Source organism: Schistocerca serialis, chromosome 1, assembly GCF_023864345.2.
Source record: "Schistocerca serialis cubense isolate TAMUIC-IGC-003099 chromosome 1, iqSchSeri2.2, whole genome shotgun sequence".
NCBI lineage: Eukaryota > Metazoa > Arthropoda > Insecta > Orthoptera > Acrididae > Schistocerca > Schistocerca serialis.
In genome coordinates this window covers 682,935,972-683,224,329 of record NC_064638.1, presented here as the reverse complement: position 1 = coordinate 683,224,329, position 288,358 = coordinate 682,935,972, and the positions used below count along the sequence as shown (strand labels likewise).

General features: G+C 42.9%; 1 protein-coding gene across 1 annotated transcript; it reads right to left on the bottom strand.

Annotated features, from left to right (window-relative positions):
• Window positions 1-55,743: 55,743 nt before the first annotated feature.
• Window positions 55,744-252,176, bottom strand: LOC126480380 (glucose dehydrogenase [FAD, quinone]-like). The gene is made up of 8 exons (XM_050103860.1): window positions 252,151-252,176; window positions 200,817-201,068; window positions 176,211-176,393; window positions 140,036-140,364; window positions 75,734-76,022; window positions 70,429-70,639; window positions 65,409-65,695; window positions 55,744-57,293 (listed from the first exon to the last, which is right to left on the bottom strand). The coding sequence occupies exons 1-8, from the start codon at window positions 252,169-252,171 to the stop codon at window positions 56,508-56,510; spliced, it is 2,358 nt and encodes a 785-aa protein (XP_049959817.1). The 5' UTR covers window positions 252,172-252,176; the 3' UTR covers window positions 55,744-56,507.
• Window positions 252,177-288,358: the final 36,182 nt, after the last annotated feature.

Below are 288,358 nucleotides of genomic sequence, written 5' to 3'. Positions count from 1 at the left end.
GCATTTCAGTACAATTTTCCAATGTTACAACCTCTCGGTATACCACAGCATCATGCGCAAAAAGCCTCAGTGAACTTCCGATGTTATCCACAAGGTTATTTATGTATATTGTGAATAGCAACGGTCCTACGACACTCCCCTGCGGCACACCTGAAATCACTCTTACTTCGGAAGACTTCTCTCCATTGAGAAGGACATGCTGCATTCGGTTGTCTAGGAACTCTTCAATCCAATCACACAATTGGTCTGATAGTCGATATGCTCTTACTTTGTTCATTAAACGACTGTGGGGAACTGTATCGAACGCCTTGCGGAATTCAAGAAACACGGCATCTACCTGTGAACCCGTGTCTATGGCCCTCTGAGTCTCGTGGACGAATAGCGCGAGCTGGGTTTCACACTACCGTCTTTTTCGAAACCCATGCTGATTCCTACTCGATGCGGATATGGAGGGCCATGCGGTCAGCACAGCGCTATCCTGGCCGTTGTCAGTTTTCGTTACCGGAGCCGCTACTTCTCAATCAACTAGCTCCTCAGTCTGCCTCACTACGGCGGAGTGCATTCCGCTTGCCAACAGCGCTCGGCACACCGGACGGTCACAGTCAAGCCCGCCAGCGCTTCACTTCGGTGATCTGACGGGAACCGATGTTACGACTGCGGCGAGGCCGTTGGCAACAAGGTGCGCACACCGACACGTAAATAACAGGCTGAGGTACAAATTTACTCCACGTTTTTCTCAGTTATTTGTGTTAAAATAAAGGTTCAAGAGTAATATTACAAAATATTATTAATTTTTTACAATATCACAAAGCCAATTATAATTATACAGTCAGTTCATTTTATTGTATAATTGTTGCGATCTACGGAAATGTAATATTATACTTATCTTTTGTATTCAATTAATCTTTTTATCATAACATTACGAAACACAATAAAACATGTCATAAAACGTTAGAAGAATCATTGAGAGATTGTATTTGTAAAAAATATAAAGGTAACAACTACGAATAAAATATCTCATCATGTAGAAGGAAATAAAGGTTTTATAAATTTATGAAATTTTCAAGTCTAACAGTTATGGCAACTTTAACAATTATTTTTGCGATGGAACAGAAGAGACACAGTTGAAAGGAACTTCTATGGTCTTCGTTTCGACTGCAAACAAAGCATCGTCCAAATTTTGTTTAAAGATTGGTCTTGTTTGTGTTTCTGATCCAGGAACGCAGCCTCCCAAAACGTGTAAAAATCTGTTCCATCACTGTACGAAGCTCTTTAGTCAACTTTTTCATGAATCTGTCTTTTATTTCTCCTTCGACCAGCACACGTGTCAATGGCGAGGAGATTGCTTCGACTGCTGGTGCTGCAACTATCCTTGTACGGGACAGAGGTGTCTATCCCCGAGGCATCTGAAGGCCTATACATACATCGCAGCCGCCAGAGGAGTGTTTTTCGTGCCGTCGTCTTATTGTGGCATAGTAAATCAAATTCATCGACTCCCTGTTTGTTATCATTGCAGAAAAGTACTATGTGTGTTATCTTTGCCTCCTCATCGACTTCATTTACCTTATACATCGTTGAAAAGAAAATAACGTTATTATTATTTATATTATTTTGGAAAGTACGACTCTAACATTTTTTCCTTTTGCTGAATGGATACAGTCGAAGAAACTGGTCTTTTGTTGGTTTGAAGCTGGGATTCTGAGATTTCTGGATTGCTTTTGCGTAAGGTACTAAGCATTGTCAAATTACTATCGGCCGGTTCGTGGGCTAGTTCGTTAGAAGCAAATCAATTGTCCATATTAATGTTCCGGTTGGTTCCATAAATAGTTTAGCATAATTTGGTCATATAATATGTAAGAATCGAAACATCTTTCTTGCTAGTTTCTTTTCCCAGATACAGAATGTCCCCATAAAAGTAATATAGCTTAGTGTCATATCTTTAGCCCACATTTCTCCAGATTGCTTCGCAGATACATTTTGAATGGGTATCTGTTTCGGACCCAAGTAGTGTCTCATCAATTGTTAGGAGAGCTGAGGGAGTATACAATTCTTGACTACGTTTGTCAAACATACACCATAAATTACGGAAGGCAATAAACTTGTCTGCCGTCCATTCTTGCAGTTCAGTATTTCGTCATTAAATCTTAGGTTATTGATAAAAAATTCCAACTGGTGTTTCGGCACAGCACCTCAGAAAATTTGAGATCCGTGTACGACAGACCATGCATCAGTGCAATTGACAGGAACATATTTTAGTACGCCTCTCCTAAAAGGTACACCAAACAATGCTTATATCTCTTTTTGGTTGGTATCGCCAATATATCATCGTGGCGACAAAAATTTTGGCCTTGCGTCAGCAGATATTTAGTTCGTGTGCATAACTTGTAGCGAAATCATGTCATTGGTTAACAACACTTCAAATAATGAAAGCGGAGACGTTTCATTTCTTGCTTCGACTAGTGCACCAGATATTCGTGTAGTCTGTGATATAACAATCTTCAGGGCTCCTGATATCTTCGTCAGTATCACTATAATATTTTTCCAGGCCACTTGACGCTCAAATTCTCTTATTATTTCCTCCGTGATTTTTAAGTTTGTCAGAATTTATTTTCTAGGTCTGCAAAGAAAAATAACACCTACACTGCAAAAGAAAAATAAAAAAATTAAGTGTAAATAACAAAGCGAGGTGATTTTGTATCCAGACGGAATAGATTTCCTACTTCACCCGTTAAAGGATGACAGAGAATGGAGCTTGAGGGATTATAATCTCCTGAGTGTGAGCAACAATACTAAATGGAAAACGTAAACGGCCGAGAAGCCAGAAGTACCAATATAGGATAGAAAATTATATGGACTTAGGTAATTATTTACCCCATCTTGTTATTCCATGATTAATGTTTTGACGCTGGTTGGTGATGAGAGGCGATTTTTACGCTGCCATATAATGAATATTGTTTTATAGATGTTGCTGACAACGTCGTCCATTTATATTAACACACAACTGGCATCTGCTTCCTATAATTGTTACGCTCCAAACAGCCAGGTGTTTCAAGGATAAAGGCTGCAGTTTCAGCCAAATGGGCAACTAGCTGTTCTTTAGAGTCTGTCGGTATCTCGTCCCCTCCCCTACCCCCCTCCCCCCCGCTAAATAAAATTAAGTCCAATTGAGAGAGGCCTTGGGGTGGGGGGAGGTGGGAGGGGAGGCCCTCACCACCCAATCCCTCAAGAGGGGCAAAAATTGTATAAATGTTCTCTGACATTAGCGGCAAAGTTGCCTGACTGATAGCGGGACATTCTCCAACATTTCCATTAGTACTTCGCAGAGAAAGATACCGTAATCTCCTCCACCGAGCGTCTTACTCAGAAGATACGGCCCAATCAGATGACTGTCAATAATACTAGACCATACATTGTGGTAAATTAAATTTGTTGACGTTGTCAAATAGGAAATAATCGATCTGTTGTATTTTTTATTCGTATTAGGGACTGAAAACCACTAAAGTCGAGATAGTACATGAACTCTTCTTTCTTTGGATTGATCACAAGTTTTGGCTAACAATCTAGCCATATTCAGATCATAAAACATTCATGATTATTGTTGGGTGCCATTACGTCTTCAAACATGGTTTAAATCTTTCTTAAAATAATAACATCGATACATGACAGTTACATAGAGTTTTTCATCGTTGACTTGGTAAAAGGCATGTGTGGACTGTGACATTCATTCTGAAAACATTTATAAAGCATGTGTTTCCACTTTAATGTTTATTGTTAATATCAGGAACTGTCAGTGCAGCCTAAGTAGGCCTGGCATGAAATGAACCGTAAGGTGAGAAACTAGTCGCCTGATTTAAATGCTGCAACTGTTGACAGAATCATTAGTAAACGCTTTATGGAAAGTCTTCCTTCTCCACTCACCTGCAGGTACGACTCCGCATATCTTGATCCTTACGTACTTCGCCCTATTCCTGAGGTAGATGATTCCTTCACGGAAGACTCCCTTGTACCAAACAGACGGAAGTTCAGTCATGTCACGTATTCTGCATATTGTTAAGTTTCATAACATTTGCAACGTAGCTTTTGAATCACCGTCAGTTTAACTATTTATTTTTTTCGTTTTATGAAATTCATAGTGTAATAGAGAAAGGGCTCGAACAAGTAACGAATCCAGGTAAAGCTACAGTTGCACCACAGCCGCAAGTAACACACCAAGCCGACGAGTGAGGTAATACGTCTTATTGGTTATTTTGCTGCCTATGTAGCAGACTTCCCTAACATCAACTACTTCGTGATCATCAAACCTGGTGTTAAGTTTCTCGGTGTTCTCATTTCTGCTACTTCTCATTACTTTCACCTACTTGTCAGCAAAGCTACGTGTTGATCATGTTATCGGAAGGATGAGTGGAAGATCAGGGCTAAAGGTCTCTTCGACAATGAGATATTACGAAATGGATTGATAATATGAGATGGATGGGAAACAAAAGCTCTTTTATTTATGGCCTTTTTTTCCTTTTTTTTTTTTGGTCATCCATCTTCTGACTGGTTTGATACGGCCCGTCACGAATTCCTCTCCTCTGCAAAACTCTTCATCTCAGTATAGCACCCGCAACCAACATCCTCAATTATTGCAGGATGTATTCCAGTCTCTGTCTTCCTTTACTGTTTTTGCCCTCTACAGCTCCAATATATATTCCTTTCCTCTCCGATTCTGCGCAAAACTCCTCATTCCTTACCTTATCTGTCCACTTAATCTGCAACATTCATCTGTAGCAGCTCATCTCAAAAGCTCATCTGACAACATGCCCCACCATATCAGCATCCACTGACGCCTATGTGCCGAGCATGACACGGCGGTCGGTCAGTACTGTTGGTGCTTGCGACACCTGTTCGGACGGAGTGTAGTGTATATTACTTTTATACTGATCAAGTTGGTACAGCAATAAAACATTGCCATTTTGGAGATATTTATTGAAATCTCCGTCCGGCCATCCAAGATTTCACACTTGGCTTAAGGTGAATGCCCGGATGGTTCCCTTGAAAGAGCAAGGCTGATTCCCGCCACATGGGATCTTGTACTCTGTCTTTTAAGCGGGTTGGTTAAACGCTATTGTTCTTCACGTACTCTGCGTATCCACTTTGGCAAGTGACATAGAGTAACAAATCATAATGCTCGGTGCAAGCATCGTAAGCCATCTCAATCGAGAACGAATAAACATTCCGTAATATTCTTCCAATGAATCATAGTTTGGCCTCAGTCTTTCCCATAACTAAGTAATTGTTTCATTTCAAAAATATCCCTAGATATTACAGTGTTGTTGTTGATTCGTACGATTAATTGCTGATGCTATAAATTAAAAATATCTTTTCTTCCACCTACTTCACTTTGGGCCGATGTCCTTCCCCGGGGCCCAGTGACTTCACCGTCACCCCACTCTTTGTGAAATACTGTAAGCGTATAGTTTGCTAATATGTCTTCCACCCCATCTTACAGCTGGTGTAGTATCCTCTAAGCCGTTTTGCCACGTCTGATTCGAAAACTGAGCGTTTGAATACGTCGGCAATCGTTTCGAGACTCTGTGGAGCTACGTAGCTTTCGAGGTAATAATGTTTATCCTATTGTGTCTTTCTCTCGCAGAGTCGGTGATGCGTGTCTCGACCAAAGTCAGTGAAACCAACGAATGGCCATTGACATTTCTAATTGCTGTAACAAGTCACATATATTACATTATTTCGATACGGCGGGCTACGCCTTCACCATCGACTGGATTTATTTCAGTTAATAAACCTGTGTATTTATGTTTTGTATGTATGACATTCAGATAACTTGGAGCACTGTCTGGCAGAATATAAAAAAAACTATTCTTACCTTTTTTGCCTTCTATTGCCAGGTAGCGCCATCGTTTACCCAAAGATCGTATATCATATAATACGTCTATACCTTATTAATTGATATAAATCCATTCTATGACTTAGGCATAACCCTCTGTAGTTGAAATAATCCATACAAATAAAAATGAACGTTTCTTTGTATGTTTGTACTCTAAGCTTTCCTAAATCATTCATTCTATTTCGAAGACCCTTTGGTTAGATCTTCTCAGTATGCCTGCAAAGCCGAAAAGGAAGGAGTATGTCACATAATGTCGGAGATATGACGTTATATATTATGAAATACCACCGCGCGAAAATACCCCGAGTTCTGCATCCACTATTTGAGAGTGAAAGCACTTCGTGGCTAAGAACAAACTTAATACAATTTATAATTTCAAACCTTCAAGGAAATTTTTCTCGCTGACATGCTCCACAAAATGATGAAAGGAAAAAAGGTTATCCCTTATTACATTTTCACTACACATGCCGTAAAACTACCGCATCAAGCATGAGGTTTCAATGTATTACTTCGATACTAGTAATTCTACTCGCAACGTATTTTGCATCCAGTATCCATGTACGTCATTAAATGTTCCGGCAAATTTTTTTCACTGTACTATAATTAATTAAGGAGAAATGAGGTCATAAAAGTTTTAATGCGTGTGAAACTGAAGCGTCGTTTTGTTTTATCAGTTATTTACTGATGGAGCTATTCGCAACACATTTCTCAAGCGTATTTAAAAGAGATATAAAACCAAGGGCGTATTCCAATGCAACATTGTGTCAAAATTTCAAATCAATCGGTCAAGAACTTTCCGATACAAGCTATTAAGAACAAACAAATGGAAAATGTAAAAGATCAAAAGCTTGCAGTTTCCTGTGCGACTCGCGTTTGCAGTGACCATCAACAAGGCGCAGGGACTACACTTGAAAACTCAATGCGTGGCCTGCTCACGCTTCGGGAAACCGTCTGACTTAATCGTGTGCGCACCGGACGGAAAAATCAGCTATATTCTGTATCCAAACGCACTTCAACGAACAGATAACAAAAACAAACACTTTTCTTTTCTCCGTATCTCTGCAACAAATGCCGGATACAACTAAAGCAGTTTGCAATATCCATTGATGTTCATGAATATCACGGTCAACTCTAACCCTAAATGTCGAATTTAAAGCAAAACAGCAAAGTTCAGGCGAAACTTATCTAATTATAATTGATATAGGGGAAGGTCGGTTAGTGTCGGATGGTGGGTTATATCGGACAAATGGTGCCTCTTGATTTTTGTCACGCGTAGCAGCAACACGGCAGTCTTGGCTGCGAAGACAGAGCGGAGGTTACGCCATGCCATCTTGTACCGCGCCGACTTTGTGTATGGAAGTGATGGCGCATTTTATGTTTTGTGAGTCTTCTCTTTTTTTGTACGAAGATAACTTTGGAGTGCTATACCCGGTTTGGAGGTAAGTGTAATTCTATTATAAGGCCATTGGTAACAATAAGGGTTTTGTACTACATGTTTTAGGTAGTAAATCTGTTTAGACTTACTAATAAGAACGTGACAATCGAATTGTCTTCACATGTCCGTCGGGTTGTATCGGACATAAACATTGAGGGTTGTATCGGTCGATAATCATAGCCAACTAAAATTAAGTTTTGAAGGATTTGGTTCATTTTGCGGGCGAAATGGGGAGAGTGAGGCATACTTGGAGAGAAGAAAATATGAAGACGGCTGCAGAAAAAGTTCGTTTAAAGGAAATGACAATGCGGGAAGCTAGTGAGCGTTTTTCAGTCCCAAAAAGTACCCTTGGCGACCGGCTTAAGAACTTTTCGGAGGGGAAGGAAAATGTAAATTGGAAATTTGGTTAAGATCTTATAGGATCAAACTGCTCAGTTTATCGGTCCTTAAGCTTACACTACTTGATCTAACTTAAACTAACTTACGCTGTGGACAACACACACGCACCTATGCCCGAGTGAGGATTTCAACGTCTGACGGGGGAGGGGAAGGAGGTAAAACTGAAACCGAAACTGGGAAACTCAAAAGATTTTGCTACAACTTTCAGTGATTAGCAGAAGAAAGTACTTTACGCTCACATTAAAACTCTAGACAGTCAGCTAATGCCAAGAAGCAAGGAAGAGTTTTTAATGCTTGCTTATCAATTTGCTGAGAAAATGAAAATCAAAGAACGGTTCAATAAAGAAAAATTGAAAGCAGGAAAATACTTCTACTATGACTTTATGAAAAGACACCCAGTTCTGCAGTTGAGGACAGCAGAATCAACAAGTTGACAGAGAGCAGCAGATTTTAGCAAAGAACAAGTTGCCCGATTTTCGACAAACTTTATGAGTTGATGGACAAGTATAAGTTCAGCCCCTCCAAGATTTTTGACGCCCAAGAAGCTGTCGTAACGTCTGTTCATACCAACAGACTGAAAACAAAATCAGTTAAAGGTAGAAAGCAAGTTGGAAAATTGACCTCAGGTGAAAGAGGCATGAATGTCACTATTCATCTCTCAGTTAATCATGTAGGGGATGTGTTCATCCCACCGCTGTTTATCTTCCCTTGTGTTCAGGTGGACAATGACCTGAAGAAAGATTCCCCAGTGGAAAGTGTTTTTGTTGCCCAACCAAGTGGATGGATCGCCAAGGATGCTTTCCTCAAGTGGCTTTTTTTTTGTTTTTTGTAACTAATAATTGTGGATGGCCACTCAAGCCACAAGGACTTGGACGTCACAACGATTGCAAAGAAACACCATATTCACATGTTAGGCCTACCTCCACATGCTTCCCACTGGACAGAACCGTCATGAGACCTTTCAAAAACGCTTATCATGAGGCATGTTCATACTGGATGCGACAATATCCTAACGTTACGATAACCTTGAAGGATATAGGAGGTTTCGTGAGCTCATTTTTCTCAAAGATTTGCAGGGTGGAGTTGGCAAATTTGGCTCTGAATGCACAGGCATTTCTCCCCTGAAGCGAAATAGTTTCAGTGACTTGGATTACGCTCCTTCACTAAACAAGAACAGTGAATCAACTGGTACCTCATCCGCCAGTCTTGGACCTGGCTCACCCTCTGACATGTCTTTACCAGGCTCCTCATCTGCTGCCATGTGTTTGTCAGGCCCCTCATCTGCCACAGGCCCCTTCGCCTGCCCACCATTACCTGAGTCCTCGCTCCTTGTCTGCATTATCGGAGTCTTCTAATCACGATCCAGTAATTAAATCCCCTAAGACACCTCAGTCTCAACAAATTTTAGGGGTAATTTCCCATTTCCCCTTTCATTCTCCAAGTAGATTTGTATCAAGGCAGTATCATGGAGAGAAGAATGAAATTTTTGCCTCAACTCCATACAGAAAACAACTGGAAGTAAAGGAAGAAGAACAGGAAGAGAGGCAAAGAGCTGCTGAAGCTAAGTGGAAACTTGGGGAAGAAAAACGTAAATTGAAAGTAGAAAAGAAAAAAGAACAAACCTCAAAAAAGCCTGTAGGTCAACCTAGAACCAAACTTTTGACCAACAGAAGAATTGGATGGGGTAAAAGAAAGGATAATTCTACAACAGAAATGGAAAAATCCACAGAAAATGCTAAGAAAAAACTAAAATTTGACGATGAAAACACTAAGCGTGATGGCGTGACTCACTGCATTATTTGTGACGAAACTTTTGAAGAGGACTGGATCCAATGTCAACTGTGTAACGGATAGGCCCATGATCTTTATCATTTAGTGACTTTTTGTGAAACTGAAACTATTAAAATCACTCAATTCAATAAACATTTGTCACGTATTAATATCAATAAACAAGTGTTCTGTGAGAAATACTTGCTTATTTTCTGTAATTTACATCCCGTCCGATACAAACGTCCAACATTCCTCCTTAGTTAAAATTCAGATAATTTTTAAAAACCAATAGATAATAGTGATTCTCCTCCCTCATAGTAAATGCTAGGATGGTTGTTGTATGACTTATGACAGTACATTATGGTAGTTATTGCTTTCATATCAAGTCGCTAATGTATTGAAAATTTGGAAAAATGTTTAACTGTCCGACACTACCTGACCTTCCCCTATTGCAGAGAGTAATCGTGTGGTTCATCATTTAATGGTTCAGATACACGTATGTTACACAATTTTCTAACATAAAAAACAGGTTTATGCTTTATAAAACAGCAAATTAAGTGATGAAGTATCTGTCAATTAAATGTGTTTGTTCGGTACCTTATTTGTTTATAAATTTTTTGTTGCCATGCAGGTCACCGGCATGGGCTCTGTCTAACAGTTTATGTGAGGTGCAAAAGCCAAATTTACACATGAAACGAGTGTCTCAAGGGACATTACGTTGTACTTCTCAGTAACATAGGCACAGTTATTTTGTATTTATTCGCCAATACCAGGCCCTCCACTCTCAGTAAACACTTCCATCATGGACGGGAAAGTACATGCAAGTTGTGACTCATGGACGACGACATAAATAAATTTGGTTGTGGCCGTGATTCGTGCTCAGATGGCTGAAGCGATCAAGGCGACCTCTCCATAAGCCGGTCGCCCGGCTTTCCCGCTCGGGGTTCTAGTCCCGATCCTTCACAATTTTCGGTCATTCCAATACGCAGCCGAAGGTGGTTCATGCTCGCAACTACGAATAGATTTTCTACAATTAATACCGTCTGTCATACTTAGGCAGGGCCACATAAGCTTTTTGTAGCTCTGGCGTTTGCAATTAGGTCGGCACCTGGATACCGTCCCAAACGGCACGGCGTGTCCTGATTCCAGGAGGTCAATGCTCCGCCGCGGACGGTTTGCATGTGGCGACAGTGATGCACATCCGAAGGACAGCGCGCAGACAGAGCTGACAGCGGCGTCAGTATTTCATTAGCGGCTGGCACGCGGTGCCCCCGGGGGCCGGCTTGCCAAACTGTTTGGCCGCAGTTGGTACGCGTGTCGCTCGCAGTCTACTGCCGCGCAGTACAGTACACCGGACGGGGGAGCACTTCCCAACGATAATGGCGGTGTCGCCGGCGGCACATTTCATTCTGCTGACAACACGGGAAATTGTTATATCATTCTGTCTATACGGGCGGTGGCTGGGGGGGTGCTGCTGCCGCCTGATGACGACAACCTCTTCCCGCCAGAATTAGTCGAAACGCTGTTCGCCGAGCGAAATTAATTTCATGTGGCGTTTTTTTTTCTCCCTCCCTCCCTCTCTCTCTCTCTCTCTCTCTCTCGTGCTCGGAATGCCGACATGTTCGCCTGGCAGCGGTCGTACACACGCTGTCCAACTGCCACTCGAGGACGAGGCTCTCTCTCAATCCACTTTGCCACCATTACGTCGTTTCCGCTAGTAAATGCGGCGGGAAGTACAGAAATGCCGAATTTTCCCTGCTAATGGCTACACTTACACTGTTTTGGGTACTTCGCCTCTCGTAATATGAATGCTGAAACCAATAAAATGGTATATTTATCCGCTTTAAACTGATTCACTAATGGAAATCTGATGTCAGTCTAAAAACGTTAAACTGACGTTCATGATGAAAAATACTAGTACACGAACTTTGCTTACATTTCATCGACATATACAAGTAGTACACGAGACGAAATAGAACGAACCTAAGGGAATCACTGAAACGGAATGTTGTTGATTATTTCGTTTCCATTGATCGTGGTCAGTATTAATTTCAGTGTGCTCGACCTATAAATTTACTTGTTATACGGGTTGAATCACGTATGACATAACCCCCCCCCCCCTTTCGCGAACGGTTCCAAATACCGAAACGAGCTTTTCGGCAAATGATGCTATGCTAAGGGGCTCGTACTTTGGTATTCAATAAAGAAATTTAGCTCTTGTATCGATCGACATATTTAATCAAGCATGATTTTCTTAAATAGAATAATATTGTTTTTTAACAGAATCCTGAACCGCATGAAAAGACGATTGCGCTGATATAACGCTTTTTAATTTGTACTTGAAACTCTTCGCAAAAGAATCCGAGAAGTATTTTACAATTGAAAAGCAAGTTGGCCGATACCGGCTGCTGCGTTGCAAACACACTCACGCCACCAGATACGTCGCGGTATGAAGCCTTTTGACTGTTTACTTTGCACTGCAGAACCAACAGGAACTGTGTTATCCATCGTCAGGTCATTCCTGCTTTAAAATTTCTTACACGCAGACATGTGAACGAATGAGGGGGAAGTTAAACGTGGTACTTTCATACGGCTGTTGTCTAACAAATGCTGTCGAAATGGTAGTGGAACACTGCCTGACCAAATCGTAGTTGTTTCCACAAAAACCTGGAAAGCGTAGGCGTATTTGAAATAGTTTTCCTAAGTCCCATCTGATGCTTCAGAAGCTAGCACATCCCGTAGTTCCATATTCAAAAATCATAGTTGACCCTGTATCTGTGTCGTAAAGGAAAGCAGGTTTTACCTTAATAATGTAGGCTTGTCTCACTGCCTACAGCGATGGAGCGTTGCATCTGAGTTCTGCTTAGCCGACTCTAGGTGCATTGCTTTCCAATTTTAGTACATATCTCGAACTCTTTTGCGAAAGGTCTCAACGTCAATACTAATAAGTGCTATATCACTGTAATTGTCTTTCCAAGACCTATTGAATGCAAGTACAAAAAATATACGAATCCATTAAAAACCCATACTTGTTTCAATATATCGGTTGATACCAGAGTTCAGAGCACCGTTCGTATCCCTCAACATACAAAAACTCGTTTCGACATGTGGAATCGTTCAGGAAATAAAAGGGGTGTAACGTCTTACTCCCTATATACATCACTTAGGTATTAATGGAGTTGATAATGGAGAATTTCCAGGCGATACAGATTTCAATATCGGAGAAAGCGCAGCGCAGTGTCAGAATTTTTATAATCGGCTTTTGACCAATCCTTACCTTCGACAGCAACAATTCGGTCTCAGACATGAGAGAAATGCTCTTAAAGGTGAAAGTCATTTGAGAACGTAGGCAACAAACACTGCTAAACAAAACGATCTACAAGCCCCGCCTACTATTAACAAGGTTCGCCGCTTCACTAATCTACAAATTAAGTACAGCTTTGTGATCGAATCGGTACTAGTTTTATGAAACTTTGCATTGCTATCTTTGGCTAAAAATATTGACAATCGTTGACACCGTACTTCCTAATCCCTGAAAAAAATTGAAGTATGTTCAATACTGTCATCAAATTTTAGATAAATTCCATTCTGGGCAGTCAGTCTTTAATACCGTGTATAGTGATGAAGCATGGCTAATTTAATTCGATCTTGAAACAATCATGTTTGTTTTTCACTTTATTTTCACTTCATCTTTCTTGTACCATACACGAAAACGTAATTTGCTTGCTTCAGAAAGAAGTGCAATGTAAAGATTTTTTTGGGAGAGAGTTGTGAAATGGATGTCTTATGGAAATTATGGGGAAAAGGACTCCGAACCAAACTGGTGCATATGGAGGAAATAGTGAAGAAGGAGAAACCTGACACAGAGACCGAAAGGACTCTTCTCTTAGATCTTGTGGGGCGGCGGATGCGTTGGAATAAGAATAAATCTACTGTTGTATATATGCTTGCGTGTTGAATCAGTTTCTAGCTTTTAGAATGTTGTTATTGCTGTCTTTTGCCGTTCTCAACACTGGCTCTCTATTTACTCCGTGACCCCCAGAAAGTGATTTAATAAAACTTGGAGCCAGTAAATAGATATCCTAGTGCCCACTTTACCTGAGAATGTTCTTATAGCTGCAGCTTATAGCTCTGAGGAATTAGGAGATTGTCCGGGATTTCTAATCAAAAACGGTTTTCCAAAATAGTTGAGTATATTCTGAAATTCACTGATAAAAACCACAAGTATCCCTACCACCTAACTAACAGAACAGTTCAGAGTCTAATACGCTGATGCAACTATAAATGTCCGAATCAAATGTTAAAAAGAATGCTCGCCAAAATTTGATGAAAATATTTCATCAAACGCCACGCTAAATATTTGGTAGAATGACTGTCCCGCGACGGCACGTGAAAATACGACAAAACGCAAACTGAAGCTAGATAATGAAAATCATTCCAGAATTAACACTTCACATAAAATGTTTTCATGGTTCCGCGTATCTCTAGTAACTTAATACGGCACCCGAGGCTGTTTGTAGCAGATACACTGATGCGACGCGACTACCGACACAGACGGCGTGTCATTCAGCGTCTGGAGAGAACTGGGGCCTTGCTTCCTCGCGCAGTGTTCTTATATATAAAGCCGCGGTGCGGACGGCTGAGGGAACGCCTGATTAAATCCGCTATCCCGACTAGCCGCTGGGCTAGTAACGCACCACTTCAAGTTACATAATAATTTATAGCTTCTTTGGCTGATGGCCGAAGAAGCTCTTAATTTAAACGTGCATTCAGCACGCAGGTAAGTATTGATAATAAAATTTTGACGTGGCTAAGTTAAATATTCTGGGCGAGAGAATTAATCTAATTACACTGCCCGCAGTAGATGAGCTCTGAACTGCCCCTTTTGAGATCCGCTATCGCTATAATTTTATAGGTGTTAAAAAGAAACTTTACACATCTTCATTATCATAGCGGACCTCCAACCTATTTAAATCTAAACATCCTAGCCTTATTTACTAGCCTACTTAATCTATCTTGCTTCCTTCAGTTTTGAGACGAAAACCAGAAAATCATGAATTTCCACTAAAGTCTTAATTTGTGAAATCCAAAGTACTGTTTTTATTAAATCATTATGAAAGATGAATCTAAATATAAATTTTGAAGTCTCTAGCTCTGTTCTGTTGCGCCAATGATTTTTCCAAAAAAAACGTCCAAATCTCGGAAATGGCTGAAGTTATCGAACTGATATTTAACACACATTAATTTAGTATTATTTCTGACATGCTAGAAAAGTTTTAGTTCATTTGCTTGATTTTTAAGGTATTGCGCAACATTTATGACGTCAGAGCTAGTTACAGCAGACTGGCTGACACACAATGGAAACTGATGTGAATTTACTACAGCGTGAGTAGGCTGCTTCCCTACATCACCCTCTACTTAAATTTTTTGTTTATGAATGTTAATGAATGAAAAAAAAAATTTAATTACAAAAAGGGAAGCAAGAGTACAGTTTAACTCCCTATGAAAAATCAAAATCGAAATATAAACCGTAGAAACATTAAAGAAAACTGATTACCTACATTAATTATTTAAATTGTAGGCATGTTCACTGCCTTTTAAACAATGTCATTACTCAGAATTTTAAGCAAAGTCAGTGAAATATTTTGGCATACATATTGCCTTAGACAAACAAACACATAGAAATTGAAAAATTATAAAAATCTTAACTACATTAAATACATTTTTACATACACAAATTCAAAGAGAATAACATGACACATAAACAGATGATTATCTCTTAGCAGTCTTTTCTAAACCTGAAAGAAAAGTTCACAAATAATTTTTACACACGTGGTTGTAGCCGCTTTGGCTGGCGTCCTACACTTCCATTCACAAGGGTAGAGGAGGGGAAGTTGCTATGGTGTGCGTCCTTCACGTTCTCTCTACATTACATGGGGGAAAGGGGAGGGGTCACTGTGAGTTGTGTCCAAGTCACTCCACGCTTTCACGCAGCTACCAGGCTGCCATTATCTGGTTTGTCCTGTAGAACAAACAAAAAGAGTGCCTCAGACTCTGTTCACTTAATATCTATGGGTGGGTCACAATGAAATGGGGATATATACATTCTCTCTTCCACATTTTTCTGGAACAAAGTTAACAGAACCTTTTCAATTTTACTCTCATGGTTACTTAACTGTCATAAAATCGGTAAACAAATGGCTCAAAACGCCGTTAGTCACGTACTAGAGAAAATCTTATGCTCAAGGCATATAATCATAAATCATATTTAATCTGAATTTATTATTTCTGGGCCGGAACACTGAACCAATGCTCGGTACATTCCTGATACATTTGTATTTTAAGCACTTAACTGACTCATCTTTGATTACCTTATTCTTAGAGATAGTATGAGTATGATTAGTGGTTGTTTTCTCAGCTTCTTTGTACATGTGAGTAGCTTTTGGTAACAGTACAATTGTGAGTGTTCAAAACACACTACGTTTAGTTGACTACAAAATCCACTTATTGGTCCTCTGCTGTTGCCAGTTCCACATCTGCAATTAGGTACTTACTTACTTTGAAGTGTATTTATGCGGAGCTAAAATAATGTTTTACGTCTGTCATTATGTACTTACTTACTTTGCTAGTGTATGAACTTAGGTAATACTCACTCCATTTAAATTTAAAGCATAGGAAAGCACATTTATTTCATATTCATAGTGTATTGCAGCTGATTAGTTTGCTTACGTGGCAATCCATTTCCACTCGATCGGATGCTGAAACCTCAGGTAGTCTCTCTCGGACCTACCAATAAACTGCATCAAGTAATTATGGACGAGCGTAATGCTAAATTCCTTAAACCTATAGGACACCATGAGCTGCTCTGTCTCATCTAACATAAGGGTACCTATGGTCGCATTCACGCCTCCAACTCATAACCTCAATACGTGTAGGTGTATCCTGTCACACACTACACTAAAATAATGGCCAGCTCCAACCTTATAAATACTTCAGGTACGTGTCCTTCACGTCTCAACCACAAACACTGCTCAGTTCTATTACACTGCCTTTCCTTGCTATACCAGGTGAGTTTAATCTCACAACTTATCTGCATATTTTTCATAACACTAAGCAATCTCTTTCTTACTATTTATTAGTTAGCTCTAATGCATACACTAGGTTTCACTACCACTTCAGATCTTGCTTGTACATGAATTCATATATCGTTTTAAATTACTGTTGGTGGACCATTTCCAATACAACAACACTTTGTACTTACTATATTACCAGGGTACTATACATAATTGTTACTCAAATACATTTTATATCTTCATTACGTCATACTTCTCTACTGTTTGTCACTATTAGGTTTGTCACATTAGATATTTTTCTTCACTAATCGGTAGATAGAATGGTTACATAACTCAAGGCTTGATAGTTATAACGGAAAATTTTCATGTCTGGAAAGAAGAGGTCGAAATTTTTGTGGACAGGAAAGAGGAAGAATGAGTGAGACCTGAAAGGGAAAGAAGATCTCACACAGCTGGGACTGCACAGCTGCCACACTGTGTAGAGGTTAAAGAACAACCTCCTCCCTACAGCATTCATTGGTTTAATGCTGTAAAGAAGGGTTAGAAATTTTAGGTGGATAGAAAAGATGAAGAGTGAGTGAGACCTGAAATGGGAAAGAAGATCTCACACAGCTGGGACTGCACAGCTGCCACACTGTGTAGAGGTTAAAGAGCAACCTCCTCCCTACAGCATTCATTAGTTTAATGCTGTGAAGAGTTAGAAATTTTAGTTGGATAGAAAAGATGAAGAGTGAGTGAGACCTGAAATGGGAAAGAAGATCTCACACAGCTGGGACTGCACAGCTGCCACACTGTGTAGAGGTTACAGAACAACCTCCTCCCTACAGCATTCATTAGCTTAATGCTGTATTGATAACCATACCAGAAAATTTTATGTGTTGGAAGATGATGTCGAAATTTTTTGTGGATAGGAAAGATGAAGAATGAGTGAGACCTGAAAAGGAAAGAAGATCTCACACAGCTGGGACTGCACAGCTGCCACACTGTGTGGAGGTTAAAGAACAACCTCCTCCCTACAGCATTCATTAGTTTAATGCTGTAAAGAAGAGTTAGAAATTTTAAGTGGATAGAAAAGACGAAGAGTGAGTGAGACCTGAAATGGAAAGAAGATCTCACACAGCTGGGACTGCACAGCTGCCACACTGTGTAGAGGTTACAGAACAACCTCCTCCCTACAGCATTCATTAGTTTAATGCTGTAAAGAAGAGTTAGAAATTTTTGGTGGATAGAAAAGATGAAGAGTGAGTGAGACCTGAAAGGGAAAGAAGATCTCACACAGCTGGGACTGCACAGCTGCCACACTGTGTAGAGGTTACAGAACAACCTCCTCCCTACAGCATTCATTAGCTTAATATTGACGTGATAATCATACCGGAAAATTTTGTGTTGGAAAGTAGATGTCGAAATTTTTGTGCACAGGAAAGAGGAAGAATGAGTGAGACCTGAAAAGGAAAGAAGATCTCACACAGCTGGGACTGCACAGCTGCCACACTGTGTAGAGGTTACAGAACAACCTCCTCCCTATAGCATTCATTGGTTTAATGCTGTACTGATAATCATACCGGAAAATTTAATGTGTGAAAGAAGAGGTCGAAATTTTTGTGGATAGGAAAGAGTAAGAGTGAGTGAGACCTGAAATGGAAAGAAGATCTCACACAGCTGGGACTGCACAGCTGCCACACTGTGTAGAGGTTACAGAACAACCTCCTCCCTACAGCATTCAGTGGCTACCTATGAATCTGCCAGGTCGATCCGAAAATACTTTATGATGCCTTTTTAGAACTTGTCTCAGTTCTTCCTTTTGATTGCCTGAAATCCTACCGATTTCCTGCAATTTAGCTTCTATTTTGTCCAAAATAATTGCTTCTTCTTCTTCTTCTGTATTCAGCTTATTGTTATTAAGATTAACACCTTCGTCCCAATACCTCCTATTTTTCAGAACTCGTATAGGCAGCTCCCAAGTTTCATGATCGGTTACTACATGTTTATCACTAAAAGGTACTATAATTACTCCGGTTATTGGCAAGACCATTTTTAACTGGATTCTTTCAAAGTCAACAACACTCTGATATTTTGACAAGAAATCTATGCCAATTAAAACCTCAATACTGAGATTGTTTACAATTAAACATGGATGATCAATTAAATTACCATTAATGTTAAAGGGTAGTAAAGCTTCTTGCTTTACCGTTTTTGACACCTTGCCAGTAGCACCAATTATTCTTAGTCCTGATACCCTCATTACAGTAAGTTTGTCTTTACCAGGTAATGCATCAAAGAAGGACTGAGATATTGCACTCACCTCACTTCCACTGTCTAAGAGACAACGTACATTGATACCCAACATATTCACTATTATTATAGGGTGGCTTATTCTAGGTTGTACAGGTGGTTCCTCAGATTCATCTAATAGTTCCTTTTGGATTTGTCTCCAACTAAAGTGATCAACATCTGTCTTCATTACATTTAGGTCACAGTGTGTAGGGGTTTCCTGAATTACATTTTCAGCTGCCTTTTCCAGTCGGTCTATTAATTTTAAATCGAAACACCGCACGACTTCATTACATTTAGTTTGCTGAACATGACCCAAATTACTGTAGTCTGAGCGATTCTGCGCCTCCAGACCGGGCATAACATTAGTTACAGCTAAACCACTTTCACCATTATCGTCGGTTTCCTTCTCAAGTGACAACTGGTCACAGCTACTGGGTTCATCGACCCCAAACTGCCTACCCTCTACATTCCCACTTATCTCCTGTTCTAAATCTATTAGTACATTATCAACATCCTGCACAGGCACTTTAGATAAGAGCACATCATCCTCATCGTAAATATAAGCATGAATTTCTTCTGCTTCTTCACCTGTCAATTCAGTATTTTGTAGCTCATCCCTACTGTTACACTGCTGCGCCTTCTCTTTCTCTTCCCACTTAGAAAGCGTCTCTAACACGGTATCTATCAAATACTGTGAGTGATCTAATATTTCTGTTGTATCCTTAGGTGCTACCGACTCTTCATCCACATGTTCAGTTTGAGTATTCTGATCTGTCTTACCAATTCCCTTAACTATTGGCATAGGAAAAGTAACCGCCTGGTGAGCGCCAGTGTCCTCATAGACGGGAACTAGTTTTCCTGCCTAGGTCTACTACTGTTTCCTTTATTTTCATTATAGTTAGCTGGCATAGCCTTACTTTCCGTACTGTTGTTTACATGCATATTTCTGTTTGGAACAAAATTATTATCCCTTGGACGCCATTGTTGGTTCTGATAATTATTTCCCCAATTCCTATCTCTCTTAGGATGACGAACACCTACTGTTCTGATGTTTACATTGCCAGTTTGCTCGTTCCTAAAATTACTATTATAATTATTGGCATTACGGTTATTACGTGCTTGCTCCTCATTGGCAGCAACACGTTCTACACGTTCCAAATATTCAATGAAACGATCCAGATTGTCTCTAGGGGCTGATATAATTCTAGTTTGCCAGTACCATGGCAGTTTGGCTTCCAGACCTAGTATAATCATTTCTGGTTTTAGCTTTTCCGCCAAATGTGACAAACGTGAAATCCATGACCTAGCAAACTCTTTAATAGATTCCTTGCCTGCATTGAAGCGTTTTCCACTCCAAAATTCTCTCAACACTTCATTTTGCTTATTGCTAGACCAATATTCATTAATAAAAGCTGTTTTAAATTCCGCTAATGTTTTACATTTCAACATAACATCAGCTGACCAACGCATGGCGTCACCTGCTAAATGGCTTCTAATAAATGATATTTTCTCTCGCTCAGACCAAGTTGGTGGAATCACATCTTCAAAATCGTTCCAGAAATCTAGCGGGTGGATATTTTTATCTGGATCGAACCGCAAGAACTGCCGACACCCGATAAAAGCGGCGTTTGCAGCTACAACTTGTTGTGCATTACCATTACCAGAAGTTACTGAAGCTACTTTACTCTCAATGTTAGCAATGTTAGTACTTATATTTTCTACTTTCATTTCAACATTATCTACTCTTTGCACAATATGAGTAGTGTCAGTTTTGATTGCTTCTACTTCTGCTTGACATATGTTTACTTTTATATTAACATCTTTAAATCTATCTGAGCACAGTTCAGACTCCGCCTCGATCTTTTCTGTTAACTTGTGCTCCAGCTTCGCATCTTCCATTTGGAAGTCTTTGCGAACCTCGGCGACTTCGGATTTTATTGTCTTATACATTTCAGAAAATTGTTGAGCAACCTTTTTCTTAATATCCTCATGATTGCAATCAATTTTATAATTCAAACTGTCTAGATCTTCTTTCAACTTATTGCAACCAGCCTTGAAAGTATCGTCCATTACCTCCAATCGTTTATTAAAATTTGTTTGGCTGGCCACAATCTCAGACTTTAATTCAGCATTACTGTTTTTGACCTGTTCACTTATTTCAGCCTTTAATTCAGCATTCATTCTAGCATTACTGGCTGACATTTCAGCATTATTGGATTCTAATTTATTGTCCATTGCCTCAAACCGTTTATTAAAATTTGTTTGACTGGCCACCATTTCAGACTTTAATTCAGCATTGCTGGCAGCTATTGCTTGTAATATAACATTTAAATCAACCGCCCCAGCATCTTTGGGTTGCTCACGAGCTGGCTTTTTATCACACTCAGGTGACGAAAAACTAGCTCCAACACCAGAATCATCAAAACTAACTGAAACTTCTGATTGATTAGTCATATCTAACTTCTCCTTCTTACACTCTACCATCTCTTAAGACTGTTTCATTTTTAATTCATCAGAGAAACTATCATCCAATAAATTTACCATTTCTACTTTCCGCTTTACTACAGGGGTCTCTATTATTGAATCATTACCCCTTCGCACACTACTGTCAGGAGACAATACTTCATGTTTCACCTTAACATTACTACTTTCATGCATATTTACACTTGAACCGTTGTCTGTATTTACAGTTCCCTCAACAGACATAGGTTCTGATTTAAGTTTAACCTCAGCTTCTTTTGACGGTTCCATCGCCGACAGTCTTTTAGTGCAGGTTAGTAAAATTTTTAACAGCTTTTCACTTAACTTAGTTCCTTCTGCACGACGTATGGCGTTGCCGGCGCGGCGTACCAGGATTCCTGATGCGACGTGGCACGTTGAACTGCAGACGGCTCTCCGACGGCTGTTGTGTGTTTGCGTGGCCCGCAATTGCAGGCTCTGCGCCGGCTGCTCCAGGGGACGACTGCGGTACGGCGAGACTGGCTTCTCGCGATGCCGGCAGCACCGCTAGACTCAGTGCCAGCTCCGTCAATCCAGATGCGTTGTTAATCCAATTGCGTCGTCCACATGCACACGTAACACATTCACTGTTTTATACTCAGTTGCGTGTCGCATTTCACTCGCGAATCCGAATAGTTAAAAATCACTTTCACTTAGTTGATTTCCCGGCCGATGCACCATATGTGGGGCGGCGGATGAGTTTGTAATAAGAATAAATCTACTGTTGTATATATGCTTGCGTGTTGAATCAGTTTCTAGCTTTTAGAATGTTGTTATTGCTGTCTTTTGCCGTTCTCAACACTGGCTCTCTATTTACTCCGTGACCCCCAGAAAGTGATTTAATAAAACTTGGAGCCAGTAAATAGATATCCTAGTGCCCACTTTACCTGAGAATGTTCTTATAGCTGCAGCTTATAGCTCTGAGGAATTAGGAGATTGTCCGGGATTTCTAATCAAAAACGGTTTTCCAAAATAGTTGAGTATATTCTGAAATTCACTGATAAAAACCACAAGTATCCCTACCACCTAACTAACAGAACAGTTCAGAGTCTAATACGCTGATGCAACTATAAATGTCCGAATCAAATGTTAAAAAGAATGCTCGCCAAAATTTGATGAAAATATTTCATCAAACGCCACGCTAAATATTTGGTAGAATGACTGTCCCGCGACGGCACGTGAAAATACGACAAAACGCAAACTGAAGCTAGATAATGAAAATCATTCCAGAATTAACATTTCACATAAAATGTTTTCATGGTTCCGCGTATCTCTAGTAACTTAATACGGCACCCGAGGCTGTTTGTAGCAGATACACTGATGCGACGCGACTACCGACACAGACGGCGTGTCATTCAGCGTCTGGAGAGAACTGGGGCCTTGCTTCCTCGCGCAGCGTTCTTATATATAAAGCCGCGGTGCGGACGGCTGAGGGAACGCCTGATCAAATCCGCTATCCCGACTAGCCGCTGGGCTAGTAACGCACCACTTCAAGTTACATAATAATTTATAGCTTCTTTGGCTGATGGCCGAAGAAGCTCTTAATTTAAACGTGCATTCAGCACGCAGGTAAGTATTGATAATAAAATTTTGACGTGGCTAAGTTAAATATTCTGGGCGAGAGAATTAATCTAATTACACTGCCCGCAGTAGATGAGCTCTGAACTGCCCCTTTTGAGATCCGCTATCGCTATAATTTTATAGGTGTTAAAAAGAAACTTTACACATCTTCATTATCATAGCGGACCTCCAACCTATTTAAATCTAAACATCCTAGCCTTATTTACTAGCCTACTTAATCTATCTTGCTTCCTTCAGTTTTGAGACGAAAACCAGAAAATCATGAATTTCCACTAAAGTCTTAATTTGTGAAATCCAAAGTACTGTTTTTATTAAATCATTATGAAAGATGAATCTAAATATAAATTTTGAAGTCTCTAGCTCTGTTCTGTTGCGCCAATGATTTTTCCAAAAAAAACGTCCAAATCTCGGAAATGGCTGAAGTTATCGAACTGATATTTAACACACATTAATTTAGTATTATTTCTGACATGCTAGAAAAGTTTTAGTTCATTTGCTTGATTTTTAAGGTATTGCGCAACATTTATGACGTCAGAGCTAGTTACAGCAGACTGGCTGACACACAATGGAAACTGATGTGAATTTACTACAGCGTGAGTAGGCTGCTTCCCTACAATCTGGAAGGTTGAATAGATCTTTGGCGGATTTAGTGGCCAGGTAGGGCGATGTGAGTAAAGTTACGTTGACATAACATGTGGAGTGCTTCAGGTACGGGAAATGTGCTGGCGCTTAAGTGTGATTTGCTGAGTGTCCTTTAAGATGTAGGTGAAGTGCAACTGAGTACAGGAATTGATACTCAGAGATGAAACGATTGGATGCTTGGTGTCATGTTTGTAGACACCGCAGGAAATCAGCAAGTGCAAATTGTAGGGGAGGAGAGACGAAATTAACACGTTCATATCGGACCGTGGCTGAACTCACGGTGCCGCGCGGAGTGGCCGCGCGGTTTGGGGCACCCTTTCATGGACTGCGCGGCCCGTCCCGCCGGAGGTTCGAGTCCTCCCTCACGCATGAGTGTGTCTCTTCTTCTTAGCGTAAGTTAGTTTAAGTAGTGTGTTAGTCTAGGGACCCATGAACTCAGAAGTTTGATCCCTTAGGTATACACCCACATTTTTTTAACCTGTGGTCCAGGAGTTCCCGGCTCGGTGGGTCAGAGTGTTTGGTCAGAGGGCTCTGTAATAAAAAAAATTAAGTAAAGCATACAACAATCTACTTCAACAGGTTTCATCTAACGTCCGCCCAGACCGAACACCGAGAACAGAACCGACTGAACGAAGAAGCAATAACAAAAATATAAAAAACGGTGAAAGGGCGCAGTCTCTCGATTGGTAAACTAGTCCGGAGTAGTCCCCCTCTCGGATCTCCAGGAAGAAACTGAAGAGGGCGAGGTGATCATGAGAATAAAATGAATAACCAACGAAAGGATGATGTTCTCCGAGCCGGGACGTGAAATGCCACAAGTTTGAACGTGGTAAGGAAGCTAGAAAATCTGTAACGGTAAATACTAAGGTTCAGTCTAGATATAGTGAACGTCACAGAAGTGAAAGGGAAGAAGACAAGGATTTCTGCTCAGATGAGTGTAGGGTAATATCAAGAATTCGTTGTGAGGAGGGCAGAGATTGAGTTACTGTGAGCAGTTCAGTGAGTGGTTTGCTCTCATCAGAATCAACAGAAAACCAACGGCAGCAACGATAGTTCAGGTATACGTGCAGACGTCGGGAGCACAAGATGAAGAAGTAGAGAGAGTATATGAGGATACTGAACGGGTAATTCTGTATGAGAAGGGAGACGAAAATCTAATTGTCATTCATGGGAGGTAAGATTGTGGTTGTACAGGAAGTAGTAGATGAAAAAGTTATAGAGAAAATGGGGACTAGGAATGAGAGAAGAAAGACTAATTGAGTTCTGCAGAAAATTTTAGCTCGTAGTAGCGAGTACTCTGTTCAAGAATTACAAGAGGAGCAGGCATACTTGGAGAAGGCTGGGAGACAGGAAGATTTCAGTTATATAATATCATGGTCAGATGGAGATTCCGAAATCGGTTACTAGACTTTAAGATACCCCTGGAGCACATATAGACCCAGGCCACAATTTAGTAGTGTTGAAGAGAAGACTGAAGTTTAAGAGACTAGTCAGCAAGAATCAATCCACAAAGAAGTGGGATACAGAAGTACTAAGGAATGAAGAGATATGCTTCAAATTCGCTGAGGCTATAGACACTGCGATAACGAATGCTTGAATAGGCATTTCTGTTAAAGAGGAATCGAAAACAATAAAAAGGTCAATCACAGAAGTTGGTAAGAAAAACATAGGTACAAAGAAGTTAACTGCACAGAAACTACGGGTAACGGAAGAAATATTTCACTTGATACAAAAATATTCAGGGAAATACAGGAATACAAAAATACAAGTTACATAGGAATACACGAAGAGAAAGTGCTGGGAGGATAAGGCGGAATTTTTGCATGAAAAATTTGTAATCGGAAAAGAAATGATTGCCAGAAGGGCTGACTCAGCGTACAGAAAAGTCGAAACATCTTTCAGTTAAATTAAAAGCAAGGATGGTTACATTAAGAATCCAATGAGAATTTCTTTGTTAAATGCAGAGCAGAGAGTGGATAAGTGGAAAGAATGTCCTCTAGGCATGTATGGGGAGGAAAACTTGCCTGTGACGTGCTAGACGAACAATCACGAGTCGATATAGATGAAATGTTGGATCCAGTGTTAGAATGAGAATTTAAAAGAGATAGGGAAAACTTAAGATCGAATAAGGCAGTAAGTTTAGAGAGTATTCCACCAGAATTTCGAAAATTATTTGGGGAAGTGGCAACAAAACTGATGTTTACGTTTATGTGTGTGGAATAGGTGAGTCTGGCGATATACTATCATACTTTTGAAAAAACATCGTCCACACAATTCCGGTGATTGAAAGAGCTTACAAGTGCGAGAGCTATAGCACAATCTGTTTAACAGCTCATGCATCAAGTTTCTGACAACAAAAGTGTACAGAAGAATGGAAAAGAAAATAGAGGATATGGTACATGAAGATCAATTTACCTTTAAAAAAAAGGAAGTTCTAACGTTGCAGTTGATAATGGAAGCAAGACTCGAGAAAATGCGAGACACGTTCATATAATTTGTCGGCCTGGAAAAAACGTTCGGCCTTTTCAAATTGTGTAAGATGTCCGAATTCTGAAAAATATAGGAGAAAGCTATATGGGAAAATGGGTAACATATAACATGTACAAGAGCCAGGAGGGTGAGAAAAATAGCTGTCAAGCTGTAGCCAAATATGGGTGATATATAAGATATACTAGAGTCAAAGAGAACAATAACATTAGAAGACGAAAAACGAAAAGTGGGGATGGAAAAGGGTGTAAGACAGGGGTTTAGTCTGTCGCCCAACCGTTCAATCTATACATCGAAGAAGCAATGGCAGATGTAAAAGTTCAAGAGCGGGATAAAAATGCAGGGGAAAGGGATATCATGGTAAGATTCGCTGATTACATTGTTATTCTCAGTGAAAGCGAAGAATAATTATAGAATGTGTTGAACATAATGAACAGTCTAATAGATACAGAATATGGGTGAGAGTAAATAGAAGAATAGATGAAAGTAATTAGAAATAACGGAAATGAGAACAACTTGCAACTTAACATCAGGATTGGTGATCATGAAGTAGATGAAATTAAGGAATTCTGCTACCTAGCCAGAAAAATAAACTTTCACCGATGAGGAGGACATAGTAAGTAGAGTAGCACTGGCAAAAAGGATGACCCTGGCCAAGAGAAGTCTGTGAGTGCCAAACATAGGCCGTAAGTAGTAGAGAGATGAGAGTCTCGGTGCAATTTTCATATCAAACTGATATGCAAATTAATTAAATTGATCAATTAATCACCCACCGCCTCTGGCCAAGCCCACTCCCTACCACGCCCACCCCCACCACCGACCAAGCCCACTCCCACCCCCCAGATGACATCACCTGTTTTCCTCAGCCTGCAGGCAGGTCCCAGGCCCCTGCCCCTTCCCCACCCTCCCCCTTCCACAACCAACCCTATTGGCGGGAATTTCGAATTTCGCCGGAATTTCTTTGTCCCAGGGTTGTGCTGGCATCCCCCCCCCCCCCCCCCCCACACCCAGGATACTGTCCTGATGCAGAAGAGGAAGGTTAGATTAGGGTACAGTATTTATTTTGGTCAGGAAAATGAAGTAAAGATAGGTCCTAATTATGGAATTAATCACAAAAATTGGTCTTAATTACACAGCTACTTGCATGACACTACACGAGGATGGCCTGAAATCACACTACAACTCAAAAACTGACGATACCACACAACTGGTGTTATCCTGCTGGGAAAAAATTTCGCATTACCACTCGAAACTTGTGACAAACACACTCAAACTGTACCCTTCACCTACAAGCTGGTGGGAAAAAAGGCTGGTATGTAAGGTATTATATTTATTCTTTTTGACAGGAAATATGTTCAATTGACAAAATGCTGGTGTAGGACAGAGAGGACTTTAAAAGTTGAATTATCTGTTAGCATACAGTATCTATCGTTGTTTGACTTCAGAGTTCGCTACAGACACCTATTCAAAAACCACCCTGCAGCCCAGGGGACTGAGGCCGATTTACAATACCACAACCGATGGAAAAAATGCATTACAGTTCTAATTACCCCGAAATTGTCGTGAAAAAACTAGCACTCATGCTGAACAGGTCATAATGCAGCACATGTACTGGGGAAAATCGTCGCCCTGAAAGACTGCAAAGGAAGCGATCGTTGATCGTGCATTCTCCTCAATGTTCGATCACAAACTACCCAAAATCGAGGCCCTCTTCCTCACACCTACCTCTCTCCCCTCCCTCCATCCATCCACCTTTTTCAAAGGACCGGCTGCTCCGCCACACGCCTCGCAGCATGTGGTGACTCCTGTCCGCCCTTTGCTGTTTTTCTACCACCCCTCTGAGACCGCTGGCCTCACCAGGCCTTCCGCTACCCTCTGCAATCACTCGCGATATTCAACATGCCTTGAGGCGACGGTCTAGACAACACAAAAGGGAAATGTAGCAGCACAACTCTTCCTATTCACAGAATGCTCCAGATGGCTTTTTCAAAAGTCGACTACCTGTGAAACATGAAGCGCCTTATGCCTAAAGTGACCACAGCGTCACACCACAGTTTCTTCAGTACAATTCGGTTCGGCAACCACGCTGCCAAGCAGTCAGCTACACATATAATAGAGTACAACGCCGGAGCCCCTCAGAACCAACCCTTGATAAATGTGGGCTAGCCCGACCATGGGTTGTTTGTCTAAAGGAAGAGCTGTAGCCTCTTATGGAACTCGCCCACAAGCCGTTCTGTGAACTGGATTGTAAAAAACACAACTGCGAAGTTAACAGATGTACTCTTTCCATGAAAATAGGCACAGCCCATTTTCTTTTAATTTTACGAGGGCCGTTCAGAAAGTAACCTCCGGTTGATTTAAAAAAATACACCAAGTTAAATAAAAATATTTTAATATATACATCTTACAACTACATCTTTGCACTATTTTTCTACATAGTCTACATAGCGATTGAGGCACTTATCGTATCTCTTCACAAGCTTTGAAATTCCTTCTGCATAAAAATCACCCGCTTGTGCCTGGAGCCAGCCTGTGACCGCATCTTTGAGCTCTTCGTCGTCATCAAACCGCTGTGACCCGAGCCATTTCTTCAAATGCATGAAGAGGTGATAATCACTTGTCGCCAGGTCTGGGCTGTAAGGTGGATGGTTGATAACGTCCCACTTGAAGGACTCAAGAAGGGCCGTTGTTCTGCGAGCACCAATCGTGCACAGAACTTACGGTAACCCAATCTTGCTGTCACTATCTCGTACAAGAGAGTCTTAGAAATCTGTGGAAAACCAGTAGACAACTTAGACATTGAGAAACGTCGATTTTCACGAACTTTTGCATCAACTGTCTGAACGAGTTCGTCAGTCACCAATGATGGTCTACCACTCCTCTCTTCATCATGAACGTTTTCTCATCCACTTTTAAATAAACGTACCCATTCACGGACAACTCCTTCACTCATAACTCTTGGTCCGTACACGGCACAAAGCTCACGATGAATAGCTGCTGCAGAATATCCTTTGGCTGTAAATAACCTTATGACAGCACGCACTTCACATTAGGCGGGGTTTTCTATTGCAGCACACATTTCAAACTGCCACAAAAACTAAACTAGCGCAGGTACGACGTTCACTCGACCACGGCTTGATGTCGACTGACCTGTTGAGTGCGTGAACGCACAGATGGCGTCGCTACTCCCCCCACAACCCGCACTGTGACCAATCGGAGGTTACTTTCTGAACCGCCCTCGTATTAGCAAAATCGATATAGTTTTTACATTCAACTGCAGGATACAATTCACATCTCATTATTTTGTGAGACCCAGCGAAGTGCACTGCTGCCGATAACAGATGATCACTTGTGTATTACAAATATTTCAGATACGTGAAATAACATTAGAGAATACATTCTTACAGGCCATTAGCTCACATGTTGGGAAAAAAACACAGTCATTTTACGTTTGCCAATAATAAGCTGTAATTCAAGAGCAATTGCTGCGGATGGCTCCAAGGTCCTACAATATACTCTAGTTATCGTTCGTGTGTTGATCAGCTGTGCATTATATCTGGAGATATGTTGGTAAGCAGATCCACAGCACTTCAAATCCAGGATAGGTCTCGTAGGAGGACCAACCACGCATTACGTTCTGAGATGTGTTCTGTGTTCGAAGCTGAATCCACCAGCGGGAAGAGCACATCCTGAGAGCCATCCGTGACAGGTGAACAGACACAGACACACAGGGAACAGAGCAAACGTGCTGTAACTGTAGAATATGCGGTTGGAGGTGACTGGAAGCATTCAAGTACAGTACTACTATGCTGTATGATTAGAAAAATAGTGCATAATCACTAGGTGTTGGCAGCTGTATTACATTTGTAAGCAATTTTAGAACATGAAACGAGAAGTGATGTCATGATCACATGGATAGAAGTGACATAAAATTCATAGAATGACGAAAAATGACGGAAAATACGTATAAATAAATGGAAAATACGTCGGAATGTGGGGAAATTGAGGGAGTACTTGCATATCTTCTAATTGGTGTGGAAAAATTCTTGTACATGGGTACGAGTATATAAGAGCAAGAGGAATATGAGAAAACGTTGAGATGGATACACCAGGAATTGGGGAAACAGTCTTTTATTTTTTTGTTGAGGCAACATTCTACTGTATGTCTGTTGACGTAATAGCTATACAAGAAAACTGGCTGCTGTCTTCGATTCTTTCCTGGAAAAAAGAGAGCCACCTGCCTCTAAACTTAGTTGTATGTGTGTCAAGGGATGACAGAGTGCGGATGGACTGATCGGTTGAGATGGAGTTGTTAGTAGACTGATGATGCATTCTGCAGAGAGAGGGACTTGTTGCTGCAGGTCATTTGACCATTTTTTCTGTTGTTCTGTCAGTTGTGTGACATAACCAACGTTCAAATCGCATACAACTGCGTCTTCTGTTTGTGAGTTAGAGCACTGCCTACATGCACTCAATAACAGCAAATCTGTTGGTCACCAGAGGACTTCCATCCTGTTTCGACACATTCCTCTAGACGAACGAAGATTTATGCAATGTACTCCAGTCCCTGCCGCATCTTGGGCATAAAATCGAGTTTTCAGTTTCATAAACATGCAGATCCTAAGTTAGTGACAGGTGTTTGTGAGGTACTACAATCCCCGTGTATACATCTGCTTGACAGATGTACTGTTTACGGAGTTAGTGGCGGAATGACGGGCAATTTCACGTGTCAAACACCACTGTATGCTTTTGTCTCTTTCTTTGAAAGAGGTCTTCTCCGTTATTATGGATCACTTTATATAGGATTGAAGCGAGCATGGTATAATTTCTGAACCATGATCGGATGTGAACAGTGTGGGTTATACACCTGCGGAAAGCAACATTCTACATGTATCACAAGGAATATATGTAGTTTTTCATTTTACAGCTTATCACCACAGTTAATCGTAGAGAAACCAGCAAGGAGAATGGATATTATGCGCTGGAAACATTTCATACACTGGGACAGTAACAGCGTCGTACCCATATGACTAATAGGTCTGAAACTGCAACGATCTAACATTATAGCGTGTCTTAAGTGGAGAACCTTGTAGCCTTAGGAGTGCATGTGTTTATGTTCTCTCTTACGCATACCTTCTTGGTAACGATCCCAGACACTAGAACTATACTTTTGAGTTGATAGCGCTGTTGATTCACGTAAAATGCTGCAAACTCCATCCATCTGGAGCTCCACCATGCATAAAGACCACCCGTTTCTTGTTGTTAACAGTCTGTTATATCATCACAACAGATTCATGTCTACTATACACCTATAAGGGGTGCTCACGTCCTCGACATTCACGAATCTGGAGAAATATTGTGCTCTTGGATGGGTTTGGGACAGCAGCTACAACCTGGGTTCGCACTGTTCCTGCACGAAACGTGGAATGTTGCGATCTACTTGTGGTCAGATGAAGATTAAATAGGTGCCAGTGCTGCATGGAGCGTTGGTCAAAGATAATGTGAGGAGTTCTTTCGGTTTCTACATTTTGTTGTATATGCTCGAGAATTAAAAACGAAAGAACATACTGCACAGTCATCTATTTAAATTCGCAATGGTACTCGCAAAGTAGTGGAGGGGCTGTTGAGCGATGATACAGAAATTGGTAAGAATGCTGCCACGTCATTGGTTGGTGTTAAAATTATGATAAAATTGCAAAAATTGCTTATTATTAGAGTACATCCATGGTGTCTTTTTCATCCCAACTGTCCACAGGTATGCTGTTGACTATCAGATAATGATAGACTGATATCGTTTGAGATGGAGAAAGAGATTTTTATTGGAGGGGCACACCTTTCAGGAATGGCTAACACCGAAACAGTGATCTGATACAGAAATTGGTAAGCATACTGCCGCGTCATTGGTTAGTGTTAAAATTATGATAAAATTGCAAAAATTGATCTTACTATCAACTATGATGCTTATTATTACAGTACATTCATGGTATCTTTTTCATCCCAACTGTCCACAGGTATGCTGTTGATTACCAGATAATGATAGACTGATATCGTTTGAGATGGAGAAAGAGGTTTGGTGGAGGGGCACACCTTTCAGGAATGGCTAACACCGAAACAGTGATCTCGTGCATGGCAGCAATATGAGGAATCAATCAAAAGGAACACAGCGCCATCAGCTATCCTGTCACTGTGAATGGTAGGTTTAAATGTTGAGGTCATCAATCACCTTCAGACGAGTTCCATAAGAGGCCGTGGCACTCCCTTTAGACAAACAGCTGGTGCTCGGCATAGCCCTCATGGTTTTGTTCTGAGGGATGTGGGCGTCGCTTACTATTGTACATGCAGCTTATCACCCAAAAGCATGGTCGACAAAGCGCATTGTACTGAAGACTCTGTGGTGTGAGGCTATGGTCATTTTAGGTGGAAGGGGCTTCCTGTTTCACAAAGCCATCTAGAGGTTTCTCTGGATGGGCAGGGTTGTGCTGCTAAATTTCCCTTTTGTGTTGTCTAGACCGTCGCCTCAAGGCATGTTGCATATCACGAGGGACCTTGGAGGCTAGTGGAAGGCCTCGTGAGGCCAGCGACCACAGAGGGGTGACAGAAAAACAGCAGAGAGCAGCCAGCACATGCTGCGAAGCGTTCATCAGAGCTGCTGGCTGTTTGACAAAAGCCTTTGTCCTCCCCATAGCTTGATGGAGGGGGAGAGGGGGAAATGTGAGGAAGAGGGCTTCGATTGTGTATCGAGGAGAACGCACGTTCAACTATCACCGCCTTTGCAGTCTTTCAGGATGAATATTTTCCCCAGAACATATGTTGCATTATGACCTATTCATTTTGAGTGCTTGTTTTTTCACGACAGTTTCGAAGTGTAATTAGAACTGCAATGAATTTTTTCCATTGGTTGTGGTATTATGTATTGGCTTTTATTACCTAGGCTGCAGGGTGGTTTTTGAGTAGGCGACTGTAGCTAAATTTGACATCAAATAACGATGGATACTGTACGCTCACAGGTAACACAGTTTTTAAGCTCCTCTCCGCCTGGTACCCGCATTTCCTAAGTTGAAATATTTCCTGCCAAAAAGAATAAATGTTGTACCTTACATCCCAGCTTTTTTTCCACCAGCTTGTAGGTGAAGGGTACAGTTTGAGTGTGGTGGTATTGCGAAATTTTTTCCAGCAGGATAACACCAATTGTATGGTATTGTCAGTTTCTGAGTTGTATTGCTATTTTAGGCCATCCTTGTGTAGTGTCACACATGTAGTTGTGTAATTAAATCTGATCTTTATGATTAATTTCGTAATTAGGACCTACCTTTAGTTCATTTTCCCGACCAAAATAAATACTGTACACTAATCTAATCTTGCTCTTCTGCATCAGGACAAGTGACAGTCTCCGTGTGTTGGGGGGCTGCCTTGGGCTTTCCTTCCAGTAGAATCAGAGTCCATGTCCTGGAAAGAGCATGGCTGTTTTTAATTTCTCCTTAGTTCCAAGCGCCTCTGGTAGTATAATTGTATTTGGGGTTGCTCTTGGACTTTCCATTTTGGAAGACCTGTGTTTGAGTCCAGGAAAGGGTATTGCCAATTTTAGTTTCTCAGGTGGGATGGGATGCCACCACAGCCCTGGGACAAAGACATTCCGCCGAAATTCGAAATTCCCGCCAATAGGGTAGGTTGGGGAAGGGGGAGGGTGTGGAGGGCCTTGGGGCCTGCCTGCAGGCTGAGAAAAACAGGTGACATCACTGGGGATGGAAGTAAGTGCGGTCAGGGGTGCGGTGGTTTGGAGGCGGCGGGTGATTAATCCATCAATTTACTTAATTTGCATATCAATTTGGTATCAAAATTGCACCAAGAACCCCATCTCCCTACTACTGCCATAAAGTGAGGAAGTAATTTCTGAGAATTTAAGTTTCGATCGCAGCATTTTATGGTAGTGTAACATGTACTGTGGGAAAAGCAGAAAAAAAGAGAATGGAAGTATTTGAGTTATGGCATCACAGAATATTTGATTGTGTTAAGCCTTTGTAAGTGTGGCGTGTGGAAAAGGATGCAGTTGGCATGTTCCACCTGCTGGTAATCTATAGTGGTCATTTTTATGTACACATGCTTTGTTTCAGGTTAGTTTACGGTCGATGGATAGTCCATGATATTTTAGACTGTTTGTTAAATAGGTAGGATTTTGGTATATAATGAAGTAGATGTTATGGGAGCGGATGCTGAAGGTGACTAGTTATATACTGCTTGGCTCCTTGGCGGGTTGACCTGAGGATCGCAAGGATGCAAAATACATCATAGGCGGTTCTTCATGTAAAACGCTCTCGCATAAAAAGTGAAGAGTGAAGAGAATGATGTCTACATTGTATTCTGAACAGAGGGAAATAAGGTTATCCTGATGATTCACTACTCAGTCTTTGGAATGCATCTGGGAGAAGCACCGCAGATCAAATACACGCGTTATCCTATTCCCTCACGACACTACATCAGCGTACAGCATGGCAAAGTTGCCTCTTGAGAATACTCAGAACCGCTTATGAAGCAAATCATATGACCCCAAAACTCCTCGTTAAGACTTCTTTCTATATTTCAGAGCTAAAGAGGCTATGTACACTTGTCGATTTCTCTCCTGAGCAGTCATCTCTGCATCTGATGCTAACCTAAAACAATTCGCAAAATAATCCCACTGTGAAGCCTCTCCGAGTGACATTAAGCGATTTTATGGCGCTTCGATCACTGAGAGAGTAGGGCCTATTTAGAAAATGTGTAAGTGTATGATTTTCAGTAGTTAACATAACAGCTGCCAAATTTTTAGTGTCTTTGGAATAAATGACAACCATATTAACTTTATTTCCTGGAGGTGGTAAACGAGACAGTAAGCCTACGTCTCATGTAGCGAATGACGGGCCTCTATCATGATGGCGATCACTGTTTTTGTTAATAATACTAATACTGATACTAATACTAATAATAATGTTAACATTGTTATTATTGCTGAATGCATCAACTTGTGGCAAAAGACTAACATAAGGAATAATTACGTATTCAGTCAGCGCCCTTCGGTTTTAGATGAACACATCGAACAACTCGATCTGGCTGACTGCCCAGTCATCCGGTGCATGGATTGGTTTGAACCTCAAGAGCTGTCTTTTTGTGTTGTTCTCCAGAATGTGTTTAGCAGGCTCCACAACTGCAAAATCGCAGGTTGATCCTGGTCCCTGTGTTTTATGTAACTGGACTATAGTTGGTCGTTCTCGCATCCCGTCATCTGTTCAAACCGTCCTGATAACAATGGTCCTTGCTTTTAAGCCAGTCTTCTTGACATCATTGTAATTTGGCCTGATGGTGTGACCTCTTAAGAGTATATTTTTAAAAGCACTTTTTAAAAATAATTTCGATAAATCTTTTAACCTTCCATTAGGCGCATCAACTTCGGTGACGCTGCTGTCAGCCATGTATGTCCTAGACACATGCGAGGACTTTTGTATTCGTTTTCACTTTTTCCAGGTTTGCGGTTCTAGAACTGAGCACCACGCTCACTACGTTTAAAAATAAATATAAATGGTCAATATTATATAGTTATGCCAATGGACACAAATAAATCATAGTTTAATTACGTTATAGTACTAATCGGAGAGCAGCTCTATGTCTCCATTGCTCTGTACAGATAAGCACTTTTCACTATTTATTTGCATCGTTTTACAAACTGCTTTTTATGTACGCATACCTCCTGAGGCAATACTTCTTCGTCTCCTTGTAACATGACTAGCACCTTCTTTTCTTGTTCCCTAGTTCCAAGGAAATTTCAACATTTCCTGCAGTTGTCCTTTGTGCTTGTGTTTTAGCAGCATTGATTTTAGACCATCCGGTAGTTTCGTAATCGGCACTCTTCTTTTGAGGTGGTCTTCCAGTAGAGTCAGAGCCAAAGCTTTGAGGTACTCACGCCTGTCTGAATATTCATTCTCGTTGATTAAGAAAATACTCTTGAGTTGACGTATCCAGCCATTAGCCTCTTCCTTGTTGGCCTAGCTGCGTTTAGGTTGCACAGTGTGTGTTAACTGCATCAACTCCAGATTCGGTATCATTAAAGTGAAGTATTATTTCTGTTGTTTTTTTTTTCCTCCAATCTTCACTAAGTCTCATTTGATGATACACGCGTACTCTACAAAGAGCACCTAGGGTGGACTAACATTCAAATGCATTTTATACCCTTTGCAGCTGCAGGTCACATTGGTCAGCGCAACGGAATGCTGCACAAAGAGGCCCGGGTTCGATTCCCGGCTGGGTCGGGGATTTTTCTCCGCTGAGGGGCTGGGTGTTGTGTTGTCCTCGTCTTCGTCATCGTGTTGTGTTGTCTTCATCATCATCTCATCCACTGGGGTGGTGACATGAAGGGCATCCAGCCACCCCTTAAATTAACCTTGCCAAATCCTCTAACCATGCCGACACTGCGTAAGTGCGGGACGAAGGCAAAGGAAAGAGAGAGTGAGCTGCAGGACACACACAATAGATTTTCGTCGCTTTCCCGCCCTTCACTATTTTCCTCTTTGTCAAATTTTTGACCACAGATCTTGTTTCATTTATGTCTCCAGGTTCGGATTTAGTTTTCACAATATGATCTCCAACGGGCACATCTTCGCCGAAAAGAAAGCGATGAACCTCTTCCAAATCCTTAGGATTTTCTAAATCGTATGCTTTATGCATTTTCAAAGCTAGGATTCGTAGTACTAACGAAATGTGCCCGCAATTAGCAGGCGATAACAGAACTACCGATTTGCACACGTTCTAAACAATGCTTTGTTTGCATTCGACACTGAGTTGCGTTAGTTGGCGCGGGCAACATTATATAAGTGTTGACGTCTTCCTCGTTTGCGACCTCGGAAATATGGCCTTAAGGCAGCAACTTCTGTGAAACAATAACAAAGGTATGATGTAAGATGTCCTGGGCCGCAAAGCACTTATCTCTGTTTACTGCGGTAATACTGAAGAAAAATTAGGCCATTTATCTCAGAGACACATACGCGATTAGACCGCAAATAATATTCGACACTAAATTTGGTAACTAGTTTCGATTGTTCACAGGATCATCGTCAGGTCAATCATGGTTAACACATTACGTCAACGTAAAGAGTAAGGTCAGGCCGCATCTTGAGCACATCTTGGTAAATCCTCAAATAAGAGACAACTGAAATAAAATGCTGGCTATACCAACAAGATAAAAGAGAGTGATTATAAACGGTGCTTATTAAAATTGTATTTGAGTATGAAACATTTACGCTTCAAAGTTATAAAGTGTAACTTTTTGGGACCAAGAACATAAAATATACAAGTACGCAAAGCACATAAAACTTGTTTGTGAGCTATTCGAGTCCATTAACCAAATGGATTCGAATCGGTCACAAATAAGTTTTATCTACTTCGCATACTTCTACATACTGTCTTCTTGGTCTCGGAAAGTTACGCCACATGTAGTCTGTACTAGCAGCAAGACAATGTTCCATCCCATCGCTATCCGAATCGCGCCAAGATTGTTTAACGACTACTCCGGAGACAAGAGACTGACATTCTCACCCAGTGTCATCTCATCTGAACCCTATTAAGTACGTATTCGTCCCCATCGTGTGAGGTGTGCACTCCTTCGACCCAACGCCGACCAGCTTCCGAGTACAGTATCTCAGTATGGGAAAAGCGCAACCACCATTTACCGCGGGCTTCAAAATGTTACCGGCAGGAGTCGCTGTCGATTGTCGCCGACCAGTCTGCAGTCCTTAATCAGCCAGTATCCGAAACACGTTCGGTGTCACCTGGAGTCGATGCCAGGGAGCTCTTCTGCCAACATCATGGTGGAGTGGAACGCTACGTATTATTCCATTCTGTTTATCATAAGTTTATTGTGGAGACCAACTTTTCGCTATATGTATCTCTTACCCTCGCCCCCTTCCCCGTTTCGAACTCTTCTGATAGTCGTAATTTCCCGAAACGTCTACAGTCTCAATTATTACAGAATTCTTGTACGCTTCTGATAGTGATTTCCGTAATTCCGCAGAAGCTCTAGTTTAGCCAATTGCAGTTTTATGGAGCTTATCGCAGTGAGATAATGCTGTGGCAGCTATCAAGTTCTCTTTAGAAAATGTAACAGGTGACACTCGATTCTGGAGCCCAGGCTTCATTCGCTTGTAAGTGGCCCCCCCTCGTTCTGTAACAACGAGCAGAGTGCTGTTCCACGGATCAGTAGAAGATTGAGAAATCTCGTTCGTGTGTGTCGTGCCGACTTTCTTTATTGTCTTCTTCGAAGAATTGTTGTCAATTTGGTTACGACACGCTTTCCAGCTTTGTGGAATCAAATTCGCCGTCACCTTTTTCTTAATGTAATCAGCAATAGCTAAGCGCAGCGCTTCGTGGAGCATTGACTGGTTTCAGAACAGAATGCCACGTGCAGTACCGTATGCAGTTCGCTATGCACTAAAATTTGTTCTCTGTGTTATCGCCTATGACGAGGATTAGTCAAGGGCTCTTTATGACTGGTTATTTTTGTTTACAACGAACAATATTTTCACATCACGTTCATTATCAATAAACTTAATTGAAAATATCTTTTATAAATACAATGAAGAGCCAAAGAAACTGGTACATCCGCCTAATATCGTGTGGGAACCCCGCGAACACCCAGAAATGCCACAACACGCAGGCACTCGACTAATGTCTGAAGTAGTGCTCAAGGGAACTGGCACCATGAATCCTGCAGAGCTGTCCATAAATCCGTAAGCGTACGAGGGGGTGGAGATCTCTTCTGTACATCACGTTGCAAGGCATCCTAGACATACTCGCTAATTTTTATGCCTGTGACCAGTAAAAATGTTTGAACTCAAAAGAGTGTTCCTGGATCCACTCTGTAGCAATTCTGGACGTGTGGGGTGTCGCATTGTTCTGCTAGAATCTCCCAAGTCCGTCTGAATGCACAATGGACAAGAATGGATGCAGGTGATCAGACGGGATGCTTACATAGGTGTCAGCTGTCAGAGCCATATCTAGACGTATCAGGGATCCCATACCACTCCTGCTGCACACGCCCCACACCATTACAGAGCCTCCACCAGCTTGAACAGTCCCCTGCTGACATGCAGGGTTCATTGATTCATGAGGTTGCCTCCATACCCCTACAAGTCCATCTGCTGAATACATTGTGAAACGAGACTCGTCCGATCAGGCAACATGTTTCCAGTCAGCAACAGTCCAGTGTAGGTGTTGACGGGCCCAGGCGTGTCTGCAGTCATCTAGGGAACACGAGTGGGCCTTCGGCTCCGAGAGCCTATGTTGATAATGTTTCGTTGAATGGTTCGCATGCTGACACTTGCTGCTGGCCCACATTGAAATGTGCAGTAATTTTGGGAAGGGTTGCACTTCCGTCATGTCTAACGATTCTCTTCAGTCGTCCCGTTACTGCAGGATCATTTTCCGGTCGTAGCGATGACGGAGATTTGATTTTTTCCGGGTTCCTGATATTCACAGCACACTCGTCAAATGGTCATGTGGGAAAATTCCCACTTCATCGCTACCTCGGGGATGGTGTGTCGCATCGCTCGTGCGCCGTCCATAACACCACGTTCATAGTCACTTGAATCTCGATAACCTGCCGTTGTAGCAGCAGTAACCGATCTAACAACTGCGCCAGACACTTGTTGCCTTATACAGGCGTTGCCGACAGAAGCACCATATTCTGCGTGTTTACATATCTCTGTATCTGAATACGCATGCCTATACTTGTTTCTTTGTCGCTTCAGTGTATTTTGCTGCTTCATTTCCTAGCTTATTGATCATTTTGTTGGATACATGCCAAATATCATCGTAAAGCAATATAGTTCTAGATCGCAAACATCAAAAATGTGTCACCTCCACAATCATTTTCATAACACAAAATAGGTTATTTTGAAGGTAATCACGTGCCACGCTTACCTTTTAATTAAACTGTTCATAACAAATATAAATACTAGGTACACAACAGTCAATCCTCTGGAATATAATAAATTTTTTGTATCACCTACAAAATTTAGTTCTTGTGGCACGACACGTCTCAGAACTGATCAAATAATTTATATCAAAAATAACATATTTAGAGTATTGCCCTTCCCTGGAAAAATTCCTGCATACGCCTATGGTCAACTATTAATTACTAAAGCATTTATCGAACCTGTTTGAAGTAATTCGAGCTTCATAGTTATCAGACAGACATCATGGTCCATCTTATAGTGTCATACTTCAAGTTTGTGTTGCCTGTTTTCATCTTCGACCATATTGTACGAATCGTTGTCGACAATTATAACGCTGGTGGGTCAGTTTTGTCGGAATATCTCTGAACCATTTTTAAAATCTCCAACGTTCACACCTTCATCTCTCTCTCCAGTCTTCATAGATACAGAAATAAGCACCCTCTACAAACCTGGAGTTACCTGCAGGCATCGTGGAAAATAGTATTTGTCTTTGCTGTAATAGAGCTGCAAAATGCTTATCTTTTTTCTGTCAGTGTATTCTCTGTCCACGTATTGTCAGTAATGACTGTTGATAAAAAATCGATATTTCGATATATAATCATTTTCCAAATATATCGATACGTACGTGCGACATTTTGTTCGCTATGTATCGATATCTAAACACCAATATCGAGTGACGATATTTTTATTCTATATTATATTTTGTTTTGCGATCTGCACTTTTGAAATTGGAGTAGAACAAAATTTTAGTTTCACTTTGTGAAGTCTTACTACATTTTGTGCTTTCTTCACGTCCGCTCTTTCTGTATGACTGTGTGAAGCAAGTATATGTGGCACAAAAGAAGAAGTCCGATCGCACTGGGTAGGGGGTGATGCGAATGGAACAAGAATATTTTTGATGCGAAGAAATAGCACACCAGTTGCATTAAAAAATAATTTTTAACAAATAGTGTGCTCTTTCTTCACGCTGGCATTCTTCGAAAAGAACTGCTGAAAATGATTAACAAAACTCTAAATGACAGTATTGGTCTTTGTGGTGGGCGGATACGTGTGAGGGAAATTGCTGACATAATCGGCACTCGGCGCAACAACAGAAACTACGACGTTTCTCTTCATCACGCAATTTTCACACTACAGCTCCTAGGTTGCTAGTGTTGACAGAAAGAAAACAGAGAAGTTGACATAAAGCGTTCTGGACAAATCCGATATGGGACATCTTTTGTTGTGCCATTTACATGCAGTTATCATTGTTAGCAAAGTGGTTAAAGCCAAGTGTGAACGTGCATCGTTTTCCTTTGAGCTCTTATTCGAAAGGGGCTACACGGGCTGCCAGCTTGTTGATGTACAGAATAGCTAATAATAAATCAGTACTATAAATACATCGGTAAAACCGGCGGTTCAAATAGTGCAAATGGCTCTGAGCACTATGGGACTTAACTTCTGAGGTCATCAGTCCCCTAGAACTTAGAACTACTTAAACCTAACTAACCTAAGGACATCATACACATCCATGCCCGAGGCAGGATTCGAACCTGCGGCCGTAGCGGTCGCGCGGCTGCAGACTGTAGCGCCTAGAACCGCTCGGCCACTCCGGCAAGCAAAACCGGGAATATATATACAGTGTACAGCTGATATATTTCTAGACAGGTAGGTCGATAATTTTCCTATGTTATATCGATATGTCGATATATTTCTCGATGTGTAGATAGCGGATAATCACATTTCTCTATCGATATATCGGATTACCGATACTTAAAACATATCAACAGTCTTATTGTCAGCACACGTCTTGGCTGGAGCGGAGGTCCCATGTTCTATATTTATTTTTCTGCGTGCTAAGCACGCTCAAATCAGCCACTACGCCAAACTCAGGTATTATCTCTGCAATTTGTCATTTTGGCGCCGCGCGAGATTAGCCGAGCGGTGTAAGACGCTGCAGTCATGGACTCTGCGTCTGGTCCCGGCGGAGGTTCGAGTCCTCTCTCGGGCATGGGTGTGTGTGTTTATCCTTAGGATAATTTAGGATACGTAGTGTGTAAGCTTAGTGACTGATGACCCTAGCAGTTAAGTCCCATAAGATTTCACACACATTTGAACTTTTTTTTTGTCATTTTGTCAACAACTTTTTTTCCTATAAACTTGACTTCAAACGTTAACCATAGCCTGTTATTTTCTGCTATTTAATAGTTTTCCGCAAGTATGTTTCGCTACGAAACACGAAGCATGTTAAACATTTGTCATGGTGATTAATAAAATCACTGAATGCTATCAGTGACTTACCGTCTCTCTGTATATCATTCGCTCAATAGTAACATCAAAAAATTAATAGGTAAGTTCCGAATTATTTCCAGTAGGGTTACAGGATCCAGTATATGCAAAAGGCCGCAGATGACCAATCGCTGAGCGTCCGTTTGTTTCCGCTGGAGATGGAGTTACGATGAATAAAGTGTAAGTTTTGGAGTTTCAATGAATAACAGAACATTTTGGTTAGTTCTGAAACATTCTCAACACCCTCCAAAAACCAGAAGCAGTCCATGAGTTTTAGTCTTCTTCAGTACGTATTGTTCTGATCAACGCTGACCTCCACTAGACGGTAAACACTGGACGTTGGCAATTGGGCAGATTCATTCATTGTCTTCCACAACTTTGTAAGAATTCAGTCCTGACTGTATCTCCCTCCCGTCTGGAATAATATGTAAGAATTCCCCATCCACTTCACGATTCCACATCTACGTTTACAGGAGATGGACAAAAATATGGATACACCAAGGGAAAACCATGCTTGAACATAAATGAAGACGCTACCCGAGCCTGCAGCCTGTGCTGTTGTAGTTGACCACGGATGACACCTGCGCATTGTCCTCAATACATTGCAAGTGTCATTCGTGGTCAGAACAGCGATCTCTGTAGTTGTGAGTGCACTATTTCGCAGCTAAGTGTACTAGGGAGGGAGCAAACTGTTGGTGCTCCTATCACGGGTGCTTCCGTAACCAAGGTACGCGAAGTGTTTGGTGTTTCACGAGGCACCGCATGGAAGATTTAAAACGCATCTAGGGAAAGTGGAAAAAATCATCCGCTAAGTCATAACGCGGACGAAATTGTGTTCTGAGTGATGGACTTTACGGTCGTTGAAGGGGAATGGGACGAAAAGTAGGATGACGAGAACTGCACAAGTCACTACAGCACTGAATGTCTCACTTAAGAACCCTGTCAACATCAAACCGACGCGGAGACAGTTCCATAAGGAGGCGATTGCAGGGGAGCTATTGCTCGTAACGGGAAAATGTGGTGCCATAGCCATAAAACCTGGGCTGTGGAGCAATCGAAGAACGTCATTTGGTTCGGATGAACCTAGTTTCATACTGTTTCCATCTTCCAGACGAATTTACGTGCGGAGGGAGAAACTAGGCGCGTTTGGTGATGATTTCAGCATACATATTGTGGTATTCCACTAGCACCGTGGTTGTTTTGCAAGGTCGCTTTACTGCCAAGAATTATGTGACCATTTTCGTCGATCAGAAGCATCCAGTGGTACAGTGTTTGTTCTCCAGTGGGGATTGTATATTCCAAGCCGACACGGACCCTGTTCACCCGGTTCCTATCAGCTAGGACTGAATTTGGGACAACGAGGTTAAACTATCGGACCTCCCATGGCCACCACACTTACTAGACTTTTGTTGTCTACTTTTGAGAGAGGGGTGCGTAACTGCTATCCATGTCCATCATCGTTACCTAAGCTGGGTACTATTTTGCAGGACGAATGGTATACGATTCCCTTTTAAACCATGCAGGACATGTAATTAGGCATTCGGAGACAACTGGAAGCTGTTTCGAATGCCAACGGTTTTCCTACACCGTATTAGGCCTGGTAATAAATGGTGTTTGTGGTGTTTTTATTTTATTTTATTTTTTTTTTTAAATTTGGTCCACCCTGAGTTCTTTGTTATTCTGCAAGCGACTGCGAAGTGTATGCTAAAGGTTAATTGTAATAAAACGACGTAGTAGGAATCTTATCGTAGCATTCCAGTGTATGAAACGTGAAGAATTTTCACGCTCTGATTAGTCTTATCTCGTCTTTGTTATCTATACAGGCGTTATAACCATATTCGCTATATTCAATAGATTCGTCAGTTAAAACTGGTGCTTGAAACGTAGAATACTCTCGTGGAATGATTGCGTCAGTCTTCAGACGTCTTTCAGTCTGGTTTTTCAACATTTGCTTTGCTTTGCTTTGCTTTGCTTTACCGTAAGTCTAACAAACCTGTGACCATTAGTGCTGCTCTTCTTTTTGTAGGAAAATTTTCGTTATTCATTATGGGTCCCACATACTTGAGTAATGTTGTAGGATGGACTGTGTGACTTACAAGAACTCTCCTCTGTAACCCACTGCATTTCCTACTCTATCAGGTATTTATATGATTTCACCCATTCGAACTGCGACTCACTGATGTTACAGTCACGGGAAACTACTTTTCTGTGCATTGTTAAGTGTACATTTTCCCAATGATGAACATTTAAAACAAGTTGCAAATCATTGCACCACTCTGAAATTTTACCAACATTTGACAGTCTGCTTGTGCGCCATTTTTCAGATACTACGTTGTTACAGGTAACATTACCGTTGATGAAAAGTCTGAAGTTTCTGTCAGTATCGTCTGTGAGGTCATTAACACAAAACATGAACAGCAATATTATCGACGTATTTTCCTTGGACATGCATGAATTACTACATCTATCGCTGACTCTGCACTTAGTATAACATCTTGTGTTCTCGCTGGCCGGCCGCGGTGGTCTAGCGGTTCTAGGCGCTCAGTCTGGAACCGCGCGACTGCTACGGTCGCAGGTTCGAATCCTGCCTCGGGCATGGATGTGTGTGATGTCCTTAGGTTAGTTAGGTTTAAGTAGTTCTAAGTTCTAGGGGACTGATGACCACAGATGTTAAGTCCCATAGCGCTCAGAACCATTTGTTCTCACTACAAATAAATCCACAGTCCACTCACATATTTCATTGACGTCCCGTGTAATCGTACTTTTTGTTTCTAAGGATTGATGAACCGATTCAAATGCTTTTGGAAAGTCAAGGAATAGTGTGTACACCAGACTGTCTTTAACAACACGATATGAGTTTCTCATACTTTATGCTTTCGGAATTCATGGTGACTTGCATGACGGGTCATTTCTGCTGCTGCTCTTGCTTCGAACAAGGGTTTTTTTGTTCGAGGGATATATGGTACATTATAATTAAAATAGGGGTTCATTCATCAACAAAATTTGTGCTAATCAGATAGGGATTCCGTCGGATCCTGGAGCCTTTGTATACAGGGCCCATTGGGGAACATTGTTCCGTACAAGTAACTTACCATTCAGTACCCCTCAATCTACGTCTCCTTTTCCTTCGTGCACTTCACCATCGCCAGCTTTCGGTACTAATTATGATAGCACTGTTCACAAATCTTACACTTGGATGCTCCTCTCCACTTTGGCGTCCCAAGCGGCGGCTTGTGTCACGTGGGCTTTAAACCAGGCTCTGTTTGTTTACGAACACTGGAGAACGATCTTCAGCATTGCTGCTTTTGTTTTCTTGCCCTAAATTTCCGTTCCTGCGTTGTCTATGAGTGTCTGGGCACTAACTTTGAGGCCACTGACAATCTTAACATACGATTATAATTTCTTTGGCCTTTGTGAGAGGGCTTTTAAAATATAGAAATAACTTCAACAGTGTTCCATTCTTCAGGTACAAAGCAGTTCTTCCAGCATAGCCTTAAAAAATGAAAGAAGCAAATTGTAAAATGATTTCTCCATATTTGATTTATTCAGCATTCATGTCATCTAGGCCAGTAGCTTTTCTGATTTTTGTCGTGTTTAAGGCTACTTTTAATTCTTTTATGTGCACTTTATCTACAGAGTTACCATCAATTTTTGTAGAATAGCTTTCTTCGCTATCTCGGTGCCATAAATTTCCGTAATGTTGTATCAGCTGTTTTTCTGTTATGATATAAATGTTTGCAGCATCTTTATCCGATTTATTCATATCATCATCATCATCATTATCATTTAAGACTGATTGTGCCTTTCAGCGTTCAGTCTGGAGCATAGCCCCCCTTATAAAATTCCTCCATGATCCCCTATTCAGTGCTAACATTGGTGCCTCTTCTGATGTTAAACCTATTACTTCGAAATCATTCTTAACCGAATCCAGGTACCTTCTCCTTGGTCTGCCCCGACTCCTCCTACCCTCTACTGCTGAACCCATGAGTCTCTTGGGTAACCTTGCTTCTCCCATGCGTGTAACATGACCCCACAATCTAAACCTATTCGCCCTGACTGCTACATCTATAGAGTTCATTCCCAGTTTTTCTTTGATTTCCTCATTGTGGACACCCTCCTGCCATTGTTCCCATCTACTAGTACCTGCAATCATCCTAGCTACTTTCATATCCGTAACCTCAACCTTGTTGATAAGGTAACCTGAATCCACCCAGCTTTCGCTCCCATACAACAAAGTTGGTCGAAAGATTGAACGGAGCACAGATAACTTAGTCTTGGTGCTGACTTCCTTCTTGCAGAAGAGAGTAGATCGTAGCTGAGCGCTCACTGTATTAGCTTTGCTACACCTCGCTTCCAGTTCTTTCACTATGTTGCCATCCTGTGAGAATATGCATCCTAAGTACTTGAAACTGTCCACCTGTTCTAACTTTGTTCCTCCTATTTGGCACTCAATCCGTTTATATTTCTTTCCCACTGACATTACTTTCGTTTTGGAGATGCTAATCTTCATACCATAGTCCTTACATTTCTGATCTAGCTCTGAAATATTACTCTGCAAACTTTCAATCGAATCTGCCATCACAACTAAGTCATCCGCATATGCAAGACTGCTTATTTTGTGTTCACATATCTTAATCTCACCCAGCCAGTCCATTGTTTCAACATATGATCCATAAATAATATGAACAACAGTGGAGACAGGTTGCAGCCTTGTCTTACCCCTGAAACTACTCTGAACCATGAACTCAGTTTACCGTCAACTCTAACTGCTGCCTGACTATCCATGTAAAGACCTTAAATTGCTTGCAAAAGTTTGCCTCCTATTCCATAATCTCGTAGAACAGACAATAACTTCCTCCTAGGAACCCGGTCATATGCCTTTTCTAGATCTATAAAGCATAGATACAATGCCCTGTTCCACTCATAACACTTCTCCATTATTTGCCGTAAGCTAAAGATCTGGTCCTGACAACCTCTAAGAGGCCTAAACCCACACTGATTTTCATCCAATTGGTCCTCAACTAATACTCGCACTTTCCTTTCAACAATATCTGAGAAGATTTTACCCACAACGCTGATTAAAGAGATACCTCTGTAGTTGTTACAATTTTTTCTGTTTCCATGTTTAAAGATTGGTGTGATTACTGCTTTTGTCCAGTCTGATGGAACCTGTCCCGACTCCCAGGCCATTTCAATTATCCTCTGTAGCCATTTAAGACCTGACATTCCACTGTGTTTGATGAGTTCCGACTTAATTTCATCCACCCCAGCTGCTTTATTGCACTGCAATCTATTGACCATTTTCTCCACTTACTCAAACGTGATCCTATTTCCATCATCATTCCTATCCCATTCTACTTCGAAATCTGAAACAGTACTGATCGTATTTTCACCTACATTGAGCAACTCTTCAAAATATTCCCTCCATCTGTCCAAGGCATCCACAGGATTCACCAGCAGTTTTCCCGACCTGTCCAGAATACTTGTCATTTCCTTCTTACCTCACTTTCGAAGATTGCTAATTACACTCCAGAATGGTTTTCCAGCAGCTTGACCCAATGTCTCCAACCTGTTTCCAAAGTCTTCCCAAGATTTCTTCTTGGATGCTGCAATTATCTGTTTGGCTTTATTTCTTTCTACAACATAACTTTCTCTGTCTACCTGAGTTCTAGTATGTAGCCATTTTTTATACGCCTTCTTTTTCCTTTTACAGGCTGCCTTGACTGTGTCATTCCACCAAGCTGTTTGCTTCCTCCTACTTTTACACACTACTGTTCCAAGACATTCTTTAGCCACTTCTAGTACTGTGTCCCTGTACCTTGTCCATTCCTTTTCCAATGACCGTAATTGACTACATTCAACTAACTGGTACCTTTCTGAGATCGCTGTTATCTACTTGTGCCTGATTTCCTTATCCTGAAGTTTCTCCACTCTTATCCTCCTACATATGGACCTGACCTCCTGCACTTTCGGCCTCGCAATCCCAATTTCACTGCAGATTAAATAATGATCAGTGTCATCAAAGAATCCCCTGAATACACGTTTGTCCCTCACAGCCTTCCTGAATTCCTGATCTGTTATTATATAGTCAATGCCAGATCTGGTTCCCCTGCTTTCCCACGTATACCGGTGAATGTTCTTATGTTTAAAAAAGGAGTTTGTGATTACTAAGCCCATACTGGCACAGAAATCCAAGAGTTGCTTCCCGTTCCTGTTGGCCTCCATATCCTCTCCAAATTTACCCATAACCTTTTCATACCCTTCTGTTCGATTTCCAATCCTGGCGTTAAAATCACCCATGAGCAGAACACTGTCCTTGTCCTTTACTCTAACAACTACATCACTGAGTGCCTCATAAAAACTGTCCATCTTATCTTGATCAGTCCCTTCACAATGCGAATATACTGACACAATCCTAATTTTCTTGCTAGACACTGTCAAATCTATCCACATCAGTCATTCGTTTACATACCTTATTGCAACTACGCTGGGTTCCATTTCTTTCCTGATGTAAAGCCCTACACCCCATTGTGCTATTCCTGCTTTGACTCCTGACAAGTAGACCTTGTATTCTCCCACTTCCTCTTCTTTCTCACCCCTTACCCGAATGTCACCAACAGCTAAAACGCCCAGCCCCATCTTACTTGCAGCCTCTGCCAGCTCTACCTTCTTCCCAGAGTAGCCCCCATTGATATTAATAGCTCCCCATCTCATTACCTTTTGTTTGCCAAGTCGTATCTTAGGAGTCCCTCGTTTGTCAGTTAGAGGTGGGACTCCATCACCTCCAAAGGTCCGAGGCATTTTGCTCTGATTGTTGCCAGCATCATATTTATTCGTATGCTTCGTAAATTTAAAAGCTACTTTCTGTGTTCTGTGAGTGTCATGTTCAACATTAGCAATGACTCTTTCTCAGGATTCATCACGGTATCCTTTTATTAAATTCTTTTTTTATGCTTTCTTTTATTTCCAAGGCTTCATTTGTTCGTGTTTGTAAAGAGGCGTTATAAGCATTTTGTTTTTCTTTAACATTGTTAGCTGTTTCTGTATTTAATATCTTCAGATCGCTCTTCTGGTTTGATATTTCACTTTTTCCTAGTAAGTCATTAGCTATTCTCAACTTTGTTTATGGTAATCTTACCCAGCCTTCATCAATATTATCTTTAGTTTCAGCCATTCGCAATTCGTGTGTGATTCTTTGTTGATATAAATTCCTTATGTTTTCTTCTTGCAGAAGATGAACTTTATATTTCAAGTTTTCTCTTTGCGTTTTCCTTACATTTGTTTGTTTCCTCCCTCTTACTCATATTTCAGTCTCTTTAGTCGTTAGGAAGTCATCAGAACTTACATCTCTACCTCTAAATACGTGAGTATATCGGATTTGAAAGCTTATTTTTTTAAATTAGCTATTATATAGTCAACTGATGATTGAATCTAACAAAATCTCTTATGTCTTCTCATTTTCATTTCAGTAAATAAGCCTACTCTATCGGCTACTGGCACTTTTGCAGTTCTTGCATTTAAGTCTTCAAATATTAAGAAATGATCAGTTTTATCATATTTATTTACTTGTTTTAGAAGCTCTTCATAAAATATTTCAGAATCCTCGCGTTGTCCTTCTTCAGGTTCATATATTCCTGTGACGCATAAATGTCATCGATCAATTCTGAATCTAGCAATTAATATCCTTTAATTTTCGTCGGCATAAAAAGCTCCCTTTGTTTTCCATTTTTCCATCTATAAAAATAGCTACTCCACCAGAGATGTGGAACTTTTTTTAGTTGATTTATATTAAACTTTTGTATGCCTCTGTGTGATTATGCTGTTGTGAATTTTCAGATAACATGTTTTTGATGTCCAACAACGAGTATGTATACGTAGCACTGTCAAAATATCGTCTATAGCGTATTCAATTGTTTTGTCTGCTGGCGTTTATTTTGAGAAGATCGACTCAGTCGTTCACAGGCTGCCTGAATAATAAGGCCACTAAATACGCTTCAAGTCTAAACAAGTATACAGACAAGTTTTATGTACTGTAAACAGTCAGCTCTCTGACACGAAAGTGTTTAGACGTGCTTCGAAGTCGCTCTTCCGTGTGGCGCCTGAGCTTGCATCAGAACGTGTGACTACAGCTTTTATGTTTTCCATGGCTACCGGTAACAAACCATAACATTTTACTGGTTTTCGCCTACACAACCGGCTGCCTAGCAGCAACATCAAAACATGCATTTCTCTTTCCAGCTCTCCCAGAAACTACACTGGAAAACTCGATGGAAGCTCTTAGCCACTCGCTGAAGAAGAGACGGTGGAGTTGTCCAAACAGGATACCTTCAGCTTCTACAGCACGAGAGATAAGCGACGAAGTTAGGTCTGTCTGTATCTAAGGATTTCAAAAACATTGACTGCAAGCTAACCAAGTTTCATCCAGTCGTAATATTTTCAATAAAGCTGTTCCCCTTGTAAAGGTAGCTTCTGATTCCTCTCTTAACCAACAAAATGTTTTCAGCATTTCTCCAGTTGGAACTGTAATTACTCAGCACTCAGCTGCCAATTGGGACAATTGTCCGGTTGCGTCTCCAGACACCTCTTCGGTCTGAAATCTCATTGGCTGGAGTAGAATTGTCTACGGTGATCAGCCCCGCTCCGAATTCAGCCCCGATTACCACCGAAGACATATCGGGAGAAGCCCTGAGATGGGATACCAACCTGATTGTCGCCCGCCATCAGACCTGACTAACAGGAGTGGTATTATGGGGTGGAATTTCATTTCACAGCACGACTCCTTTGATTGTCATCCTCAGTACTCTTACAGCACAGTAAAACGTGGAAGATGTTCAACGCTCCGGTTTGTTGTCCAGAATGGCGAGCAATTCTGCCCTCCCGCACACTGCAAAAGTTTCTGCTGCTTGTATCGGGCTTGCTAAGCCCTATCTTGGCCAGCATAGTAAAAGGATCTCCCCCCATCTGAAAACGTTTAGAACATTATGTTCAGGGCCCTACAGTCAGCTTGGGAGTTTGACGAGGCCGTCTGACAACTCTATCAGTCAATGCGAAGCCCTATAACTGCTTGCATAACGACCAGAGGTGGACCAACGCGTTATTTTGCTCAATTTTTGAAGCCCTTTCTGTGGAACAATTCATCTAATTTTTTTAAAAAAATTGTAATCATTGGTTTTCCGTCCCATTCGGATAATCGTTGGTTTTTTGTCCCATTCGGATAATTCCTTCATGGTAGTTTTTTTTTTCAATTCTTCCGGTCCAGATTCTAAACCAACTGGATTCATTTTAGAGTATGCTGATGTAACAGCTTCATACTTACAATCATATACAGCGGCTCGCTCGACGAAAGGTTCGTACCCAAGAGTGGAAAGCTGCGCAGGTCATACCAGTACTTAATAAATAAATAGGAGTAATTCGCTGAATTACAGATCCATACCACTAATGTCGAATTGCAGAAAAATTTTGGAACATATAGTGTGTTCGAACATCATTAATTACCCCGAAGGAAACGATGCATTGACACATAGCATGGATTCAGAGAATATTGTTCTTCTACGACACAAGAAGCAATAAAATATTGACAGGATATCTGAGATTGATCCTATGTTTATAGAGAGCATTTGACGCTGTTCCTCCCAAGCGGTCTCTTACTAGATTGGTTGCCTATGGAGTATCGTCTCAGTCGTGCCACTGGTTTCGTGATTGCCTCCCAGAGCGACCACAGTGCGTGTTAACTGACGGAAAGTCATCGGGTAAAATGGAAGTGATATCAGGCGTTCTCCAAGGAAGTTTTATGAGCACTCTACTGTTCCTAAACTATACAAACGAGTTAGGAGACAACAGAGGTAGCCCTCTTAGATCGTCTGGAGAAAATACTGTACCGTCTACTAAAGCATCAGAAGATTTAAAAATTGTAAAATGATTTGGACAAGATATCTGCATAGAATTAAAAGGTGGCAATTGATCCTAAATAATGACAAATGTGAAGTCATCCACATGAATCCGTTAAAGTTCAGTTACACGATAAATCAAACAAATCTAAGAACAGTCCATTCAACTAATTTCCTACAAATAACAAATACAAACAACTTTAACTGTCACATAGATAATGTTGTGGGGAATGCGAACCAAAAACTGCATTTTGTTAGAAGACACTTAGAAAGGCCAACGAATTAACTAAAGAGACTGCTTGCGCACCGCTTGTCCGACCTCCTCTGCTAGAGTATTGCTGCGTGGTATGGGGTCTTTACCAGATGATATTGACGGACGATGTCGCGAAATAGGTGAGAGAGTGTGACGGATATAATATGAGGCGTTTTCAGTCACTGCGAGATTTTTCTACGACATTTTAATCTGCAAGTTTCTCCTCCGAATGCTAAAATACTTTGCTGACGCTCACCTACGTAGGGAGAAACGATCAGTATAATAAAATAGGAGAAATCAGAGCTCACACGAAAAGACTTAAGTTTCCGATATTCCCGTGCGCTGTTGGAGAGTGCAACAGTAAAGAAATAGTATCGAAGTGATTCGACGAATCCTCTGCCACACGCGTAATTGTGAACTGTAGAGCTGTCATGTAGACAGTAGATGTAGAGCTCCTTAGTAACCTTGTGACGTGCATGGGACCACGCTGTAGAGTATGCACTATCGTGTTGATCAAACACCCTATTAAGAAACATGTCCCGCCGTTTGTAATGCATAGGAGGCCCTCATAAATCGCCGTTCAAATGTTCAAATGTGTGTGAAATCTTATGGGACTGAAATGCTAAGGTCTTCAGTCCCTAAGCTTACACACTACTTAACCTAAATTATCCTAAGGACAAACACACACACCCATGCTCGAGGGAGGACTCGAACCTTTGCCGGGACCAGCCGCACAGTCCATGACTGCAGCGCCTCAGAACGCTCGGCTAATCCCGCGCATAAATCGCCGTGATTCCGCGCAATTATTGTCTTTTAATAGAGCGTTTCTGTTCATCTCTCTGCATATTTCTTTCAGTTACCTTCTGTACTATACTTTTCTTTTATACAAGTGGTCCAAGTTTTATACTGCTGTGTCACGTGGCAGCGACACATCATGCGAAAGTTACTTTGGTCCTTCAGTTTGCTCGCTAGTGTAGTATGCAGACGATGTGTTTATTCCACTGGAGACTCTTATCTTCAGGCCAAATTGACATTGCTCACTGTCACAACACACGTCGATGAATGGCTGCCTACTAAGGGGCTGGAGATTTCGGCTGAGAAATCGGCGATCACTCCTTTTCACAAATCGAATGTTGCTGGTACTGACAGCCACGCCACGTGTGGGAAGTTTACTACCCAGCTAAGGTCTCATGCTCGACTCCTAGGAGCGACATTTGACTCTCAGTTAAGTTGTTACCCTCATTTTCGATCTGCCGTTACTAAGTGCGAAGAAGTTTTGAACGCAATTTGGTCACTCAGCCGCCTACGGCGGGGAGCGCATTCTACTCATCACGAACTGAGGGATTATTCGACTGGATTTTGGCTGTATAGTGTATCACAATGCTCGTGAACTTTATCTCTCCAGATCAGTTTTTATTATAGAACCTTTCCTGTTAATCTTGGAATCATGCGTTCGATGCCCACTAACGCCCTTTTAGCGGAGGCAGGAGAGATGCCCTTGAGCATTGGCTGTCACATGTTGTCAGATAAATTTTATATTCAAGTTATGGGCTCCATTGATAGTTTTTTCTATAAAAGTAAATAATGTATCAGTTAATTTACTGCTTCCTCAAGACGAAATAAAATTCCGGCCGTCTTTGCCAGCTTTGACGCTTGGTCTCCTCTAACACATTCTTCACGAGTCCTTCGCATCCGCCTTCACATGGTTTGTCACACAGCTGCCGAATTCCAATCTGTTAATTTAATCGACAAGATCGGAAAACGTTGATGTAAACTGTAGCTATAATCGTCTTATTGCACCTCAGTGGCCTGAGTCCAAATTTCCACAAGAGGAGTATACTAGATGTGGTTTCCTCTGCCATTCAGATACCAGTCAGGAAAATGTCTCACAGCCTGAAAGCGATTCTGCTTTTGCGGCTGAGACAGTGGCTCTTATGGAAGCACTCAAGTTTCCATCTTCAGCTCCCTTCTCAAAGGTATTAATCGTGTCTGATTCCAAGGGTGTCTTTAAAAATGTTCAACACCGGCCATGGAATAAAACAACCAACCATTGTACACCAAAAAGTGTTCAGTGGTGTTGAACCACAGTCACGCAATATTTTTTAAAAAGAGGAAACCACCAAACCACCATTTGACTGTGTATTACTGTACTTATCTTCACTGTATCTAGATTTCTGCTTTTATACCATTATCAAGTACAATGCTAAAAGTTATACACTAGATGCGGTATTGGAATATGTTCGCAATATATGGAGGGCGCTGGCAGTCCATCTGCTATGGGTATATTCTTACGTGGTAACCTTTATAATGAGGAAGCTGACTTATTACTGAAGCAATATGCATAGGTAGAAATATCCTTAGGCTAAAATTTCCGTATGCAGACTGCTTATGTGAGGTTCAAAAAATGGTTCTGAGCACTATGGGTCTTAATGTCTGAGGTCATCAGTCCCCTAGAACTTAGAACTACTTAAACCTAACTAACCTAAGGACATCAACACATCCATGCCCGAGGCAGGATTCGAACCTGCGACCGTAGCGGTCGTGCGGTTCCAGACTGTAGCGCCTAGAACCGCTTGGCCACACCGTCCGGCGCTTATGTGAGGTCGAGGGACACAGAAAGCACTAAGGGTATGATATGTGGAGCGACTCCCAACAAATGAAAGGTGGTTATTATGTGAACTTCCAACTTCTAACTCCTGCCAGGCCGTTCTTTACATGGACTCATTTGGACCGATCAACGATTTTTACCATCGTTCTACTCCGCTTCAACCACTACTGATTATCTCTTCGTTTGCATCGAATCAGTATTCACGATTCTCCTGCATGTGCGTGTGAGTCTGCGTCGGAAGGTGATATAAACGAAATCTTGTTGTCGTGTCCTAAACTTGCCTGTGAAGATTGGATTTTTTAAAGACGTTTCTGAGCTTCCTCTCATTTGTTAACTAAAGGCATTCGGCTTAATAAAGTGATTGTTTATTTCCTTAAGAGTGTATGGAAAAAACATGGGGTTTTAATGGTATGCGTATTTCACTTCTACGTTTAGCTTTTGATTACATCTGTGACATGGGTTGAGTTGATAAATCTCAACTTATCTACTCCTAAATCTATTTTTTGTCAATTTATGGTGGAGAAAATTGTGACAGCATGAGCTGTTGAGTCTGTACATAAGCATTTACACGATTCTGTATATATTTTAACCAAGTGTTTCAGATGGCTAAACAAAGCACACAGTCCGTAGGCTAAATAAATGAAGAAGAGCTGTAAGGAGTGAACGGGTCTCATTCTCTTCAATTCAAAAGAAATATGAAGAAATAGTGTTACAAGCAACGGAGATTTTCTTTATTGATTATCTTGGTGTACAACTTATAGTCACGTATAGTATAAAATAAATATTTCGTATTTGGTTTTCCAGTAACATAAATAGTACATATCTTCAAGGGAAAGACAGGGCATGGAAAAATAAGAGATTCTCCATGCCAAAAGTAGTGGTTATGTCCTCCAGTTGGGAGTCGGATAAGATTAAGGAGGCATAGCTTGCCGTCTTGTGAACCGCTCCTACGAACATCGCTATCTCGCAAAGTTTACGCAGAGAAGTTTGTAGAATCTGTTGTAGTTTTGGACCATTGTGACAGATACTGTATATGGTAAAAAGAATGAAGAGGACACGAGGAAGGGAATCGTACAGTCCAAGTAGTGTGACAACGCAATACGATATTGAGCCTGTGATCACGACTCAACAGTAACTGGAATTAACAAAGAAACTCCAAAATTACGTTAAGTTACAGAGTACTTATACATTTGGAACAGTATTAAGAGTAACTTTCAGAACAAACGTAATCAACGCTACAGGAAACAACAAAACATATACAATAAGCAGCGATTTGCATGTCGTTTTCCACTGTAACACTACGTTTCCTTGTGCAACGATGAGTAATTTTCCCACGATACAAAGGTACACCATTTCCGGCAGTACTGTCAGTGGCATCACATCCTGATTACTGGTTCTACATTGTAGACACAAAAGTTTCTATTCGTAAACCCTTCCGAAGATTATCCCAGTGCGCGACGCAACATGCCTAACCCTTTTGCGCCCACCACTGCTGGGAGTTACCACTGCCACCCCAAGCAGACGGGTTGGCGCTGTACCCTTGGAAGGTCGGAGTCCTGGTAGGATCCCAGTTGGACGATCCGGCCACCCTCAGATTGGAGTAGTTTCTCTCCTGCTTGGGCTCCGGCTTCTGGGGGAACTGGTACGGTGCCGGCGTCTGTTGCTGCGGGAAGTTGGCGTGGTGGAAGTGGTACTGGCCGTGACCCTGCGGGTTGTACGGGTAGGACCAGCCGCCCGGCTTGAACCCGGACGGCGGGTAGGGCGCCGCGACGAGCACCGGCTTGGGAGGGAAGGCCGGCGGCGACTTGGAGGTGGGGTACTTGTTCTGGAAGGGTGCCGTGGCGAGGCCGGGTTTGCCGGCGGCCGGGTAGGGGCGGCCCGTGCTGCTGCTGCTGCTGCCGGTGCCCACTCGGTTGCTGAGGTCCACCCCGCTACGCCACTGGCGCTTGATGAAGTCGGCGGCGCGCTCGCCGATCATGATGCAGGGGCCGTTGGTGTTGCCCGAGACGACGCGCGGCATGATGGACGCGTCTGCGACGCGCACGTTACGCAGTCCGCGCACGCGCAGCTGCGGGTCCACGACGGCGTCGGGGTCGTCGGCGGCGCCCATGCGGCACGAACCCGCTTGGTGGTTCTCCGGGCCCGTCTGCCGGCGCACCGCGCACTCCCAGTACTCGTCAGAGTCCCACGTGTAGGCCTCGCAGCCCTCCACCGGCGTCTTCACCACCTCCATGCCGTATTTCTCGCGCATCACCTGAGGAAGATAAACCGTTAACGGTAGGAATGTGCTTATTTATTAAATACGAGCAGTAGCGAAATGCAGGAAGATCTGCAGCGGATAAGCACTGTCGCCTGATAAACAAAGTAAGAGCCTACGGAATATCAGACCAGCTGTGTGGCTGGATTGAAGAGTTTTTAGTAAACAGAACACAGCATGTTGTTATCAATGGAGAAACGTCTACAGACGTTAAAGTAACCTCTGGCGTGCGACAGGGGAGTGTTAGGGGACCATTGCTTTTCACAATATATATAAATGACTTAGTAGATAGTGTCGGAAGTTCCATGCGGCTTTTCGCGGATGATGCTGTAGTACACAGAGAAGTTGTTGTTGTTGTTGTGGTCTTCAGTCCTGAGACTGGTTTGATGCAGCTCTCCATGCTACTCTATCCTGTGCAAGCTTTTTCATCTCCCAGTACCTACTGCAACCTACATCCTTCTGAATCTGCTTAGTGTATTCATCTGTTGGTCTCCCTCTACGATTTTTACCCTCCACGCTGCCCTCCAATACTAAATTGGTGATCCCTTGATGCCTCAGAACATGTCCTACCAACCGATCCCTTCTTCTGGTCAAGTTGTGCCACAAACTTATCTTCTCCCCAATCCTATTCAATACTTCCTCATTAGTTATGTGATCTACCCATCTAATCTTCAGCATTCTTCTGTAGCACCACATTTCAAAAGCTTCTATTCTCTTCTTGTCCAAACTATTTATCGTCCATGTTTCACTTCCATACAAGGCTACACTCCATACAAATACTTTCAGAAATGACTTCCTGACACTTAGATCTATACTCGATGTTAACAAATTTCTCTTCTTCAGAAACGCTTTCCTTGCCATTGCCAGTCTACATTTTATATCCTCTCTACTTCGACCATCATCAGTTATTTTGCTCCCCAAATAGCAGAGAAGTTGCAGCATTAGAAAATTGCAGCGAAATGCAGGAAGATCTGCAGCGGATAGGCACTTGGTGCAGGGAGTGGCAACTGACCCTTAATATAGACAAATGTAATGTATTGCGAATACATAGAAAGAAGGATCCTTTATTGTATGATTATATGATGTCGGAACAAACGGTGGTAGCAGTTACTTCTGTAAAATATCTGGGAGTATGCGTACGTAACGATTTGAAGTGGAATGATCATATAAAATTAATTGTTGGTAAGGCGGTTGCCAGGTTGAGATTCATTGGGAGAGTCCTTAGAAAATGTAGTCCATCAACAAAGGAGGTGGCTTACAAAACACTCGTCCGACCTATTCTTCAGTATTGCTCATCAGTGTGGGATCCGTACCAGATCGGGTTGACGGAGGAGATGGAGAAGATCCAAAGAAGAGCGGCGCGTTTCGTCACAGAGTTGTTTGGTAAGCGTAATAGCGTTACGGAGATGTTTGGCAAATTCAGGTGGCAGACTCTCCAAGAGAGGCGCTCTGCATCGCGGTGTAGCTTGCTGTCCAGGTTTCGAGATGGTGCGTTTCTGGATGAGGTATCGAGTATATTACTTCCCTTTACTTATACCTCCCAAGCAAATCACGAATGTAACATTAGAGAGAATCGAGCGAGCACGGAGGCTCTCTGGCAGTCGTTCTTCCCGCGAACCATACGCGTCTGGAACAGGAAAGGGAGGCAATGACAGTGGCTCGTAAAGTGCCCTCCGCCACGCACCGTTGGGTGGCTTGCTGAGTATAAATGTAGATACAGATGTAGGTTACAACGTACAGTTCAACCACATAACACCCTCCAAAAACCTATCAACAACACGGACGTAATAAAAACGTAACATCAGAAAATAATTAATGTGGAGTAAAGAAATTTCGGGAATACATTTGTGTAGGTAACATATATATGGAAAATATTCCAAGATCGCAGGTGAAGAAAACCGCGAGGTAAGCCATTGCAAATGTGGAATGCTGGTACAGTAATAAGTGGTATAACCGCCATAATGTTGAAAACAGCTATGCAAATGAGCTCGCATTGTGTTTTACACTGCCGGATACTAGTTTGTAGCACGGCGTTCGATGCCTGTTGCACTTGGCCGGTCAATCCAGGGACAGTTAATGCTGTTTGGGGATGACGCTGGACTTGTCGTCCGATGATGTCCCATATGTGCTCCACTGGAGACAGATCTGGTGATCGAGCAGACCAAGGCAACATGTCTGTACTCTGCAGAGTATGTTGGGTTACAAGAGGGGTATGTGGGCGAGCGTTATCCTCTTGGAAAACACCCCCTGGAAAGGTGTTCATGAATGGCAGAATCACCTGACTGACGAAGTTTCCAGTCAGTGTCCGTGAGATATCCACGAGAATGCTCCTGCTGTCATACGAAATCGCACAACAGACCATAACTACAGGTGCAGGTCCATTGCTCTAGCACACAGAAAGGTTGGCTGCTGACCTTCAACTGGCCTCATTATAACCAACACAAGGCCATCACTAGCACCAAAGTAGAACCAGCTTTCATCAGAAAACACAACAGACCGCTCTCCAGTGGGCTCTCACTTGACACTACTGAAGTCGCAGATGGCGATGGTTTGGGGTCAGTGGAATGCACACTACGGGGCATCTGGCTTGGAGCTGTCCTTGAAGAAACCGATTTGTAACAATTCGTTGTGTCGCTGTGTGTCAACTGCTGCTCAAATTACTGGTGCAGATGCAGTACGATGCACCAGAGGATTATACCGAACGCAATGGTCTTGGCGCTCAAAAGTGCAGCATGGCCATACAAAGCACGGTCTCCTTGCTTACGTAGGATTTTGTGACCACCGCTGCTAGCAACCGTGTATAGTAGCAACATTTGTGCAAAGTCTGTTACCAATATTGCAGAGGGAACAGCCAGTTTCCCGTGACCCTGCTAAACTACTTCATTCAAATCAATGAGCTGTTGATAACGGTGTCTTTGTCGCCTTAAAGCCATTCTTGACTAACATCAGCTCATCACGTCCAATACCAAACGTAAGTAACGCTCCCGACCGTTACAGCTTGTATTTAAACCAAACCTGACTTGCATCCTCATAGTTCCTTATGCGTCTAGTATGAAATTTGAAAGCATCTTCCAAAGAGGGAAACACGTCTACAAACTTTCGTTTGTATCTCACAACTCCTTCTTGGTGTGTAACAAAATGTAACACCTGCAGCCGCCCTTTCGATGTTATGTAGCTACAGGTTTCGGTGATTCAGTACACCATCTTGAGGCCTAACTGACGCTGAAAAGGGAAACTCCTATCGTACACACGATCCCATCAGTGGCCAGACTATTTTAACAGCGATGTTGTGTCTATAAAACATGATGGACGATGGGTGATGGTTACAGACACAGCATCGCTGTTACAGTAGTCTCCGGAAACCAGTTCTTAGACGTTGCCCACTGATGGGATAGCGTATACTACTGATGTATGCTGAATCACCGTAACTGTTAGCTGTGTGATAAATAACATCGAAAGGACGGCTGCAGGTGTTCTATTTTATTACATACGACCCTCAAACCTTCAGTCGGAAGGATGGACTCAGAGAAACCTTTTTGGTGTTGCATATTTTTCGTCAATGTGTTTAGTATCTTCCACATATACCAAATGAGGTCAGAGAAACACGAAACCAGAGCAGGAAATGCGTATGAATGATGAACGAGCACTCCTCACTACAGTTCAACGCGTCTGGTAGACCACAAGTATGTTGCAAATAATGAATGCTATGCAGCAGTGACAGAACATCTTGTCACTGACTGACTTGCAGTTATAAATAAACCAGCCTCAGGGTGCAGTGATGATTTTCAATTTCTTTATTGCACAATTGATTTCGTGGTTACCAAACTACCTAATTTCATACAAACATTTTCTTGAGATTCCATTCACACTAACACGGAGACTGTTACAGCGGCCTCTCAGTCGATTAAGGAGCGTGATCCCCAATTACATTTGTATGGAGACACTAGTATAGGACACCCGACCCTCACTGAGGAGATAATTACGCTCAAACAGATTGTATACAGAGTGTCTCTCCTAAGAGTCGTTAGGCGCATATTCTCTGTTGTTTCTGTAGATATTTGAAATTTCATTGTTGTAATATAGTTTACAAAAATTTAAAGTGGAATTTTACCTAACCATTCGACAGAGGGGCCTCAAATTTGTCTGGCGCGATATTCGTTTTATCGATGTGTATTAATAGGTACAGAAAAACACGAAAAATAGTTGGCGTGGTCATCCTCCACAGCAAACACAGAAATATTTGTTACGTAAAAATAATCGCCTTTTTTTGCGCTGCACTGTAATTTATTTCTCCCAGACGCGTTTCGCCTTTCTACTTTAAGGCATCTTCAGTGATATCTAGAATGACACAGTTTTGTTTGATATGTGTTATTTGTAGATTACACAGTTCACGTTTATGCAAATAAATGATTACTTACAGGTCTTCTCGTTTTTGGTTGGCATCTCCGTTTCCTCTCACCTGGTCACATGCTTAAGGTCTCCCTACAACTATATTTACGAAACGTAAGCTTTTTATACCACGTGCCTTACACCTGAGTCAACCACAGAAATATTTGAAGAATTGACTGGTTGCACTAACTTACATTGGTAAAATTCTTTATCTCACAGTTATTTCTCTCTTTTGGCTAGCAGCATCTATTGACAATTTATGATTATTATTTGAGATGGTGCTGTATTTATTGTGTAGTCACGATCAGTGTAACTTCACTGCATGCTGTTTTAATTCAAATTTAATTCGGATAGCCGTGCGTGTTAAAGCGCCACTTTCGGCACTGAGAGATGCGCCGGGTCCACATCGAGTCCTCCTGGCACAGTGACGATATGAGTTTAAGTGCTGGCCAACGTAGATATCGTTTTTAAGCGGTTTGCCATATCCTATTAGGTGAATTCGGGCCGGTACCAAGTTTTCACCGACTTCCATAAAAATAATACTTCTCACATACAGCTGGGCTAAAAATATTTCTTACTGGGGGGTAACGAGGTAGCGACAGGAAGGGCATTACATCACGTCTTCAATTAACCATGCCGAATCCGTAAATAACTACTCAGATCCTGTGGTGATGTGGGGCAAAGGCACAAAGGTAAAAGTAGTAGTACATTCCGGCAGATGAGGTAGAACTGTGCCGACTAGGGTGGTCGCGCGGCTGGCAGCCGCGATCAGCTGACGGAACGCAAGTGTCAACTAGGCTCGCGTGCCGGCCGCGAGGAGCGCTGATATATACTTACTTCCTGCAGCGGCGCCAAAGAATTACGTAGATTCCTCGGAATCCTCAGTTTTTATCGCTGCCATCTGCCACATGCGGCAGAACTCCAAGAACCACAATACTCAGATCAAGAACTTGAAAATTGCCTAAACGATGAGACAGCAGTCCTGCAGCTCAGTCTCATTGATGTACCAGGATCAGACACTAATTATATTGCGACACCTCCAATAACAAAGCGTGCCCATTCGTCCCGGCAGACCTGCGTAAGCAAATATTTAATAACCTACATGATTTATGTCATCCAGGGGTAAAGGCGACGACGAAGCTCGTATCTGGTCGTTACGTGTGGCCGGGGATAGAAAAAACATTACCGTCGGTGGGCTCGCGCGTGCGTCAATTGCTAACGCAGCAAAATTTCACGTCATGTCCGCTCGCCAGTAGGCAAATTCCCAGACACGACCGAGAGGTTCGCCCACGCCCACTTGGACGTCGTGGGACCTTTACCGCCCTCAGAGAGCCATCGCTATTTGCTAACCATCATTGATAGACTCACTCGTTGGACACAAGTTATTCCGAAACGCCGACTCCCGCATTTATGTCCAACTGGGTCACTCGTTTCGGTTGTTCATTACATATACCAACTGACAGAGGACGCCAGTTCGAGTCTGAATAGTTTACTCAGCTGAGCAAGTTTTGCGGCGCATCACATCACGTAACAACGAGTTATCATCCAGCTAGCAACGGCATAGTTGAACGGTGGCACCGGTCCCTTAAAGCCGCCCTAATGTGCTACTCAGCCTCCGCACCATCACTAAGCCAGACCTCAATGCATCCCTTGCTGAGTTGGTCTATGGGGAATCCCTGCGGCTACCAGGCGAATTTATTGATCCAGGTGCCTCACTGGGGTACTTATCACAGTCGTTAAAGTTTATAATCCAATTGCAGGATCGGATTTCGCACATGCGGCCGCATCCGGCATCGCAACATGGGACACCGCACACGTTTCTACATAAAGAGTTAAAGCATTGCAACCATGCCATAGTACGCTATGATGGCATTAAACCAGCGCTCACGCCACCTTACACTGGACCACACCGCTTAATAACAACACGGGACAAAATGATGTTCTGTATGGTGAATGGACAAAGCAACACAGTGTCGGTCGACCGAGTTAAACCTGCTTTTGTCTTGGAGGAATCTTTAGATGCGTACCGTTCCCTGCACCTACCGGCGGTTTCGCCAGCTGATAATCCAGCACCTCACACAGCTCCTTCGACGCAGACGCAACGTACAACGCGGTCCGGACGTCGTGTACACTTTCCGGCCAGATTCAAGGACAGCGTCTGAGGCAGTTACGAACAACAACGGAGCTCCGCCCTCCCGTGGGGGACTGTGTGGCGACTAGGCGTTCGCGCGGCTAGCAGCCGCCATGAGCTGACGGGACGCAAGTGTCAACGAGGTTCGCGTGCCGGCCGCGAGGAGCGCTGACATGTACTTATTCCTAGAGAGCCTGCATACAGAGAGAGTGGCCGCAGATGAAGTTGCCCATGATTGGTTGATTAGCTTTGGCAGGAAAATGGCGCCAAACGTCTCTCGCGCTTCCTATGTTCGCCGTGCTTTTGAGTTGAATTGTAGTTCAGAGGACTTTTGGAAACGAATAAAAGGTATTTGAATTATCGAGAGACTTTTTATGCGTTGTGCATGCATGTTCGATTTAGTTGTATATCGTTTTTAGTACGTAATTAGCGTTTGCGATCTAAAATACGAGTTGAAATAATGAAGCGTTTTGTGATGAAGTCGGTAGGCCTACATGTTTGAAGTAAACACGTTAGTAATTGTACAATATTGTTTTTGACATCTCTAATTCGTTCTGCAGACTTACTCTTGAAGACAGTTTTTAATAGGCCTACTTACTGTGGGGTAGAAGGGATACGGTTGTTTTCTTGTTATACTTGGTCGTTATTACACTAACCTACATTTAACATTACCTGATTTTTGTAATCTTTTTCGTTTGTTATCTAAGAGAGGTATTCAGTATATATATATATATATATATATATATATATATATATATATATATATATATATATATATATATATATATATGAAAGAAAGGCGTAAGCAGTTGTTTACTTGTGACATGCAAAAAGTTTGAAGACGTGACAAGACGTACTAATACGTCTCACACTTTTTGCATGTCACAAGTAAACAACTGCTTACGACTTTCTTTCATCTGACGTAATACAGGTACGTTAAATCTTCAGCGTTATGCACTTCCGATACAAAACAAATGCTATACACTATATTTTTTTATTTACGTTACTTTCATTGCAATATGTCTAGTAAACGAACTTTAAAGGAGATAAATGCAAGTAACGAATAATTTTCTACAGCCACTGTATCAAATTTTCCTGTGCTGTACGTAATAGGCAACTGTGAGTATGTTATAGCTGTAAAGTAAGGCATTTAACGAATGATTTCGCCCTATTGTGCTTTTGATTCGATGAATGTGTACTCCACTACTCCACTACTGTCCATTCAAAAGTCCCGCCCGCAGTTTGGCAGAAAAATGGACGCCGTATCGTCCGGTTGGCCACTGTCTCCCTATACAGGCTCCCTACTTTCTCCTTTCCGCGGCGCGCGAGCGTTCTATGACCTTTAAACGAAGTGCTACGTTATAATTGTTCCGTTGTTAATTTCACAGAACTTTTATGGGGATTTCTGCCCAAGTGTTCTGTAACGTTCCATTGGTTATTTTTATGTAATCACTGCCTATGTTATGTGTTCTATACTGAGTGATCTTCAATAAAAACCATGATAAACATAGAAGACGTACTTCTTCCACAATAAGAACGCGATAGTCGCGAGCCTTACGCACAGCGGGAACGCGTCAGACCCGTGAACTCACCTTGGAGGAGGCGAGCTTCATGCCAGCTCGTATGGCCGCAATGAGGGTGCGGACGTCGTTGGGGTGGTCCAGGTAGTTGGCGTAGATGAGCGGCGGCTGCAGCGGATCTGCGGAGCGCAGCTTGATCTGGCCGCGGCTCTCGGGGTGCAGCACCACCGGCGAGATGGACACGTGGCGGGGCATCGGCGTCTCCGAGGTCCTGTCGCCCACCTCCCCGGTGCGCGCGCAGTTGGCCAAGTAGCCGGCGAAGAACAGCTGCACGTCCGGGTCAGCCGTGGGCCCGCTGTCTGCGGCAAGAAAGCGTGCACTGTAACTTCCCTTACTGTCCTACCCTCTGCATGAGACAGAATTATAACGGGACCACGCATCGATCCGTGGAGAGCCGTCAGCTGCCACACGGCATAAAATTCACGGCGACTTTAGGATTTCTACAGAAATATAATCTACGAAGATCTACCTTACTTTAAGCGGTTTTTCCACTTATCAGAAGGTGCCTGTTGTCAGATGCCACTAACTTCTGTCCTGCCAATCTTCTTCCGATAGCTTCGTCTATACAGTAGTTTCCTCAACGTTGTCCTCGGCCTTCCTCGGCTCCTTCTCCCTAGTGGAGACCAGCTGAGCAAATATTGCGGCTGTCGTTGCTACTCCATCCAACCATGCCATCTCAGTGCTCGAGCGTTAATCCTATTTGAGAGTGGTTCGATTGCATCCATCTCCACTATTACATATTCATTCCTCAGTAGATCCAAGTGTGTCACTCTCATGCTTCGCCATAATCCCTCCATTTCGACAGCCTTAATTTTCACCCTTTGTCTCTCGTCCAAGAGTCCAACACTCTTAACCGTAAATCTGAATGCTTTCAACCACTACTTTCTTTGTTCGTCTGGATGCGTGTCGACCCTAAAATATACCATTTAATGCTTCCCTCGCTTGACATATTCTGTGGGATACGACCACTTCACACTGACCAGTCTTATGGGTTAGTGAACGCCGATACTTGAACACTTCCACGTATCTTCCCCAGAGAAACTCAAAATTCAAATCCTCACCTTGCTCACTCCCAAAAAATACATACTCTGTTTTATTCATATTGATTGTTAGTCCTCATTGTTTATAAGCAATTATTAATTTCTCTTTTGACACATCGTAACATTCTTGTCCAGAACAGTAAGTACTTGGGCATCGGCGAACAGTAATTGATGTAAGTGTTGATGATGTACCGTGACACCCTGAATTGTTCACTGTGTGCTCCATCGACCAAGAATAGCCTCTAAATACAACTTAAATGAGGTTGGTGCCATAAAACATTCTTGTCTCAATCTTTTACTTGATTTGAAACTTTTTGATATACTACAACCAATCTTGGCAACTACCTCGTATTGGTGGTACGTCGTATTCACCAGCTCCATTAATGCACAGTCCACTGAAACATTTTCTTTCTTGTAACTTTGCTCGTCACGAAGATATGAAGAGCAGTACGGCTTTCATTGGATATCAACCGATACAGATTGTTCGGAAATTCCCCTTGTAAGCTTCTAGGGGAGATAGTACATAATATTCTGACTAGGTACCCCGCTCCGTAAACGTACCGTTTTCGTGCTACAGCCGTTTGAAAATGTATTTGCTACGCAGATATGCAGTAGTAAGAGGGTGGTTACGTCGGATCGGTTGATTTCATCTATCCTACCGCTTTGATCCAGATCGAGACTCATTCATGTGTCTGAGCCACTAGGCTGAGTACAAGTTCGCAGAATACTCTGACTTGAGCCTTCTGAACGGCGAATCTCACCGTAGTGGGAGTGCTGCTCTTCGCCTTTATCGACATCGTTTTCCATAACGTCCGACTCCATCATATACCCTTTTCGCCAAAATTACGCAACGTTTTCGAGAAAGGGTACCTTCACCGTTACCAGGTGACTGTGGTGTTTCGTAGGAGACACACCGCACACCTGAATTGGAAGAGGCCGTACTGCTTCACGGTGAAGAGAACTTGGTCAATGAGTACACGAGCAAATTCTTTGGTTATTAACGACTGAAATTTTAAAACAAGGGATATACTGGGTCACGTCTAATCAATTATTTGTAAAAGTGGTCGCATTACCAACATATTTTCAAACGGTTGTAGCACGGAAATGGAACGTTTCTGGACATCGGTTCTAATTCGAAATATTCTCTACTCACTCCCCTCTGCAAGCGCTAGAAGTCTGTAACGGGAGTATGACAACACCCTGTATTTTTTATTTCGTAATCCACGTCCTTTTCTCAAAAACGTATCACAATTTATAGTTCACTTAAACATGACGTTATTAAAAACCTAACACGAAACTGAGTTTGAGTCTTCTGCACCGGCACACAGTGTAAGTACCCGGTGTAACTTAACTCGTCCACTTATTGGAGATAACATTAGCTGATGGAGACACAGAGAAAACGCCGCTCTCTGTGGTGTTCCTCTGCATGAATAGTATTACTTCCACTTTCAGTCACAATAAAATAAAAGTAATGATAATGAACTAACTAAAGACTACCTTTACACAACATGTTTAAACGTACTACAGTGGTATGCACATTGCAGCTACCATTCTGATAACTTACAAAGTCGGTAAATGAGGATCATTTCTGCCTTCTCTACTTTTGCGTAAATTGCAGTTACATCTTGCTTCAACTCAAGAGGTGACTGAGCGACTGGTATGTATTTTCCTTGTGTTCCATTTGTTTACTGTCAACTACCGCAAGTTGACGAGTTGCGTTACCCCAGGTACCTGCAGTATGTATTGGGCTGGAGAAGTCAAACTCAGTTTTGTGTATTGTTTTCGGTAACATCATGTTTACAAATATGATACACTGTGACACGCTTTACACTAATCTTCAGGAGACGAAGTGCATTACTGATTTAAGAACAGTGTCGGATTCAATTTGACTGTAGTTCATATCTTTATAACGCACAAACTTACAAGAAAGGCAATCGTGCTGGTTATTGTCCTCCTGGTAACTAGACGAAGTTTCCTGATACTTATTTTATCCTACTTCTGGACAGAAAATTATTCGGGGTAGTCAAGATAAATGTAGCAACCAGTATACAGGGTGGTCCATTGATCGTAACCGGGCCAAATATCTCACGAAATAAGCGTCAAACGAAATAACTACAAAGAACGAAATTTCTCTAGCTTGAAGGGCAAAACCAGATGGCGCTATGGTTGGCCCGCTAGATGGCGCTGCCATAGGTCAAACGGATATCAACTGCCTTTTTTTTTTAAATAGGAACCCCCATTTTTATTACATATTCGTGTAGTACGTAAAGAAATGAATATTTTAGTTGGACCACTTTTTTCGCTTTGTGACAGAGGGCGCTGCAATAGTCACAAACATATGGCTCACAATTTTAGACGAACAATTGGTAACAGGTAGGTTTTTTATATTAAAATACAGAACGTAGGTACGTTTGAACATTTTATTTCGGTTGTTCCAATGTGATACATGTAACTTTGCGAACTTATCATTTCTGAGAACGCATGCTGTTACAGCGTGATTACCTGTAAATACCACATTAATGCAATAAATGTTCAAAATGATGTCCGCCAATCACAATGCATTTGGCAATACGTGTAACGACATTCCTCTCAACAGCGAGTAGTTCGCCTTCCGTAATGTTGGCACATGCATTGACAATGCGCTGACGCATGTTGTCAGGCGTTGTCGGTGGATCACGATAGCAAATATCCTACATCTTTCCCCACAGAATGAAATCCGGGGACGTCAGATCCGGTGAACGTGCGGGCCATAGTATGGTGTTTCGACGACCAATCCACCTGTCATGACATAAGCTATTCAATACCGCTTCAACCGCACGCGAGCTTGTGCCGGACATCCATCATGTTGGAAGTACATCGCCATTCTGTCATGCAGTGAAACATCTTGTAGTAACATCGGTAGAACGTTATGTAGGAAATCAGCATACATTGCACAATTTAAATTGCCATCGATAAAATGAGGGCAAATTATCCTTTCTCCCATAATGCCGCCAAGGTCGCTGATGTTCCACTTGTCGCATCCATCTTAGATTTTCCGTTGCCCAGTTGCGAATATTATGCCGGTTTACGTTAGCGCTGTTGGTGAATGACGCTTCGTTGCTAAATAGAACACGTGCAAAAAGTCTGTCATCGTCCCGTAATTTCTCTTGCGCCCAGTGACAAAACTGTACACGACGTTCAAGGTCGTCGCCATTCAATTCCTTGTGCATAGAAATATGGTACTGGTGCAATCGATGTTGATGGAGCATTCTCAACACCGACGTTTTTGATATCGCCGATTGTCGCGCAATTTGTCTTCTACTGATGTGCGGATTAGCCGTGACAGCAGCTAAACACCTACTTGGGCATCATCATTTGTTGCAGGTCGTGGTTGACGTTTCACATGTGGCTGAACACTTCCGGTTTCCTTAAATAACGTAACTATCCGGCGAACGGTCCGGACACTTGGATGATGCCGTCCAGGATACCGAGCAGCATATATAGCACACGCCCGTTGGGCATTTTGCTCACAATAGCCATACATCAACACGATATCGACCGTTTCCACAATTGGTAAACAGTCCATTTTAACACGGGTAATGTATCACGAAGTAAATACCGTCCGCACTGGTGGAATGTTGCGTGATACCACGTGCTTATACGTTTGTGACTATTAGAGCACCATCTATCATAAAGAGAGAAAAGTGGTCCAACTAAAACATTCATATTTCTTTACGTACTACACGAGTATGTAATAAAAATGGGGGTTGCTATTTTTTAAAAAACGCAGTGATATCTGTTTGACCTATGGCAGCGTTATCTAGCGGGCCAACCACAGCGCCATCAAGCTTGACTAATTTCGTTCTTTGTAGTTTTTTCGTTTGATGCTTATTTCGTGAGATATTTGGCCCCGTCACTATCAATGGACTACGCTGTAGTATGCACAGTTTCAGCGACGCAGTGAAAATCGCAGCGGTGATAAGAGGAATCTGGCGGAGGTGTGGCTGACTTACTGGGCCCCGGCGGGGAGAGGCCCGAGTAGAGCTTGGCGGTGACCTGCGAGAGGCCGGTGCTGGAGAGCGGGCCGCTGCGGCTCGTCATGTACTCGACGGCAGCCGCCCAGTCCAGGTCGCGCTGGTCCGTCTCGTTGTGCAGCTCCGTGTCCAGGAAGAACGCCACGTGGTTGTGCAGGTTGCGCCCCACGCCGGGCAGGTCGTGCACCACCTGCAACGACGCAAGCTTTTGGTTCTCATCTGGCGGATGGCGATGTAGGAGCGCGGAGACACTCGACATCTCAACAAAACGAAAAATTTCTATCTGCAGTGTATGTCTGAAACATCAAGTAAATCGACTACTAAGTAAGTAGGGGTAATACACGAAGGTGAGCCATTAGACAGGATAAATAAGGAAACACGAGGCGCATCCATAAATTAAGATTCCCTGACGTCGTAAACAGATGAAAAGTATAATTTAATTGATAAATTTATTGGAATAGATAGAGGAAGTGTTGAACTATTTCTCGTCACCGGAATTCAAGCACTTCTAATACCGTGGGACCAACTTCAGTACCCCTGTCGTATAGAAATCTCACACAGTGGATTCAAACCACGGCCTCTCTATCAGTCTGAAAACATTGACTCCGAACGGCCAGGAATTCGTTGTCTTTCCGAAACGCATGGAAGCCACTGGAAACGAGGTCCAGGATGTAGGGCAGATGGTCAAACTTTCCAGCCGAACGTCTGTAGGAGCCCTGTTGTCCGGAGAGGTCTCCGTGGCCGAATGCTATCGTGCAGCTAGACAACTTCCCGTGCCGGTTTTTCTAAAGGACCCGATGCAATTACCACATTGTTTTATTACAAGAAAATCAAATCAGTCGCCATGTGCTTTGTTTTGTGGTCTGTGCTCAATTGCTTTGGCACTAACCTGGCATGCAGTTTCCAGAACAATAGGTTCACAGTTTAATGCAACAAGGAGTGGCACACCTGCGTAATCTGGGTGCTGAGTTTCCTGACTATGTAGCGACAACTCTCCAAAACGCTTTCCCGCACAGGCTCCACGACATGGCCTGTAATTGTATTTGGGTTCCCGCTGCGCTTCTCTTCGTGAAAATTTTTGATGACCCAATACAGAGTCTGTACCAGCGACATGCCATTTGCTTGCTCATCACTTAGGCCTATAGACATGTCAGATGATGAATTTCAGTCGGCACTGTGCTGTTTCCATTCAAACACGTCATAACCGACCACACTTCGTACGCGGGGGGAGCTGGAATAGCAGCTACCATTTTCAACCGCTGCTACGAAGCTATTATGAGACCTCTGGAAGTTCCATTAGAGTAATGACGTATCATGGCGCATGCGCTATCACGTAGACACAGTCATTTCACGTAGCTGTCGGGCAAGTGGGAAACTTACTTTATGTACGCGCCTGGTATCTATGCGGAATAGCGCCCTACAGAACAGAACAAGTGTTACTGGGAGGACATGTGCTCAGATGCTCATGCTGATTCGTGTACCAATAGTGCTCAAACAAAGTGAAAGAAATTTCGTACACAGTCCTATGCAGCACAGTGCGTGGCTAAGTTAGTACGCTGCGTATTATCTAGCAAATGCACAGCAAGATCCGTCCTGCCCGTTGTTTTCTTCGGTCACAAGACTTCTTTGACGCAGTTCCGCATACTAGTCTACACTCTGCAAGCCTCTTCATCCCTGAATAACTACCGCGACCTACAGCTGTTTCGCCCTGCTTATTATAGTGAAGCCATACAGCAGAGCGGCACTTCTTCGGGAAATGTAACGATTGTTGTCCATTTTCTTTCAGCGCTTCCTGGTAGCAAGGAAATGTCGGCTAATACTGCAAGGCCATATATAAAAGGAAGGAGCCAGCAGTAATGAGGCATATCAGTCCGTTAGAATGTGCACAGCAACATCGTTTAGAAGCGCGAGAAGCCAGCGAAGAAATAACAACGCTCTTGGTTTCGTCCGCTCATCTTTGCAATTTTGTAACTCCACCAGTAATTACGGCTGCCGCGCGGAGTGGCCGCGCGGTTTCAGATGCCATTCACGGATTGCGCGACCCCTCCCGCCGGAGGTTCGAGTCCTCCCTGCGTATGCGTGCTGTTCTTAGTTTACGTTGTACTTTAAGTAGTGTGTAAGTCTAGGGACCGATGATCTCAGCACTTTGGTCCCTTAGGAATTCACACACATTTTAACTTAACGGATTAGTTCGGATTAATGTTGTTTCTCTTATCGGATACGAGCTACATTCAATTCGGTGCACACGGTAGCAAGACTCCATCTTCTCCTACATTCACCTTTCTACAACAGTTTACTATTGCGAGCATTTGGAAATGGTAATGCAGAAGGGACCGAGTCAGGTCGTTGGATAGTGGTTTCGTATTCAAATCGCCCTCAGCTCCGCGACATGAATAACATCGCAGTCTTCAACACTTGCAGCCGCCTGATTTCCTGTCGCTCTCTTACTTCCTTCCAGGGGCCCACAATGAACTTAATGTAATGTAATTGTCCAAAGGGGACCAGGAAACAGTCATTGCCGATTTTGTTACTTGACTGACATCTGATGAAACCTGTAAACCTTACCAGTCGTTCTACAAAGCGGCCAGATCTGTTACTTTCTTACATAGGCTGAAACACAAAACTGTGTGCAAATGCAGGCCGGGGTGGCCAAGCGGTTCTAGGCGCTACAGTCTGGAACCGCGCGACCGCTACGGTCACAGGTTCGAATCCTGCCTCGGGCATGGATGTTTGTGATGTCCTGAGGTTAGTTAGGTTTAAGTAGTTCTAAGTTCTAGGGGACTGATGACCTCAGAAGTTAAGTCCCATAGTGCTCAGAGCCATTTTTTTGTGTGCAAATCAAACGTGGTCCACCGGAAGCCACCAAAAATGTGGTTCTGTAGAAGAATTTAAAAAAGTCCATCTGGATCGGAACTAATTTTTATTTTTCTGGTAACTAGTCTCAGTCAAACATCATCATTTACAGACCACTAACTCCGTGTCATGTTTCACTGAAATCGGTTTCCAAAATAAATAAATATTATTAGCGATCTTATTTATGGCTTCTTCCGTCGCTTCTCGATACAAGAATTCCTTGTTGAGGGCTGAATAACACTTAGGCAGTTTTTTGTTCTTCTGATTTTTATTTGTATGAACTAGTTTTCGGCTTATTAGGCCATCTTCAGATAAATACTAGCTATTGTTTACAAGGAGCTTGTGTTCCATATCTAGTAGTTATCTGAAGATGGTCTAATAAGCCGAAAACTAGTTCATAGAAGTAAACATCAGTAGAACAAAAAACCGCCTAAGTGTTATTCAACCCTCAATTATTAGCGATCTTAACTGTTTTTGTTATGCGGCTTGAGAAGGTCGCTGTCGTTCCAATATGACTTGAAAAACTATCGAAAAATGTAAGAAAGTTAGTGGAAACATATTACAAAATAAACAGGGAATGAAAAGTATAGTCGAAGAGGTATAGACTGTATGTGGAAGACCCTTAACAATACAAAGGACAGTAGGTGGGACATCTGCTTTGGCATATAGGAACAGTTAACTTGGAGCTCTAAGGAGCAGCACAGAGAAAAATAGTAGAGGCATAGTTAGAGTAGAATATGTACGTCGCAATGTACTACACTACTGGCCATTAAAATTGCTACACCACGAAGATGACGTGCTACACACGTGAAATTTAACTGACAGGAAGAAGATGCTGTGATATGCAAATGATTAGCTTTTCAGAGCATTCACACACGGATTGCGCCGGTGGCGACACCTACAACGTGCTGACATGAGGAAAGTTTACAACCGATTTCTCATACACAAACAGCAGTTGACCAGCGTTGCCTGGTGAAACGTTGTTGTGACACCTCGTGTAAGGAGGAGAAATGCGTACCATCACGTTTCCGGCTTTGATAAAGATCGGATTGTAGCCTATCGCGATTGCGGCTTATCGCATCGCGACATTGCTGTTCGCGTTGGTCGAGATCCAATGACTTAGGAGAATATGGAATCAGTGGGTTCAGGAGGGTAATATGGCACGCCGTGCTGAATCCCAACGGCCTCATATCACTAGCAGTGGAGATGACAGGCATCTTATCCGCATGGCTGTAACGGGTCGTGCAGTCACCTCTCGATCACTGAGTCAACAGATGGGGACGAAATCTGCACGAACAGTTAGATGACGTTTGCAGCAGCATGGACTATCAGCTCGGAGACCATGGTTGCTGTTGCCCTTGACGCTGCATCACAGACAGGAGCGCCTGCGATGGTGTACTCAACGAGAACCTGGGTGCACGAATGGCAAAACATCATTTTTTCGGATGAATCCAGGTTCTGTTTACAACATCATGATGGTCGCATCCGTGTCTGGCGACATTGTGGAGAACGCACATGGGAAGCGTGTAATCGTCATCGCCATACTGGCGTATCACCCGGCGTGATGGTATGGGGTGCCATTGGTTACACGTCTCGATCACCTCTTGTCCGCATTGACGGCACTTTGAACAGTCGACGTTACATTTCAGATGTGTTGCGACCCGTGGCTCTACCCTTCATTCGATCCCTGCACAACCCTACATTTCAGCAGGATAATGCACGACCGCATGTTGTAGGTCCTGTACTGGCCTTTCTGGATACAGAATATTTTCGACTGCTGCCCTAGGTCGTCATCATACGCCAGTCACTACTCTTGATGATCTGTGGTATCGTGTTGCAGCTGCATGGGCAGCTGTACCTGTACACGCCATCCAAGCTCTGTTTGACTCAATGCCCAGGCGTATCAAGGTCGTTATTACGACCAGAGGTAGTTGTTCTGGGTACTGATTTCTCAGGATCTATGCACCCAAAACTGCGTGAAAATGTAATCACATGTAAGTTCTAGTGTAATATATTTGTCCAATGATAGCCGTTTATGATCTGCATTTCTTCTTGGTGTAGCAATTTTAATGGCCAGTAGTGTAGTTACGAAGAGATTTAGATCTTAGCTGAAGGCGGGTAAAGCTAATGTAGACCATCAAAGAAGTTGAAGAACTAGTGGCGGTAAAAATCATTATGGACACATTCTCAATGTCTCTAAATGATTCTATGGCGTTCTTAGGTGAAGAAACATTAAAACTGGTACTCCAACGACCTAGTTGAAGTTTCCCATGTCCAGTAAGCTAGTGACTGCAACAGCGGTTGGCCTTCCAGTCCGCTACGATATCAGCTGAGCTCTGGTAGGAGGAGCTTCTCGAACTGATCACAAAGTTTCAAGACGCTACCCTCCGAAACGAGCGGAAGCAGCAGCAGCAGCAGCGTCAGCACTGACCTTGACGCCGACCTTCTCGAGGTCGTCCTTGGGCCCGACGCCGGAGAGCAGCAGCAGCTGCGGCGAGTTGACGGCGCCGGCGCTGAGCACCACCTCCTTGCTGACGGCGGCCGTCTCCTTGGAGGTCTGTCCGCCGGGCCCGCGCACCACGTACTCGACGCCGGTGGCGGCCAGCGTGCGCGGGTCCAACACGACGCGCGTCGCCGTCGCATTCAGCAGCACCGTCAGGTTGGGCCGGTCGCGCACCGGCCGCAGGAAGGCGCGCGCGCTGCTCAGCCGGCTGCCGTTCCTGTGGACACGCGCGCACCCACACCGGCGGCTCAGTGTCGCGAGCTCGCAGCGTCGTTTTAGCAGCGCACGTCGAACAATGGAGCCACCCACACGTGGCAGTGAAGCTGTGAACTCGCCGTGAGGACGAGATGAGAGAATTCTGCTCGCCAGTAAACTTGTTGCGGGTCTGGCGGGTCCGCAGCTCGTGGTCGTGCGGTAGCGTTCTCGCTTCCCGCGCCCGGGTTACCGGGTTCGATTCCCGGCGGGTCAGGGATTTTCTCTGCCTCGTGATGACTGGGTGTTGTGTGATGTCCTTAGGTTAGTTAGGTTTAAGTAGTTCTAAGTTCTAGGGGACTGATGACGATAGGTGTTAAGTCCCATAGCCATTTGAACCATTTTGAAACTTGTTGCGATATTGGAAGCACCTCTTTTCTGCTCGCGGATAATAGCATCTCTATGTTCCCTCCTCAGTGACTCTTTAGTTGCTCTAACGCTACCAGTCTGACTGAAAACTAAAGTTGTCGGAAACAGTCTAAAAGCTTATAAGGATGCAATTTTGTCATATGATGACATGGGTGGAGACTGTGGCTGTTATTTGAAGACAAATGGTTCAAATGGCTCTGAGCACTATTGGACTTAACATCTGAGATCATCAGACCCCTAGAACCTAGAACTACTTAAACCTAACCAACTTAAGGACATCACACATATCCATGCCCGAGGCAGGATTCGAACCTGCGGCCGTAGCGGTCGCGCGGTTCCAGACTGAAGCGCCTAGAACCGCTAGGCCACACCGGCCGACTTAAGACAAATGTTGATGGTGTTGAGACAGCAACCAGCTACAAATTTATTTTCAGTTCCTTTATTCCAAAGGTACCGTTACCAGTTTCGAATCATTACGATTCATCTTCAGACGGTTTTCATGCGTTCATTACATGTGGTGCATTTTTTTACAGATTAATTTTTCCTAAAATATAAATAATGCATAATTATAAGCACGTCACACAGATGGTTGCGTTACAGATTTGCATAGGATTTGACTTACGTGAAATGTCGGTTTGTAGTGTATCTTTTCATAGTTTTCGTCCAACAGATGTGAATTCATTCCCACTGCATTCTTATCGTTGCACACGTAAATTTTTCTCACTGAACACTTTATATTTGTCACAGAATGGATTTCTAACACGCAACACATGTTTTGATACATACAAAGTGCTTACAAACACATGAGTGTCAAAGATGCTATGATATATCGTAAAATTATAAGATGTCACATGTTTGAAAAAAGATCATATATTCACTTATGCAACTAAAACGCCTTCTACACTAGTACAGAGAGACATTGATTTTTGTGAGTTTTACAGCGAATACCTCTTACATTAATTATAAAGTTGTTCCATACTTTTTTTTAGCACTGTATAGGTAAGACTGTACATTATTTATTTACATTTAGCATCATGAGAATAGTAGTAACATATAAATTTGCTACTTAATCTGCAGATAGGCGTAGGAATATTATTTACTTCGGACGGTGGAAAATAATTTTTGGAAATGTTATAATGTTACGATATCTTATAGCATCTTTGACACTGATATGTTTGTAAGCACTTTGTATGTATCAAAACATGTGGTGCGTGTTAGAAATCTATTCTGTGACAAATCTAAAGCGTTCAGTGAGAAAAAATTTACGTGTGCAACGATAAGAATGCAGTCGGAATGTGTTCACATCTGTTGGACGAAAACTATGAAAACAAACACTACAAACCGACATTTCACGTAAGTCACATCCAATGCATATCTGTAACGCAACCATCTGTGTGCTCATAATTATGTATTATTTATATTTTAAGACAATTAATCTGTAAAACACCGCACCACATGTAATGAAAGCATGAACACCATCTGAAGATGAATCGTAATGATTCGAAACCGGTAACGGTACCTTTTGAATAAAAGAACTGAAAATAAATTTGTGGCTGGTTGCTGCCCCAACACCATCAACATTTGCTTATAAGGACGTTGTAGAGCACTGCAGTCTTTGCTGGAAAGTAATAATTAAGAAGAAAATTCGACACGTTGGTATTTTTCCGACTGAAATAGTATCGAAGGTGGCCAATGAAGACGACGCGTTGGCAAATTCAAGCAGCCCGCTCGATACAATTAGTGCCAGTTATCCTCACAGCGTAGATGACAGCGCACGAGACCGCTCGGGCTTTGCCTAGAGTTTGATCATTGCTACCGTCCCATGTCCAATTTTGGTATCGCTCTCTTGTTTGGTTTTACGAAATTAAGCTAGACCATGTTTGGCGACACCTTCTCTGGCAATCCGCTTGAATCTGAGCGCTTAAGTGACTGTTAGCCTTACTTCAATGCTAATTAACTCGAAAACGGAGCAACACATCGCATATTTTCTTAAAAATTATTTCTCAGCACGGTCTACCCTTCGACACCGTCACGAGGTCTTCAGACTGTTTCTGACTGCCCTGTATATGATTATAAAAGTGCCGGAATCAATCCATGAATGAGGCCATTCCACTATTTTCGCTTAGGCGAAATCACACTGTGGGATCACTGGAGATGAAGCTGCCGATCGCTTAGCCAAAGAAGCTCCTGCCACAGGACTTACTAATTTGTAACAACATGGCGCTAATGCTGTACGGATTTATTTTGCCTTTTGCTTTGGTTTAATGTTACATCGTTGAGCTTCTGTAAATGTGTTTGATTGAATAGATAACACAAAATTGTATACTCTTTTCTTTGTTTAAAACTTTGATGTCATGGCTTGATTCTATGCAGTGTAGTATATCTGTCATTTAAATTCTTTGTCCCAATTGGAGGGAGACAAAAGTTACTGTATATAATTGTTATTTCTGTGTGAATAATTTTTTTATAGAAACGCCAATATGTGCAAATGTTCTGTTTTATTTAAAATGTTTGTTTGCTGTTATGTAAACTGCTGGCCTTCACTTAGGGTTCTTAGTTAGTTTGTATGTAAAAGGTGTAGTGGTTCCCCTCGGGAACGCAACTGTGTAGCGCGCGCAAATTGCTGTTGGTTAGGTAGAAAAGGTGGAACCAAGAGTCAGTAGGGGACGAGCTACCAAACTGTGCACTGACCATGTAAAAGTTGTGCTGGTTCCGAGAAAGGCTTTTTCTGCCACTTTTCAGTGCCTCGGATGGATGGACAAATAGGTGGCACGATTCTGGAATTGGTATCCATCATCGCCACCAAGAAGGGATAGAGTCCAGCAATTCTGCCTGCAAATCCACCTACTAACTTGCAGTTGCCACCACATTGAGCAATCACTGTAACGGAATAATATAATAATGTACAGTGAAGGATCAACTTATTGGATGTTTTAGTGTGCACAAATATAAAAGCACTCCGTCTTCAGGCCATAAATGGCCCATCGGGACCATCCGACCGCCGTGTCATCCTCAATGAGGATGCGAATAGGAGAGGCGTGTGGTAAGCACACCGCTCTCCCGGTCATTATGATGGTTTTCTTTGATCTGAGCCGCTACTATTCGGTCGAGTAGCGCCTCAATTGGCATCACGAGGCTGAGTGCACCACGAAAAATGGCAACAGCGTATGGCGGCTGGATGGTCAATCATCCAAGTGCCGACCACCCCCGACAGCTCTTAACTTCGGTGATCTCACGGGAACCGGTGTATCCACTGTGGCAAGGCCGTTGCCACGCACAAATATAAGGTAACTTATAACTGAATTTATGTACCTAACTTGATCTTTTTCCCTGTCACAACACCTCTCAGGTTCCTCTCCATTTGAACTAATATTACCGAGTGTCCTAGTTTGAAAAAAAAAATGAAAGCCTCCCAGTGATGGAAGCAGTCCGATTTAAAGTTTTTTTTTAGTGTAAAAGTCACCTATTTAATCATTTACTTGAAAGTAGAAGACTGTGGTAATAAAGATAATTTGCTGTTTCTTGTTGCACTGTAGCAAAAGTGGAAAACTGCAATAGTACAAAGATATATGTTCATTATTGCTAAGTGTTTGTTTCTCTTGTGTATTGGAAGTGCATATTAATAGTATAACAGGATCCACAGTTTGTTTGTTGTGCTAATGCCAGGTAAAAAGTAACGGAAAAACCACTATTTATGAAAACCGTAAATTCTTTATTCAAAAGACAGTGAGAAGTAACCTGTTAGTGAATTCCATTTAACTTTCATTCTAAATAAAATAGTATTTAGTTGAGAGATATTTAACCTGTGACCAGTTCATAAAAATGCATTGAACTGCATTTATAATTATGTCAGCTAGGAAAATATTTGAACAATATTACTGAACCAATGCCCAATTAATGATTCTGCAGTGAATAGTAATAGTAACGTTATAAAGACCATTCAGTTTGAATAAGCACTGAAAGTAATAGTGGGTTTCGTTATTTGTTATACTATTTATACAAATAGTTTGTGCTGCTCTAACTGTTAGTTCCAACCTTAACGTGAACATATGCAGGTGTCAGAGTTCATTGCACTCGCGTGTGGTAAAATATAGGTTGTGTTATCCGTTAAAGTTACTCATACCTGCTTTCTTTAACAAGAACGTTAATCTTTCTCTTGCCTAATTAGGCTGGCGACCGTTTTTCCTTATTCTTTAAACAGTGTAGTTAGGTAAAACATTATTTGTTACAGTTTGAATATTTACGTAATTCTGATTTTCACTTCCGATAAGCCACCTCAATTAGGCACAACACGGTCAACATAACAAAATTCCTCTCAGAGGGTAACACTGCTCTGTTGCTTTATACCATAATTGCTTTCATAAGGTAGTTTTATTTCACAACCTGCCTCCAACTTTAGGGTTATGGTATAGCAGCAGCAGGCGGTAGTGTTGTAACTTGAACTGGAATCCCAAGTGCAGGCCACCGATATGTCCTACAGGAAGCACGACAGAATGGGAGGGAGCAACAAGACACAAAGGCACGAGGTAAGCATAATTTACTAGTCGGTCCCCTATTCCATGACATCTCGTACAAATACAGTGCCTACGTACCTCCTGTCCCTACTGGCCAGACACAAATTTAGCCACGAATGTTTCCACAAACATCTTCAAGGGGCTCCGCAACGTAGATACACCATTTCGCTCTTGTGAAGGAGAAGAGAATGCGGAAGAGTATAGACTACGTGCAAGTACTACAACGCTTTTACAAGAACTTGTGACGCTCGGTCAAAGGTCGTCAGCCTGTGTGACAGCTTTCTCAATCACACAAGTTCACGGACTTCTCTACGTGATGTAGAGACTGACTGTTGCTGCAGATATCCACCTCGAACACTGACACATCACTGACAATGGGCTGTGCAAAAGTGTTCCGCAACTCTTCAGTTTACAACGATTATTCGATATTTGTAAGTACGTATGTTCTGTCTACAAAATGCGCGCCCATGCGCGAGTGTGCATGCGCGAGTGTGCGTCCGCGAGCGAGTACACATGGGCGCTCTTTGAGACAAACAAATATTCTAATATTAACTTTCTATCAATGCTGTACAATGTAAGCATGAGGTGGCTGTGTCACGTAAACTAAAGGCCAGTATCTTTAGCAAAATAAAAAAAAAAGTTGTCGTAACACAGAGCGGTGCAACAGCTGCCGGCAACCATGCATGTACGTAGCCTGTTTGGATGCGGAATTCTTGCAAAGATGAAGAACTACCCTGAAATATGGCACACACCTCTTTTCGAGAACCTTGATAAGACTGATAAAACAGTTCATGGATACGAGTGTGTAAAAATTATTGTGACGCTTTTACTGTTGAAACTGGATTGGGACAGACATGATACAGGTAATCATCACTCTTAAACTATCTGTGTTTGATTCGTGTGGTGTAGATTTTGGTTTTTTGATGTAATTCAAAACTTGAAACAGTCCTAATTAACAAATATTTCATTCGATGAAGAGAGTCTTCTCATTTGAATGTACAAACCTTCGGTCAATAATAGTTTAAAATACAGTGTTGAGTGGATATAACTGCAGATAGGCCTATTTCTATTGGTGAATGGACGATGTACTGAACAACATTCCGTCAGTATTTACGTCATTTTAGGATTAATAAATAGCTTTTATAAGTCGAATGTTTCTTGGTTGGGTAGTACCTCCAAGTATGTGTGGCTACGGCAAGGCATTAATGCTTATTTTCTACTGGGCAGCACATCAGGTGTTGAAGTGTGGGGGCATGGATGCGAAATGACATACTGACAGGCGTGGTGGAGCAGTAACGACCTTGCAGAAAACATAACGTCGTAAGGTCTGTGAATTGTTTGTCGGAAGACTGTTCGGCTCAGAGAAAATACAACTAACACATTGATGTGTGTACATATTAAGGCACCACAAATAAAAATATTTACACTTGTACCCGTTATACTCTGTATATTCTCTTATTTCAGCTGATTCGGTGTAATCACTGGTTTACCGTACAGCAGCCATACTGCCTGCCTTTCTCTGCCATACAGGTTGCCTTACAGTTCAGTACAGCAGCACGGTTATCGCTGAGATGTCGCTGTGTCTGTACTGAAACGATTTCTAACGCTGCGACATGACTGCAGGCTCGCACAGTTGTTACTCGGTCGTTTACATCGAGCACCATGGTGCTTGACGTGACGGAGAACCTGTTGCGACTATCCTCCCTCCCTCTCTCTCTCTCTCTCTCTCTCTCTCTCTCTCTCCCTCTCTCTCCCTCTCTGTTTTCCAAACACTTAAGCAGTGAAATCTCCAAGAGTAACCAAAAAAATTCACTATCCTGGTCACGTAAGTGGTCATCAGGTCTGAAACAGATCAACGACGCGTTGGACCAGAAGTCTTGAATTCAGTTCAGTTTACAACACGCCCTGTGCAAAGTTGCCATTTTAAGATAAGATGACAGCTCCAAAGCCAAAACTCCTAATCCATTTAAGTAACTCTGAATGTGGGCATCAATCTAGACGGATAAAATATTGGTTTTTAAGCCGCGTCGATTCCAATAAAATTCTTGAGCTATCGATGGCTGACTCCGCCATCGTCGTCAGGAGTAAAACTATTGACTGGCATGACTGGCAATATTTCCCGATTACATAGGTATATATAGGACTGGCACTATTTCCTGCTTATATAGGTATATAAGCGGGAAATAGTGCCAGTCCTGGCAGTCAATGGTTTTACTCCTGACGACGAAGGTGGAGTCAACCATCGAAAGCTTGAGAACTCTATTGGAATCGACGCGGCTTGAAAACCGATAAGATTTTATCCTGTCATGCCGCCTCAAAAGACTCCGAGGACACAGAGATTATTTATATAGTAAATTCTCCGACCCCGTGCCTCGGGCATGGATGTGTGTGATGTCCTTAGGTTAATTAGGTTTAACTAGTTCTAAGTTCTAGGGGACTAATGATCTCAGAAGTTGAGTCCCATAGTGCTCAGAGCCATTTGAACCATTTTCTCCGACCCCCTCCGAAGATCAAAGAGATCTAATTTCGTAAATGTGGAAGATGTCTAGCATTCTCACGCCCAGGTTTTCCCATGCGGGATCACAGAATTCACCCAAAGTGCTGCAGGAAACAAAGAAAAACATCGGGTCACGATTCAGGAAGGTGAGAGGATGGTTCACCTAAATATGCTGTCCATCCGCTGTATGGTACATGGTAGAAGGTACATGTCGTCGATCCATCCAGCTACATCTACAGCTACACCCCGCAAGCAAATAACTGTGTGTTGCTTTATGTGTCACTGTCATTTCCACGTTTTGCTGTTCCAGACCCGAATAGTTCGAGGGAAGAACGATTACTGGCAAGGCTCCGTATGAGCTCGAGTCACCCTTTTTTATCGTCATGGCCTTTAAGCGAGATGTACATAGGAGGAAGCGGCATAATGCTTGACTATTCTGGGAAATATAACAGTAAACCACACAGTCATGCAGAACGACTCTCTTGAAGCGTCTGCCACTGGAATTGGTTGAGCCTCTTCATGACGCTTTCGCGCTTCCTTCTCTATTTCCTCTATCGATCCTATCTAGTATGGGCCCCAGACTGACGACTAATAATCATGCATTGGTCGAAATAAGGTTTTGTAAGCTACATTCTTTGCGGGTGGCCTACATTTACTGAGGACTCTTCCACTGAACGTCAGTAGGATATCTCCGTCCAGCAGAGCACTGGTCATTTACGAGAGTTGTTATTTCTCTAATATAGGGTGGGGTAAATAAAAGTGACCCGGACGAGCGGATACCATTGATCGTGAATTTGTGGTGGCATTAGCGGAGGAATAAGAGACCTACAGTTGCTTCCAACAGGATAGGGCAACTGTCTATACAGCCAGCAGAAACCTGGAGCACATTTAGACACTCTCCACGCCCGGTAGAGTTGTTAGCAGAGGTCAGTCTAGTCGTGGCCCTAGCTGGTCACCTGATCTGTCAGTGTGCGATTACTTTGTGCGGGCAGCCTTCAAGTTTATGGTGCATCGCAACAACCCTTAAAGGTTCAGGAACTGCAGCGGAACATTTTGGATAAGATTGGAGCAATTCGAGCAGTACACCTTCGATCCGCCTTTAGTAAATCGCTGACTAGGCCGCAAAAGTGCCAAGAGATGAATGGTGGCCACTTTCAACATCTGCTACAGTCAGGTTAGTTCTGCATTTCGCCTGCCGAAATGGCCGAGCGGTTCTAGGCGCTTCAGTATGGAACCGCGAGACCGCTACGGTCGCAAGTTCGAATCCTGCCTCGGGCATGGATGTGTGCGATGTCCTTAGGTTAGTTAGGTTTAAGTAGTTCTAAGTTCTAGGGGACTGATGACCCCTGATGTTAAGTCCCATAGTGCTCAGAGACATATGAAATTTTTTTTCTGCACATCCTTTCCTCTGCAGTGTTTCTTTGTGCCCTGGAACTCAGTCCTCGGGGCCAATTTTACTTGCCCCCTGCCCTCTACCTCTGTATTGTTATCTGTTACTGCGGGATACGTATATTCATGGTTGTAGGATATTGGTAGATTCATGTACGAAAGCATTAACTTAGAAACTTTGAAGCTGTCTCGTTAGACTTTAAATATGTGTGTCTGTCTGTTTAGACGTTTAACACTTTCCCGGAAGCATAACCCCTAACCCTTCTTGCAGCTTTCTTTAAGTCACTGTTATTCCCTGATAAATCAATGTGACAGGGATCTCATACATTACTGGCCATTAAAATTGCTACACCAACAAGAAATGCAGATGATAAACGGGTATTCATTGGACAAATATATTATATTAGAACTGACATGTGAATACATTTTCACGCAGTTTGGGTGCATACCGGCCTTGATACGCCTGGGCAATGACTCAAACAGAGCTTGGATGGCGTGTACGGGTACAGCTCCCCATGCAGCTTCAACACGATACCACAGTTCATCGAGAGTAGTGACTGGCGTATTGTGACGAGCCAGTTGCTCGGCCACCATTGACCAGAAGTTTTCAATTGGGGAGAGATCTGGGGAATGTTCTGGCCAGAGCAGCAGTCGAACATTTTCTGTATCCAGAAACGCCCGTACAGGACCTGCAACATGCGGTCGTGCATTATCCTGCTGAAATATAGTGTTTCGCAGGGATCGAGTGAAGGGTAGCGCCACGGATCGTAACACATCTTACATGTAACGTCCACTGTTCAAAGTGCCGTCAATGCGAAGAAGAAGTGACCGAGACGTGTAACCAATGGCATCCCATACCAACACGCCGGGTGATACGCCAGTATAGCGATGACGAATACACGATTCCAATGTGCGTTCACCGCGGTGTCGCCAAACACGGATGCGAGCATCACGATTCTGTAAACAGAACCTGGATTCATCCGAAAAATTGACATTTTGCCATTCGTGCATCCAGGTTCGTCGTTGAGTACACCAACGCAGGCGCTCCTGTCTGTGATGCAGCGTCAAGGGTAACAGCAGCCATGGTCTCCGAGCTGATACTCCATGCTGCTGCATGCGTCGTCTAACTGTTCGTGCAGATGGTTGTTGTCTTGCAAACGTCCCCATCTGTTGATTCAGGGATCGAGACGTGGCTGCACGATGCCTGTCATCTCGACTGCTAGTGATACGAGGCCGTTGGGATCCAGCACGGAGTTCCGTATTACCCTCCTGAACCCACCAATTCCATATTCTGCTAACAGTCATTGGATCTCGACGAACGCGAGCAGCAATGTCGCGATACTATAAACCGCAATCGGGATAGTCTACAATCCGACCTTTATCAAAGTCGGAAACGTGATGGTACGCATTTCTCCTCCATACACGAGGCATCACAATAACGTTTCACCAGGCAACGCCGGTCAACTGTTGTTTGTGTATGAGAAATCGGTTGGAAACTTTCCTCATGTCAGTACGTTGTAGGTGTCGCCACCGGCGCCAACCTTGTGTGAATGCTCTGAAAAGCTAATCATTTGCATATCACAGCATCTTCTTCCTGTCGGTTAAATTTCGCGTCTCTAGCAGGTCATCTTCGTGGTGTAGAAATTTTAATGGCCAGTAGTGTATATTCTATTACTACTGCGATAAAAGTCGGTAAAACAATGTCTATTCCACAATATTATATTGAGGAACTGAATATATATATATATATATATATATATATATATATATATATATATATATTTCACATCCGGAAGGAATGGTATTACGAGAAAAGAGCGAAGATGACACGTTCATTAATCATGAGTGATACATTCTCTTTGTTCGTGAAAATGATTTTGATGCGCAGCTGTGAACTATTATTTGCACTCAAGACCCAATATAATCTTGATATTTTTACGGAGGTAACGTAATAGCGAGCAATTAAAATTTCCGAGTGGTGATAGATGATTTATCTCGATGTATTTCAGATCTATACGTATTTACAACCAAATTGTGAAAAATGGAATATCTCAGCTAAATTGGACGCGATGAACGCAGAAGCTCAAACCCATTAACCTTTCAGTTATATCAGATATGCTTCGGTGGGATTCTTTCAGTACAGATTGTGAGTGTGTTTACATGACGGGTACAGATGCCAAGTGGGCTTAAGAACTTGCTGCGTTTCGGTTACATGACCGAGGTGGAGTCGGAAAGCGACTGTACAGTAGGGTACGGGTTACAACGCCATCTCATAAAATCAAGAGTCGCTTTAGAACGATTGAGTAGAAGCGTTGCCTAGTAACAAGGTAGACGACACACCGCCGCCACAGCTGGAACACGACTTTACGGCACGGCGCATTACACGCAGCGGCCGTATTCTCGAGGAGTGCATAATCAGGGCTCGGACAGAGACTGCGCTCTCTCATTACTCGGCCGGCGACTGCCTGCTCCAGCCCCGGCAAAAGAGTTCCGCGCACCCGCTGTGGCACGTGTCCATTATCCGGCGGGTGCTGCTCGGAATCGTGATCCCCGACTGCGCATAATTGCGCAGTTTCAGAGGCAGGTGCTCGCCGGCTGACGGGAAAGGTCAAGGTGCCGCAGAGGGGTCGCGGCTAATTAAGGACCACCGCACTGTAATCGTCATCCATCAGGGACTCTACCGAACTGCAGCCCACACGCACAAGTTTCCGGTACGAGCCACGTTACCTACGGCTGGGCGAAACGATTGACTCAGTATTCCTGTCGCATGTAGAGTGGACATAATTAAATGTATTAGCAGACAGTATTTCAAAAATCAACGTATGAAGAGTGCCTGCGGACACGACATATACGCAACGTAACAACAATATCCAGAGGGTGGACCGAGCGAGGTGGCGCAGTGGTTAGCACACTTGACTCGCATTCGGGAGGACGACGATTCAATCACGTCTCCAGCCATCCTGATTTAGGTTTTTCGTGATTTCCCTAAATCGTTTCAGGCAAATGCCGGGATGGTTCCTTTGAATGGGCACGGCCGATTTCCTTCCCAATCCTTCCCTAACCCGATCTTGCGCTCCGTCTCTAATGACCTCGTTGTCGACGGGACGTTAAACACTAACCACCACCACCACCAGAGGGTGGACAGCTATACCCACAGTAACAGCAACAACAGTGACACCGAAGAGGATGAGGAGTGCAGAAATATGTAATGCAACAATGAATAAGACACCGAGAATTATGAAACAGACATAACATGCCAATATGTACTAACAAATCGTATCAGTCAAATAATAATTAAGGATCGCAAATACCAGAGTAAAGTCCTGGCAATCTAGCCAAGAAAGCTCGCACTTTTGCACGTGGATGATTACCTAATGTTAATACATAGGATTAGTAATACCGTTTTGTTACGACTGGCGTCAACAGCTCGAAGAACCCATTCCGAGGTATTCACGGCCAGCCACAATGAGTGTTGGCACTAACAAATCTCTCCTCTGTCTTATCATCTTTTTACATTCTTCTTGAAGGAACCAAATTTAATTTATATTTCAATCTCAAATTATTTCTTATTTTTTTAAAGGTGTTTATTCCGTGTCAAAAGTTGCAGAACTGTAATATGTAGGGCCTATTTGAAAGAAACCTTTAACAGGTCCTTAAATTTGCCATAAATAAATAACATAGGGTCTCAATGAACTCAGTCTCTCATTCAGAGGAACTCATTTTCTCCGACACCTTATTTCACATAAAGATATGATGCGTTGACATAAGGGAGGGCGCTTAAGATAAGGTATTTTTCTCTGTAACGTACAAAATAATACGTGAGAGCAATATTTACGCGAGCATGCTGAAAAGTAATATCTCCAAGTTTCTTATTTGAAAACCCTTAGAGCTTTTTAAACAAAACAAGCGTTATTAACGTTCTACATCTTTATTCTTGATGTCTACGTATTAATTTCTCAACATAGTCACCCTGACGGTGAGCGTACTTCTCCCATTGAGGAACAAGTTTATTCTACCGTCCCCGCAGAATGTTTGACTTTGTTGAGAGAGCTGTAACCTCACCTCTGCTTGTACCTCTTCATCACTATCAAAGTGAAGCCTTCGAAGGAATTCTGTAAGTTTTTGAAACAGATAAAAATAGTATAGACCCAAGTTGAGACTGCGTGGAGGATAATCAGCGACACTGAACCCAAGATGTCGGACGTCTGCAGATGTTGAAGCGGTCAGATGGTCGCTGTGGCCGAGCGGTTCTAGGCACTTCAGTCTACAACCAAGCGACTGCTGCAGGCGCAGGTTCGAATCCTGCCTCGGGCATGGATGTGTGTGATGTCCTTACGTTAGTTAGGTTTAAGTAGTTCTAAGTTCTAGGAGACTGATGACCTCAGATGTTAAGTCCCATAGTGCTCAGAGCCATTTGAACCATTTTTGTCGAAGCGGTCATGTGTAATCTGGTACTGAGATGCTGAACTTTAGTCAGCTTTAGTCAGAGAGCTAGAAAGTGAAGGGTGAATGCAAAACGCCGTTGTTAATTGACTGCGTTCAGATGCCATGTTGTGGAGCCAAGATGTTCATTTAAGACAAATTTTCACACGAATGCCCATTTTTCTCAATGCACAACTCAGTGCGGCTTCTAAACAGGAGGTAAATTTGTGGTGTCGCGGAGAGAGAATCTTCCTCGATGCGTTATTTAAAGTAATCTTTGGTTTTCGGTTCGGTGACATCACCACCATGCTTTAGATAGCCTTCAAAAAAGAAATCAACTCGTGTTAAATCTGGCGACTGTGCGGGCCATCACTGAGAACCACGGCTTCCTAATCATCTCCCCGGAATCTGCCGTTCACTTGTGATCACTCAGGTTTTCTAGGCGTGACTGATCAATGCTGTGCTTCCGTCTCTTCTGTGAAACTGATAGAAACCTGATTTAAATCGATTTGTACACATTTGGTTTACATATATCACCTGCACGATTGAAAAAAGTGATGCCATATTTAAAAAAATATTATAACTAGTTGCTGTAATTACCTAAAATATCTAGGTAACTAGTTGCTGTAACTAAGTAAAATAGGTAAATAAATTACGTTCATATCTTCATATAAACAGTAACATCTCTTCAGTTCCCTACCGAAATGAATATTCCTTACGCTTATTACACTGTAGGACAAAGCAATATCCCGCACTTCAATCCACAACAAAAACGTTTTGAGGAACGTACGGAAGCTTGACTACCCTGCCACCAATAGAACAAGTCTGAATGCGATGAACATCCAGCGAACGTTCTTGTTGTGGCCGAGTGGTTCTAGGCGCTTCAGTCCGGAACCGCGCTGCTGCTGCGGTCGCAGGTTCGAATCCTGCCTCGGGCATGGATGTGTGTGATGTCCTTAGGTTAGTTAGGTTTAAGTAGTTCTATGACTAGGGGACTGATGACATCAGATAAGTCCCACAGCCTTTAGACGCCTTTGAACCCATTTTTTGCAAACGTTCTTCATGAGCGAGCCGACATAGCATATGCTGGAGCCGTGGCAAGAATTTCCCCAAGATGACATTCGGAAGCTCTTTGCTTCTACGTCACAAAGAATGCAAGACTGCATCTAACCTGACAGAGCCGAAAGAGCAATCACAATGAACTACAACATATGATACATTACAGAAAATTCTCGTGTAATCGCAAAACATTTATAAGCCTTTTGATTTGATGCCCTTTCGTCGGATTGTGTGACAGTTTGTACGTTCATTGAACCTTTTATCTTTGTACACTCCGTCCCAAAATATCCAAAACCCTATGTGATTACCGCGAATTGATTTCGGAACCTGCATTACCCGACAGCAATGCTTATCATGTCAGCCCGAGTAGTCTGAGGAGCAAAAGTTTTGCGATCATTGACGGAAATGAAAGGAATGTTTTCTACACTTCCTGGGTCACTTAATCCATGGCTATGACGCAGCTTATGAAACTATGGCCGTGTCTGGCTTACGACAAAAGGCTCTGTAAACCGAAGAAGCAAATCGGCACCGAAATCTAAAGATGGTCACTGCTGGTCGAACAAGTAGCCTAAGGGCCAAAAGTTTTGTGTTCATTGACAGTGACGGAAATAAAGGAAACTTATTCTTAGATGTCCATGTTTTGTAGGCTACGTGATAACTCTTTTGCTAACACTGGCAAGCTAAAAGCAAATACTTGTAGTACATTTGTCGTCTTAGCATCCGGGACTCTCCAATAGGATGAAGGAACTCATGATTTAAAACACTTGAATGAGATCCCAAAACACAAAAATCCTTAAAAAGCGATGGTCTACAACAGCCATATTTACACAGGGCACAGTGCTTGATACTTCTGTTGTGGAGTCAGCGGAAGACTTTCACAACGGATCAGGACACTTCGTAATCAGCAAAGGATGAAAGACGACGAGCATCCGTTTCGCGCAAGTTTCCTAACTGGCTTCGCTGCTGATAGGAGAACGCGTCATGTAGCTGACCGCAGTGCGTCCTGCCACACGGTGTTTACCCTGTGATGAGAGCGCAGATTTCGAGTCCAGTGAGCGTCACAATACCATCACACCTTCCAAACAGATTGTCACAATCTCTGTCACTTGTAACCGCAACCTTGCCAGCTTGAGAGTGTGGAGGAAGCTAGAGAAAGCAAAGAATACACTGAGGTGACAAAAGTCACGGCATAACGATATCCACATACACAGATGGAGATAATATCGCGTATACAAGGCACGAAAGATCAGTGTATTGGTGAAGCTATCATTTCTGCTCAGGTCATTCATGTAAAAAGGTTTACGACTTAATTATGACCACACGCCGTGGACTGACAGTCTTTGAACGCGAAAAGTAGTTGGAGCTAGACGTAAGGGGCATTCCATTTCGGAAATCGTTATGGAATTAAATATTCCGTGTTCCACAGTCTCAAAAGTGTGCTGACAATATCAGATTTCAAGCATTACCTCTCACAACGGAAAACTCAGTGGTCGATAACCTCCACTTAACGTCCGAGAGCAGCGATGCTTGCATAGATCTGTCACTGCTAATAGACAAGCAACACTTCTTGAAATAACCGCAGAAATCAATGTGGGACGTACGATTAACGTATCCGTTAGTACAGCGCGGCGAAACATGGCATTAAAGGACTACGGCAGTGCTCGACCGACACTAACAGCGAACGTCTCCTCCCCTGGTCTCGTTAGTATATCGCTTGGAACCTAAACAGCAGGAAAACCGTGGCCTGGTCACATGAGTCCCGATTTCAGTTGGTAAGAGCTGATGGTAGAGTACGAGTGTGGCGCAGACTCTACTAAGACATGGACCCAGCCTATCAACAAAGAACTGTGCGGGCTGGTGATGGCTCCATAATGTTGTCGGCTGTATTTACATGGAACGGACTGGGTCACTGACCGGAAATGGTTATGTTCGGCTATTTGAAGACAGTTTGCAGCCATTCATGAATTTCATGTTCCCAATCAACGATTGATTTTTGCGTGAAGTCACTGGGCCGCAACTGTTCACGATTAGTTTTAAGAACATTCTGGACAATTCAAGCGAATGAATCGGTCACCCAGGTCGCAAGACATCGGACATAATCAAGAGTCAGTTTGTGCACAAAATCCTGCATCGGCAACACAGAGACAGTATGTCTCAGTATTTTTGCAGGGGACTTCCAACGACTTGTTGAGTTCACGCCACATCACGTTGCTGCAGCATGCCGGCCAAAAAGAAGTCCGACATGACATCAGAAGGTATCCCACGACTTTTGTTCTCTCAGAGTATAGTCGTAGTGTTTCTTAATTCCTGTTGTAATTTTCTACTAGTCCAGACTGGTGCCGGAGAGAAATGCTAAGTTAGAGACGAGGCCCAACTTAATTTTGAAAAGAAAAGTGCAAAATGCGACCGTTCAATCAAGTTATTCTCTACGGTTAATTGAACGTCGAATTTCGTATCTCAGACACTGCAGGTTCATTGGCGCACAATAAGTGATCTGATGATTTGCTAATCAGTATTTGGATCACGCCATTGGGGAATGGGATCCACGTCAGCATTTTCGCATTTCTTTCAGGAACAGTTGCGAACAAAGCTGATAATTACAAAAAATTAATACAGAAGAGAAGGTTGGAGAGTTAAGTAAATAAATCTGAAAGGCATTAACTTAAGTATATGTAAACAAATTCATGGGTCCTAAGAGTTAAAGAGATAGATACTTACATGGCGAAAGCTGAAAGATAAAAAACGACGCGAAAATCAAGATATCATCTTCCTGGCAGCAGAAAAAAACCAGAGAAAGCCTTACAAGTGCTTGTCAATATTTCATGTTTCGTAAACATAAGGAAATAAAAATTTCTTGGGAGTCTTACACCCTCTGAAGTTACATACAAAGAAGGAACAAAAACCGAAATTAGACAAAGTCTTGTCCTTATCCTAGTCTCTGGAACACTAACACACCCGAAAGGGGAACTAGAAGAGATCGGGACATCGCAATGGCGCAAAGCCAGCATTCGAATGAAGTGATTCTACGAATCTATAAATTGCCCAGCAGGAATCTTAGCTCTGTTTCTCCAGCATGAAAGTTTAAGCCACAGCTCAGGACCTAGTTCAGCGTGATGAAATTTTTTAAAAATAGATAGGACAGGAGAGTGTCAAATCAACTGTTTGCAGCGCCTACCATGAGCATATCATTACTGTGCCACTACATAATGTCGTCCGGCTTACAACGCAACTTCTTTCGTAGAGACCAACTGCAGAGGTTTGTAATTAATTTTCACTTTATTTTCGTAAAGCTTGCTGAATTTACTGTCTGTTAAGGGCTAGTTGTCCTTCGAAAATCATGTACGTTCCTCTGCTGCAAAATTAAAAACTGAGCCAATTACACTTCTTCACACTTATGAAATTAGCGTTGACACGACGTATTTTAACTTTCAATATACACAGGTATGGTTCCAGGTTTGTTAGCCGTGCAGTCGTTAGCTGGTTAAGGAATGAATTTCTACAAAGTCAATACTTTGAGAGATCGTGCTCAAGGAGGGCATGGTTTGGAAGTGCACACATTTTTGTTTGGTTTCAAGTCACGTGTCGCTAGACCATGAGCGATATCTTGGCAGCAGCCATGTCGTCAGATACGGCAGGCGAAGCTGGACGCTCTGGATTCAACGCTTCTCCAACTACGAAATGCCTTTCCTCGATCTCCTTATGTCGATTGAGTACTTGAAATCTAATAGAGATTATCGTGACTTTTCTTCTCTTACCACAGTTACTTTATGCCATAATTACTTTAACATGACTGCTTTTGAAGTAGAAAACAACAATTTTCAACAGTATATATGAAGATAGTAACTGTTCTCGAAAGAACAGATACCATTGATGACAGTGTAGCTTCTCTAGAATAAATGATAATTAATTGATACCCTCAGCTGCCGACAGGTGTTGTTGATATGCCTCGATGGGAACAGCTGAAAATGTGTGCCCCGACCGGGACTCTAACCTGGTATCTCCTGCTTACATGGCAGACGCTCTATCCATTTGAGCCACCAAGGACACAGCTAAACAGTCATGGACTGTGCGGCTGCTCCCGGCGGAGGTTCGAGTCCTCCCTCGGGCATGGGTGTGTGTTTGTCCTTAGGATAATTTAGGTTAAGTAGTGTGTAAGCTTAGGGACTGATGACCTTAGCAGTTAAGTCACATATGATTTCAAAAAGCATTTGAACAGGGATTTACAGTCTGGATAACATAAGCATACCCTGATCAAATGTACCAGGGTACCTATTAACGGATACTAATATCGAGGTATGTCCATTCTTCGCCCTTATGACGACTTGGTCTCCGCTGGGAACACTTTTGACGAGGTTTATTAAGGGCAATCCACTGTTCCTCAATAGACGAAACCAAAGAAGGCAGTGATGTTGAATGCTGTGGTCTGGAGGGGATCTGACGTTTAAGTGTTGCAAAATGAGCTCCTTTGTGTTAAAGGTCGAGATTTTTGGGCTGGGCAGTCCGTTTAAGAACTGCTGTCGTGCACAAATCATTGTCTCATACGATGCATTGTCACTCTGATACAAACAGTCATCGAATCTGAAGTGTTGCTCTACTGTACGCATCACACAAACCTGTAAAATGTTCATAACCTTCCGCATTTGAGACTTAGACAACTTTAGAAGAGTTGATATGTCCCTGGCATATATGCTACTCTGGTGAAATCCAATGACTAGTCCACCTTCTAAGTCACTGAGCTCCACTGCCCGAACAATTCTGCCATTGCTGCGTCACAACACAATACTCCCTGTCTCCTTTTATACAGGCGGCTCCGTCTCTGGTGACATGTATTGGTCAATTCCGCATTGTATATGAGAGAACAGAGACTTTTAATCAGATAGTTCATGGTCGAGTCACATCGTGATGTTCCGAAAGATGATTTGTAGAAACGTTGTTTTGAATGAAATTTTATATTTCAAAACCGGTTGTGCCAGGAAAAAAGAATACTAAAGCAAATAAGTGTTACAAGGGCAGTAAATTCTCTACGTTCATTATTTTGGAGCTCCGGTAACGTAGTTGGGAAGAATTAAAGTACACTGTCTGTACTGTGCGCTGGAGCGTAGATAATAATCTGTCTCAAAAAGCATTTAGGATTTATCAGGAAAGTCCTGCTAAATAGTCTGCAGTGACTTCATAGTAATTTAAGGATCTACCTAGTGTGTATAGGTTTTGATTCCGGCAGTGCAGATCCCGCTTTCAATCTCAGGTAGGAACGGGGATATTTTGTCGTTCACTCTCTCCAAAACGGCCCCAGGTCAGCTCAGCCTGTTACAATACGGAGTACGGGGGTTCTTTCCTGGAGGTAAAGGGGGGCTAGGACTATAGGCTTCCATCCTTTCCATTCCTACTGCCGCGGAGGGAGAAAGACAGCACCCTACCTGCATTCAGGGCAGAAACGTGTCCACGTGTTCAGCACTACAGATTTTACCTATTGTAGGATCACATTTAGTTCCTAAGCAATTGCATGAATGTGTGCAGCAAGTAAACGGTTCCCTATGGATATTTCTGTTGCTACCGGAACATCGCTGTCAGGTCTTACGAAGAAGAAAACTTGTAAATGGTAGTGCTTCAGCGGAACAGTTCAGCACCTAAGAACACTAGGAGCAAGCAGACTCACCTCCATCGCAGTAACGCAGCAAATCCTACTGTTTATACCTCCGAATGCGGTGGCCAACTGTAGTGCTCGAATAATGAGTTCAGTTTGTTCTACAGGATGGGGCCGATTACCGAAGCGTTACCTTTTCCAGTGAATCTCATCGTTTGTTTCATAGAGCAAGGACAAGAAGTACGTAAGTACCGGAGAGCCAGATGCTGTCGTATTTCTTGGTGCTCTCAAAATCTCAGATACCTTCCGCTACGCCACCTAGCAAAAAAGAAACACTTGCATACGAGAGACGAGAAACGACATGCGACTGGATTCAAGACTTCCTAACTAACAAAATCCAATGTGTCGTCCTCACATGAGAGATATAATCTGTAAATGCGTTATATTTCGTGATAATGTGTTATAAACTGCCAGTTAGCTTTCACTCTCTCTGAGACTTCTCAGACGACGCAACAGTTCAAAAGCAGTTCACCCCGTACGAAAATCGTTACGATATTGACGGAAGCTTGCAGACTTTCAGTGTTTGGCCAAGTATCGGCCGCTGATTTTCCACCACAAGTAAATGTAAATGTGCGTTAACAGACTAAGATCCTCCATCGTTTGACTACAGAGCCGGTGATTTCTCAGAATCGACAAATATCTAGACATCAGTCTGGCGTTTATCAGTCTGAAGAGACCACATAAATATTGTCATGGGAGACACTTATGGCAGACAGGTATTCAAAGCACTTGAATAATCCTGAAAACATCTCCTTAAATTATGAAGAAGATCGCTTATACCAATTATGGAGTAGTGTTTCTTAGTCAGGGATCCTTAATTGGAGTAAACAAGAGAGGTAACATAGAGGAGGAGAGAGTGGTTATCCGAGAAGGGAGAGAAAGATATTCAAAGAATCTAATCTTTTACTAACTTTAACTAAATACGTAGGTATTACAACTACGAACAACTTACATTGGAAGGAACACATAGAAAATGATGTGGGGAAGGCTAACCAAAGACTGCGTTTTATTGGCAGGACACTTAGAAAATGTAACAGACCTACTAAGGAGACTGCCTACACTACGCTTGTCCATCCTCTTTTAGAATACTGCTGCGCGGTGTGGGATCCTTACCAGAGAGGACTGACGGAGTATATCGAAAAAGTTCAAAGAAAGGCAGCACGTTTTGTATTATCGCGACATATGGGAGAGAGTGCCACAGAAATGATACAGGATTTCGGCTGGGCACCATTAAAAGAAAGGCGTTTTTCGTAGCGACGGAATCTGCTCACGAAATTCCAATCACCAACTTTCTCCTCCGAAAGCGAAAATATTTTGTTGACTCCGACCTACATAGAGCGGAACGATCACCACGATAAAATAAGGGAAATCAGAGCTCGTACGGAAAGATGTATGCGTTCATTCTTTCCGCGCGCTATACGAGATTAGAATAATAGAGAATTGTGAAGGTGGTTCGATGAACCCTCTGCCAGGCACTTGAATGTGATTTGCAGGGCATCCATGTAGATGTAGATGGGCATCTCGCTTTATTGCTAGTGGGGCCAACGGTGCCGACCGACGGTCGTCTCATTCTTAGCCAATGGCATTACTGGATGCGGAATGGAGGTGCGCGGGGTCAGCTAACCGCTCTTACGGCCATTGTCAGTTTTCGTGAGCTGTAGCCGCAACTACTCAGTCAAGCAGCTCCCCAACTGTCATCACAAAGCTCAGTACCCGTTACAGTCCCCCGACCACCGAAAAATCCTTGGCAGGATCGTGAATCGAATCCACGTCCTTCGCGTGGCAGTTATCCGAACTGACCACTGAGGTACAGAGACCAAGGCACGCTTCATCATTATTGTGTTCAGTCAGCAAGTCACAACCACAGAAAAGTTCGATGTACTCTAGAAAGCACTAAAAGAAAGACGCTGTACATCGCCTAGAGCGTTTCTCCGAAATTCCAAGAACCTGCATTCCGATACAAGGTACGAATCTTGTTCTTGTCCCCAATTTACATGCCATGCTATGATTACGAGGGAAAATTTAAAAAAAAATTTCGTAATGACCCTCACGGAGCAGTAGCCGCGAATGGAACAGGAACGGAGGGGAACGGCTGAGTTACTGTTCAAAACCGTGTAACCACTGCCACGCACCGTATTCTGTCTTCCGGACTGAACTGAGGTGACAAAAGTCGTCCGATAGTGTTATGCACATATCCAGGTGGCGATAGTATCTCGTACACAAGGTATAAAGGGCAATGCATTGGCAGCGCTGTCATTTGTACTTTGGTGATTCATGTGAAAAGGTTTCCGACTTCATTATGACGGCACGACGGGAATTGACGGACTTTGAATGCGGAATGGTAGTTGGAGCTAGGCGCATGGGACATTCCATTCAGGAAATCGTTAGGGAATTTAGTATTCTGAGAGCAACAGTCACAAGAGCGCGCCGAGAGTACCAGATTTCAGGCATTACCTCTCACCACGTTCTCCGCATTGGCCGACGGTCTTCACTTAACGACGGAGGCCAGCGGTGCTTGCGTAAAGTTAGTTGTCAGTGCTAAGAACAGGCAACACTGCATGAAATAACCGCAGAAATCAATGTGATATTTGTGATGAACGTAACCGGTTGGAGAGTGCAGCGAAATCTGTCGTTAACTGGCTACGTCAGCAGACGGCCCACACGAGTGCCTTTGCTAACAGCACGACATCGCCTGCAGTGCCTCTCATGGGCTCGTGATTTTCCCGATTGGACCCAAGACGACTGCAGAACCGTGGCCTAATCAGATGAATCCCAGTTTCAGTTGGTAAGAGCTGATGGTAGGTTTCGAGTGTGGCATAGATCCCACGATACCATGGACCTAACTTGTCAACAAGACCCTGTGCAACCTGGTAGTGGCTCCACAAGTGTGTGGGCTTGCTTGATTGGGGGGGAGGAAACCAAACTTTGAGGTCATCGGTCTCATCGGATTATGGAAGGATGGGGAAGGAAGTCGACCGTGCCCTTTCAAAGGAACCATCTCGGCTTTTGCCTGAAGCGATTTAGGGAAATCACGGAAAACATAAATCAGGATGGCCGGACGGGAGATTGAACCGTCGTCCTCCCGAATGCGAGTCCATTGTGCTAACCACTGCGCCACCTCGCTCGGTTTATAAGTGTGTGGGCTGTGTGTACATGGAATAGGTCTTCTGGTGCAACTGGCCCGATCCTTGACTGGATACTACTTCGAGACCCTTTCAGTCATTCATGGGCTTCATGTTCCCAATCATAGATGTTACTTGGTCACAGTTGTTCGCGATTGGTTTGAAGAATATACCGGGCATTGGTTTGACCACCCAGATCGTCAACCAGAAATCCCATCAAACCCTTGTGGGACGTAATCGAGAGGCCACTTCGTGAACAGAATTCCACACCGAAACACTTTCGCAACTATGGATGGTTATAGAGGCAGCGTGGATCACTATTTCTGCAGGGCACTTGCAACGACTTGTTGAGTCCATGCCACGTCGAGCTGTTGCACTACGCGGTATAAGAGTAGATACGACACGATTGTTATACCATCACTTCAGGCACCTCATTGTACATACACAGATGCACGGCTGAAGTCGACGTGCATGGTGAGAAACATTGGAGAAAAGCCACATTGAAAGCGTTGCTGGATGAACACAAGACGATGAAAGCAGATTGTGTAGGAAACGTTTTAGGAGCGTTCTATGCGACCACTGTTGCAATTCTTGGTCGATTTGTTTTCGTATCCTTCCTCCAGTTTCATACTCACCAGTTAATGCATTACCACAAGGGTAGAAATCTGTAACTACTGGTATAAGAGCGTAAGGTATTTCTCTGACATGAAAAATCTCCGTATTTTAAGCAGTTTGAACCTATGTGTGAAGAACTTCCTATACGAGTACTACGGGTTCACAGTCATGTGGAAGATTTTAATGTATATATTCGCCGCAGATCTGTAGAAATTATTTATTTCACAATTGCAGTTTCAGCCTTTGGTCCTTTTTTAAGTGGTACTGCAAAAGACTTTGCTTTACACATGTCAAACTTTAGAACTGTGAAGTAAATAATTTCTACAGGCAACGGTGAATGTGACGCCCTTTAAAAAATTCTTTGTGGTGGCTTCCATCATCTTATTCACTGTGAAAATTCCTTGTCAAAAGCCCTGCTATGGGCATGAGAAAGCTGTGTGGATCTGTCGGCTACCGCTACCCTTCCAGTTTGTATAAGTGTCGCGCGGGCTGTAATTAGCAATTAAAGTACACTCTGGTAGTGATAATAATGCTACTCAACGTTTGACGGCGATTACATCGTTTTGATAAGTACGAATCTCATTTGAAGGTGCTAGTTTGATGATGGCTCCAATGAAACTTACGCGGTTGGATACACGATCCCTATTATACTAGCGAAACTTCGGACACGTGGATTGATTGCTGCTGTTACCATCTTATGCGCCGACTGAGCCGGCAGATGCAAGAGCCATTGCCGACGCCATAATATGGCGACGTCACAGCCATTTCGGTGATTTACGCGACCAAACAGCCGCGAAGCCGCCGCCCGCCGTCTGCTGTAGCTGCTCAGTGTGATGTTTATGGCGTCATACGTCGTGTCCATGACGCGGCGATAGCAGCCCTAGCGTATGCGGCTGTGGCACGTGAACTCGCCGCTGCCTTCGCCCCCCACGCCGCGCCGCGTTTATTTCATTAGTATCGATATCTGCGGCGCAGTGGTGCCAATCTAGTTACGTATGCGAGCAGATGAGGCCAAATTTCATCCGCAGCGCACGATCGCAGAAGCACGTTTGCCAGATGACCGTTCTTGTTTCGAGGTACGATTAACCGGTGCGGAATTCTCGAGAAGCAACTATTAGGCTACTGAGCGTTTTTACGACGTGTGAAACGCCTGTTCTCTTTCTCAACGTCAGACTGTCAGGGAAGGTGGCGGAGAACCGCAGGTATTATGCAACACAGAGGCAGTTCCTGTGTACACAGACGTTCCTATGTGAGAACAGAGAAAACATCCAACGAGCAACTTTTAGGGAATGTCATCCACAAGAAAAGGCTAACCTTTTCGGAATGCTTGTGCAGATCTTGTGCTAGGAAATGATTCTTCTGAGAAATTGCTATAATTTTCATGAGTTACTTACTTCTATGTCTGATGCATTTTGTTGAAGGACAGTGGTGTTCAGACATTTCAGCCTACAGTTCCCTTCACCTGAACATAGGCACCCGTGGCTTCTTTCGCACATGACGTCCGATTTGAAGTGTGGGGTAAATAAACTTAAGTTTCAGAAAATTGGCCAGGTGCCCGTAAGATTCGGGCACTGAGATGTCCGTAAAAACTTAATTATGTTTACAGACAGTTTATCCATTCCTGGAATTGAAAATATGGATGATTTTTGCTGTTATCGACATTGTTATTGGCACAATATCGATCCCAAGGTTGCCAAGACCTATAAAAAGTTTCAGTTTCAAGTTAGAAGTCGGATAACAAATGACAAAAGAAATTTTTTTTGGTGTGATGTACTTACATATTAACAGTTTTGGATTTTTCCTTTACTTGTACTGTGATACCTTGCTTCCCGCCAAATTTTATGATTCTAGGTCAACGGAAAGTACCGTGTAAGTTTCGATGAGTGAGTTTTCGAGCATAACAAAATGTGACAAAATGGCCATACATTTTGACTCAATTGACTTATAAACGTAATTTTTTTTACACCCCTAACGTACCATAAACCTAAACACATGACATAAATTTGAAATTGGTGCGTCCACTCGTCCCTGAGAAAAGGAGTTTTGAACAGTTGGACAGGCAGACACGGCCGGCCGGTGTGGCCATGCGGTTCTAGGCGTTTCAGCCTGGAACCGCGTGACCGCTACGGTCGCAGGTTCGAATCCTACCTCAGGCATGGATGTGTTCAAAATGGTTCAAATCGCTCTGAGCACTATGGGACTCAACTGCTGTGGTTATCAGTCCCCTAGAACTTAGAACTACTTAAACCTAACTAACCTAAGGACATCACACACATCCATGCCCGAGGCAGGATTCGAACCTGCGACCGTAGCAGTCGCACGGTTCCGGACTGCGCGCCTAGAACCGCGAGACCACCGCGGCCGGCAGGCATGGATGTGTGTGATGTCCTTAGGTCAGTTAGGTTTAAGTAGTTCTGAGTTCTAGGTTACTGATGACCACAGATGTTAAGTCCCATAGTGGTCAGAGCCATTTGAACCATTTTGAACAGGCAGATAAACAAGTGATTCTGTAAGAATTCCGTTTTTACAGATTAAGGCATGGAGCCCTAAAAATGAGTAAGAGCAGTTATTTCATTATTAACTGTTAACTTTCAATGTTACTACAAGTCATTCTTGCAACTAAATCAATGAGAAAGATGAACTCGCGTCTTCATCAGTTCTTGAAATCTTTGCACAACATGGGAAATTGCGATTAGCATCTCTTTCAACACATGCTTTAGTAATCTATGTTTCGTGTTGATGACTGCCAACACTAATAAACCGACCTCAGTTAAAGGGGATGTTGCAAAGCGTAGGACCTTGTTACCTACTTGCGGATAGTCCTGCTTCACCAAGCTCCTAATCTCAAACAGTGATGAGGGAGAGAACTTCGATTTCAGTGTGGACTCTGACGGAACATCAATAACCTGCTCTTGTTCTTCAGTCATAAATTTCGTAAATTATGCGTTTAATGGACCTTCATCCACTTGTGTCGATCAACTTCTTCAGAAAGTAACCACTGAACTAAGTGAAACGATTCACAAACAAACGGTTCAAATGGCTCTGAACACTATGGGACTTAACATCTGAGTTCATCAGTCCCCTAGAACTTAGAACTACTTAAACCTAACTAACCTAAGGACATCACAAACATCCATTCCCAAGACAGGATTCGAACCTGCGACCGTAGCGGTCGTGAGGTTCCAGACAGAAGGGCCTAGAACCGCTCGGTCACACCGGCCGGCTTAAGTTTTACCATTTACGCCGTCTAAGGTGTATCATCAATGAACAGAACATGTCAAGCTAACGTAAACTGATGTGCTACTGCGCATTTTATTATATATTGTACTTTTTATTACGTAACAACCGTCTGTGATCGCTACACATACGGTCATGGCGATGTCCACAAAGTGTCTTGTGATTGTAAATGTTTAATTTCTGACAAACCTTTGTATAATGTGCTACATACCGTTCATTAACACGTCAAGATGGCGTGAGGTTCCAACTCATAAAGAACACGTTTTGTGACAAAAATATTGAAGATCTGAAGATGACAGCAAAATCCGTCGAAAACAGTTATTGTAAATATACAAATAATTACGCGATCTTGGCTTTACATAGTTCATTTCCTTGAATTATTCAACTAACTGATCATTAATATTGCTAACAATATCGAATATTCTGACAAAGGCACGATTCCTTGTTGGTTGGTAGCTGACAAAGCCACAATTCCTAGTTGGTTGGCAACTGAATCATCTATCATAATAGATATTTCTGGGGAAAATAGTTAAATGACGTGTTTCGCTGTGGTGTGAAGTTTCTTCCTCTTCTCTGCAGAGTAGGAAACTTTGTAAGATGAAAGAAGAGCCTTTGTAAGAATCGCAGCTTGTTTGATTAAAGAGTTATTTGTTCTCTCATTTCTGTTAAATTGTGGAAAAGTATTGTGTTTGTTTGCTTACGAGACTAACAGGATCTAACACCAAATGTCGTTTTATTTTACTAAGAATCGTACTTTCAACATCTAGGACTTCGAGACAAATGACATTGTGGTTGTTCAGCATTTCCAACAGCAATACACGTAAAACCGGAAGTCGAGTAAATGTCATCATACTTCCTTCCCTCTCGTATATTCATCTCTTTAGAACATACGTCCTCTTCAGAACATGCATTTGAAGCGTAACATATTGTACTTTGAGATACAAATTTGTCGATGCTGGCAGAGAAACTCAAATCACAGATGACAATCAACCACGAAACACGATCTGCAATCGTCAAAATTAACCTTCAAACTGACTGTTACAAAATAAAAATAAATGAGTCGCGTGGTAAGTTTCAACTGCCACCTACCACGCTGCCATAAAAACGATGTTTTCTTGCAGGTCCGCTAAGTATCACTTCCAGGGCCCACGTTGATCCTTTACTCAGAAAGCAAACAATCCAAATAATTACTTTTATGAAACCATCGGGACGCCCCTACAGTAAGGCTTCGACTTGGCTAGGACTCGCGACGCACAGTTTGAAAACCCTTTGTTCTCGGATGTGTTAGCACATTCAGACAGCTCCAGTAAAAACTCCGAATATTTGATAGTAGAAATGTCTCACCTTTTCGTAATGCTTATACGATATTATCGTTGACAAACAAAAAAGATCCGTGCAATAAGCGTTCAACAAGCTCAAAACCAAAATTATATTTAAAGATCTGGCAGAAAATTCTAAGTAGTTTTGGACCTGTTAAATCAGTAAAGTGATCGAAGCCATTTGTCTAGACACTGAATGACGACAATGACATCGAAACGGATGTTGCCAGAGAGGAGGCGAAAATACTAAACCCCTTTTTCCAGAATTGCTTCAGTGAGGTTACACCTTTAAGTCGACGCATGAATGCGACAGTGACAAATATTGAAATGGAAGAGGGATGGAAAAATCAACTAAAATTACTAAACAGACGTAATCCGACTGTGGCTGACGGCATAGCAGCACAGTTCTACACAGAGAATGTGAAACAACTGTTCTTCTTCTAGCAACCGCCTACCATATATCGCTGGAAGAACAATGCTTTCCTTGTGATTTGAAAAAAGCGCTGGCCAAGCTCAAGAAAGGGTGTCGAACAGACTGAAATTGCTCTTTGAATAGTGAAAATCGGACAGCTTCTTGTGGACCCATAAACTGTTATGTGGACGACAATTCGTGTGGCGACGCAATTGTTGAGTGACGTCACGCAGATCCGTGTAGCAGTTGCGCCAAAGAGCTTCGATCCGCGAGGTGATTTCACACGTCACCCCAACTACCTGTGCAAGGATTAGTTCAAGCACAGACGCACTACACCGACGGTCTTCAGCGCGACTTCGAGACACCGAGCGCCAACCCGGCATCTAGCGGCCGAACTACAAGCTAGGCCACCTACAGCGCCACGGAGCGGCCGACGGAGAACTACGACGACTCGCCACAGATCTTCAGCGCGACTTCACGTGGCTCGACGGCAGTACAGCGCCACGCCCACTTCAAACGTCAAAACATCGCGACTCGTGGTAACGTCAGTTGGTGAGTGAAGACGACTGGTTGACATAACATTAAATTGTAGTGTGCAGTCTTCGCGGTAAATAAACATTTGTAAACTGAGTTTTGCGTTAGGAAAGGTGCCCAATTACAGTAATTTCCGAAAAGTTTGCGAAACATACTCTGAAATATAGCATACTTATTTATGCATACTGTGCAGTCCAAATGGTGATTATACAAATATACTTATTGTTTTTGGGGATTTTACATTTATAGATTTTATGAGTGGTGTGATTTATCTTATTTAAAACATTTTACATAAACTGTGTATGTGAAAATTGATATTTGAAGTTATTAGGTTTTGAGAGTCATTATGTTCAGTACTCATGTACTATGTATCAATTTGGGATTAACTGAAAATACTGTAGGTACTGTTTGATTAGTTTCATGGTAATTAGGAGTGTTTTGGGTTGCTAGAGGTTATTTTATATTACTTGCCTGTGCATCAAAAATAAACCAAACATGTCTACCGAAGGTAAGCAGGTCTGTGAGGCAGTAGTTGAAAGGAAAGGGATAGGATAGGAAGACAGAGATGATTCGGGAATCAGTGATTATGGAGTGTCATTAGATAGCCCATTAGCACATTTAACTAGTTATCCCGAGACACCGGGACAAACGACGAGAGATAAGCCAATGTCAGAGGATGCAGCTATACGGTCGATGTTAGCAGAGTTGCTAAAGGGGACCAAATCATTAGAGAAGGGCTTACAAGAAACTAGAGAAGAGGGAAGAATATTCCGTGAATCATTAGAGAAGGGTTTTCAAGAAACAAGAGAAATGGTAGAAAAATTCAGGGAAGCAGTAAAGAAAGATTTTCAAGAATTTAGAGAAGCAGTAAAGGAAGATTTACAAGAATTTAGAGAAGCAGTAAAGGAAGATTTCCAAAAAACTAGAGAATCGTTAGAGAAAGGTGTACAAGAGATCAAAACATTGTACATGAAGATGGAATGTAATCTGAAGAAGGAAATGCAGGAGTTACCAGAGCGACTGAAGATGAACATCGATGAGAGAGAGAGTAAGCTACAGGAGAATATAGACCAAGTCCAGGGAGACGTGGAGAAGATAGAAGGGAAGCTAACAAAAAAGATAGAAGACGATATTGAAGAAACTAAAGCCAAATTGGGAGAAAGGATCACTGAAGTGGAAACAAATTGCGATCATGGAATCGCCGAGGTGACGCAGGTGCAGAAACAATGCAACGATGCGGTTAAGGGGATAGGAGATAGGCAAAACCAATTGGCTGTCAATCTGAGAAATGCTATAGCCATGCAACAAGAAAAGGATAATCAGAGGGTTGCAATGGAAGGTGAGGCCTTCACTTGGGGAGTCAAGAAGAAGGAAGGGACTACTAGTTATGATCAGTTTGAAGGAGAATTCTTGAAGAAATACTGGTCCAAAAGTCATCAGTGTGCAGCACTTGAGGACCTACTACACCACAAGTCACTTAATACATGGAGAGGAACGTCGAAATAGTTTGCCGAACATTTGTGGGAATTGAACGAGACCTTGGAGCAACCCGTGAGTGATGACATAAAGATATCTGCGATAAAAAGAAGATTGAGCCGGAGAATGCAAGAAACTGTATCCGGGAGCCTAATTAAAGATAGGGAGGCCTTGATGGAGATACTGGAACAGTTGGAATCTGTTCGATCACAGGAACACAAGCAAGCTAATGATCAAAACCGAGAGGGAAGAAATGACCCAAGGAATCATTTTAATCATTCGTCTGATTATAGAGGAAGAGGTGGAGGGACCGGAAAACTGAATGACACTCCAGGTGAGGTCCAGTCAAGAGTGAGAGCTACCAGGACCCGAATAAACCTACTAAGATATATTTAGGACATTTAGTTGTCAAACGGACATTTGAGAAGGGGAAATGTTTATTTACATTGTGTTTTCTGATGTATTATAACTAGAACTGCATATTTCATATCGACGATTATATGTCATGTGTTCAAGTAATAATTTTTGATTGTATGTTGTGTGTTTCATTCAATATTGGACTATAGAGGACTATTGCTGTTTGATATAAAAAAAATTGTAATTTGGACAATGCCATGTTTATGAGGTGTAATAACCTTTTGTAGAATATTATTGTGGAGGCAGCCCACGACCAGAGTCGAGGGATTTTTTGGTGAATTGTAATTTCATTAATTATTTACACTGTGTGTTTTGTTCAGATGTAGCAATGTCTTATTCCCTTGCCGATTCTTTTACGCCTGTGGCTCCAAAGAAGTTTTCGAGGGCGGGGATGTAAGGGGTCCGTAGGCCCTTACTATAAGTTTGCACTCGGCACAGGTCGATAGGGCAAACAATCGATAGTGTCGGGTTGCGAGAGCGAGTGTAGAGTTGAGTCAGTTCCAATGTGGCGGGCCGAGCTGTGTGGAGGCCGGTTGCTGTAATGCAAGGCTTTACCGACAAAGGGAGTGGCCATCGTCGCGGTTTAACCCCTTTGTGTTAGAATAATACGGGAAAGTGAATAAGTATAATTACGAGAGTGATCAGTGATATTTCTGTGCCGATATTTTTGGTTTCGAGTCTACCGCGCCGGCATCATTTGGATTGCAGTGTTGGAGTGCAGTGTTGGATTGCAGTGATTGTATTAGCGTGTGACGATTATGAATAACGAAGAAGCCTGTGCCGAGATTAGCCATTATTAAATATGTATGACGAAGGCAGTGGCTGTCTCCTTCTTTTGGTGTTTTTGAGATGAATATAGGTTCTTGATTAATGAAGCTGTGTTGGCGTTTCTTCTTGTCACCAGACATTTCATTATTACAGCATTTGAGAAGGACAAAATGGAATGTAACAACTCCGTAGCAGTCCAATCCGATTGCCAGCCCCATTAGGTACACGGTCACATTAATTAATAATTATTTGGGCTGCTGTCAGATCCCGATCGAGTGGGATATGTAAATCGGACGTGTTACAAGACGCACACAACTTAGGCCCATATTGCTGGCGTCAGACTGATGCAGGATTCTGGAACACGAAGTTCACGTACTACAACATTTCAGGAGACCGAAAATCTGCCGTGCAGGAAACAATCGTGTGAAACACAGTTTCGTTAATTTAGTAGACCCAGAAAGGAGTAGAGACAGGCGCCCGAGTTGATGCCTTGTACCTTGACTTCCGGAAGATGTTCGACACAGTTCCACACTGCCACCTAATGAACGAAGTACCTACGTATGGAATATCAGACTCGATTCGTGGTATGATTGCGGACTTCCTTGCACAAAGAAACATAATATGTGAACATCGAAAATTTAAGTACCAGTTTTTAATGTTAATTATTCGCAGGGAAAAATGTAACTTACATAATTCGAAAGATACTTTGCGGCAGATGTACACAAAAAATCGTATTTGTACATAGCCGTCAACTGCGGTAAGAGGGAGTAGAGATACACCCATGACAAAGGTTTTACTCCATCTCTCATCCTGCTACCAACGTCTACCCCGCTTACCGATCAGGCATACGATAGAAATGAAACACGAAAGTAACAACATTTCGTGAAACCGCATTCTACATACTTATATCTTTAAGTCTTGCAGATAATTAATTTGCTTTAAGACACACGTCCTCCCCCCATGAACCATGGACCTTGCCGTTGGTGGGGAGGCTTGCGTGCCTCAGCGATACAGATAGCCGTACCGTAGGTGCAATCATAACGGAGTGGTATCTATTGAGAGGCCAGACAAACGTGTGGTTCCTGAAGAGGGGCAGCAGCCTTTTCAGTAGTTGCAAGGGCAACAGTCTGGATGATTGACTGATCTGGCCTTGTAACAATAACCAAAACGGCCTTGCTGTGCTGGTACTGCGAACGGCTGAAAGCAAGGGGAAACTACGGCCGTAATTTTTCCCGAGGGCATGCAGCTTTACTGTATGATTAAATGATGATGGCGTCCTCTTGGGTAAAATATTCCGGAGGTAAAATAGTCCCCCATTCGGATCTCCGGGCGGGGACTACTCAAGAGGATGTCGTTATCAGTCTGAGAAAGAAAACTGGCGTTCTACGGATCGGAGCGTGGAATGTCAGATCACTTAATCGGGCAGGTAGGTTAGAAAGTTTAAAAATGGAAATGGATAGGTTAAAGTTAGATATAGTGGGAATTATTGAAGTTCGGTGGCAGGAGGAACAAGACTTCTGGTCAGGTGACTACAGGGTTATAAACACAAAATCAAATAGGGGTAATGCAGGAGTAGATTTAATAATGAATAGGAAAATAGGAATGCGGGTAAGCTACTACAAACAGCACAGTGAACGCATTATTGTGGCCAAGATAGATACGAAGCCCACACCTACTACAGTAGTACAAGTTTATATGCCAACTAACTCTGCAGATGACGAAGAAATTGAAGAAATGTACGGTGAAATAAAATCAATTATTCAGATAGTGAAGGGTGACGAAAATTTAATAGTCATGCGTGACTGGAATTCGGTAGTAGGAAAAGGGAGAGAAGGAAACTTAGTAGGTGAACATGGATTGGGGCTAAGAAATGAAACAGGAAGCCGCCCGGTAGAATTCTGCACAGAGCACAATTTAATCATAGCTAACACTTGGTTTAAGAATCATGAAAGAAGGTTGTATACATGGAAGAACCCTGGAGATACTAAAAGGTACCAGATAGATTATATAATGGTAAGACAGAGATTTAGGAACCAGGTTTTAAATTGTAAGACATTTCCAGGGGCAGATGTGGACTCTGACCACAATCTATTGGTTATGAGCTGTAGATTAAAACTGAAGAAACTGCAAAAAGGTGGGAACTGAAGGAGATGGGACCTAGATAACCTGAAAGAACCAGAGGTTGTAAAGAGTTTCAGGGAGAGCATAAGGGAACAATTGACAAGGATGAAGTAGGTAAAAAGACGAGGGCTAGTAGAAATCCTTGGGTAACAGAAGAAATATTGAATGTAATTGATGAAAGGAGAAAATATAAAAATGCTGTAAATGAAGCAGGCAAAAAAGAATACAAACGTCTCAAAAATGAGATCGACAGGGAGTGCAAAATGGCTAAGCAGGGATGGCTAGAGGACAAATGTAAGGATGTAGAGGCTTATCTCACTAGGGGTAAGATAGATACTGCCTACAGGGAAGTTAAAAAGACCTTTGGAGATAAGAGAACCACTTGTATGAACATCAAGAGCTCAGATGGAAACCCAGTTCTAAGCAAAGAAGGGAAAGCAGAAAGGTGGGAGGAGTATATAGAGGGTCTATACAAGGGCGATGTACTTGAGGACAATATTATGGAAATGGAAGAGGATGTAGATGAAGATGAAATGGGAGATACGATACTGCGTGAAGAGTTTGACAGAGCACTGAAAGACCTGAGTCGAAACAAGGCCTCGGGAGTACACAACATTCCATTGGAACTACTCACGGCCTTGGGAGAGCCAGTCCTGACAAAACTCTACCATCTGGTGAGCAAGATGCATGAAACAGCCGAAATACCCTCAGACTTCAAGAAGAATATAATAATTCCAATCCCAAAGACAGCAGGTATTGACAGATGTGAAAATTACCGAACTATCAGTTTAATAAGCCACAGCTGCAAAATACTAACACGAATTCTTTACAGGCGAATGGAAAAACTAGTAGAAGCCGACCTCGGGGAAGATCAGTTTGGATTCCGTAGAAATACTGGAACACATGAGGCAATACTGACCTTACGACTTATCTTAGAAGAAAGATTAAGGAAAGGCAAACCTACGTTTCTAGCTTTTGTAGACCTAGAGAAAACTTTTGACAATGTTGACTGGAATACTCTCTTTCAAATTCTAAAGGTGGCAGTGGTAAAATACAGGGAGCGAAAGGCTATTTACAATTTGTACAGAAACCAGATGGCAGTTATAAGAGTCGAGGGACATGAAAGGGAAGCAGTTGTTGGGAAGGAAGTAAGACAGGGTTGTAGCCTCTCCCCGATGTTATTCAATCTGTATATTAAGCAAGCAGTAAAGGAAACAAAAGAAAAGTACGGAGTAGGTATTAAAATCCATGGAGAAGAAATAAAAACTTTGAGGTTCGCCGATGACATTGTAATTCTGTCAGAGACAGCAAAGGACTCGGAAGAGCATTTGAATGGAATGGATAGCGTCTTGAAAAGAGGATATAAGATGAACATCAACAAAAGCAAAACGAGGATAATGGAATGTAGTCGAATTAAGTCGAGTGATGTTGAGGGAATTAGATTAGGAAATGAGACACTTAAAGTAGTAAAGGAGTTTTCGTATTTGGGGAGCAAAATAACTGATGACGCTCGAAGTAGAGAGGATATAAAATGTACTCTGGCAATGGCAAGGAAATCGTTTCTGAAGAAGAGAAATTTGTTAACGTCGAGTATAGATTTAAGTGTCAGGAAGTCGTTTCTGAATGTATTTGTATGGAGTGTAGCCATGTATGGGAGTGAAACATGGACGATAAATAGTTTGGACAAGAAGAGAATAGGAGCTTTCGAAATGTGGTGCTACAGAAGAATGCTGAAGACTAGATGGGTAGATCACATAACTAATGAGGAGGTATTGAATAGGATTGGGGAGAAGAGAAGTTTGTGGAAAAACTTGACCAGAAGAAGGGGTCGGTTGGTAGGACATGTTCTGAGGCATCAAGGGATCACCAATTTAGTATTAGAGGGTAGCGTGGAGGGTAAAAATCGTAGAGCGAGACCAAGAGATGAATACACTAAGCAGATTCAGAAGGATGTACGTTGCAGTAGGTACTGGGAGATGAAGAAGCTTGCACAGGATAGAGTAGCATGGAGAGCTGCATCAAACCAGTCTCAGGACTGAAGACAACAACAACAACAACAACAACAACAACAAGACACACGTAACGGGTAGCTACAGTGCCGCATCTGCTAGGTCGTTGATGTTGTCAGCACTGGAAAACAAAAGTCTAGTGACGAAACCTTTGGAGGCAACTGAGACTGTACGTAATATTGTTTACTATGGTCGTTTCTTTGCTTACTTTTATCTAAAAGTAAACAGACCTAATTTTGTGTTCATTTGACGCTGTTACGATAGAAACTTAAATAGGTTCGTAACTTACAATTTTTACATTTTGAACAGAGACGTCTTTCTTTATTATACATAGTGTATATCTGCTTTAGGTTATGCCTCGAAGAACAACTCCAACGGGTTTTACGGAAAGACTTAGAGCTGCAGAGAGACAATGTCTGCGTAGATAAATTAATTGTTCTCATTTAGATACTAACAGCGATAATTCTGTCGTTGTTTTGAAAGATACATTTAAATGTGCACTGAATGTAATTCAAAATAGCTTTGAGAGTTTTAAACGCTTTCTGATGGGTTTACAGGGCAGATTTTGTAATGCAAATATTCCGTACATGAGGCTACTTTACGCAATACAATGGAATTCCCACTGTCATATGGGAAAAGTTAATTTGCCGCTATTAACACAAAATTATTTTTCAGGACCCACGTTAAATGATTGAATAATTAAAGAGGTGTTTCCATAACAGTCTACTGGCAGCTACAATACAGCATTTGCTATGGTCACTTCTGAGGCTAACATATCAGACACAGTTTTACTTCGAGTATATCGCTTTGAGGCAAATGACAATTTAATAACTAAGAATCTGCGTACGAATAAAGTCCAGTTAAGTATACGGAAGAAATTGACTGTTGTTACTTTACGAACATTATTGGTCGAATTTCGAAGACAGGTGATGCTTGTTTCATATAAATGACTTACTAGATAAAGTGGGAAGTTCGATTGGACTATTAATGGATTATGCTATTGGACATAAAGAAATCTCAATGCGATAAAACGTGAGCGATATGTAGGGAGACCTGCAGAGAAGCGACAATTCATGCCAGGATCGGAAGATCACGTCCAGGACACACAAATATAACGCATTTCGCATAAATATACGGAAATACGTTTTACTGTATAATTACACGATTGTCGAACATTCAGTGTGGAATCAGTCACTTCCGTTTAACAAATGGGGCTAAGAGTACGAAGCGATTTGCATTGGAACGGTCAGATAATCTGATCTCCGGTATGGTAGATGTTAGAGTGAGATTCTGTGGAAGAATCTTCAGAAAACTTAGTCCACCTGTGAAGCAAGCAGCTTATAAAACCATCCTTCGACTACTACTTGAAACTGCTCGTCAGTCTGGGAAGGGAACCCGATAAGGCTCGTAAAGGAAAAAGATATCCGAAGAAGAGCAGCACGTTAAGTCACACATTCAGTTAGCAGGAACGAATGAGTCACATAGATGCGCACCAGACTGCAGGGGCAGACAGTGCAAGAGCATGGTCATACACCAAGATGCGGTGCACTGTTAAATTCCAAGAGAGCAAGTTCCGAGAAGAGTCAACCCATCTATTGCTTCCTCCTACGTATATTCTGCGAAAAAGCCATGACGGCCAGATTACAGAGATTAGATCCAGCACGTAGATTTACCAGCAATAGTTGCACCGGCGCAGCACTGGCGACTGAAACGGGAATAGCGGACGTGACAGTGATACGCAAAGTACCCTCCGTCTCACACCATAATGTGGATTGAAGAGTACAGCAGGCGCAGATGCACGGAATGGTCCCTCAGACACCCTGCTACGTCTTCCCTCAGACATTTATCTGAAGGTGTGATGATTTCGTTCTAGGACTTGTTTTTACGTTCGAACAGTGAAAATGCAACAGGTACCGTACAGGTAAGCACTCAAAATGTCGTACAGCAGAGATGGCTCAGCTGTTCTGAACGCCGGGGTAGATATTATGCTACGAAGTGAGTCCTCAAAGAAAAGCTGCTACTATTACTTTCATGTGATACTTACTTCAAATATGGTTGCTTTCGTTTTATGACATTAATTAGGTACTTGCAGAATTAAAATTTGTTTCCATACATGATGAAACGTTTGTATGAGCTATTGTGGATAGCAGAAATCGACTATTTCGTAAATTTATGATAGTTTTAAATTAAATATCCCATAAAAGATGTTAATAATGAGTAACAATTTTTAAAGCTTATGAGATGAAGGGATAAGAGGTACGTATGTGTGCTAAGAACAGAAATAACTGATGTGTTTCATCAGTGACCTACTCGACACTAGAGTCGAGAGTATAATTTGTTTGTAGTTTCCAATTCGGCAATGCCTGTGCTGTTCGGAATTACAATGTATAGCTCCTTCGAACATGCATGCACGTCCGAAGGAAGTTTACATCGTAACACAGAATAACAAAGCCACTGCAACATCGTATTTATCCGCCGACACCGGGCAAGCGACTTTCAAGTAAACTGTCTCTGCTGTAAAGGAATATACGTACTGGATGTATGAGTACAGGTTGTAAACACATGGTTAACGACGTATGGAACTTTGGGTCTCGCAATGAGTCATGCTGGGATAGCCAACTTGTAAAACGACCACTCGCGGTAAGAGGGAAATCCGCAATCGAGCCAAGGTCTGGCACAAATTTTTACTGTCGTCATTCCATTATACAGTCGATGCTTGTTCATATTTGCAGCTGTAGATACACTTAATGTTTGTAGTTTCTTTCAATGTCTCTTTGATTCATATTTTCTGTTTAGACTTAAAAACGAACAAATTTTTGTTTAAAATAAAATCATATTTATGGTCATGCGCAGACTGCCAGCAAGGGCAGTAGCAGCTTGTAAGATTTTGGCGTGTCCAGTATGATACAGACCAAAGTCAGGTGACTGAGCTAATGCAGCGAAGAAGTGTAATGATAGATTTTCAAATGACAGAAGTTGCTATATTATCTTAAGGAATTTGCAAGAGTTCTGAACCTGTAATGCACTATATAAGCCAGGCATCGCTCACATCAGTTTTTCCCTGCAGTAAATAGTGCTTGGGAACAGTTTTTCTTGTAGTAGACAATTCTATTCGCATGTCAATTGAGTAATGAACGTTTTGTCATCAAGTTCCGTCATATTGAAGGAGAGGCTGTATCATGATTTGGAGTGACGTGGGAACCCATCCCAGACTCAGACATAAACATCTGTTGAAGTACAGAATGAAGGGATCTCGAAGACCTAATCTTAGGACCATTAAGGTTTAACGAGGTCATTAGAGCCGGAGAACAATCTTTTCGTGGAAACAATTCCGGGATTTGCCCTAAACGATTCAGGGAAACCACAGAAAAGTCAAATCTGGAAGGTCGGAAAAGGATTTTACTCCAGCTTCTCCACTTCCGAATCCTCTGTCACAACCGCTAAGCCACCTTACTCGATCGCACGCCCTGATACCACTCCAGCTATCCCGAATTATTTTTCTGTGATTTCTCTACATCAAATTACCTTAATACCGAGTTGTCGCTCTCGAGAATTCCTTAATGGATTTCCTCTCACAGCCTCATCCAAACGATCTAGTCAAAAGTAAAAAAAAAAAAAAAAAAAAAAAAAAACAGTATAATTATCTGGCATTTGCATTCTTACATAGGCGAGAGTTCCTGAATATCTCATCTTCGCTTTGATTCCATTCGAAGCGTGTGGATGATGAAATGTGCTGGGAATGTGTTTTCAACGTTATAAAAGAGCAATACCTCTGGAGATCATGCAAGATAGCAGAATCCTGACTAATAACGTTCAAGTTCCGAAATTACTTGCGTTCCGCTGTATACTGTGATATTTTAAGAAAGGTTATAAAATGTCCAGAAATATGCACGTAATGACAAAAACTAATAATGTAGATTTGTAAGATTAAAGTCGTATGGGATATTGTGAAACAAGAATCAGGATAACTAATAAGTGAACGAGATTTTATTACAATTACACTGAATGAGAATTCGCAAGGTGGGATTATTTTTCACAATCGCTTTTTAAAGGTAGCCTCAGTAACGGGATTAAATAGTTCAACTGAAGAAGCAAGAGAATATTTCGGATTAAAATTCAGTCGTCAGTTGGAAATGTATTTCTATTTCGCTTTACCTGCTTCTACAACCTATTTAGTTATCTAAGATTTGTACTGGTTTAGAAGATGTCAATATCTTCTTCACAGAAGCTTAATGCCATGATATGACCAAAAATGTGTATATTGCATGTGATTGCAGTAAATACAGTTTGTCAGACAGATAATTCATAGTAACTGAATCACATCTACGTACATGTCATGATGAATTAATTTGTAGAAACCGGTAAAGCGTGATTAAAAAATTATATATTGCAACTGAAGTCTGAATTTTGTTCTGAAATGTTTGTTATAATTGCTGAAAAATAACAGTTGTGAATAAAATAGCAAGAAAATATATTAAAATGCCATTCCACAAAACTTAAAGCACCAAGAATTAGCACCAACCTCTTCACTGAAATTAATACAATTACGAAACAACTGCAGCGATGTTGCAGGAACCGTGGTCTCAGTTGTTATAACGAATGAATAAACGCCCCAGTTTCCATTTGCCCATCAGATCACCTTGAGATCTGGCACCAAAAGGTCCCATTAGCCGACAGCGGTATGAGTGACATAAAACTAACCCATCTCCTTCATATCACCGTTCACAAACTGCGCCTTGCTGCGCCAGAGCTCAGTACATCTGTTAGGGAGATGGAAGCCGTTAAATATTAATAAAAAATAGTCACTCCGACAGCGTTTGTTCATTCATTAAAATTTAAAGAAATCTCAAAAACCAAAGGTTATATAAAGGTAGAATGTCGAACAGAATTCTGAAGAGTTATTCTGACTTAAGTAACGCCCATACGAATACGTGTAATGCAACACCGGCACATGGATTTCATCCAGATAGCCTAAAATATGGCATTGTTAAACCTCGTAATACGAAATATGACAACAATGACACAATTATCGTCCAATTTCCATGCTTATGTCTTTTTCCAAAAGATTCGAAAAAAGTTATGTACTCAAGGACAGTCTCACATTTAAGTGGTAACTTCACTTAGCAGATCAGAGTTTGGACTCCAGAAGAGTTTTTCGACTGAAAAAGGTGTTTGTGGTTTACTCATTCACACACAAAATATTGCAACTCTTAAACAATAGAATATCACCATTTTGTGTGTTTAGTGGTCTTTCGAAGTCCTTTGATTTCGTAGATTGTGTTGCCCTCTTAGAAAAAACTTAAGTGTGGTGGCTTTATAAACAACTGGTTTGAATATTCTTACCAGAATGCAATAAGTCGTGTTGAATAACCCAAACGGGTTGGAAGGAAAGAAAAGTTTAGTGATTGGGGAAATATTACAAAGAGAATCCAACAGGGTTCAATTTTACTTTCTCTTGTATTATTTATATTTATGAACGATCGTCTACGTAATATTCATAAAAAAGAATTGGTTCTTTTGCAGACGATTCTAGGGTTACAATATATCCTGTTAGAAAGAAATCGACAAAGAAAGACAGTGTTTTTTCAAAGAATAATTAAGTGGTTCTTTGAAAATGGACCTTCCATAAACATCGAGATATCATTATGTATTCAGCTCTGTTCAAAAGACATAGTCACACCAACAATTGAGGTACCGTAACGCATGAAGAGGAGGAAGTGATAGGATAATAGGCTCCATATTTTTGGGAGTGCGTAGTGATGTAACCTTGAAGTGAGAAAAGCATATTAACGAGCTGCTCAAACAATTAAGCTCGTCTACTTTTGCTCTTAATATAATTGCTAGTCTTGAAAGAAAGAAATCAACCTTGTAACATCATTTGTATATTTGCAATCAATAATGCCCTACGGAAGAACTTTGTGGAGTAACTCATCACTTCGGAAGGAAACACTGATTGTATAAAAACAAGCAGTAATAATAATGTGTGTTTTTACGTGCACCTTCACAATAAGCACATAAATATTGTAATGAAAACTTTAATAAATAATCTATCACAATTTGAGAAGAATAGTGATAGCCTACCTACAAACTAGCAGAACAAATTATCTTTATTGGCCATTATCAAAGCCGTCAGTGGCTCAGAGACGTGTTCAGTGTGCATCAGTAAAACTGTTTGATCATTTACACAATAACAAATAATTCTGACAGGTAGCAAAGCAAGTTATAAATATAAAATAAAATCATTTCGTCAGAACAACTGCTCCTATTCTGCAGGTGAATTTTTATCAAAGACTTGGTAGTCTGTAAAAAGAAATCAGGTTTCTAACTGTAGTCTCCCGAGTAGGACTACAAAATAATATGTTCATTAACATTAAAACTAATCAAGTATACATATTCTGTAAACTGACTCCTTTCGATGTCAAAATGGGGATCCAGATGTAGGCATTGCATGTACTGACAGTAGTGTACATTTTTCATTTCTGCTGGCAGATCACCGAATATTTCTGAAATAGTTTGTTTCTATAAGGCGTTTTATTGAGAGTGTAGGATAGGGACAATTATTTCAGCCCTGTTTTGCTGTTCTAAGCGAGGCCATGCATGGTGATTCCGTGATGATACTACAAACTTTTAGGGATGGTGGAGAAGGTAAACGTAACAATTCAAGGTAGGGAGCAAAAATCATTTTGATAGTTCTGACAATGGAGTACGTGATTCGGTACCAGATCAAGGAAAAAAAGTCATCTAGTATCCATGGGCTCTAAAATGCATACTTTAAAAGCTATGAGCACTTGTTCATTCTCGATATGGCAGGCTCTTCTGTTTCCTTAGTTCTGCAGGAGGTACTATGGAACAAAACAAGAATAAAATTTTCAAGTAACCATGGGCTAGAAAATACGTACTTTAAGAGATATAAGCACTTGTTCAGTAGAAGAGAAGTGTTTCACAGCAGTGAAAATGAACGAGCGATCGTTAAGGTATGCATTTTTTTCTTATTTTGGTCCATATTACCACCTCTGAAAGTTGCGTACCCTACACTCTTAGCAATAACATACTGGTACATGTATTCCACCATCAGAGGTAACAGAACTGTTTTCGATTCTGTCTTTCCTCACCATGGTCCTCTAACTTAAATTGATACGTTTACGCTTTTCCATCATTCCTGAAAGTTTGTAACATCATCATAGAATCACCCTGTATATGTACCAGACTAGTTCCAGAGCACCACGTCACATAATTTGTCTCGCGTGCTGCTCGTAGCTAAGAGCGCGTGGATTCGCGAGGACTTGGAGCGAAGCCACAGTAGCGAGACGAAAACGTTGCAGTAGCTGAAACTAATAGGCGTGGGTGACGAACGCAAGCACCTTCCACTTCGGTAAGTAACATGTCCCTCCTTGTTGAGGAAACATTAAGCACTTTTCCTTGTTGCTTCGTAAGAAGACTAAACGTGGCGACGCGACCTCCATCCACCGTCTGGCTGCATCGGCAAGTTAGCTTCATATGCGCTGTCAAGGACAGACTACCAGCAATACGACCGCAGGGAACGCTCAGCTGTCGTTGCGTTTGCATCACAATCCTTACTTTGCTTATGCTGCTAAGGCATGGCCGGCTGTCATTGCGCTTAGCTAGCTAGACGAGCTGTCTGCTGCGAACCCACTGAGCACTGTGTACGTCTCAGCTAACGCTGATGCAGCCGTTCGTTTGTTGTCTGTTTGTCCAAGAGTCATCACTTCTTAGTCCTCGAAAAACATATCGCAGCACTGCATGTAAACATCTACGATGAAAGTCAGTTACGTCAACATGCTAGCATTTTAGGATGTATGTAAACATGACTTGTGAATTTTAATTGAAACACCTAAGTGTACTATAACATATCACTTTCAACATCCAGTTCTATGATACGTTTTAAAGTACCTCCGGTATCAGATGAACTCTCATGGTGGAAGAAATTTTAACCAATATTATTACTCTGACATGCAGTAGGATCGAAAGCGAAATACAGAAATAAGAGCAGAATTATGATTGACGTCTCTAAATGAAAATGTATAGAATCCAGGAAGAAATGGAAGCAGGACATCAGTGGAAAGTAGGATGGCAGACTACCAAGGATACTCTGTACATTCGGCTTCCAATACATCATGGGACAAGAACTATTACGACAACTTTATAGTAGGGACCTTTATGTCGTAGAGATGATATCATTAGCTGCATTCATACATCTTATTTTATTTTGCAATGCGATCAAAAATGTACAAATGAGTGTGAAATCTTATGGGACTTAACTGCTAAGGTCATCAGTCCCTAAGCTTACCCAATAATTAACCTAAATTATCCTAAGGACAAACACACCCATGCCCGAGGGAGGACTCGAACCTCCGCCTGGATCAGCCGCACAGTCCTTGACTCGAACCTCCGCCTAAGACCGCTTGGCTAATCCCGCGCAACTGCAATGCAGTCGATTCCATTGTTACAAAGAGGGGCCTGAAGATGGTGTAATGTAACAACGAGATCAACTGGAAGTAAAATAAGACCTACAAAAACAGCTGAAGGTAACATCTCTCCTACATGAAAATTTGAGTTCTCAAGAACTCTAAATACACGAAAGGAACTGGGAAGAGATGGTTTCCATCCAGAATTTCTTTTGCTCTGTGGGAACTATGCAAAAAGATTACTGGCCGATTTATTCTTTGGCATTACATGTGGTTCAATTCGACAAAAAATTAATCAATCAAAAATTATAGCAATACTCAAATCTGGCAAGTCAACAGACCAACCGAAGAACTATCTCCCAATCGTACACTTGTGAACTACTTTCAAGTTTTTAAGATTTTTGTACAGTCGGATTAGTCCGGTGATCTTTCAGAACCTTCCTTTTTAGCAAGTTGGGCTCCATCCAGGACAGAGCTGCGCCAGTCAGATCTTAGCATTAACATATTTATTGTAGCAGGATACCAAACGAATCAGTAAACATCAATTGACTTCGTTCATCTAAGTGCATCGTATGCAAAGGTTTAAGGGGATGGGAACCTTCACAAAATTATAACATATTACTCCATACACAAGGGCAACAAAATTAATTGGCAATTTGTTAGCTGGAAAGACATTTACTGTAGCTACAGAAAAATATAGTAGCTGTCTAAAAGTACTGAACAAAAAATCACCGAAAGTATCCATTGTCTGTCCTCTCATCTATAATTTATACATGTCTGAAATTCCTCAAAAACGGTCCACAGTGTGTGGCTAAGCAGTTGAAAGGGCGGTAGCTACCCAACACAAAACCTGCGACGCAACTGATGAAGCTCTAACTTATGAATATTGTAAATATGGCTGCACTGCAGCAACGATTACAGAACAGTACGAATAAAGGACACCCGACTAAGCTACGGCTGCAAGCTACTGCATGTAACTACTAACATGGCCTGTTATTCAAAGTGATTGCTTTCAGTGATGTGACAAGCCCTTGCTTCTATGGACCTCAGTTTTTACTTATGAACGCACAGGCCGTTGTAAGTAAACGTCATGCGGAGACATCTTTTAATGAGTGAATTGCTAATTTGAAGTTTCTCTGTCCTGTAGAAGAAGACGGTTTCATACCCGTCGAAACTGTGCTCAACGTTATTTGAAAACCATGATTTTTTTGCGACTGGTTGGCTGTACTTTATTTCTGCTGTCCTAACTTATGATCTAGAAATCTTAAGCCTATACTTCCGTCAATCTAGGTTACGAGGTAGCCCAAATAAGACAACAGTTTTCATCTGGTCAAACACATGGATGCGCAGAGTCCTTGATGTGTATGTTGAGGTAGACAAAATTCGTAATTATATACCTTGGGATCGTTTTAGATAGGACACTTTCTTTTAAAGAGCACTTGACGCAAGCATTTTCTAATCACAAAAGCAGGAATAACATTCTTCATAAATCCAGTGGCACTACTTGGGGACCTTCAGCAGAACTCTTCCAGTATCGGAACTCGATTTTTTGTGCTCAACAACGTCTGTCTGGGTCAACTGTGCATACTTGGGAAACGTCGATGTACAACTTAACAAATCCATATGCATTGTTAGTGGATCAATACGATCTCTTCCCACATACTGGTTACCCATCTTGAGTCACATTTAACCTCCTGATATCAGACGGAACAGTGTGCTACTACGCGAGTACCAAAAGTCTGTTGATAACCCCGACCTTTCAATAATGAATGAAGTATTCCTGTGAAGTGAAAATAAATTCAAGACATCATACTCTTATTACAGGCAGTAGTGTTACTGCATTAATTCAATACTATCGATGACGGAAAGCAACATAACTGTCCTCCGCAATACCTGAAACTATCAAATGGTTCAAATGGCTCTGAGCACTATGGGACTTAACGTCTGAGCTCATAAGACCGCTAGAACGTAGAACTACTTAAACCTAACTAACCTAAGGACATCACACACATCCATGCCGGAGGCAGGATTCGCACCTGCGACTGTAGCGGTCGTGCGGTTCCAGATTGAAGCGCCTAGAACCGCTCGGTCATAGCGACCGGCCTGAAACTATCCTGGATGCAGGAGCAGCCCCAGCATCAGAGCAGCCCAGGGGAATTTCGACTTTCCTGAATCACATCCGAAAGGCCTATTGAAGACACTCTCCACAAGTGGGGCAAATCTTGATGACCGTCTTGGAGGTGCTGTACATCGGACAATTCCTCATGTTGTATCAGCATGTCCCGCACTTGCCTACAAGGGTTCATTCGAAGATTTCCTAACAGTGACGAGTGGTATGATAAACTATACAAAATACCTTGATATTCACCTATAACTGTTGTAATTTCTGCTATTAGTATGCTGAAGTGTTAATGTATAAATGCTTGCGTCAAGTGCTCTTTAAAAGAAAGTGTCCTATCTAAAACGATCCCAAGGTATATAATTACGAATTTTGTCTACCTCAAGATACACATCAAGGACTCTGCGCATCCATCTGTTTGACCAGATGAAAACTGTTGTCTTATTTGAGCTACCTCGTAATCTAGATTGACGGAAGTATAGGCTTAAGATTTCTAGATCATAAGTTAGGACAGCAGGAATAAAGTAAGGCCAACCAGTCGCAAAAAAATTATGGTTTTCAAATAACCTTGAGCACAGTTTCGACGGGTATGAAACCGTCTTCTTCTACAGGACAGAGAAACTTCAAACTAGCAATTCACTCATTAAAAGATGTCTCCGCATTACGTTTACTTACAACAATATAATTTGTTAAAGGAATCATCCTGGTGTACACCAACCTAATGTTGTGAAGTAACAACGTTGGCGTGAATTCATTTGACATCAGATATCATTTACATAAAGTTAGGTCCTCAGGAAAAGTAGAAAGGATGGAGTTGATATATATATATATATATATATATATATATATATATATATATATATATTCCTTGCGGTTCATAAACTCTTATTATATGCCACTACACAAATACAAACCAACAGTACGAAGAATCACAAAGGATCAGAAGTCAGCTCTACACGTAGGCGTAACATGCAATATGGCACGTCTAAGAGATGTGATGATGACGGTCACAGTGGTATGTCTTATAGATGCTCATGTGGTGGGACTCTTTGTGCAAATAACGTAACGCACCTCCGTTTGAATGCAGCTCTTCTCCTCGCTATGTTGATAATTCCGGGAGATCTTAGGCCAGTTGCCAAATGGCGACAGGGAAAAATAATGTTTCTCATTAGGAGGGAATAATCCTGCGGGCCACAAATCAGGCCTGTGGGCCGCGGCCCGGCCCGGCACTACATTTGGAGCGCGGCTCGTTTAAGGGAGATTTATCTGCAGCCTCTGCAGGGAGGCCGTGACGTCACGAGGAGGAGGCGGCGGCTGCGAGGCTGTCAGGCGCGAGCGGCGCGCCTCTGTTTGGCCGCCACTGGGCGCGGCGGTAGCGCGCCGTCTGTCCGGGATCACGCGGGAGGAGAGCCGTAACCTCGGCACTAAATCCGCAGTGAACGGAGTAAAGATTTAAGAGGCAATATCTCACGGAAAATCGAAAGAAATATTTATCTCTTACATTTTTGCTTCACTGGGGAGTGGGGGACGAGATGAATTTTGATGTTGTCACACCTCATTTTTATCACATTTATCAATATTTTTAGTAGGCACCGGTCTACAATAAATACGAAAGATGATCGTAATAAATCTGTATTGATAAATGTTGGGTAAGAGACAGTAAATCACGTTTACACACTCGTGAGGAGCTTTTATAAAAGACCCGGGAGCTCGCCAATACCTGCCGATAAGAGAAAGGAGGGCGGGGCGGACCGCACTAAACAACGAAAACATATAGCTTCGTGACGAAAAAAATATTAAATTGGGCAGTAAAGAACAGAACGTATCTAATATTATGGAAACAGTTCGGAAAGACAATAAGAAAACGAATAACAAGACATATTGATGCAATGGTGTTCGCAAAGCTAAATGCAGAAACTGTCCAGTCTGAATTAGATTCCAGGGTGCGGTGTACTGAACATTCTTGTGTACAAGAGAGAATTCTTGTGTTGTGGTTCGAAGTGTCTCCGGTTCAGTTTTACCATTTGCCTCCGCCATTGCTGCCTGGACCACTGCTGCAGTTTGGTAATGCCTACTGGATATAATAATGTGGTCTACAATATTCCGGGCGCATGTCTCAATGTCAGGTTGGGTTGATGTAAATGGTTAGGGTGACTCCGAGACTTAGAAAGCAGTTATTTGACGTCTAGATCGTGTCATTACCAAAGACGAAAAACAGCTCTGAAGCAAACATTTCACTCGTCTTACTAGCGGTCCTCTTCAGGCCGTTTAACGCTAAAGAGACCGATGAAGAGGCTGTCATTTGAATGATGCAACGTAACATCCAAAAGGATTTTATACCAACTGACACTGGCCGTGGAATCCTACACACATATATCGGTTATACTGACCTTTTTCCTGTTGGCACACTCAGCGCTTGCCCAATACTACAGAAAAAAATAAGTAACAGTTCTTTTAATAGGGCCAGTGTGCCATGGTACTTGCCTCCGATGAAAGTACCCAACAGGATCTACCGGAAAACATACGTCTGCTACTAGAACCTAACGAAAGGGGTCAGGAAAGGATGTTCAGCGTCCCGTTGAATCCAGGTCGTTAGAGACGAAACTGCATATCGGCCCTCGATTTGTTAAAGGAATCATCCTGGTGTACACCAACCTAATGTTGTGAAGTAACAACGTTGGCCTGAATTAATTTGACATCAGATATCATTTACATAAAGTTAGGTCCTCAGGAAAAGTAGAAAGGATGGAGTTCACGTCTTGATAAAATTCAACATAAGAGCAGGTTCAATTGTCAGCAAAAACTCGATATCTTTTTCCAGTTACTTAAGTCCAAGCGTAAATGTTGGTTTCACCCAAGTGCTATGTATCGCACATTTAAGCCTATAGATGTTTCAGTAATGAAACCGAGCGGAACGGACCAAAGGGCCCGACCACTGACGTAGGCGATTATGTGGTGATTGTACTCACGAACCGCAGAGTGTCAGAAACGGAGTTCACGCGTCAGCTTTTCTCAGTGCGCATAGTCAGGTCTCGCTGAAACGAGGAGATCGGTTAGCACTCTCGACTAGCATACTGAAGTAACAGGGCCTCGGATTCTCGTCTGACCATTTTGCATTACTTCAGATGAGAACTAGGCTGACTCCCCGACAGTGTGAAAATACAGAAATACAGTATGAAATATTTTACAATGAGTATTGCTTCCTGTATATTTAAAATGTCTCATACATTGCTGTTTCTTTTGCAGGTAAGATGCAGACCACAATAGCCTGACCGCCACAGCCTCTGCATTTCGGCGGAAATACCCTGCGTTTCACTGTGAGTAATACTGTGTCCTAGGACATAGTCTCAATTTCAGTAGTTAGCGCAGTTATTGTGTGGAAACAGACATACCCGTTTTTAGATGCTGTGCTTGTAAATCATGAGGTATTTAGAAAATCTTATGTCAGCGGAAACTTTCATAATTAAAAAAAATAGATCAGTAATATTTAAAAATTTGATGATGTCGTGAATTAATTCTTTCTCGTTCTTAGCGTTCGTGGTGGAACACACAGGGTGATGATACACTTTTATTTCCAGGACAAATGATATACTGCGGTATTTCTTGTTGGCGAGCTTCTCAAATAACCAACGGGCGCTGCAAAGAGTCTTAATGCACACCATCGTTATAAACTTCTTTGTTCTTACAGATGCCGCAATTAGAGATTCTGTGAACAGGGAACGGAAAACGTGGCATTATCAGAACTATGTGTGACGCAGGATCCTACTATGTTACGATCGTTGTGTGGCTCTTATCTGTTGGTGATGTTGTAACTGAGGTCCTAACTCGTGATGCCATTCACGTACGAACGCGTATGAGAGTGGCATTTGAAGCTATGTGCCCCAAATTTAATTGCAGCTGCCAAACATTGACGGGCATATACAGCAGATTCTATCCTAAGGTGATTACTGTAAACATCACAGTAAAATGCCGAGTAGATAAGACGTGACGGGACTAAAATTAGATATTACAAAGTCTTTGTGGCTTGAAGACCAGAGTTCAGGTGGTACGATGTAAGGCCACTATATTTTGCTTAACATGAAGAGCTTCACCAACAGCAGTTGACATCAGACTTTCCAGTGCCATCCTGTGTAGGGAATTGCTGATGTCTGAAGTTTTTCATGGAGCCGTCTCCAATTGAACCGCGGTTTGTAAGTAAATATTGTTGAAAGATGATCTTGATGTAGCGGACCGCCAGCTAATGTGTCAACTCAGGGCTAAGAATCAGTTCGTTGCCAGGAAATGGATTCTCAGTAGGGCAGCGCCGGTCCTCACCGACCCACTTACGGTCGAACTCTCCTACTGCGATGAGTATGGAACAGAGCTGAGTGCAAATGCCCGTCACGTTCCTCCACTCACGAGATGTCCAGCTGTAGTAGAAGAGAGAAAGTTAACCAGTAAGGAGTGAAAACGTGATACCGTCTGTGAGGAAGTTCAGCAACTGTTGGATCTTTAGATGAAGCGACCTGAAAACGGCCGATAATGTCCGCAAGTCATATTCGGCCACATTAAATCGCAGTCGCAAAAGTGACTGAAAAAAGTTATCACGTTTTATCTAATAAACAAACGAACACAGCTGGGTCACCAACTATTACCGACTATCGGTCTCAATCTGCGATGCAGATCATCTTGAGATCGTCTACAGGCCTGGCACCGCGAGCTGCACTTGTCAGCGGATCCAGGCCTGGAGATATTGGGCGTTCCGACTGAAATCGTGAATTAGTAATAACTTGCGATCCAGACGATGTCTGTTTATTTATTATAATAAAAGAGATTATGTTTCCTAAGGCATTTTGTCTGTGAGAGAAGATCTTTCTCACGCTGACTATATATCTCGGGAAGCCTTAAATGACAGAGTTCAAGGAACGGTGAACATTATATGGCGCGAAGATTTCAGTTAAGCGGAGTTGACCTCTTCGACTACGCTTATTGGCATTTATTATCAAAATCCGAAGTTGGAACTTCTAAACAATCTATTTTTTCTGGTTTCCCGTCATGTCAAAGATGTTTAAAATATTAGAAAGCATTCTATTAAAGGAGCGTAATCAGCGGTCGGTATAAAACGTTAAAATCCAGTAAAAGTCAGTAAACGGTCTTGAGAATGGCCTAAATTATAAACCGAAGCCAACTCCCAATCTAAATAAACTCCCGCTGCAATCGAGATGGTTTTATTGAATTTTAACATCTCAACGATGATTTAAACGTTACAAGCGGCGTTATCGCATTTACTGGGCTATAATTCCGACTGCATGGCTTCACGAACATAGAGAACAATTACAAAATTAAAAAAAAAAACTTGTGAATTTCACGCTTTGTACCCATATAGCAATATGAGGGCACTGACGAGAACAGCGGACAGGAGTGTAGGACATCTGTTAAGGCATCAGGGGATAATTCAGTGGTACTAGAGGGAGCTGTAGGGGGTAAAGACTACAGAGGAAGACAGAGATTGCAACACATCCACCAAATAATTGAGAACATGGGTTGCAAACGCTACTCTGAGATTAAAAGGTTGGCACGGGAGAGGAATATGTGTCGGGCCGCATTAATCCGCCAGAAGACTGATAACTAAAAAAAAAAAAAATTATGTTATCTACATGATAAGCCTACTGAAAAGTCAGACGGCGAAAATTCTTCTCGTGGATGAGTTTTCAAAATCACTGTTGGATGAATTACTATCTGCTTCGGAAGGAGCATTTCGATTCGGTTCTCTTGTAAACACGGTACCCCTTTTACTTCGTCTACTAGAGCTAACAGGTTAGGATTCACTTAGAGTCTACGTGTCACTTCAATGTTAGGGGCGAAACAGGATGCCGTGGACTGGCTCGTAACGTGGTGGGAGGGTACCCAGCAACGGGCTGTGCTAACACGGTCATTGGTGGTGGTGGTAGAGATTAGCGTGCGCCAGCTAATGGCTGATCATGACGGCCGTAAGCAGCCCACTCATTATCGGACTGATTTATCTTAAGGGCCAATTATTTGTGCCATCCTAATGACTGATGCGCGTGCATCCTGCCGCGTGAATTAGCAGCCGATCGCCGGGGTTAGTAATGTTATTGTTTTACGAGATGCTGGGCGGATTACGCGGCCCCTGCTCGCCGCTGTCCTCTGCTGACGCCCGTACACAGCTGCTGTATTCCCGTTGCTACCGGCTCACAGGGCAAAAGGCAGTCCACGTTTCTAGTTCTACTTCGACAACTCGGAAAGACGACACCATTAGATGTTGGCTTAGCGGTTTAGAGCGGGCTGTCGCCGACGATTTCAGCCCGATAACGCACACCATCCCCCGTCCCCCACCTCCCTCCCAAATGCGTTTGTCGCTCCTGAAACGAAAATAAACAGTGAAATATCTCCCTGATTAGATCCTTAATCTTAAAAAATTCAAATTCCTTGTTACTCTGCCTGACAAGAAAGTGAAGCACCTGGAAGACATGGATGGATATCAGCGTAATTTCATACACGTACACAAAATCGGTGGGTATGTAAATTATTATAATTGCAAGTGTTCTTTACTCAAACATAAAATTATAAAAAATTCAGAGGCTTTCTATAAACGTCTTAAAATTTAGAAAGATTTTCTATATATTGTCTCAACTACATTTAATAGGAAAAAATATTACAAAATGTTGAGTAGATCCGGTAGCTTAACTATCACTTTCAGATTACATGTACTAGCAGTGTGCAATGCCTTGGATCGTTCATAAAATTCTTGTTTTAAATCGTCAGGTAAAATCTGTTATAGTGAGCGACGCTATCTATTGCCGCAATTGAAACACAGAGACGCTGCGCCGTTGTACAAAAACAATTATACATTGAAACGCCTGCGCAAATATTTTCGTTACAGTCAGTAACTGCAAACAAAGAATTGCCATGTAAGCGGTACTTGTTTTGACTCCAAATTACAGCTTACATGGGATATCTCTGTATCCTATTACTGAGTGTAACGAAAAGAATTACTTAGAGGTTTCAGTGTATAATTTTTTTTTACAACGCTGTAGAATCCTTGTGTTTCAAATGCGATCACTGATAGCGTAGCTGACTACAAGCATTTTACGGACGACTCAGCAGCGTTCTACAGTGCTAGTTACGCTGTAACAGTAGCGGCATGTGATCTGAAGATGGCAGCTAAGCGCCCGAAATTAGTCATCTCTTTGTAAAAATTTAATATTAAATACAACTGAGATAATATATAAAAAATTGTTGAAAATTTTAAGAAGTTTGTATAGGAAGTTCTATATATTTTTTATAATTTGATATTTGACTGCTTCGTTCGCATAAACTGTATAGCCTTCGGAGATATTTCTTGTTTTGTTTTTATTTAATAGCATTTTACGTTGTTCACAAACTGCAACAACATCTACGCTTTTCACGCTAAGTAAGGCATATAGGCTTACTTCTGACCAAACAGCGATTCTGGTAGTCGGACTCCAAAGTTTCTCTTAACCATCCCTTCCGCGTTCTTGTGGCGATATTCCCATAGCAACTTTCATCCCCTAACAAAAATTTCTTTACATCCAACCGGGAAGCGAAATACCAGTTTTCATAATTTTCTTTAACGTAACGAAATATTTTCTTAATTTTCATCCACTATTGCACTTCTTTGGGGGTTGAATATCTGAAAACAATGGAACACTATTTTTATTTCTAACCGAGAAGACAAATCCTAATTGTCATAGATGTAGCGTTAAAAATCCTTTGATAGCTCTTTAGTAATTATTCCGAAAAATCCCTCCTTAAACGAGGCCTAAAGTATAAGATCCACACTTGCTCCTAATTTCGAGATTCTATGCTTAGATGTTTGGGCTGGGCGATGATGAGTGACTCAGTTAGTCAGTCAGTGCGTTGTCTTTTAGATATAAACATTATCTGCTAAAGATCCGTTTCTTCTGTTTTAGAGAATGTCAGATGTATTCAGAGTGCTTTAGTGTCTTTCGTGATTAGTGTTGTTACCAGACCTGGTGGGATATATACTGGGCATAAACGGCATCAGGTGATAAGTAATCAACTTGAAGTACATGTAAGTACGGCGTACACGTTAGGACAATGGTATTAGCAACTGCAGTATTTGAAAGGCGCCTCATTATGGATTTGAGTTTGGCCGGCTGGTCGAATCACGCTACATCCATGTGGCGCATTCGGATGTGACACTGAGTCGACGTTGGACTGAATGGGTACGTAAAGGCAGGCATAGGCGTCGCCAAGTTTCCGGTCGACCACATGTGACCCCCACAATTAAGGACCATGGTTCATGCAGCAAGCACACAGTAATCAAATGGTTCAAATGGCTCTGAGTACTATGGGACTTAACATCTATGGTCATCAGTCCCCTAGAACTTAGAACTACTTAAACCTAACTAACCTAAGGACAGCACACAACACTCAGTCATCACGAGGCAGAGAAAATCCCTGGCCCCGCCGGGAATCGAACCCGGTAACCCGGGCGTGGGAAGCGAGAACGCTACCGCACGACCACGAGCTGCGGACACACAGTAATCCCCAGACACTAGCAGTAGCTGGGCTAATGACTTACTGTCCCATGCGTAGGCTGTCGTTAACAGCACAACAGCCGGCCGCTGTGGTCTAGTGGTTCTAGGCGTTTCAGTGCGGAACCACGAGACTGCTACGGTCGCAGGTTCGAGTCCTGCCTCGGGCATGGATGTGTGTGATGTCCTTAGGTTAGTTAGGTATAAGTAGTTCTAAGTCTAGGGGACTGGTGACCTCAAATGTTAAGTCCCATAGTGCTTAGAGCCATTTGAACCATCTGAAGAGCACAAAACGAACGACTGCGTTTGGAGAGCTGACGCGACCGGGAAGCATAGACTACTGATAAATGACCGTAGCATTGTGTTCATTACCACTCCGGGTGTCCGTCATCGGCGAATACGGCGATGACCTGGGAACAGGTCTCATCTTTCCAATGTTTTTACGAGTCACAGTGTTGTCACTCGTGGCGTCATGCTGCGGGGAGCCATCGGGTATGACTTCAGGTGAGGGCTGGCGGTGACTGAGGGAACTGTGACGGCACAACTCTACGTCACGCAAATCCTATGCGGCAGCATCGCGGCGCCATTTTTCAACAGGAGAATACTCGCCCACTCATGGCTCTTGTTCCTATGAGCTGTCTGCGTGATATTGAGGTACTTCCGTGGCTAGGAAGATCGCGAGATCTGCTCTTAACGGACCAGATCACACGACGGCTCTCTCCCAGCGCCAGCACTCAGGACATCCATGACCAGATACAACAGTTGTGGACCAGCGTGCCTCAGGAGAGGCTTGAACAGCTTTCCGAAATTCTTCCAGACCAAATCGGTGTATGCATCCAGGCCAGAGAGGGCACATCGTCAGTCATATGTGGACTCATGCTGTTAAGTACTTCGTGAATTTGACTCGATTTTCTAATCACCGAAGTAAAATCACACACTCTTTCAACATGTGAAGTTCCTTTTCATCCCCGCCTCCCTTAGTGGGTGCTTCACTTATCTTGTCAGGCGATGTATTATTCAATCTATAAATTACCTAGTAATTATTAACGTCCCTCAACAGAGATATGAGTTTTGTCGTATTGGCAAATAAATTATATCAATTTCGATAGCTGCTGTTGTACCGATTGTAGCACTCTTGCTGTCTAAATCACATAAATCAGCGTTGCACCTGTGCCTTAGAATAACGAACCCACAGTAATGCTTTACAAACAGTTCTATACATCACAATATTCTGAAGTAAACGATAACAAAAGAGATACATACGTGTACAAGTAACATGAAAATATCTGAAAATGAGAAAATCGATTTCGCTACCTGAAACTATTTTAGTAATTTTAAGGACGCCTGAAATTCGTTGCATTTTACTCCATGGAATATTATTGTCCATTATCAATGCAGCTAGTATATAACTTTGTTTCGAATAAGGAGCTACATTCGGCTAACTCTCAGTGCACTAACAACGAGTATATGAACCATTTTCATTCGAACGTAAATATCAGTGCCGTCATGTGGATTGAGGAAGGGCTATAACCAACGTTATCCTAGCGTATAAAATCAAGAAATGACGCTCGCATCTTTCTTTTGAACTTTCAGTACGTTTTTACTTCATTTCTAAATTTAACTCGCAATAAATTCTTAACAGGAGTGCCTTTTTCCAGTTATATTCACTCAAGGAAAATATTCAGATTTCACCTTCAGTTTGATCCAATGGGCTCGAAAATCACACTGTAACACATTATAACACGCATATCTACATTAAAAGTTAGCGTTAATGGCTTTTTTTCTTTCTTGAGTGTTCAGTCATGTGACTGGTTTGCTGCGGCCCTCCACGAATTCCTCTCTAGTGCCAAACTCTTCATCTCATCTCATCACTTGCAATCTACGTCCTGATTTACTTCCGAGATGTGTTAGAATCTCTGTCTTCCTTTACAGTTTTTACCCTCTAAAGTTCCCTCTAGTGCCATGGGAGTTCTTACCTGATGTCTAAACAGGTGTCCTGCCACCCTGCGCCATCTTCATGTCAGTGTTTTCCACATATTACTTTCCCTTCCGATTCCGCGCAGAAACTCCTCATTCCTTAGTCTATCAGTTCCCCTAATTTTCAACATTCTTCTGTAGCACCACATCTCAAATGCTTCTATACTCTTCTGTTCCAGTTTTCCCATAGTCCATCTCTCACTACCACACAATGCTGTGCTCCAAACGTACATTCTCAGAAATTTCTTCCTTAAATTAAGAACTTCTCTTGGCCAGGGTTGCCCTTTTTGCCAGTGCTAGTCTGCTTTTAATGTTGTCCTTGTTCCGTCCGTCATGGGTTATTTCCTCCCTAGGTAGCGGAATACCTCAGCTCTTACTTCTTACCCACCAATTCTGATGTTACTTTTCTCGCTGTTCTCATTCCTTCTGCTTCTCATTACTTTCGTCCTTCCTCGATATACCCTGAATCCATATTCTGTACCCATTAGACTGTTCATTCCATTCGACAAGTCTTGTAATTGTGTAATATACGTCATTTTTATTTGTCTCATCGTTGCTTACCCTTTTTAACTGTGGATAAAATTAAATTAATTTCTCAAAAAGTCAACAACGTCTTATTATTAAGAACACGATGCAAGAAATGTTCGTGTCGTGCACGTTCCCTTGGAAACAACCACTGGAGAAGAGATAAAAAAAAACGTAATATGGATTATATCGCTCCTTTACCGTCTCAGATATTTCTGCATGTTTTTCTTTACAATACATTTCGTTTCCAACGTCAGTTCGCAGCATCGCTGCACATACGTAGCGGGACAACTACAGCCGTGGCGTGGCTGTGAACCGTGGAAGCAGCGGCGGAGGTGTACTAAACGTGGACCCCGCTGCACGTGTGATGTGTTTCGCGCCAGAATGTCGCCGCCGATGACTTTCGACCTTCATCGGCGTCCTTTCGCGTTTGCTTTAGGATGGTGCTGACGTAGAATCCGGCTGCGGCAAAGCGTGGCGCCAGTGATGCGCGTCACGTCCTCTGAAAAGCTCGCATGCGTGAATGAATTTACGTGCTCTGCCTGGTAAAGGGAAACCGTGTTTTCCCTTGTTGCACGGCCGAAAAAAAGTGCCAGGCCTACGAACATTCCATACCAAAGCGACATTACAAGTAAGTGATGACTTCTGTCCTTCCGTGTCTGGCGTACTCGTAATTCACTGTCTTGTGAAATATGAAATATTTTACATACAAAATTATGCCTCCGGTTTGAATCACACTCCTTAATAATAGTGTTGGCAAGGGTAACAGCAGTTGCACTCCTACAATTTGACGGACACAGTGCTCTTGCCAGAACAGTTACATTGATGAAAACAATTTCCTTCGTTGCGACGACAGTTGCAGTATAAGCAGTACGTAGCGTCATCTATCTTTGGACCTCTTTCAACTGCCTCTGTCTTCCACAGGTAAGACAAAGTAATCTACAGGTCTACCAAAAGTGTATCTACGTAGTTCAAAGACTCAGAATTTTATCTACAGGTCAGACTGTTGCAGCTGTGAGGATGCTGAAGTTAACTATCCACGGAAATTCATGACATAGCGGTATCTTTCTCTCAGGTGTTAGTAAACGCAAAATACGTAACATTGGTTTACAACATATATATTGATAATAAATGCCAGGGAGCCTATTTAGAATTTCACAGCCGTGTCTATATGTGGGTGGACGACACAGACTGTCCTTAATGAATTAATTAGTTTGTAAAGACACGTAAGACACTTCCCAGAGCCCAAACAGTGAAAATTAGACTCCGTTTCACTTGTTTGGAACTGAACATATTTTTCGTGTAAGGTAGTTTTAGATAGCCTAGAGGTTTCTTTTCCTTTTTTTTATTTTTAGAAAAGTCCAGGCCTTTTGACTGTTACCCACATAAACCTAGAAGAACTAATAAATGGAAATCAAGAATAGGAAGTATGCAATTATTCTACAGTTTGAGGTCTTTCTTTTTAACCAAAGACTTGGCACACTAAAAGGGTAAATACATTGTTTGTAACAACAGACGTATTATGACAGTAACAGTAAAACGAAATACGGCATGAAAGGACAAAGAAACTACGAACAACAGAAGCAAAAGACTTTTCCATTCGCTTTCAGAACTCATGTAAACATATGCAGTCGCCCACAGCAATGATTTTTAATTAAAAAACATTTAATTTTCATTTGGACTGCAGGCAGAAGTCTTAAGATATGTAGGAAAATAGGCGCTTCAGTCTGGAACGGCGCGACCGCTATCGTCGCAGGTTCGAATCCTGCCTCGGGCATGGATGTGTGTGATGTCCTTAGGTTAGTTAGATTTAAGTAGTTCTAAGTTCTAGGGGACTGATGACCTCAGATGTTAAGTCTCATAATGCTCGGAGCCATTTGAACCAACTGTGTCTGTAAGCAAATTAACTTAGTATTTTTGTGACTGAAGGCTGTCCGTACACACAATCCGCAAAGGAACGCATATACGATATTTGAAAAAATTAAGTGGTTACTACACCGGTATGATTAGCTCTATTTTCCTATGTACAAATCGCATTCCTATATGCCTTCGATGGTGTTCTGTGAAGCATCAACGCTAGTGCATTCTATGGTGTCCGCGCAATTTTAGTTTTTACATTGGCGCCCTTGTTCTCAACAGAAAATCAGGTACCGTAGACTACGCATCCGTATCAGAAACAGCGACCCTCGAATTCCAAACAATGCATGAGGGCATAAGTAGCCAGCGTGGTACCGGCAAGGCCTGCTCTTCTAAATTTCATGTGGCCGTGAGAGCGCGAAGCTCTATACGGAGCGTCGCAAACTGACTGTATCAGATCTCACAAAAGAAGCGTCATACCTTCTACGAGTTAAATGGGAACCTCTACGGAAAAGCTGACATACGTAAATCTCATAATTTAGAATCAAAATTTGATATTGAATTACAGTTTACAATTCACTCTGTTCAACAGAGCTCGAAAACTAGAACAGTTGGATGGGCAAGTATCGAATGAATCAACTCCTATTAACTCCTGTCCAGCCGTTATTAACTTAAACATAATAGAGTTTAATGTGTCCAGCGTGTCAATAATATTTCAGAAATACACGTAACACTTCTGTGGTCATTAATCAGTTTCTCACCTCTGTTTTAGTAGACTCAGACTCACTAACCAAAATGCTGTCTGCTAGCTAACTCTGGCAGCTACCAGAAATCAGTCAACACTGGTCAATGTAATTCGATTTCTATCACTTCAGCTATTCGAATCAAGTACGTGGACGAGAGTCCTGGCAGAGAGGTCGTATAGTAGAGGAAAGTGCCCGAAATCGGCCCCCTGTTTTGTTTTTTATTTGAAAAAATAGAAAACAGTAAATAATTGTGTTTTAAAAGCATATAACACTTGATTTGTAATGTTATACATAACTTACATTTTTACTCGTAGAAAATGTAATTAGAACCTAATACGAAAAAAAAAATTCGAAAACATTACACTCAGCGAGTTGGGAATATGCTTGTCAAAGTCGGACCGTTTCTAAAAATAATTAAAGAAGCACTAACGAAAATTGGAAAAAGGTATAAACAGCACCTTCCATTTTTTGCTGAATCCAAGAGCCCAGCAATAACATGTTACTGTAGGCTTTCTTTCGGACTGTTGGGTTTTGTGGCATTTAAAAAAAAAAGATTACGCACTTTTCCCTAAGAATTTTCTTTGAAAGTGTGTTCTGTGTTTTACTCTTTGCCAGTTATACGGCATCCCTCACAAGCAATACTGAAGACAAAAACGTCCATAACAAGACAATAATGAGCCAGTTGTTCTTCACGATTTTGACCCAAAATTGTAATTCTGCCCCACCATTTTTATGCTGCCTCCCCAGGTGTACTGTACTCCATGTTCGACCGTCTCGAAAGTGTTATTTTCGTGATTGGCCTTCTTGCGAGGAATCTTCTTTTTCTGAAATACATCAATAGCTTCAGTCGTTTTAGGCGGACCCAACTTTCTTTCATCAACCTCCTCCATTACCCTCTTGGAATCTGCAATAGAATTCCAATACTGGCAGGCTTGAAACACGAAGAAGTCAGGGGGTTCGGTTTAAGCAGTTGGAGACGGTCCAGTTTACACAACTACAACCCCCATTTTGTTAACCAAATAAATTTTATCCAACCATCTAAGTGTAATGGTTTCATCGTAAACATTAACCTTAAACGTTACTACTGAAGGCCATCTGCTTACCAGCCATATCTCTGAGAAATAACAAAAAATGTGGTGCAACCTAAAAACTTTTTCCACTGTGAAAAAATGTGATGGTGAACTTCTAAGCAAAAAGTGAAACGGGCGACCTATACACTCCACCAGATTGGAAGAAGTCTAAACTACTGTTTGACGTGCGCCAGCAATCCTTGCGATTTGTGCTCTAGTACTGATCCTTCTTAGCCTGCGCTCTTTGGTCGCTTCTGTTGGAACGAACTTCCGCGTTTGCAGGCGCCTGTACCCGCTGGGGAACGTATATTTAAGGAAAACATTGAGCAGTACAGTGGATGTTAGGGCCACTAACGAAATGTCAGTCTTGATATGACAACTCGATATGTGCCGACCATCATACGACCACCAATATCAGTACCTATGTAGTTGTGATACGTAGTGCCTGCTACCTTGAACTTCCACCGTCTGAAGGAGATATGGTACTTTAAGTGCTATTTCCACACTTTCTACGTGAATTCCAATGATGTCATTGGCATTGTAGGATAGAACAAGTTTATCCTTATCCCAAGGCAGTAAGACCGAGGTCCACCGGTGACGCTGTACCTCAACCTACCACAGAAAAAAGATGCAGTGGAGAGTCGCCTGGACGAGTAAGCAGGAGTGTGACTTGGGGCCTTGGCTGTCCGCAGATTATTGTTATCGGCAGTGGGCCTATGGCAGTGACGGAAAGGGCAGTAGGTGTTGTCAGACGCCCAGCATGCCCTGTGGTCTCTGTTCTGTAATACGGTTCCGGGCACAACTTCATGAGAATACCAACACAGCAGTCCCTTCACTGCAGAATAATGGAATGTAAGGGTGAGCAGTTTCTTGGTTCATCTTCGCCATTTTGCATGTTTAGGCTTCAAGTTTCGTAGACGTTTTCCGTTAAGTGGTGACTGCTGCACACCCGTCCCGTCTCATTCCGCCTTTACTGGCAATAAGAGCCGACTGGTGGAATAACTGCAAGCATGGCCAGTCTCACTGGTGTTCCACAGCAGCTCTGGTTCGCTTCTCAGTGTTATCTTCTGGGGGAATGCTTCTTTTTTTATTCGTCGTGTACTATGTAAGTTACTCTAAGTGTGTTTCAGAGTCAGCTGTTTTTGTAATTGTGTTGTATGACTTTAAATGGAACCCACTGAGTCGTTGCTATCAAATTAGCCTTATCTATTGAGCTCAACAAACTAGCAGGTAATCATGTCAAGCTAAGAAGATATTGTAAGATCGATGCATAGTTGTTTGTGTGTCTTGGCACCTGTGTCGAATGTCAAACTTTAGGAGATTTAAAAAGCTTACTCTATCGCAAAAGGAATGGTAATACTAATAGTTGTGGCACATTAATTAAACTATCGTGTCACTTGAAATGTTTACTTTATTAAAATTGCGGGTCAGATCATAAATTTCGCGTTCCATTTATCATAGGGCTAATTCTTTAGTAGTTTTGAGTATGCTGTGTTTAACATCATGTGTGACTCAATACTAACAAGGCCCGTGAGCCGTGATTAGAAATTACTCTGTCCAAAAGATGGTTGTATGAAAGAGAGTGACTTTTGAACAGTTTATAGTATAATAATTTGGACTGTTGCTGTTTGCACCCAGAACACAACTACTGCCTTCTGTCAAGGAAACTTCGTAAATGTGTATTAATTTAAGTTACTAGAGTAGTGTTTTAAGATATGTTCTTTTTTATTGCCTGTTCTACTCTCTACTCGTTAGGTTGTTATGGTAGGTTGATTCTACTCATATTTTTACATCATGTTGAAAATCTTCAGCACTCTTTATTTGGCATATCCAAAGAGACTTCATCCAAAATATAAATGGTGTTGCTTGTTAAAAAAGTTTATGGGAATTTCTGCCGTTAGAAAAAATTTTTAGTATTTCGATCACAGACTGTTTTGAAGAACACAAATAATACGACCTGAAACTATTCTGGTACCAACCTCATGCATGCAGATATATAGTCATTTAGCGTAACTTTGAAGGAAATATATTCCACGGTGAATACTTCTTAACGACTTAATTGCAGATGTAATGATCTTACGTTTTTACTCGAGTGAGGACTGCATTTATTAAATGTTTTACGGTGTTTCTTTCCCTTTTTTACGCTTTCTGATAGTGTGTTTTGCACACTGCACAGTAAAAGTTGTTAAATAAATGTTATTTGATGGGATTTAGGCCGAACGGTTCTAGGCGCTTCAGTCCGGAACCGCGCGACTGCTACGGTCGCAGGTTCGAATCCTGCCTTTGGCATGGATGTGTGTGATAACTCTAGGTTAGTTAGGTTTAAGTAGTTGTAAGTTCTAGGAGGCTGATGACCGCAGTTGTTAACTACCATAGTGCTCAGAGCCATTATAACCATTTGATGGGATTTTTCTGTAATTTTCACTGGGTTCAGCTCAAAACCATTTCCCATACCGCTCCCTGCTGTTTCATACTATTTACGCCTGGTCTCGTTCGATGTCAAAAATAGGCGGAGCCAAGAGACCAAGGGGTTCGCTTTAGGATGGGGGAGGGAGACCAGTTCAAGGAACTTTCCACTGCTCGCGTGGCTGCTGCTATATATTAAACTGATCAGGAAATGAACTGCTAACCACTTGAGAGTGCTTAAAAACAAACTTTTTGAAATGTTTCAGTATTTCCACCACAAATTTAATGTTGCCCTAATTGCACTGCATTAGGCAGTCGTCTGGATTACTGTAGCTTTGCCACTGAAACGTAAACAAATGAGCAGTTATGAGAGATCGCCTCGAAGGCGGTGACAGCGTGCTCTTACTTGGTGGTGGTCTGGGCGATGGTGAAGCCGACGGGGCTGTCGCCGTTGAGGTCGTCGTTGACGGGCCAGCCCTGCTCGGCGGCGGCGCTGAGGATGTCGTAGGCCATGGGCGGCTGGTGCGGGAACCTGGTGACAGATAGAGGGCCGCCGCGGCCGTGCAGCGCCGGGTCCACGCGCTCCAGCTCCAGGTTGTCCTCCGAGTAGCGGAACCAGGGCAGCACGTCGCGCCACGACCAGCCCTCGCAGCCCTCCTCCGCCCAGCGGTCGTAGTCGCGCGCGTGGCCGCGCAAGTACATCATGCCGTTCAGCACCGAGCAGCCGCCCAGCACCTGCGGGGCACAACCGAGTAGCGGTCTGAGGGTAGGGTGGAGCTCTCTGAATCATCGGCCTATGAGGATAGAAATAGGAAAATATTCTACTGCTCAGCCGATGTGCGAAGCTCGGACGCCATTATGTTACAGGGCCGTTGCTAGATAGGTCGCGCACAATTGCCAAAAAGCTTGTAAGCACGCTGTTTAGGTTTTTATGCTGGTAACGCCACGTAGCGCTCTGTATGAAAATCACCGACTGTGCTGTGTGCAGTCTGTGACTGGTTGGACTCATTGTTGGAATATTCGCTTCTGTAGTGTTGGGCAGTTGGATGTGAACAGCGCGTAGCGTTGTGCAGTTGGGAGTGAGCCGCCAGCAGTGGTGGATGTGGGGAGAGAGATGGCAGAATTTTGAACGGACGATCTGGACTTGTGTCGGTCAGAAAAAGGAAATTTGTTTAATTGGATGTCACAAAAGTATATATATGACTGGAACGCTACTAAGGTAAATACATTGTTTGTTCTCTATCAAAATCTTTCATTTGCTAACTATGCCTATCAGTAGTTAGTGCCTTCAGTGGTTAGAATCTTTTATTTAGCAGGCAGTATTGGCGCTCGCTGTATTGCAGTAGTTCGAGAAACGAAGATTTCTGTGAGGTAAGTGATTCACGAAAGGTATGGGTTATTCTTAGTCAGGGCCATTCTTTTGTAGGGTTTTTGAAAATCAGATTGCGTTGCGCTAAAAATATTGTGTGTGTCAGTTTAGTGGTGTTCAGAATAAGTAAAGAGAAAACTGTTTGAGTACGTTGAGTTTTACTCAGTTGCCTTTGTATCAAATAACGTAGAAGTTTACCAGCACAGTAATTCATAATAGTTCTAAGGGGACGTTACAAGCTTTTTCCAAATACATTTAAGCCAGACAGCAATCATGTAGGAGGAAATAGAAGAGGTAAGACAGTATTGCTTAAAACAACCGGCCAAGCAATATTAGGTCTGTTTAAAATAAGATATAGCCATATCGATTGCACAATTTTTTTTAGTCAAATTTACTATGGTTTCGACGGCACTAAGGCAATCTCCACCAGAATAAAAAATTGCATGGATTACATGTAATCACACCATGCGTAAAAAGCGTCTGAGCAAAAGTGCTCACGTCAGACAGAAAATGTCACAAGAATAAAAACTGAAATGTAAAAATGTTACATGTTTGCCAACTGGATAAAATATTCCATGGAAATACAATGGCAGCCGCAAGGTTGCTAAGGGCCGAGAGCTGCATCAACACAGCCGCTACCGACAGACAGAAAAAAAAATTCGGCGACTGATGTGGCTATATATACATCCTCTAATTACATAACGTACGGTTGCTGGATCTCAGCCAATAAAAATGTTTAAAATTTACTGTAAGATCTATTGTTGAAACACATGCATGCTGTTTATGAATCTTTCTCCTACCAGTTGTTTAGGAACCACCAGGTTGGTCAGCAGAATTACTACCGATATCTGTTACAAACTTGAGCAACTGTTTACATTTAAAAAGTAACAACAGAATGGGGCTATGGGAATAAGTGTTCGTGGGGCTTCCTGAATCGGAATGCAGTATCTATTATTTATTCTTTATTGCAATATTCATGTGCCGTAACTATAAAGATATTACAAAATTTGTTTTAGGTAAAATTCTCGACCTCTGGAGACGTGGTGCTAATGCACGAAATGCTGTGAAGGGGTTTCATCCCAACAAAATACCATCACACAAATTCTTTCCTCCGTCCACATTGTTGAATGATGAGTCCCTTTCTGCTACAACAGAACCAGAAGTAAACCCAGGTCCTGCAACTCCTTCTAATCCTCAACAAAATTCGGAAAGACAGACCTCGGCAACATCTCCATCATTTTCTTCTCCTTTGCCACTCACAAAGAAAACCAACGGTACTACACATGCGAAGAAAGAAAAATTCAGCTTGCCATCTGACATCACCATCTCAGTCTTACAAGAAGGAACAGAATACTACGTTTTGAAAACTCCTCAAGAAAGTAGATGAAGGGTTGCAGAAATCAGTTAGATGTTCAAGAAAAATCTTCAAATGAAGAAGAGGATTCATTTTCATCATCACCTAAAGCTGAACCGGAGAAAGAAAACGTACCTTGAGGTTTCTGCAACATGAAATATTATGACGCTAGATCCGTGTAGAAAGTTGAATGGATCAGGCGTGAAAAGTGTGGGGATTGATATTCCACTGTCGAAAATGCCTGTAATAAGGTACCTTAAAAAACGAAAATGAAGGCTATGATGTATTCACTACTACAAATTAACATACACAGTAAAATATTTACTACTCTTTGAGGCCAAAAAAGTTGAAATGATTGATTTAGCCCCACCTTATTCTATTAAGGGGTTGGGCAAAAATATGGAAACACTGCGAGAAATGCAAGCTTCAGCATAAATGGAGATGCTGGCCAATCCAGCAAGTAGCGCTGTTGTACATGAGCATGAACGGCACCTGTGAAAGTCCTCAAAACGTTGCTTGCGTCAGTCGGGGTTGGAACAGTGTTCTGCGTATTTGCGATTGCATTATGTAGGCGTTGCGTGAATTCGAACGTGGGCGAATTGTTGGCACTCGTGTGATGGATGGTTCCAAAACTGAGATACCCGTATGTTTGGTGTTTTAAGAGGCTCCGTATCAACGACTTATACCGCATACGGGGAAAGCGGAGAAAACATCATTCACTGAGTCACAACGCGGACGAACGTGTGTGTTGAGTGATCGTAACAGGCGGTCATCGAGGAGGACTGTGATGAAAAAGAAGAGGGCGAAAGGTGCAAAAGTCACTCTAGAAATTAATGTCGCATTCGCGAACCCTGTCAGTACCAAAACAACACGAAAGGAGCTCCTTAAGGAGGGATTTGGTTGGCGAGATCCTATTCCACAACTACTCGTCAGTGATGCTAAGGCCCACAACAGCGAAACGTGATGCCGAAGTCATAAAACCAGGAGTGTGGAGAAACGGAAGTAAGTCATTTGGTCAGGTGAGCCTAGTTTCACACTGGTTCCAAGCGTGAAACATGGCGGGGGTGGGGGACGGGGTGGTGGGGGGATTTGTGTATATTTGGTAAGCCGTATCGCGACATGCCATGAGCCCCATAGGTATTCTGCAAGGTCGCATTACTGCCTTGGCCAATTTGAGTGATCAGGTCCATGCACATGTTACAACGTTTTTCCCCAAATAGCGGTGCTATGTTGCAAGAAGACCGTGCCCGTGTAGACACAGCTCACATAATCTAAGATTGGTTTTGTGAGCGCAACGATTTCCCCTGGCCACCACAGCCACCATGTTATGAGCCTTTGTGGACTGCTTTGGACAGAAGGGCACGTGATCGCTATCCCCCTCCATCATTGTTACCTGAAAATTTGACTATTTTGCAGAAATAATGGTATTAGATTCCCTTGAAAGGCAAACAATATCTTTACTTACGAATTCGGAGACAACTGGAAGCTGTTTAAATTTATTAACGGTGTTCACAGAACGTATTAACCATGGTAATGTTCAATTTTTGGTGTTTCCCTGTAAGTCATTGCACACTAGATATGCACATCATCGTCTGCAGCTCACTGTAGCTGTCGTGTGGCTTATCAAATAAATCGCCACTAATTGCTTTACACATAATTCAGATGGAGCCATCAGACGAGGGGCAGTGATCCGCTTGTTTCCAGTCGATTGCGCCATTCCCTGTCACCTTTCGAGGCCAGTTTGTCAGATATGCAGCTTTGCATTTTCTATTCATTGCCCATTGATCCTTGGTGTTGTGTACAATTGAGGTCTTCTCTGCGTGTCACACAGTGGATATACCTCTGTCAGAATTCGAAGTAGATAGTTACATCGCAGAAATGCGGAACAAACCATAACGTGATTCTGCTCTATACTTGATTATTCGCACACTTGACTGGCTTGTTTTAGGACGGCCCAGTAGGAAGTCAAAAAAACTCCTACGATCTGCTTAAGTTGCCTCGAGATAATTGTAAGCTCTAAAAGATAACGGACAACCACCTATTGAGTGTCACTAATGCTTTCTTTTCTTCATAGTATAAACATTTTCAGCGAATGCAAATACTTCCTGTATCGTAAACATATCGTAACTTACAAGCGTTACAAACAACACGCTACGGGCGGTAATTCTAAACCATAGGCTTTCTACCCTGCTGCAGCAAGCAGCGATTCAGATACACGACCGTCCGCGTGACAGGGACCTTATGATTTACGGTTGTTTTCTGACTGTAGTTAGAGGCCTCGAAAACCTATTAGGGTATCGCACCCAAGAACTGCAGATTAATCAGGTATTACCGCTAGTTGCGAAACATGGAAAGTTCAGTCATACGGCTACACCGTACAACAAAAACGTTGCGAGAAAGACAAAGCGAAGACTAAGTTCTATTAGAGACCACTTAGAAGATGCAACATATCTGCTAAAGAGACTATGTACACTACACTTGTCCGTCCTCTTCTAGAGTACTGCAGTACAGTATGGAGAACTTCTGGAGCACACATTGTATGGTAGCGAAGGATCGACTATGGTAAAATCGGAAAAGAAGAGATTAGAAGCGTTTGAGGTGTGCTGCTGTAGAACGATGTTGAAAATGAGGTGGACTAATAAGGTAAGTAATTAGGGGGTTCTACGCAGAATCGGCGAGGGGAGAAAAATGTGGAAAACACCGACAGGAAGAAGGGACAGATCGACAGGAAACGTGTTAAGACATCAGGGGATAACTTCCATGGTACACCTGAAGCGACTGTGAAAGGGTAAAAACTGTAGTGGAACACAGGAATTGGCACAAGAGAAATTTCATGGCCTGCTACGCCGAAAAAGTCAGAAGCCTGATGAAACAAAGATGTTAATGTCCTTACCAGGCAGTATAGACGGAGTAAACTGAGAAAGTTCAAAGAAGAGAAGCTCATTTTGTGTTATCGCGAATCAGAGGAGAGAGCGTCACGGATATAATACACGAGTAGGAATGTCCTCAAACAAATGCAACATCTTTCTACGAAATTTTGGTCACCAACTCACTCCTGAAAAAGCGGAAATACCTTGGTGACTGGCACCTGCATTGGGAGAAGTGACCACCGTAAAGTAATACAAGAAACCAGACCTGCCATGGGAAGATCAACGTCTTCAATTTTTCCGAATGCTGCCCCAGAGTAGAACAATCGAGAAATAGTCTTAAGGCGTCGCTATAACCCTCTATCAATCAAGTGTGAATTACAGAGTAGCCATGCAGATGTAAAGCGTCTGACGAAAACGTTCCGGGGCTGTTTTTACTCCTCGCGAATAACCGACGTCAGCGCGGTAACTACGGCGGCAGCTTGAACGAAAATCGGTAAACAACGGACGTTGGTCAGTCAGTTGTGAGCAGGGAGTGTTAAGTGGTGGACGTACGGCCGTAGTATGTCGAAGTCGGTGTGACGAAAATCGAAGTATAGCGATATCTCTAAATCAAGACATTTGGATAATGGTTTGACGAAGAAAACGTGTGTGCAAAGTTTGTAGATGCAGACCGCGTAACTAGTCTGAAGGTTTGTAAGGACACTCATAAGAACTCTCACCCATTTTTAATTTTCCTCTTGAAGTATTGCCGACTTCACAGACGCAGTGAAGCCTATCCTTGTCCGGCTTAGTTTGTTACTGTGTTTGTATCCCGAACAGTGGCTATTTTACGTTGTCTTTCAATAAACGTGACAGTCACCCAAAAAGGAACAACACCGAGGTACAAAATGATGATAACGTACAAAGTAGGCACACTAACACGCTTGCATGCAGCACTGCATTACTCGAAACTACAAGATAACTGACTTATTGTTATGGTAACAAGGCGAAGGTGGACAACTGGTGTGGGAAGCTATGATTCAAGGAAATCACTTCATGAAATTCGAATAACAAGTACACTGTACAATAATATTAAGGTGACCTTCGAAGAGCCTGAATAAAGACCTTTCGCAGTGTGCATCGTTGCGAGACGTGCAGGAACAGATTAAACGAGGTTCTCGAAGATACCGACAGGGATGTAGAGCGATGCCGCCAGCTTTCTCGGCTGAGAACCCATGTCGCGAACAGTCCGATCGGGGTGGTCCCACGGATTCTCGATTGGGTTTAAATGCGTTAAGTTTTGTGGCCTGGGAAGTGCTCTTCGAATCACGAACTCTTCGAACCACACACGTACACTGCGAGCTATGTGACACGTTGCATCGTCCCGTTGGTAGAGGCCATCGTGCAGAGGAAAAACATACTGCATGCACGGGCGGAAGTGATGGTCCGCAAGAATAGATTCAAACGTGTGCTGCGCCATTCTGCCTTCCAGAATGACGAGATCACCCAGGTAATGACACGAAACATTCCCCAGACCATAGCGCACCCTTCCCTCTCCTGAATCCTGTCGACAATAATTGCAAGATGTTTGCTTTCAGACGTTTTAGACCGTACACGTCATCTGTCTTCTGGAAAGGCCCACTGTCGTCACGAAGTGTACGTACAGTTGCGATACTGGCGTGTAAGTTGCAGCTTTCCTCGCCGATGAACGGCAGTCAGCATGTGTGCAAGAACCAGGCACCTGCTGCGGAGGCCACTGCGCAACAACGTTCGCTGAACGGTCATTGAGGACACATTGTTGGTAGTGTTGTTGCTCGACAGTTGCTCGTCTATTCCCCGGTACACACCACCCCAGCCATCGTTCACCTTTGCCATCTACGGCCCGTGCTGCACCACTGTTGCCTCTGTGTTGATTTTGGATATTTGCCGTGCACGGTATTCTTTAGGCCGGTATTACACTATCAAATTTCTTTGTCAAATATCTTTGTACAATATCTTTGTCAAAGATATTTGATGGTGTAATAGGGAACTTAGTCAAATGTCGTCCAATATTTGATCAAATCTAGGGCCTCGCTGTAGATTTGATCAAAGAAGTCGCTTGTCTTCTGTTCACTGCAATGTGACATGTTACCACATGGAGCGCTAGCATCGCTGCATTCTGTCGTCTGTAGTGTTTATATAAACGTTGCCGACAACTACAAAATTAATAGAGCTGTATGAAGCTGATGAGGCGCTTTAAACGTGAGGCACGCTGAATACAAAAACAGATTACGAAGATTGGAGAACTGACCTAACCTAACCTAACATAACCTAACCCTCTCCTGTAGCAAGGAATCGGAGTGTTAAAGTGAGCCTGTGTTCTGCAGATGTAGCAGTTCTTAAGTGAATATTGTGCTTTGTGATATGAGGATACACTTCATTGAGCACATACAGAAATGTATGCTCATCCATTCTTAAGTAAGCTCACGTAACAAGTTTTGTTGAATGCTTTTATCGTGTCGTCGTAAAACCCACGGCTTCACCCAGGTATGTTTCCTTTTTTCCCCCGCTTCTCTTCCGCATGTACACACAGTGCAATTGTGGTACATGCAACTGCTGCGGTTAATAACAAGTTGTTGTCAGCGATCTTGAACTTTGACGAAAAATATGATGACAGTGTAATACCCAGTCTAGCGCTACGTCAAAGATCTTTGTCAAATATATTTCACGGAATATTTGATCACATCTTTGGTCAAATCTTTGACAAAGAAATTTGATAGTGTAAGACCGGCCTTAACAGTGGTGGGACCAGAACAGTTTACGAACTTTTCGGAATTTCTTCCACTCTTGGCCCGAAAACCAATGATCATGCCCTTTGGACGACAGATAAAGCGTTCCATTTCCGCCTTACGACAATTACTGCACTGCTTTCCACGTCCCCACCCCCCCCCCCCCCCCCGACATGCCTTACAAACCCTCCACCGCTATTTCGTCCACCTCCCGTCTGTGATCGATTATTGTACGTTGGGTCGAACAGAGGTGGCTGTCAGATTAATGTGACTAGACAGCGTAATTTTAATCGGATAGTACCTGCTGTATGGGCTTCCCTTGATACTACCAGCACTGTAATGGGATTTTGCACGTAGTGCTGTTGGAACAAGTCGATACGTCTTCTTCAGTGCCGAGAAACATGCGGTGCTGAAGGAGAGGGGGAAGACAGGTTCATCCCGGCGGCGAACGAATGCCGTTGCCGGGCGAGCTGTCGGCAGAGAGATAGCGGCGGGCCGAGGCAGGCCGCAGCTGTATTTTTAATGCCGCCCCCGGAAGCGGGCCCGCTGTATTATTCAGTCCGGCGCGCACGCGGCGCCGGTTCCTCCGGTTCCTCGACGGCGCAGCGCTGCGCCCGATCGCCGGCCACAAATCTCGGCAGCCGGGCGAACGAGGAAGCGAGCGGCAGCTCGGGACCCGGCCGGCGGCGCGGCGCCCTCGCCATTTCTGTCACGCGCCCTTTACGACGGCCAATAGCGGACCTGCAGCCACCCTGAAAACTGTAACGGCGCGTGCTTCCGGCGCGGGGCGGGGCGGGGCCGCGTCCTTACGCGCGGCACGCGCATCGACTATTCATAGTGCGGCCGAGTTACTCCGCGCTGCAGGCGTGCTCCCGTTCCTGGCGCTGCCCTGGCGGAGGACGCACGTGCGCGGCGAGCGCACCACCCGACCACGGTTAGCCCCGTTCTCCACCTCTAGGTGAGGAACGCTGTGGAACACTTCGGCTGGCACAGACTGTAAGCGGCACGCGCAGTGGGAGCGCAATCCGAATCGGTCTCCACTGTAATCCTCGGTAATACTAGTCTTATCACCACACTAGTCACGTTTACGGACAGTTACACTACGCAGTTCTCTACGGACCACAAACTGTTCTCGAATTTATACACATTAGTAGGCACATCTGCTTCCTTCCGTCCTCAGCCAACTTTTTCTCTAATGTACTTAATTATCTCACTTCAAATTAAGAGATATTGAACATACCGTCCGCTCCGATCCTTTCAGACGTGGCTGTCGGTTCGTTTCATACAGATGGACTACATCCGTCACTTGTGCACCGCCGGCCGGGGTGGCCGAGCAGTTCTAGGCGCTACAGTCTAGAACCGCGCGACCGCTACGGTCGCAGGTTCGAATCCTGCCTCGAGCATGGATGTGTGTGATGTCCTTAGGTTAGTTAGGTTTAAGTAGTTCTAAGTTCTAGGGGACTGATGACCTCAGAAGTTAATTTCCATAGTGCTCAGAGCCATTTGCACCATTTGAACTTGTACGCTATGCTCGTTGGACCGTACCATGTCTGCCACGCTGAATTGTTACCTTGGCAACACTGAAACCTCAAGAAGGACGATTGGACAAATCATGTATTTTTGTATCATTTACTACTATGGATCCCATTTTATGTTCCCTCGTTCCTTGTTCCATGTGTGACTGTCGCTGAATGATTGCATAAGAGAGACCTGAGTTATTCCCGGCGTAAATTATGCTGAAACAACTGACGGTAATGCGACCGGGTGAGGTCGTCGACAATTGCCGATATTTCGTTACGAGCACATGCTGTTGCTTTAAAGTCGAAATTGCTGTATGTAAGCGATATGGAAGGGAATTTAAAACCACTGTTTGCAGGGAAATTCCGAAAAGGTAATACAAACACACACACACACACACACACACACACACACACACACATACTGTAAACACTAGAACACTAGCGTCACCACAAAAGCAAAGATGACCGACGACAGAAGATATCGATACTGAAAATCAAAACCCAACAGTTGAGGTACCATTAACTCTTTCCCTCTGTTTTTGTCAATGGAGGGAACATAATTCCTCGCAGAATTTAAACAAAAGCATCCATCTCTATTTATTAGGTCACTTGTTAATTTAATTTTATTTAATTGTTTAAATGATGTTTTCGCCATTTGTCTGTACAAACTCCTTTGTCTAATACTATTAGCATGATTTCGGGCTTAAGTCGTTATCAAGTAAAACAATGATGGGTATAACTAGACTTGGTTAAGTGAAGTCTAATTATATCCAACATTTTTGTACTTGATAATGGCGTAAGGCCATAGTAATACAAAGTAAAGAAGGTATGAAACATCCCCTTAGAAAAATTAACAATGACAATGCTGGTAAACCTCTTACGTTATTTGATTTTCAAACAGATGAGCAAAACTGAACGTATCAGACATTTCTCTCTTTACTTATTCTGATCAACAGAAAACGGACACACAATATTTTTTTTTTAGCTCAAAGCAATCTGACTTTCAATAATCCCTGCAAAAGAATGGCCCTGACTATCAATAACTCCACAAAACTCTTCGTTACTCAAACTACTGCAATGCAGCGTGCTCCAATACTGCCAGCTAAATAAAAGATTCTAACTACTGAAGGCATAGTTAGCAAATGAAAGATTTTGATGGAGAACAAACAATATATTTACCTTAATAGTGTTCAAAAGTCGTAATACATCAGTTCATGACATCCGGTATTACAAATTTTTCTGACGGACACACGTCCAGATCGTCCGCTCTCAAAATTCTGCCATCTCCCTCCCCACATCCACCACTGCTGGCGGCTCACCTCCAACTGCACAACGCAACGCACTGTTCACATCCAACTGCCCAACACTACAATAGCGAATATTCCAACAATGCCAACCAGCCATAAATTGCACACAGCACAGTCACTGATTCTCATACAGAGCGCTGCGTGGCTTTACCAACATAAAAACCTTAACAGCCTACATACAAAGGTAGTACACTCAATTGCCGAAAATATCGTTCAAACATTATTACATGTCTGGCCCAATAAATGAAAAGATTATCAATTTAATTTCAACTATTTCCTTAATAAAGTTGTCCCAGTAGCTGGAAGTGCATGCCAGAATCTCCGTGTTGTTAAATTCCATAGGACGACAGGTGCAAAGACAATGTTCTGCAACAGTGGATTTCCTCGGCTGATGTAAGCGTATCTGACGCTTATGATCAGTACACCCGTACTCCGTGGACCCGATAGTCTGACCAAAATATGACGTGCCACAACTGCGAGGAATACGGTAGACACCCGTCTTAAACAAAGCAAGATCGTTGTTTACGGAACCTAAAAGAATCCTGATCTTAGATGGAGTTCGGAAAACATTTCACATCATATTTCCGATAAATAAGACCAATCCTGTTTAGAAATGCTCTCTGTGCACAGCTGAAAGGGCGTAGTCTTGAAGTCAAGTCAGTATTATCATCGTTCACCAGTTGCTCTGCTGGTCGTCAGGGCAAGGCACTTCACGATACGGATAGGAAGCCTAGTCACACTGACTTGTATCTACACGTTGGTAGTTGCCACAATCCGCCTCAGCGTGAAGGGCTATTTCGTACCTTGGTTCACAGGGTACAAGGACCCTGAGACAGTTTGTCAGTTGCATTAGCCAATCTTGATGTCACCTTTCATCAGAATTTCTGTAGTGAAAAACAGATCAGACTAGCGTTGCGATACCGACGTACCGTGCGCCGGCTGAGTGATGATATTTTGCGTTACGCAGGGGGCATTTCCAACCGATTGGTTGTACTTGGCGGGAATATGTTGTGAAGCGTGCTTTCAGGCCCTATCTAACGTTAGGGTCATTTTAGATTCCGTAAAGGATGATCTTGGTTTGGTTAAGGGCGAATGTCGACGGTATTCCTTGCAGTTGCTGCGTGTCCAGGTCAGACTATCAAGAATAAGGAGGATCGTTGCACCGAGCATAATCGTCACAAACGCTTACAACGGCCGACCAAATCCACTATTGCAGAACATTGTCTTCGCATCGGTCATTCTATGGAATCAAACAACACGGAGTTTCTGACATGCACTTCCAGCTATTGGGACAGACCTGTAAAGAAAGCAGTTAAAATTAATAAATAACCTTACAAATATAAGTAGAGTTTTTGTTTAAATAGTGCGTGGAATCCTGCTCTCCCCCGTATCAAAAAGTAGAGGGACATATTTAATGCTACTGTTGGTTATTAATTTTCATTGTCGACACCACCTTCTGACGTCGGCCTTCTTTGTTTTTGTAGTTGCGTTTGTGTTTGCAGAGTCAGCGCGCGCGTTGTGTGTGTGTGTGTGTGTGTGTGTGTGTGTGTGTGTGTGTGTGTGTGTGTGTGTATGTGTCACCTTTGCAGAATTTCTCTGCAATTCGAGGTATTAAATTCCCTTGCACAGCGCATACTTGTCGCAGTTTTGCGCTAAAAATGGACAGTTGTGCTCCCGTCGAAATATCGGCGGTTCTGCACGACGTCACGCGGCTGCATTCCCGTAAGTTATTTGAACATTGGATGGGTAGTTGGGAATGTGACATTATGGCAGAGGAAGGAAAGAGGCCAGGACGAGCCGGAATGTCGATCTGGCTTCCAAATCAAATCAAAACTTCGCCCCTCCATTCGAAACAGAGCGTCGGTTTGGCCATGAGAGAGAGAGAGAGAGAGAGAGAGAGAGAGAGAGAGAGAGAGAGAGAGAGAGTGTCGCGCAGCTTGAGTGAGACATGGGGACGCAAGCAAGAGGATCACTGACGTGTCCAAATCTAACAAAAATTGCCCCCCAATTCTAAACGGAGCGTTGGCTTGCGCATGTGACAGAAATAAGGAGTCTCACTGGGACATCAAAATCTGAAGCCTAAAACGGCTAAAGATTGGAGTTTTTCGAGTTCAGCTGGTCTCTGCTCCACTACCTGAGACAGAGCTTAGTCAGGGGGGAAGGGGGGGGGCAACGAAGAGTGCCTGGGAAACAGAGAAACGAAAAGTCCCAACCGACACAGCCATGTATGGGACACATTAAAATCTACAGAACCTCTCGCCCGTCCATTTTTAACACAGGAGCTGCGCTTACCGGTGTATAGGAGTGGAGGCGAGAGAGGAAGAAATGGTAACACCAAGGACGAAGACGTTACAATAGAAGGCAGAGTTATTGATTGTTCATTCTTAAATATAACGAATTTTGTTTGCTCCGCTCCTAAGGTCAGTAGAATGACTTCTCTTGCGCGAATGTTTTCGCTGCATTGGTCGGTAGGCACCAGGCGGCGTCTGGCTGACTTCAGTGAGTACAGGGGCGTGATCGCCGTAGCGATTCCGTTGCTGCTGGTGTAAAGGTGTTAGATCGTGATACGTCTGCCATTCTTTCACGTTCGGATACTCTGAGATCAGTCATATTACGGAGGGGTTTGGTGTCGTTCTCACGCCTCACAATGATATCGGATCCAAAATGGTATCCCACAGATTCAGTTTGGCGACATGCTGTTTCCCGTTACTGTGTCACCAGTAACGCATTAGTGAACGGCAATTAGCAGAAAAGCACGTTTCTCAGGTGCGTCTGCGAGGAATGCGAGAGACTGTAACACTTTTTCCTTCTTATCCGTGACGATTCCCTCAGCTTCATCCCCAGATAAGTCCATTTACGATATCTTTACTGAGTCGCTGTGTTAGGGAGCTCATTCCATTGTGTGTACAGTTTTTTGACTGCATTTATTCATTCTTTATGAATTTTACCTTGGTCTCACCTGTTTTGAGCGAAGTAACTATGTCTTAACAAATAAAGATTCGCATTTTTATTCATCACATATGCAAAAGCAGCCCCCAACGTTGCTGACGGTTCTTCCTTTCATGGCTTGCATTAGCAGAAATAGGAGAGGAAGTATTTTCATTTTTAATAAAGTAATCAGCCTTTATCGCAAAATATTTTATTCATGGTAACCAGTTTCAGTCTCTGAACATTAGTTTCAGACTATTAAGTGCATTCTGGCATAAGTTTGGTTCAGCTTGCTTGTCTTCGTAGATTGCTAGAGGAGACACCTAATGGTACGAAAATCATCTTCAAAGACTGAAACCGGTTATCATGAAGAAAATACAGTGTAACCAAGAGTGTTTGCTTTGTGAAAACTGTATTTAGATCGCTGATTTCCATTTATGGTATTAAAAAAAACATGTATTTCATACATGAGTAAATGAATAAGCCGGAATTGAACTATGTACGAAGAACAAGGATAGCACGTATCTGCACCACAGCAGTTTCCGCCACCTGCTCGCCAGTAAGCTAATTTCCATTGTGCGACGTTAGCATATTGCTATGCGGGCCGTGATTTAATTGTTCATTATGATTATAGAAGCAGCAGGCAGGGGAGCTGACAGAGGCTCAGACACGGGTGATGAACCACTTTTACGTTGCTCGTTAGTAAAAAGATCAGTTTTATAAAAGGAAGATACCACGGGTTACATTTCAGTAAAAAGATCAGTTTAAGAAACTGAACAGATTACGAGTTAAATTTCACTGAAACTGTCCCCAGCTGGATATACGTTAGTTTTCATAACAGACATCTTTCACCAAACGTCTTCCTGCCAGACTTCTTTCACACGGACGTCCTCAGAATGGCGGATGTGAATCACTCACTGGAAGTCTATGTGCGATAAAACGATCTTTGTTCATCTATGCAAGTAATCACAGCTGGATAATAAAATGATGACCATCATGTTCTCGTAACAGGATACTGATATAAAATGGATATTCGCTACTTTTTGGCCCCAAAATAGTAGTTTCGGTTATATAACTAATTATTTTATGCGGCAAGGAAAGGATGTGGATCTTCTGTTGTATCCACAGTGACAAGAAAGGCATACTATGGGATGATTCGCTATTCCAAAAAACAAAAAAAACAAAAAAGGAGTACAAAGGAAGTAACATCATGTAAAATGTCCCGTCCACGACGAGATAATCAGAGGCTGAGAAAAAGTGACTGGACAGGATAAGAGTGGTAAGGGCAAGCGACTGTGTTACTTTCAAAGCAAACGTCGCGGTTTTTAGCTTTAAGCGATGAGGGAATTAGGGTTCGACGTTCAGTCAATGTTAAGACAGCTGAACCGAGAACAAACAGATCTCATGTGCTGACGTACGGGGACCTTCGAGCATTGCGGAGGGAGGCTCTAAAAAATCGCATGAAACCAGCAGAAGAAATTACTCTTGAGTTTCAAAATGCCACTAGAAGCCCAGCGCGCACATTTCCTGTGCGTAACGAATAAAAAAGTCTAGGACAGTGCTCCTGCAGCCCCTCATAAGCCACGCATCTCTGCACTCATTGCTTAGAGACTCTTTAGGTGGTGTAAAGAACGACGCCACTGGACAGTTTATGACTGGAAACGGGTGATCTGAAGTTATGAATCACGGTATAACACGCGGCAGACCGATGGAAGGGTTGCGTTTGGCGGACGCCTGGAGAATATTACCTACCATGGTGTGTAGAATCAACAGTGAAGTCCAGAGGAAGGGGTATTTTGGTATGAGGGAGTTTCCCTTTGCTGTCGTCTCATCTCCTTACTGCGCCTAGTAAACGCTAACTGTGTAACGATGTGAACTTATTTTAAAACATTGTGTAGTGCGTACGGCAGCAACGAATAACGGTGTCAGCCTGACAACGCACCCTCTCTTAAAGCAGCATCGATGGGGCAACAACATTTGTGAAATGTACTGGTCTGCCAAGAACCCCTAGTGGAAACAGATAGGATGTCGACTTCGCTCCAGAACCCAGTATTCAACATCACGGAATGAGCTGCCATTCCTCCACAGGCATTCACAAATCTCATTGGAAGTGTCCCCAGCAGAGTTCAAGTCGCGATAAAGGCGAAGAGTAGACGAGCTCCATAATAATGTACACTAACAGGTACCCGGATAATTTACTTTACAATTCACTCTTAAATGTCTGCTCCGAGGGTTTATAGAAACTGAGCCGGGGTAAAATTTGCTGTTTTGAAGAGCGCGTGCAACGCGTAGTGTGAAGCAGTCTCCCTCCGTTTCTGGCGGTGGCGCCGCTGTGGCAATCGCAGCTTTGGTGTCTCCCTCTGGTGGGAAAGGGGAAAGGTTACCTATTCACGTGTATTTAAGGGGCGCTATGATCTCCCCAGTCGGTCAGTCTCTCGTCCCTAGCTTGCTAGTCTGTCTCTCGTCCGCAGTTGTTAGGCAGTTACTGCCTGTCCGTCTGTCGTTCGGAGTGTTCTGTCGTTCGGATCAACCTTTAAAGCCGGAAAAATGAGGGTCTTTCCACTCCACCACTAAGAGATCTCAGCGAGTGGTCGCCCGGTCGGGGCTTAGTTCCTGCATCTGAGTCTGCGCGTTACGCCGCCAGTCTGCTCGAGTTTGCTCAGGCAATGGTCATTGGCGGTTGGATCGATCGGTTGGTCGGTCGCGCAGTGAGACACAAGATGACTTGTCCTTCTTGGGCGTCAGCGCAGGTGATGTCGCCACGTGAGTCCAGTGGGCCGCGGCGTGTAGCGAGGGGTAGTGACTTCGCGGTTGACACGAGAGCAGCAGGAGTCAACCCACGACATCAGTCTGGCCGGTGCGAGCTGCGACGCCGTGAGACGGGTGATCGGAGCGCCTTCCTGCGTCCGTTGAAGCGGCTGGCAGCGGACGGTTCGGGAGAGCGATTTGGAGGTGCTGCGCGAGGCCTTCTCGAGAAATCGCAGTTTATTAGAAGTTAAGTGGCGATATCTTGTTTGATTTAATCTTGTTAAATTCTACTTGTTTTCTTGGTGAGGTCACCAGCCGTTTTGCTTTGGGGTCGTCCCACCATTCTTCTCCGTTTGCCCACCCGCGGGAAGGTGGTTGTTTATAAATTGGGTGGTCGGTTTTTCCCTTGTGGAGTAGGGGCGGGTTAGAGCAACCTGTGGTTCGGATTGTTCCGTAATCTGCCTATAAATCTATCGTCCGTTAGTAGCTGCCGCTGTCATGATTTTCGGATTTGGTGTGTTAACGAAATTATTGCTTGGAGTGTAACGGCCTAATACCTGAAATATGTTTTGATCTTTGGAAACTTTGATATTATTGCCTATGATCTTGAGAGGCGGAATCTGTGTACTGTAAAGCATCTTAACTATTGTTTGGCCAACCTTGTAGAATTTTATATAAGATTGCATTTCATGGACTTTTATTTAAATGATCATTTTAATATATAAAGTTGCCACCCTTTCACCGTAAGACTTTTCTTAGAAGTTAACAAAAAGGTGCACCTTCGGTGGCGAGGTTAATATTTAATTGTTAGAGTTTTGTACCATTTCCATCCCTCCTACAGGGGGTGCATAGTTCGTGTGCTTGTGTAAATTGTTAAAACTCTTAGTTTAAATTTATCTGGTGTGTTGCAGATTTGCACCAGTGTATTCTTTCAGAGGCTGTTGTGAGCGGTCGTAACTACGGCCGTGTCAAAAGGAGCGGCAAGGTTCTCTGCCCGAAAGCTCATAGAGTCGAAACTTGTTTCTTTCTTCCTCTGAATAAACTGTAAGATATTTAGAGGGTGCTTTCTGATTATAATTCTAAATGTTTCTTTTAAGAAAAATGCTTTTAGGCACTATTTAAGTGACTAAAATTCCCATTTGTTAAAAGGAATTTGGTTATGATTGCATCTGTTGCTCCCTGGCAAATACTTCCATGTTTACATAGTGTGATTGAATGTGTTAATGTTCTTGATGAATCGCTAGTAAATAAAATAAATTCTTAAGAGTACTCTTTGAAAATAAATCGCGGTTCAGAGACCACTTTCAAACTATTTCTCCATAGTTCCTCTATTGGGAATCTCGTGAGAAAAATGTACATCCAAATATTTTCGTGCGAGCGTTGGTTTCTCTTATTTTATCATAATGACCATTTCTCTTTATGAAGGCGGGAGCTAACAAAATATTTTCATAGTCAGAGGAGTCCGGTGGGGTTTGTAATTTCGGATAATATATCGCCACAACTGGTTTTTTTTAAGGACTGCCACAACAATTCGCTTGTTACATGCTTGACACCGTCTTTCCCGTTTCGCTATAGCACAAAACGAGCTGCCCTTCTTTGAAATTAATCGAAGTCCTTCGTCACTATAAGGCTTTAAAGACGTCAGACGACCACTGCAAATTTTTGCGAGAAACCTTAAAGTATTTTATTCTGTCCCGTATGGATACTTTTGTACGTCTAGCTTACGACGGCACAGGAAGTTTTGATTGTATTCTGTATTCTTGGTGCTCGGGCTACGAGACCTGGACGAGGTAAGTGTCGGCCTCCCCTCTGAAAAGCCTCGATCCCGCGGGCGGGTCGCACTACGGCCTACGGCTGTTTTCCGCACCGCTGAGAGGTCGACGCGGCCGTGGTGCGGGGATCGATGTCTGCCCGCGGAAGCGCGCCAGCTTGTGCCGCGCCGTGGTGTGCTGTGCAGAGCGCCGGAAGCTCGCGTTAACCGCCACCGCCGTTTCCGGGAGCCGTCCGCGGAGCGCGGATGGCCCATCTGTGCCGGGCCGGCTCACACCGCAGCGACACGCGCTTGCCTGCCTGCCTGCCTGCCTGCCGCCTGTCACGAACAGGACCGCCTTACGAGTGCCCTCTCTCCCGCTGACTACACTCAGACGTGCTGTCTGGGTTCTTTCCTGTCCTTGACACATTTTCGTTCTTGCAATAGAAGTTGCCGGTTCTGAAGTATCGTAAGTGATCGGGGTATAAACTACATAATCATCGTGGTGTACACAGCTGCATGATATCGTTTCCGAGCTTTTAGGAAAAAATTTGGAAATTGGTGATAAGATGCGATCTGAAGTTTTACCGGCGTATTTGCAGTTTGAACAGTTCTCGGGTATCCGACCGGGTAGCGTCGTAATTTCGAGGACACGTTCGTTGTTTGGCCACATGGACAGGACAGCTTAAATGAATTTCTCGAACACCTCAACTCGCTGCACCCCAACATACAGTTCTCGATGGAGGTGGAGCAGGATGGAGCCCTACCGTTTCTTGACGTCCTGGTGAAACGGAAACCTGACGGCAAGCTGGGACACAGTGTATACAGAAAACCTGCACACACCGATTTGTACCTAAATGACTTCAGTTGCCACCACAACTCCCAGCGTGAAGGCGTTTTGCGCACACTTGTTCACGGGGCACGATCGATCTGCGATTAGGAGAGCCTTCCAGCAGAACTGCAGCACCTCGACACATTTCGGAAAAATGGGTACAACCAGGAGCAAATAAGACACGCACTCAGACAGACTGCGCCAAGAGGACAAGAAGAAGAAACAGAAGAAGTCATTGGCGTGCATTCCATTTGTCGGAAACAACTCAAGAAAAATCGGTAGAATTATGGGTAAACACAATGTGATATGTATATTCCGACCCCCTGCAAAAACCCTGACTCTAATGGGTTCAGTGAAAGGTGACCTAGGCCTTCGAAAACAGGCGTTTATCAAATTCCCTGTCAGTGCGCAAAATCGTACATTGGGGAGACAGTCCGCACTGTAGAAGAGAAGTTACAAAAAAGTGGCTCTGAGCACTATGGGACTTAACATCTGAGGTCATCAGTCCCCTAGAACTTAGAACTACTTAAACCTAACTAACCTAAGGCCATCACAAACATCCATTTCCGAGGCAGGATTCGAACCTACGACCGTAGCGGTCGTGCGGTTCCGGACTGAAGCGCCTAGAACCGCTCGGCCATCCCGGCCGGCCCAGACATGTATAACGTGGACACGCACCACGTAGGTAATTGCAGAATACAATTGCGCTTACATTGTCCCACTCCGTAGTAATTTCGTAAGCATACTAGCTTATTTGGTTACGTAACACAGTTCACGGTTTATTCACAGTTAATGACAGTCCTCCTACTTCTGGGACTGTGTTACTAAATAGGCCATCTAAATCCGACTACAGGACGATCTAATTAATAAAGACAGAGGCCTTCAACTTAGTCAGGCTTGGAACCCTGCACTCAGCCTGGAGAGAAAGATGCGGTCCCAGAGATCGAGGACCGTCCCCGACGGCGGCAGCAGGGAGACTGCAGACCCCAGTTCAGACCCAGGCGCCGCTTCCCCCACCACCTCCAGTAGCCTCCGCGCTGGCCGCACCAAAGACACCACGAGAGGAACAGTGGAGAGGGGTAACGGCTAGTATATATAGGGCGCCGAGAGGAACAGCACGGCATTCGTCAGGAACCATCTGAAGATGGCAAGGTCGGTGTACGTCTTCCGAAATATTGTGGAGAAATTACGACGCCACCCTGTTGGATACCCGAGAACTGTTCAAATTGGTGGTAAGATCTCACGGGACCAAACTGCTGAGGTCACCGGTCCCTAAGTTTACACACTCGCTAAGGACAACACACACACACCCATGCCCGAAGGGGGAATCGAACCTCCGACGGAGGGAGCCGCTCGGACCGTGACAAGGCGCCTCAGACAGCGCGTCTACCCTGCGCGGTTCCGAGCTTTCAGGACATAGACATCCTATAGTAGGAACATCTGCTGTTAATGAACAGCGAGTAATTTCCTTAGCCGCGCATAGTTTAACTTTGGTAAATTTAAGTCGTTTCAGAGCACTATTCTATGAGGTTTTTGGGATTATCTAAATACGAGGTGATTCTCCATCACATTGCGCCTAGTGCGAATGTCAGTACTTACGAGGATAGTTTCGTAAGTCTAGTAAATAAAAGGAAGAAATTATGTTTGTTACGTAAACAACTCATCTTACTTCTACACACAATCTTCTTTCATGGATACACTCTTGGTACAGCTATCATCCAGCTTTTTCATCTCATCGAAAAAATAGATTCTGTAAAACTCTGCAACATTCTAGTTGACTGCAGCTATCACTTTGTTCCCAGCAAGCCAAAGTTTCTTCAAGCTGAGGAACAGAAAGAAATCCGTTGGGGCTAAGTCTGGTGAATAGAGAGGATGAGTTACCAATTCAAAGCCCAGTTCAAGCTCTTTCGCCATTGTTATCACTGATGTGTGGGACGGTGTATTATCCTGGTAAAAGACCGCTTATTTGCGTTGCAACTGTGGACGTTTTTAGCCAACACAAGTTTCAAACCATCCAACAATGAAGCATAATAGCGTTTTCCCTTTTTCAAGTAATCTACGAGGATTATTCGTTGAGTATCCCAGAAACCAGTGGCCATCAGCTTACCAACTGGCAAAATGATATTTGCCTTCTGCGGTGCACTTTCACCAGCCTTTGTCCTTTATTTGACAGACATTTTGAGTCTGGTGTGTAACGAGGGGTACAGGTTTCATCAACAGTCACAAATCTACGCATTAAGTCTTCCGGTTTACGATTAAACATCTCCAAATATTGGGTTGGAATGCGCTTTTGGTCTGCTGTGAACAATTGTGGCATCCACCTCGCACATAGCTACTTCATAGCCTATTATCATTGGAGGATATTATCTACTCTGTCAGTTGAGGTTCCTAAGGTCCAACACTCTCACGAATTTTCATTGGGTGGTCTTACCTTACCATTTCATGGATTTTGTCATTGGTTTCTTTTATGGTGACCTCAACTGGGCGGCCAGAACCCACTTCGTCTTCGGGTCTGATCCGACCACGTTTAAATTCATTAATACAAAAGTAAATGTTCTTTAATGATGGTACAGAGTCAGCGTGAACTTCGCCCAATACCGTTTTAATCTGTGCGGCAGGCCAACCCTTCAAATGAGTATGTTTGATAACAGCACGAAATTCTGTTTTCATTTTCAATTGTAGTCGACACACTGACCAATTCATACGGCTGTCAACAATGAAATGTACGCTGTACATTGTTTAAATACTTTATATGGTCCTTGGAATAATCAAGCTCACCAACCATGAAGGGGCAACAAAAATGTTCTATTCTTTTACCGGACTTATCAAATCTTCTTTAAACTCATCAGATTATTATCAAGACAGGATATGATGTTGACTGTACCGTTCTTCCAGTCTTCGTGAACTTGTGAACGCTGCACATCATCTAAACCTTCTATAGTTGACGATTGTCGGAAGACAGAACGTTATCAATGTTAAGATCCACTATCAAAATAGAGTATAAATAACTTTACTATATGGTTGTTTAGTCATTACATATATTTTCTTGCTACGCTGACCGAGCACTAAATCATCCTAAGATAGCCACCAAGATACCATGCGAATGGTTGCCTGACGTTGAGCTCAGCTTTCAGAAATGTAGCGACATGTAAGTCCGTATTCATCACAGTCATTCACCACAGGCAGAATCTTTTTGAAGTAACTTTGTCTCGCGGTTCTATATAGCTCCAACACTCATGGTTAATGCCAGTATTTAGGCCTACTTTAAATGCGAACATTTTTAGGTTAGGCTTTACCGTGACTGTTACTGACATTAAATGAAACAACAAGTTTACTGTTACCAGTCACCGTTTTATTTTTTCCCATGACGCGTTTCGAAGGTTTAAACCTCCATCATCGGGTGGATTTACATTAGTTAGTATTACATATGTGTGTATGTTGTGTTACGACATTTGGAGGAACTTGTGGCACTGCCTAGTGGAGAAACAAGACACTATTTCAGAATATGGTTTTGGATAACTTTTGACAAAAAATTAAACTGATATTTAATGGTAAACTTTAATAAGTAAACCAGAGTACCTCCAGTGGTCACAGGTTCCTTTTTCTTTTGTAACACTTCACATGTATACTGCCACATTTGTAAACAAATATGGCGTCTGGAATCAGCTGGGTGCAAGGTTCGTGCAGCAGAAGAGAAGACATAATCGCAAAGTGCAAAGAATATACATTGTAACAACATTATTACAGAAAAATCGTTTAAACCATTGGGAGGTGTTTGTTTTGAGGTGTCAAATATATGTGTGTGTACTTCAGGTGGTATATAAATCCAATTTTGAAAGGTTAAAACAGCTAAACATTCGTACTCGTTTATGCAATCAGGTGAAATGTTAAAATGGCTTAAACTTCATACTTGCTAATAACACACACACACACACACACGTGCACACACACGTGCACATATCCTAATATTTACCATAAATATTGACAGCCGCCAAGAGTACAAGAGATTGACCTCATTCACAGATAATTCATCACACCAACAGCTTGTACCCCCTGTCAGCTTAAAACTGTATGTACATCATCTACTGGCACAAATGTATATCTATCTGCATATTTTATAACATTAACCAGTGTATTACCCCAACCTTTAGGCAGCTAATATATGCAACATGTAATCTTAAGACTCCTTGCCATGTAAATGTTTGCTCTCATATAATCACTCCTTCCTCTCTCTCTCTCTCTCTCTCTCTCTCTCTCTCTCTCTTTCTTCAAAGAGTGTCATCTACGTATGATTTTACTGCTGTAGCCAATATGATCATTGTAATTCAAGCCTATAACATTTTACGTAATTGTTATTAGCAAGTATGAAGTTTAAGCCATTTTAACATTTCACCTGATTGCATAAACGAGTACGAATGTTTAGCTGTTTTAACCTTTCAAAATTGGATTTATATACCACCTGAAGTACACACACATATATTTGACACCTCAAAACAAACACCTCCCAATGGTTTAAACGATTTTTCTGTAATAATGTTGTTACAATGTATATTCTTTGCACTTTGCGATTATGTCTTCTCTTCTGCTGCACGAACCTTGCACCCAGCTGATTCCAGACGCCATATTTGTTTACAAATGTGGCAGTATACATGTGAAGTGTTACAAAAGAAAAAGGAACCTGTGACCACTGGAGGTACTCTGGTTTACTTATTAAAGTTTACCATTAAATATCAGTTTAATTTTTTGTCAAAAGTTATCCAAAACCATATTCTGAAATAGTGTCTTGTTTCTCCACTAGGCAGTGCCACAAGTTCCTCCAAATGTCGTAACACAACATACACACATATGAAATACTAACTAATGTAAATCCACCCGATGATGGAGGTTTAAACCTTCGAAACGCGTCATGGGAAAAAATAAAACGATGACTGGTAACAGTAAACTTGTTGTTTCATTTAATGTCAGTAACAGTCACGGTAAAGCCTAACCTAAAAATGTTCGCATTTAAAGTAGGCCTAAATACTGGCATTAACCATGAGTGTTGGAGCTATATAGAACCGCGAGACAAAGTTACTTCAAAAAGATTCTGCCTGTGGTGAATGACTGTGATGAATACGGACTTACATGTCGCTACATTTCTGAAAGCTGAGCTCAACGTCAGGCAACCATTCGCATGGTATCTTGGTGGCTATCTTAGGATGATTTAGTGCTCGGTCAGCGTAGCAAGAAAATATATGTAATGACTAAACAACCATATAGTAAAGTTATTTATACTCTATTTTGATAGTGGATCTTAACATTGATAACGTTCTGTCTTCCGACAATCGTCAACTATAGAAGGTTTAGATGATGTGCAGCGTTCACAAGTTCACGAAGACTGGAAGAACGGTACAGTCAACATCATATCCTGTCTTGATAATAATCTGATGAGTTTAAAGAAGATTTGATAAGTCCGGTAAAAGAATAGAACATTTTTGTTGCCCCTTCATGGTTGGTGAGCTTGATTATTCCAAGGACCATATAAAGTATTTAAACAATGTACAGCGTACATTTCATTGTTGACAGCCGTATGAATTGGTCAGTGTGTCGACTACAATTGAAAATGAAAACAGAATTTCGTGCTGTTATCAAACATACTCATTTGAAGGGTTGGCCTGCCGCACAGATTAAAACGGTATTGGGCGAAGTTCACGCTGACTCTGTACCATCATTAAAGAACATTTACTTTTGTATTAATGAATTTAAACGTGGTCGGATCAGACCCGAAGACGAAGTGGGTTCTGGCCGCCCAGTTGAGGTCACCATAAAAGAAACCAATGACAAAATCCATGAAATGGTAAGGTAAGACCACCCAATGAAAATTCGTGAGAGTGTTGGACCTTAGGAACCTCAACTGACAGAGTAGATAATATCCTCCAATGATAATAGGCTATGAAGTAGCTATGTGCGAGGTGGATGCCACAATTGTTCACAGCAGACCAAAAGCGCATTCCAACCCAATATTTGGAGATGTTTAATCGTAAACCGGAAGACTTAATGCGTAGATTTGTGACTGTTGATGAAACCTGTACCCCTCGTTACACACCAGACTCAAAATGTCTGTCAAATAAAGGACAAAGGCTGGTGAAAGTGCACCGCAGAAGGCAAATATCATTTTGCCAGTTGGTAAGCTGATGGCCACTGGTTTCTGGGATACTCAACGAATAATCCTCGTAGATTACTTGAAAAAGGGAAAACGCTATTATGCTTCATTGTTGGATGGTTTGAAACTTGTGTTGGCTAAAAACGTCCACAGTTGCAACGCAAATAAGCGGTCTTTTACCAGGATAATACACCGTCCCACACATCAGTGATAACAATGGCGAAAGAGCTTGAACTGGGCTTTGAATTGGTAACTCATCCTCTCTATTCACCAGACTTAGCCCCAACGGATTTCTTTCTGTTCCTCAGCTTGAAGAAACTTTGGCTTGCTGGGAACAAAGTGATAGCTGCAGTCAACTAGAATGTTGCAGAGTTTTACAGAATCTATTTTTTCGATGAGATGAAAAAGCTGGATGATAGCTGTACCAAGAGTGTATCCATGAAAGAAGATTGTGTGTAGAAGTAAGATGAGTTGTTTACGTAACAAACATAATTTCTTCCTTTTATTTACTAGACTTACGAAACTATCCTCGTAAGTACTGACATTCGCACTAGGCGCAATGTGATGGAGAATCACCTCGTATTTAGATAATCCCAAAAACCTCATAGAATAGTGTCCTGAAACGACTTAAATTTACCAAAGTTAAACTATGGTGGCTAAGGAAGTTACTCGCTGTTCATTAACAGCAGATGTCTCTACTATAGGATGTCTATGTCCTGAAAGCTCGGAACCGCGCAGGGTAGACGCGCTGTCTGAGGCGCCTTGTCACGGTCCGAGCGGCTCCCTTCGTCGGAGGTTCGAGTCCCCCTTCGGGCATGAGTGTGTGTGTGTTGTCCTTAGCGAGTGTGTAAACTTAGGGTCCGGTGACCTCAGCAGTTTGGTCCTGTGAGACCTTACCACCAATTTGAACAGTTCTCGGACAAGAAGAGAATAGATGCTTTTGAAATGTGGTGCTACAGAAGAATGCTGAAGATTAGATGGGTAGATCACATAACTAATGAGGAAGTATTGAATAGGATTGGGGAGAAGAGAAGTTTGTGGCACAACTTGACTAGAAGAAGTGATCGGTTGGTAGGACAAGTGTAGAGGCATCAATGGATCACCAATTTAATATTGGAGGGCAGCGTGGAGGGTAAAAATCGTAGAGGGAGACCAAGAGATGAATACACTAAGCAGTTTCAGAAGGATGTAGGTTGCAGTAGGTACTGGGAGATGAAGAAGCTTGCACTGGATAGAGTATCATGGAGAGCTGCATCAGTCTCAGGACTGAAGACCGCAACAACAACAACAATGAAATAAAATTGTCGATATATTGTGATTGGTACTAGCGTTTTAGAAACGGTTTTACTTATATAGTCATGCAATCTCGATTGTTTTGCATGGCGGTAAGATCTTCAATAATTCGTCACTTCACGACAGGCAACATGAAAACACACAACGTGTGCTGACTCTCAACACTAACAGCCGACAGTCAACTTCCATCCTAGCCAAAACATTACTTTCCTTTTCAAGTATTACATACTCCAACGAAAGTCGTGGAACAGTAATGGTGCAACACTATTAGTTCCATTGCATGTGAATAAAGTGATTGATTCCTCTTATTTCTAGATCCACAGGTAACAGACGGGACACCACTGAAGATAACCGTAAACAAAACGAGTACCATTTTACGGAATGGGTGACATAGGTTTTCTAGTGTTGTGTTACCTTGCAAACTTCAAGGACGTACAGCGTAATGTGCTTGGACGTGTTCGAAAAGTTGAGTTCCCAGGTAAGAAAGGTTGTTGAAGTTGTCAAACGCCATGGATACGGACGTTCCTGATCTATGTGACGCTGTGGAATAGGTCAAGTTACGCTGATTTTATAGATCCCTCCACACCAACAAGCTTATATCCGTTGCGGTCGTTGAAGGTATCTTAGGAGAAATCATAAAGCTGTAGAATCTCCTAATATACAATGATTAGCCTAATAATTGTGACCATCTGATTTTAGGCCACCTTCAGAACGAAATACAGCAACGATTCTGACTGGCATGGATTGTACGAGTCGCTGGCAAATTTTGAAGGTAAGGGGCAACGTGTCACGAAATTTCCAGGCCGGTGGCTTGTGGAAGCAATGGCGCCAGATACCGTCCCAGGTGCATTCTATCCGGTCCAGATCACAGAAATTTGATGATCAAGACATCAACGTAAAGTCACTGTCAAACTACTCAAGGACGATTTTGGATTTTTGACCAAAATACTTATCCTGTGGGAGGATGCCATCGCCGTCGCGGAAGACATCAGACAGTAAAGGATGCGGATAGTTCGCAATAATGTTCACGTAGTCCACAATAGCCATAGTGCCTTCGATTACTACCACAGATCGCACGGAAGTCTCATCCGTTACTTCACCCCCGTAGGGGTTGAATTTCCAAAAATCCTACAACACTTTTTTTCATTTCTAGCCGAGAAACCAAATATTAATTTTCGTAGATCTAGCTTCAAAATGGCCTTAACAGAGATATATTTTCAAAAAATATTTCATTCTTATTTCAGGCCTTGGGGGTGGAATATTAAAAAAAATACGTTCTTCAACTACGCCTTCGACAACAACAGCCTCCCCAAATTTCAAATTTAGCGTTGTGGTTTGGGATATGACGACTCAGTCAGCCAGTCAGGAAAGTTACTCTTACATGCTGAGATAGGTAGTTAGCTAAGTGCAATGTTAACACTAAAGGAGCCGGCCGTTGTAGCCGTGCGGTTCTAGGCGCTTCAGTCTGGAACCGCGCGACCGCTACGGTCACAGGTTCGAATCCTGCCTCGGGCACGGACGTGTGCAATGTCCTTAGGTTAGCTGGGTTTAAGTAGTTCTAAGATCTAGGGGACTGATAACCTCAGATGTTAAGTCCCATATTGCTCAGAGCCATCTGAACCATTTTTGAACACTAAAAGAACATTAGCATGCATAATCTTCATGCTGTGATCCCGACCTGTATTGAGCGGACACAAATTGTACGGGACTAACTGAGTCAACGGACAGTGTCTTCAAGATGTTTTGAGAAGAGAACCACCTTTGTGCCACCTGGAGAAGGCACGCCTGTTACTCTGCTTTCACTTGTTATGTATCGATTGCGGCAGCAGCAGCAGCAGCAGCAGCAGGCAAATCCCGTTACGGCCGCTTACGTAGAAATTAACGGTCACGCGGACCTGTTTACGTCGCTGAGGAGTTCACTGCCAGCCCAGGAGTCTCACAGTAGTGTCGTTGACCCAAGGACTGCCAAGCTGCGTTGAGCGCTAACTGTCCAGGTAAACGACACTGCTTAGCACAAAAACCCATGGTTTCTTCACGATGTCAGTGCGAAAGCCTCAGTATTAACGGATACGTAATAACGGAAAGATTTGCCAGGAGGTAGCACTAACAAGAGAACATTCCTAAGTGTAAGTAAACGATCTTAGTGGAACTTGGCGGACATATAGAGGCGTCAAAATAATGCAATACATATTTTTTTAGTTTGTGCATTCATTTTTAAGGGGTAAAAAACACCTCGAGCAGTAATTTGGCTAATTGGGTTTAGAGGCAATATCTCCGAAACGATGACATATAAAAATGTTTTTCGTACAAAAGTTGACATGGAATGAACGTTTTTGAAAACTGTATAACAAATTTTTTGTAATAATTTGAAATTTTCCAAATCACCTCACCACCAATAACTAATTCTGAAAACTGAAAACTTTTGATACAAAATAATTTACAGACGCTTTCAAGCCACATACATCCATGTAAAATAAACCTGGTTTCTAAAATACCAAATTTTTAAGTAAGCTGTACACGTTTTGCTGTCTGAGTATTTTCAACACACCTAGTTAAATAACTAAAGATTCATTATGGTTCTAATTAATTATTTTACTAACAGTCATTTTATCTTTTCAATTGTTATTTTACGTTCTACATTTATGCTTTTCCCATTTTTTTTAGTTGAGCACAATATAAAACAAAATTCAGCAGGATTGCAAATTGTCACTGTTGGTCCATATACATATAAGCCATGGTGAAAAAAATTGATTATGTACTAGTGACTGCATCATTATTATACTATTTCTCAAGTGGCGATTGACATCATAATTATTCAACAGAACTAAATCCAAAAATCTTCGAACATCGAAAGCAGTAATACGTAACACGGCTGTATCTGTGTCGTCGAGCCATTTGGGATCACCAACTGAACAACTTTATTGCTCTCGGGTACGACACTCAAAACCGTTTCTTTTTTTTTCCCACACTGACCACCCACCTTAAGATAGCTTCAAAAGGACCTAACGGTGAGTTTTGACCAAGAATTCGACAGTCTCTTTATGAAGCCTCAAATGTCCTTGTGACAGCATCAAAATATGGTAAATATCTTGCCAGATCAAAATACATCTAAAAGCTGTTTTCTTTCGTAGCTGTTTCCTTTGGATGGTAAATGTGAAAGAGCCGTTTAGAGCATCGGTTTCAAGAATTCTAACGAAAAATATTTTTTTATACATCATCGGTTTGGAAGATATTCACTCTAATTCTAATATGCCAAATTACCTTTCGCGGTGTGTTCTACCCTTTAAAAGTAAAAGTGGGGACGAACAAAAAAAATATGTATTGCACTATTTTGATCTCTCTACATACCCGCAAAGTTTCATCGCGATTGTTTATTTTCATTTAGGAATGTTCCCTTGTAAGCAAGGAAATGGAATCAGTGGAACAGGGGCAGAACCAAAGGGGTGGCTCGTTTCTGATACAAAAGGCCTGTTAGTTTCTAATTGATGAACTAATTAGCTAGGGTGCCGAATTTTCTGCTGTCACTGTGGACTAGAAATATTTGAGTTCGTCAAAGACCGTCGTGGAGTGAAGAGGGCGAGTCATGATATCTACGGGGCACCGTCATATCCCCGGATAAGCCTTATTAAGAATGACAACTGTTGCGGCAAAGAAAGCTAAATCAATGGAAATGTGATAAGAGCCCTTGTAGAAATTTCAATCCGTCTTAGTTGTACTATGCGGGATATTTTGTGGTATCTCTGTGCTTGATTGTAAAACAAATAAATCTTAATCGCAAGGAAAATAATAATAATTTGACAGGACTAGACTGAAGTGCCAAAATTATATCAACCAATGTGGTTTGCATATGAGTGGCAGTAGACGGATATCGATTTGCACGATTTTCCAGGACCTTTCTTTCCTAAAATCCAATAAAAGTTAAAACTAATCAACCGGGAGTTAAAGTGCATATTGCTAGCGTTATATTATACCCAATCCAGAATCAGATCATATCGGATCAGCAGTTCTACCGAGTGCAGTTTACTCATATCTGCCATATTGAGTCTGTATCTTTAAAAGCATAACCATTCTGACTGATGTATGGAGGACAACCTAAGTTTAAAGATGTACTCGAAACCGTATAATAGTTCTGCGCTAATGCTCACAGTTAACGTCAGTATCCTGTTATCTAAATTATTGCTGTGACATATAAGACATTCTGAATGTCCTGTAACAGTAATAAACAGTTACATTTTATCCATTACAAGAAGATTGTTGCAATAATTGCAATATACGTATCTCCATGTTACTTTGCAAACGGAATCAGCCAAGTCTCTTTTATGAACCCTAGTTTCAATTTACGTAATACACTTTTGTCCTCAATTTATGTGCAGAGTGTCCATCCTAAGACTCGTCAGGTGTATTTTCTCTGATGTTTCGGCAGATATTAGCAGTTTCGTTTTTGCAGTAAGTTGCTTTCATGCGACGGTCACTGTCAATGGAAAGCGTCGGTTTGTTCCCGTTACAAACAAAATGATTTTTAAAGCGGAATTATACATGCCAACTTATTAGAGTGGTCCCAAATTAATCTAGTGCGATATTATTTTATCTACGTGTATTTACAGGGGCAGTAAAACACGAAAAATCGCCAGTACTACAGCACCGCTGACTGCTACCGCCATGCAGAAGTGCTATTCAGTCGCTGCTTGAATACTCTTCGTTCTTTGTCTTTTACTGCCTCTGCTAATACATATGGTAAAATGCTGTGTAGTCGCCAATTTGCTGAGTACCTCCACACAATATGTTAGAACGACACTACATGCATAAAAGAAAAACTGACAGTGTTTTGTATATTTTGTTACTGACAATGTAATATATTTTACGACCTACTGACAGGTAACGCTATATAAATGCAGCGTAGATAAGTATATCGTAATGTCCACACTGCCAGTGTGATTAGTTTACTTATTTTTCTTCGGGTATTCCAATCTCAGTCTCTCCTCTACAGTTTTAACGTTCTACATTTCGCTCTTGTTCATGGAGTTATTCCCAGATGCCTTAACACATGTCCTATCATCTTGCCCTTTCTTCCTGTCAGTGTTTACCATATGTTCCTTTCTTCGAAGATTCTGTGAACTTCCTCATTTCTTATCTTATCAATCCACCTGACTTTCAACATTCTTCTGTTACACAGCATTTCATATGCCAGGATTCTCTTCTGTGATTTCCCTAAATCACTTCAGGCGAATGCCGGGATGGTTCCTTTGAAAGGGCATGTCGATTTCCTTACCCATCCTTCCCTAATCCGAGCTTGTGCTCCGTTTCTAATGACCTCGTTGTCGACGGGACGTTAAACACTAATCTCCTCCTCTTCCTCCACCTCGATTGTCTTTTGTTTGCGTTTCTCCACACAGTCTTCGATTTACTTCCATGCAATGTTGTGCTTCAAACGTATATTCTTAGAAATTTCTTCGTGAAACTAAGGCTTTTATTTGACACCAGGAGGACCAGCAACATCCTCTTCGTCTGTGCTAGTCTGCTTATGTCCTTGTTTCGTGATTCCATCGTCCGTCGTGCTTCTAAGGTAACAGAATTCCTTAACTTCGTCTACTTCGTGACCGCTGATTTTGATATTAAGTCCCTCTGTGTTCTCATTTCTGCCACTTCTCATTATGTTCGTCTTTTCCCGGTTTACTCTCAATCCACATTCTGCAACTCGTTCATTTAATTTAACAAATGCTGTAATGCTTTTGCATTTTCACTGAGGATAGCAACGTCATCGGTGAATCTTATCACTATTTCACTCTCACCCTGAATTTTAGTCCCTTTCTTGAAACTTTATTTTATTTCCGTCATTCCTTCTTCGATGTCTAGTTAGAAAAGTAGGGGCGAGAAATACTGAATCCCTTTTTCCCTTTTGAATCCAGCGTTTCTTCCTTCGTCTTATATTCGTATTGTTCCGTCTTGATTCTTGTACATATTAATACTTAACCCGTCTTTCTATCTACACTGATGCTCATAAATTAAGGATAATGCTGATAAATTATGAAAAACCGCTCTGGTGGGCAGTTTGCGGGTTTAAATCACCTCGGGGTATGACCATGCGGTCCATTTGACCTGCAGTCGTCGCACGGTGGCGCTGGCAGCAGTCCACACACGCAGAGGTGTGTTGGTGCATGTCAGAGTATGATACAGTGAGTAAATGTGCAGACGTTTCCAGACGTGCTAATGGTGACATTGTGTTGAAAATGGCTCAAAGAACACATATTGATGACGGTATTAGGGGTAGAATACTAGGGCGACTTGAGGCTGGTCAAACACAGCAGGTCGTAGCACGGACCCTCTGTATGCCACAAAGTGTGATCTCAAGATTATGGCAACGATTCCAGCAGACAGGAAACGTGTCCAGGTTCTGTAGTACGGGACGTCCACAGTGTACAACACCACAAGAAGGCCGATATCTCACCATCAGTGCCCGCAGACGGCCACGAAGTTCTACAGGTAGCCTTGTTCGGGACCTTACCGCAGCCACTGGAACAGTTGTCTCCAGACACACAGTCTACAGACGACTGAACAGACATGGTATATTCGGCCGGAGACTTGAAATGTGCGTTCCACTGACCCCTGGTGACAGGAGAGCCCTTAAAGCCGGGTGCCAAGAACACAGTACATGATCATTGGAACAGTGGTCCCAGATTATGTTCACGGACGAGTCCAGGTATAGTTTGAACAGTGATTCTCACCGGGTTTTCGTCTGGCGTGAACCAGGAACCAGGGGTCCTGTATGGAGGTGGTGGTTTGATGGTGTAGGGTGGGATTATTATTGGTGCACGTTCACCCCTGCAGGTATTTGACAGAGGTACTGTAACAGGTCAGGTGTATCTTGACGTCATTTTGCACCAGTATGTCCGCCTTTTCCGGGATGCAGTGGGTTCCACCTTCCTCCTGATGGATGATAACGCACGTTCCCACCGAGCTGCCATCGTGGAGGAGTATCTTGAAACAGAAGGTATCAAGCGAATGGAGTGGCCTGTCTGTTCTCCAGATCTAAACCCCCTCGAGCACGTCTGGCATGCTCTAGGTCGACATATCGCTGCACGTCCTCAAACCCCTAGGACAGTTCAGGAGCTCCGACAGGTACTGGTGCAACAATGGCAGGCTATACCCCAACAGCTGCTCGACCACCTGATCCAGACTATGGAACCGGTTGTGCAGCCTATGTACGTGTGCATTATGATCATATCCCATACTGGTGTCGGGGTACATGCCCAGGAAACAGTGGTGTTTTGAAGCACATGTGTTTCGGGACGGTTTTCTCAACTCATCACCAATATCGTGGACTAACAGATCTGTGTCGTGTGTGTTCCCTAGATGCCTATGCTATTAGCGCCAGTTTTGTGTAGTGGCACGTTGTGTGGCACCACATTCTGCAATTATCCTTAATTTATGAGCAAGAGTGTTGTTTACTTCCATTTCTCTCAAGATTTTGAACATCTTGCACCGTTTCATCTTGCCGACCGTTTTCTCTAAATAGACAAGTCAGATGAGCGTTTCTTGATTTTTCTTCAATCTTGCTTCCATTTTAAGCAGAACTTCCCCTCTGGTTCCTTTATCTTCCCTAAAACCAAACTGGGCGCCATATAACATATCCTCAGTTTTCTTTCCGATTCTGTATTTTATTCTTGTCAGCAGCTTGGATACATGAGATGTTGATTGCGTGATAGTTTTCGCACCTGCTTGCCCTTCCTATATCTTCGGAACTGTGTGGGTGACACTTTTCTGGAAGTCTAATGATACGCCACCAGTCTCGTAGAAACTTGAACAGTCGTTTGGTTCCCATTTCTACCAATGATTTTTGAAATTCCGATGAAATCTTATTTATCCGTCCTGCTTTATTTGATCTCGAGTCTTCCTGAGCTCTTTTAAATTCTGTCTTTAACGCTGGGACCCCGGTCTCTTCCCTGTCATCGTCATCAGACGATTCCTCGCCCTCATAGAGGCCTTCGATCTACTCTTTCCATCTCTCTGCTCTCTCTTTTGAATTTAATAGTGCAATTCCAGTTTTACTATAATGTTAGCACTCTTGCTTTTAATTCCATCGAGGATTGTTTTGAGTTTTCTGTGTGCTGATTCAGCCCTTCCGACGATCATTTCTTTTTAGATTTCTTCACATATTTTCTTCAGCCATTTCCCCTTCGCTCCCCTGAACTTCCTATTTACGAGTATTTCATTTGTAAGTGAGGTACAGGCGCATAGCTGTATTCCTGCCTCTCCATGAAGAGTTTTGTTTCTCCACTTTTCATCGATCAACTGAAGCATCTCTTCCGTTACCCAAGCTTTATTCGCAGTTATCTTCCTTGTACCTGTGTCCAATATTCGTGAGTAACATTTTTAGAGATGCCTACTCCCCTTTAACTCACCTGCCTAGTGTGACATTCTTATCGCAGTATCTACATCTTTAGTGAAATTCAAACGTGATCGTCACTGCTCGGTTCTTCAGTATCTCGCTTTCTTCCACACTGATTCTTCCGACGGTTTCTCTTACTCTTTAGTGAACTCTTTTTCATTAATAAATCATGATCTAAGCATATGTCTTCTAATGGGTACGCCTTACACTGAAATATCTGATTTCGAAACCTCTGTCTGAATATTACGCAATCCAGCTGGAATATTCCTGTGCCTCCGCATGTTTTCCAAATATATTTCCTGCTCTGCTGATTCCTGAAAACAGTATTCGCTATTATTAGCTGAAATTTATCGCAGACCTCAATTAGTGTTTGTCCCTTCTGGTTTATGCTGCCTAGACCATATTCTCCCGTAACCCTTTCTTTTATTCCACTCAACAGAACCTCATTTGAATCAACAAAGATCATTAGATTTTCATATCCCTTTATATAGTGAAATACTCGTTCAATATCTTCATATACTTACTCCATCTCTTCATTTTCTGCTGATCTACCGTTGTTGGTCATGATTTTCTGTCGGAGCTTTATATTGACTGTTAATATGGAAACCCCGCATGTATTTTCCGCTTTGGTATACAGGATACCTGAAGATGGCCGTTGGAGGAAAACTGATCGTAATAAGGAAATATTTAGTGTCAGTTCTTGGCAGAAATGTATGATATTCTTAAGTACATGCTGACCAGGGGTGCCAAGTATAAAAAATTATTTTTTGATATTGTCTTGATGATAAAAACAAAGTTATTGACATTAATTACGCGCTGTCTCTAATAGACGAGGTTACGATGCTGTTCTGCTGATGGATATTTCTTTTGGCGACACTAGCGACATTACGTCAGGTACGGAAATCACAAGCGTCTCTGCTCACCCCGAAACGTGGACGGTGTCAGTAAACATTTATTTCGTTGCGACGACTTTTAACTACTACTCGACCACTGTGTTGTTGCCTCCCTTGGCCGTTACAGTAAACAAGTACAGCGGTGACTAAGGAAAATGCATCGCACTGTGAATGATTTCAAGACAGCTGTGGATATACCGTCAAGTGGTTCAGCGTTTCCCCGTCAAATATCACAACAGAAACTCAAGATAAGCCGAGCCGACCTAACTGCCCTCACTTCCAGATGCAATAATATTGTGGTCGACTAATACGTACAGGGCTACACGAACTTGACAGTTGAACTAATGTGTTTACTTCCTTGAGCGGTGCTGGTAATGAGGAACGGGAAGCTTCTAGTAGTGTGTGTGTGTGCGAGTTGGACGGTAATGGGACCTTGCGTTACCTTCCCCCTGGGCCAGTCGCAGCGCTGCTCGGGGTAGCCGAGACAGGCGGCTTTCTCGGGCTCGGTCTTGTAGTTCCAGTCCAGCTCCGGGTTTCCGTGGTAGTTGATCACCATGGACGGCACCGCGGAGCCCGGCGGCTCGTCCCCACCAGCCTCCAGCAGCAGCACGCGCCACTCCGGTACCTGCGGCACCGAACACACCAGTCACTGCCGAAATCCCTGCACCGTAACAAGGGACATTTACTAAGCAATTACTTTTTGTTATGAACGCACAGCTGGACAAACACAATAAATAAGAACTAGAGAAAGTCCCACAGTGCAGGTCGCACAGTACATTGTTGCCGTACTGATGTGTCATTAAGGGGGAACAATCATGAAACACATACACTATATAAAAGATGCACTAAATTCACAGTTTTCAAGATACGGCAATGAAATTTTGTACTACGCTTTTCAAGAAATTAACACATTTACTGTTAGGCTCCTTGGACTATGTAGATTTAACTTTTGTTATAGAATTTAAAAATTTTATTTTAAAAAAGTAGCATATGTATTTTATGCTCACAAACAGTTCAAGAGATATCTAAAAAATTTTCTCTGTTTAATTTTCTTGCATATAGTAAGCTTGTCTCATGAGGTTTTTTTGAACGTATCAAATAGGACAATTTTCACATTTTTTAAAATTATAATTCCAAGCACTTTGACCAATATCTCAGTTAGTATCCGAGTTTCAGAATTTACTTGTGAGTCAACTTACATTGTGTTTACAGAAACAAAAAACATAATTTTCAGGATATGCAGTTTACAGTTCAATTTAACATTTTTTCTTGTGTCATCTCTTCAGAAGGCCCCAGATTTGCACTCGGGGTCCTCTTTCCCTCCAAGGCTTTTCTTCTGGTGTTTCTTTTCTTCTTTCCTTTACCAGGTCGTCATTAACTTTTAAGCTGCACAAGGGCGCAGTAAATCTATTTTTCTCAAGATGTCTTGAGTTAAATATCCTATCTTACAGTCTATTTTCCCTAATACCTTAATCCTCCCTACATTCCCATAGTTAAATACAGGAACTGCATCATAAATTGCAATTATGACAATTGTAGGAGATGAATATGTGTCAAAACTAGAACTACTTCCTCGTAAACAAAGTAGCTGGTTTCCTATTGTTTTTAAAATACGGAACAGAGTCTATAATACCAAAGTGTATATATCACAGATGTATCTCGTGCAAGTTTGCTTGAAAGTACTCCACAGTATCGTTGTTCATCGAGCTAGTAATGAAGTGTTGCTTCAAAAAGTCGGCGTGGCAGGAAGGTTGCAGCACACATTTAATTATTTTTCGGGCCCTTTGGATGCGATTTCATTAACGAAACTGTGGGAATTTATTATCTATGAGTTCTACTAATAAATAAATTGAAGACTAACATTTTCTGTTAATTTCATGAATATCCCCCCATAACTAAGCAGCGGAGTCAATGACAACGCTAAATTTCACAGCATTATTGTTCGTTGTACCGTTCAACCGCTCTCCATCGGTTCAGTTTCAGCGACAGCAAGACTCGAAAATGTACTGCATCGATATCAAGTAGACTTATTCATAAGACTGTGAGGTTCTAGATGCAAAGAGCTTGTCACTGAAATCTCAGAAGTCTAAGTCTTTGGAAAACGATTTACAAATACATACATCTTTCTAAAGCATGGGTAGAAACTGAATGACGTTTTAGGATATTCTTTGCCGTTCTCATAATATACAGTGTTACTATAAATGATTCAATCGTTTTTAAAGTTCTATAGTTGCATGCACAAATGTGATTGACGCATTTGATGTATGAGCAGAACCATGAAATCAAATCGCAAGTGCACTTGCATTATTTTCGTTGTATTACATGTATTTTTTTAATCTAATACGAAAATTCGTATGGGTTTGGCCAATGTAATCCAAACGCATCTGCGATGCATCTAATACACAACAGACAAATTCGCAATCCTTCATCACACAACACAAGCGAAGAAAATCAATCTTCTGAAAGAAATCGAAAGTTTTTGTCATTTTAAAAATCAGCCAGACAAACTTAACAATATAGGAACTAAAATGAAAAATAGATGTCTCGACAATTTTGCTGTTACTTTATGTGCGAATAATCAAGACCAAAACAGCGATTCCGTTCGTAATCCCCACACTAATCATAAGCAATTTCCACAGTGACAAATAAAATTATTCTAATTACCTACTATTAAGCGAAATTTAAATGTTCGAACCTCCAGTTTCTAACACAATAATAATTTTATTTTACGTTATTAATTTTTATGTTGATAATGAAGTTATTGCATGAACACCACATGAATGTAATAACCGAAGAAATGCGAGAACTAAAAACTGTGACGTCAGCGAGACGCTTCGAAAGGCAATGGCTGTCTTTTGTTGTATCAGCAGCGTGTTGAGTATAAAAAACATCATTGTGGTATGTGATCGTCACAAGATTCTCATTTAAGGACACAGAAATCATATTTTGCGTTACTAAGTTGTGCTTATATAAGTTTAACACAACATAATATGTTTTTATGCAGTTTCACCTTTATTATGCTTATGAAGTATTATGCCCCAAAAAGTAATGCAAATTATATAGCGAAAGACAAACTTCATGTATTGCGGTTTTCTAAAGACGGTGTAATGAGACAGAAATGGTTCCATTCAATTCCAAGGTAGCATTTCAAGGTTATTAAGTATTCAGTAGTAACTTTTGTTTTGAATGTAATTTAGTAATGCATGTTTGTTTTGGATTACAATATATTATTATTTACTGGGTCACTTGGCTTGAGTATACACTGAAGAGCCAAAGAAAGTGGTACACCTACATAATATCGCGTAGGCCCCCACGAGCCGCAACACGACGTAGCATGGACTCGACTAATGTCTGAAGTCGTGCCAGAGGAACTAACACGATGAATCCTGCAGGGCTGTCCATGAATCCGTAAGAGTACGAGGGGGTGGTGGTCCCTAATGAGCAGCATGTTGCAAGGCATCCCAGATATACTCAATAATGTTCATGCCTGCGTAATTTGGTGGCCAGCGGAAGTGTTTAAACCCAGAAGAGTGTTCCTGGAGCCACTCTGTAGTAATTCTGGACGTGTGGGATGCCGCATTGTCCTGCAGGAATTGCCCAAGTGTCGGAATGTGTAATGGACATGAATGGATGCAAGTGATCAAACAGGATGCCTACGTACATGTCACCTGTCAGAGTCTTACCTCGGCGTATTAGGGGTCCCATATCACTCCAACTGCACACGCCCCACATCATTACAGAGCCTCCACCAGCTTGAACAGTCCCCTGCTGACATGCATGGTCCATAAATTCGTGAGGTTGTCTCCATACTCTTACACGTCCATGGGCTCGATACAGTTTGTAACTAGACTCGTCTGACCAAGCAACATGTTTCCAGACAGTACAACGTCGGTGTTGACGGGCCCAGGCATGGCGCAAAGCCTTGTGTCGTGCAGTCATCAAGGGTACACGAGTGGGCCTTCAGCTCCAAAAATCCATATCGATGATATATGTGAGTGCAGGCTGTCTCGGCGAATTTCATATATGAAGTCTTCACGGGTTGTCAGGCGAGTAGCGTCGTCGTCTCGTAGCAATGTTTCAATGGAATGCGTCTCCATCATCTTCAGGCGAAGTGACTTCGCCTGAAGATGGAGACAAATTCCATGGAAACTTGCTACGAGACGACGACGCCACTCGGCTGACAACCCGTGAAGACTTCATATGTACCATATCGATGATGTTTCGTTGATTTGTTCGCGCTCTGACATTGGTTGATGGCCCAGCACTGAAATCTGCAGCAATTTGTGGAAAGGTTGCACTTCTGTCACGTTGAACGATTGTCTTCAGCCGTCGTTGGTCCCGTTCTTGCAGTATTTTTTTCCCGTCGCAGCGATGTCGGAGATTAAATCTTGATAAACCGCCATTGTAGCAGCAGTAACCGACATAACAACTGCACCAGACACTTATTGTCTTCTATAGCCGTTGCCGACCGCAGTGCCGTATTTTACCTGTTTATATATCTCTGTATTTGAATATACGCGCCTATACAGTTTTCTTTGGCGCTTCGGTGTATAACGATTAACGTTATCTAACGTACTTCATTGCTCATTTTTCAGGTGTGCCACAAACATTTAACGATTAGCGACTTTATGTGGGATGTATTTGCCACATACGTAATAAACACAGCTGCTCCAGTTTCGAAACCACGATTTCATTCAAATACCGATCGTCCTATCTACTTATCTTTAACTACAGGACCATCCAGAGACTAGAAGGAAAAATCACATTGTCGGCAGCAGCCCGTATTGCAGGAGTCCATCAAGATAAGTGTGGCCAGCCGTAATGAGTGTTTAAAAAGAATTCATATGATAGTCTTCAGGAACTTAAGGATGACGTTACATAAGAATTTGTGAAAATGGTGGAGAAAGTGTATTATTTCTTTGTGTTTCGATCTATGTGTGCAGTCGCATTACTTAGGGTGTATTGCGATAGGGAATGACATGAAAGTGGATGTCTATTTAAAAGGAGTTCCATTAAACAAAATTCTAGTCACTGAATTTGTTGTTGAAGTTGTACTGGTAATAAATATTTTGTGAATACAACCGTGTTGTGCATGTCTCCGTGTTAGTGAATGCAAATACTGTTTGGAAGTTTGTGAATTTTTCCTGATCAACTACTGTACGTTTCAAAACGTCCCACACGTCCCTAACAGTTCACACATGCGAAAAAAGAGCATTTTTTTGAAAGACGTCGGTGGCATTGTTTACAAGTGTAGGGGAACTCTGGGTGGAACGGGATAGCGGGGCGCAATGGGAAATTGCTCTTTTCTAGATTGGACAGTGCTGAAACCGGTTGTATGGGAATGTAACTGTTTCTCCGAATGGAAGGGAAGTCAGGGCAGCCATTTTGATTTACACTCCTGGAAATTGAAATAAGAACACCGTGAATTCATTGTCCCAGGAAGGGGAAACTTCATTGACACATTCCTGGGGTCAGATACATCACATGATCACACTGACAGAACCACAGGCACATAGACACAGGCAACAGAGCATGCACAATGTCGGCACTAGTACAGTGTATATCCACCTTTTGCAGCAATGCAGGCTGCTATTCTCCCATGGAGACGATCGTAGAGATGCTGGATGTAGTCCTGTGGAACGGCTTGCCACGCCATTTCCACCTGGCGCCTCAGTTGGACCAGCGTTCGTGCTGGACGTGCAGACCGCGTGAGACGACGCTTCATCCAGTCCCAAACATGCTCAATGGGGGACAGATCCGGAGATCTTGCTGGCCAGGGTAGTTGACTTACACCTTCTAGAGCACGGTGGGTGGCACGGGATACATGCGGACGTGCATTGTCCTGTTGGAACAGCAAGTTCCCTTGCCGGTCTAGGAATGGTAGAACGATGGGTTCGATGACGGTTTGGATGTACCGTGCACTATTCAGTGTCCCCTCGACGATCACCAGTGGTGTACGGCCAGTGTAGGAGATCGCTCCCCACACCATGATGCCGGGTGTTGGCCCTGTGTGCCTCGGTCGTATGCAGTCCTGATTGTGGCGCTCACCTGCACGGCGCCAAACACGCATACGACCATCATTGGCACCAAGGCAGAAGCGACTCTCATCGCTGAAGACGACACGTCTCCATTCGTCCCTCCATTCACGCCTGTCGCGACACTACTGGAGGCGGGCTGCACGATGTTGGGGCGTGAGTGGAAGACGGCCTAACGGTGTGCGGGACCGTAGCCCAGCTTCATGGAGACGGTTGCGAATGGTCCTCGCCGATACCCCAGGAGCAACAGTGTCCCTAATTTGCTGGGAAGTGGCGGTGCGGTCCCCTACGGCACTGCGTAGGATCCTACGGTCTTGGCGTGCATCCGTGCGTCGCTGCGGTCCGGTCCCAGGTCGACGGGCACGTGCACCTTCCGCCGACCACTGGCGACAACATCGATGTACTGTGGAGACCTCACGCCCCACGTGTTGAGCAATTCGGCGGTACGTCCACCCGACCTCCCGCATGCCCACTATACGCCCTCGCTCAAAGTCCGTCAACTGCACATACGGTTCACGTCCACGCTGTCGCGGCATGCTACCAGTGTTAAAGACTGCGATGGAGCTCCGTATGCCACGGCAAACTGGCTGACACTGACGGCGGCGGTGCACAAATGCTGCGCAGCTAGCGCCATTCGACGGCCAACACCGCGGTTCCTGGTGTGTCCGCTGTGCCGTGCGTGTGATCATTGCTTGTACAGCCCTCTCGCAGTGTCCGGAGCAAGTATGGTGGGTCTGACACACCGGTGTCAATGTGTTCTTTTTTCCATTTCCAGGAGTGTAGTTTGAAGTGCGAGATCTAAGTGAATCGTTGTCCGTCATGTTACCGCTTGCGTTGTTATAACGGTTGGTGAATTTCAACGCCAGGTAAGCTGTTAATTGTTATTTATATACCCTAAAATGACACATGCCCTTAAAGTGCTTGGCATTTGTTATACTTCAGTTATTAAATGTGTTCAAGTACGCCAGTTATTACACTTCATATAAGTTATTAACTTCAGAAGTGCTCTTGGGGTGGAACGGGACGGGGCAGAATGGGGTAGTGTCCCGTTCTGCCCCGTCGTATTTTGATGCAAGTAGAAAACAAACTATATTCTTTTTTCTCTCCCCCTTGCTGTTTCAGATGGTGCGAACGTACATGAAAAAGACTGATAGACAGCAATGGGACGTAAAAGTGATGGAAATGGCAGTTTCAGCCGTATTATCCTCCCAAATGGGATTTTTAAAAGCATCCAAGCAGTTCAAGGTACCGAAATCAACATTGGAAAGATATGTGCGTAAAGCTACGAATAATCCTGACTACATAATTGACAAATCAGGTGGGAAATTTAAAAAGGTGGCTACTGCAGAACAAGAACATTAGCTGGTAACGTATCTCAAGTCAATGGAAAGCTGACTTTTTGGTCTAACAATGAAAGATCTCAGATCACTAGTCTGTCAACTAGCCGAAATAAATGGCTTACCACACAGATTTGACAAACAAACTTGTCTAGCTGGACAAGACTGGGTTAAAGGATTTACTACGAGGCATCCTACACTATCTATTGGCAAGCCAGAAAATATTTCTGGTGCTCGAGCAACAGGATTCAACAAAATAGCAGTTTCACAGTTTAACTCCCTTCTCAGTAATGTTATTGATAATTACAAACTAACAGCTGACAAAATATTCAACTGCGATGAAAGTGGCTTGACAGTTAACTCTAAAATTCGGTCGAAAATAATAGCACTTAATGGAAAGAGGCAAGTAGGAGCGGTAACATCTTCAGAACATGGAGAAACCGTTACAGCAATCATCTGCTTGTCTGCATATGGGTTATACATGCCGTCCATGCTTATCTTTCCAAGGAAGAAGAAAAAACAAGAATTTGAGCTTGGATTGCCTCCAGGAGGCTGGTCTGAAGTTCACCCCTCAGGGTGGATCACTAGCGGATTATTTTTAGTATGGTTCAGAAAATTTGTGGGATTTTCTAAGGCCACGAAAGAATCACCTGTGCTTCTAATTTTTGATGGACATTCAGTTCACACTAAAAACCTGGAGCTGCTTCATATGGCTAAAGACAATGTTGTAGTTGTCCTTTGTTTACCGCCACACACTTCACATAAGTTACAACCCCTGGACGTAACGTTTTTCAAGCCCCTGAGTTGTTCTGACAGTGAAGAGATAAAAAAAAATGGCTACGGAGCCATCCTGGAAAAGTTGTCACTCTTTTACAAATATCATCGCTATTTGGGGCCGCGTTTTTACGTGCTGCAACGATGCCGACAGCTATAAATGGCTTTAAGAGAACTGGAATATGGCCGTCTGACCTGAATGTGTTTTCAGACGCAGACTACCTCCCATCAGCGCTAATAGATGTTCAGTTCGAAAACTGCGAAAGTCCGACTGCAAACTCTACAGATGGGCAATCTAACACATTCATTACAGGCTCTCCGGTGTCTCTGTACCTGCCACTAATAGGCCTACGACTAAGACTGACCAAGGCTCCATCATTTACCCCCAGCCTGGATGTTCATGGATGCCAGACTCTCCCAATCAGCTATGTTCGCCTAACAACTCAGCTTTCCAGATATCGCCCGAGGCTGTCATTCCAGTCCCACTAATCCGTCAAAATACTCGGCGGACTACAAGACGAAAAGGAAAAACCGTCGTACTAACAGATCCTCCTTATAAGAAGGAACTGCGGAATGCTGTCGCACGTGAAGTAGGCCTACAAAAAGAAGGAGGGTGCACAAATATGAACAATATCAAGACAGAGACGTCAGGTGCAGTGCAACTTAAGGCAAAAATATCAAACTGTACACCCACAAAAAACAAAGCAGAGGACATCAAAGACCTTAAGAAAAATTAAAGGAAGGAGATGATGGAGAAGAGAGAATCAGAGAGAGAGGATGCTGAGTGTGTCTACTGTGGGGACTTCTACTCCGTTCCTTATGAGGGCTGGTTCGCATGCCAGAGGTGTTTCTAGTGGGCACACAATTCATGTGTTGGCATAGACAGTGAAGATGAAGAGAATATACTGATTTGTGACTATTGTTGAAAGGACTAGTAGTTAGTGGTTTGGTGGTTATTAAGCACTGTACATTTCTCAGAATGACATTAAAATATTTTCTTATTTGGAAGAATGACTTTTTAATTGTTTAAATTACACATTCCTTAGTCTGAACTGATTTTTATACAACATTTTGTCATAATTTAATACGATATTCGTAATTCAAATTCAACGTTTATGCAATCATTTAACAAAAAGTAACCTTATCCCATTCTGCCCCGTGGGTGGGGCGGAACGGGAAATATGTAAAACTTTCTTTGAAAAATTGTAATAAATGCAAAATGTATTGTTTTAAGTGATTTTAAAATAACGTACATTAAGTTACATTTCAAGGTGTTTTTTACAACTTTAAGAAGTGTTTCCTTGTGTTCCCTTATTTTATACAAATTGTCAAACATTAAGTATCCCGTTCCGCGCTGAGTTCCCCTATCTGTCTGTTGTATATGGTATGCACGAAATTAGTCGGAGTTATGCGTTCTTGATTGCTTTTACCTCATTTCAACATAAGGAACTGTGTGTTATCCATGTCAACTAAACTCATTCACGTATCAGCTGAAAAATCGCTCATTTTTCAGACCACACAATTCTTTTGGGGCTGACTATGACTTCACGATACAGTTGTTTGGTCCTGTATCTGGGTGGTGTTAATTAGACACCCACTTTTTTATTCTTTGATCAAGATAAATCTCCTTGAGATGAATAGATAAATTATAGCTTTGCACAATTCCTACGTAATGTGCACAAGCCAAATGTCAAAACTGTCAAAACAGTTAGTATAGCAGCATTTTGCAGACCGAAACTAATGGAGACACACACTGTGAAGATGCTGCCAAATTAGAAATTTGGCAATTTTAAAGGCATCCGCTAATTTATCTTCACATCTTTGTGTTCTCATTTCGTTTCGGTAACATATTGTGGTTTTCCATACACATAGTCGCTTGAAAATGGCTGCATAAACTGAATCCGATTGTGAATAGAAAGAAACATTAAATAAATAACAGCCAAAGTAGAAAAAGTGACACACACTCTCGATTACTACAGGCTGTGGTATCCTCCAAGAACAAGATGAACAGCATGTAAGTGTTCGTCAAATTTAATCTCAATTAGGTGTGGACTTAAAGCGAAAGATTTTAATTTCAAATAAACTTGTAACGACTAAGAAAATATTGGACACTGAACTCTGTGGCGGCTTCTAACCGTACATTCCCAATTGTTTCGTAAATAGCTCCTTGTCGGACCCATCTTTACTGAAACTTCTGTGCTTCTGTTAACGTGTAGTTCCACCCGTGTCAGTTTGCGCTATTAGTGAAGATACACCCACAATTTTCAAGTGGCCATATATCAATCATATGTCGTCAGTTAAACTCCAGTCATCATCTCTAGTTCTATGATGGGATTTGTGAAAATGGAACGAGATCCCAAAATTAGTTGTGAAGCTAACAAATGAGTTTTATACGGCCGAGGCTATTTTGCTAAAGCACTGATCCTTTCACAACTATATGCAGCTGCGGCAATCGAAGCCGTCATGACACTTCCAGGATACATTCTCGTAGGTCCACTGAGACTAGCTCGATTTCTCGTATGAAGCGTGGAAAGATCCACATTCTTCTATCGAAACAAGTGCCAGCTATTCAAAAGTTTTGTTGCTTATTAGACGCTAACTGTTGCCTGGATAGGTCCACGCAGGTCTGTTGCGCAAGCATCGAACACTTCTATGGCTGCGGTTAATAGCGTGTGAATTTCCTCAGTCTGCTACGGCGGGGAGCGAAGAGTCTTAGAACCATGAAAACAGAATTCCGTAACAATATTTTCTGTGGATCTTGCCTTGGTGTCGTGATTTCCCTACTGCGCTCATGAGAGGATAATGCTCGAAGACGGTCATTCACAAGAAGAGTAGCCGTCTGGTTTCCAAACTGAAACGCAAATCAGCGACACCGAATAACAGAGAACCTGGTACAGTGTGTGGAGAGAAACCTTCGTTCATCGGAACTTTCAGTCTGATCTCTTCGCGTCATACGCGAAGTGAGAGTTAGTGTTCGTCAACGAGCTAAATTCAAAACCTCTGTTGGGCAACTACAGACATTAATTTGTTGAAGAAATCGACAGTCAGTTGCATAAAACAAAATTGTATGTCTTTACCGGTTTCAGGCAGCTGATGCCTTTTTTCAGCATGTTAGAATTAAGTAACAATATTAGCGAGCGTAAAAAAGAAGCAGGCATACGCAACTTAGAAACATGTTGCAAGGTACTATTCTGCTACAGAATACTGCTATCCATCACTTTTGGCCGTTTGGACTTGATGTTGCGCTTTAATTTTTGCAGTATGTCCACGTACTGCTGTGCGTTAATTGTGGCGCAAAGTTCCAGAAATTCTATAAGAAGTGGGCCCCTTCGAGTGAGAGAAACAGGTATGAAAACCTGACCATCAAGGGGTTAGCGTGCCTGTTGTTTCGATTACATTGCAGAAGTTTCGCTGGGAAACCCTTACACATCCTCCATACCGTCCCGATCTCTCCCCATGCGATTTCCATATTTTTGGAGCCCTGGTGAAAGACATTCAAGGCCGTTGATTTGCTTCGGTCGAACAGGTGGCCGCCTGGGCACAATCACAGTTCCATAGGCAACCGCAAACAATTTTCTATGATGGCAGCGACCATCTTCTCTCACAGTGGCGTGAATGTATTAACGGTTATGGCGACCACGCTTAAAATAGTAACACTTTACTTTCTTCCAGCTGCCGCGTTTTCATTTGACTGACCTTTATAAATATCTTCAGACATCCTTTTCTTATTGCGTAGAATGTTCTTACGCAGCATATAACTGCAGTTTCATAGTCTATTTCTAATCACAGCTACACATCAGCGCACGAAATTAATTCGATTGTGTTTAATAATCCTAACACTGTCCACTCTTCTAGTTGTTGTAATTCTGACATTGACAAACCCTCCTACAGAGCACTAGAACTTTGTTTCGGCAGCCGGCCGCGGTGGTCTCGCGGTTCTCGGCGCGTAGTCCGGAACCGTGCGACTGCTACGGTCGCAGGTTCGAATCCTGCCTCGGGCATGGATGTGTGTGATGTCCTTAGGTTAGTTAGGTTTAAGTAGTTCTAAGTTCTAGGGGACTAATGACCACAGCAGTTGAGTCCCATAGTGCTCAGAGCCATTTGAACCATTTTTGTTTCCGCAATTGCTCTCAGACAAAATTCGTTAGGTGCAGCACCTGTCTTCCACAAATCTTTCTCGCCGTTAATTATTCAGTGTTGCATGCACCGCTTTATTTCTTCTGATATGTCTGCTGCACCATACACATTCAAGAGCTTTTCGTCAAACACCGTACTCTGCTCCCTCTTGACACATCCATCTGTCGTTTCGGGCATGGGGCGTCCTTAGCGCAGACCACCTAAAGGACAGTGCGGCACGTTGAAACATCTCTGTTGGGTTCGTATAATACTATTTAACTTGTTTTTTGTGCTGTCACGCTCAATGATGTGTAATTTAGTTTTGTACTTAGTGTTTGTTCCCATTCAGTGGTACACAATTACATTAAAGTATCAGTTTTTGCAGTAAATATCCAATCCTATGTACATTAGCTAACATTTTTGCTCCCAAATTTCATTTCTCTCTTTGTCATCGAATGAGTGAGTGAGTGTGTATGTTGAATTTGATTTATACATGGTGGCAGTGCAACGCCTGGCTGTCTGCTGTGGTAGCAACAGTGCAGCCAACATAGCTTTCTCAGTCAAGGGAAAAGACATTTTTATCCCTTCGGTAGCCATTCGACATAGTTAAATTGCTGGCGTAAATTTTCCTTCTGGTCACTTCTGGTTACCTAGGGGACGTTCGATGGAAGGAAAGCGTAGTCTCGGCAATCGGTGGTGGACCTTCGGTGTCCACCCCCGGTAGTTGAATGGTCAGCGCGGCCGAATGTCAATCCTAAGGGCTCGGGTTCGATTCCCGGTTCCGTCGGAGATTTTCTCCGCTCAGGGACTGGGTGTTGTGTTGTTCTAATCATCATCATTTCATACCCATCGACGCTCAAGTCGCCGAAGTGGCGTCAAATCGAAAGACTTGCACACTGCGAACGGTCTACCCAACGGGAGGCCCTAGTCACACGACATTTTATTTCCTGGACCATTGTTGGGTGAAGACCGTACTCTTAAGAGCGACTTGGAGTTGGTGAGTGTGTCAGTGTCTGTTAGTGTGTAGCTATTCCAGCCCATGTACACGTTTGATCTGCTAGTTCATTTTCAGGTTTGGTGGTCGAACTCTTGCAGTTTTCAGAATATATTGTTCTGTCCGTAGTAAGCTTTTCCGGTCCTCGCTTTGTGTAAGCGGAACACGTGGTTTAGGAAGTTCGTTACTCCAACAAAGATTTAAAATTCAGTTGTCTGGCTTCTCTTTTAACTGGAACGTGTGTGTGAACTTTTCTCTCGTTTATGTGCTTCTTTTTTCTTCTACTTTCAATTTCGTTTCAGTTTTAAGATTTTGTAGCTATTTTCATACCACATGATGGTGATTTCACCGTGTGTAATTACACTACCATGTTAAATAAGTTTTATTCCTAATTACGCGTGATATTTTATTGATACTTGTATCCTTACAGTTTACGTCTATCTTCTGGAAGTTTTCAAGAGTCTTAGTAACTTTGCTTTCTTCATGAATATTCACGGCATTTGGTGATGTTTCACGACCACGTACCTTAGTTTCATGTACAAGATGATACAGATAATCTTCTTTGACGCAAAGTATTCCATAGAACTCTTATTCACAATAATTCAATCACAGCGACAGGGATGACCCTCTGAGCCTCTGACTTACTGTGATGCACAAAATTCCTTTTATCTCTGTTCTTATCTTGTCCGTTTGTGTGAACTTTTCCCATGCACTTGTAGGACTTTTTTTTTGCCTTTATCATCGCAATGTACCTCAGCAATCAATGTAATAAGAATGTAAGTGAGTTATCAGTTAAATAACAGTCACCGACAGATCATAATTTAGAATTACTTTGTGAATTTTTAATATGATTTCTGACTTTAGTAAACTAAGTTAAACTGTGATGACTGTTTCTCAGACAAACACGTCCCCTTTTGTAAGATTATTTTTAATACATCCCACCGGGCGTTTCTGAAGCGCCAAAGGCAGGCCTTATATTTGTAGGCTATTGTCTAATTATATTGTTCTCTTTGTTGAGGCTTAAACTCCTGCTTACACAGAATTACTCGATATAACGTTTGTACTTAAATTGTTGCCACACGCTCTTTTCAGATATTCACTTGGATCATTTTGTTAATATTAACACGTTAGCTATGCTTACCAATTCGGTGATTAATTCAGTTGGTACATTAAATTTTCCCAATTTTTGTTAAACTGGGTGACGACCCAGAAAAATTTTGTGTCTCACTAAACGTAAAAGTAGAGTACATAGTTCCACATTGACTAACCTTCTCCAGTTTCTGTTTGACAATCATTTTGCAGAGAAACGCTCACTCTTTGGTAATCATTTTACATTTCACTTAAGCACTGTTTCTTCATTGGTGAACATTTCGGAGAATTTTACCGTACAAAACACAAAATGTTATGGTGACATCGTATTTGTTTAACCATTTGACTAGAATGAAAGGACGACAATTTTCACTACGCTGTGGTATTAAAACAAATCCCGTCATAATAAATAGCTAAAATTGCTCTCGATGTAGTATCTTCCGTACGTAAATGTTATGTATCGGTATTACTTGTAAATACTTAAAGAGCTTCTTGATCACCAGAATATACTATTGCATCAATAGAAACATTTTACTGGCAAACCTCTTCGATCATATAGTCCATATCAAGTAAAAAAAAATCCAACATATATATATAATGTGATCAAAATATCCGGACCCCGTCAAAAACATACGTTTTTCAAATTGGGAGCATTGTGCTGCCACCTGTTGCCAAGTACTCCATATCAGCGATCTCACAGTAGTCATCAGACATCGTGAGAGCAGGATGGGGCGCTCCACGGAACCCATAGACTTCAAATGTGGTCAGATGAATGGGTGTCACTTGCGTCATACGTCTGTACGCGAGATTTACCCACTCCTAAACATCCCTAGGTCCACAGTTTCCGATGTGATACTGAAGTTGAAACGTGAAGGGACACGTACAGCACAAAAGCGTACAGGCAGACCACGTCTGTTGACTGACAGAGACCGCCGACAGTTGAAGAGGGTCGTAATGTGTAATAGGCAGACACCAATACAGATCATCACACAGGAATTCCAAACTGCATCAGGATCCACTGCAAGTACTGTGACAGAGTAATCCTGGATTTCGTGGTCGAGCGGCTGCTCATAAGCCACACATCACTCCCGTAAATGCCAAACGACGCCACGCCTGGTGTAAGGAGCGTAAACAACGGACGATTGAACAGTGGAAAAATGTTTTATCGAGTGACGAGTCACGGTACACATTGTGGCGATCCGATGTCAGGGAGTGGGTCTGCCAGCGTGTGTAGTGGCTAAAATGGCTCTGAGCACTATGGGACTCGCTGTGGTTATTAGTCCCCTAGAACTTAGAACTACTTAAACCTGCCCGAGGCAGGATTCGAACCTGCGACCGTAGCAGTCGCACGGTTCCGAACTGCGCGCCTAGAACCGCGAGACCACCGCGGCCGGCAGCTTGTGTAGTGCCAACAGTAAAATTCGGAGGCGGTGGTTTATGGTGTGGTTGTGTTTTTCATGGAGGGGGCTTGCACCCCTTGTTGTTTTGCGTGGCATCATCCCAGCACAGGCCTACACTGATGTTTTAAGCACCCTCTTGCTTCCCACTGTTGAAGAGCAATTCGGGGATGACGACTGCACCTTTCAACACTATCGAGCACCTGTTCATAATGCACGGTCTGTGGTGGAGTGGCTACACGACAATAACATCCCTGTAATGGACTGGCCTGCACAGAGTCGTGACCTGAATCCTATTGGGATGTTTTGGAACGCCGACTTCGTGCCAGGCCTCACCGACCGACATCGATTCCTCTTCTCAGTGCTGCACTCCGTGAACCATGGGCTGCCATTCTCCATGACACCTTCCAGCACCTGATTGAGCGTGTGCCTGCGAGAGTGTAAACTGTCATCAAGGCTAAGGGTGAGTCAACACCATACTGAATTCCAGCATTACCGATGGAGGGCGCCACGAACTTTTAAGTCATTTTCAGGCAGGTGTCCGGATACTTTTGATCACATAGTGTAACACACAACAACAGCAGAATATGATCTGAATGTCTATCTTTTAGCAATGAGAAACACATCTCATCATTTCATGTCTTGGTTATTATACCTAGGATGCCGTATGTTTTTCTGACAGTAAATATGATTATAAAGGAACCAAACTGGACAGTGTTTGCGTAATGATGTTACAGACTTTTAGGGCGATGAAGATGTATAAATATATCGGTTTTTGGTAAGAAGCCCTTGTGATTCTTCAGTTTTTTCACTGCGTATTTCTTGCTCGAACTGTCCACGGGTGTACTGCCGGTCCATAGTGTCCAATGGGCACAATATTTCGGTGATCAGACATATCGCCATCATCAGATGCGCTGACGAAATGAGCCCCTGAGGGCGGGCGGCCGCCTTAAATCCGCTCCCCTCGCGAGACGTTCTCTCTGCGGTCCGCGCCCGCGCGTCAGTGGTTGGTGAGACGCTGGCGTCGGCGTCTGTGGTGGCGCCGGTGTAATTGCCTCGTCCGCCGTAGTCGCCCGTTCGTTTCCTTTGCTGAGCGTCATTTTAATTAGACTCAATGCTTGTTCCCATGCTCTGCTGAGGTTGTAGCCGCAATCTCGGTTGTTGAGTCCGTCCCTGGTACGAATTTCGATAGCCTCTCTAACGACGCTGTCCCAGTATTTAGATGTCTGTGCCTGGAACCTGGTATGTTGGTAGTCCACTTCGTGATTTTCGGACAAACAGTGCCCTGCATCCGCCAACTTGTTGGGGTACTCAAGTCGAGTGTGCCTCTGATGTTCTCGGCAACGATCTTCGATGGTGCGCACTGTCTGTCCAATAGAAGTCTTCCTACACTGACACGGAATCTGGTATATGCCGGCCTTCCGCAAACTATTACTAATGAAGATTTATTTAAAATTATTGACAAGAGCCACGCCAAGATATCCTTGGTAAGTTAACCACGAAATGTGTACGTAATCTCATTGCAAACATTGTTAACCACAGTTTCAAGAAATCCCATTGCTGCAACTGATTAGTGTTGTTATGTTTTCTACATAGATGTGTTTTGTATGAAATTATTATGTGTTTTTTTTATCTCTGTTTCCATATTGTATTAATCATTAAACTCATACTATTATTTTATCAATATAATACTTATAATACTGTAATTTTAGATTTTGTCTGCCGATTTATGTCTTATCAAACAATCCCAGAAGGATATCAAAAAGTTTAGAGACTGCCTGTGTTTGCAAGCAAGTGCCTTACTTACATACGTTACGCACTGTAAATTCAAAATACTTCATATAGCTGTATAGCAGTGCCAACGTGTTTGCTATTGCTGGAATGCGACCTGGAAGTCTTTTTGAAGCGCTTCAAGCATCTTCCGCGATTCGCGCTGGATTCTCGCCATGGCGTCAAAACGACTACCTTTGACGTTTAGTCACCCGCAAAGATCCTCGACATGAAGGTCATCCACGGCACGCTGACGAAGGTCCTGGAGGACTACGACGCGGTGTTCTTTCTGTACCTGAGTCGGCTGCCAGGGGGCGAATTTGGCCGCAACAACTCGCACGCTGAATTTAAATCTGAGGGTGGCCTTCACTGTTCCGTACGACACTCCGACAATGGCAACAATGGCGTGGACTCTTCTCCGATACTTCTTATGCACAAGTTGCCTGTCTTGACGTATTACAGAGCTAGCCCCGAAACTTATAATGTCGATAAAAGTTCGTATCAAATGTCTGAACAGCAAATAGGTGCTGGACCAACTAAGTACGTTTTATTACCAAAGTTATGTTATAAGGAGTGAACAAAACTCGCGCACTCGGACTTTCCAGAGCGATTCCTCACATATTAGAAATATAAAAATGTCTGTCATAAAATCTTGTCCCGCGCGCATTTCTGGCAGTAAATGGACGTTCAAGATTCGCAGTATGTCCGAACTGTTATCACTTGTACGGTAACTTCCTTGTCAGCGTACAGCAGTAGTGTTGTGCAGTTGGTGCAGTGGATAGCGTTTTGGATTAGCATGCAGGAGGTCAAGAGTTCGATTCTGAGTCGACGAATGTTTGTTTTTATTTGCTAAAAGTAGTCAGCGTGGTACGGTATGTGGAGTGTTAATAGTCATTCAGCGATTACAGTGGGTCTTCTTCAAAACATTTGCCTGTACGTGCTGCGAACAAAGAAATGAAAGTACAATCGTTTTCACTGGTCAACGTTTAAAGAAGCCCTTTCGTCAATAGTAGGGCTTGCCTCGTGCTTTGCAAATAATTTCTAATTTCGGTTACCATTTGCATGTCTTGTTACCATTTAACAACTAATTATGTCTTTCAGCATTGAGTCTGGTAAGCGCATGTTGTTTAGGAAGCATCTTCATGCGTTACTACAACGACGATAATTATTATTGTTTTTATTTTTATTACTATTGTAATCTATGGAATTGTGGAAACATCACATCCATTACCTTTAGGGAAACAGTGTTATTCGGAAACGAACATTTCATAATTAACGTGGTCTGGATGAATCATGCAGAATACAAATTGTAAGAGAAGTGGTGCGCGTTAGCTGGAACAGCCTGCTGCGACTAAATACGTTTTTATACTGCTTGCGCTTTTCACAAGACAGGAACTAGTTGCTAACGGAGCAAAATGCTCGAGACAGACTCCATGTACATCCGCATAAATATCGTATTTTCTTCTTGTGTTATTCTAAAACAGTGTCGCAGATGGCGTACACAAATTATGAACATTTTGATATGCTTCTGGTCCTTGGTGCATCTGATAACCTCGCTGGTATTGCCGCCCGAGAATATGCTCCTGGACGTCATCCATACAAAAATATGTTCGTTGTCTGGAGGTTCGCCTTCTGGAGACACGTTCTCTCCTTCCACCATCACATGACAGAGTTCGTCCATGGACTCTCCATACTCCAGCTACTGAGGAAGCTATACTGGATGTCATACACCAACAATCGCAGCAAGGTACACGTAGCGCAGCAAGGCAGCTGCGTGTCTCGCAATACACCGTCGTAAACGTGCTTCACGAACATGGGCTGCACCCTTATCATTAACGCAACAACGGTACCCTACACACCGTCTTCTGAGGATACAATTCTGCGAATGGTTCCAACAACAAGTACCCAGAGACAACTTCATAAACACTGTAATATGGGCAGAAGAATCAGTGTTCACTCGTGAGAGCCTCTCCAATACGCACAATGCCTACCGTTGGTGCGACGATAACAAGCACTTCACCCGCGACTGTGGATATCGAGTTCGCTTTGGCAGCAACGTCTGCGTCAGAATATTGGAAGACAGGAGTTTCGGTCCCTACTTTTTGCCTGACCGGTTGACTGGACAAAGATAACAAGCACCCCTCTCAAACTATTTGTTGACGCACTCGAAGATGTTCTACTTAATGTTTGCCAGAGGTTGTGGTTCCAACTTTATGGTGCACCTCCACACTTTGGAACTGATGCGCGACGGCATTTAGGCAGAATATTGGAAATGGCTCGGACGGAGAAGTCCAACTGTATGGCCTCCGCGTTCACCTTGGATTTCCTACTCTGCGGATACTTGAAGCAGCACGTGTGTTCTACTCCGCAGACATACGTGGAAGAACTGATAGCGCGTCTTCATGCTGCTCTTGTATTTGTGGATGCAGCCATGTTACGAAGAGCCCAAAGCAGTATGATCCAGATGCTCGCACAATGTTTGGACGTGCAGGAAGGTCGTTTTGAGCATCTGATCTGCGGATAATGTATTCTTTTGTAAACGTCATTGTGGTTGTTGTTGTTGTGGTCTTAAGCCCAGAGACTGGTTTGATGCAGCTCTCCATGCTACTCTATCCTGTGCAAGCTTCTTCATCTCCCTGTACCTACTGCAACCTACACCCTTCTGAATCTACTTAATGTATTCATCTCTTGGTCTCCCTCTACGATTTTTACCCTCCACGCTGCCCTCCAATACTAAATACGTGATCCCTTGATGCCTCAGAATATGTCCTGCCAAGCGATCCCTTCTTCTAGTCAAGTTGTGCCACAAATTTCTCTTCTCTCCAATTCTATTCAATACCTCCTCATTAGTTATGTGATCTACCCATCTAATCTTCAGCATTCTTCTGTAGCACCACATTTCGAAAGCTTCTATTCTCTTCTTGTCCAAACTATTTATCGTCCACGTTTCACTTCCATACATGGCCACACTCCATACAAATACTTTCAGAAACGACTTCCTGACACACAAATCTATAATCAATGTTAACAAATTTCCCTTCCTCAAAACACTTTCCTTGCATTGTCATTCTACATTTTATATCCTCTCTACATCTACCATCATTAATTACTTTGCTCCCCAAATAACCAAACTCATTTACCACTTTAAGCGTCTCATTTCCTAATCTAATACCCTCAGCATCACCCGATTTAATTCGACTACATTCAATTATTTTCGTTTGGCTTTTGTTGATTATCATCTTATATCCTCCTTTCAAGACACTGTCCATTCCGTTCAGCTGTTCTTCCAGGTCTTTTGCTGTCTTTGACAGAATCACAATGTTATCGGCAAACGTCAAAAGTTTTATTTCTTCTCTATGGATTTTAATTCCTACTCCGAATTTTTCTTTGTCTCCTTTACTTCTTGCTCAGTATACAGATTGAATAACATCGGGGATAGGCTGCAAACCGATCTTACTCCGACCCAACCACTGCTTCCCTTTCATGCCCCTCGACTCTTATAACTGCCATCTGGTTTCTGTACAAATTGTAAATAGCCTTTCGCTCCCTATATTTTACCCCTGCCACCTTCAGAATTTGAAAGAGTGTATTCCAGTCAACATTGTCAAAAGCCTTCTCTAAGTCTGCAAATCCCAGAAATGAAGGTTTGCCTTTCCTTAATCTATTTTCTAAGGTAGATCGTAAGGCCAGTATTGCCTCACGTGTTCCAACATTTCTACGGAATCCAAACTGATATTCCCCGAGGACAGCTTCTACCAGTTTCTCCATTCGTCTGTAAAGAACTCGTGTAGAATTTTGCAACCGTGGCTTATTAAACTGATAATTCAGTAATTTTCACATCTGTCAACACCTGCTTCCTTTGGGATTGGAATTATTATATTGTTCTTGAAGTCTGAGTGTATTTCGCCTGTCTCATACATTTTGCTCACCAGATGGTAGAATTTTGTCAGGGCTGGTTCTCCCAAGGCCATCAGTAGTTCTAATGGAATGTTGTCTACTCCAGGGGGTCTTGTTTCGGCTTAGGCTTCTCAGTGCTATGTGAAACTCTTCACGCATTATCATATATCCCATTTCATCTTCATCTACATCCTCTTCAATTTCCATATTATTGTCCTCAAGTACATCACCGTTGTACAGACCCTCTATATACTCCTTCCACCTTTCTGCTTTCTCTTCTTTGCTTAGAACTGGGTTTCCATCTGAGCTCTTGATATTCATACAAGTGGTTCTCTTTTCTCCAAATGTCTCTTTAATTTTCCCGTAGGCAGTATCTACCTTACCCCTAGTGATATATGCCTCTACATCCTTACCTTTGTCCTCTAGCTATCCCTGCTTAACCATTTTGCAGCTCCTGTCGATCTCATTTTTGAGACGTTTCTATTCTGTTTTGCCTGCTTCATTTACTGCATTTTTGTATTTCATCCTTTCATCAATTACATTCTGTATATCTTCTGTTACCCAAGGACTTCTACTAGCCCTCGTCTTTTTACCTACTTGATCCTCTGCTGCCTTCGCTACTTCATCCCTCAAGGCTACCCATTCTTCTTCTACTGTATTTCTTTCCCCCATTTCTGTCAATCGTTCCCTAATGCTCTCCCCGAAACTCTCTACAACCTCTGGTCCTGTCAGTTTATCCAGATCCCATCTCCTTAAATTCCCACATTTTTACAGTTTCTTCAGATTTAATCCACAGTTCATAACCAATAAATTGTGGTCAGAGTCCACATCTGACCCTGGAAATGTCATACAATTTAAAACCTGGTTCCTAAATCTCTATCTCACCATTATATAATCTGTCTGAAATCTTCGAGTATCTCCAGGTCCCTTCCATGCATACAACCTTCTTTTATGATTCTTGAACCAAGTGTTAGCTATGATTAAGTTATGTTCTGCGCTAAATTCTACCAGGCGGCTTCCCCTTTCATTTCTTACCCCCATTCCATATTCACCTACTACGTTTCCTTCTCTTCATTTTCCTACTATCGAATTCCAGTCACCCGTGACTATTAAATTTTCGTCTCCCTTCACTATATGAATAATTTCTTTTATCTCATCATACATTTCATCAATCTAAATGTCATATGGTCATTGATATTGAAATTACTATTGTCACTGGTTCCTAATTTGTTACCTCTAAGAAGACGTACTGCATGTTGTATAAATATCTGGTACATGTTGAGTTATTTAACTGTGCAGTTATGTTTAGCACCTCTAAATTTAAATTGTCTTTGTAGATATTCTGTCCTATGACATGTCATTTGCTTCAACCGTCTATTTCTGATTTGTCTACCGTGTTTTTGTTATGTTCCCCATTACAAAACGCTGAACTATGTAAATGTCGTCTGGCATAAGAAACGGTGTACACTTGAGTATTACACGGCAGAATGAATTTGGTAAATAAAAACAAATATGCCTTGATCCAGAATCGAGCCCTTGACCTTCTGCATGCAATCCAAAACGCTGTTCACTGTACCAAATGCACTGCACGGCGCCTATATGCTGACAGAGGTAGTTACCGTACGTGTGATTACAATACTGCCAGATTTCCAATCTTTGACGTTCATTTACTGCCGGAAATATACGAAAGAGGAAATTTGTAAGAGACACTTTTGTATTGCTAATAAATGAGGAATCGCGCGGCGAAGTCAGATTGTGTGAATTTTTGTTCATCCTGTGTACATCAATTTTATACAGGGTGATCTGTAACTTTCCTTACAAAGTTCTAGGACTTGTAGAGTGGACTGAGTTGACATTTTGAACCGGAATCTAGGTCCAGAAACGTACCGATTCCGTGCTACGGCCGTTCGAAAACATGTTTGCTAGGTAGATAACCAACGTTGTAACCATCAGGGGGAAGGGCAGGTCGAAGGTCTTACGTCGCATCGGCTGATATAATTTGAGTCTGTTCTACCTCTATGACGTGGTTCGAGCCTCATTTACGTGTTAGAGCAACTTGGTTGAGTATGCTTTTGGAGAATACACCAACATAATCCTCCTGTATGGTGAAGGTCACGGTAATGGCACGGCTGCTCGTCAACTATATCGACATCGTTACCAACGACGTCCGACTCCATCGCATACCATTTTTGCCAACATTACGCATCGGCTTCGAAAAACGGGTAGCCACCGTCAGCGGGCTGACTCCAAGGAGGTGCCATACATCCGAAGTGGGGGAGGCCGTACTGCATGACGTTGAAGGGAACCCATCAGTGAGGACGTGAGCAATTGTGCGTGCAGTGCATGTTGCTCCCGGCGCTGTCTGATACGACCAACAACTACCTTCGCACCACCAGAGGATACAGTCACAAATGCCAGCCGATTTTGCTCCACGCGTGGATTTCTGTACGCAGTTTCTGAGCCGTTGCATCAACGAACCCCTAGTATTTTCACGACGCATTGTCTTCACAGATGAACGAAAATTTGCTAAGATCTGTGTTCACAACTCTCGAAACCGCCTTGTCTGCGAAGACGAAAGCCCATATGCCACGAATATCCAGGGATTCCAACAGAATTTGGTATCAGTGTGGACGGCCATGTGATTGGACCATACATGCTTCCACCCCAGCTCACGGGTTGCATCGATTTGACCTTCCTACAACAAGTGTTGTTGGATGCTGTGCCACTGAACGTCCGTAAAGGTCTGTGGTTCACGCTGTAGGCGCATCCGCTCACTTTTCACGCCATGTTCGGGAACATCTGGAGCAGCGATTCGGACCCAGACAGATTGTCCGAAATTGTCTAACCGCAAGGCGTCCGCGATCACCCGCTTTAAACTACACTGAACTTTTTCTTATGGAGTCGAGTGAAGAGTTTGTTTATGAGACTCTTGTAGAGACAGAAGAAGGTCTGGTGGCACGAACTATCGTCACTACAAGACAGACTGAAGAGACACCAGTTGCGATAGACAAGTATACCACAACATCCTTCGTAGGTACAAGGCGTAAACCGAGCTTCGTTGTCATCATAAGGAACCTTGCCTGTAGTGGATCCGAACGCTAACCCTAATTTGAAAAGGAGAAAACGGCTTAAGTTTAAATGTAAATTACAGTGTTTGCGAAAACTGTTTAAGTTTTCTTTTTGTTCCTTTTGTTATTCATGAGTGGAATTGGAAAACAAGTGATATACTGGATCATGCCAAATAACTATTTTTTTTTTTTTTTTGTGAAAGCGTTCGCTTTATCATGTTTTCAAACGGTTGTAGTACGGTTCCAGTTCAGCATATTATCTACTCAGTTCTCTCTGCGAGTCCTAGAAGTTTTTAAGGAAATCTTAGTGCACCCAGTGGAGGGAATAGGAATGGACAGAAAACTGAATCCTGTGGGATTCACTTAGTGATTTCTCCTCAGTCACAAAATTTTCTACCCTTCCAACATTGTCTGAAATAACAAGTTTGATTGCCTGGCCATCAATAAATTTATATAACGAATATTGTTTGAAAAATTCAGCACAACATTTTCCCTTCTGTCAAAGGTGAGACAGAGCCACCAAATGCATGGAAATTGGGCTATTCTGCCTCGGACTGCTCGGTCGCCTCACCTCCGAGAGCCTGGCGGCGACGGCGGAGCCCGCGCTGCCGCCGCCCACGACGATGAAGTCGTAGCGCGCGCCGACGCGCAGCGCCAGCGGGTCGGGCTCGCGCACGCGGCCGCACGGGTCGGCGATGTCGCACTGGCGCCGCAGGAAGCCGTCCAGCAGGCCCATGAAGAGCGCGAACGCGCCCGGCCCGCACGTGGCCGCCAGCGACGGGCCCAGGTAGGCGGGCGTCGCGCCGCTGCAGCCGCACACGCCCTGCAACAGCGCCGGCGCCGCTTTCACCAAGGCGTCACGCGTCATAAATTAAAACGAAGACAACAGGGAGTACTTGTTACGGGGTTACAGCAGACGACGACGATGGTGGTGATATTGGGTTTGTGGGGACCTCAAATCTTTTCACTGTCCAGTCGCAGCAATTTTCCCCGAATGACGATGAAATGAGGAGGAAACTTCTCGATCCGGCAAGGAATCGGACCCGGGACCCGGGTGTTCCAGAGGCAGCAACGCTAGCTACTAGATCACGAGCTGTGGTCCTGTAGCAAATGATGTGTGTGAAATCTTATGGGACTTAACGGTCCTGTAGCAGACGGGTACATTTACGACGTTTGTAACACAAGGAATCCCTGAAGTGCCAGGTCACAAGTTCAATCTTTAGTAAGGGTTATTTGAAACAGTTTCGTTTACGATTATGACAGGAAAAATATTAGCTCTCATAATTCACCATGTGCATCAGGAGTGTGACAGAACACGAGTGTCACGGAGCTGCAGAAATCAGCCTTCTATGGGATGTATGTATTAATTTCACAAACTGGACATCGGCGACATTCAAGAAATCTTCAGAGCAAACCATTAACTTCCACCAAGAGCACCGAATGAAAAATGACGCGTCCCAATTATCACAAAGGTTCGCATCATCAAGATCGAAATTGAACCCCTTGGGAGTTACAAACCGTGCAGGACGTTCAGCTAGGTAACCACTCTTAACGAAAGCATATAGTGTAACGGGGGGCATCAGGGAAGGGTCTGATTCCACATGTCTGCTTTGACCCGTGACGACTTCAATATGGCGGAAACCCCTACTTGCAGCATATACAAAACGGCAATGATGTTGTCACTATATACACGTTCCAACAAACGCTGACAAAAACTACCAAGAAAGTCTCGCTGCAACTATAAAATGGAATCGAGGGAAAACGGAGGAAAATATCGGTTTTATGGATGGGACAAGCTAAATTCATAACAATACAAACCACCGCACCATCAAAAACAAATCTTATAGAAAAAACCTCAACTTACGAAATAACGCTACAGCCACAAAACCCACAGCCGTCGTACTCTTCACTCGACCTAGATAGATCAAACGAAGCCCACGATATCAAAAACCAACACCTGCAATTCCAAAAAGTGTAATTGGACATATCCCATTACCTATATAGCTCGCTACGGTCGCAGGTTCGAATACTGCCTCGAGCATGGATGAGTGTGATGTCCTTAGGTTAGTTAGGTTTAAGTAGTTCTACGTTCTAGGGGACTGATGACCTCAGAAGTTAAGTCCCATAGTCCTCAGAGCCATTTGCACCTATATAGCTCAAAAGCTCAAACGCAGCTCTTGATACCTACTAGCAAACCACAAATAAAAAAATTACAACCACAAACTTCATACACTTACGTAACTCACAAAACGCCACCAAAACTAAAACCCCAACGATTCAAAAACCGAAAAACACCATATTCACCTGATGAATTAAAAAACAAGCGAAATACCGTAAGTGTACAACAGGCAAAACACCACAATTACAATAGAATACAACCAAAACAAAAATTACTTACCAACCAAAGCCTTCATAAACCAACCCCAACCCATCTGATACAACTCCCAAAAACAAAACCAACAAAGAATAAGGAACAAACGAAAACAGAAATCAATTACATTATTAAAATAAACAGCCTATACATCCCACCACAGCCCTCAGAAAAAGTACGAAGAAATCTAAATAAGATTGCACGTAGGAAGAGCGCTTCTTTCCCCTCTGAATAACTGATTTAATTACTCCAAAATACCTCTATGGTATTAGCGCAAGCAAGATTCTCGTAATCTTTGAACTGAATGCTATGGTTAACTGCTAAATGTTCATAAACCCACTTCCCCAACCCTACTCGACGAAAATGTGTTTGACATTAAAGTGCTACCCTCCTCAATATATTCCTCAATGAGCCTCACTAGTTCCTTCTTACTACGACTCCGAAAATCCACAGAAACACAATCAGAACCCCCCCTCCCCCCCGAAATAACAGCCCTCCCCACCCACAAACCAAACCGAGAACAGTACATCTCGTACTTCCTCTTACTAGACTGCGACTCATCAATTTCAACAACCACCCCCGGTCCCTCAATTTTCCTCCAAAATTCTCGTACTCTGAACACATCTCACGACAAAAATAAAACCAGTCAGAAACAGTCCTAACACTCACACCAGTCTCATGTGGACAAAAGCTTTAGGAGAACCTGCATCAAATGTAATATGTAAGCAGAACAGTTTCCCTTATGCCCCACTTAGGTTTCTCGAACCAGATACCACGCCGTGCCGTACGAACGCCAAGATACTGTCGCGCCGACAGCGCCACATTTAGGTCGCCGGTCCGAGACGCTGGAACTGTTGTCAACTTCATGCACTGCCAACAGGCATGAACCTAACATATTCTACTGTTAGTCCAGCAAGCTGCAGAAATACTGTTATGGACAACATGTCTGAGCCGTGGCGACTGGCGGTAGGGTGTTCTACTTGCATCGCTGATAACGATATTCGTTTATCTTGCTACCTTTGACTGCTCCCCCTCCTCCCCTGCAGTTTTCCGGGAGAGAATCTCCGGTCGGCGTTCAACGAGCCAACTTGTGTTGAAAACAAGCCTGCGTCCCTAACCGTGGTGCATGGGCTACGCCGTGCTCGCCGCCCTTGTCTTTTGTCGCGTCCGATGTACGGTGCCTATCATTGGGCGCTTTGACGTGCAAAATTGTGGTGGGTTCGTCGTCTCACGCTGAACAGCTTCTCAGCTCGTAATTAGCAAGTTCCAAGTTACGTATGACTTTTATTCTGTGTTTAACTAAGAAGATTGTTGAAACTTATTGTTTCGTGGGTAGCTGCCGGAGATGGTTCTGATCTTGGTTCCACAGTGGCTATTTTAAGGAGGCTGATGTTCCTCATTTCGTTTCTCATCATCTGTGGAGTGTGTGTTTCAAGTGGTTTTAATGCAAATTTTAACTTATTTTAGGACATATTGACCGCTTTGGGACTGGTTGCGGTTGTGTACGCGCCCGGCAGCCGTAGAGTTAATGGCTTAATCATCTGTCACGGCAGGATTTTGCTTGTTATTTAATGTTGAAATTGCCTTAAGGCATCTGGAAGTGATCTTTAAGTTTCGTGCTAATTTACTGGGCGAGTGGTAATAGAGTATTGCTCCATAAGACTTTGGGGGCATGCTTATTATATATTCCAGTGTGGCTGTGATTTGACATTGTTTTCACTGCAATTTATTTGTGCTGCAGGCCATTTGTTAAGTCTGCTCGTTTCGTGGCGTCGACGCGGTTATGGATTCTTGTCAGGACCGCTCATTGTGAGGCCGGTCGGACTATATATAAATATACAGGGTGAGTCACCTAACGTTACCGCTGGATATATTTCGTAAACCACATCAAATACTGACGAACCGATTCCACAGACCGAACGTGAGGAGAGGGCCTAGTGTAATTGTTTAATACAAACCACACAAAAATGCACGGAAGTAAGTTTTTTAACACAAACCTACGTTTTTTTAAATGGAACCACGTTAGTTTTGTTAGCACATCTGAACATATAAACAAATACGTAATCAGTGCCGTTTGTTGCAGTGTAAATTGTTAATTACATCCGGAGATATTGTAACCTAAAGTTGACGCTTGAAACCGCCGACGTTCAGTTGCGTGTTGTAACAAACACGGCCCACGGTCGGCGAGCAGCATCTGCAGGGACATGTTTACGATGACGACCGTGTTTACGAGTGTGGCAGTAGTGCACTGTTGTGGTTTGGTCTAGCTGTCGCAGTGTCCGCATGTAGCGCTTGCTGCTATTGTTATTCTGCATTCGTCTCCGCACGCAGACCAACTGTAGTACACCGTGTTACCAGACGTCTGTGATAGTGTAGTGTTGTAGGAACTGTGACCATGGTGTATTCGAACTCTGAAAAGGCGGAGATGATACTCATCTATGGCGAGTGTCGACGAAATGCAGCTGAAGCCTGCAGGGTGTATGCAGAACGGTACCCGGACAGAGAGCATCCAACGTGCCGCACATTGAAAAACATCTACCGCCAACTGTATGCAACAGGTATGGTCGAAGCACGCAAACGGGTCCGTAACAGGCCCGTCACAGGAGAAGCGGGTGCAGTTGGTGTGTTAGCTACTGTTGCCATGAACCCACACATGAGTACACGGGACATTGCGAGAGCCGGTGGACTGAGTCAAAGTAGTGTCATGCGCATACTGCATCGTCACCGCTTTTACCCGTTTCATGTGTCGCTACATCAGCAATTACATGGTGATGACTTTAATCATCGAGTGCAATTCTGTCAATGGGCATTAACAGAGAATGTGTTGCAGTTCTACCTGTTTACCGATGAAGCGGGTTTCACAAACCACGGGGCAATGAATCTACGGAACATGCATTACTGGTCCGTGGACAATCCTCGCTGGCTCATACAGGTAGAGCGACAGCGACCGTGGACTGTAAATGTATGGTGCGGAATCATTGGCGACCACCTCATTGGTCCTCACTTCATTGCAGGGGCCCAAACAGCTGCAACATACATCGCGTTTCTACAGAATGATCTGCCAACGTTGCTCGAAAATGTCCCACTAGAAACGCGTCGACGTATGTGGTATCAGCGTGATGGTGCAGCTGCACATTCCGCAATTAACACTAGGCTGACTCTTGACAGGATGTTCGACGGGCGTTTCATAGTACGTTTGGGACGCATAAATTGGCCAGCCCGTTCTCCTGATCTTACACCTCTGGACTTCTTTCTGTGGGGTACGTTAAAGGAGAATGTGTATCGTGATGTGCCTACAACCCCAGAGAATATGAAACAACGTATTGCGGCAGCCTGCGGCGACATTACACCAGATGTACTGCGGCGTGTACGACATTCATTACGCCAGAGATTGCAATTGTGTGCAGCAAATGATGGCCACCACATTGAACATCTATTGGCCTGACATGTCGGGACACACTCTATTCCACTCCGTAATCGAAAACGGAAACCACGTGTGTACGTGTACTTCACCCCTCATGGTAATGTACATGTGCGTCAGTGAAAAAGACCAACAAAAAGGTGCTAACATGTGGACGTAATGTGCTGTTCCAGTCTCTTCTGTACCTAAGGTCCATCACCGTTCCCTTTGGATCCCTACGTAATTCGGTGCTCTCCAATATACACGATCGAACAGCGGAGGAGTGGTACTCAAGCGTCAACTTTAGGTTACAATATCTCTGGATGTAATTAACTTTTTACAATGCAACAAACGGCACTGATTATGTATTTGTTTATATGTTCAGATGTGCTAACAAAACTAACGTGGTTCCATTTAAAAAAACGTAGGTTTGTGTTAAAAAACATACTTCCGTGCATTTTTGTATGGTTTGTATTAAACAATTACACTAGCCCCTCTCCTCACGTTCGGTCTGTGGAATCGGTTCGTCAGTATTTGATGTGGTTTACTAAACATATCCAGCGGTAATGTTAGGTGACTCACCCTGTATACAGCCTGCTAGTGAGCCTGTGCACAGACCGTGGGGAGCGAATGTTCGTATTGCCTGCCGGCCGTAGCGTTATTGCTTCCAAATACTGCCGTGGGTCTTAACGCTGTTCTCTAAAGTTAAGTGCTATTTGGGAATCATTCTGAGTCATTATGTCCGTTAGTTAAGTGAGGCCACTTTGGTAATATTAGCGTTTCTGTAAGTCATTTTACTGGTTGAGTTATTACTAGCCATTCTTATTGAACACTTATGTTTATAATTTGTGTATCTTTAATAAATGTGCAACGTGTTATTTTTCCTGTGTGCTAGTTTTGCGACCTTGGTTGGCCCACTTTGCGTTTTTAGTATAAGCATGTTTCAATGTGGACCATTATGTGGGCAGTTCAGTTTTATTAAGCTTTAAGATCTTTGTTTTTAATGAAGTTGTGGTATTATGTGGCTGTGTAACTTCGGGTTGGACGTGTGTAGTGCTCCTAGTCTTTTGACATCAGGTTAAACATGAACAATTGTTTATGATTGATTATTTTACCGTGCCTATTCAAAAAATGGTTCAAATGGCCCTGAGCACTATGGGACTTAACATCTGTGGTCATCAGTCCCCTAGAACTTAGAACTACTTAAACCTAACTAACCTAAGGACATCACACACATCCATGCCCGAGGCAGGATTCGAACCTGCGACCGTAGCCGTCGCGCGGTTCCGGACTGAGCGCCTTAAACCGCTAGACCACCGCGGCCGGCACCGTGCCTATTATCTATGATTTTGGTTCCGGACGCAAAATATGATTCTTATTCGTGTTTATGTAATTCAGTTAAAGTGAAGATCTGTATATTGTATCAGTAAGAGGGCATATGTCCGAACTGAAGTTTATTATAAAGTCTGTTTTGAGTTAATTAAAATTGTAATACAATCGCTAGTGATCCCAGGCTTCCTATTTCCTTTACATAACTGTGGTGAGATTGTAATTTTTGGTTTTCTAAAGAACTGATTAGTACCACGGTTCAATATCGTCACCCAAAGCAGGACATAACGAAAAACTGGTAAAAGTATCTATCATTTCCATCCCTTAAAAAAATTTAAAACATATTAAATTCAGTACGACAAAAACTTAAGTAATCAGACTTCACAAAAACGCCAAACACAAAAAAGAAAAAAAAACATAACTCACTGAAAACATAGAAAACACTTCAAAATCCACGTTACAGCACTGACTACTCAGACTCAAACCCTCGTTACCACAGTGATAACCAAGACTCAAATCAACCCAATGCCACACATTAAACTCAACACGTCAAGACCCACCATCAGAGGGCGTCATCAAATACAACAACACGACATCTGCAAACACGAACCAACTGAAAAACACCACGCCATAATGACATCACTCACCACAACACCATTACGTCACGGGTCAAACTAGACGGTTGGAATCGGACGCTTCCAGTGAACCTAACTGGATGATGACAACTGATGGAATGTCATGACACGCGACCGACTGCGGAACAGTTTCCCTTGAAGCTTGTCGTGAGACTGTCTATTCTTTAAGACCTACCTGCACATAGTGCAATAATATGTTTTACAGTCACGGGAAAAAAAGAAGCATCCAGAGGCTGAATTTGTCTAGTTGTTCCATTTGGTATGAATTCTATGTCACACACTTTTCAGAAGGGTAGTTTGCTCTGAAAGAACGTGATTTTTATGCACAGACCAGGAATCAAGCAAATGCAAATTACTTTGACAAGCTACTGGCCAAAAGCAATTGTCATACCTTAGCTGTAGTTCTCTTACCCGTATTACCTTGCAAGACCACGCGCACGAGAAAAAATCTTAGGGGGGGGGGGGGGGGCGCAGAGCACCTACAACTTCTCACAGCACAATAAATGCACTACTGGACATCAAAATTGCTACACCAAGAAGAAATGCAGATGATAAACTGGTATTCATTGGACAAATATATTATACTAGAACTGACATGTGATAACATTTTCAAGCAATTAGGGGGCATAGATCCTGGGAAATCAGTACCCAGAACAACGCCTGGCATTGAGTCAAACAGAGCTTGGATGGCGTGTACAGGTACAGCTGCCCATGCAGCTTCAACACAATACCACAGTTCACAAAGAGTAGTGGCTGGCGTATTGTGACGAGCCAGTTGCTCGGCCACCATTGACCAGACGTTTTCAGTTGGTGAGAGATCTGGAGAATGTGCTGACCAGGGCAACAGTCGAACAATTTCTGTATCCAGAAAGGCCCGTACAGGACCTGCAATATGCGGTCGTGCATTATCCTGCTGAAATGTAGGGTTTTTCTGGGATCAAATGAAGGGTAGAGCGACGGGTCGTAACACACCTGAAATGTAACGTCCACTGTTCAAAGTGCCGTCAATGCGAACAAGAGGTGACCGAGACGTGTAACCAATGGCACCCCATACCATCGCGCCGGGTGATACGACAGTATGTCGATGACGAATACACGCTTCCAATGTGCGTTCACCGCGATGTCGCCAAACACGGATGCGACCATCATGATGCTGTAAACAGAACCTGGATTCATCCCAGAAAATGATGTTTCGCCATTCGTGCACCCAGGTTCGTCGTTGAGTGCCCCATCATAGGCGCTCCTGTCTGTGATGAAGCGTCAAGGGTAACCGCAGCCATGGTCTCCGAGCTGATAGTCCATGCTGCTGCAAACGTTGTCGAACTTTTCGTGGAAATGGTTGTTGTCTTGCAAACGTCCCCATCTGTTGACTCAGCGATCGAGACGTGGCTGTACGATCCGTTACAGATATGCGGATAAGATGCCTGTCATCTCGACTGCTAGTGATACGAGGCCGTTGGGATCCAGCACGGCGTTCCGTATTACCCTCGTGAACCCACCGATTCCATATTCTGCTAACAGCCATTGGATCTCGACCAACGCGAACAGCAATGTCGCGATACGATAAACCGCAATCGCGATAGGCTACAATCCGACCTTTATCAAAGTCGGAAACGTGATGGTACGCATTTGACCTCCATACACAAGGCATCAGAACAAAGTTTCACCAGGCAAAGCCGGTCAACTGCTGTTTGTGTATGAGAAATCGGTTGGAAACTTTCCTTATGTCAGCATGTTGTAGGTGTCACCACCGGCGCAGTCCTTGTGTGAATGCTCTGAAAAGCTAACCATTTGCATGTCACAGCATCTTCTTCCTGTAGGTTAAATTTCGGATCTGTAGCACGTCATCTTTGTGGTGTAGCAATTTTAATGGCCAGTAGTGTATTTTTCCAGTCCATTTACTATTCAGATTAACAGTCGGCATAATTGTATATGAATGCGTTAAGGTATTGAGATTAGCTCACTTTTATACAACTCTCTTGGTACAGTTCCTCTAATTTACGGTGTTCCTTCCGTATTCACTTCCTCTTCATATCCCTAATGGTCGGAGTTGGAAACAGATTCCATACCGAACGATGGGATAAGTTTATTTATCTTACTTACTAATTTTCGGGCCGATTCCGCAGTTTGCTGTGCATCGCCAAGTTGACGCTTTGTTTGCAATGTCGTTACCTTTCGTCTTCCAAATCTGTAGCACTGTTTGAAGTTATGCAACAGTCCACTGCTTCCCTTGAAATCACTGTAATCTACGTCGCGAGCAATTTGATGTGCATAACGCAGTAGATCACTATCATGCACATCTTGTGAACTGTAACAAGCATCTAGAAACGCGGATACACCAGTTTTTGTAAAAAGTGCGCCTTGTTCTCTCTTGAATTTGCGTAGTTTTTCTAAGCACTGTACTGGCACATTGCTGCGGACTTATTCGAAAGATGTTCATAATTGTTTCTTTACTACACTGCGGATGATCTTCCATGTACATAATTATCGTTAGCACTCGCTCCTTGAACAACGATTGTCCTTTACTGCATTTCACTGGAGGCGTGATTCGTGGCTCCCTGTCCGACAAGGATAATGAAATACATGGCTCAACACCTGTTTCTGTATCACTTTTACTTGTTAAGCAAGTATAGTCAACATTGTACTCCACAAGTACATTGTCCGCACAGTTGAGCGTATACGACACCACACATTCCACTGTCTCATCTTGAAGAAACGCTAACATCTTCTTTCTCGCTCTGTGAAATTCCTTAGGTTCCTTCCTGACGAAATGTCAACTTCGGCAACTGTTGTTGTACATATAATGCAATGTCTGCTTTGTTAATCGTTGCCTTTGCTCTACTTTGTATCAATAGCACTAGCACTGTAGCACTACTGTGAGCTACTCGTCGACTAAGCAGTTCAATTACGCTCTGTAGTCTAATGCTGTGATCGCCAATGGATACCTCCAGTCCCGCCCCCTGCTGCTATTAGCAACCAATATTGTTGTTGCATGATAAACAAAATGTGGAGCGTCGAATGCCATCAACATCGTTGGCCATTCGCGGCCTCGCACTCAAGGAGTTCCGCGGAGTGACGCCTACTGGTATGATACTTGTGTTACCACTGGGATGATATGAAGTGCAGTGCGATAAACAAGATGATACACAATGCGACTCACCATACGACAAGCCAGAAGACAGCATGAATCACTTTTTTTTTCAGTTCAGTTGGAATCATCAGCTCTTCTGAAAGGAACGTTATTGTGGCTTATTACTTAAAGCTCGGAAAAACAGGAAAAGAAAAGCAAGTACTGGATGTAACTGTACAATGCTACAAATACATAACATAGTCCAGTTGTGGTTCTCGTAAGCTACACCAACAGAAATGCAAATTCATTAATTCTACAGAATGAGTGCAGACAGTTTCGCTTTTTGGAGCACTTAGTATCAGCTGCAAAGCAGGACATATATTTCCGACTTGCTATCGCTCCTGTTAACAAGCAACTCATTGCAACAGGCTAACTTGGTGCGACTATTTGAGTGCCGTTAAAAATTCCACTATGAGAAGTTAATTACCATTAAGCCGTGGCGGCTCGTATCTATTCTATTTTCGATAGAGTCGAGCTCTTTGGTTTCCTGCTGTTCAAGTCAACTAGGTGGCGTGCGGGATGGCGAGAGGGCTGTGGCCAGTTCTGACGGCTGGTAAGAAAGTGGTCGCTAAGTGCTTCTACTTACGGACGGGCAGTTGGATTTGGTATTTCTTGGCCGTAGTGTGCCGTGTCCGGGCACGTGGTGGTACTGCCGTAGCGTCTTTTTTAACGTCACGATATTGTGGAATGTGGTTTGGTTCCGCCGTCGCCTTGGTCAGTGGAAAATTTTGGAAACGTATGGTACGTTCCTATAGGACCACACTGCTGATGTCACCGGTCCCTAGGCTTACACAATACTTAATCTAACTGAAAATAGCTTACGCTAAGCACAACACATACACCCATGCCCAAGGGAGGACTCGAAACCCCGGTGGGGGGAGCCGCGCGGCTACCCCACGTGGCCTTCCTCAGTGATTTACTTCTTAGCTAGCTGAAAAGTCTGGCGTTTCGTATTGGGAAGTTGGTGGAGTATACGTGGGTAGTCACTCACTCCATGCCTTGCAATTGGTTCTGCTTTTATCTGTGTTGATTTTCACTGTGTGATTTAGAAAGTTATTTGGAATTCGAACGTCTATATTTTGTATATTACCTCCCTTTCTTAAAAAGTGTTATTTAAGCTGCCAGTTCAGCTCCTGAAAGGAGCTCTTAAAACGATGCTGAGAGTAAATTGTATGCTACCATTTCCCTTTTTTTTTAATACTAAAACTTTAATGTGTTTCATTGTTTTCCAGCGAGCTCCACTAGGAGTCGATGTGTACCTGGGCATGGTAAGATTATGGCGTCAGGCGCTTTGGGCGCACGTTTCTTTCTGCCCGCCCGTCTACTGGGTGAACGAAAGCAGGTTGAAAACTGTAAACAATTTTGGTACTAAAAGTAACACGCCTCTATATGCTTTTGGTTATTTAAATGCAGCTTATTTCAGTTTCGACATCTGAGTTTTTCTAAAGACTGTTCCTAGTTCGTAGTGCTAATATTATTAGAGGTGTTTGTTTAGAGTACTTATCTCGCTGGTTTATAGTGTCACTAAGGCAGCAAAATTTTAACCTGCACTATCGTTACGTATATTATCTGCTTGTAAGTGTCAATAATAGCTGATTCAAGGTGTAATTTGTGCTTAGGCCAGTGACGCGATTTTGCAAACGTTTCTATGCCAACGCCTCATTGTTGCCGGAGCTCTATAAATGGCTGTTATTTTCGCCTGAAACCGTTTCCACTTCGTAGCTGAGAGCTGGCAACAGCGCTGCCAGCTGTCAGTTTTGCTTCACTTCGAAGTACCACAATAGCTGTGAGTGATAACGAAAAGAAAACCAATACATTATCAGACTGTGATGTCAGACAAAAGTATGTGAAAAAAATAATTTTGTTAAGTAATAGGTTGCTCAAAATCGGATGAGAAATGCTGAATCACTAGAACTCGTGTGAATATCAAAACTGTGGTTTTTAATTTTTTACGCGGAGAATAGTAGTTTTACTGAGTAGCTACAGAGACAAATGTAGTTATGCTTTATCTGCGCAAGACAATTTTGGTTTTGGCACATTGTGTAGATTCAGATTTCGTTCCTCTCTCTTTTTATCCTTTTATGCTGTCATTTCTTCCACTTAATAGTAGTATTTCTCGTACGATGCAAGCTGCGGGGAGCAACCAGCACTTCGGGCAGTACAACAGAGATACGTAATGCTGGTGTGTCGCTGCCGTTGCAGTGTGAGCCAGTTGATTCGCTGTGCCACTGTGTTCCTGTGTGTTCCATTGATGGGGTTCCTGCTGCGTTGTACCTCCATTCGCATCGTGTATAGCATCGCACGTCGTACTGCCTCAGTGAGAACCGTACCTTACAGCAAACAACAAAAGAAAAAAGCATGTAAACACAAGCGACGATAAATTTAGACACTGCCAGTCGCGCCAATACCGTGGGAATCCGCCTGTAGGCTCTGATCGGTTTAGTCCCGCTTCTGGCTACTCAGATACAGGTTTTCTGTGATTTACCTAAATCGTCAAGACAAATGGCCATTCACCGCGTTCTGTCACAGTGGGAGAAGTGTCTCAACAGTCAGGGTCAATACTTCTAACATACAGGTACTGGTTTCTGTAATTATGCTTCCGGCTCGTTTCTTTTTGAGTGCCCCTCATATTTGTCCTACATTCAAAATACGAGTACCTGGTGAAGAGCCTAGGGGGTGTTTGACTGTGTTGTTAGCAGCGAGCACCGTAAGCCAACAGAAACATTACCTTCAAGAAATTAAGACACATTTCGTATTACGTTTACTTTTACTTGTGACGAAGTGTTAAGAGTGCACTACAACAGTACATTTGTGGCAAGAACTGAACCGATTTCTCAGGAACGAGCTAAGGAAGACCCAAGACTGCTTTTATGGAAACAGCAGGGGGCCACGCTGAACCTATGAAAGTTTGTTGGTAAAGTTCAGACTCAGCTTGTATACACGTTATTGATTGGTGTTCGGGCTGTGGAAGGGATGCAGTTACGGAGAATTTGGAGTCGGTTGACCCCTGATGTTAACTTTCTCGGTTATCGGTAAAACTTGGTCGGACGACAAGGTCTTCGGTTAATATTTCAAACTCTGTGCAAACCAACAAATCTCTGTTTAAAGAGCATTCTGTGATCCTCTCAAACATTAGCCTAATTCCCCCAGCTCCTAATCTAAAAACGACTCTATTACTAGTTCGGACACTTCCTAGGTCAATACCGTCATTTTAAATTCACCGCCCTCTGAAGTGATATTTATTTTTGGGTAATTCGCCTATGTACTGTAAGATTCAAATCGGGAAAAGATGACTAAAAACAGATGAGTGACTGTGATCCAATGCTGTAAAAGTGTGTTTAGGTCTTGACCAAGCAGTCTTTCAGCAGGCTCGGGATGTGAGGTCGGCAAGTGAGTAATTCCAGCGCTGTAACTCATTTTTCACCGTTCAGCAGAGTGAAATGAAATTTCCTAACAAACTAAAACTATCTCAGACTTAGAGTAGTATCCGCATGTTTACCGTTCGTGGGAAATTCTCTTAAAAATATGCCAGTGTCTTACCTCAAAAACTCAATGCAGTTTGTATATTTTGCTGAAGTTGTACGTTGGAGAATAGTCTGCTTGCAGAATGCTGTTCGATTCCGCGAATATTTGTCTCAACAGCGGCAATATTTTTTAATGAAACTTCCAGACAAATTAAAACAGCTTTCAGGTTCATTTTCTTCGGCGAGAAAAGCGTTTAGCAACTGAGCTGTGTAAGCATGCCTCTAGATTCAGCTCAGTCTTCCACTAAGCCATTTAAAGCAAAATACAGTCTACTGCCCGATTATTCTACCTGAAAAATTACACAAAATGGCCGTAATGCCTTACCATTGCGTGTCACACCGATTACTGAACTAAAACTGTATCCACTGGTCTCCCAGTTCCACGCACTCCACATTCAATGCAGCAGAGGACATTCCAGCAGATTACTAATTCCGACTAATGATGGAGCAAAGCAGTGGAGTGAACTTCATCTGTGAGCAAGTGAATCTGTGAATCTCGCGAGCTGCCGTATTTTATAGATAGTGCAGAGTACGTAGCAGTGGACATTACCAGCCTCTAAAATGTAAACTATAAGACCGCGATTCATCCACTATCCAGCGATTGGCAGATGCAGGGCTGTTGACTTAGATCACATGAGTTGTGGCTCAAACTCAAGTGTACATGTACCGGTTTTTTCACTGTCTCACAACTGAAACGTTGCACATTAATCGTGCCGTTACTCATAATCAGATCGTATATGTCCCATGCGTTTCTTATTCTTCACTGCAATTTGATTATTCAAAGGCGAAGTAAGGTCTACGTAGGGGTGATTGGAGTGTTAGAAAAATGCACAAGAAAAGGAAAAGAACAGGCCGTAGCCTTCCCTAAACCATCCAACCACTCATCTTAAAACGTCTAGGAAAATAAAGAAAAAAAATCACTTTAGTTGCATGGTGGTTTGAGTCCTACCCCTCCTTAGTAGTATCCGTTGGCTCTCTTCCACTCGCACTTTTCTCTCCATATTTCCGTTCCTCTCTCTTTTTATCCTTTTATGCTGTCATTTCTTCCACTTAATAGTAGTATTTCTCTTACGCAGAGTTCTTAGTGTATTTTGTATTTGTAGCCTCTGCTATCCGAGTAAATTTATTCTTAGCTAGATACACAGGCCTTCAGGTATTTTCCTATGGAACAGTGAGACCATAAACCTACAACTAGGACATCCTCGAATCTTAAGAACGCCCTTAGACCGGAGAACACGTGATGATGATAACCTTCACGACGACAACGGAGGTGCACACAGGGCTCTTCAAGCTGGAAAATTTTCAACCACAAATAGATCAGCTCAGTGGTTGTTTATCTGCATCTCCCGACCAGAACAGCTGGAATTATTTGGAGATAATGTTGTAGCTTACACTATTATGGCAGAATTGAGGACGTTATCTGCTAACATTTTCACGACCGAAAGCAAATATTATATTTTCAGTTTTTATTTCTAGACCGAAACAGTTGTATGTATTTTGTTCTAATGTAATTTCAAACGATTTTGAAGAGACCAGACTTTATTTTTAGGTACAAAATTTAGGATATGGTGTACGGTGAAAATGCGGCGACTCTCATACACGCTTTAAATCATCTGGGAGTGAATTGGCTCAAAACTCTATCAACAAACGTGAAAACCACTCAAGTTTTTGTTATGGCTCTTGTGACCGCTTTTTAAACTTCCAGTCGGAGCAGCTTTGAAGTTTTTGAAGGGAATGATATGATTTCATTCTTCCTCCGTGGTTTTCTGTGTAGGTGTTCCAGTGAGACAAGTTTCTTCCAAAGAACCAGTTTACTCGTTTCTTTTCTTTTTTTCAGAATTTACATCCTATCCACATCTATTGCTTAAAAGTCTTACACGGTAGCAGTCTTGGTGCCCTAAATCTTATTTTGGTAATAACTGCTGTGTGTAGCGGATCCCTTAAGTCGAGTACTTAGTGCACATTGGTTCATATCACGTGTTTTATTGAAACGTTGTGAACTGCAGAGACCGATTGTTATTTCCCAAAGTTCATGAATTCATTGTTTCATCACTTCATTTTTATGGTACAGACTGTCGAGAATTAGCTTATACTAACCACGTTTCGTTAATGTCACCAATTTCTATGTAACTCACATTTTTCCGTTGCGCGAGGGTTTAGGAAGGCACTCTTCCAGTTCACACATTGTCGAATTCTGGAAAAAGGATTTGTCACATCATAACTTGTCTTGTGTATGGATGGCATGCAGCTGCTACATTATCAGTGTGTGTATGGGCATTGCAGGCGGAAGACGGTTGTAGGCTGAGATAGAGTGGCACTGGATCACGCATCATGTCTATCGCTTGCGATAACCACTAGTCGGGATCTCTCTGAATCGACGGAGTGGCGTCATCTCAAAATGGTTCAAATGGCTCTGAGCACTATGGGACTTCTGAGGTCATCAGTCCCCTAGAACTTAGAACTACTTAAACCTAACTAACCTAAGGACATCACACACATCCACGCCCGAGGCAGGATTCGAACCTGCGACCGTAGAGGTCTCGCGGTTCCTGACTGTAGCGCCTAGAACCACTCGACCACTCCGGCCGTCATCTGTTGCACAATGAACTGATAGCGGTCACCTAATGTTAGCGGCATCCATAGTGGATGGAGCATCCTCTGGAAAGCATTTCAATGTTCTAAGGGTTCTGTTATAAGAACTTTATCCGCTGAGGTGACAAAAGTCATAGGTACCTCCTAATATCAGGTCGGATTTCCTCGTGCCCGGTGTAGTTCAACAACTCGACGTTGCACGCACTCAATAAGTCGTTGGAAGAGACCTTAACAAATGCTGAGCCATACTACTTTTATAGACGTCCACATTTCCGAAAATGTAGCTGGCGCAGGATTTTATGCGCGAATTGACATGTCGATTTTGTCCCGTAAATGTTCGATGGGATTGTTGTTGCGTGACATGGGTGGTCAAACAATTCGCTCGAATTGTCCACAATTTTCTCCAAGCCGATCGCGAACAGCTGTGGCCCGATGACATAGCGCAATATATCCATAAAAATTCCATCGTTGTTGGAAATTCACAGCCCACACCTTTATGGAACCACTACCGCCTTGCACAGTGCCTATTTTACGACTTGGATCCATGGCTTCACGGAGTCTGCGCCACACCCTAACCCTTCTACCATCTGAAATCGGGACTCATCTGACCAAACCACTGTTTTCCAGTCGTCTAGGGTCCAACCGATACGGCCACGGGGCTAGGAGTGGCGCCGCAGGCAATGCCTTGCTGCTATCAAAGCCACTCGTGTCGATCGTCTGCTGCCATAGCACATTAACGTCAGATTTCACCGCACTGACCTACCGAATACGTTCGCCATAAGTCTCACATTTATTTCTGCGATTATTTCACACAGTGTTGCTTGTCTGTTAACACTGACAACCATACGCAAATGCTGCTGCTCTCTGTCGTTACGTCAAGGCCGTAGAACACTGTGTTGTCCTCGATGGGAGATAATGCCTGAAATTTGGTATTCTTGGCACTTTCTTGACACTTTGACATTATGGATCTCGGATACTGAATCCCCGAACGATTCCGAAATGGAATGTCCCATTCGTCTACGTTCAACTACCATCCCGTCTTCAAAGTCCGTTAACTCCCGTCGTGCGGCCATAATCACGTCGGAAACCTTTTTACTTAAACCACCTGAATAGGAATGACAGCTCCGCCAATGCACTGCCCTTTTATACCATGTGTGCGCGATACTACCGCTATCTGTATAGGTGCATATCGCTATTCCATGACTTTTGTTACCACGATGGAAAGGTAAGCCGTCAGATACATGAAGTAAAACATCTTGAGCCTTTAACTGAATATGTGCAACTTTATTTCTTAATCGGTTTCGTTTATTACAAGCATCATAATTTCCTCCAGCGATGATGCTTGTAATAAGTGAGACATGTTGAGAAATAAAATTGCACACGTACAGCTGAAGACTCAAGATGCTTTACTTCAAAGATTCTGTTATAATATTGTGTACCTAATCCACGGCACAAAATTATTTTAATCGCTTGTATCCTTCTTGTCACTGTAAATTTCAAATATGTTAGTTTTGACTTACATGTTGCTTTGTTTGGCCGACATTTAAAACTTAGGGCGTCGGCCTTTTATCGATTTATCTTCATTGAAAAGGTTGATTTCCGCATTTATTTCTGAGTTTGCAATGATGGTTTCCGGAAAAATGTCGCATTCTCTCTACATTCGTCAAAAACATTTGCACAAAAGTGCTTTTCATGTTAGAATAGCTTATAGAAGCTGCACCGGATTCCATGGAAAGAAACTGGTACAAAACTGACCCGCCCGGATAGTCATGTGTGTTAATCCACCGCCTCTGGCAGAGGGAGTAGCACAGACCTCAAATCGAATCCATCGGGGAGCTTAATGAGAAACGTCGATATGCCGGTTAACCTGGATGTGGTTTAATGCGGGTTCTCACGTCCAGCTAAGCGAATACCGGACTTGTCCCCAACTGAGGTACACACATTCCCTCCCGATATGCAGGGGGGGGGGGGGGGAGGGGGAGGAGAAGCCGAGGGGTGGTGGTGACAGTGTGGCAATTTCCATTAAAGTAACGACACAACACATTCACTTCTGCAGAAATTGGCTCAAAAATAATAATAAGATTGACCCACATAAATTCACTTCCTGATGAAGGTTTAAACCTCTGAAACTCATTGTGGATATAAACAAGTAGTTATTGTAACAGTAAACTTGTTCTTTCATTCGAAAGAAGAAGTAACTAGTACCAAACTATTTTTTAAATGCATGATATATAGCTGTATTAGATGCCTTTAATTACTACCGTTTTCATTATTAAACCATCATCACAATATAAAAAGATCAATTACTAATCACATGTCACAGCATTTATCAGTATCGCAGTTCATTTGACACCTGCTTCAACAAAACTTTTACACATAGACAGAAAACTCAGGTGGTACAAGACACAGATATTATATGGTTTGCTATACATACGCTGTGCGGTGAACACGAAATATGATGGCAGCAGGTAGCTCATTTACCAGTAATGCTCGGATGATTACTTTTTTATCTTTGCATATCGTGATGATGGTATGATACCAAAACAGACAGTAAAGAAAGACGCCTAATAAAGCACTATATCACGCATTTCAAAAAATGCTTTGTTGCTGTTGGAAATCGACTTCAAAAATGGTCCAATAGAACAAAGCTGTGGAATGCAGCGAGCCACATCACACAACGCTTACAATAGAGAGCTGTTTTCCTAAACTATACATCACCTAACAAAATGCTCGAGGCATGTAAAACTCTGTACCAACAGCTACATAGCCGTGGGCAATGAATAGCCTTTACGAGTAAGTGCTATATTTACGAGACGCAATGCAAGGTCGAGTGGCACAATCGTTTGCTGTGTGCTTCCCCCAAGGAAAAATGAAAGAAGTCCGGCAGGCTTTGCTGCGGAAATTACGTTCTGACCTTCCCTTTATTTTCACAGCAAGTCACTTACACTGCGCGGGGAACAGGAAATAAGATGGCAGCATGTAGCTCATTTATGAGTAATGCTCAGATGATTTTGCACAATCATTGATGCATATTCTGTCTGTTCAGTGGTGGGCATTTTGCACAATCATGTTCACTGGTGGGCATTTTGCACAATCATTGATGCATATTCTGTCTGTTCAGTGGTGGCCGACAATATTTGCCCGCATGAGACAATTACACTTCCCAAAATGTTTGTTCCAGACTTTGCTAGATTACTGTGTTGTAGAAGTGGAATGGAACACAACATCCGGTAAGGTACTGAGCGAATTACTAAGGGCTGTCCACAGGGATCTACATGTGGACCTATTTTCTGGGACCTTACCCTCCAGTCACAGCTAACAACTCTGGTTGAGAACTCTCAGTTGTCAAGAGTAATAATAACCTATAACGACGATGTAGGAGCCAAGCTGGAAAGAAAAGCGTTTGATGACTTTGTTCAGATACAAAATTGGTACTCAGATAATAAATAAGGAATAGCACCAAATTAAGAGTACTTGCCTGCTGCTTAAAGGCAGCCTCTTCCTAGTCTGAGAACTGGAGGATCATCGGTGTGACGCAGCGAGGTATGGAAGTATTAGGGCATAAACTTGAAAAAGAAGCGTAACTTGCACGCAAATATCTCTGAGATAAGTCAGAAATCTGTCGGAGTTATAAGGTGGGACGACAGGACACCGTTGCCTTTACGACCCCTTTGCAATAGCTTGGACTCTATCATGGTGCAATCCTCACAGCTGTCGTAGGGTTTGCTGCCAGCGCAGACACACATAAAACTGCAATACAGTCGATACAAGTCAATTCTAAGGCGTACACAGAGGAGTGTATTGCTGGGGTTCACCGAAGCCTATGGGACAATACCGTGGAGGCACTGTAGGTCATACCGGGCGTATGCCCAATTGGTATTACTGTCAGATACAGAGGGAAACGAAGCTTTCCAAGGTGAGAGAAAGAACGCATTAAGAAAAATCCAGACGAGAGTATAAAACACGGAAAGCGCGTTAGTGGCAAAGAGACTGGGACAACATATTTCCAAACATTAAGGAGAGGACGTACATGAGCCATGGAAATCCATCTGGAGGTATGACTCACTGCCAGAGAGGCCTTGGGCCATACATTGAATATTTATACAGGATAAAGAAACCTCCGTCAAATTCGTGTACATGAGACGACATAGGTACACGAGACTAATTTGTACTATAGTGTCCAGAATACGAAGATTTGCGGACTCAAATAACTGTCCCTTGTACACTAAGTGACGTTGCTAGAGATAAAGACAAATAGCACCTAATGAACTAGGTAGCAAATAAGACATGTGGGAGGGAACGTACGAAATACTTAGAGTATACGAGCAACCCAGTTACGAATCATAATTCTAAAGTGTGGACTGTGAGTGAGAGAATGACTGTCACCGAGGATTTAGAGACGCCGGTGTTAATTTCTACACAGACGACGACCACAAGCAGTAGGTGTGTGAGCAACAACGTGGCGGATATGGCAGAACCGGCAGAATGAATGGGAAGTTAGACGTGACGTGTGTACCTTTCCCAGCAAGAGCAGGCTGCGCGGGATTTGTGTGATGAATCCGCTGTGTTCCACTGGATAAATTCACTGGGACTGTGGAAGATGACACAAGCACACCTTAGGTACCACTCCAGGAATGACGCGCTGATGGGTCGGGATTGTTTCGGGATGGTATGGTTCTCTTTGAACGCCGGTGCTAGAGATTTATCATGCTGCCCCCATTAATCAGGAACTCACTCGCTTAATAGTGAGTAACGGTAGCAAGAATCGTGGATGTGAAATTCCGTAGAAGGATTGCTGAAGAATAACGCTACATTAACCCTCATGTTTCCCAATAGTTAACGTCAGGAACTGCCTGTAGGACGTCTGATGCGATCGTAGTGTAGATGATCACGAAACTTAGTGTCATGATTTAAGAGCTTTTCTTTTCATTTTAGTTTAATATTTTATAAATTATCTATTTCCTTCATAATTAATTTTAGTAATAATTTATAAAGCTTAAATAACAAATCTTGAAGTGAATGTTAATGACAGTCGTAAACAACTTTCTGTAGCATTGGATACCAGGTGACGGGAGTCAGAACTGTAAACGATAATAAATAAATGAAATATTATAAGTAAAATATCTTCCGCTTCATTGGGGCGGCTGGTACAGAAAACGTGTGTGAATTATTTGAATTAAGAACAGTCTTGGTTGCAGTGTATTCCTTCATTAACAACGCGTTTCGCCCTCGTGAGGCAACTTCAGATTATTTTAAAATTTTCATTTTACTGCACATTAAAAACCATAAAACGGCTCTGTGATAGACTAAAGCACACGTCGAATTAGACGAACCCAAAGAGACCTTTTCCTTTTACATTTTAAAAATCGTAAAACGCCTGTGTGCTAGACTGGAGCACGTTTCGAATCACATGAACCAGGAGAGCTCTTAATAAAGTCGCACCAGCAGCCCAGAATGATGCAATGATAGGACCACACTCAAAAAGAAGTAGACACATTTAAACATAATACCCAGAGATGCCCACCGTAACTTCACGGCAAGAGCGTCAAGCTTACACACCAGTTGTCCTACCATTGCATCATTCTGACCTACTGGTACGACTTCGTTAAGGTCTCCAAGGGTTCATCTGATTCATTCCGTGCTTCAGTCTAGCCCAGAGCTGTTCTATGGCTTTTAAACTGTTGTAAAAGAAAAAGGTCTTTATGAGTTCATCTTATCCGACGAATGGTTTAGTCTAGCGCAGAGCCATTTGATAGCTATAATGGTTGTGTGAGGGAAATCTGGAGACAATCTGAAGATGCCCCACGAAGGGGAAACGCATTATTAATAAAAAAAAATTGCAACCAAGACTGTTCTTAATTCCAATAAAACGTTTCGACGTTTAGGTATAAAGTTTTGCTGTTTAGGTTATGGAAACTGGCTTTGGTTTTCTTTTTTAATTTTGTGCGATCAGTTTGGAATATGTACAAAAGCCAATTGAAGGCGTTTGGTGGGAGTGCTACTTTGATGCATTGGAGATGGCAGTGTATCCGTACTTGGGCTGAGCGATGTTCAGTTCGTAAAATTGTAAATTTGTGGTAAGATTTTATTGGACCAAACTGCTTAGGTCATCGGTCCCTCAGCTTACACACTACTTACTCTAACTTAAACTAACTTACCCTGTGGACAATATACTCATCCATGCCCGAGGGAGGATTCGAACCCCCGAGGGTGGGAGCGACGCGGAGCGTGACAAGCCGCCTCAGACCGCGCGGCTACCCCACGCGGCAAGTCGATGTTCAGTTCCTCATTGAGCTATCCAGGTTCCATTTTCTCCATGATTTCTCTAAATTACATGTGCCTAATACTTGTGCAAGACAACAGACGAATTCCTACTCCATCCTCTTCTACTCTTGGTTTCTGCTCCCTCTCTAACGTCCTCGACATCGACGGTCAACACAGAGGGAGGTAGCACAGTGGTTACAGGAGTAGGTCTGAGGAAAGTGGCACAGCTAGCAGTCCCGGTGACTGCCCTGCTTCTCGCGACGTAGGCGTGAATATGAAGTTCCTGGTGCATCAACTGTGTCATATGGGGTAACGGTCACATTTGTTTTGAGTAATAGTTGCTGTCTGTGATGAGCAACAGCAAATTCTTTTGTGTAAAACTGCAGCTGGTCGTAATCTTTAAGGGGGTTGTCATCGTTCTCGTGGATCAGTTACTTTCACTAGACTTCAAACACCTTCCTCTCATTTCAGAGTCGCTGACTCGACTTACGGACGATTCCACATCTGTCTCTTCCTCAAGCAAGCACGCTCCACACAGTGCTATCGCTGTAAACAGTACTTCGAAATATGCGGTTTTCTTAGTTTCCATCTGTACTCCGGGTCCGGAGACTAAACAGATGGCAGGATCGGCGTCAGGGCAGGCACAACCCCGGTCGTGAGGCGGAGAACGCGCAGCTGGTCGTGCGGAATGCTCCAGCCAGATTGCAGATAGCGGCCGCATGCGCTGCCTGCCTCACGCTCCAGCCCTTGTGCAACACTGTACGAGTATTCCCACGCGCGTCACACGGCAGGGCTGCTTCTGCGAAACACTCGGAAGAGACGAGTCCGCCGCACACCGGTTGTATCTCTGCTTCTTCCTAACCAGACAGACGCGCTCAAAGACTGGTGGAAGTGAATGACATTGAGGAGCATGTTTCCAAAAGCTCCCAGTACGCACATCACGTGGCGTGGCGTCAGAGTGACTATAGCACCAAATGACGCTGGCTCTGCAACACGGGGCGCTTGAAGAAAGGGAAAGGAACAGTGTGTGTGTGTGTGTGTGTGTGTGTGTGTCAATCAGCGAGCATTTACGTTGAGGGCATTCCTCATTACACCATCGCCCGGAGACAACATCTGGATGACTTTACTCGGGGATGAATCGACGAGAACCTGAAAGAACGACGAAGTATGACGAGGGCAGCCCAGATGTATGGTATTTCTCACAGTATTGTTTCACACGCATAGGGAGATTCCCGCTCCACAGGGGCTGCTATCCAAAGGAAAGAGGTGTTCGACCACGATGAACTACAGTAGCAAATGACTGCTACATTATACGGCAGGCAAAAAGGGACGACGTCAAACACCTGGTGCCATTGCTACCGCAGACTGCAGAGTTCGCAATCTCGTGCTCCGCAGTAGCACGGCAACTGTATGCAGGTTGTCTCTTTGTCCGAAGCTCAGTACCTTTTGTTGGTTGACACCCGCACATCGGTGGCAAATTTGAGACGGTGCCAAGAGCGTAGGGACTGGATAAGTGTGGATGCAATCTACACTCATGCTAATAAATTAGGATAATGCTGATACATGGTGAAACAAGGCTCTGGTGGATGGTTTTCGGGTTTAAATCACCTCAGGGTGTGACCATGCGGTGCATTTGACCTGCTTCGTCGCATGGTGGCGTTAGCAGCAGTCCACATACGCAGATGTGTGGTGGTGCATGTCAGAGCAAGGTGCAGCGAATAAGTGTGTAGACGTTTTCCGACGTGGTAATGGTGACTGTAGAAAATGGCTCAAAGAACACATATTGATGACTTTATGAGAGGTAGAATATTAGGGCGACTGGACGCTGGTCAAACACAGCAGGTCGTAGCATAGGCCCTCCGTGTACCACAAAGTGTGATCTCACAATTATGGCAACGATTCCAGCAGACAGGAAACAAGTCCAGGTGCTACAGTACGGGACGTCCACAGTGTACAATACCACAACAAGAACGATATCTCACTATCAGTGTCCACAGGCGGCCACGTTGTACTGCAGGTAGCCTTGCTCGGGACCTTACCGCAGCTACTGGAACAGTTGTCTCTAGACGACTGTACAGACATGGTTTATTCGCCCGGAGAAGTGCAAGGTGCATTCCAGTGACCCCTGGTTACAGGAGAGCCCGTAAGGCTTGGTGTCAAGAACACACTATATGGTAATTGGAACAATTGTCACAGGTTACGTTCACAAACTAGTCCAGGTATAATCTGAACAATGATTATCGCCGGGTTTTCATCTGGCGTGAACCAGGAACCAGATAACAACCTCTTAATGTCCTTGAAAGGGACCTGTGTGGAGATCGTGGTTTGATGGTGAGGGGTGGGATTATGATTGGTGCACGTACACCCCTGCATGTCTTTGACAGAGGAACTGTAACAGATCAGGTGTATCGGAACGTCATTTTGCACCAGTATGTCCGCCTTTTCAGGGGTGCAGTGGGCCCCAACTTCTTCCTGATGGGTGATAATGAACGTCCCCACCGAGCTGCCATCGTGGAGGAGTACCTCGAAACGGAAGATATCAGGCGAATGGAGTGGCTTCACTGTTCTCCAGACCTAAACCCCATCGAGCACGTCTGGCATGCTTTCGGTCGACGTGTCGCTGCACGTCTACAAACCCCTACGACACTTCAGAAGCTCCGACAGGCACTGGTGCAAGAACAGGAGGCTATACCCCAGCAGCTGCTCGACCACCTGATCCAGAGTATGCCAACCCGTTATGCGGCCTGTGTACGTGTGCATGGTGATCATATCCCATACTGATTTCGGGATACATGTGCAGGAAACAGTGGCGTTTTGTAGAACATGTGTTTAGGGACGGTTTTCTCAACGTATCACCAATACTGTGGACTTACAGATCTGTGCCGTGTGTGTCCCCTATGTGCCTATGCTATTAGCGCCATTTTTGTGTAGTGCCACGTTGTGTGGCACCACATTCTACAATTACCCTTAATTTATGAGCATGCGTGTAAGTAGTGATTCTGGACGTACGTGGTATAGCGAGAATTGAGTAGGTATAATGCACCCAGGAACATTGTCGAACGTGATCGTCTTTGTGGTCCAGGTACGGTGAGGCATACTCCATTGGTGTATTGACCTCTAAATCATTGAACAGCGTACATTCACTACTCGACCTTATAGTGGCAATGTACTTTCTCCCACGTTTGAGTCTTTTTAGGAGAGCATTCGGCCGCGACCGCAACTAACAGCGCAGGTGGAAGAGCTATTGAAATGAGAGGATCTTCCGCGAACTGCCCGTCAACCCGATTTAAATCTCATCGAGCACGTGTGAGATGCGTTGGAGAGACGTATTGCCTCACGTCCGCATGCAATAAAGACCATCCAGAAGTTTTCAACCGCGCTTGCAATGGAATGGAACGTCCTACCACAAGAACTTACCACCCTTATGGCCAGCATGGGAGCATGCTTCAGAGCATGCTTTGCCGTCCGTTCTGCCCACACATCCTGTTAGGAGTACGTTCCACCTTTTGTAACATCCAGGGGACTATCATAAATCGCTTGACTTCGGTGTAATTATTGCGTTCAAATAAAAATGTCACTTCTGTTCGTTTCATTGCGTATTTCTTTCAGTTACCTTCTGTAATATACTGTAGAAATTCTGTCTTTGTGTGGTTCAAGTTTCATCGAGCCATGTTACTACCCAGTGACACAACATGCAAAAGTTACTTCCGTCCCTAAGGTGTACACACCAGTGTATATCCTTGAGTGAGTTGGAGAGAGCAGCTGGAGAGAGTGCTTATCTCGTCGCTGCTGACGTTGAGACAATTAGAAAAGAAACTAATGAAATTTCACTCATTGTGCGTGCACAGTATAATAGCAAGAATACACGATTAAATTTGTAGGTGATTTGGGAGAATACAGGATGCGATGGTGTTTGCTACACAGAGCTGCCAACTCTGGAAGCATCATCAAATGTGGCTGGGTTTCATGTCGAACAGAGCTTGTCTTTTCGTTCTGCTTCACCTCTGTGCCAGAGTTAGTTAACCGTCTTAGTTGATTAGCGGTCGTGTTCCAGGGTCTTGGAAATTCATGACCAGACGTTTTCAGTAGGTAAGAGTTCTGGAGAACATGTCGTCATACCAGCAGTTGAACACACTCGAGGTACGTCAGAACAGCATGTGGTCTTGCTTTCTTTTAGTGTAAGCTAACGTCAAGGAGACCTCAAAGACAGGTTGCAGGCACTGTCCTTAATACGTCAGAAATCTAACAGCTCCTGTCCAAATTACACTATTTGGCAAGACGCATTATTCTTACTGGCAACGGCCTTGCCACAGTGGATACACGGGTTCCCGTGAGATCACCTAAGTTAAGAGCTGTCGGGCGTGGCCGGCACTTGGATGGGTGACCATCCAGCCGTCATGCGCTGTTGCCATTTTTCGGGGTGCACTCAGCCTCGTGATGCCAATTGAGGAGCTACTCAACCGAATAGTAGCGGCTCCGGTCAAAGAAAACCATCACAACGACCGGGAGAGCGGTGTGCTGACCACACGCCCCTCCTATCCGCATCCTCAGCTGAGGATGACACGGCGGTCGGACGGTCCCGATGGACCACTTGTGGCCTGCAGACGGAGTGCTTGTGCTTATTATTCTTACTGGTCGTTCTTGCGCAACCAGCACTTCCTTTGTAAGTGATGAAATACCCCAGAGATCTATTCGATTACGTCATGACGTTGATTCGTTTCTTTCAAAGAACTGCAGTTATACAAGAGCGAAACACTGGAGATCAGACGTAGAGATAAAATATCGCTTAGAGAACGCCTTTAACGCTTTCATAAAAATCAAGAAATTTCTCACAAATACAGACCTAGGCTTAAACTGTACCAATAGCAAGGCATATTGAGGTCTTTGAAATGTGATTATGCCGCTGAATGCTTAAAATACCATGGACGGCAAGACTAACTGTCATCGAAGTATTGAGATGCATGCACAAACAGCGAGAAAAATCAACAACCTTTAAAAAAAAAAAAAAAAAACTACATACCTACGACGTATCAAACCAAACACATAGTATAGACTTCCATAGCTGATAATAGAAGGGAACATGGATATTGGTAGAACAAAAATGTGCGGAGAAGAGTATCTTGGTTGGATAGCATAAAGAAGTTGACAGGTTTACAAAGGGCAAACCAAGTGCTTCACACCGCGATTCATAGAATAAAAATGCATTGTGTGGTCGCCAAAATCCAGACGGAAGAAGTAGAAAGTAGCGGAACTTAATTGTTTGAGCAGCTCAGTAATATGCATCTTCAAGTTTAGGTGCTCATTAGTATGTACATTCTAAAATCTAAAGCTTTCTGCCCTCTTCACAGTCTTCTGGTGATGTGCTACATCAGTTGGTGGTATCATTCTGTTCGTGTCTAGTGAACTGAGTACAGTGTTATCCAAAAAATGAGGGATTGTCCCTTTTCAGAGAATCACTGAACTATACTTTTAAACAGGACACTAACGATTTCTTCTACTGTTTCCTCTTGTGGGATTTATTACAACACTAGTAACGTCTGGAAAAAATATCAATTCTGCTTGATGAATTTCGAGTGCATATGCACAGATAACAAGTATGAGTGGATCCAAAACTGATCCTTGTGGGACGCCCTTGTCATTTCTCCTGTCACTATTTTTTTTTCTCTTTCCAACATTGTGTGAATTATTCAGTACACCTTTTTGCGCCCTGTTTGCTAAATGTTGTTCAAACTAGTTGTTTGAAAGCCATCAGCTGCATGAAACTTCAGTTTTTCTGAGAGAGTAATATTATCTAAGCTATCAAAATTGTTGAAAAGATCACTAAATATACCAACAGGTGTATTTGTTATCATGTTCGATTCCATGGGAATAAATGTGTCCTACAACCATGATGTAATTCAGGACAGGAAGGCCAGAATTGGTTGTAATGCCACCGTGAAAGATCCTCACCTCTCTGTCTTGGTGATATTTTATTATTTAACGCAACAGCATTCCCAGTCGATCGAACCCTTTGTAATCCAAACTGTTTGTATTTAATTTTAGGATTACTCCTGGCTACATTACTTTTTCGAAAATTTGGAGGAAAATCTCAGTAATGAAACCAACAAAAATTATTCTTAAGTATCTTTATCGCCTTTCATACAAGAATATTTAACAATGGCATATTTTAACTGTCTAGTAAAATCCCCTGTGCCCACTGGCATATATGCATTACATAGATCACTAATGACATTACATGACATTACTTGTTAAATTAGAAAAACTGTTCAGAATTGTGTTGGATATTCCATCAAGACCATTGAAGCTTTGATAATTCTGCTAACGTAAGCGAAGGATGTTGGTGTTTCTTCTAATTGATTAAAGCCTCGGTAATGACATTTTAATATGCCTCTTCAACTGAACCATTTATTTCTATTTATGAACCTGCAATAAGAAAGTAACCGTTAAAAATACTAGCAACTGTGAATTATCAGTCATAGCCCCATCATTCAGTTTAATTGTGATAGTACCCTTTGCACTGATTGGTTGCCCTTTGTCACGTTTCACAGCATACAGTATAGTTATAAACTTATTGTCTAGGTTATTAATTTCCGTGATGAAGTGCATATTTCTGGACATTTTAAGGACTTTACAGTGTTTTTTGTAAGATGCAAGAAACATCGGATCTCGACTTGCTCTAACCTTCATATAAATTTCCTTTTTCCTCTTACATAATTTATTAATTCATGTAGTTATCCATGACTTATTTCTTTTAATTGACTTTTTGAATACATTTTACGAAAGCTACTTTCAAATATTGACTCCAATTTGGTATTGAATGCATTACATTTCACTATAGCATAGTTTTATCTTATTCTTAAAACACTGAACTGGTGTGATTAATAAGCTTCATTGGTTTGTATGAACATTTGTCACAATTGTTTATTTCCATTAAATGTGCGTTATAAGAAGATGGTCTGTTAACAAGTGGATAACTGTTTCAGCCTGAGCTTATCTTTAAAAATGTTGTCAGGATCCTGCTGTCCTGCTGCAGCAAACTCAAAAACTGACTACTGAATCGAATGAAACAGCCAAATAGTTGTTTTAGTTCATTTCCCCAGTTAGCACCTTTTAAGAAATCTGCTTTGAAATCTGCACTATCTATTGACTGTGAAGATAGTTTTGGTTCTGCTTGGAAGGAGAGGGTGAAGGGAAGAGGGTGTTTGCATAGGATTTAATGGGTCTCCTGATAAGTTTATCATCGTCTCCCTTCAACGAACTAATGCGGAATTAATGCCCGTAATGAAACAGCAATACGAATGTGCCCGTAATTCGGTTTTACGTAAATAAGAGAAAGAATTACTTATTGGTTCAAATGGCTCTGAGCACTATGGGACTTAACATTTGAGGTCATCAGTCCCCTAGAACTTAGAACTACTTAAACCTAACTAACCTAAGGACATTACACACATCCATGCCAGAGGCAGGATTCGAACCTGCGACCGTAGCGGTCCCGCGGTTCCAGACTGAAGCGCCTAGAACCGCACGGCCTCCACGGCCGGCAATCACTTATTATTAATGCACATGATAAGGTGAATCAACCTTTACCCGCCAAAGAGCAACAGTACGAAGCTATATTAAATGATATGGTTATATGAAGTCAGTAGTAGCGAATGCGGAATTACCGACATATTTGTTGGGAAGACTGTGGGAATAAGCAGTGGTTCTCTTAAAGAAGCTACATAGAGGACCTACGTGCAAATAACGCTACAGTCTTGTTCTACTGCTTTGGCTCCTTGCCAAGTGTGCTGCAGATGTTAAACAACTCCAGAGGCACGATGGCTTGATCGTGACAGATAGTTGCAGCAGTTACAGATATGTAACACAGATTTTCGGGTAACTTCAACGTAAACAGTTCAAAAAAGGGTCTTACCAAACACTATAGGTAGACTGTGCAACGATTGTACTGCTTACATCAAGGACATAGCATGCAGAGTATTGGAATGAAATAATACAATGAGTTGTAAACACTGAGGACATGCGAAGGGGAACAGCACTGGCGAAGTAATCTTTGTTCAGCACAACTGCTTTGCTGCTAAGAAGAAGTTCATTCGTTTATTCGATTCAGATGACAGAAGTAGTTGGACAAAACGTACGCATTGATGACACCGTTATTTCAGCAGGAATAAAAAATGAAATAGTTCTTATGTGTTCTCGGAGATCTGTGTGACCTACGTTTGAAATTTTGAAACAGAAAAAAATAGTAATTACAGTAAAAATTAACCTTCTTTCAATCTGAGTTCTAATTGCTACATTCTGTGTCCCTTTGTGGAGAAATGTCCGCCACCGGAGCGCCGTGATTAGCGTGTCTAACTTCTATGCGGTGGACCCTGGTTCGATTCTCGGTACTGGTTGGGATCTCGGTTTCTCGGACCTTTTGTTTGGTGGAATTATTGAGAGTCGACAGGCCTTTAGGACAGAGCTGTAGGCTCGCATCACCACTAATTTCATATTATGGAAAGTGCGGCCCATCATCTGCAGGCTGGAGAAAGGCCGCGTATCCTTCACACTGGAAACGGTTTTAAGGCCGACATTAGATACTGGAGGAGACTAACGATTCGGCCACGAACGATACGTTACACACAGACCTTCGCGGTTAACAGGCTGATCAGCCACATTGCTGGATACAAACAGGGAGCGACAGAATTTGACACAACATATGATGACTTGGCGGATAAGCTAGGTTACAACCGTTCATGTTGTAACGTATATCAGAACTCTGCCAAGAAAAGGAAGTGGAATGCCAAGTCACCTTGCTCAGCAAAGAATTTTTGAATCAAATCAATCATTTAAATAGTGTTTTCATAACAATAACAAAAATTTCAATAAAATGAATTTTTAAGATACCACTTTTACGAAGCGAACAAAAAGTATAAAATAATTTCTCTTAGCGCCATACAGTTTCCTAATCTCATACAAATCCGTGAAAATTTGTGATTTTGAATTTTTAGTAGCTATGGAAATACTTGTAGAATTTAAAACTAAAATTGTAACTCTTCAGCTTTCCCAGCGATCTAATGACATCTTGGGTTGTCGGGTGTTCTGCCGGATATCAGCGTCGTACTTGCACGATATTTCGGTCACGTATCTCGTGACCTTCATCAGGTGCGACGTGAGACTGCTCCTCGAGTGGACCTGGTCCAGTATTTACGCCTATGGCCTTCCCCCTCCACCAACGGCTGCAGGCGCTTCCTCTGTGGTCCGCACCCATTCCCTGCGACCTGCTGGAGCAGCAACGGAGCAGCAACGCTCCATCAAGTCGCAGGGAATGGGCGCAGACCACAGAGGAAGCGCCTGCAGCCGTTGGTGGAGGGGGAAGGCCATAGGCGTAAATACTGGACCAGGTCCACCCGAAGAGCAGTCTCAGGTCGCACCTGATGAAGGTCACGAGCTACGTGACCGAAATATCGTGCTAGTACGATGCTGATATCCGGCAGAACACCCGACAACCCAAGATGTCAAAACTAAAATTATTCATGCAACAGTTGTGTACTGCATGTGCCCCAGGCACTTAGCTTCAAAGTTATTGAAAACTGACAATCACAAACGTTTAACACTATCTGTGTGATCTAACAGTCCACGGTTGTACTGCGGGTCCATAGTGTCCAATGGGCACAATATTTCGGCGATCAGGCATGTCGCCATCGTCAGGTGCGCTGACGAAATGAACTCCTGAGGGCGGGCGGCCGTCCTAAATCCCCTTCCTCCACGAGGCGTTCTCTCCGCGGTCCGCGCCCCCTGAGAGGCTGGCGTCGGCATCTGGACTATTCGAGCAAGAAATACGCCTCGAGAAGTTAAAGAATCATATCTGTATGATGTTTGGAATCTGTGTAGAGCTAGGTGAAATCATTTTAAACTTTGATTTAGATATCTGAAATACCAAAAATTCAGTTTTATTTAAATAATTAATTTCTGCTTTGTAGTCTTGTGTGACTGAAATTTTTCAATGTTTTTCTAACGTTTTGGTAAGATAAGAACGGAGACGTGTGGTGAATTTTAGAATTATTTCAGTTCCTCTTCACTTGACTTCACTTCCTCTTATGTGTATTACGCAGAACGACCGTGAAGGAAAAAAAGTTAGAGAGATTCGAGCTCACACAGATGATTACTAGCAACTGTCATTCCGTGAATCGTTTGCGGCTGGAACCAGAAGAGGGCGACAGCCAGTGGAACACAAAATACCGTCCGCCACGAACCAGACAAGAATGCGAGTTAATACTGCATTGTCATCCAGTTGTCAACTATGTTTAAAATTTCAAGACCCTAGCCGGCCGGAGTGGCCGAGCGGTTCTAAGCGCTTCAGTCTGGAGCCGCGCGACCGCTACGGTCGCAGGTTCGAATCCTGCCACGGGCATGGATGTGTGTGTTGTCCTTAGGTTGGTTAGGTTTAAGGAGTTCTTAGTTCTAGGAGACTTATGACCTCAGTAGTTAAAGTCCCATGGTGCTCAGAGCCATTTTGAACCATTTTTTCAAGATCCTAGTTCAGCAGGAAGGTAATTTAACAACAGCTGCAGATTTTGTACCTAGCAGACAGACAGACAAGGAAGTGACCTAATAAAAATGTGGTAAAATGGTTTTTGGTTACTGGTATTGTCCAACGTGTGCTGCGAAATGGATTATATTATTTCTTGCTTTGCCTGCAGCGCTGTCGCAGACGGCCAACAGTACTGCAACAATATAGCGTCTGCTGCGGTTATACGCTGGGAACCCACGGTGGGAAGGCGGCATCCGCTGTGTGTGGGAGCATCGGCGCCGAAGGACGGCCGGCCACAAACCCAGGTGAGGCGGCGGCAGCCAGTAAAGACTGCCGGTGGATCTCGGCCGGCCCACCGCCGGCCAGAGTCGACCGTGCGCGCGCAGTCGGGCCGCGGCCGACCTGCTCGTAAGTTGCTGGAGTAACGGACCGTGTGCGCCTGGAGCCGTTCCAGGCGGCCCCGGCGGTCGTTCCAGCAAGTCACGCCCTTATCTGTGCCCCAGGAGCTTCCAGCTTCCTCCAGAGGTACCCGTCGCCTGCAGGAAGACCGTCCCTGTCCTCAGTGCTCCGTGATTGCTACATGCTGAACCGGTGTCCCTCGCTTCCTGGAACTGACGTGCTTTAGAGCACTTCCTCAACTCGAGGAAACTGTAGGTAGGTCAACAAATAGGCGCCTTGTTTCGGTGCTCGAAATCTGCTACAACTCGGGTAGCAATGCTCCGATCAATGTATAGAGAAGTGACACTTTTCTGATTATTGCTACTAATATACACTACTGGAACGCAGAACGTAAAGCATCAGACCAATTTTTATCAACCTGTATGGAGCTCTTGATAAGATAACAGGTATTAAACGTGTGAACTTCAAATCGGTTCTGAACTGATATTCATCACAACATCAGTGGGAGATGTGATCACCAAAAGGCATGAAGACACTCTTGTATCCATTAGAGAACGGATGCAAACAATCTCTACATTCCCTACATTTGAAACTTCATAGAAGTTCTCCTGTATGCCTTTCGGGACTAGAATGAAGTTTTCACTCTGCAGTGTGACGTGAAATAGGAACTTCCTTGTAAATTAAAACTCTACGTCGTTTGGAAGGTAGGAGATGAGATGCTGGCGGAAGTACAACTGTGAGGACGTATCGTGAGGCTTGATCAGGTAGCTTAGTCTTTTGGAAATAAAGTTTTAAACTATTAAAAACGAAAGGTGACATGCCCGCGAAAGGCACAGGTCTTCTGCTAGGAAGTTTCATGTCAGGGCACATTACTTTCTTGTCAGCGCTCATTACGCTGCAGAACGAAAAATTCGTTCTTTGAAACACTGAATGTCGTTTTTAAGAATTTCACGTCTTGCCCGAGACACATGCTGTGTTAGTCGTAAAGACTGCTCGCTGAAGAGTATTATGAAAGTATAAGTCGTCCCACTGCATCATAGACATGCTCTATGGATGACAAATCAAGGGGCTAGATAAGTCAGTCAAGCACCGTACACTCCGCAGGGAGTCTGTGGGGTGAACTGCAGTGTGAAGACTTACATTATCTTGCTAGATGGCTCTGAGCACCATGGGACTTAACTTCTGCGTTGATCAGTCCCCTAGAACTCAGAAATACTTAAAGCTAACTAACCTAAGGACATCACACACACCCATGCTCGAGGCAGGATTGGAACCTGCCACCGTAGCGGTCGCGCGGTTCTAGATTGTAGCGCCTAGAACCGCTCGGCCACTATCTTGCTAGAATGTGCTGTTTGTTCATCATGAACGGTATGACAGCAGTGTTTACTATTCTTGTCTTATAACGGCGAGGATTCAGCCTCCCTTGAATAGCTATGAAATCAGTTTTGTTATATTGTTATTCAACAGCCCCTGCAATCACGATTCAAGCACTTGAGGAGTTACGCGTGAGAATGGGTCCTTCCGGCGACTTTTCGAGACATCACTGAACGACACAGAATTTCACTCGATGTTCAAATTAACCTTGGCTGTACACCACTCAAGTCTCTGTAGCCCGTGGTAATATGACAGAGAAGAAAAGGTTCAAATGGCTCTAAGCACTATGGGACTTAGCATCTGAGGTCATCAGTCCCCTAGACTAGAACTACTTAAACCTAACTAAACTAAGGACATCACACACATCCATGCCCGACGTAGAAATCGAACCTGCGACCGTAGCAGCAGCGCGGTTCCGGACTGAAGTGCCAGAACCGCTCGGCCACAGCGGCCGGCAAGATGTCAGAAGTAAGCGCTTCGTCATAATACGAGGATTCAACCCAGCTTCCAGTTTCACGTTCCCGACAGTTCGCTGTCTCACACTGTCCAGATTTTAGCTGTTGTCATAGTCCTACTCACTAGAGGCAAACGAACAATGCTACGATCTCCTCGTGGTGCAGTTCTTCTGGAAGCGACTTTGCCAGCTCATCCAGCGACACTCTTGCTCTGAGTTCGAGGGCAGCCTTTCTGCAGCCATTGCACAACAGCCAACTGTTTGTTCGTTAGGCGTAAGGCTATCGCGCCCCACCCAGAACTGTGAAGATCATCCCGTTCTCCTAAAGTTGTAGCTATATAGATTACTATTGCTTTTGAATTGTATTTCTGTAGTACCGAATTTCCCTAAACATTTGTTTACTTCTTCAACGTTAGGCACACCAAACAGCCATCACGAACTTACACCTTCCTCCATCTGTTGGAATGACGTTTTTACTTTCTGAAAATACCACTGCACACAGGATTTATCCGACATGCGAATAGTTACGAAGATACTGCATATCACTTTGGCATCATTAACTCAAAGCATCCTTGTTGTAAAAGTCTCCATTTTCGTCAATGTAGGTATTTATGGGTACAGATTTCCGTTATCTTAGTAGTGTCATTGCCATATGCACTTGCCAATAAAAACTACAAACAAAGCTTGAGTATTCTTCACAGAACTATTTCCAAACTGGAATCGATGCAACTGAGCAAGACAATCAAGCTCAAGATCATTCAGGCGGAGGAAGAGGAGGAGAAGATTGGACTTTAACATCCTGTCGACAACGAGGTCATTAGAGATGGAGCACAAGCTCCGATTAGGGAACGATGGAGAAGGAAAGCGGCCGTGCCCTATCGACGGAACCATCCCGGCATTTGCCGTAAGCGGTTTAGGGAAACCACGGAAAATGTAAATCAGTATCGCCGGACGCGGGTTTGAACCGTCATCCTGCTGAATGTGAATCCAGTGTCATAACCACAGCCGGCCGCTGTGGCCGGGCGGTTCCAGGCGATTCAGTCCGGGACCACGCGGCTGCTACGGACGCAGGTACGAATCCTGCCTCGGGCATGGATGTGTGTGATGTCCTTAGGTTAGTTAGGTTTAAGTAGTTCTAAGTTCTAGGGGACTGATGACCTTAGAAGTTAAGGGTCATAGTACTCAGAGCCATTTGGTTCAAATGGCTCTGAGCACTATGGGACTTAACAGCTATGGTCATCAGTCCCCTAGAACTTAGAACTACTTAAACCTAACTAACCTAAGGACAGCACACAACACCCAGCCATCACGAGGCAGAGAAAATCCCTGACCCCGCCGGGAATCGAACCCGGGAACCCGGGCGTGGGAAGCGAGAACGCTACCGCACGACCACGAGATGCGGGCTCAGAGCCATTTGTACCATTTTTGAGTCATGTTACATGTGCAATACCAAGCTGGCACATCACTTCGTATTCACTCTGAGACAGAAAAAACGACGCACCTCGAAGAGTTACGCAAACTGGTCACAAACTGTTGCGCATATATATATCGACGGAAAGTACAACATTGTAAATGTTGATGGAGGATGCATGAACGTGTGAAGCTCTAGCGCAGTTTCACCGTCTAGCTGGCAAAGAGGACAGGTCGATGCCAGGAGACAAAGCATTTGCGAATTTCATTGCGCGTACTGAGTCGGAGAGTAACTGAGCCTCTCAGATAGGCGCGTCAACAATATATGCAGATGTCAGCATTTCTGAGAGGACACGTAGTTGGACTCAAAGAAGCCGGTTAGAGTACTAGCGAATCGCTCGACATTTGAATAGGAGCTGTGCCACTACTCAACGATGTTGGTAGGAATGTGTTAACCATGGCCGAACACAAGATCAAGAATCAAGACGTTCACCTAGAGAGACGAAGAAAGTGAAGACAGAACAATGGTCAGAGAGGAACTCATGGTCCCGGATTCATCATTATCACTGATTCGATGTGCAAATGGTGCTTTAGTGATCACAAGGACCAGTCATGGAAAGGGGGTGTAGCTCACGGCTCCCCTTGCGCCGACTGCCTTCGACCTCTCTACACCAAGAAGCCCGTTTGCAGTGGTGTCGTGCGCATTCGGCCTGGAATGTCATTAACTGACGACAGATTGTATTTTGTGATGAGTTCCGTTTCGAACTGACCCCGATGACCAGCTAAGACATTCCTGGAGACGCTCAAGCCTACGTTGGGAGACTGTGTCCCGCCATACGGCATGACAGCCGTGAGTGGCGGTCGAGGGTTTCATTTCATTTCATAGCAGGACCCCTTTGGTTGTCATCCGTCACACCCTTACAGCACAGTGGTTCGTCGGTGAAATTCTACTCCCAGTTTTGTTGCCCTTCACAGTAAGCCATCCTGTGCTTACATTTCAATAAGAAAATGCCCGTTCGCAGGAGGCGAGAGTTTCTGCTGCTTGCTTCGTGCTTGTCAAACACTTTCTTCATCAGCAAGAGAAAGTCTGAAGCATTATGGGCAGGGCCCTCCCACCAACTCGGGATTTTGAGGCTTTAAAAAGCCAATTGGACAAAATTTGGCACGATATCCCTTAGAAGGACATTCAACAACTCCACCAATAACGTAAAGCTGAGTAAATGTTCGCAAAAGGGATAAAGGTGGACCAAAGCGTGATTGACTTGCTCAATTTGTGAAGCTCTTTGTCTAGAATACATCATCCCATTTTTTCTAAAATTGCACTCATTTGTTTGTCTGTTCTTCTACATTACAATTACTGATTTCCTTCCAATTCGGATAATTCCTTCGTGGTCCGTAGTTTTCCTTTTTTATCTAGGAGCGTATCTGTAAATTCGAACATAAATTCTTTGTTTGTAACTATGATTTTTCTTGCATTCACGCTGTGTTGTGTCTGCTACATGTGGGCTAGAGTAACGTTTTTTTTTGTGATTCTTATGGATATCTGTGCATACAACGTACTCTTAGTGACAATAAATCTCTAGTCAGCAGTTTCTCTTACTACACACTCTGTTACCATGCGAATCTAATCAGCCTTGACAGGCTGTTAACTTTAAGAGCATCATTAACCACATAAGTATCCTGTGTAATTTATGAAACAACTTTTTATTGACTAATAGTAGTGTGCAGCCTATGATTTGATTCGATTCAGCGGAAAAAGGGGATTACTGCAAAGGATGATGAGATGCTGTGTAAGTAGGCTGTTTAGGTTTTTATATTGGTAACGCCATGTAGCGCTCTGTATGAAAATCACTGGCTGTGCTGTGTGCAGTCTGTGGCTGGGTGGCATTGTTGGAATAGTCGCTATTGTAGTGTTGGGCAGCTGGATGTGAACAGCGCGTAGCGTACGGCAGTTGGATGTGAGCCGCCAGCAGTGGTGGATGAGGGGAGAGAGATGGCGGAGTTTTTACAGCGGATGATCTGGACGTGTGTCCATCAGAGACAGTAAATTTGTAAGTCTAGATTGATATATATATATTATGAGTTTTGAAACTATTAAGGTAAATACATTGTTTGTTCTTTATCAAAATCTTTCTTTTGCTAACTATGCCTATCAGTAGTTAGTGACTTCAGTAGTTATAATCTTTTATTTAGCTGGCAGTATTGGCGCTCGCTGTATTGCAGTAGTTCGAGTAATGAAGATTTTTGTGAGGTAAGTGATTCATGAAAGGTATAGGTTATTCTTAGTCAGGGCCATTCTTTTGTAGGGATTATTGAAAGTCAGATTGCGTTGCGCTAAAAATATTGTGTGTCAGTTTAGTGATGATCAGAATAAGTAAAGAGAGAAATCTCTGAGTACGTTCAGTTTTGCTCAGCTGTTTGAAAATCAAATTACGTAAGGGGTTTATCAGCACAATAATTCATGAGTTTTTCTAAGGGAACGTTTCAGCTGTAATCCAGGAATTCATTGTGGGACGAGTGAAAAGTCGCCACTGTCAAGAGGAAGAAGCGCTGCTTTAAATCGAACGGCCGACTTATTGCCGTTGTATAGCTACTGAGCGTATCTGTATGAACTGTTGTGAACTTGATACTACTGAGCGCATGTGGATAAACTTGTGAACTTGATACGTATTACTTCACTGTAAATGGAATCAAATCGAACCGCAAGACAGTTGCAATTGGTGATTTCTTTATTGCCACAACTAATTTCACTGAACCAGAGCAGACATTTGAAGCTGATACGTCTGTCTGTTGGTTATCGCACTTACCTGCTTCGTGTCATTAATGTTCTGACGAAACGCCATGCCACATAAAACAGCATGTATTTCAGGTTGTGGAAGGAAAATTCGTGCGCTCCCCTTGAGGCGTGAAAATATTTTGACGGCAGATGATGGGTACGCAGCCGGATGTCGGGCCTCTCCCTTTTCCCGAGCATCTTGAGACAACACGCGGGGGCCGTAACTTGAAATTCCCAGCTGTTCACCGACGGCTGGGAAGTCTTCGTCGCTTCATACCTTTTGTAGTGTCAAGATCATCAAAGCAGAAGCATATAACACGATTGCTGTGCTGCTTTCTAAAATAAGGAGTTATAAAAACAACCATACAAAGGTCACGTTAATGCAGAGAAGTGAGGAAGACCAACGCAGCAGATAGCACTTCTGCCTTTACGTTACTGCTTTAGAAGGTCTTTTCTTTCAGGTTCAGGACAGAGCCACTGAATACTTCTCGTACATTTCCAGTAAAGAATCTCTAATTAATTTCATTTCATTGTGTCGCTAATACTGCTACTCTTCGATTATGCGTGGCCAATTAAATGAACCGTAAGAAATCATTTTTTCTGAGAAAAGTGAGCCTTGGGTCAACATTGTAAACAGAAAAGAATCGAGATCTATTTTGCTATCACAAATATGGATTCACACAATGTGAAAAAAGGTCGCTTTGATCTTTCGAGGAGAGCGGTAACCTTGGTATTTCAGTAAATCGTAGAATTCATAGTTTTGGTCATATTTTAATTTATCTGAACTTGCATCTGGTTTCGGCTTTACAACCGCCATCAGATACACAAAAGGAAAATTTCGAATACACGTTATCTGCGTCATTGCTTGCCTTAACAAGGCAATTCGCTGACTGATTTTCCTTGGGTATATAATAGGTCCATGTTCATGTTTCGCAAATTCCTTCATTTTATTTTCGTCTTACAGATCTGATGATGGTTGTAAAGCCGAAACCAGTTACCTCTTCACACAAACAAAAATGTGATCAAGACTGTGAATTCTGCAATTTATTCACATGACACTACCTAGCGTTTCGTGAAAGAAGCAAATTGAAGCAAAGTAAAAACACTACATTTTAGACTAATATCGCTGAAGTTTCCGAGCATCAAGTGACCACTGATGTTCTAATGTTTGACGCCGTACGGCGCTGGCGTGCCACATCTGCAACTACATCTGCATCATACTCCGCAAACCAGCTAACGGTGTGGCGAAGGGTACTTTTGTAGCACTGAGACCTCCAACCCTGTTCCACTTGCGAATATCGCGTGGGAAGAATGAATGTCGGTAAGCCTCTGTATTGGCTTTAATTTCTGGAATTTTCTCCTTGTGATAATCACGCGAAATGTACCAGAGGGGAGGGGGGAGGCGGAGGGGGGAAGTAATGTATTGTCCGACTCTTACACGAGCGTACTGTCCCTAAATTTGAATAGTAAATCTCTCCTTGATGCACAAAGCCTCCCTTGTAATGTCTACCGATTATGTTGAGCATTTCCGTAACGCTCTCTCACCGGTTAAATGATTCCGTGAAGAAACGCGGCGCTCTTCCTTGGATCTTCTCTCTCTCTTCTATCAGTCCTATTTGGTAGGGATTCCAGATAGACTGAAAATACTTAAGACTCGATCGAACAACCACCCTATATGCCCCTTCCTTCGTGGATGAGTTACATTTCCTTAAAATTATTCCTATGAATCGGAGTGTGGCATCTAATTTTCCCACTTTTTTATGTGGTCATTCCACTAAAGGTCACTCGGGTTAGTTACTCCTAGATATTTTACGTTAGATACTGTTTCCACCGGTTTGTCATCGATAGTGTAGTTGTACAGCAGTCGATTTCTTATCCTGTATGTGCGCAATACGTTACATTTATTTACATTCAGGGTCAACTGCCAGAGCGGGCACTATTCTTCAACTCTCCTGAGGTCCTTCTGCAAATCCTTACTATCTTCTGGCGTTACTACTTTGTTATAGACAACGACATTATCTGAGAAGAGCCTTAGAGAGCATTCTACTAGATCACCTCGTACCAAATGTAGGAACTTGATGCTATTTAGTCAAAAATCAACACGGTGAGACTGTGGCTGCATAAAGATACATGCTAAGTCTTAGAATTATCTAAATACAGCAACCAGCCAGTAGCAATAACAGTATTTACTAAAAACAAAAGCCACCGTTAATGGTTTCGACTTGACAGATTCGTCCTCAGACGGCTGTTCAATTATAAAATCGCGTACCTCTTATGCTGTACATCGACGCTGACTTTTTGCCATTGTGATGAAAGTTCCTTTTGGCGGTGGCTCTATACAGCAGAAAATGATGTAAGAAAAATTACTACCTAACTGTAATTGGATCTAGCAATGAACTAACACAACGTAAACACCCTTCTCAGACTACAGCCGAGTCATTTAATAATACTGTTGACTACTTTTGAACTTCATATACCTGCGGAATTGAAGATTCAACGCTTTTTAGACATCTGAAGATGCAAACAGAGCACGATACGCGCACACACACACACACACACACACACACACACACACACACACACAATATTTCGGCCACGCGGATGTTTAAATACATATAAAGCAGTTTGTACATTTTAAGATCTTGTAAGCTGTAGCTCTTTGTTATGTCCAGCCGAAGTAGGGCACCCACCATATTTTACGACTTTCATCAAAACAATAAACATCGAAAACTGCATTTACAGGAAAAGCTAAATCTAATTTTAAACATCCCGCCTCAGTTGCTGATTGGTCAGCGCGGCTGACTGCCATGCGGATTACCCGATTCGAAAAACATGGTTCAAATGGTTCTGAGCACTATGGGACCTAACATCTCAAGTCATCAGTCCCCTAGAACTTAGAACTACTTAAACCTAACTAAGCTAAGGAAATCACACTCATCCATGCCCGAGGCAGGATTCGAACCTGCGACCGTAGCGGTCGCGCGGTTCCAGACTGGAGCGTCTAGAACCGCTCGGCCACCAACGGCCGGCTACCCGACTCGATTCCAGGTACTATCAGGAATTTTTTCTTGGCGGGAGGACTGGAAAGGGGTGCACTCTGCATCATGATGCCAGCTGAGGAATTACTTGGCGCAATAGCATTGCTCCAAGTCATGAAGCTTGACAACGGTCTGGGGGGCGGTGAGCTGACCGCATTCAATGACCACTCTGGAGGAGGATGACACGGCAGTCTGTCTGTATCGATGAACCCATCAGGGTCTGTGGGCCAAGTTTGATTTTAAACATGCCTTCTGATAATGAACCTGTTGATTCTAAACCGTTAGCAGTGTTTTTTGTCCTAAATTAGTATCTTCATTAAAAGTGATTGGTTGTTTCTATTCTTTATAAGAATTAATTTGCATAATAATTTTCTAACAGCAATGTAACACACAGTAGTGAAAGTGGGCGAATTATCAATTTTTATGCAAACTGACTCAACGTTCGAAAATTTTCTTGACTGAAAATCCTGGCGTTAGAAATAACTTAATATTGTAAATACGTAGACGAGAAAATTTTCATTATTAAAACCCCGCGCACAGCACATGTGTGCCAGAAGGGGGGATTCTGGCAAGAGCTTTTACGAGGAGCAGATTTATCCGAAGTGCTGTGGGTGTGTAATCAGCGTTCACAGGCCAGTAACTGAAGTCGACCAACAGGCCGAACCGCGCCAGTTCCTGCCGAATGAGCGAGGGGTGTTCGCAGTTTCGTAGGCGTGTATCACCCTTTATGCAACAGCCGGGGGTGATGCAGAAATTCCGCTTTCGCTATCGAAAAGACATTCTCGGAAGTGTGTTACCCGGAGCATCCACGTAAAGTCACTTGCTGCCTCTGAAAGTAGAGTTCTATGCGTTGTTATTACAGGCATTCAACGTTTAATTTTGTCCCCAGCAACTGACCTGTTTGCGCTGTTGTTGAATTATTTCCATGTGATAATCATCATCAACAGCATATTCCAAATTGGTGAAGTTAATTTGTATACACATCGGCTATTCGCATGATGAGTTCTGTCACTGAATTTCGAACTGTTCATATTGTGCCATTAACACACACATACTGAAAACAGTAGCTAATTAGCTTTATACTCAATTTTTGGCTACACTCATCATTTACCTGTGACGTATGAGAGCGTGGAAAATGTGGGCTGATACGAATGTGAGGGAATGAAAGTGAGATATGATTTATTTCGGATCTTTTACTGTTCCTTGATTTACCTGCGTGAATACTTACATCATGGTTACAAAAACCTGCATTGTTTACGATTTATTGTTTTGATTTGGATCAGTTATGCCAAATTACTAACATGCTTAAAATTTTTGTTGAGGGTATAAAAATGAAGTCGGGTTTAATTGTGGCTTTGTGAGTATGATACGTAGCAAATCTATTGTACAGTCAATAATTAACCCTATATCGGCAGTTACACTCAGCAACAGATTTTACATTATGTAGTGAAAGGTGTTTCATGTACGATTAACATATCCCCATTTCCCTTGTCCATGAAATTAGAATCCTTGGATGACAGACGATGTAGTCCTCATGAAGCCCGCCTGGATAAATTTAGACAAACTGTGTGTCAGTTAATGTCCGTCGTAATACTTATGGTAACTAACACATCGACCCAATTATCGAACACAACAGTCTAACCGAAGAACTTGGAGAATGTTCCTTCGAGAACAGTTACTGAACATGACTAGGCACAAGATGTGGCACAAACGCATTTGTCACGATCAATGCCACAGTGCACAAACTATAACTTTCATGAGTGCATATACGTATTAACGATAATTACGATGTTAATAGATGGACACATCACTGTCATTTTACCATTACCCACAGGACTTTCGTTCGCAGCTTGATCAAAGACCACTGCCTACTGGCAAAATTTTAAAATGCCGGGTTAATTTCTTACTCGTATTTTACCGGGTAGTGTGCACGACAAAGAAGAATGCAGACGGAAGTTCCAATCAAACACAGCATCTGTCTGTATATGGTGCAAGAAGCACTGAAGTTGTGCGTAACATTTTGAATGATTTGGGACGGAAAGATAATAGTAAAACACAATAAATAAGGACCAGTTAACGTACTTTAATCTTCACCACTGCCATTCTTGACTAACAAGAAAACAACTGAAAACAGAAAATACGTTATGTAATGTTGATCTTTCGGAATGGACCATAGTACTTATTCTCAACGTGTGTCCGTTTATTCTTGTAATACCCTGTATGAACCCTATGTATTCCGTAGTCTTGTTAGGACACCGCACGCAAGATTTTCAGACCGGCAGCTTAACAACATTCACGCGCACACAGTATACAGTATCAGGCGACTGCTCCATTGCTCGTTATTTCTGCAGACTTTTTATTATATCCAATTTGCCTGAAGCCTTTATTACAACCAGCGCGTTTGTGATTCGCCTGTATGCGAGAGACGTCTTTGTTAACGAGTTTGCGAGTGTATTCAGAGTAGTTCAGAAGCCCGGCGTAACAGCCCTATAATATTTTTATGGCTACATAAAAAATTCAATTTTCTCATCCGTATTAACACATAACAATACACACTTTTTATATCGTACAGTGGAAAGAGAGAAACGAGCTGAACTTAAAACAGAAATGCTCACCTTATACAGTTTCATCATGATTGACAAGTAAATGAATAAGCTTCTTTACAGTAGAATAAACCAAACAATTTTTATGTAAATGAAGTATTTCTGTGATGTTTCCCGGAAAATCATCATAAAAAGGGAAGAAAGTTATAATAAAGGATTGTTTTCTACGTCTTCCGCAACTCTCTTAATAGATTGACATAAAACAAACTCCTAGCGGAAACATATCTCCCTCCCCCCCCCCCCCCCTCTCTCTCTCTCTCTCTCTCTCTCACACACACACACACACACACACACACACACACACACACACACAAATTACAAAAATTACAAGCTCTAATCACTTGTTCACCTTCCCTACTATGTAGCACATCTCGTCTACTTCATCCCTCCCCTTACCAAACCTCCATACAGAAATACAGACTGTATCGACAAGAATCATCCGATTTGACACGTCTATACTTCTGAACCTAATAAACATATACTCAAAAAGGTTTTCTTCATACCTTTTCATAACTGTTCAATATGCCCTCCTTGAGATGCACGGCATATGTCAATGCGGTATTCAAATTGTTTCCATACTGCAGAAAGCATGTCTTGAGTTACAGCTTCCACAGCTGCTGTTATGCGATGTCACAGTGCATTCCTTGTTGTTGGTGACGGAGGCACATAAACAGTCTCTTATAAAAGCCCAAAATAAATAATCAAATACAGTCAAGTTCGATGACCTTGGAGGCCAGTAATAGAAAAATGGACCATACACCTTTTCCCGTGAAACTCCACAAAACACATGAAGTTTTGGAGAGTCCCTCTCATGTTGTACAACTTCATATGGTTGTTCTGTACCCCACATTCTCACATTATAACCGTTCACTTTTTCATTTAAATGGAATGTGGCCTCGTCACTAAACACTAAGCGTGGAAGAAAACTGTCATCCTCCATCTTGCCAAGAACGGAGTTGCAGAATTCCACACGTTGTTGTTTGCCATCTTTACGAAGAGCTTGCAGTAGCTGAATTTTGTATGGTGTCAGGTGTAAATGTGGATGCAACACACGCCAGACGAACATCGGGGCATTTGAGCTGTCGAGCTGCACGGCGAATGGATTTCTGCGGACTCCTTGTGAAACTATGCCGGATGCTTTCGACGTGTGTGTCACACGCTCGGGGATGGCCCGGCGATTGGCCTTTACACAAACAACCTGTTTCTCGGAATTGTTCATGCCATCTTGTAATGCTCCTCGCTGTAGGAGGATCCACACCAACCTAGTACGAAAGTTACGTTGAACGTTTATTACTGCCCGGCACTGCGCTAAACACAGAACACAAAACGCTTTCTGTTGTCCCGACACCATTTTTACTACAACTGAAGTGGACGCTCACTACGTCTACCTAGCGGAAACTATGTAAAACTTGAGAATTTGCCCTTTCCAACTGTACGTTGTTCACGAACATATCTCAAATAACATAATAGCTATGATCTTTTTTTAAATCGGAACATTAATTGAATCTTCGTCGCAGTACAATGAGACTGAGACAACAGTCATGTTTCAATGATAATCATTCGATTTTTACATTTTGTAAAATGTGAACTTTCACAGACGCAAACTTTACATCTATTGAAATAATTAGTCTTAAGGTGGCGGAACGAATATCTTGGTGAAACCAAACGTTACATTCCCATCTACAGAAGATCTTGAAGGAGGTTCGATCTTCTGTGACGGGCCGATTCACTCTGTGGCTCGTTACTGACTGAGGAAAAAATTCATTTCCGCGTGCTCTCGTGCAGAGACATGACGTCAGATGTTTTTAAAACTCGAGCGCAATTGGCATTTGTAGGTTGTTGTCGTCTACTACTGCTGTGGTCCCACAGTGGAAGAATGGTACCTATGTATTTCCAGTAACACTTTCACAACCCTGTCTTTCAGAATAAAATTATTGTCGAGTTTTATAACCTCTATCGCCACGAGTGTATACAACTATTGGCTGTACATACAGCGTGTTCCGGGAGGAATGGCCGATATTCAGGGACATGACAGGAACGCTCATTTGAAGCAAAAACTCCGCACGGGCGTATGCAGTATTCCAAATGTTTTCCGAGAGAAAAGCACTTAATGTACATTTGTTTTCGGGCTAGTAGCGCACACGAATGCATGTGTCGTACCCAATCAACCTCTTCGACGTATTATTCCAGTCCATCGTACCTCGCTGCTTTCAGCCTCTTTGGTCGGAGTGTCTTTCTGCAATTAAACTGTCGCTTTAACGCATAGTTGTCCACGGTGTGTTATGAGTGTAGTAGTGCGACGCTGCTACCCTCATCAGGGAACGTGCAGAGGCACTCAGACTGGCAACACAAATGTTTTCCCAAAAGTGCTCAAATACATTGACGTTGAAGGTGGGATATTCGGGCATGTATGTTTAATTGTACAACAACTGCAATGTCTCAAGTTCAATCTGTCGAAGTCAGTTAGAATGCTGGTTGATCGCGGAACAAAATAGTGATCCAACCACTAAAAAACACATGAATAGCCTCGTCCAATTAAATTGGGCATGAATCCACAAAATGTCAACAATTTTCGTGCTGCTGTTTCGTCTTATCGCAAAATTGAGGGTCCATCGATAGACCAAAGGCTTCTCAGCTGTCACTATACAAAATAACAGAACGTTAAAATGAATACTGCATTCCAATGGGCCCACATGCCGCAAGAGATAAGCATGTGTGCCAACATTTGAAGGCTAGTAAGGACAGTTTTATTCATTCGTGGATTTCAAAAATGCTCCATGGGCGAATAGTTGGCTTGATTGACGTACTTTTCAATTGCTCTTTCGTAAAACGCATGTTGTAATGATTACTAACGGTTTTACGAGCGTAAGCCTTACAAATTATTGAATGATGCACAGAAAACTATGCACATAAAACGTATCTCGGAAACCCTTAGGAGTGGTCCAAAAGTCCATATGAAGCTTTTTACTACAAATGAGCGTTACTGTCATATTCCTGAATATTGTCTTCCTCTTGGGAGATCCTGCATGTGGAGGCTACATTACTTATTAAACACAAAAATAATTTTGTTTAGAGGGAAAAGGGTATGAAACTGAACACCATGGTACTGAAAAAGAAGCGTGCCAGTCATGCAGTATGGAGCAATGTATTTAGCAGACATCAATCGATGAAGGTCAACTTTGCACGAGTTTTGAAACCATGTAATGTCACACCTCAGTGCGGGAGCAGGCGGTTAGGTAGTTTTAAATGAGTTAGTAGCGCTCCTCTGTGTGTACCGCTCTTTTACAGAAGCTAGAACCACTTTGAAGATTTCCTCCGTATACGGTTACGAATCGTTGCGAGTCTAGAAAAAACACATTCACTATGGCATAATAGCCCGGTATATTTCTATAAGTATTTTAGATGTTGTGGGAAATCGGAATGGCAGCTCTAGCGCTCTAGTACTGACGATGTGACTTTCTCAGGAGATATTATCGCAAGCCGTTAACAACGGGCATCTCGTTCGCGGGTCTTAGAGCTGCGTGGAGCCACCTGTGCTTAGTTATTTACAGAGCAAGAAACTCCCTTTCTCCGGCGAACTTACAGTTTTCACAATACGATCGATTGTGACCAGAATTTTGTCCATTTACTGCTTGGCAATAACAGCGCGGTGACTATTGATTACTGCAATCTTTCCTCTAGGATTCCCAGCGCAGTTAACGCTTAATCGGAAACCGATAACGAAACTTGCTGACCACGGCGTGACCGCAAATGAAATCACCGCATCCCAAGCGAGCCGTCGCAACACAGCTACTGTATATTACTTCTTCGAATGGACAAGATTTGTCAAGAGACAACGCATGTGCAAGGGGCTGCTCCTATAAGCAAAGCGATGGGGATTTCCTCCTCCCCCCCCCCCCCCCCCTTATCTTCCCGATTAGCACTATTTTATTGTTATTCAAGACAGAAAATTCATAGTGTCAACATTTTCACCTATTTCGGATGTAATTTCCAGTGGTTGGCTCAGAATAATGTGAATCAAGGCAGAGCGTTCCCTGGCAAAAGTGCACGCACGAAATTCAGATTCTTAGAAAAATGTCAATCGTGATGCGTCATGACAAATGACACTACCAGTGAGGAGCATAACGCAATATTCAATGTTTCCTTTCTCAGGGGTAAAATTAATTAGGTGTTCCTCTTTCCTATCATGGAGCCTAAATTCGATAGCATAACAGCCAGTTTTGCAACATGTTTCAAAATTGCTGTACAACAGTACTGTTATGGTGCGTGACACTTAAATCATTCTTAGGAAAACAATGGTTACTTCTCTTGCAGTTAACACCAAATGAGAAGTTCCAACCTGCTGCTACTGTCAAATTTCGGCAGAATTATAGGAGATGAACTTATTGATCATTTAAAATATTATTATCTTGTTAAGTCATGGAGAAGTGTTATAAAAATAACATTAATGTCAAAAAAGAGTGATATTGGACAATTGGCCTATACAACGCAGCATTCTTATTGGACATGCTTCTGTTCGAAGCAGTATATTCACGGTTTACTCTGACCACTGAAACGAATCACTGAATCAGTGGTCTGGTAACCAGTTTCTTGGCTTTGAATCAGTAACTGGGTGATAACTGACAATTAAAACGTAAACAAACTCGTATGCAAGAGATGATCCTAGAAACGACAGTAATACAAATGTAGAGCCAGCCGCAGTGGACGAGAGGTTCTAGGCGCTACAGTTTGGAACCACGCGACTGCTACTGTCGCTGGTTCGAATCCTGCCTCGGGCATGGATGTGTGTGATGTCCTTAGGTTAGTTAGATTTAAGTAATTCTGCGTTCTAGGGGATTGATGACCTCAGCAGTTAAGTCCCATAGTGCTCAGAGCCATTTGAACCAATACAAATGTAGATTTTCTATTTGTAGCCTACACATGTCGACAGGATTCCTAACAGACGTGCTACTCTTCAGAGTGCTAAGAATTAAAAGTGTATGACGAGTAATTTCTCTCAGAGAGACACAAGATTACGAAGTGACCTTCATGTCTGGATGTCTGCTTCTAACTCTTCGTCCTCTAAACTGTATTTGGCTCCTCTATTAAACCACCGATCGAGATGGCGCAGTGGTTAGACACTGGACTCGCATTCGGGAGGACGACGGTTCAATCCCGCGTCCGACCATCCTGATTTAGGTTTTCCGTGATTTCCCTAAATCGCTCCAGGCAAATGCCGGGATGGTTCCTTTCAAAGGGCCCGGCCGATTTCCTTCCCCGTCCTTCCCTAATCCGATGAGACCGATGACCTCGCTGTCTGGTCTCCTTCCCCAAACCAACCAACCAACCATCCTCTATTAAATAAGTACCCGTTACAATCGAAAACATAGTTACACATTTCAGGTGAATTGTTCTGTTTAATAAGCTAAGGGTATGCTACTGAGACAGAAGATCTGAAACCTGCAAGTATTTGAAACTTCCTTTCACCGTTCAGAAAATTTGTGAAGAGTGTCATAAAGATTAGCTTTAATAATGCTGCAAGGTCTAAGCATCTAAATGCAGAGAATTTTGTTATAGTAAGTAAGACTTTGGTAATGATGATACTTGTCCTGCCACTAATAATGGAGTCATCTTCCGAAAAACTTACGTAAGAGTCACAATGTTTATATAGTTGGCATAATTGTATTCTATGAACTCGTTTCTCCAACTAGATCTACGGTGTAACGTACAATAAATCGAAATAGCTCCACGAGTTTGTCATACACGAGAAGTCACGAAAGGGTTGGGAATTGAACCATGAATCTTTGAGATTGTAATCTGCAATGTAGGCACTGACATTACATCCGAGAATCTCTGGTCACTGGAAAAAAAATTATGTGGTATGACGAATCATATTCATCTCACTGGAACACATATGAAACGAACACTTCGTCTGTTACACGCTCTTCATCTGCAACACTTTCGACATCTACGTATGTAACTGATTTAAACTCCACTTAGAACTGAACACGTTACACAGTAGAGAACGGCAGAGGGGATCGCTCCCTGTAAGGTGTCAGGGCTGCGCCCGATGTTTCGTGTTTATACACACGCGCTCGGCGGAGCGGCACGTACCTGTGTGTTGAGCGACGTCATGGTGGCGGCGCAGGCACTGTGCCTGCGGGAGCGCGCGGCACTTGTTTTACGGCGCCGCTCCCGCCGCCGACAGCCAATCGCGGCGCGCTCCCCAGACGCCCGTCACCCACTTGCTGCCCTACTAGTCCTTCCGGCAACACTTTTCCCATGCGTTTGTGGTAGAGTTTTCCGGCAACGACGCTGTGCGACTCTACATGTAGTACTTATAGCAAGGTATCGCAATTACTAACGTAATGGAGTCTCGTACTGGAGAAACGATGATCAAATTTCTGTCCACCAGTCAGGTTTATGTTTATCGTGTACCTTATAAATATTAGGTTGCCGCATAAGATCGTAGCATTTTTCTGTAAGTTTAATAAACACAACAGATCACATAAAGACTTTCGGCATCAATAATACACTACTGGCCATTAAAATTGCTACACCAAGAGGAAATGCAGATGATAAACGGGTATTAATTGGACAAATATATTATACTAGAACTGGCATGTGATTACATTTTCACGCAATTTGGATGCATAGATCCTGAGAAATCAGTACCCAGAACAACCACCTCTGGCCGTAATAACGGCCTTGATACGCCTGGGCATTGAGTCAAACAGAGCTTGGATGGTGTGTACAGGTACAGCTGCCCATGCAGCTGCAACACGATATTGCAGTTCTACAAGAGTAGTGACTGGCGTATTGTGACGAGCCAGTTGCTCTGTCACCATTGAGCAGACGTTTTCAATGAGTGAGAGATCTAAAGAATGTGCTGGCCAGGGCTGCAGTCGAACATTTTTTGTATCCAGAAAGGCCCGTACAGGATCTGTAACATTAGGTCGTGCATTATCCTACTGAAATGTAGGATTTTGCACGGATCGAATGAAGGGTAGAGCCACGGGTCGTAACACATCTTAAATGTAATGTCGACTGTTCAAAGTGTCGTCAATGCGAACAAGAGGTGACCGAGACGTGTAACCAGTGGTACCCCATACCATCACCCCGGGTGGTACGCCAGTATGGCGATGACGAATACACGCTTCCAATGTGCGTTCACCGCGATGTCGCCAGACACGGATGCGACCATCATGATGCTGTAAACAGAACGTGGATTCATCCAAAAAAAATGACGCTTTGCCATTCGTGCATCCACGTTCGTCGTTGAGTACACCATAGCAGGCGCTCCGGTCTGTGATGGAGCGTCAAGGGTGTAAGTAGGCTGTTTAGGTTTTTTATTGGTAACGCCACCTCTGTATGAAAATCACTGGCTGTGCTGTGTGCAGTCTGTGGCTGCTTTGCATTGTTGTAATACTCGCCATTGTAGTGTTAGGCAGCTGGCTGTGAACAGCGCGTAGCGTTGCGCAGTTGGAGGTGAGCCGCCAGCAGTGGTGGATGTGGGGAGAGAGATGGCGGAGTTTTGAAATTTGTCATGAACTGCTATATTTATATATGATGATATCAAGGTAAATACATTGTTTCTTCTCTATTAATATCTTTCATTTGCTAACTATCCCTATCAGTAGTTAGTGCCTTCCATAGTTTGAATCTTTTATTTAGCTGGCAGTAGTGGCGCTCGCTGTATTGCAGTAGCTTGAGCAGCGAAGATTTTTGGGAGGTAAGTGATTTGTGAAAGGTATAGTTTAATGTTAGTCAGGGCCATTCTTTTGTAGGGAATTTTGAAAGTCAGATTGCGTTGCGCTAACAAAATATTGTGTGTCAGTTTAAGCACAGTCTTGTATAAATTGTTCAAAGGGGACGTTTCATAAGGGTAACCGCAGCCATGGTCTCGGAGCTGATAGTCCATGCTGCTGCAAACGTCGTCGAACTGTTCGTGGAGATGGTTGTTGTCTTGCAAACGACCCCATCTGTTGACTGATGGATCGAGACATCGCTGCACGGTACGTTACAGACATGCGCATAAGATGCTTGTCATCGCGACTGCTAGTGATACGAGGCCGTTGGGATCCATCACGGCGTTCCCTATTACCCTCCTGAACCCACCGATTCCATATTCCGCTAACAGTCATTAGATCTGACCAACGCGAGCAGCAATGTCGCGATACGATAAACCGTAATCGTGATAGGCTACAATCCGACCTTTATCAAAGTCGGAAACGCGACGGTACGCATTTCTCCTCCTGAGACGAGGCACTACAACAACGTTTAACCAGGCGACGCCGGTCAACTGCTGTTTGTATATGAGAAATCGGTTGGAAATTTTCCTCATGTCAGCACGTTGTAGGTGTCGTCACCGGCGCCAACCTTGTGTGAATGCTGTGAAAAGCTAATTATTTGCATATCACAGCATCTTCCTCCTGTCGGTTAAATTTCGCGTCTGTAACACGTCATTTTCCTGGTGTAGCAATTTTAATGGCCAGTAGTGTATTTTCTCCTTCACTATTAACAACACTCCACCAACGCGTGGTTAGCTTTCCAATAACGCGACTGTGGAAATCACGTGGTTTTGAGGCTCAGAGCTCGTCGAGCGAAGATCGGAGCACATTTTTATCCGGAAATGATGTTCCTTGAAGGCTGTTCGACAGAGAACGGAAAAGGTAGGAATCTGAGTCGCGAGTTCAGGTGAATAAGGTGAGTGCGGAACGACTTCCCAAACCAATTCCTGTATAGTGTTTTTTGTCAGTCTAGCAGAATATGGGCGGGCATTATCGTGGAGTAGCATACGTCACTTCATATAGTCTTCCTGGTTGTTGTTCTTGGATTGCGTATGCAAGACTCTCAGTTGCTGGCAGTAAATGCGAGCAGTGATGGTTACATCTCGGGAAAGTAATTCGTAGTACGTCACATCGCCGCTGTTCCAGAAGATGCAAAACATCATCTTTTGTGGATGTGCGGAGGTCTTTTTACAGGGGAGTTGCTGCTTTGTTTGGGGTCAACCATTCCTTCCCATACGATAGCGTAAAGACACTATTTACCATCACCAGTAACGATACAGGATAGGGATGGTCAGTGTTTTTCACGACTTAGTTGATGACGAGCAAGCAGAAATGCGCATACGGCCACAAGCTGATTTTTGTGATTTTGGCTTAGGGCATGCGGTACCCATGGAGCCGATTTTTGAACATTCCCCATTGCATGTAAATGTCGCACGATTTTGAAATGATCGCAGTTTTTTACATTTTCCAGTTTTCGAGTACACTGACATGGATCATTGAGGAACAATGTGTTTAAACGGCCTTCGTCAAACCTTGATCGTAGACTGTCGCTAATGTCAAAACGATCATGCTTATAACGAGAAAACCATTTCCTTGTCGTGCTCTGTCCTATGGCATTATCCACCTATACGGCACAACCATTCAAGGCTGCCTCCGCTGCTGTCACCCCTCTATTGGACTCAAACCGAAGGGTATGGCGGAAATGTTCCGAATTCTTCACTTGGCACTCCATTTCCTAGCGTCCACAGCTCCACTCACTATCTCCAATAGACAAAATGACAATATGTAAACTCAGACAACAATAGTGGTCTACAAATGAAAAATGGCGATCTATAAATAAAGCCATTACAACAAGAAGACCAACGAGAAAACCATAAACTCTACGGACTTATACACTAACCTAATAAACCAACTACCTTCCTTGTCTTTATCTGAGCAAATGTAGCGTCTTTGGTACCTACAGCATCTATGGAATGTGAATGGTTCATTTTCTTCCACAACAACGCATAGGAGAACAAGTGCGCTGTCTCGGTGAATGAATGCATTGGTACCCTAGGATGAGCGGCCTTCTCCGGAAATGCTAGAAGAGCTTTCGTTTGTTTCCGAGTCGCACAACTCTTCCCCGCAGAGCGTAAATGAGGTGCTGGATTCCAGACAGCATTAAGCTCACATATTTCATTCGGTAAATCCATAGTCATTCATTGCAGTTTCTGTAGTAAGGTGTATTTTTTTATTTTGTCTCATCGAGCAGCAACGGACCTGTAGTGGCGGAACCTGTGAACTAGGCACTGTATATCACACTTTACATTTAGTTCAGTAATTCACTGCCCGGAACAAGTGCCCAATGGATGAAACATTTAACGTAACACTACCCTAAGGTACCGTCTGATTTAAATTAAGCTACTGAGATTTTGTTACGTCAGTAGCTGGCTCATACGAAATGTTCGTGAAACACAACGAGATTCCCATGTAAACTTCTGTTTTGTAGCAGTACAGATAAAAATGTTTTTGCACTGAGGCGTCGCTAGTATTGCTGTCTGTGCTCAACTTTTCCTTGCACTACATTTCCATCCCTTGTTACACAACAAGTTTTTACCGCTACGCCAAATCACATGACCCGTAGTCATATTTTAGAGACAGTTGCACGTGATAAAAGAGACACAAGGCCAAAATAAGTCGCAAAATAATTACATCATTAGGAAGCTTCGGCATTCAGCACACCTATTACTCAAAGTTTCGGAGAGTATGGTTAAATGGTCATTTAAGACATGTTGGGCCACTGAAAATATTTTGGTAAATGCTGTTACACCTAGAGAAAGCTTAGAATCTACTGTTGACATTGCATTGGTACAATGTGCTTAGAAAGCAAATATAGATAGCCTGTTATCGTATGATGTTCTTCTGTACGGACACGTGGGGTTGAAAACGATAATTTAAAATACAGAACCAAGAAACAGGTAATCATGCAGAACTTTTTTAAAGAATTCTTTCAGGATTGTGAATGCATGAATCGGTGTCGTACAAGGAATCATACAAGGACTCTTCACAATTCAACAGCCGAGTTCACAGTTATAGAATCTGAAGTAAGGATAACATTTAGTGGCATGGAAATAAAAAGAACTAAATAATGAAAGTAAGCGATGCCGAGCCAAAATAATCAAGACCGAAATAACTACACAAATAAAGAACATAAAAACATTGTATCAATTTAACAAGGAGATGATAGCACACTGAGATGCAAAACTTAAGGACGAAAGTAACTTTAACCAAGCAAAGCAACTCGATCAACTCGGACCATAGATAGAACGAACTGCTACAGAGGGTACCGTAGACATTACGGGGGGCTGGATACGGTTCTTAACAGAACTACTGATCACCACAGACAGCAGTGCATTCGCAGCAGCGTGCACCCATGCTGGTCACAAAGTTGGTAAAGATTTCTTCTTGTAAGGCGTTCCTCTCCTTCAGCAGCCGAACGGTCGTTGGTGCATGTAGACGGATTCCACATTCGCTCGATGGGATTTATGTTGCACGCCAGTCATTCGTCGAATATCCTGTCGTTCCAAGAACTCCTCTACCTGTGGTTTTCGATGCGGTTGCGCACTGTCATCAATAAAAATGAGGGCAGGGTTCAATGCACTCGGAAAAGACACACATGGGAATGGAGCACAGTGTCACAATAAAGTTGGCCGGTGAGTGTACCGTTCCAAGAATTGGCACAGTTTGAGCTCGATTTACGCAAACTCAACTAGTTTAACTCGGTTTAGCGTAAACCCCAGTTATCTCAGTTGGTTCATCCCAACACGTTTTAGCGCAGTTTGAACTCAGTTTGCGCAACCATTCAACCAGATTAACTCTGCTTGGCGTAAACCTGAGTTGTTGAAGGTGAGTATACCGTTATAACATTGTAACTCCCGACACCGTAACAACAGAGACCACCAAACGACGATGTTCGGAAATTCTGGACGTACTTATACGCGAAAGAAGGGAACACGCTATCCGCCCAGAACGTGATCTTTTGGAGATTGAGGTGTTATTGCACGACAGCATCGAACATTGTAGGTGGAGGACTCTTAGAACGAGAGGATATATTCCCGACTTAAATCCCAAGGAGAACGTTTGGGATGCGTTGGTGGATGTGTTTGCCGGGGTGGGGGGCTTGGGGAGGGGGGGGGGGGGGAGACTTATCACAGCACGTCAACATGCACCAACGACCATCCAGCAGTTATCAACCTCACTCGCTGGTGGAGAAATGGTAAGCCCTGCCACCAACCTTGTGGCCAGCGTGGGAGTATGTTGCAGTAAATGCACTGATGTCTGTGGTGATCACACACAATGTTAAGAACCACGCCTCGTCTTCATTAATGTCCAGGCCACCATCATAAATCGCGGTGACTTCGGTGTAATTATTGTCTTTGAATGAAAGTATCGTTTCAGCTCGTGTCGTTGCTATTGCTTTCAGTTAGCTTCTGTGCTATACTGTAGCAGTTCTTTCTATGTGTGGCCTAATTTCATCGAGATGTGTTCTTTGGCAGTGACACATCATGCGAGACTTACTTTCGTCCTTAAGGTTTCCGCACCAGTGTATTAAATTAATTCAACCGTCGCACGCAGATCCATGCAACGCGTCAATTAAAAAGATGACATAGAGGTGTACGGCGGTGTATTACCCCTTTTATTTCGAGTGTAAAACATTATCACAGAGAAAAAAGGGCGTGTAGCGCCCATCGACAGGAAGTTAGATGCACTGCATAGAATGGATAGGTAAACCAGAACCTTTGAAAAATGTTACTACCGAGTTTGACGCTAAACTTTTACTAGGATTCCAGGATTCTCCCGCTTACGTATTAATGATATAAATGTCTGGGTGTGAAATGACAACGAAGTTGGCTGGCTAAGGAATGATATCCGATGGCGAAATTATGGACGTTTGTTCGTCTACTTATAATGACAATAGTAATTATGGAGTAGCTGAAGAAGCCGGCGCTCAGTCTGAATAAACTGTCATCATTAGAGAAGCAACAACACAGCTGGACAAAATAACGCTTTGTTTGAAACAGCAGGAAGAAAAAATTCCAGCGAGCTGGAGAGATGACCACACGATCGTGCAAAACATAACCGACATGCAAATCTGACTCAAGCGAAACTGATTAGTTCAGAATACAAAACTTCATTTTGGGCAAAAGAGAAGCAGCTGTACAAATATCAAGAGCTCAGAGGGAAAACCAGTCCTAAGCAAAGAAGGGAAAGCTGGAAGGTGGAAGGAGTATATAGAGAGTGTATACAAGGGAGATGAACTTGAAAGCAATATGTTAGAAATGAAAGTAGACGTAGATGAAGACGAGACTAGAGGTATGATATTGAGAGTGGAATTTGACAGAACTCTGAAATATCTAAGTCGAACAAGGCCCCAGGAGTAGACAAGAGTAGACGATATGCCGTCAAATCTACTGATAGCCTTGAGAGAGGGAGCCACGACAAAATTCTTCCATCTGGTGGGCAATATGAATGAGGCAGGCAAAACACCCTCAGATATCAAGAAGAATGTAGTAATTCCCATTCCAAAGGAAGCAGTTGCTCACAAGTGTGAATACTATCGAATTATCAGTTTATTAAATCATGGCTGATGAATACTAACACGCTTTCTTTCCAGAAGAAATGAAGCAAACCACGGGGAGATCAGTTTGAATTCCGGAGGAATGTAGGAACAAGCGAGGCAATACTGACTCTGTGAATTATCTTAGAAGATAGGTCGAGGAAAGACAAACCTACGTTTATAACATTTGTAGACTTAGAGAAAGCTTCTGACAGCGTGGACTTGAATAACCACTTTCAAACTTTGAACGAAGCAGGGGTAAAGTACAGTGAGCAAAAGGCTATTTCCAACCTGTACAGAAACAAGACGGCAGTTATAAGAGTCTAGGGGCATGAAAGGGAAACAGTGGTAGAGAGGGGAGTGAGACGAGGTTGTAGCCTCTCCCTGATGTTATTCAATCTGTACATTGAATAAGCAGTAAAGGAAACCAAACAAAAATTTGGAGTAGGAATTAAAGTTGAGGGAGAAGAAATAAAGACTTTGAGGACTTGGATGAGTAGTTGAACGGAATGGACAGTGTCTTGAAAGGAGATACAATATGAATATCAACAAAAGCAAAACAAGGATAATGGAATGTCGTAGAATTAAATCAGGTGATACTAACGGAATTAGACTAGGAAACGAGACACTTAAAGCAATAGATGAGTTTTCCAATTTGGGCAGCTAAATAAATGTTGAAGTTTGAAGTGGAGAGGATATAAAGCGAAGACTGGCAGTGGCAAGAAGTGTGTTTCTGAAGAAGAGAAATTTACTAGCCTCGATTTTAAGTGTTAGAAAGTTTTCTTCTGAAAGTGTTAGTCCGGAGTGTAGCCATGTATGGAACTGAAACACGGACAATATACACTTCAGACCAAAAAAAAAAAAGTTTTCAGAATTTGGTGCTAGTTTAGAATGTAGAAGATTAGATGAGTACATCACGTCGCTAATAAGGAGGTAATGAATAGAAACGGAGAGAGAAGAAATTTGTTGCACAAATTGACCAAAATAAGGGATCGGTTGGTAGGATACATTCTGAGACGTCAAGGTGAACCGTGAATTTCTTTTTAAAGAATATTCTTAAAAATTTATTTTATTTACTAGCGATTCAACAAGAATATTAACATACTTAATCACACTATGTGAGCGTATAAGTAGTTGCCAGGGAGTAACTGATGAAATCATAATCAAATTGCTTTTAACAAATGGGAATTTTATTCCTAAAAGCGTTTTTCTTTTTTTTTCTTTTTTACAAAGAAGATTTAAAATTATAATCAGAAAGCACCCTCTAAATATCAAGTTACAATTTATTCAGAGGCAGAAAGAAACAAATTTTTGACTGCATGAGCTTTCGGGCTGAGAACCTGCCGCTCCCTTTTGACACGGCCGTAGTCACGACCGCTCACAACACCCTCTGAAAGACTACACTAGTGCAAATCTGCAATACACCAGATTACGTTAAACTAAAAGTTTAACGTAAGCACACAAAATATGCCCCCCGTAGGAGCGATGGAAATGGTACAAAACACTAAAATTAAAAAAAAAAATGGTTCAAATGGCTCTGAGCACTATGGGACTTAACATCTGTGGTCATCAGTCCCCTAGAACTTAGAACTACTTTAACTACTATTTTATCATGATCATCATTTCTCCCTATGTAAGTGAGTGCACAACAGAATGTTTTTGCAATCGGAGGAGAAAACTGGTGATTGAAATTTCATGATAAGATCCCGTCGCGTACGCAGCTCGTGGTCGTGCGGTAGCGTTCTCGCTTCCCGCGCCCGGGTTCCCGGGTTCGATTCCCGGCGGGGTCAGGGATTTTCTCTGCCTCGTGATGACTGGGTGTTGTGTGATGTCCTTAGGTTAGTTAGGTTTAAGTAGTTCTAAGTTCTAGGGGACTGATGACCATAGATGTTAAGTCCCATAGTGCTCAGAGCCATTTGAACCATTTTTGATCCCGTCGTTACGAAAAACACCTTTGTTTTAATGATTGCCACTCCAGTTCATGTATCATGTCTGTGACACTATCTCCGCTATTTCGCGATAATACAAAACGAGCTGCCCTACTTTTTCGATCTCCTGCGTCAGTCCCACCTGATGCGGATCCCACACCGCACAGCAATACTCTAGAATAGGGCGGACAAGCGAGGTCTAAGCAGTCTCTTAAGTAGACCCGTTACATCTTCTAAGTGTTCTGCCAAAGAATTTGGTTTGATCTACCCAGAATTTGCTCTACCCACAACATTATCTATATGATTGTTCCAATTTAGGTTATTTGTAATTGTAATTCTTAGGTGTTTAATTCAATTTACAGCCTTGAGATTTGTGTGGCTTATCGCGTAATCGAAATTTAGCGGATTTCTTTTAGTACTCGTGTAAATAACTTCACACTTTTCTTTATTCAGGATCAATTGCCGCTTTTGGCACCATACAGACATCTTATCTAAATCATTTTGCAATTAGATTTGGTCATCTGAGGACTTTACAAGACGGTAAATGACAGCATCATCTGCAAACAATCTATGAGGGCTACTCAGATTGTCTCCTATGTCGTTAATATAGATCAGGAACAATAGAGGGCCTATTAAACTTCCTTGGGGAAAGCCGGATATTACTTTTGTTTTATTTGATGACTTTCCGTCTGTTACTACGAACTGTGACCTTTCTGACAGGTAATGACGAATCCAGTCGCACAACTGATGCGATATTCCATAGGCAGGCAGCTTGGTTAGAAGACGCTTGTGAGGAACGATATCGGAAGCCTTCTTGAAATCTAAAAATACGGAATCAATTTGACATCCCCTGTCGATAGTACTCATTACTTCATGAGTATCATGAGTTAGTTGTGTTTCGCAAAGACGATAATTTCTGAATCCGTGCTAACTATGTATCAATAAATCGTTTTCTTCGAGGTACGCCGCGCGGGATTAGCCGAGCGGTCTGGGGCGCTGCACTCATGGATGGACTGTGCGGCTGGCCCCGACGGAGGTTCGAGTCCTCCCTCGGGCATGGATTTATGTGTTTGTCCTTAGGATAATTTAGGTTAAGTAGTGTGTAAGCTTAGAGACTTATGACCTTAGCAGTTAAGTCCCATAAGATTTCACACATATTTGAACATTTGAACCTCGAGATACATCATAATATTCGAACACAGTATATGTTCCAAAACCCTACTGCAAATCGACGTTAGTGATATAGGCCTGTAATTCAGCGGATTATTGCTATTTCCCCTTTTGGGTATTGGTGTGACTTTAGGAACTTTCCAGTCTTTAGGTACGGAACTTCCTGTGAGCGAGTGGTTGTATATAATTACTAAATATGGAGCTATTGTATCAGCATACTCTGAGAGGAGCCTGACAGGGATATAATTTGGATCGGAGGCCTTGACTTTATTAAGTGATTTGAGCTGCTTTGTTACGCCGAGGATACCTACTTGTATATTTTTCATCTTGCTATTGTTCTTGATTGGAACATAGGACAAATTGCTCCCTTCCCCCCCCCCCCCCCTACCTCCAAGAGGCATGACGCTAATACCGTGTAACACCACCTGCGGCCTTAATAATGGCCTCAGTTTTTGTGAGGAAGAGTATCCTCAAGTTTCTTTTTAGGCGTGCCAAATCCTGCTGAAGTCTCACATGGACTGTTAATCACGTAAAGCTACCAAACCGCGGTGATGCCGATTGCGTTGTACCAGATGTTTCAAACAGTCCCCGGTATTTTGTATGGGACTATAGCTAGATAAAGAAGCTGCCCACTCAAAGTGTGATGAGGTGCCTCAGTGTTGTAAGAAACCAAGTACATAACACGTGCAGCCTTTCGTCACCTCAGCGTAGTTGAAAGGTGATCCGAACGAACCGGAGATTCGGATTAACGAGGTCAGGATTAAAGAGATTCCACTATAGTAAGGACTCTGAGATGAAGTATCATTATCATGCCGTGTGTAATAACCATTGGCTAGCGGAACATGTATTCGTTAGGCACGAACTGTGTTGCCTGCACAGACACTTCACTTCTTCCACTGAGATGCGTGGGAACGACTGAGCGAGCCGTGTGAACAGGTTTCCCGCTACAGGGAAGCGCGCTGAGCAGGACGCGCGCCGCGTTGGGAACGGCGGTCACGGACAGAGCTAACAGAACAGCTACAGCGACCGCCCAAGGCCGGGCAGGCGCGGCCATCGCGGAAACCGCGCGCCCCGGGTCTTCCGGCAAGTTGCTGCGGCCTGCCTACAGCGGCCTGCGCTTCCTACAGACGCCGGGGGCTTCCCCGTCGCTTCTATCTGATGAGCAGTACTAATACGAGCACAAGCTTTCTAATCGATGTGCATGCCACAGCTTGCGTACCGAATACGTTCCAAAACGCCGTGCCTAAAACTGGGATATATACCGGGTGATCAAAAAGTCAGTATAAATTTGAAAACTGAATAAATCACTGAATAATGTAGATAGAGAGGTACAAATTGACACACATGTATGGAATGACATGGGGTTTTATGCAGGATGGCGCTCCACCCCATATTGCTAGACTCGTGAAAGATCTCTTGCGCGCGTTGTTTCGTGATGTTCGTGTGCTCAGCCGCCACTTTCGTCATGTTTGGCCTCCCAGGTCCCCAGACCTCAGTCCGTGCGATTATTGGCTTTGGGGTTACCTGAAATCGCATCTCTAGGGATGCTGAAAGACAACATCCGACGTCAATGCCTCACCATAACTCCGGACATGCTTTACAGTGCTGTTCACAACAATATTCCTCGACTGCAGCTATTGTTGACGAATGATGGTGGACATATTGAGCACATCCTGTAAAGAACATCGTCTTTGCTTTGTATTACTTTGTTATGCTAATTATTGCTATTCTGATCAGATGAAACCCCATCTGTCGGACATTTTTTGAACTTTTGTATTTTTGGGTTCTAATAAAACACCATGTCATTCCAAGCATGTGTGTCAATTTGTACCTCTCTATCTACATTATTCCGTGATTTATTCAGTTTTCAAATTTATACTGATTTTTTGATCACCCGGTGTATTATCTGTGTGTAGTGTAATAATTGTAACGTGTTGAATGAAATCGTCTTTTAAGCAACAAAAAAAATGGTTCAAATGGCTCTAAGCACTATGCGACTGAACATCTGAGATCATCACCCCTAGACTTAGAACTACTTAAACCTAACTAACCTAAGAACATCACACACATCAATGCCCGGGGCAGGATTCAAACCTGCGACCGTAGAAGCCGCTGGGTTCCGGACTGAAGCGCCTAGAAACGCTCGGCCACCGCGGCCGGCTCTTTTAAGCAAATAATGGTTAATTATTTTTATCACAGAAGCTCTTACAACATTTTAAACTGTAAAAATGTTAACAAGGATATTACATATAACACTTCGGTGTGCTAGATAACTGATTTTAGTTATTTCCTTTTATTGAAGTTGCGTTACCGTGCAGATACGTTATTGCACACCAAAGCAAACACAATATATGAACATGACCTCTTTTTCTCTCAGGGGTTGAAACTTTAGGGTTCGAATGTCTATATAGTCATTAGTAGCACATGAAGTGTATTTAGTTATAGCTTTCTTTGTAATGGCACCTACGTGAAAAATTTAACGTACTCGACATTAGTGGCCCAGTACGGCAAAATTTATATCAGAATATGAAAATAACGACGGAGAAACTTTAACACTTTCATAAATGCATAAACCGAATAAGTTATCTTAATAACATCTGGGCAGAAAGGCCGTGACTACCAAAAATTATTGTACCGACTGTAATGGCGGACCACTAGTAAAACTCCCAATAACTACAGGAAAGGACATAATCCTTCTATAAATGAAAGATGGTTTCAATGGTATCAAACAAATTTTGTATTCTGGAAACGATTTAGACAAATTAACAATTCTTACACTTATTACGGACCTCTTAACATGGAACGCAGTGAGAGTGCGTCTTGCTAGATCTGCGGTGCTACTCGAAGACGAACAATGTCTTCTCTTTTATCAAACAAATCAAAATTACAACTCTCTGTATCGTCTTTTTTTAATCACAGTCTACACAGATAATAAATGGTGCTTATTGTCTTTGCCGTTTTTATTCGATTCATTTCACATGAAAACATGTCAATGTTTTTCACATATTACAGGAAAATGATCAGCAACTTTTTTGTAATACATTCACAGGGAAAAATACGCGAGGGGGTGGCACAATACCCAGGAGAAGGACTACGGGACGTGCTCGGATAGCCCAAGCGGCTAAGGTAAACACTAACGTACAGGGAAAAGTCAGGGTTTCAATACTGGCTCGACACAAATTTTCATCTGTTCCACAGAGTTATCCCAATGACCCATAGCAAAAAAAAATTACACACACACACACACACACACACACATTACAGGAAGATACAAGCCACACCGTGACAAAAACCTAAACTGTGTGAGTTAACGAGCATTTCGCTCTGACGCTGTACTGCCGAAGGGTCAGCATACAGGAATTGTGAAACGAACCCTGTCGCCCAGGACCGCGTGCCACAAAGGGCGCAGATTCGCAACGAGATGGGGAAACTCACAGGCATCTATTGTCTATTGAGACCTAAGCGCTGTAGTGTGCGAGTGAGACAGACGAGAACCTACGTCATAGTGTATCCCCATAGAAGCTGTTGTGGCCAGGGAGACGTAGCAGTGTTAAATATGGTGGACCTAAGATCGGCCATAAAGGGAAACATTTATGAAAACTTTTTAATTATATAGTAATTCAGGGAATTAAGCCACAGTTATTTTAATCTACCATCCATCATACATTTTCATGTTGATCCCAATAACACTTGAATATTGGTCATATCTATAATAGTTAAGGATTTACTGTTAAAGTGAAAATTACAAGTTGTGTAACAAAGACAAAATCTAAAGGCTTTAGTCGATCTTAACGATCGAAATTTCATACAGAAGCGCATCATTAAAACGACAAATGATAAAAATATCAGCCCTGTAACTTCATTTGTTTAAAAAATATAGTAAATTTAAATTATCAGTATTTTCAATTAGGCATGGGATCATCATTTCCTCCACACAAAGCACATTGACCGATGACAGCATGACACCTTATTGAATCATTAGGTAATAGAACATTTGTTGTAAAGTGTAGCACATAATAGTTAATTTTCTTCTTTATTTATATATCAGAAAGTACATTGCTGCGAGGCTACTGGCCGAGACATTCGAAGTTAAGAAGGAAATTGTATTGGTTTTATGTGAAAGTATTTAACAATGGATAGTATTGTTACTTTATTTAGAACGTGAAAGTGGTCAAGCTTTGATTATTTAAATTTGTTAAAATGTAAAATAATGTAGAATAAGCTATAGCCAATCAGATGGACGGCTTCAGGAAAGGGAACTGCCCTACTCAGTAGAGCGACGGTGTTCGGCACGCGAGAACGCGGTCGGGGAGGGGCAGAGGGTCAGTGTGGGTGCAGGCGCAAAAGCGGACAGTTCGGCTGGAGACACCAAAGGGTACAGTTCGGATTGAGACGCGAAAGCGGATAGTCGGTCTTAAGGGGCTCCGGAACGCCCTAAACTTGCAATGTTAAAATAACGCTTATAAATTACATCTTTCCTCACAAAGTATTTGAGGTAGGAAGTTGAACTTTTTACAGATTATTTATTGGAGTATGGGCTACAACTTAACACAGGGATTTTACAAAATTTTAGTTCAGTTATTAAAGATGATTTTTTTCAATTGTAATGAAAATTCACAACATTTTTTTGTAATTTTTTATTTATATATTCAAAAATACACAGTTTTTTGGAAAAAGGCTGTGTTAAATTATGCAGAAGGTACTGTGTAACATTTACTGAAAGTTTGAAACAAATATGTTTGGAAGATCCTTAGAAAACATGTAATTAGTATGAGAAAATAAAAGTTTTGTGAATCGAGCGACAAAGATTGGATTAACTTTCTAGTGCATTCCAGGTCCATAGGATGGATTATCTTCATCCTCTGCAAACTCCTCCTCCAGCTTCCTCTTGTTCCTCCTCCTGTTTACTCTTGCTTGTATTTCTAGACTCTTTACAGCCCTGTCTGCAGCCCGAAGGCGTTCCTTGTCTAAAGCAAGCATCGCCCGTTGTTGTGTTCGTAGATTTTGCTACCATTTTCTTCAGTTGCAGTTACTGCAACACTGTTCCAAAAGGTGGTCATGTATGAATACATATCACATTTCAGTTCTATTTCACTAGCAAGTCCTACATGCTTTATTATGGAGAGTTCCAGACCAACTTCACTACAATGAATACATCTTACACAGTTTGAAAAAATTCCTTTGAGAACCGACATATCAAATATTTCATTCACATCCGATTCGCCCATAAAACATTCATAGTTTTCACTCATTGAACCAAGCTTCTTCTGTGAAGTATTTTCTTTCCCACTTTGACTGCTATGGGCAGGTGTACTTGAGAGGTTAGGTTCACTCACTTGGTTATCGTCTTTATTGTTTACAGTAATAACACATACCTTTGGCTTTCCAACATTTCTCCTTTTCTTAAAAGCCTTCAGAGGATTTCTAATAACTTTATTTTTACTCATTATTATACTTCAACAAAACAGAGACTCAAGAAACAGAATTAATTACGAATATTTTCGAGATAACGACAGAGTAAATAAACATGAAGCAATCGACAATCACACCAGCGATATATATTGAACCATCACAGGTTAGCCACAACACATACTTTATCTCACATCACTAAAATGTACCTGATGAACACGGACGTTAATAATAACACCATTTGACAGCAGTTTAACAGCGCCACAGTGGGTCACGCCCATGTAGAACACATTTCAAAAAAAATTTAAAAGTAGTTGTAGTCTTCGGAATTGAATAAATTATATATCTATTAAAAAGTAATAGTCTGCAGATTCAGAAAACGCAAAAAAGTAAAAATTGAACTTTTCATGATTTTGAGCCTTTCCGGAGCCCCTTAAGCATGCTAGGAAGTGAAACGACTTAGAAAATTTCGCGTTGTGTGGTATCGCGAGACTTAGTCTCTGAGAGGCGAGCAGCCACGCACCTGGTGTGAACTCAAATTTTTCGCGTAGGTAACTTGAATTTAGCGATGATATTGTGACTGATCGTACTGTGTCAAATGGATATGCGCAAAGTGCAATAGTAATTCTAAATACGACCACTTCGCTATTAGTTTTCTTTCTAAATAAACATTACTCTAACCAAATAGCTTACATTATTTATGGGTCGTAGGTTTAGTTCCCGATATTATTATTGCTGTTATTATATGTTATATTAACTTTGTATTTCGCAAGCTTACCATCAGCCAGACAATTTAACTAAAGAGTCACAAGTGTCTAATTTAGGGCGTGTAATGCGACACGTGCGGTTCAACCCCTAGACTAGTTTGACCCCATTCTGATGAAGAGGAACCACATGTGAGCCCGAACATCTTTGGGATGTTAATTAGTGTTGTGTCGGCAGATTAGCCAACACAACGTACACTAATTGATAGAGGAGGCCGAAATGCACGCGTTAACTCACGCAGGCTGGCGTTAGGTCTGAAACAGGATACGTAATGAATGCTATAAAGAAAAGTACGTAGCTGCTGGAATACTTGACTTTAATCCATCATTTGTATACAGCGTTCTTGATGATACAAGTGAGACTCTCTCTAGAAATGGTTAATGGCGCCTTGCTAGGTCGTAGCCATAGACTTAGCTGAAGGCTATTCTAACTATCTCTCGGCAAATGAGAGAAAGGCTTCGTCAGTGTAGTCGCTAGCAAAGTCGTCCGTACAACTGGGGCGAGTGCTAGTCAGTCTCTCGAGACCTGCCGTGTGGTGGCGCTCGGTCTGCTATCACTGACAGTGGTGACACGCGGGTCCGACATGTACTAATGGACCGCGGCCGATTTAAAGCTACCACCTAGCAAGTGTGGTGTCTGGCGGTGACACCACATTCCTCCCCCGCAAATCGGCGAACGGTCGTGTTATAAGGCTTCCGCCCGCCGTGGGGAGAACCCCATCCCCATGTTGACATATGCGATGAGGTGGGGAGCCTAACAACAGGCGAGGCTGTGCCACCCGCACCCGGCCATTCGATCCGAGGGTAGCTAGGAAACGCCTGAAAACCTAGTCCAGGGTGCACGTCACCATGCGGTGTATGCGCCCGTAAAGAGACAGGAGGGGCCGAAGGGTCGACCTCCATTGCGTCGGGGTACCCGACGCGCGAAGACGCCGTGTGGTCCGGAGCGGGCAAGAGTTCCATGGCGGAGGACAGCTGGTCACGGTAAGCGACCGGCGGCGCGTGACCCAGGGAAGCGTCCGGCGGCTGCAGCGACGCGTCCACTGCGGGCGGCGCCGGCGGAAGAACAGGCGGCGGCGGCGGCGGCGGCGGCGGCGGCGGCGGCGCGTCGCCATGGGGCAAAATGGAAGGCATCGTCGGTAACACCTGGGGATGAGGCGAGCCAGTAGATGGGTCCCCAGGGCGCTGACCGGACGGCACCGTCGCTGAAAGCAGACGGGGAGCGGCAGAACCCGTGCGACGACAGAGGCGCAGCTGATTGAGATGCCGACGCACCTCACCAGAGGCCCCCAAAACCAAATACATGGCGCGGCCGAGGCAGCGAAGAATGCGCCCTGCGAGCCAACGCCGTGAACCTCGATAGTTGCGATAGAATACTACGTCGCCTGGAGCAAAAGCAGGAGTCTGCCGCTGCACAGGAACCTGATGCGGCGGATGCAGCAAAGACATCAAGGTTCGATGAGGACGACCGTGGAGCAACTCAGCCAGCGAGCGACCATCTCGGGGCTGAGAGCGATACGAAGACAAAAAGAGCAACAACGCGTCCTCCCGAGAATGCGACTCCTTTAACTTCAACATCTGTGACTTGAAAGTCCGGACCAATCGTTCAGCGGCACCGTTTGACTGAGGCGAAAAACGGCGCGGATGTCAGATGTTGAATACCATTGGCCTTGCAGAATGACTGAAATACTGCGGACATGAATTGTGGGCCATTGTCGGAAACAATAGTCTGCGGAAGACCTTCAATGCAAAAGATAGCAGATAACGCTTGGATGGTGGCAGATGACGTCATGGAAGACATCCAGACAACAAAAGGAAAATTACTGAATGAATCTACCACAACCAACCATCGAGCATTCCAGAATGGACCAGCAAAATCGATGTGCAAGCGTTGCCAAGGGAAAGTGGCTTTTGGCCAAGCGAAGAATTTCCGCGGCGGTGCGGATTGTTGTTCGGCACACGCCATGCAAGAAGAGCACATATGCGTAATCGCAGCATCGATTCCGAACCAAGTACAGTGCTGACGAGCAAGTTGTTTCGTTCGCACTATACCCCAATGTCCTTGGTGAAGAAGCCGTAAGACAGAGGACTGTAACGAACGTGGGACTACGACTCTGGACTGATCGTTATCAGAACGCAACAGCAAAACACCACGTCGTACAAAAAGTCTCTCCTTGTGAGTAAAAAATCGGCGAACCAACGGATCCTCGATCCGCGACTTTGACAAAGGCCATTGCGTAGCAACAAAACGCAAAACGGGAGCAAGGACAGGGTCAGCAGTTGTGGCTGTAGCGACACGACGAAAATCAATCGGAAACGATTCGACCACGGCATCGGTTTCCGTATCAGTGAACATGCAAGCAAGTTCGGAAGAATCGAACGCTTTATCCTCAGCAACAGGCAAACGGGACAACGCATCGGCGTTTCCGTGCTGAGCAGTGGACTGATACAAGATATCGTAGCAGTACTGCGAGAGGAAAATAGACCAGCGAATGAATTTCTGCGCTGTACGCGGAGGTACAGGCTTGTTTGGATGAAAAAGCGACGTCAAAGGTTTGTGGTCTGTGTTGATGGTAAAGTGACGACCATACAAGAAATCATGGAACTTAGTAACACCAAATACGAGAGCCAAAGCTTCTTTCTCTATCTGTGAATAATTTCTTTGCGCAGACGAGAGCAATTTGGACGCAAAGGCTATAGGGCGATCATGCGATCCATCTTTGTGCGCAATCACAGCACCGATCCCGAAATCCGTTGCATCTACCATCAACAAAAGGTGTTTCTGGGGATCGAATGGCGTAAGGCAAGTATTTAAAAGCAACGCCGATTTCAACTGACGAAAGGCGCGTTCGCATTCCGTCGTCCAGACAAAAGTTTGCTGCAGTAGGGACCGATGCACAAACAATTTGCAAATATTGCTGAAACAATGCAGGGGCGGATGCACACCCGAATGGTAGTCTTTTGAATCGGTACAAACCAAGATGCGTGTTAACCACCAAGATGCGCTGGGATTCTGCGTCCACTGGTATTTGCAAGTACGCATCTGCTAGGTCCAACTTCGAAAAGTATTTACCCGGGCACAGTTTATCAAAAAGATCTTCCAGGCGGGGTAAGGGAAAAGTTGCAATCACTAGTTGTGGATTCACAGTGGCCTTGAAGTCCACATAAAGTCTCAGTTTTCCGGAAGGTTTTGGCAAAATTACTAAGGGTGAGGCCCAGAGAGAAGCCTGCACACGTTCAATTACACCTTGTGACTCTAAATCGTGTAATGTTCTTGCGACCTCACCACGCAATGCGTGGGGAACATTGCGACGACAAGAGCGACTGTCTCGTGCAATTTGAACTGATACTGGTACAGAAGCACTTGCGACTTGACGCGATTTCCGGCGACGTCGACGCACACTATTTGTGGGATGAACACAGTCACTGTTAGAGAAAGTGGCACTGGACGGAGTGGAATTAACTACATGAATGTCCATGGGCAAAGGTTCATGAGCCCGAGTATTCTTGATTCGATTCTGTCGCGAAGCAAAGGGCCTGGAATGGTTGTGATTGTCTGATCTGAGCTTTTTCTGGCAAACACTTTGAACATGTCCTTTCTTATTACAGAAAAAGCAAATAGCTTGGCGTGACGGGCAATGTTCACGCGAATGTCTAGTAGCACACCGCGGGCATGATTTCACTGCATTGGCATGCTGGCACAGCACACCTGGTTTAGAGCGTGGTGGCAGCTGCGCGGACGTGCGCGAGGGCTGTTTACCGTTCTGTGCAGCGCGCCCTGCGGGCAGGGTAACGTGACACACGGCTGGTGAAGTTACAAATGATTCCTGAGCAAAGTCAAGTGTGTCTTGCCTATCCAATATGTCTATCACATGTTGAAGGGAGGGATTGACTAGTTTCAAAATATGTTCCCGTATACGAACATCAGAAACGTTCTGTGCTATTGCATCACGTACCAGAGTATCTGAATAAGGGAGTCCACATTCACACTCAAAAGCACAATCCCTAGTAAGGCCTTGCAAGGTTGCAACCCACTCCCTATTAGTCTGACCGGCCGTATGTTTTGTACGAAAGAACGTATACCTTTTTGCAACGACATTGACTGTTTCTTTGAAATATGCATCCAATGCCGACAAAATTTCTTCATAGGACAGAGTTGCTACGTCGCGTCGGGGAAACTATTTCACTATCACACGGTAGGTGGACACACCGACACAGGATCATAAGTGAGGCTGCCGTTCATTACCTTGAATTCTGTAGGCGGCGAGATGGAATCCAAATTGGCGTGACCACTCCGACCATGTTTCCAGTTTCGCATCGTATGGACGAAACTGGGGTGCAACAGCATGTTGTCGCTGCGGTAGCGGTGAAGCGGCGGCCGCCGCATCGTTTTGCATTGCACGTTGACCCTGGACGAGCTGTCCAAGGGCATCAAATAACGCCTGCGTCTGCTGATTCTGCAAGCGATAAAATTCGGACGGTACATTGGGAGATTGTGGCGAAGCCATGACCCAAGTAAATCAATCAAGTAGAAAGAAGAATGTTTTAATCGTCGTCGCCAAAATCTGTTGTGTCGGCAGATTAGCCAACACAACGTACACTAATTGATAGAGGAGGCCGAAATGCACGCGTTAACTCACGCAGGCTGGCGTTAGGTCTGAAACAGGATACGTAATGAATGCTATAAAGCTGCTGGAATACTTAACTTAAATCATCATTTGTATACAGCGTTCTTGATGATACAAGTGAGACTCTCTCTAGAAATGGTTAATGGCGCCTTGCTAGGTCATAGCCATGGACTTAGCTGAAGGATATTCTAACTATCTCTCGGCAAATGAGAGAAAGGCTTCGTCAGTGTAGTCGCTAGCAAAGTCGTCCGTACAACTGGGGCGAGTGCTAGTCAGTCTCTCAAGACCTGCCGTGTGGTGGCGCTCGGTCTGCTGTTACTGACAGTGGCGACACGCGGGTCCGACATGTGCTAATGGACCGCGGCCGATTTAAAGCTACCACCTAGCAAGTGTGGTGTCTGGCGGGGACACCATAATTAGCAACGGGGTACACCTGATAGAAATCTGCGAGACCCATGAGCTCAAAGTCAGGTCAATGAACTTCAAAAAACCCATACAAAAATTAACCACATGGAAACTCTCAAATTGCAAGAGAGAAAAACAGATCTACCACGTCATAATACAAAGAGAAGCATAGAGGGAAATCCACAACATCAACACACGAAAGGGCTTCTTTGATTCGGATCACCACCTACTTCAGATAAAGACACGCTTAATCTCTAAAAGGAAACAACAGAAAACTAAGATCATTAGACCAGATCCAGAATATCTAACACTCAACGAATAGAAAAAAAAACAAACTGAAGTACATTATGATAGGAACAACGCAAAACTGGGAAAAGCTATCAGGAAAACTTCAGGAAGCCATGAAATTAGCAGCAGCACCCAAGAACCAGGAAATACCGCTTGTGGAACCACACATGTGACCTAGCAATCGAAAGACGAATCAACACATGGAAGAAGTTCAATGGCAGCAAGATACCAGAAAACTGGCAAGAATTTCTCAAAACACAGAAACAGACAAGTAAAATTACACGTAAAGAAAAACAAATTTACGACAAACAGAAACTAGAAGAGATAGAAGCAGACTTCACAAGGAACAACTCGAGGAATTTCTATAAGATGTTCAGAGAAAACATGATGAAATACCAAGCACCGGACCTCTGCTTTAGGAGACCGGAGGGCACTCTAATACGAAGAACAACTGTAACCTCCTAGCGAAGTACTACGGAAAACCCCTAAAGGCAGAATCACCAACAGACAAACTGGACACAGAGGAACCCGCACCAAACCCAGATAGCGAACTGCCATTGATAGAAGACGTAAGAGAAATTACCAAGAATCTCAAGAACAATAGAGCACCAGGAGAGGTAGGAGTCATCGCGGAGTTCTGGAAGCTACAAGACCCGGACCTCAAAGAACTCATATACAATATCATGAAACAGATACCGGAAACAGAAGAGATACCGAAAGAATGGCGCACAGCACTGATACACCCTCTACACAAGAAAGTTGATAAGTCAGACCCAAACAACTATAGGGGCATCTCACTGTTACCTGTCACATATAAGATACTTTCGAAAGCACTGCTAAGTAGATTACGGAAACAAACAGACTACGTGATTGGCGAATACCAGGCTGGAGTTCGTAAACACAGGTCGTGCGCTGAACAGATATGGAAACTTAAGATGATACTGCAATACAAACAGAACATAACCATCACCTTCGTCGACTTCAAGGAGGCGTACGACTCAATAGACAGAGGAACCCTTTTTAAAATCCAGAAAGAATGCAGAGTAGATCTGAAGACAATAACCATAATTCAGCAACACTAACAAACACGATAGCTAAAGTGAAGTTCTGTGGAGAGCTCTCAGAAAAATTCGAAATCAGAACAGGAGTCAGGCAGAGCGTCAGCGTCTCGCCATTGCTGTTCAACATAGGACTGGACAAAATAGTGAAGGAATGGGAAAAGACTCAGAAAGGAGTCCTGTTAGGAAAATTAAGAGTCAAGTGCCTAGCGTCTGCAGACGATTTAGCCTTCGTATCGGTACGAGAAACAGAAAGAATAAGACCCAAAGAGGAACTGCACGAAATCGCAGCCAAGGCTGGGCTACAGACATCGTACGAGAAAACACAGTTCATGAGTACCCAAAAACACCCATCACTACACAAAAAATATGGGACAATACACAGAACAGAAAATTTCAAATACCTAGGAGAAACAATACAGATTACAGACAGAAATAAGGGACCGTACCTAATAAAAAGAGCCTATAAACGGACATGCAATCACTACAATAAGAAAGCTATCTCACGAAAGGCCAAGCTACGACACTACGAGACGGTGGTGCTACCAGAAGCACAATACGCAGCCGAGACCACAGTAGTACAAGGACAGACACGAATCAAACAGATAGATAAGATGGAACGAAAAATACTCAGGAAAATATTCGGGGCGACGCAGAAAAGATGGGGTACGGATAAAGAGGCCAGCTGAAGAACTATACGCACACACATGGAAAATAACAGGCCAAATGAGTAAAGGAAGACTACAGTTTTACGCACACCTCAGCAGAATGGCACCACATAGGATAACGAGAAAGATCTTGGACTAGGTTAGCAGAAGGAAAAACAACAAATAGGTGAATGAAGTAAGAAATGACAAGGAACAACTCAACATCACTCAGGAACCACTACAAAACAAAAGGAAACACTCCTTGGGAACCTGATCAGAAGAAACAAGCTGCAAGAGACCCCACACAGCAAACGAACACAATGCACCGAACAGAGATGACAAGAACACAGCCAGAGGATGAAGGAACACTGGGAGAACAGGAAAAAAAGAGAAGCCGAAAGGACACAGGACCTAAAGTGGACCGAAGAACGGAAGCAGAAACACAGCACACGAATAAATGAAATTTGGGCAGAACGTAAAGAGAAAACAACAGGGAAATGGACGTGAAGTTTAGTCTTCAGGGGCATAACAACACACACACACACACACACACGCACACACACGCACACACACACACACACACACACACACACACACACACACACACACACACACACACATATACACTATGTGATACAAAGTATCCAGACACTTGGTTGAAAATGACACTGGCCGTGCATTATGAACAGATGCTCGATCGTGTTGAAAGATACAATCGCCATCTCCGAATTGCTTTCCAACAGTGGGAAGCAAGGAGGTGCTTAAAACATCAATGTGGGTCTGTGCTGTGATAGTGCCACGCAAAAGAACAAGGGGTGCAAGCCACCCTCCATGAAAAACACGACACCATAAACCACCGCCTCCAAATTTTACTGTTGGCACTACACACGCTGGCAGATGACGTTCACGGGGCATTCGCCATACCCACATCCTGACATCGGATCGCCACATTGTGTACCGTGATTCGTCACTCGACACAACGTTTTTCCAATGTTCAGTTGTTCATTGTTTACCCACCTTACGCCAAGCGAGGCGTCGTTTGGCATTTACCGGCGTGATGAGTGGCTTATGAGCAGCCACTCGACCGCGAATTCCAAGTTTTGTCGTCTCCCGCGTAACTGCCATAGTAGTTGCAGTGTATCCTGATGCAGTTTGGAATTTCTGTGTGATGGTCTGGATAGATGTCTGCCTATTACTCATTACGACCCTCTTCAACTGTCGGCGGTCTCTGTCAGCCAACAGACAAGGTCGGCCTGTACGCTTTTATGCTCTACATGTCCCTTCACGTTTCCATTTCACCATCACATCGGAAACAGTGGACTTAGCGATGTTTAGCAGTGTGGAAATCTCACGTACAGACGTATGACACAAGTGACATCCAATCACATGACCACGTTCGAAGTCCGTGAGTTCCGTGGAGCGACCCATTCTCCTCTCTCATGATGTCTAATGACTACTGAGTTCGCTGATATGGAGTACCTGGCAGTAGGTATCAGCACAATGCACCTAATATGAAAAACGTATGTTTTTGGGGGTGTCCGGATACTTTTGATCGTATATATATATATATATATATATATATATATATATATATATATATATATATATGCGTATCGAAACTTGCATGTCCAAAAGAACAAGCACCACAACTACATAATTAGGAAAAAATATTTATAAATTAAACTATATTGGGGAAAATTACAGTCTCAACATGTCTGCACAAAATGCAAAGGATAATGGTATTTCGAGGAAACCAGCAGGTGTGATTAGAAACAGTGATATTAAACAAAAAAACAGAGCAAATAAGTAATTTTAAGTATTCGAGCAGCGACGTTTGGTTTCATTATTATAAAGATATGAAGAAACAGATGGCAAAATTTCAACGTGTCTGTAGAACAATAAAAAGAACAAAGAAACTCAGCTGAAATTCGAAAGCGTCAACCAGAACTCCACTTACAAACTTCCAGAGGTTGTTCAGGGACACCTTCCGTGTACATAATCGTAACTCAGGCACCTCGTTAAAGAATTATTACATTTCGTTTGGTTTCTTTCCTCAAATAGCTTTGTATCTGTTTTTTTTTTTTTTGTCATCAGTCTACTGACTGGTTTGATGCGGCCCGCCACGAATTCCTTTCCTGTGCTAACCTCTTCATCTCAGAGTAGCACTTGCAACCTACGTCCTCAATTATTTGCTTGACGTATTCCAATCTCTGTCTTCCTCTACAGTTTTTGTCCTCTACAGCTCCCTCTAGTCCCATGGAAGTCATTCCCTCATGTCTTAGCAGATGTCCTATCATACTGTCCCTTCTCTTTATCAGTGTTTTCCACATATTCCTTTCCTCTCCGATTCTGTGTAGAACCTCCTCATTCCTTACCTTATCAGTCCACCAAATTTTCAACATTCGTCTATAGCACCACATCTCAAATGCTTCGATACTCTTCTGTTCCGGTTTTCCCACAGTCCATGTTTCACTACCATACAATGCTGTACTCCAGACGTACATCCTCAGAAATTTCTTCCTCAAATTAAGGCCGGTATTTGATATTAGAAGACTTCTCTTGGCCAGAAATGCCTTTTTTGCCATAGCGAGTCTGCTTTTGATGTCCTCCTTGCTCCGTCCGTCATTGGTTATTTTACTGCCTAGGTAGCAGAATTCCTTAACTTCAATGACTTCGTGACCATCAATCCTGATGTTAAGTTTCTCGCTGTTCTCATTTCTACTACTTCTCATTACCTTCGTCTTTCCCCGATTTACTCTCAAACCATACTGTGTACTCATTAGACTGTTCATTCCGTTCAGCAGATCATTTAATTCTTCTTCACTTTCACTCAGGATAGCAATGTCATCAGTGAATCGTATCATTGATATCTTTTTACCTTGTATTTTAATTCCACTCCACTCCTGAACCTTTCTTTTATTTCCATCATTGCTTCCTCGATGTACAGATTGAAGAGCAGGGGCGAAAGGCTACAGCCTTGTCTTACACCCTTCTTAATACGAGCACTTCGTTCTTGATCGTCCACTCTTATTATTCCCTCTTGGTAATTGTACATATTGTATATGACCCGTCTCTCCCTATAGCTTACCCCTACCTTTTTCAGAATCTCGAACAGCTTGCACCATTTTACACTGTCGAACACTTTTTCCAGGTCGACAAATCCTATGAAAGTGTCTTGATTTTTCTTTAGCCTTGCTGCCATTATTAGCCGTAACGTCAGAATTGCCTCTCTCGTCCCTTTACTTTTCCTAAAGCCAAACTGATCGTCACCTAGCGCATTCTCAATTTTCTTTTCCATTCTTCTGTATATTATTATTGTAAGCAGCTTCGATGCATGAGCTGTTACGCTGATTGTGCGATAATTCTCGCACTTGTCAGCTATTGCCGTCTTCGGAATTGTGTGGATGATGCTTTTCCGAAAGTCAGATGGTATGTCGCCAGACTCATATATTCTACACACCAACGTGAATAGTTGTTTTGTTGCCACTTCCCCCTATGATTTTAGAAATTCTGATGGATTGTTATCTATCCCTTCTGCCTTATTTGACCGTAAGTCCTCCAAAGCTCTTTTAAATTCCGATCCTAATACTGGATCCCCTATCTCTTCTAAATCGACTCCTGTTTCTTCTTCTATCACATCAGACAAATCTTCACCCTCATAGAGGCTTTCAATGTATTCTTTCCGCCTATCTTCTCTCTCCTCTGCATTTAACAGAGGAATTCCCGTTGCACTCTTAATGTTACCACCGTTGCTTTTAATGTCACCAAAGGTTGTTTTGACTTTCCTGTATGCTGAGTCTGTTCTTCCGACAATCATATCTTTTTCGATGTCTTCACATTTTTCCTGCAGCCATTTCGTCTTAGCTTCCCTGCACTTCCTATTTATTTCAATCCTCAGCGACTTGTATTTCTGTATCCCTGATTTTCCCGGAACATGTTTGTACTTCCTCCTTTCATCAATCAACTGAAGTATTTCTTCTGTTACCCATGGTTTCTTCGCAGCTACCTTCTTTGTACCTATGTTTTCCTTCCCAACTTCTGTGATGGCCCTTTTTAGAGATGTCCATTCCTCTTCAACTGTACTGCCTACTGCGCTATTCCTTATTGCTGTATCTATAGCGTTAGAGAACTTCAAACGTATCTTGTTATTTCTTAGTATTTCCGTATCCCACTTCTTTGCGTATTGATTCTTCCTGACTAATGTCTTGAATTTCAGCCTACTGTTCATCACTACTATAGTGTGATCCGAGTCTATATCTGCTCCTGAGTACGCCTTACAATCCAGTATCTGATTTCGGAATATCTGTCTGAGCATGATGTAATCTAATTGAAATCTTCCCGTATCTCCCGGCCTTTTCCAGGTATACTTCCTCCTCTTGTGATTCTTGAACAGGGTATTCGCTATTACTGGCTGAAACTTGTTACAGAACTCAATTAGTCTATCTCCTCTTTCATTCCTTGTCCCAAGCCCATATTCTCCTGTAACCTTTTCTTCTACCCCTTCCCCTACAACTGCACTCCAGTCGCCCATGACTATTAGATTTTCGTCCCCCCTGTTCATCTTCAGCTTGCGACGTCGGCATGTGTACCTGAACTATCGTTGTCGGTGTTGGTCTGCTGTCGATTCTGATTAGTGCAACCCGGTCACTGAACTGTTCACAGTAACACACCCTCTGCCCTACCTTCCTATTCATAACGAATCCTACACCTGTTATACCATTTTCTGCTGCTGTTGATACTACCCGGTACTCATCTGACCAGAAATCGTTGTCTTCCTTCCACTTCACTTCACTGACCCCTACTATATCTAGATTGAGCCTTTGCATTTCCCTTTTCAGATTTTCTAGTTTCCCTACCACGTTCAAGCTTCTGACATTCCACGCCCCGGCTCGTAGAACGTTATCCTTTCGTTGATTATTCAATCTTTTTCTCATGGTAACCTCCCCCTTGGCAGTCCCCTCCCGGAGATCCGAATGGGGGACTATTCCGGAATCTTTTGCCAATGGAGAGATCATCATGACACTTCTTCAATTACAGGCCACATGTCCTGTGGATACACGTTACGTGTCTTTAATGCAGTGGTTTCCATTGCCTTCTGCATCCTCATGTCGTTGATCATTGATGATTCTTCCGCCTTTAGAGGCAATTTCCCACCCCTAGGACAAGAGAGTGCCCTGAACCTCTATCCGCTACTCCGCGCTCTTTGACAAGGCCGTTGGCAGAATGAGGCTGACTTCTTATGCCGGAAGTCTTCGGCCGCCAATGCTGATTATTTATCAAAATTCAGGCAGGGGCGTGGATCGTACCCAGGACCGAAGACGTTTTGATTATGAATCACAGACGCTACCCCTAGACCACGGGTACCATACTGTATCTGTACTGCACTGTAAATAGTACCCAAGAGTGCAAATATAGACGGTATGCACTGTGTGTTATGGTCATGTTATCCGCTGTTGACAACAACAGAACCGATTTACTCTTCGCGTCGAAATCTGATTCATTACTGCTTGATTGAGTCTTGGATTTGTTTTTCCGGCAGTGTTATTTGTACGTTAACAGTGATAGACAGACTTACGGATAGATTAACTGATGAAGAGTTGACCGAAAAGCTTCTTGTGTTTGGGTTCATTGAATGCAATGAACGAGCGGCAGCGGCAACCGCATCACAGGACAGCGTTTTGTCTAAGGGTTGGTGCATTACCCTGTGTTGTGTGGGGTACGTTTTGCTTATTGGATATTACAGGTTTCTTCACTATTACGGTGATATTTTCAAACAAACAATGGAGATTGCGGTAAAAAATAGAATAAATCATACTATGATTATTACCCGGTAACGTACCACAAGAGATTGTGGGTTCCCTATATTAAAATATTCCTAGGGTGTCCGTGAACAACCACTGCAAGTTTATTGATCGAGTTCTACTTCATCCCATCGGAAACACTGGCTGTTATATGGGGTGAGTCATGAGTAAAGGTACATGCTTTGAGGGCTGATAGTAGGCTATTAGCGATGATGAACATAAAAACCCATATGAACAGATGTCCTATTCTTAATAGCTTCCGAGGAAACTAACAAAAACCCTGGGGAACAGAAAAAATACAGGTGATAGTAAACGAAAGAATTTGATCTAATGATTTACACGAAATGTATTCTCATTTGTGAATACTAACAATCATCAGCTGTACAAACGAATGCCGACAGTGGAAATTTGTGCCGGACCGGGACTCGAACGTGGATTTCCCGCTTATCGCGAGGGATCAACTTACTTTTTTTATCTCATTTTGTCCATTATTGGTTCAAATGGTTCAAATGGCTCTGAGCACTATGGTACTTAACATCTGAGATCATCAGTTCCCTAGACATAGAACTACTTAAACCTAAATAACCAAAGGACATCACACACATCCATGCCCGAGGCAGGATTCGAACCTGCGACGGAAGCAGCAGCGCGATTCCGGACTGAAGCGTCTAGAACCGCTCGGTCACAGCTAAACAGACTACAAGAAGGCAGATAGATATCCTGAACAAGCTTTACAGTGTATACCCAAAGGTTTAAGGGACGCAGTTCGGTTCAGGAAATTAAGGAGTTAAGAAGCTGAGACCGAACCGGTTCCTCGAACCTAATCCATGAACGTAGGTGTTGATGATTATCATAAGATGATTATGGTTATGGAGACGTTAGGAAACACTAGGTCCATGATATATTAGATACGCTTCCAAACCTCTTCACAACGCGTAGTTTACGTATTTCTGTGTACAAGAATTACCAGCGAGACGAGGTCGCTAGTCCCCTTCTGTGCGCTGCCATTCGACTGTTCAAATGCCTCCAAGCACTATGGGACAACATCTGAGGTTATCAATCCCCTAGACCGAGAACTACTTGAACCTAACTAACCTAAGGACATCACACACATCCATGCCCGAGGCAGGATTCGAACCTGCGACCGTAGTAGCAGCGCGGTTCTGGACTGAAGCGCCTAGTACGTTTTACATTCTATCACCGTGGAGTGCATAAATTTTCTCTGTCCGACTTACTCCGGACACACACTATAATTAGCCAAGTGACCCTGAGAGCAGTGAATGGAAACTGGGACCCTCTCACATTCCTTGAGGGCATGCGGCTTGCACAGCATCTGCAGCGTGTTTCTCTACGACAGTGCTTGCTAAGATGAACGTCGAGTAGGCAGTTATAGCACTGCGAACATGTATCGTTCGACAGGACCCTGCAAACCACGTATATGTACAAAGTCTGGGCGTTTCTGCGTTCTGAAGGTTACAAGACGCACTGTCCACAGGGTGTCAGCAACCTACCAGTTTTCTTTGTGCTTCTTAACGTATGGCTTTATTCTAAGCTCTCGATATTAATAATGGGTGACCAATAACCTCTTCTTCTGACAATTCTGTCATATTTTTATCATTCTCTTGTGCATTCTGTGGGATGAATATTCTATGATTTTGTGTTTATGGTATGCCCTGTTGTTATGCATGGGCAGATGGTAGCCCTACATATATATCAAGGCATTCGCGAGCGAAGACAATGCAATTAGCTGCCGCTGCTGTCTTTAGTTCTGGTTTAAATCGCTTCTGACCCAGCGACGTAATTGAAGTACGATTGTGAGTGAGTGATCTACAGATCAGTTAGTCGACATGTCGTCAGCGGAGATATTTCTCTTTTTGTACACTTACAGCGGAAATACGAGGTGCTACAGAACAGTGGGTGCCTACATCACATTATCCTTAGTCCCTATCCTGGTTGTAGCGTTTTGCTGTTATTGGTATTCATTCGCAGCAGGAGCTGGTGCTGTCCGTGCTCCTCGATATAAATCTTTCTTATGTCTGTTTGAAGAATTTGTTAGGGCTGTTTCGGTCAAAGACAAGTTGCTTTGAGTTCTTGTGAGCTGTCATTTCTGATGTAACCATACCGATGGTGTATGTGTTCTCTGGGTTATTCATTCTACTGATGTCTTGTCTTTCGGCACCGATGACCTCGGTGTTTGGTCCCCTCCCCCAGATCAACCAGCCGACAGCCATTCTGCTCAGCGTGTATGAATGCGTCTGTCATTGTAGGTAGCTGCGGCAGTCCTCCCATCTGGATGTCCTGGTGGTAGGATTCATCCCTCTGGGGTGTCAAGACGAGGAGTCTAGTCATCTCTACTTTCAGCTACGCGAAACTAGCTAAATATCGGTTTCGAACGCTTATACAGTTGCAAAGTTTAAAGTTGAGCCACTGACTATTAAAATATTTCCATTCTTATTTACCCTCTTCATCATTGAAAACCTGATTATAGTACACTTGTAAAAAGTAAAAGAAAGAGTAGCATGGCGTTGACAGCTACGACGCGCGCAGGTGTTGCTCAACCACATAATGAGAAAAGTGTTTGTTCAAATAGGAAGTCAGTGGCACAACGGCTCCTCACCACGCGGTATGTGAGAGTTGTGTCTTAAGCTGTTGAATGTAAGTGACTGTAATGGGTGTTTGTACACTGTTGTCTCGTGGCTGTTTTCCTTAATCATAATAGACAAGAGATGGTGAAACGCAGAGCCGATACATAACCGACCCGTCTCGAATAGCTGCAAAGGGGCTGCCAAACTAAACATCTCCAATCGTCGGGCGAGGCGGTAACAATAGCCGGCTAACTGCTTATGGTAGCAATTTCTTCAGTCACAGTCGAATGGCCGACCGCTGTGGCCGAGCGGTTATAGGCGGTTCAGTCCGGAACCGCGCTACTGCTACGGTCGCAGGTTTGAATCCTGCCTCGGTCATGGATGTGTGTGATGTCCTTAGGTTTAAGTAGTTCTAAGTTCTAGGGGACTGATGACAATAGATGTTAAGTCCCATAGTGCTCAGAGCCATTTTGTAAAACGGAATGGCAACGAGTCACCCAAATGAATACCGTAAAATATAAAAGCGTTTGAAAGCAATCGCTACACAATTACCGATACATCGTAATGGAAGTGCTGAGTGCACCTCTTTCCTTCCATCACATATTGGAGAATCCGGTACAAATTAGTTCCTAACACGATTCAACGAGATCGAAATTGTAATCCTAAATTTACTAAAAATTCATATTAAAACTATAATTACCTTATGCTTTATAAACAGAAGCGAAGCATGACATTAACATAAGATTTATTTTCAGAAATTTTTCATATTTCCAAAATGAATTTGAAATTGTAATTACATTAGAAAATGTTGTCGTTATTGCTCTTCTGTAATTAATTATTACAACATTCGTAAAAAGGAGATGATTACTACCAACTGCCTTGCGAAGGTTACTGGAATATCTCTGTTCTTGTCAATATTCGGTGTATGTAACATTTTGTTGCGTGTTAGTTGCAGTCGTAGAATTTCTGATTCCAGTATAAACGTACTTGGTGAGTGGTTTGCAATAATTTTAGTCATTATTACATTTTCTAATTTTTTTAAAAATAACTTAATGAGTGTGAGGTGTCAGAATATATACAATTTCGGACGAGAACAAATAGTTCACTGATATATATTAACAGTACGACACCACAAAAAGAAACGAAGATTTGTAATACAAGCCACGCTCTTCATCAGAAGCCTCGTACGTCAACAATGCCAGAAACTAAAGACGGCGAATGGATGTAACTGTAAGGCAGAAGAGACTCGGATGGAAACAGTGGCGACGCTGAACAGGATTCCTCAGGAAAATGCTTTTCTATCTCTAACAGAGACCATGCTACTCCAAGAGGAAGCAATCCGTGTCCATTGCAGATCCATACTCTACAAAGAGACCATATTGTTAAACAATAGAACACTGGATTCATACGAGCCCCTCACCAGGCCATGAAGGCCCAAGGGATGTCTACCAGCCGGCCGCAGTGGCCGTGCGGTTCTAGGCGCTACAGTGTGGAGCCGAGCGACCACCACGGTCGCAGGTTCGAGTCCTGCCTCGGGCATGGATGTGTGTGCTGTTCTTAGGTTAGTTAGGTTCAATTAGTTCTAAGTTCTAGGCGACTGATGACCGCAGAAGTTAAATCGCATTTGAACCATTTGATGTCTACTAGCTGCGGTGTCAACCTCTGCCTTGCGGCATCATGCAGATGCTGTATGGTCAGCACACCGCTTTCACGGCCGTTTTTCGACTTTCCAGACCGACTCGCTCTATAGGAAGTGACCAAATAAGTCATATTGATTTTGTATGTTACAGTTATCAAAGTGTGCTGCCAAAAGAGCTATTTATATTTCCTGGCTTTAATGTAATTCCATTCGAGAGAAAAGATGAATATGGAAGAAATCTATTTCTCATAAGGAAAGGACACTCCTGCAAAATCGTGAGATACACTACATGATGCAAAGGATCCGGACACACCCAAAAACATACGCTTTCATATTAGGTGCATTGTGCTGCCACCTACTGCCATGTAGTCCATATCAGCGACCTCAGTAGTCATTAGACATCGTGAGAGAGCAGAATGGGGCGCTCCGCGGAACTCACGGACTTCGAACGTGGTCAGGTGATTGGGTGTGACTTGTGTCATACGTCTGTCTGCGAGATTTCCACACTCGTAAACATCCTTAGGTTCACTGCTTCCGATGTGACAGTGAAGTGGAAATGTGAAGGGACACGTACAGCACAAAAGCGTACAGGCCGACCTTGTCTGTTGGCTGACAGAGACCGCCGACAGTTGAAGACAGTCGTAATGAGTAATAGGCAGACATCTATCCAGACCATCACACAGGAATTCCAAACTGCATCAGGATACGCTGCAAGTACTATGGTAGTTAGGCGGGAGATGACAAAACTTGGATTTCACGGTTGAGTGGTTGCTCATAAGGCACACATCACGCCGGTGTAAGGTGGGTAAACAATGGACAACTGAACACTGGAAAAACGTTGTGTCGAGTGACGAATCACGGTACACAATGTGGCGATCCGATGTCAGGATGTGGTTATGGTGAATGCGCCGTGAACGTCATCTGATAGCATGTGTAGTGCCGCCAGTAAAATTCGGAGGCGGTGGTTTATGGTGTCGTGTTTCTCATGGAGGGGGCTTGCGCCCCTTGTTGTTTTGCGTGGCACTATCACAGCACAGGCCTACATTGATGTTTTAAGCACCTCCTTGCTTCCCACTGTTGAAAAGCAATTCGGGGATGGCGATTGCATCTTTCAACACGATCAAACACCTGTTCATAATGCACGGCGTGTGTCATTTTCAACCAAGTGTCCGGATACTTTTGATCGCATAGACTGTGTGTGTGTGTTTGTGTGTGTGTGTGTGTGTGTGTGGTGTGTGTGTTATGCCCTTGAAGAGCCCATTTATACTAAACTTCACGTGCGTTTCCTTGCTGTTTTCTCTTTACGTTCTGCCCAAACTTGTCTTATTCGTCTGATGTGATTCTGCTTCCGTTTTTCGGTCCACTTTAGGTGGACTAACAACGTCGGCATTGAGGTTACTAGAGAAGCTCAGACTACGGGCGGGTGGACAAAGAATCTAAACCCGGATGTCCCGACTGCGATCTGAATCGTCGTTTTCCCGAATGCGAGTCTAGTGTACTAGCAAAGGCGAAATCTCGCTCGGTGTTATGTTTTCGGTGTCCTAGAGCTATATATTAGACTTCACATAGAAGGTAGCAGAACAATCTTCTGACCATTATTCTAAAACACAAGGTAGGAAAGACATATTTTGTCATCTGGCCAACCTGTATGAGTAACTGCGATAGCAAGTGAGTACAAATTCACGAGATTGAGGAAGTCGACGCCGTCTCTGTCCCAAAAGGTAAATCTTTCGCTCCGAAAACTAAGTTTTTGCCTGAATGGTGGTGTGACGAGGTCAATAACACCTTGGTGGCACGGAGGAATACCTTAGAAGTATGCGCAACACATACAGCGCAAAGAAGGCAATGAAATTAGACAGATTACTGGCGAAAAAGAGAGACTGTTCAGAAAATTATGAACTCCAGATGGACAAATTACGGCAAAAACCAAACCAAAGACACACCTAGTTGCACCATTTGGAAATCATTAAGCGAGTACTACATAAGAAAAAAGAAAGAAAGAAAGACGCACCACGAAGGAATTGAATGGAACGGAAATCGTTAGATGTGAGATACATATGCAAACAAAAAAAATCATCACAGTTTCAGAAAAAATTGATGATATATTCAGGACGAAGAGCTACAACAACTGAGCACGTCAATGACACACAGACTGCATCTGGTCCTTATGAAAGCAGTTATACGTCTTGACATGATTGAAAGGGATTTTGCATATCCTTCTCCAAGATATCGTGCCAAATTTTGACCAATTGGCGCGTTAGATCGTCAAAATCGAGAGATGGTTGAAGCATCCTGCCAATAACGCCAAACGTTCTGAGCTGGGCAGAAATCCGGCGACCCTGCTGGCTAAGGTGGGGTTGCACGCACGAAGACAACCAGTAAAGACTCCTGCTGTGTGTGGGTGGGCATTAACTCCCGCCGTCAGTGGCTGGACATTATCTTGCCCAAGAACGATTCCCATGAAGGGCAAGAAAACGGGGCGTAAAATATCGTCAACGTACCGCTGTGCTGTAAGGGTGCCGCAGATAGCAACCAAAGAGGTCTTGCTATGAAAACAAATTGCACCGCAGATCATCACTCCTGGTTATTGAGGAGAATGGCGGGCGATAATCAA

What these genes read in the sequence shown, in the direction of transcription:
- LOC126480380 (XM_050103860.1), bottom strand. Translation starts at nt 252,171, where the DNA reads ATGACGTCGCTCAACACACAG. An exon ending in TGACGTCGCTCAACACACAG is followed by an intron (nt 201,069 to 252,150) that starts GTACGTGCCGCT and finishes GCGCTGTTGCAG; the next exon opens with GGCGTGTGCGGCTGCAGCGG. An exon ending in GCGACTGGCCCAGGGGGAAG is followed by an intron (nt 140,365 to 176,210) that starts GTAACGCAAGGT and finishes TGTGCCCCGCAG; the next exon opens with GTGCTGGGCGGCTGCTCGGT.